The 288,358-nt window shown below is 42.4% G+C and overlaps 4 protein-coding genes across 6 annotated transcripts in view; 2 read left to right on the top strand and 2 right to left on the bottom strand.

The window, feature by feature from the left end:
* LOC149470831 (bile salt export pump-like) overlaps nt 1–70,997 on the top strand; it is a 102,727-nt gene extending 31,730 nt beyond the window's left edge. Inside the window, exons 10-27 of one of the 2 annotated variants that reach the window (XM_089660381.1) lie at nt 9,843–9,956; nt 11,873–11,983; nt 16,331–16,456; nt 18,880–19,083; nt 19,393–19,563; nt 28,304–28,484; nt 29,665–29,740; nt 37,902–38,046; nt 40,343–40,501; nt 44,957–45,061; nt 45,730–45,891; nt 47,345–47,548; nt 48,559–48,800; nt 53,265–53,421; nt 57,552–57,749; nt 61,086–61,292; nt 64,583–64,729; nt 68,146–70,997. In XM_089660381.1, coding sequence (XP_089516507.1) covers nt 9,843–9,956; nt 11,873–11,983; nt 16,331–16,456; nt 18,880–19,083; nt 19,393–19,563; nt 28,304–28,484; nt 29,665–29,740; nt 37,902–38,046; nt 40,343–40,501; nt 44,957–45,061; nt 45,730–45,891; nt 47,345–47,548; nt 48,559–48,800; nt 53,265–53,421; nt 57,552–57,749; nt 61,086–61,292; nt 64,583–64,729; nt 68,146–68,346 — 2,910 coding nt within the window. In that variant the 3' untranslated portion in view covers nt 68,347–70,997. Of the gene's footprint in view, nt 1–9,842; nt 9,957–11,872; nt 11,984–16,330; nt 16,457–18,879; nt 19,084–19,392; nt 19,564–28,303; nt 28,485–29,664; nt 29,741–37,901; nt 38,055–40,342; nt 40,502–44,956; nt 45,062–45,729; nt 45,892–47,344; nt 47,549–48,558; nt 48,801–53,264; nt 53,422–57,551; nt 57,750–61,085; nt 61,293–64,582; nt 64,730–68,145 lie in introns of both variants that reach the window. The other variant, XM_089660389.1, reaches the window with a different exon arrangement.
* A 6,998-nt stretch (nt 70,998–77,995) lies between these two features.
* On the bottom strand, nt 77,996–102,944 carry LOC149470830 (dehydrogenase/reductase SDR family member 9-like). Of its 2 annotated transcripts, XM_089660362.1 has the most exons (6): nt 102,812–102,944; nt 96,358–96,463; nt 93,864–94,203; nt 92,016–92,274; nt 87,105–87,268; nt 77,996–80,864 (listed from the first exon to the last, which is right to left on the bottom strand). In XM_089660362.1, the coding sequence occupies exons 3-6, from the start codon at nt 94,174–94,176 to the stop codon at nt 80,641–80,643; spliced, it is 960 nt and encodes a 319-aa protein (XP_089516488.1). In that variant the 5' UTR covers nt 94,177–94,203; nt 96,358–96,463; nt 102,812–102,944; the 3' UTR covers nt 77,996–80,640. The 2 variants fall into 2 exon arrangements, with proteins under 2 accessions (XP_089516488.1, XP_089516496.1); XM_089660370.1 differs by lacking the exon at nt 96,358–96,463.
* A 47,445-nt stretch (nt 102,945–150,389) lies between these two features.
* On the top strand, nt 150,390–282,571 carry LOC149470828 (bile salt export pump-like). Its single transcript, XM_089660342.1, has 29 exons — nt 150,390–150,478; nt 162,797–162,891; nt 164,571–164,589; nt 168,021–168,056; nt 169,872–169,923; nt 171,451–171,689; nt 171,815–171,902; nt 176,424–176,557; nt 177,813–177,984; nt 178,076–178,200; nt 180,439–180,613; nt 218,395–218,508; nt 222,439–222,549; nt 225,293–225,418; nt 226,200–226,403; nt 248,715–248,885; nt 250,215–250,416; nt 255,328–255,409; nt 259,012–259,135; nt 261,106–261,273; nt 263,040–263,144; nt 263,236–263,397; nt 265,807–266,010; nt 268,829–269,070; nt 271,008–271,164; nt 271,567–271,764; nt 273,356–273,562; nt 276,446–276,592; nt 277,448–282,571. Exons 2-29 carry the CDS (start codon nt 162,822–162,824, stop codon nt 277,646–277,648), a joined length of 4,035 nt encoding a protein of 1,344 aa, XP_089516468.1. The 5' UTR covers nt 150,390–150,478; nt 162,797–162,821; the 3' UTR covers nt 277,649–282,571.
* Nucleotides 230,709–241,926, bottom strand: LOC149470829 (uncharacterized). The gene is made up of 3 exons (XM_089660352.1): nt 241,794–241,926; nt 235,403–235,591; nt 230,709–232,989 (listed from the first exon to the last, which is right to left on the bottom strand). The coding sequence occupies exons 1-3, from the start codon at nt 241,852–241,854 to the stop codon at nt 231,167–231,169; spliced, it is 2,073 nt and encodes a 690-aa protein (XP_089516478.1). The 5' UTR covers nt 241,855–241,926; the 3' UTR covers nt 230,709–231,166.
* Nucleotides 282,572–288,358: the final 5,787 nt, after the last annotated feature.

Below are 288,358 nucleotides of genomic sequence, written 5' to 3'. Positions count from 1 at the left end.
AGGGACACAGAATTGTTACTCAGGGACAGACACAGAATTGTTACTGAGGGACACAGAATTGTTACTGAGGGATACAGAATTGTTACTCAGGGACACAGAATTGTTACTCAGGGACACAGAATTGTTACTCAGGGACAGACACAGAATTGTTACTGAGGGACACAGAATTGTTACTGAGGGACACAGAATTGTTACTCAGGGACACAGAATTGTTACTGAGGGACACAGAATTGTTACTCAGGGACAGACACAGAATTGTTACTCAGGGACACAGAATTGTCACTCAGGGACAGACACAGAATTGTTACTCAGGGACACAGAATTGTTACTCAGGGACACAGAATTGTTACTGAGGGACACAGAATTGTTACTCAGGGACAGACACAGAATTGTTACTGAGGGACACAGAATTGTTACTCAGGGACACAGAATTGTTACTGAGGGACACAGAATTGTTACTCAGGGACACAGAATTGTTACTCAGGGACAGACACAGAATTGTTACTCATGGACACAGAATTGTTACTCAGGGACACAGAATTGTTACTCAGGGACAGACACAGAATTGTTACTCAGGGACACAGAATTGTTACTCAGGGACACAGAATTGTTACTGAGGGACACAGAATTGTTACTCAGGGACACAGAATTGTTACTCAGGGACAGACACAGAATTGTTACTCAGGGACACAGAATTGTTACTCCAGGACACAGAATTGTTACTGAGGGACACAGAATTGTTACTCAGGGACAGACACAGAATTGTCACTCAGGGTCACAGAATTGTTACTCAGGGACACAGAATTGTTAATCAGGGACACAGAATTGTTACTCAGGGACAGACACAGAATTGTTACTCAGGGACACAGAATTGTTACTCAGGGACACAGAATTGTTACTGAGGGACACAGAATCGTTACTCAGGGACACAGAATTGTTACTCAAGGACACAGAATTGTTACTCAGGGACACAGAATCGTTACTGAGGGACACAGAATCTTTACTGAGGGACACAGAATTGTTACTGAGGGACACAGAATCGTTACTCAGGGACACAGAATCGTTACTCAGGGACACAGAATTGTTACTCAGGGACACAGAATTGTTACTCAGGGACAGACACAGAATTGTTACTCAGGGACACAGAAGTGTTACTGAGGGACACAGAATTGTTACCGAGGGACACAGAATTGTTACTCAGGGACAAGAATTGTTACTGAGGGACACAGAATTGTTACTCAGGGACAGACACAGAATTGTTACTCAGGGACACAGAATTGTCACTCAGGGACAGACACAGAATTGTTACTCAGGGACACAGAATTGTTACTCAGGGACACAGAATTGTTACTGAGGGACACAGAATTGTTACTCAGGGACAGACACAGAATTGTTACTGAGGGACACAGAATTGTTACTCAGGGACACAGAATTGTTACTGAGGGACACAGAATTGTTACTCAGGGACACAGAATTGTTACTCAGGGACACAGAATTGTTACTCAGGGACAGACACAGAATTGTTACTCATGGACACAGAATTGTTACTCAGGGACACAGAATTGTTACTCAGGGACAGACACAGAATTGTTACTCAGGGACACAGAATTGTTACTCAGGGACACAGAATTGTTACTGAGGGACACAGAATTGTTACTTAGGGACACAGAATTGTTACTCAGGGACAGACACAGAATTGTTAATCAGGGACACAGAATTGTTACTCCAGGACACAGAATTGTTACTGAGGGACACAGAATTGTTACTCAGGGACAGACACAGAATTGTCACTCAGGGTCACAGAATTGTTACTCAGGGACACAGAATTGTTAATCAGGGACACAGAAGTGTTACTCAGGGACAGACACAGAATTGTTACTCAGGGACACAGAAATGTTACTCAGGGACACAGAATTGTTACTGAGGGACACAGAATCGTTACTCAGGGACACAGAATTGTTACTCAGGGACACAGAATTGTTACTCAGGGACACAGAATCGTTACTGAGGGACACAGAATCGTTACTGAGGGACACAGAATTGTTACTGAGGGACACAGAATCGTTACTCAGGGACACAGAATCGTTACTCAGGGACACAGAATTGTTACTCAGGGACACAGAATTGTTACTCAGGGACAGACACAGAATTGTTACTCAGGGACACAGAATTGTTACTCAGGGACAGACACAGAATTGTTACTCAGGGACACAGAATTGTTACTCAGGGACACAGAATTGTTACTCAGGGACAGACACAGAATTGTTACTTAGGGACAAAGAATTGTTACTGAGGGACACAGAATCGTTACTGAGGGACACAGAATTGTTACTCATGGACACAGAATTGTTACTCAGGGACACAGAATTGTTACTGAGGGACACAGAATCGTTACTGAGGGACACAGAATTGTTACTCAGGGACACAGAATTGTTACTCAGGGACAGACACAGAATTGTTACTCAGGGACACAGAATTGTTACTCCAGGACACAGAATTGTTACTGAGGGACACAGAATTGTTACTCAGGGACAGACACAGAATTGTCACTCAGGGTCACAGAATTGTTACTCGGGGACACAGAATTGTTAATCAGGGACACAGAATTGTTACTCAGGGACAGACACAGAATTGTTACTCAGGGACACAGAATTGTTACTCAGGGACACAGAATTGTTACTGAGGGACACAGAATCGTTACTCAGGGACACAGAATTGTTACTCAGGGACACAGAATTGTTACTCAGGGACACAGAATCGTTACTGAGGGACACAGAATCGTTACTGAGGGACACAGAATTGTTACTGAGGGACACAGAATCGTTACTCAGGGACACAGAATCGTTACTCAGGGACACAGAATTGTTACTCAGGGACAGACACAGAATTGTTACTCAGGGACACAGAATTGTTACTCAGGGACACAGAATTGTTACTCAGGGACAGACACAGAATTGTTACTCAGGGACAGACACAGAATTGTTACTCAGGGACACAGAATTGTTACTCAGGGACAGACACAGAATTGTTACTCAGGGACACAGAATTGTTACTCAGGGACAAAGAATTGTTACTGAGGGACACAGAATCGTTACTGAGGGACACAGAATTGTTACTCATGGACACAGAATTGTTACTCAGGGACACAGAATTGTTACTGAGGGACACAGAATCGTTACTGAGGGACACAGAATTGATACTCAGGGACACAGAATTGTTACTCAGGGACACAGAATCGTTGAATTAAAGAGTATGTCAGACAACACGCAGAGGAGTGGCAGAGGAGGCAATGTTTTAGGAGCGAGCAGACGTGGCAGCAGAGGAAGGGGTCGAGGCAGCACTAGTCGCAGCCAGAGGCCAGTGCTCCCGGTGTCATCCAGCGGTCGTGTCTCCACCGACAACCCTGCCGTCATCGATTGGTTGGCTCGGTCGTCTTCCTCTTCCTAGGTCACCTCTGACACCTACAGCCAACGGTCGGTGGGTACGTCAGACACAACCGTTAGTTGGCATGGCCCGGGAGCAAGCCCACTGAAATCACGTGTCCTCTACCTGCCCCTGTCCTTTGGTGTTCCCTCACCAAGCGAAGTATCGCATGCTGTGGGCTCAGCCCCACTGTACAGTGAGGAAGAGCTAACAGAGGGCGGTCAGGAACGGGGGCAGACATCCGCCTCTTCAGCAGCCAGGCGAAGAAGTACTGGCGAGGAGAGTGGCTCGGTAGCCGGTCTAGAGACAGGTCTGTCTCCTGACCCACACGCAGCCGAGGGGGCTAGTAGTGAGGCGGAGACCCTAATTGATGATGATGAGGCTGATCGCACTTGGCAGCCTCGTCGTCATCAGGCTATTGCTTCCGCATCATCAGGAGAAGAGGGTGCCAGCTTGGCAGCGAGCAAAACAGTCGGTGGGTTGCCCAGGAGGCAGCAGGGTCGCAGCAGTGTCAGTGGAGGCAAACGGCCACGGAGTAGAGCACCAGCTCCACTGCAGTTTACCACCACGGCCAGTAGTGGTGCCGGTGTGCACGGAGGAAGTAGCAGTCAGCCAGTGAGGAGTAGCGGGGGCAAAGTTTCCTACTCGGCGGTGTGTCAATTTTTCGTCAAGCCGCCCGAGGAAGTAAACGTAGCCGTATGTCGACTATGTGGCCAGAAAGTCAAGCGTGGCCAGGGGGCCAATGTTGGGACTACAGCGTTGCGTCAGCATATGCAGCGTCGCCATTCGGTGGCCTGGGAAAACCGTGATAAAGATACGGCGGTTCTGCCTGCCCCAGCCCCCGCTCCATCACCCGCTCCGTTACTTGCTCCGTCACCCGACGTCAATCGCCCTCTATCAGCCAGTCAAGGCTCCAACACCTCTGCGGAGGGGAGTTGTCGCTCGTTGGCATCTTCCGCTCGTTCAGATGCTCCTTCTCCTGCTACTCCTCTTCATGGATTCCTTCAGCAGTCTTTCTTGGAATCCGTTTCCAAGAGACAACAGTTTGCGAGCACGCACCCGACGGTGCAAAAGCTGAACGTCCTCCTGTCCAAGTTGTTGGTGCTGCAGTCCCTCCCTTTCCAAGTGGTGGACTCAGCACCTTTCCGAGAAATGATGGCTTGTGCCGCGCCGCGGTGGAGAGTGCCAAGCCGGCATTTCTTCGACAAAAAGGCAGTGCCAGCCCTGCATTCACATGTAGAAGAGATGGTGGGCCAGTCTTTGAGCATGTCGGTCTCTGCCAAAGTGCACGGCAGCGCCGACGTGTGGAGCTGTAACTACGGTCAGGGACAGTACATGTCATTTACGGCCCACTGGGTGAACGTGGTGCCGGCACAGCCGCACCAGCAACTTGGACAGGTCACGCCGCTTTTGCCTCCACGTTTGCACGTCCTTGGTCCAGCAAAGATGTCCGCCTCTACCACCTCTTCTTCCGCCGTGTCCTCAGCCGCCACCCCCGTGCCAAGTCCCATTACCCGACCGGCATATCACATGTGCAGGGCGCAACGGTGTCACGCTGTGCTGCACCTGGTATGCCTTGGCGAACGTAGTCACACAGGGGAGGAACTTCTGAGTGTAATGAACAGAGAAATCGACAGATGGCTGTCTCCGCGCAAACTGAAAATCGGAACCATGTTGACCGACAACGGAAAGAACATGGTGTCTGCTCTGCGTCAAGGAAGGTTGTGCCATGCGCCATGCATGGCTCACGTGTTCAATCTGGTTGTCAAGCGGTTCCTAAAATCCACCATCCCACTGCAAGACATCCTTAAAATGTCACGTAAACTTTGCATGCATTTCAGCCATTCCTACACCGCAAAGCACACCCTCCTTGAGCTGCAGCGGCAGAACGGAATTCCACAGCATCGCCTGATCTGCGACGTTGCAACAAGGTGGAATTCAACCCTACATATGTTAGACCGCCTTTACGAACAGTGAAAGGCCATCACCGATTTCCTGATGTTACAAGCGGATAAAGGTACTCCCCTGTGTAACTTAGATGTCAGCCATTGGCAGCTCATGCGTGACACCTGCCGCTTGCTCAGGCCCTTTGAGGAGGCCACGCTATTCGTGAGTCGGCAGGACTATGGGATGAACGACGTCATTCCTCTGTTGCACGTCCAGGAACAAATGCTGTTAACAATGGCTGGTCAGGGTGCGGTAGACGTGGCGCACAGATCTCAACGCCACATGACCCCTGTGGGAGCAGGACAGGAAGAAGAGGAGGAGGTAGAGGAGGACATTGGTGCTCAGGAATTATTGAGTGAAATGGGTGGTTTTTCCACTCAGCGGACAGGAGTGGAGGAGCAGGAGCATCTGGTAGAGGAGGAGGAGGAGACAGAGGACCCAGATGCACCGTGGCAGTATGCTGTGGAGATGGAGGCAGGGAGTCCCTTGCATTCCTTGGCACAAATGGCCCATAGCATGCTCGGTTGCTTGCGTAGCGACAGCCGAATAATAACCATCAGACAGAGGGATGACTTTTGGCTGTCCACCTTGTTGGACCCTCGCTACCGTTCAAAAATGGTGGCCTTTTTCACACCTGCTGAGAGGGAGGCCAAAATAACGTACTATAAAAACCACCTATGTAGTCAGTTGGTCTCTGCCTTTGTGCGCCAACGTCCATCCTCAGACACTGTGGGCCCTGTGCGCTCGCGTTCCGCTGCCATGGCAGCAGGGGAGGGGTGGGGTGGTAGGAGCAGTGGCAGCTCCACCAGAAGCGGCTGCCTCAGTCTGCAGTCCATGATGAGTAGCTTTCTTCACCAGCGCAGTGAGGAAACTACTAACCAGCCGCAGCAGCAGCAGCATCAGGTGGACCTGGAGCAGGACCTCAAACAACAGGCTTGGGCCTACTTGGACAGCACCCTGCCAACCGAGGTAGACAATCCCCTTGACTACTGGGCAACGAAACTTGACCTTTGGCCCCAACTAGCTGAATTTGCCCTTGAAAGGCTGTCATGCCTGGCCAGTAGCGTGGCATCGGAGCGCGTGTTTAGTGCGGCAGGAGGTATTGTAACTCCGCGGAGGACACGAATGTCCACCCAAAGTGTGGAGAGACTCACGTTTGTGAAAATGAATCAGGCGTGGATTAGTCTGGATTTCAAACCACCAGTTCCTGACACAACTGACTAAATCCGCCATGAATCATGCCCCAAACATGTTATTATTTTTAACATAGGCCTCTGTATGGCCTTCAATTTAAGCTGCTTACGCTTCGCCACTCTGCCATGGGCCCCTGTACCGCCTCCTCTTGCTGCTGCCAGGTCCAGAGTGTCTCATGGGTCCCTGTACGGTCTCCCATTGCTGCTGTCTCCATCGCCACACTCTGCCATGTGCCACTTTCAGGTCTCCTCACACTGCTGGTGGGTTCCATTTTGTCATAGGGTGCTGGCAGATTACGGGCCTCCCATTGCTGCTGCCAGGCCCGTAATCTGCCATGGGCCCCCGTACCGCCTCCTCATGCTGCTGCCAGGTCCAGACTGTCTCATGGGCCCCTGTACCGCCTCCTCTTGCTGCTGCCAGGTCCAGAGTGTGTCATGGGTCCCTGTACGGCCTCCCATTACTGCTGCCAGGCCCGTAATCTGCCATGGGCCCCCGTACCGACTCCTCATGCTGCTGCCAGGCCCGTAATCTGTCATGGGCCCCTGTACCGCCTCCTCATGCTGCTGCCAGGTCCAGAGTGTGTCATGGGTCCCTGTACGGCCTCCCATTGCTGCTGCCAGGCCCGTAATCTGCCATGGGCCCCCGTACCGACTCCTCATGCTGCTGCCAGGCCCGTAATCTGTCATGGGCCCCTGTACCGCCTCCTCATGCTGCTGCCAGGTCCAGAGTGTCTCATGGGTCCCTGTACGGCCTCCCATTGCTGCTGTCTCCATCGCCACACTCTGCCATATGCCACTTTCAGGTCTCCTCACACTGCTGGTGGGTTCCATATTGTCATAGGGTGCTGGCAGATTACGGGCCTCCCATTGCTGCTGCCAGGCCCGTAATCTGCCATGGGCCCCCGTACCGACTCCTCATGCTGCTGCCAGGCCCGTAATCTGTCATGGGCCCCTGTACCGCCTCCTCATGCTGCTGCCAGGTCCAGAGTGTCTCATGGGTCCCTGTACGGCCTCCCATTGCTGCTGTCTCCATCGCCACACTCTGCCATGTGCCACTTTCAGGTCTCCTCACACTGCTGGTGGGTTCCATTTTGTCATAGGGTGCTGTATGGCCTCCCATTGCTGCTGCCTCCACTGCCACACTGTGGCTGCACACTCTGGTTTTGGCCCCATGACTGCCCAAATGAGTGAAGTGTGCGGTGATTCTAAGATCGACGGCACTCATCTGCATGTCATACTGACTGACAGTATTATTTCTCTTCCCCAGCAGACTCCAAGGGCATTTAAATTAAAGGTACAGTGTTCTGCACTAATATAAAGGCTCTCTGAAGCCTAGAAACACCCTTTTTATAAGTTAAATTCGCAGCGAATATATTCGACTCGAATCGAATTTATTCCGCGAATTTGCCGAATCAGCCGAATCGAATTTTTGAATACTTCGCTCATCTCTATATGTAACGTTAACATGACAACATATTAGGTGTTGTCATAATACAGTTCTAATATACCTTCCACAGACACAGAGCCCCACAAATCCAATATGACCTATGTTATAAGCGTAGTCATAATACAATTCTGTTTCACTCCCGTAAATAATCTAAACATTGACCTGAACAGTGGACATAATGACAATACTATACTATAGTATTTTATATAAGTATAGAACAATAAGCCTTTTCTTTATAATTGTATTTGTATTGCATTTTTCCAAGATATAACAAAAGAAACAAAGGTACAGAACATTTCAGTAACAAGGAGACTGACCCATGTGCATACAAAATCTTCATTTGCACAGAGCAGAATACTACATTCTGAATAAAGCTGTTACAAGCTATACAAAAGAATTAAATAAAAAGAGGGCAAAAGAGAAGTCTGTGTAGGAGCCAGGGTAGGAGGTATCCCAACCCTAGGACATACCAATGGCCAAGGAGGACAAGGAGGGAGACATAAAGAGCATGGATAACACACCAGGGGTAAATATCAGTACAGAGCATTATAGTGAAAGGTCCTAAAGAAAAGATTAAAGTGTTACTAAACCCACAACAGTATACTCAGTCTGTATATGCAGTCAATCATATTTGTTATACTCACTGTGGAACCTAAGGGGTTAATCCTCTGCATTGTGTAATAATGCTGTTTGATCCTGACTTCTCTGATCCTCCCCTTCTTCCAGTGCCCCCCTCTTATCTCCTGATAAAACATATCGTGTAGAGACACTCTGCACATGCTCAGTTTGGTGTTTATTGCTAGAGAGGTTTTTTTTTTCTTGGGAGAGTGCATGTGATCAGCACAGGGCCAATCAACACTGTCCAAACAGAAGTCAGGGGTTGTGCATCCTCCTAGAGCAGAATAAAAACTCCTCCTACAAGCTTTAACCAGTGTTCTGCTGGACACTGATAGAAGTCACAAGACTGCTCTAACTGCTGATGAGAAAAGGTATTTAGCACTTTATATTTACTAAAGTAATTGAATTTCTATGTAGTGTGTACTGTGGGAGACCAGATATTGTGAATGCAGGGTCCTGGGTTTAGTAACACTTTAAGACACCTTGGGACCTATGAAGGAGTAAGGCCAAATTAGGATTGATATGAAACATCCCAAACCTTATTAAATTGTGGTAAGGTATTGCCACAGTAGCTGTCAAATATTCCATTCTCCTTATATCAGGTATAATATTCAGTAACTGAATTTGAGACGGTGGGTCAGTAGATAGCCAACACAGTGGAATGGCTCTCTTAGCAGCTAATAAAATGTAAGCAATCAATCTTTTAGCATATTTAGTGATGCCCAGAAAGGGAAGGCCAAGTAAATAATGAACGGGATCAAGAGAAAAGTACATAAATAATTGTTGGAGACTCTACATCAATACAACCCAAAGAGTTGAATGCATGGGCATTGCCAAAAAACGTGATAGTATGAGCCTGTTCCCTGATGGCATCTCCAACAGTGCTTTGAAAATTAATGAAGAATTTCAGGGGTTTTCTACTAGAACATCAGTACAATATACTGAAAGTAGTCTCTTTCTGCGCCACGCAATGTGAGGACTTGGAGGTGGATTAGAACAATAAACCTTACTAACAAGTTGTATCAGAATACAATTCCGATACACTCTATACAGACTCAGAACATTGCAGGTCCATCATGAAATGATCACTAGACAAAAAGACCAGCAGATCATTTTTTACAAACATAAACTATATTACACCACCAACATAAACTGATTGAACCAACCTGAACATAACTCAACTGTTGTTAAACTTTTGTTTTGGTACATTTTAGGTGTTCTTTGGTATTTTAGTTGCTGCTATGAATCTGGGCCAGGCCTCTCCATGTTTGGAAGCATTTGCTTCTGGCAGAGCTGCTGCTACAATTATATATGAAACAATTGAGAAGGTCAGTATTCAGCTCAAGTCATTATTAACTTTTGTTAATATAGTTTGTTCTTTTTTTTACTATTTTGTTTATGAAGGTACTAAAGCAACAATCTCAGATGGCTATTTCAGTCCTAGAAGATTTAGTTATACTCTACAACCTTTATGATACATATCTTTGTTGAATCACATTTGTGAAGGATCTCCTGCCATAATGCCATCTAGTCAGAATTTTTCCTTTGGGATCTATCTTTTCACATTTGCATCTTGCTAGATCCTCTTAGGTCTTACCAGAGGCGGACTGACCATTGGAGCACTCGGGCACTGCCCAAGGGCCCGAGGTCAGTAGGGGGCCCCATGACATGCCCTTGGTACCTTTTTCATAGGCTTTTTTTGAGTGTGGGCAAGGACACGGGGGCCCCATGATCCCCTATTGCCCGGGGGCCCCATGAGTTGTCAGTCCGCCCCTGGGTCTTACTATTCTTGGCTCCCTGTGGTCCATCTGTACATTCAGTGGCTTTACTTTTAGGGTCATCACCAGCAAAAATAGACCCAGTAATATGTCACTGTCCCTAAAAATGTAAACAACCCATGATAGGTCTGGTTGATCTGCAGAGGGATTTAGATCAGTGTCTCTGGAATGAGTGAACTCTATTACCTGTATCCAGAGAACATGAACTCCCTTGCAGGGCCATATTTCTGCATAGCCAACATAGGCCTTGGCTTGGGAGAAAGGCTGCTAGGCATAGCACACAGCCTCCCACACATCATGTAGCTTACTTGCAGGAACAACTTTCCTTATGTAATAAAACAGAAAGATTATTAAACATAACAGGGCAACGGTTTACCTTTACCTTTTTTCTAGTCATCAGCACTGACAGATTTAGGAAACTGTCTATTTTGGTTCCATTGCGTGCAGCTTCAGCATGCCTCGTGAAGCCATGGCACTAAATCTTGTTAGACTAGGGAAGGAGGGCAGACAGATGGCCTAACGGTTACCTATTATAAATATGGACCTGCTCCTTGTTCTTAAAGGTTGCAGCACAATATCTACCTCTGACTAACTTCTTATACCTCTAGGGAACTCAAGTGATGTCTCTGCACTTCTGAGATCCTGTTCTGATGGGCTTTTGCTTACTTCAAGCAGAATTGCATACTCATATAAGTCTATGGAAATGCAAAACTCAGTTGCAGTAGATCAAATTCAGTCAAAAAGATGGTCTGCTGCAGCTCAAATGCACCTGTCAATGAATTTGATTGCTCTCGGAAGTGTCTCAAATTGATGTCAAACTGATGTCATCAACATAAGTCAAACACCCATTGACAAAGGCCCTTACGCCATTACAGGAGTCAGACTTAGATACACACACATATATATATAATTATATATATATATACTGTATATATACAGTACCATATATATTTATTTAATAACTAACCACACAACAAGAAGTTTAAAATGGTAGATGGGAGCACAACTTCAAATTAGACTCTAGTACATACGATGAGAACATCAGGTGAAAAATACCACTTTCGGAGTGATCGTTTGATAATCTAATCATTATTTCTCAGGTTTCGAGAACTGATCACGACAGTCCATGTGAAATTACCCGAAGGGACAACCATGAAAAATTTTCTCATGCAATAATAATCATTCGTTCAATATTCTCATTATGTATACCAGGCTTTAAAAAGCCAGGAGTTGATTTAGTACATTGGAGTCCACCTATTATTGAAATATCAATTTTAGGTCAATTAGCCATTTAAAATAACCTACAATACTTACATTCTACTCTAACATAGCTCTAGCATAGGATATGCTGTCTGCTTTTAAACTGTTAAAAATATATTTATGCATACTCAGTTTTATATGTGTATGAATTGAATGCCACCAAATAAGTGGAAATAACTTTGACAATTTTTTGTATTCTCTTGAAGAAACCAGTTATTGACTGCATGTCTGAAGAAGGTCACAAGCTAGATCAAGTTAAGGGAGTTATTGAGTTCCATAATGTGAATTTCTATTATCCGTCCAGGCCAGAAGTAAAGGTACTGTAAGACAGATGAACATGAGGAGTCTTACGTGGTGGTGTCTAAAAATCTATCCTTTGAACTATAACACAATATGAAATATAAATCAAAGGAACAGAATTTCAGTTGTCATTAAGGAGTATGATGTATGTAAAACACAGGTTGATGTTTCAAAAAGTTGTAAATATGTAGCACTCTCTGTACCTTATGGAGTTGATTTACTAAAGGCAAATAGGCTTCTCACATTCCAATGGAAATTTTACTTTGCAAGGGAATATTCCCTTATTTTAGTGAATGAGGTGAAGCTTTGTTGACTTTTGTCATCTAATCATGAGCAAGCAAAAACACTTTTGTTTTTTGTTTTTTATATCCACGCAATTGGCTATTGTTTTCACTATAATTTTAACGACATTCACTAAACTAAGGGAAATTTCCCTTGCAAAGTGAATAGCCTGTTTTCCTTTAGTAAACTAAGCCCTATGCATTTAGAGGTAGAGTATCTGTTATGATATTTTTGGTGAGATACTTCGGCCCGTGCTTGTGGTATTCAGTTCAGTTTTTTATATCTATTCATATCAAATATTGAAGCAGTTTACAGGGAGAAAGGGTAACTTGGCCATATGAGGGTAGCTGCATATCCGGTAATTTTAGATTAATACCCCCTGAAGTGCATGAAAAGCCAAACATTTTGTTTTCATTTAATTGAGAGTAGGGTGCATTTAAAAATGCTGTCGGGTTTTTTTTCTGTGTCTGTGTTGACAGTAGGGAGATTTACTGTACACTTTCTGTATGTCCTGCTGACCAATGTCACCAGCTAAGAAAATCCAAAATTAGAGTTGTCTCCAAACCATAAAAAAAGGAAATCATTAAATGGGGACTCTTGTTCTGGTGACAAGATAAGATGTGACATGTTCTGAAAAAATTTCCTCTTACTTCCTGTTATGAAGAGGAAATTATCTTGCTGGAGGTTCTGTGACCCTTGACGCCACTGTTGTGTTTGCACATTCTAGTTGGAAACTGTCCATTCAAGCAGGTGATCTGAAGTCCCCAGAGGTTTTTTTATGTAGATAGATTCATTTCTGACCAAATTTTGCATATCAAAGTACCAAACAGACTTTCTTTACATGTCTCCCCATCACCACCACCCTCTGCCACCGCCGCCCACCTCCCCCCCGCCACCAACACCTGATCAATAGAAGTAACGATAATCAGAGCAAATACTGGACCAAAGTCCGAAAAGTCTAGTAGTGGATAAGGGCAAGCTCCATGCAGTAATGTAGCAGACTTTGTAATAAGGAGAGAAGAAGAAGCGCCTCCAAGTGCAGCAGAACACTTTAATATGTAGTAAAAAGTAGGAACACTCACATGGTAGTAGAGTAATAAAAGCATGTAGGGTATTGTGGTGTAGAAACACCATGATGAACGGTTGTCACTGGTGCCTGTATCGTCCACGTCTCAATGGTAGGAAGCGTGGTTCAGGAGGGAGACAGATGTGGAGCCGGCCGTCATGCACGTACTCCTCAAGATGGCAGCTGGAACGCATGCTGAACTGCAACGTCGGCATAGGCGTGATGATGTCAGTGACCAAGATGCAATTTTTTTATTAATTAATTTTTACGCATTTTTATTATTATTATTTTTTCAATTTTTTTAAATGTTATTTTATTATCCTTTAGTTCCTTATTATATATTTTCTACTAATTTTGTAATATTTTTTATATCCCTTTCTTATAATAACATTATTTTTATTATTTTTTCAATATAATTTTTTCTATTATTTTTCAATTTTTCTGACAAGTATCCGCATACATATTCTATTTTATTCATTAATTTATTACATTATTTTTTAATCTTTATTTTTTAATTTTTTTCCCATCCTTTTTTCCCATATTATGTCTTTTCCATATTCATGCATTTATTTCCATACATCATGGGTTTATTATCATATCAGTGCATCATCCTCCCACCTATTTTGTATTTACTATTTTTGTTTACTAAATTTAATTTTTTCCATTTTCTATTATTATACTTATTTATATACTCATTCATATCCATTATGGCACCACAGGGAGGATTATGCATAGATTTATAATTATGTTTTGTATTATGTTCATATTATGCACATATTTACATTCATTTATTTATATTTCCGTATGTATGATTTTCTATGTGATCCAGAATTTATATCATTTACACCACTATATATGACCCTATAACAGCCCCAATTACATACTCTTTTTCTTTTTTCTTTTTCATTTTGTCTATATTTCACTTTTTATTTTTAAATTTTATTAAATTTTCTTATCTTTATTTTTACTTTAATTTTTATTTCTATTCATACTAATATTGTTAATTTTTATCTTTAGTTTTATTTTTATCTATTTTTAATTTATTTTTACTTTTTATTTTTATATTCATATTTTTATATATACTTTTCTACATTGCTTTTTATCTCATTATTTTCATCATTTTTAATTTTTTCTTCTTTTTATTCATTATTATTTTTATCCCCCTTTTTTTACATCATTTTAATGCTTCCCCCATTCCGTTATCATGGTAATGATTTTCGTTTTTTTTCCCCTATTATCGTTTTTTCCCCCTACTACTGTGTTTTCTTCCCACACTTATGCTTTTAATTGTAAGACCCACATGTTCCTCATTACTAACCCATATGTTTCCAATTATGCTAATTGTTATTCCCGAATTGTTGATTGCCAATTAAGTCACATTAGCCATTATAAAAGGAACGGTCCTTCTGCCATGTCATTCCCCTGCTTGAGAAAGGAGCGTGCTTCCGCCACTAGAGGCCAGCCCATGCTTCGAAACGCGTTGCATTGCATTTTGGTCACTGACGTCATCACGCCTATGCCGGTTCAGCGTGTGTTTCAGCCGCCATCTTGAGGAGTACATGCATGCTGGCCGGCTCCACGTCTGTCTCCCTCCTGAACCACGCTCCCTACCATTGAGACGCGGATGATACAGGCACCAGTGACAGCTGTTCCTCATGGTGTTTCTACACCACAATACCCTACATGCTTTTATTACTCTACTACCATGTGAGTGTTCCTACTTTTTACTACATTTAAAGTGGTCTGCTGCCCTTGGAGGCACCTCTTCTTCTCTCCTTGCCAACACCTGATCAGCTGCTCCATCTCTGGGGAGATGAAGGCTGCCAGAGCGGAGACCCGCGGGGTCCCGGCCTCCTCCTGGTACACCAATCCATCCTCCGACTCCATCACCGACACCGACTGGCACTGCTACTCATCCCCCTGCCACCAACACCCAATCACCACCCGCTGCCAACACCCAATCACCCGCCTCTAGCACCTGATTACAAGCACTAATCTGCATAAGAAGCAGCTGGCCATCCCGCACCCTCCTTCAGCATGCAGCCTCCTTACCAGGTCCCCATCCACCCCTGAAAATTGCTACCCTAGGCAAACGCCTTGTTTGCCTTACGGTAAATATGCCACTGGTTCCATACATCCATGTGCAGGTAGTCACATTCATGGGTATTGGGATGCACCAGCTGACCCACCTTAACAACTGGCAGATCAGAAGAAGTTCAAATATAGGTAAATTGAACCCATTACTGAATTTTTAATGATCTTGAAATAGCTAAAAATGAAAAGCAAGCTGCATATGACTATTGACCCAAGGCCATCAACACAGATCATTACAGGGAGTGTCGAGATTTGCATAGAAAGACTGATTTTTGACAAGCAGTTCTACTAAAGGTAGCCTCATCTGACACATTTTTTCATCCTATGCTTAGTTTGAATTACATGGGTTTAGTCCACTCTACAAAACAATCAGGCCCCTAAATTTCCAAATGTATTGCTGAAGTGTTCACTATACCAAAAAAGGATAAAAAGCTAACATAACTTTCAAAGATCAATTCCTTGAAAAAATGTAAGCTGCCATATATTGACATTAAATTATAAGAAAGAGCATTCACTTACCAACACGTACTTGATGCATACAGTATATCATGTCCAATCACAATTTCTGTTACTGATAGTATCCAATGTCAAACCTAATCAATGGTCTTAATTGAAGGAAAATAATAAAACAATAAATAATGTTATTTATAGCAGTTTTAAAAGGACACACAGAAATAAGAGAACCTTTTCAGATTGATTTAGTCATTACTTAAAGTGGCCCTTCCTAGTAAACCCTGTTTGAGATCGATACACAGAATAATTCAAAGAGACAGCAATGGAAGAGTAGATAATTGGGTATATGTTATTACTATGGACACAGCGACAGAAATCAAATAGTGCTGATCCCATCAAAAAAGTATGATAAGTCAGGCTATAACAGAAGTGGTGCAGGAAATAATGTATTTGCTCCCTAAACCCACAGATATTGAGCCAACTGAATATTTGCATTAAGCCGGGAGAAACGACTGCTTTTGTTGGGCCGAGTGGGTCTGGGAAAAGTTCTGCGGTGCAGCTTATACAAAGATTTTATGATCCTACAGATGGGAAGGTAAACATACTGAGATTATCTATCCATCCATCTATCTATCTATCTATCTATCTATCTATCTATCTATCTACCGGTATCTATCTACCGGTATCTATCTATCTATCTATCTATCTATCTATCTATCTATCTATCTACCGGTATCTATCTATCTATCTATCTATCTATCTATCTATCATCTATCTATCTATCTCTCTATCTCTCTATCTATCTCTCTATCTATCTATCTATCTATCTATCTATCTATCTATCTATCTATCTCTCTATCTCTCTATCTATCTCTCTATCTATCTATCTATCTATCTATCTATCTATCTATCTATCTATCTATCTATCTATCTATCTATCTATCTCTCTATCTCTCTATCTATCTCTCTATCTATCTATCTATCTATCTATCTATCTATCTATCTATCTATCTATCTCTCTCTCTATCTCTCTATCTATCTCTCTATCTATCTCTCTATCTATCTCTCTATCTATCTATCTCTCTATCTATCTAATATATCTATCTATATTTCTAATATATCTATCTATCTTTCTAATATATCTATCTATATTCCTACTATATAGCAAAAAGTTTGTGCCTGACCATCACATAGTTAGAAGCTTATTGGATATCCCATTCCAAAACCATGGGTGTGGAGTTGGTTCTTTGCAAGGCTTGACAGCCTCCACTTTTCAACAAAGTGTATCTGTGGGCATTTGTGTCCATTCCAAGAAAAAAGTGTGAGTACCTAACCTGTGAGGTCAGAAACTAATTTTGGGCAGGAAGAACTAACTCCCAATTGCATTTCTTCCTTAGTAGGTACTTAGGTTCTTCCACTACAAACCATATCTTTCCACTGCAGTTGTGAACTCTCCCTGTGGTGGGATGGGTATGCCAGTGTATGAAGAGATTTTAAGCTACAATTCTTATCTTCAGTACTTAAAAATATTGGGGTTAATTTACTAAAATTGGAGAGTGCACAATCTGGTGCAGCTGTGCATGGTAGCCAATCAGCTTCTAACCTCAGATTGTTCAATTAAGCTTTGACAATCAAAGCTGGAAGCTGATTGGTTTCTATGCACCTTATTTTGCACTCTCCAGTTTTAGTAAATCAACCCCAAATGGCTTCAAGGCGGTGGGTTTTTAAAATGATGTGCCATTTGAAAATGTCATATGTTCCAAAGTGCTTGGTTCCAGAAACTTAAAGTAGCAGTAAAAGGAGCATTGTCTGCATGCTTTGTACATATGGCACAAAACAAAAATGAATTTTCTATTCTAAAGGGCAATTGAGTAAGTAATATACATGTCTGTGATCACACAGAGAAACTGCATGGTTTATGATTGTAGATATTCTGCCTTAGCTTTTTACATTGTATTTAAAGTATACGATTTCTCCTTTTCAACTATAACATTAAAAAAACAATATTAACGAAATAAAACAAAATATTATTTTTTTAAAGTTGCTGGTGCTGGCTGTCATTGTTGAAAACCCTCTGACCCCCCTCCCCCCCACAGCCCGCCCTCATATACCCTGCTACAGGGGTTAACAGAGCTGAGGGATCTGTCATATTTAAGCAAGATCAGTCAAGAGTGCTGACTATGCCCACAGATTCCACCCACTTCCTCCATTAATAGAAGCTGTACTATCACTTCTATGAATGAGAAGCGATTTATGAATGGGGGACGGGTGGATTGATGAAAGATCTGCCTCCTCTATTCATAGATAACTTTTCATGCATGGAAGCTATAGTACAGTTTCTATGAATTGAGGAGGGGACGGAAAGGGTGGGCGTAGTTGGCTCAGCAGCTCTATTAACCCTGACAGTACCAGAAGATTACAGCTGCGGGGTATGGAGAGAGGGGAGGGCAGAGGACAGATTTCAACTATGACAGCTGTCACCAGCACAAGGGACAATGCAGATTAAATATAACTACAGTCCCTTGTGCTATTTTTTTTATTTTTTAATTAAGTTTTACCTAAATTTAGGCCTTTAAACTATGGAAGCATTGGAAGCATGGAACTTGGCACGAACATGCAAAGCTGCACAACTTTTAGAAAAAAGCAAGATATCTTTTATCTACTCACACATCTCTACTTTTCTGTTTTGAAGCAGAGAATGTTCCTGCTATTTTTTTTTTTTTTTTTTAGTTTTTAATTGTTTATTTAATGCATATCTAAATCATGTTTCTCTTTTCATGATTGTTTAAGTATAGTTACAATGTTTTCAGCTTATATGTGATACTAAAACTAGTTACATTTTTTCTTTTGCTTATATAATATGCGTCTTGTTATTATTTTTCTCTTTCTACAGTTTTTGAAATATTGTATGCTATACATTATCTTATAACAACAAAAAAGAATTTCCAAAATAAATCACATTATTAAATGTTGTATACATGAATTATTGAAGTTTTGTTTGCTACCACAACTTTCCAGGTGACATTAGACGGCCATGATATTCGTACACTTAACATTCCGTGGTTGCGCTCCTTAATTGGGATTGTTGAGCAGGAACCTGTTTTGTTTGCCACCACAATAGCTGAAAACATTAAATATGGACGAGAAGGAGTCACTATGGATGACATTATAAAAGCAGCAAAAGAAGCAAATGCCTACAACTTCATCATGGATTTACCACAGGTAAAATGAGGCAAAGAAGCTTTTGACCAAATGCCAGAGTAATGTTTTAGATTGCAAATTAAATAAGCACTCTAATCTGATTCCAAAAGCGGATCATGTCCTTTGGCTATTTTAAGAAGACAATCAAATGATCAAATGTACACTTTGCAAGTTACAGCTGATACATGTGCAAGACGCACGTTACAAAACAATTTATGGCCATAAAATATAAAAATAAATACATGAATCACAGACATGGTTTTAACATAGGTTCTAGTGTTACAAGTTATCAGTTCAAATAAAATGTATTTTCATTATATTTCCTTTTAGAAATTTGATACCCTTGTTGGAGAAGGTGGTGGACAGATGAGTGGAGGACAGAAACAGAGAATTGCCATTGCTCGAGCTCTGGTTAGAAATCCAAAAATCCTTCTTCTTGACATGGCCACATCTGCTCTAGATAATGAGAGTGAGGCTGTTGTCCAAGAAGCTCTTGATAAGGTCAGTTGTTCAGATTGTGACAATTAATATCAATTATGGGTCTTAATGTACCAAATGCATTTCTAACACTTTTAAATTGCAGAGAAAGTTCTTTTTAGATATTTAAAGCCACATACATATCTCTGATATGAGATAGCTGGTATAACAAATACAACTAATTGCCTGAGCTTGAGCCACTCTTTTTGTCAGTATTTCCCTTCAGTCTTTCAAAATGAAAGATCTCCTTTGGCCAAATCTAGAAGTGTAGGGGTAGATAATGGTAGCCAAGAGTATTTGAGCTTTATAATGGATACTGGTGGCTTTTAGGGGCAAAGGTCATTCTTCCAGATATGGATTCTTAAGAATGGCTGATGTGATTGTATAATGACCACACCTGGCTGTAAGCATGGTCAGCCTTAAATTTACTCCTATGTCACCAAAAAAGTCTGACTTGGCCAAAATTATGCATAACCAAGTTGGTCTGCCCACCCTGAAGCCCAGGTCAGTCATGATATTCCAATCTTTGTAGGCTGGGAACCGTATATTTTTGTCCTTAGTACAAACTCATTGGTGAGCATATCCACTATATAGCACCATCTTTCATTTGTTTATTTTATCAATATTTTTAAAGCCTAATGAGTGATCTTTATACACAGTATTAACATATCACCCATGGTACATTAATGGAGCCCAAGAGCAAATGACTGAAAAAGAATAGCTCTCAGACGCAGGTCTTCTTGTGTTCTGGAGTATGTTGTATGTTTCCAAAACTGTTGATTTATTTTCACACATGACATTTTTGACATCACAGTGTTGATCTCATTACTGTAAGGGTAGCAGTGTATGTGTCTGCGAATATATACATTTACCATGATGTTCAGTAACATTTTGTGTAGCCCATGGGTTAAATGTAGATGTATAACCCAAGCTTTTCTTTTCATTTCTTGAAAGAGTAAAATAGTTAAAAACCCTGCTGTTTTTTTTGTTGGGGAGATTTCCTTTACTATCTGTCCTGGATATGCAACAGGAAGTTGAAAATCTCTCCATAGCAATGGGAATTCCCTTCAAAGACAGTTGTCACCAAAACATGTGACTGGAAGATTCTTCCTTGCCTCTAGTTCTGGTGACAACTGCACAATTTTGGCTTTTCCATCATTATCACTTGCTAATTGCCTACTGTGACGGAAGCGTAGGCAGGACAGAATGCACACGGAGGATAATAAACACACAAAGCTTTATTGAAATATGGGAGGCACTGAATCAGGGTAGGAATGTAGCATCTGGGTACCCAAAAGGGGGGAGAGGGGGGAGTAGTCCAAACAGTTATAATCCGGCCCATGATAGGGCGATTCAGGTAGCGATGGCCCGAGCACTCGGGGGGGGGGGGGGCGTCCAGGTAGCTATGATAATCCAGACACGCAATAGGCAGTCCGAGCAAGTATTAATCCAAGTGGGCAGTTCCGGCAAGGATAATAGATTCAATGGGGCAGTCCGGGCAGGGAAAGTATGGGTGCATTCAGTGGGGGCAGTCCAGACAGGGCAATATATGGATTCAAGGTGGGAAGTTCAGGCAGGAGAATATAAGCACTCACGGTTTAGGCAGGGGTAACTTCTCAGAGGCACACAGCAGTCAGGAGACAGGGACCCGTGCAGCACTCAGCTTTCCAGGGACACAGCGGTCAGCAGGCAGGAACAGCTTTCCAGGGACAAACAGCAGCCAGCGGACAGGAGCAGCTTTCCAGGGACAAAGCGGTCAGCAGACAGGGACCCTCACGGTGCTCAGCTTTCCAGGGACAACCAGCGGTCAGCAGACAGGAACAGCTTTCCCGGGACAAAGCGGTCAGCAGACAGGGATCGCTTTTCAGGGATGAACAGCGATCAGCGGACACTCAGCGGGGTCTGGGCTGTGGGGTCTGGCCTCAGCTCAAACCTCCAAACAGCTGCCAGCAGACAGGAACAGCTTTCCAGGGACAAAGCAGTCAGCAGACAGGGACAGCTTTCCAGGGACAAACAGCGGCCAGCGGACAGGAACAGCTTTCCAGGGACAAAGCAGTCAGCAGACAGGGATCGCTTTCCAGGGATGAACAGCGATCAGCAGACACTCAGCGGGGTCTGGGCTGTGGGATCTGGTCTCAGCTTAGTCCTCCAAACAGCGGCCAGCGGACAGGAACAGCTTTCCAGGGACAAAGCGGTCAGCAGACAGGGACCCTCACGGGGCTCGGCTTTCCAGGGACAACCAGCGATCAGCAGACAGGGACTCTCATGGTACTCAGCTTTCCAGGGACAACAGCGGTCAGCAGACAGGAACAGCTTTCCAGGGACAACCAGCAACCAGCAGACAGGGGCCCTCACGGTACTCAGCTTTCCAGGAACACAGCGGTCAGTGGACACTCAGCAGGGTCTGGGCTGTGGGGTCTGGCCTCAGCTCAGACCTCACACAGCTGTTCTCTTTCAGAGCAGGGGACCAACAGGATGGCAGGGACTCGGCAGGGTCTTGGCTGTGGGGTCTGGCCTCAGCTCAGACTTCACACAGCACCCTGTCCCGAGCGGGGGACGAACTGCCTACCCGGGTCCTGCTCCGGTCTTTTATCGCCAGAGCAGGACGTTTCCAGATTGCCCCGGCAACGGCCAGCCCAGCGTCGGGTTTCTGGGGCAGCATTTAGGAACCGGTACTACAGAGCCTGCACAATGATCCACCAACCCAGCAGTCCTTTTCACCATACTCCCAGGGACATGTCCACAGTTGCCAATGGATACAGGAAATACACTTCATTCTGTAACTATGTGCTTGCTTTCACTTTCTCGGGGGGTCCCCCTCTACACCTCTCATCAGTGACTTCCCAGGCAGGATCCCTAGGTACTCTGTGCTGCAGGTCCGGTCCCGATATTTGGGGAGCCGACTGCTAGTGAAGGGGACAAGCATAACACCCCTTTCACTACCAAAGTAGCCATCACCCTATGGCAAGTTACCCATTTACTGGCTGGTTGACTGCATAAGCAACAATACATGTACAATTGTCTCTAGTAACAGCAATATAACCAGCTCTAGACAACAAACTACATGCTGGACTGAAATTTACCGCATCTCCTCTAACAGTTCTCTAGTTACATGTTCCGTTCTTTGGATACGCCTTGTAGTGCACCACCTTAGAGAGAAACTTCAGACCAGGCATCAAACAGTTAACGTAAACTTTACTAAAGTAAGGCAAACATACAGTTCTTGTAAGACAACTTCTCTTATACAGTCCTGTACAGATTTGCTCTGTTCCCATTGGGTAGTCATACCTGAATAGCAACTAAGAGTCCTTAGCCTGGGTCCACACTAATGCGGTGCAAGGCATACATTTTTATGGCTCAAATTGCACCATATCTGCACCAAAAAGGTGCAAGACCCTTTTTTGTACCCACACCTGAATCACATTGCATGGGTGTTCTGGCATCTGGTATCTGGTATTTCTGGCAATCACATCGTGTTTTGCAATCTGTTTCGGGGTGTCAGTAATTTATCATTGACACCCGCACAAGATTGCATGAACTCCATGCGACTGCAGTGTGGTGTAGGAAACACATAAGTTTCCCGCACCGCATTAGTGTGAACCTGGGCTTAGAGTTTATTAAATGCAGAGTCCATAAAGGCAAGTAATCAAAAGGAGGCAGTAAAAGAATCCATGAAGGTCCATAATTGGCAGTGATCCCTAAAAGGCAATTAATCCATCTTAGGTGCCTATAAGGTCAGCAGGTCCCTAGGTTACCATCCCTCAGGGAACCCTGGCTGGCCCCAGGCTTGGGCTTAGCCCTGCAGCATAACAGCCTACATTTTGACAGAATTACTCCAAGAGGGTTCTCTCTGGGGCACAGAAGAGCCTCTATTTATATGAGATGACCTGTAGGGGGCGGTGGGTCTCAGGATTTTGTGGAGAAAACATGGCCACTTCCTTTTAGACCCATCCAAATAGCAGGTCATTCTGAGGACACAGAGTATACAGCATTGTAAGGGCTCCTTCACACTTGGCTGTTTTACCAACGCTTGCCAAACGCCCCTATAGCGTTTGGCAAGCGTTGGTCCGGGGTTTGCGGAGTGTTTTTTAACGCTCTGCAAACACTCCGCGAACACCGCATGCGCGGTTTAGTGGCGGTTGCTAGGCGTTTGCTGATCATTAAAAACGCCCCACAAACGCCTATAATGCAGTTTGAATGGTGTTACCGCGCCGCAAACACCCCGCAACCGCGTCGCAACCGCACTGCAAATGCTGGCCGGGCGTTTGCAGAGCGGCACCATAGACTAGAATAGGAGGCTTCAACGCCTCCTGACTTGACCAGAGGCGTCCGTTTTGCCGCGACGCGACGCAAACGCTCCCGTTAGAACAACACCATGTGCTGTAATGTGCAAAATTGGCAGAGGCGTTTGGGAAGCGGTAAAAACGCTTCCCAAACACCTCTCTGCCGCCTGCACACAACGCTAGTGTGAATGTAGCCTAACAGTTTCACAGAAAAGGCTGCAAACTTGACCCAGATAACTGAGAAACTTGAGTCACCATAGAAAAAACATTAACCCCTTGAAAGCAACTGCGTAAAAACTGACAAATATTTTTTCTGTGCAAAAAATACATTTTTAGCGTGATAAATGTAATTTTCAAGGGTGATAATTATGTGCCAAAATACAAATACTAAAAAATCTGTTTGCCAAGAATGTATCTTTAGTGCTAAACAATGCCAATCAAAAGAAGAGTAAAGAACACCGCCACTGCAGCCCTTAAATACTCTTCAATATTCCCATTTTTGTGGCAGATGTCTGATCTTTAGACTGACCCCTATCTACCTCTATGGTAAATGTAGTTTGTATGCATTAGCAGCACAAGTCAATGCACTTCACAGACTCAAGGACACATCTCTTTTCAGTTTGTTTTCATCCAATATACGCACATTCCTCTGAAGAAACAGAAAAATGTAACACCCCTTGGAATGACAAAGCTGAATTCAGGCATTCCTTGCAACATGGAATAGCAGTAATATTATTATCTTGTCTCCTAGACATAGGACTTTTAGAAACATCAGTAGCAAAGATTTATCTTATCTTGATTATCACTGCAATCACTAGATAACACAGTAAGTTATTTGTCACATATAATCTGTAAAACTCTACACAGTAGACCTAAATTAATCACATTTTGTATCCTTTTTTTTATCCGATCTAAATGTTAAATTTTATTTGACATTCATTTTTTTCCATTGGTCACAAACATTTCTTTATTTTTTTCTATTCAAAGAAAACATTTTAAATGACCAGTTGTTTTTAAGATATAGAAATATCTATAACGTAGTCTGTATCTGTGCTTTAAACTGTGCTTCTCTATGACTTCCTTAGTCACACAGGGCAGTGATTTGGTTTGATACCCATGTTCCATGTGACCCTGGTGGCCATCGTGGGTCAAGCAGAGTCTATTACGACTCTGACCCTGGGTTTTGGGCACTTTATGCAAGTAGTAAGTGACTAGTGTAGGGACAGGTTTCCTGTCTGTTAGGGACAGCACTACCGGTAGGGAGAAGTTCTGGTAGAGTAGGGAGAGAGCAGGAACTACATCTACCTTCTCAGGAAGCTTCCCCTTTGGGTTAGACTGGCCACTCCATGTGGCAGATGATGTCAACAACTCTGAATTTACATCCCACTGTCTCTACACTGTACTACACATAAAATGGCCACCTTCCCAACCTATAACCATCCTTAGCTAAGGTGCACATGGAAGGGCAATGCACATCACAAACAAACAAAGGATTTCCCAGCAACACTTACCAGCCAGCATGCGAAACAACCAATTTGGCCCTGTCTAGCAGTCTGCATTAAAAACAGAGGGTTTTGTTTGCACACATTTGCAAATACCTGCGTAAGCCACAATCCCTCGTAAAGGGTCCTCTGTATACTGTGGACCTAACTAAAATTTCCAAAGCCTCCATGGTAGGAGCACATGCATAAATGGGTAGGTTAAGGGCAGGTGTGCCTGGAGGAGCTCATCCCTCCTCAAAGGTACAGAGATGCATGTAACACAAAGCTATACCAAAATGACAGCAAAGGCATCCAATGCGTCCCTGCGTACAAATTAGCCACCTACACAAAAAATAGCAATCAACAAATTGGTTGTTTCGCAGGCTGGCTGGTAAGTGTTGCTGGGAGATCATTTGTTTGTGATGTGCATTGCCTTCCATGTGCACCTTACTGCTAAGGCTGGTTATAGGTTGGGACGGTTGCCATTTTTTGTGTAGTTTTCTAATTTGGACGCAGGGACGCACAGGATGCCTTTGCTGTCATTTTGGTATAGCTGGGCATAACGTGCATCCCTTTACCTTTAAGGAGGGATGGGCTCCTCCAGGCACACCTACTGGAATAGTGTAGGCAAATCTATTGTGTATGACTCATTGTAACTGTGTGAGTCTGTGGTTAAGGTCAGGTTACTGCAGGTCATGCTGGATAGCTTAACAGTTTGGAATGCTATTGCCTCCACCTGGTTCTGGAGGACCACTGGAACCTTCCAAAAGCCAGTAGGCGGAGAAGATGCAGACCTAATCTGTATGTTTATGGGAGTCTAACCAATCCCAGGTTTGGAGGCCCTAGTAGAGTGATGGACCAGCCCATAAATTTCAGATAGTCAGGCTGGCTGGGAGTCGAGTGGAAGATGGAGTTCTGAGGAGACTGTCGGTGGCCTGGGAAGGGTCCCCTAGGAGTCCATTTAGTAGTACAGCATGAATAGGTTCAAGGTCTAGGAGCAGAAGGAGCAAAGAGGACAGAGTGAGTATATCAGCACACCCTGGGATTCACAAGGGGAGAGACTGACACATGTAGCGAGCTTTCAAAGGACAGTGCTGTGCTTAATACTTTATCCTTGTCCTGGGAGATCTTCAGAGAAGCCAGGAAGGCTGGTAGTGTCTGCAGGCTGTGGAGCTGGGAGCAGTTCTACAGGGGAGAGGAGACATCTCTGCATGTAGTTTACAAAAATCGAAGTTAATTAGTTCCTCGCCCATAAGGGGTTGTTGCTACTGATTCACAATGACTGACGACTTTCAAGGAAAAGAATAGTCTAGGATCTGTTTCTATAAATAGGAAGAAAGTTGTCCCCATTAATTCAGTTAAATTGGGCATCTGATAATTCCTATTACCCTATCCAAGTTATTTCCCCTAATAAAATAACAAGCTCATGGACTGTTCACTGACTGTGGATGCAAGTGTGGAAAATGTGTTTTTCCTGGCTGTGCAGAGCTTAGGGGTACCTAGAGACACAGCTGCCCTCACAAGGGTAATGCTACAAAAACAACCCATTCAGTTTAAAATAAAAATGCAAGGCAAAGCATAAATATAAAGAGCATCATGGAATAGGAGAGGTGGGGGTGGAGACTGCCAGGGAGTGTGTCAGCAGGAGGCAGAAAAATGGCAGTACACTGATCTTCCTCCTGTGTTTGGGGGTGTCAGCACTAGTTTTGGTGATTGGAGGACAGGTAGGCTGTGACCCCAGCACAGCCAGATAACTGATGATGCTAGGATGGATGTACTGCCATAGCATTGTCAGTTTGAAATAGTAACACAAGGGGGCTGGCAGAATCACCTGGTATTGCACTCAAAGGAAGCAATAGAAAGAGAACAGGATACATTCTAATATACGTATATGGTTCCATAGACACATAGCATGACTATGAAATGTACATGGTACAACAGACATATCAGGAATACGGAATCTTGGGGTAACATACATTTAAACCCCTATCAGGTTATTTTTTTGTTGTCTGTGGCCTGTTGGGGTGATTTCCCTTCACATCCTGTCTTAGAGATGCAATATGTTGGGAAATCTCCCCAAAATTAGGGGAATTCCTGTCTTAAGCTGGGTATAAACCATTAGATTTTCATTTGAAATCTTTAATTTAAGACTGTTCATTCAATTTTCTAATTGTTAGTGGGGTCAAAACGACACTCGTTTTTGACTGCAGTGTCCGGAAATTTTAAGGAGCAGGATGGAAAATATTTCTTGAACAAACCAATTTCCAACAATGTATGTGGTATTCATTTAATAAAGTCCATTTGCTCCAAAATTGAAAGTCAAAAGCATGCAAAATTTTGACCTATATTTAAATGGAATTCATCAAGCCACTGAATGTACTGAGAATTATCATATGAGTTTTCACATACATTCATTTGAAAATCTACAAATGTAGCTTTAAACAGTTGTTACCCAAACATTTATTCACATTGGAAGATTTACCATCACCACCTGCTTTCATGCCATTTCTAAAATGTAGGATTTCCCCTCACTTTCTGTTTTGGTGACAATAGTCATCAGAAAAAATAGATGGGTGACTCTCCCTAGCAGTGGGGCAGAATGCAATAAAAACTTCTGTATTTGAACCAGTGGGTGTACCAGACAACATTCTTACAGTCCAGAGGTATTTTATTGAATCCATAAATAACATCAGGAAAAAACAAAAGGCAGCCAACATGTTTCTGGGGTTAGACAATCCCCCTTCATCAGGGCTAAATCACCTGTTAGAATGTTTAAAGGACTCAAAGCAAAGCTCCTGGATATATCAATCTAATCCAGGGGAGTGATCAGTGAATGGATGCCTGTGTCACTGTCAAAGCAACTTGGCAGTGTGTCTAAGCCTGTCTCACTTTATCCAAATTTTTTCTTTACATATACTTGATGGATTATTTCAGTTATCGGTCTAACATTTCAGAAATAAGTTTATTATCACAATAATGTTTTTTCGTTTTATGCTATAGGTGCGCAATGGAAGGTCTACAATTTCTATTGCTCATCGCCTATCCACGGTTCGAACTGCTGATATAATTGTGGGTTTTGATGGTGGCAAAGCAGTAGAGATGGGAACCCATGATGAACTCTTAAAAAAGAAAGGAGTTTACTTTACTCTTGTCACAATGCAGAGCCAAAATATAACTCCAGGTAATGTGGTATATTCCCTATAGCAGCCTTTCTCAACCTTTTCAACGCAGAGGAACCCTTGACATAACTTTCCGGTCTCAGGGAACCCCTGCTAAAAATGACGTTATCTACAACTCATGTTACATTAGTGTGATAGTCAGAGGTAAGCATGCTTCTTACACTTGTGGTCATTGGAAAGAATTACCCCCTTACAGATAGCTCAAAAGATCAATGGTGTCAGTGGGAACTTACCCGTGAGGCACAAATTGATCATTGCTCAAGGAACCCCTGGCAACCTCTGGAGGAACCCTAGGGTTCCTCGGAAACCCTGGTTGAGAAACCCTGCCCTATAGTGTAGGGACCACCTGTAAAAGTCAGAGACTGCAAACCCAAAAACAGACCAGTCAGTCCTGCTTTGTAGTTTATTCCTGCCAATTAGCCAATGTAGAAATATATGACCAAAATGTATCATTCTACTTGGAGCAATGCCACTTACCGCTTTGCCATTCCAATGTTAATGTGTACAGGATCCGTTCAGCAGCCCCCATAAATCTAACTGCAAACTCTCCTATTCTAAAGAAAAATTCCTTTTTTGGGTAAATGTCAGAATGGCCAAGTAGTCACTCTGAGCCAAAGTGCATATTCTAATGCACTTTGTGCAAATTATAAAAGTATATTATATAGAATGGTATTATTTTATGTAATTATCTGTATGTGTTTTTGTTTAAATGAATGCTAAAATGCTCTACTGAGAGATCCCCAGAGACAAATCACCTACAAAGGCAATTTAAAAATAAAGCTGTTGAAAAAAAATACTTACCTCAGCCCTTGCTTCTGACATTTCGAGGAGGTGCAGATGACATCACCATGCTTCACTGCTGCATTCTGGGTTTGCTGGGTGCTTGAAATCCTCTGCTAATGCACTCCAGCCATTGCAGTGTTGTCTCCCAGGAGGTAAGCTTTATTTTTTAATTGACTTTTGCAGGAGATTTGACTTTGGCGGGGGCTGTCAATAGAGAGGTGCTGTTATTTTCATAGAGACCCGCTAAAGTATAATTTGCAATTTAATTCTGTATTATAAATATTTTCATGGTAAAGTTATGTTTAGGCAGAATGTGCCTTGTCACTTGGCTGCCCCCTATATATTAACTGATATGTGCAGTTTACTTACAACCAATACAATTCCTATTTTCATTTCCAGAAAAAGTTATAGATGAAAATCCTGATATTGAGAGAACCAGGACATTCAGTAGAGGAAGCTACCAATCTAGTTTCAGGTTTGTAAAATTCATTTGTGTTTTTTTAATGATTCTGAATCCTAGGATTCCATAGGCAGAGCCCAGAAGGTACGGTGTGTTTCTAAAATGCATGCTAATCTAAAAACATTCACCTACCTAGATTTGCTGGTATTTGCCCTACAGGTAGACATTTGCTATAACGTGTATCAGCGGCACAGGCAGAAATGTAGACGTGACTGCAAATGAGAATTGTAGGCAAATACTCATTTGAGGGATGGTGAATCATGGATTCACTGTTGAATAATTGGTAAGGCCAATGGTTAAATATTGTAAATCAACCTAATGTTACTAGAACCTGAATTTTCAATTGATGTGCCATAAATGGTGGCAAATGTGATTTAATATAGCAAACATACAAGTAAATCTTGATAGATAATATGCTTTATAATTAAAGAAAAAGATCCACCTATCAGGAGCATCTAGCACTCCCACTCCATTACAGATGCTGGTCTCATTCCAGCATCCTGGTTTTGGCTGTGATACATTCTCCCTGTTTGCTTGTTCACCTGCAAGGTGATTGATGTGGCCAGTCTCTGGGTGGAGACCAAACCTGATTTAAGCCAGCCAAGCCTGCAGTCCCCTGCCTGTGGTTACACATGCTCAAGCTGCCTGTTTATCTGTCCAGCTCTGCTGTTTGAATTCCCTCATTGACAACCTCAAATTGGATATCGACTATCCTCTGAACTCTGCCTGCCTTTTGACTTCAAATTTGACCCTGACTATGAACCTTGCTTGCCTTTTACCCAGACTGTTATTGATCTACTCTGCCTGTCAACTAAAAGTGCTTGTTTGCTGTGCTCAGTTTGTGTCTGCACTGGCATGGTGGCCAGGAACTATAGCATTGTGCACAAGACTTGGGGAAACTGAGTACTGGTAGGCCTTATGGGAAAGGGGGCTGCTATAGGTGAAGAACACAGAAGCCAGCTATAGTTCCTGATAACTTATTGGTAAGCTTGATACCACCAGGCTATTGGTAAGAAAAGATCAGTGCTCTGATAGCTTAACATTTTATAAATATTACCCCTTGTTTGAACAACTGTCTTCTATAGACTCTCAACAAAACCCTCAAGAGGCACAAGAAACCAATTGGTAGGGTCCTTAAAACCTTAAACATCTTTTGCCATTGCAGGATTGCCAGCAGTGCAAAGCTCACAATGATAGAGTCCTTCTGGAAAGATCATTGATATTTGAATAAGCACCAGAGATAGTTATTTTAAACTGACACAGCTAGAGTGAATTCAGAATTAAATTATAAGAAGTTCAGTGGAAACAGGTTAGTGGATAAAGGTGAAGTATTTCTAAAGCCAACATTTTGGATAACGTTTGGAAAAGTTAGAAATTCTGTGAGGTTTTTATTGCTATTCCTGCTGGGGAAATTCACTCTCTTTTTTGTCCTGTGACCATGGCCTCCAGAACTGAAAGTGAGAGGGAATCAAACATTCTGAGTTGCTCCTGGAGCAGGAATAGAGGCAAAGTCTTACAATGTGTTTCAGGAAGAATGGTGTAAGGACTTCCCTCTAAAAAAAAAACATTTTCTAAACAAAGGGCCAGACTGTCACTTAGAAATTAGGAGAGCCGCACTGTGACCAGTAAGAGTAGAAAATGACCCAGCATCAATAGGACTAAACAATGTCGTAGACTTGGTGGTCAGTGGGAGTAAGAAGATTACAAAGCCTCTGTGGTCAGTAGAGGAGGAATAGTGCCCAGTTATTTATATCAGTGGAAGGAATAGTGCCCCATTGCTGGTGTTAGTGGGAGGAATAGTGCTCAGTCATTGGTGTCAGTGGAAAGAATAGTGCTCCATTGTTGGTGTTAGTGGAAGGAGTAGTGTTCCATTGATGGTGTCAGTGGAAGGAATAGTGTTCCATTGATGGTGTCAGTGGAAGGAACAGTGTTCCATTGATGGTGTCAGTGGGGAGGAATAGTTCCCCACTGGGGGACAGTCCAGTGATGAAGCATGGAGGAGCACCATTTGCTGGGGGAGTGGAGGATCAGGTAAGTGAAAGTATTTATACCTTCCCCTACCATAAACAAGCTCTTTTTCCTAGCAGTGAGGGAACAGCCCCACAGCAAGGGAGAACTTTTACTTTTCTTGGAGTTGGTCTTTAAGTTCTGGCTTTAGATATAATGTAAAGTCCAGATGAAATTTCATGCCTACTTTTTATACTCCCGTTCCTCCATACATTATGATTTTTAATAGATTTTCACTTTAATATGCCGTAAAGTACAACTAAAAGCTTCCTGCATGGTATTCTAAACATACCAAACACAGTTACTATGTGATGCACTAGTCTCATACAGTACAAGTAAAACTTCCTTCACCTTTCTTGACTGAGCCATATCCTCCTTCATTTGTGTCTCACACACTCCCCCTCCCAGACACTGCAGATCACTGTGGGAGAGTTTCAGCAACAGAGGCAGTGCTGTCTAGAAAGCAGAGAGCAGGACTAGGTGTGGCCAGGTGCTGACTGACAAGATACAAACTTCTGAATACGCAGTGACAATGCTGATAGCCATACCCCCTGCATCACCTTCCCTTTCCACTGTAATGCTAGCAGGCACAGCGTACATTAGGGTGTTCTGAGTTCAGGAGCAATACAACATCTTTGCCATGCCATCACAGGAAGCTGTATTAGGTAGACTTCGCTGGCAGGATCAACAAGTATTTGTAGGACTTTACCAGGAGAATAATAGAACATTGTAAGTGATTACTAATAATTAAGTGCAACAACACTTATTTTTAAAAAGAGGTCTTAATGTTAATTATGCCTCTTACTCTTAGAACAAATATGTTTTACATCTCCCACTCTGTTCCTCCGTATTGACAGAGTGGGGGGTGCCTGACCAGGTCTGTCAGATTAAATGGTGCACTGAGCTATGCAGTCATATTTACACACTGTGCAATTTCTATAGCAGGAAAATGGAGATAAGACAGAAAAAGGCTTTAACAGCTTTATTCAGAGAATATTAATAGTTGATTACCAGTAGAAAACCAGAAAAAAAAGAGCTTTTAGGCCTTGTTTATACTTTCATAGCTCTCTGAAGAGCAATCAGGACTTGGATTGCTTTTCAGAGGACATTTGACAGGCAGTGAGGAAGCATTGTATCCCTCCTTACCTCCTGTTTTAACACATTAAATCATACTCCACAGCCACGGTTGTGTGGCTCCCTTAATTTAGTTGTATTGGGGCAGACACTGCTGAATGCTTAGAAGAATGACAGTGAGGATAAATTATGCTGCAACACATGTACAGCAGGAGGAGCAGTTGCTGGCAGCCTAACCATGCATTTTTACCGCCCCCAACCCCAAATATAAACAAGACCTTATCTTGTTATCCTAATTGTCAGAATGTAACAATTCCAGGCAACTGTACACAAAATCTGGGACAATCCCTGCCAATCAGGAACATCTGAACAAGCATTTTATAAACTATAACATCATACTTGCATATTCTCCAGGGAATCTAATGGTTTTGGTAATTTTTAAAAATTAATTATTTATACCTTTTTTTTCTAAATTATCTTTTTTTTTTACAAATACTGAATACCTGGAACACCCAAAAACACTAAGTATATTACGTTTTTATAAAAAAGGTAGTGCTACAGTAGCAGTTTCCTCTTAGATTGTCTGTATCTAATTGAAACTCTGTATTAAGTTCTACATAGAAGACAGAGAGGGGGGAGGAGAATCAGTCATTCTTCTAAGTTGCTGTGTGTGCAACCTGAGCTTCAGCTATTGAGGTCTTTTTTAAACAAAACAATTAAAATTACCCCAACAAACATGTACAAAACACCTATAGCTCCATCTTCTGGCTAGAAATATATATAAAACCCAATTTTAAAATATATTAAGCCATAAACATGATTTAGGAGAAAATGAATATAAAAACACTACGAGTTCTATTGACTGCAATATTTCCTAACAATACTTCTTTCACTGTACAAGGAACGTTTAGTGCAATGTCATGGCATACAATATTCCAAAGGCATTGTTCAATGTTAATTTAATACAACAGTGAGCCCTGAATGCAGCTGACCGACACATCAGATGTGTCCTGTATTGATTTGCCCTTTTCAGATTATGTTAAATTGGTGCAAACCAAATGCATTCCTGTAATGCTAAACATCTGTTCTTGTTATATACCGGAAACATTCTGTATTAAGCAAGCAGTTTAATGTTGGAAATTACATTTTCATTGTTCTTTAAATCAATTAACATCAGTCACTGTCATTGATCCTAATAAATGACCTAGCTATAATTGTAAAGTAGAATAAAAGCATGACTGATCATGAATGCCCTAAACATGCTGGTCAAAAAATGAAAACAAACTCGGCTTAGACATGTACTTTCCACTTGCATTGTTGTTAAAGTGGAACTCCAGGCAAACAATACAGAGATTAAAAACATGTATTGGTGCTGCTTTACCAGCCAAGGATTTGTATTTCTGTCCATTAATTTCTGAGATTTACACAGCCCTGGCACACAGCACAGCTCTGTCTGATATGGGAGAGGACCTAATTGTTTAATGTTTTATCTGCCAAAACATTTGTAATTTTGACCAGCTATTTCTGTGATACAAACACCTCTGGTAGTTAAGAAGATCCATCTGTGACTAAATTTGCTTTACTGATTGCCAGCCAGTATGAAACAGATCTTAAGGAACAAGGATGGACGGGGTGCTCCTTGAGGTTGTTTGACAATGTAACTAGCAAGGAGATGGCTGCTTTATAACCAGAGCTTGCCTTGGCTCTAGTTACTTGCCTGCAACATTAAGTGCAGTGCAGGGGGACTGGGTGCTTGCACGCTTCCCATCCTGCATTGTTCTTGATGCGTGTCAAGTGCTTGGAGCTTTGACAAGTTTTGGTTATCAAGCAGCTGTCTCCTTGCTAGCTACATTGTCGGAAGGCTGTGGGTAGAGAGAACAGAGCATGTAAGGGGGTGTTAATGTACTTACCATTTTGGCCATTAGGTGGTGCCCTCCCTTAGAATATAGTGGGAAGGTTACAGGGTGGGTGGAGCTCAGGTGGAGTGTGCAAGGAGAGAGGAGCTTCTTTTTTGTAGTTGGCCCCCATGGGACTTGGTGGGGCCCTTTCTGCATGGATGTAAAGACTCCAGGGTCTGGCATTCCCTGTTTGGAGAATACATAGAGAGGTGCTGAAATTCAGAGGAGACTGAGGAAAAGCAAAGTTTTTGAAAATAGGTTAGACTCACCTCCATTACTACTTGTGGTCTATCCCGGGAATGGTTAACTGGTTTTACCGGAAGCCTGTGGTGCAGAGTGTGGGGCATGGAACTGTGGAGGTACACGTAAAGGCTGAGTTCAGAAGCAGGGAAATACACAAATGTAAGATAAAGGTAGTGAGGCCTGTTGGTGGCACCCATGATTGGAGTCCTTTTGTAACGTACCTGGTGGTGGAGCCTGAAGTGCAGAGGAAGGCCTCTCTTACAGCTGTGGCTCCTGGTAAAGTAACAGGAAACACAAGAGCACAGAGTGGCATGAGTGCGTGATAAGTCTTCTGTTGGTGGAATGCTGGTGTGCATCTGGGTACACAGGGCAGCTGGCAGATGGCACAATGGCAGAAGAGCAGGAGCTGGAGACAGGCAGGGTGAAGCTGATGCTGGCAGAAGAACAAGGCAAGGTCAGATGGTCCGTGTTGGCAACTAGCGGGCAGATCAGACATAAACGGCAGGCAGAAGAGTAGTCAGGAGTCAAGCAAGGGGTCGGTGGGGGCAGCATTCAGGCAGAGTCAAGATCAGATCAGCAACAGAAGAGCAATACTGGAACAGATACACATATGCAAGAAACATAATAGTCCAAATGGCACTGACACAAGGAACTAGTGCAGCTTAAATAGCCTGCCTGGCACCAATGCACTTTCGCACGTGCGCACTCTAGTGGGTAGAGGGACAGAGGCTGAAGTCTGAATTTTTATAGAGTTTCCACCAATCCCTGGGGAGGCAGGGCCCAAAAAGGGTGGAAATAATCCATAAATACTCAGAAGCCTGACAGTCTGGGAGCAGAATCCAGGGTCCAGTCGCCTGGAAGGACCCCCCTGTGCTGGGGGCTCTGCCCCTGGGGCAGAAGGAAGAGAGAGAGAGAGAGAGAGAGACAGAGATGAAGAGAGTTCCAGAACATCAATGTTCCAGCTAGACTTAGCTGGGGACTCCAAGCCAGAATCAGCCTGGATGTAACACACATTAACACGTGTGTGGTAGTGCATTGCCAACAGTGTGCAACTGACCTGAAGATCTATGGAAAATGTCCACTTTATACAACAGAACAGAATACAAACAAATAAATAATCTGCTAATAACTCCACCAATTTTGAAGTGTAATCACTCCAGAAACCAAATGATATTTGTTCAGATAATGAACAGCGAGGACATAAATTCCAAAGGCTGCATCTGTTAGCAGTCATAAAACATTTTCTATTAACCCCCCCCCCCTCACGTGATATGGGAAGTCAGCTCAGGCATCTGTCTTCTGGATCTCTTAGACATTGCCACTCTGTTAGAAAATAGTCTGTCTGAAAAGCCATTGATGGACGCTGTTGCAGTGAAATTCCACTTTTTCAGTGATTTTATTTAGGATGTTTTATGACATGTTTTATGACTAGGAATAAGAATCCAGACCAGATACACTCCATCTGTTGGCACCCTATTAGACAAATATAGACTTTGAATACATCAGTGGGCAGCACAGTGGCTAAATGGTTAGCACTTCCGCCTGGCAGTACTAGGGTCATTGGTTTGAATCCCAGCCACGGCACCACCTGCCTGGAGTTTGCATGTACTCCCTGTGCCTGCGTGGGTTTGCTCTGGTTACTCCGGTTTCCTCCCACACTCCAAAGACATGCTGGTAGGTTAATTGGATCCTGTCTAAATTGGCCCTAATATATGAATGTAAGTTAGGGACCTTAGATTGTACACCCCTTGAGGGTTAGGGACTGATGTTATTGTACAATAAATATGTGTAAAGTGCTGCGTAAATTGATGGCGCTATATAAGTACTTGAAATAAATAAATAAATAATAATACTAAAATACATTCTTTGGTAGTACACTATATAGTGTTAAAAAGAAACAAAACAAAAAACTAAAAATTTCTAAACTTTGACAGAGTATTAAATAGGCAGAAATAAGATTTAATAGCATTTTGGATAACTGTACATGCGTGCAAAAGCATATTTGCCAATAATATGGTCACAGGACACTGTTAGCCCAACCCACGGTCCGCATTTCACTTGTCCTTTTTTATGGTGAGTATGCCAGAATCACAACCACTATATGGATTGGTTCCATCCAAACTCATTCTCTAAATATGCAGGTACTGTCCATTACTACTACTTTATAAGTTGGTTCAAACAAGAAACCCGTCTAAATATGTAGGGACCACCAGGGGTGGACTGACAACTCATGGGGCCCCCCGGCAATAGGGGATCATGGGGCCCCTGTGTCCTTGCCCAAACTCAAAAAAGCCTATGATAAAGGTACCATGGGCATCTCATTGGGCCCCCTACTGACCCCGGGCCCTCGGGCAGTGCCTGAGTTTCCAAATGGTCAGTCCGCCCCTGGGGACCACCCACTTGCAGCCCTGAACCTTGCAATTAATGCTTTTTTGAGTTAATGTGCATAAGCAGTAAGTAAAATAAGGTTATTGCTATGATCTCAGTACAAGGCCGGGACACAGCATGAACATCTATGAAAATGTTGATCAGAACTGATTAACCAAATAATCAAATGATTTAAGATGTCTTTTAGCTCATGGTATAGAATCTATATTCATATGTCAGTCACAGATTGGAGTAAATAAAATAATTCAGGGGTTCCTAAAAAACTGCATAAACTATAGTGTCAGCACGATTAGTATTGAATGTACAGCTTTCTGCTTATCTTTTCATCTTGTAGTCTTTGTGTAGTTGGGCTGCTGTAGTAAAGCTGTCAAATTTAGAAAGCTGTTAGATACTTCTCATACTGGAGCTTTACAACTGGTTGTAGCCAGGATCATTATCTACAACTGTCCACAGTTTCATGATCAAAGCTGTATGACTAAGTATCTGACCATGTCATTTAATGCAAAGAATATATGCAACAAGCATTGGCTAATTCACTTATCCCAGCAATATAAAATATTCTATAGGAACACCCTACGACTTCGTACGAAATCACAGCTTTCCAATCTCTTTCCTGATTCATTGTCTGGTACTGTGAGTGGACCATCTACTTTACTGTCCAGTGAAATTGAGGAGATGGTGCTACAAGACAATGCAAAAATTCAAAAAAAGGTATGGACGTATTATTAGTCATTCTTAATAGTACTGCTGTATTGTGTCTTGTCCCAGAGGTGATCAAATGATTTCTGGGTGAACCAGTAAAAAAAGCACTTTGGAAACCTAAGTGGTTCACTTCCACCGTGCAGAGCAAACAATAGGTCTTCTTTTACCCAATATCATAGTTGCCCATCACCTTTTTCCTTGCAGTGCATGCAGTGTGTCCCTCAGCTATCATTAATGAATAAAGGTCTTATGAATATCTAATTTCATTATGATTTAACTAAATTTATTTGGACATTTGTAAACACCCGCGAGGCTATATGCCAAGTCATCAGATAGGATATGCTTTCCTGTAGGCCCCCCATTCTCTGATTGGAAACCAGCAAAGATGTTTGAGGGAATTCATACAGAGCAAAAAGCAGATAGGAAGAGAAACTGTGCTCAGAATTTCTGGTACATGGCCCAAAAGACCCCTTTTCAACCTCACTTAATGCTAGATACTTACAATTCATAATCTTGCATAGTCTATTAGCTTTGCTTTACCATTAGCAGCTTTGCTTGACCACTAGCAGAATAAATTCAAGCAGATTGCCCAGTGGTAGCTGCCGGCATATTTATTTTCTAAATAGTCATAAATAAAAGTCGGCAAAAATGCAAGCCAAGTGTTTCCAGATTTCAAATACTACCTCCTGTAGTCACCAGTGTAGGAGTTAGTACAGCGTAGAATCATAAGGTTACCATGGAAAAAAGTTGCAGTTCTGGCAAAAGCAACCTAAAAAGCTTGTTGAGTCAGGCTTAGTATATTAGAGGTCATTTGTATTGACTCTTTGATTTTAAAATATTGATTGAATGGGCAAAGTGACAGAGTCTATTGAAAAGACAACAACCCCCATTGCTCATCCCACTTATACTCACCTTCGAGAAGCACCCTTACTTACTCTGTTACTGTATCAGAGCCCTCATGCTTTAGGTGATTGTAGCCATATTAGTGAATTTGCAACAAGAACTGTTGAATACTGTCTGTGATCCTTTTTTTTATTTGCACTAACATCCATATTGTCAGGACAATGTTTCGAGGTGTGCCCCCTTCTTCAAGGTCCAAGCAGTACTGCTTGGACCTTGAAGAAGGGGGCATAACCTGAAAGCCTGTACTGAAAATTTGGATGGTAGAACCCTCATGAAATATTCAGCACTTTGATATGGGGAACATGTAAGATTTTCCCATAATGCAGTGCATCGCCTGGCCCAACCACTATGTGAGAGAAGGGATAATGGTATCAACTCTGTATAAGCGTCATCACCATCTGATCCAGAGCTTTTTATAGATGTTGACTCCCAACACCAATAATGGAATGGAGTCACATTAACATTCTGCAATATTTGCTGGATAATGTTTAATGTTAAAGTCATTGTTTCATTTGTTGCTTGGAGATGGTCTTTAAAGCGAAATTAAACCCCAAAACAAAAATGTATTACATTTCAGCTCACCAATTCTTAGCTGTGGTGGCTGCATTCTTTTCTTTTTTTAGGTTTTTTTAGGTTTTTTTCCTTTAATTTCACCTGGTGATCCTGAAAGCTAGTCTGTACATTCAATCAGTGGACTGGAAAAAAAAAGTGTGCCAATTTCCCTTCCCACACATTCAAGGAGGGTGAATCACTCCCACTGTGCTATTGTGTTCTCACAGCAGAGAGCCTTCCCAAATTTCAGAACACAATGATCAGTGTTGCCAACTATAGTGGACACTGATCATTTGGAAAAAAACCAACAGGGTGGTTTTGCATAAGCTAATCAATTAATCAATAGATCGACTTCTGTACAACTAGGGTGCCCATACATGGCTTGAAATTTTGACGGTCCCTGCTGAACCAGACGAATTTTGATCCATATATGACCGACTTAAGAGTAGACATTCTTTTATTTCAATAATGGGCTTCTGGTCATGGATGTCATAAGCAGGTCTATTGCCAGGAGAAACGTATTCAAGATGGTGGAACCAAAGACAGGTATGTGGGGGTCTCTATCCAAGAAAAAGGGGGTAGGATTTAGGGACAGCATGGCACCAACTGCAGTCCAATCCAGGTCCCCTACATTTTACTGGCTGGATAACAAGGTGAAATAAAGGAATAAAGCCTATGTAAAAATGCAACCACTACATCTAAGAATTGGTAAGCTGCAATATATTACATTTTTGTTTTTTGGGCTTAATACAGCTTTAATGTTCTAGCATGGTCACAAAGGCACCGTTACACTTTAAAGCTTTTCTGAACATATTTATTTATCATGTGTAAACATATTGTTTTTTATCAGGGTAAAAGTAAGAACAAGAAAGAAAAGAAATCTGTTGTTATGAGGATATTGAAGTACAATGCCCCGGAATGGCCCTACCTTGTGCTGGGCTCTGTAGGAGCTGCCATTAATGGCACATTAACTCCCTTGTATGCTCTGCTGTTCAGTCAGATACTTGGGGTAAGTAATGTTCATAGGTGAATGTATGCATTTCATATACAGTACATGTACTCAAACTCTTGTTCAAGTACAGGTATCACACACCAATACCATTCCTCTCTCCTATTAGAAGAACATGGGTCATCCTGTGGGGCACCTAAATCAGTCTGGGAAGGCATTGTGTCCTAATGTCCTCCAGTTAACACTCTTTTGGGTATATACCAAACTTTGCCCAGAGGATAAAGAGCCCTGATGAAGGGGGATTGGGTGTTGAGCTCCTGTAATGCATTGACTTTTGTTGCGGAATAAAACGTTTTATGGACTATACAAATTAGTGTGGCGCTCCCATCTTTTCAATTTTTTTTAGCAGAAGGAAAAGAAGGTCATTAGTTTACGATCAGTTAACATTTTTATTTGTACTTTCTGTGGAAGAAAATCTACTAGGGAAATGAAGCCTAGAAAAACGATTTTCTGCTCATCTTCTACACTGCTTCATACTGAAAGCAACATTTACCCAGAGCAGCTTAAGGAAATATTCTGTTACATAATAGTAGCTGAACTTTGTGCACTAGTTCAGTCCAACTTGGTTATGACATTCTAGCACTTAGCAAAATTTCAGGCCTGAACTGCCTTGAGGGAATGAAAATGGGTCCAGTCTGCCTTTACAAAAGTCATGAGAAGGAATTTGGAAAAATTTTCATGGAATCATCATATAGTGCCAACAAAATATCTTGCAATTTTCCAGCTTTTCTGTAAAGGAAACCTGTTCTGAGGGACAGGGACTGGAGTTACCAAAACATCTTAGTTGTTTGGTTGTTATGCTGATCTTTTTGGCTTCAATGGTTCATGAGTAAATTACCTCCTCAGAACTCCTAAACTGCATATTCACTCCATGTGATTGTTAGAAAGTGTGGAAGACATTGGATCATTAGACAATCAGAAAACTAAAATTTTCAACAGGAAAAAACATCAGTGCAGCCTACATAATTCTTTCAATAATGGTTTTCCAAAAAAAAGTCAAGCTCCAGTTTTGTTGAAAAGCCAAAAAACTCTCCCCAGACATAGTTTACACACTGCAAGCGTTTTAGCAAACGTGCTTCTTGTATGACACTGATGCCTTGCCAGCACTTTTAACTAAACTGGAGCCCAAATGAGAAGGTCTACAGTCATTACCACCACCTGATCAGTCTCAGTGAGGTTGATTCACTAAAACTGGAGAGTGCAAAATCTGGTGCAGCTCTGCAGAGAAATCAGTCAGTTTCCAGGTTTTATTGTCAAAGCCTAATTGAACAAGCTGAAGTTAAAAGCTGACTAGCTGCCATGCACAGCTGCCCCAGATTTTGCACTGTCCAGCGTTAGTAACTCAACCCCAGTGTTGCAATAAAAAACATTACTACAGCCTTTGCAATTCACTAGCAGAACATAAGATTCTGAGGGGTGTTTTATTAGTAAATGTTGTAGCACTTTAATTCTTTTGGCATTTTTAGAAGATACAAGCTGCTACAGCTTGAAATAAAAAGGTCAGTGTTAATAAAATTAAAATAAAATTCAAGCTGATTGGATTAAGTGAGTAGCACACGTTTTGGATGTGGAGGACTGGACCGCCACCTGTAGAGACAAACTGTAAGGCTTTACCAAGATATGATCTTCCTGGATGCAATATACGATGAATCGATGAAAAACAACCCAGCCCTGCCATTCACATTATACCCCGGGGAGGCATTTTTGATGGTCATCCAACCTAGAAACTGGAGGCTTTCTGTCTTTAAAAATTTCACACCTCCCTTATCCACCTTCTCCCACCCTTGTAACCTCCCCCACACTGTACCTTTTTTGCAACTTATAACATTAGCTTTAGGAGAATGCTTAGCCAACGCGACTGCCATTATTTTATGGGATAATGTCAAATATGGACCTTAATGAGTCTTGTTCTGACTTGTAAATATGATAATTGTTTGTGTGTGTGGAGTTTTCTCATTGGGGACCCACATTGTACCCTGCTAAACCTCACAACAAATCCTTTCTGATGCTAATCTATAGATCAACCTTATTGTTACCTGTATTTCCTCCTCTGCAGAGCACATGTGCTCCCTTAATGGCCAGGATCTGTCATGGGAACAGTGGGGTTGATTTACTAAAAGTGGAGAGTACAAATCCTGGTGCAGATCTGCATAGAAACCAATCAGCTTCCAGGTTTTATTGTCAAAGCTTAAAGTGGAACTTTAAGTAAAAATGGGCAGACAGGCAGGATTTGTAATGTAGAAAGGATATGCTTTGTCTCTTCTGCATTAAAGCTACCTACCTGCCTGCCCACCCTGTACAGTGACCTGCACAGGCAATGCCGAATTTGACAGAAGTCCTGTGCATGCATGGGAGTGATGTAATCTCCGCCCAGCCAATGACAGTGGCTAGATTTCAGGACCCAAAAGTCGTCCACCCAAAGATGTCAGCGGCCAGGCACAGAGCTCTGGGACAGTGTATCTTGGGATAGGAGGTGAGTATAGTTACACTATAATGGAAGAAGTTGAAGTTAGAAATTGAGTGGCTACCATGCACAGCTGCACCAGTTTTTGCACAGTTTTAGAAAATCAACCACGATGGATACAATACAATTAATGCTCACATTGATGTGGCAATACTGCATCATTTCTGATCATCTATGTTTGGATTTGATAGTCTTTTGATACTTTAGCCCATCCCACAGACATCTTTGTTATTCTTCTACCACCAAACGGAACGTGAATTGTTGTGAACTGTTAATCATTTTGTATGTGACACTCCAAGTCCTTTTTATTTGGAGCTACATACTACATACAGCTGTGACAGGTTTATACTCTGTTTTTGTATTGCAAAAATCCGTAAATAAATATTATTTAAAAAAAATAAATCAATACAATTAAAAAATGTTCATATGGCATAGCTTTTACAAAACACCCCTTAATCAAAATATACAATTTTTTTGTATTGCAAAAATCTTTAAATAAAGATTATTAAAAAAAAATAAATCAATAAAATTTAAACTGCTGTTCATATGGTATAACTTTTACAATATGCCCCCAAAAAACAGCTGTAGGTATGAGTGTATTTAAATAAAGAACAGTAGAGGGCAGCAGTGGCACTGTGTAGAAACAATCCGGTAATCTGTTTATGGAAAGCTGTCCCAACACAAGCAGAACATTTATTTCATTATTTTATATTTGTACTTTGATGCAACATCTACTCTTACAAAACTTTCCTTTTATTCAACATTTTTCCTGAAGGTTCATATGAACATTTCTTGAATGGAAGATTAATAATATGTCCACAAAGAGCAGTTAGTGTTGCTGCAGTGAATTGATAGACAAAGGGTATATCACATATACAGTATTGGTTTATTTCTAAGTCCATATTTACATAATGGTTAAGGGTATAATTACTGGATCAGGTAAGTGATAAAAAGTGATATTTTAGTTGTAGGTAGAGGCTGATGGGCTAAATCAACCACTGGCTGTTGTGTTTTAGATGCTTCGGCAGTTATGTCTTCTGCCATGATTTCTGACTTTCTTCCTGTTCCAGTTCTGTTCTTGTCAACTTTTGTTTAGTATTCTTTTCAATGTTTGTTCACTCCAGCTCCTGTTTTTTCTCCTTTATATAAAATAATTAATAAAATAAAACAATGAAAGTGAGAAATTACTTAAACTGACCTTGGGAGGCATACAGATCCCTCACCAATAGTCCCCAAAAGAAATATATGACTTTGCCAGATGGTTTAATATACAGTAAGGTCACCCTCAGTCTCCGTTTCCTGGGGTCACACCCCGTTATGAAGAGCCTGTACCCGAGAAACAGGCACCACCAGGAGCCAGGCAGCACAGCCTACATCTTGTAGTACATAGGGTTGTTCCAAAACTGCGCAAGCGTCAGTTAAAGTGACGGCTCCTGTCGTAGGCACCCCTACGCACAGGCGGCTTCAGCAGCAGTGTTCTAAATTTTCCAAACTATTTCTTTTGGCACGCAAGGCATTTTGTCTTTCTACAATAAATGCTATGTCTGTTCTTCCAAAAGCCTGTGACCAATTGTTTCTGGCTGTGTAAGAATGGGTGCATGCTTTTGTGGGTGTGGCTACAAAATGGGGGGTTGGTTTTGTGGGTGTGGTTTTAAAGTAAAAATCTGGTAACTTAAGCTCAATAAATAAGCATTTCAATTCACCTAATCACAAATACATTTAACTTTTGGCTCACGGGTATCAAGATTTCACTATGTGCTGAAATTCATTGCTTTCTTTATCTCTGTCAGCATAGGTGGTCTCAGAGACAAACATTGCTCTGCCAAGTGATCACTGTCAAATGTGAGTGATCAGTGTCTGGGAACTGATGTGTTCACTTTCTGGGACTCATTAGTTGCTTATAAAAGAACAGTTTGTCTTCATATATGATCAGTTTACTCCCTACAGATGTTGTACATTCTGAGGTTTCCTCTTTTTCCTCTCTATTTTAGACATTTTCACTGCCAGATAAAGCTGAACAGACAAAACAGATAAATGGGATGTGTCTTTTTTTTGTTATAATTGCAGCAGTTTCATTTGTCACCCAGTTCTTACAGGTAAGTCTGTAACGTGATTCTTCTATACTCAGTACATCTACATATAAAATGTTATTTTATTTTAAAGCTGAACTCTAGGCAAGCAGCTAAAAAAATGGAAAATATTTTACCTGTTAAAAGATTGGTTATTCTGTGCAGTCAATCTTGTGATCCACACAAACCAGCCAGATAGCACAGTCAGGCTGAAGGGCATGACTATAGTTAGTATCAGGACAGGTTCATCCAGTGCCCAGGGCAAGGGTGCAGAACTGTGCCCCTTCCCCCATGCATGTTGTAGAATAGGTGTATCATCCTGTATTCATTTTCTGCTCCCTTGCACTGCCTGAGGGCCCGGGGTCAGTAGGGGGCCCCATGAGATGCCCCTTTTTCATAGGCTTTTTTGAGTTTGGGCAAGGACACAGGGGCCCCATGATCCCCTATTGCTCGGGGGCCCCATGAGTTGTCAGTCCGCCCCTGTTCTGGGCAGATAAGTTTCAATGACCTCGGTTCACCAATGGGCCATGGAACATTTTAAAACACAGAGATAGTGTCTACTGATACTTTATTTCAAGCAGTTATCCACTTGTCCCTTTCTCATTTAATTGAAATGACCTTTTTTAGCATTGCTTGGCTGCAGTAACATGAGGATCACATGAAAGCCAAAGACAGTAACTCAGGTTTTTTTTCAGGGTTATGCCTTTGCTAAATCTGGAGAGCTCCTGACTCGGAGGTTGAGAAGAGTTGGTTTCCAGTCGATGCTTGGTCAAGAAATTGGATGGTTTGATGATCCCAATAATAGTCCCGGGGCTTTGACCACCAGACTGGCCACGGATGCATCTCAAGTTCAAGGGGTATGACACACCTTCAGCACTTTGTGGGCATACTGGTAAAATAAACAATAAATTATTATAAGCCAGCAAAATTTCCTCTTATTGATGAGATAAATTATAAATATACGAATATGATGCAAGAATAATTTTTCTGGAGGTGGAAGGGGGGGGTGTAGAGAGGCATCTTTCTGTGCTAAAGAGCAACCACTGCTAAACACTTTACAGCAAAATACTTACAGCAAGTCATTTCAGAACAACTACTAATTTTGTAAGCTTAAAAAAACAATTACTGCTAAAATGGTCCCCATGCCTTCTGTGGGGGTGGGGCACATATACACCATGTTTCTCACATATTTCAAATGATAACACAACAGAATTGGCTCAAACAGCAAATTATTTTACCTGTTCAGTTTAAGAGATGAGAAAATTTGCATATTAGTAATTCTCTCTGTCTCAATAACTGAGGAACATGTGTTAATAGGTTGTAGTCTGAAGAGCTGGTACAATAAGTCTAGTCTATAATTCCAAGTCTGGTAAACTTGTTTTTATTTGTCTCCTTAGATGAAAATTGCATCTAAAGTTTTTGTTGTTTTTTAATATAACTGTTTTAACATCTTTTTTTTTCATGTGTCATGTTGTACAACATGGCATTGACTATTACGCTGCCATTTATTTGTACAGGTCAATAGTCTTCTCTAAAAGATGCTACCATTCGTATTATAGTACTGTGCCTGTAATACTGTTGCCATAAACAAAACACCCTGGACCAGTTATATGGGGCATGCACTGTACCCCAAAGTTGCATTATGATAGAGCCATTAAAATGTTTTAAATGTTTTTTTTTTACAGTTTGTTGGATTTGGCCTTAAAGCTTATTTAAGCCCAGAACGTTTTCTTTTTCCTTTTGGATAGATAGATTAGAACCCTTGTCAGGTTTTATCACTTTCTGTGTTATTGTTAGGGGTGACAGAACAGGACAATAACTGAGGAAAAACCCAAAATTTATCCAGGACTGGGATAGTGAGACAGAATTCCTCTTTACTTTTGAGCGTTTTCCTCTCACTTTCTGTTGTGCCTATATGACAGGAAATGAAGGGAACTCACCTCAAAAGAGACACATAGATGGCAAAATAATAAAATAAAATCCTTTCGTACTATCTTCAAAATTAAATAAAATGTTTTGAATTTTACATTTTTTAATAACACCTATGCATGCTGTACCTACAGCTGCTCCCAATAGGAGGGTAATATTTTACTGTGTGTTCATATTTAAAATGGGAATATAGGGAATCTGATTGTTATTCACTGTTCAAGTGTGCTGGAATTGTAAGACTTTTTAATCTTACCTTAGAAGGTTTAGGAATTAACACTGACAAATGTATTAATGTTTATGCACTGGTTTAAGATAGTTACATAACCTTTTTCTTTTAATACCCTTTTATTTTAAAATGTTATTCTAAATTTTTAATTCCAGGCGACAGGCTCCCAGATTGGAATGATTGTTACTTCCCTGACAAATATTGTAGCTTCGCTCATCATTGCATTCCTCTTCAGCTGGAAACTCAGTCTGGTTATCCTCTGTTTTCTCCCCCTGATTGGATTGTCTGGAGTATTTCAAGCTAAAATGCTTACAGGATTTGCCAATCAGGACAAAGACGCATTGGAAGAGGCTGGCAAGGTAAAAAAATGGGGGCCATTGAAGGTAGTACCCATCCAAGAATAAGATTTAGGCTTTGAAATGCACACCACCTAGATGGTCTAATTTTCTATTACTTGGACTCCCCAATACATGTTTTTTCCACATTCGGGTGTATTTATTAGAAAATGTAACAATGTGGTTTAACTATGTTAACTATTCACTAGTCTTGCCAGTTGGGTGGGATATGGGAGTTTTAGTGGACCCTTTGTCTTGCATATTGGCACCATTTTTTATTTCTCTTGTTTATTCACTTTTCATGTGTTTTGTCACTGCACTTTATAGGTGTGCTTTACTTTACTCATGGATGGTAGGGTGTGGGTCTTTGGACCTACCCTGAAATCTAGGGGGAGGATGTGTGGCCAGATTCCTTCCTTCCCTGTCCTGGGGTGGTCTCTCTTCAGGAGAGTCTTCCACGCAGTACTTTTTGGGTGGATTCGGCTGATCATAAGGAGCAGGGTCTGCTAAGCCTTTCGGCTAGATGGACCAAAGTATGCCCTGCCCCTTCAGGAGGGGACTATGACACATCCCAATGCACTTTTGCGTGTGTGTGTTAACATGTAATTTTTTGTTCACGTTGTTTTCTATTCTCGCACCATACGCACTGAGCTCAATTTTAAAAAAAGGAAAGAAAAAAGGGAGTTTTGGTGGACATATCTTGACACTGAAGACCCTGTATGATACAGTTTGGACAACAGATGATTCAGCTTTCTATTTACTGTGCAAAAAGGAGATGTAAGAAATGGATGAAACTGTTTTGTGCAGAATTTACAGGCTATAAACAGCTTAAACCAATTAAAAGAAATCCAATTTACATGATCCATTTCACCAAGCACTTAAGCAATGTGATGTAAGCTGTTTGTAAGAAAAGCTTATCAAAGGATATTCTAGAGGTCAAAAGTCATTCCATTATCAACACTTCCCATTTCAGTTTATTAGCCTGCTCACAAAATAATTATAAAATTATTTATTTTTAATCTGCCACTCCTCAGGTTTCCAGTGAAGCAATCGGTAATATTCGAACAGTTGCTGGACTGGGAAAGGAGAGGATGTTTGTGGAGAAGTATGAGGAGCAGCTGGTTATGCCATACAAGGCAGCAGTGAAAAAATCTCACGTATATGGAGTATGCTTCGGATTTGCTCAGTGTGTCATCTTTATGGCTTATGCTGCATCTTTCAGATTTGGAGGATTTTTAGTCAATACAGAAGGTTTACACTATTCCCTTGTGTTCAGGTACAACATATTGATTCTGATAATCCAAAAAGCATGTGTGTCATGTTGTTGATATTTCATGTTTTAATTAAAGCCAAAAAGGGAAAACTTTTCACCAGTGGAGTGAAATCCAACTGAATTGGCTGTCAAACTGACATAGTTCAGCTGACCTGCTGATGGGAACCTGTTCTGAGAACCTAGGGCTACCTAGATCTGTCTGGCCTTCTTTTGGTGAGACACAAGTAGACTTATTATTTAATTTAAAAATTGAATAATCAAGGAATGCAAAGGGATAACTATCTTTTCAAGGAAACCTGCTGTCTTTTTCTAAAAGTGCTAGTTTCCTGGCTGTTATGTTGGTGACCTTGCTTCAGCAGTTCATTCATCTTTAACCTGGGAAAAGTATGCAGAGCTGAAGATTTTACTTCATTCTAACTTTCCTTGTTTCTTGCTTCAGTAACTGTTCCATGACTCAAAGTATTAAAGCTACAGGCAACCAGTGATTATTCAAAAGGAGTTCAACAATTGAAGAGTATGGTTTTCTCTCACTTAAGCTTTCCTTTAAAGCCCACTGTCAGGCTTAATTTTTCTTCTTTAAAACACTCTAGCTGTGATACTCACCTGCAATCTGGAATTGTCCCCTTGCAAAACCTCTTCTTGGTCACAAGATATACTCAGACCTCCGGGTCAAATAATGCCCTGTGTCACTCAAACAAGAAGAATGAGACTACACTGTACGTTCAGGGTGTCATGGCCCCAACCTCTGAGAGGGCATCACCATGGCACCCTTGATTCAGTGCCACTCTGCATCAGTAAGCATCATCTAACCCAAAGAAGAGGTTAAGAGAACTCTGCAGAGTCATGTAACTATTCTGAAGATATCTGAATAGGTAAGCATTGGAGCATTCAAATAAACAAAAAAAACCAGCGCTCAAATCTTCATGCAGACTAGGATAACTGTAACTGCCATTCGTTGAGGTGCAGCCCTTGAAAGATCGGGAAATCTTGGTACTAGTGAACAAAAGCAAAACAGGGTGAACTCTTTTCGTGCATTACTGTGGTGAGACACTAATTTATTTAAAAGCATATACATGCATACTCACAAACCAAAGGGGAATAAAAACAGAGAAGAAGAGTCCATAATAACAGTCCAAAGTGACGGTAGACCGTTGGTGAGGTATGGAGACTTTATGGAGACTTACAAGGGTCTACCGTCACTTTGGACTGTTATTACGGACTCTTCTTCTCTGTTTTTATCCCCCTTTGGTTTGTGAGTATGCATGTATATGCTTTTAAATAAATTTGTGTCTCACCACGGTAATGCATGGCAAGAGTGCGCCCTGTTTTGCTTTTGTTCACAAGCATTAGAGCATGAATTATTGCCAGTGGGGTCCATAAGGATTTTGGGAGTGGGAGAACTTTAAAGCTTAAAGCCTAAAATGTGGCTGTTTTTAAGGGCTTCATTAGGAGAGACAACAAGTAGATGATAGGGGAGCACACTGAAGCTGCCCTATTCTAAGATGTCAAAACAGGCTTCAGCTTTCCCTCTGTCCAGATCACACCCTGCTTACGCATTTCACCCACTCCTGGGCTTAGTCATAGGAGTGGGTGAAACGCATTAGAGGGGTGTTGTCTGGACAGAGAAAAAGCTGAAGCCTGTTTCGATGTCATAGAATCAGGTAACTTCACTGTGCGCTCCTATCTTCTACTTGTCTCTCCATTCGGGCAAGACAAGCTCCTTTGGAGCTGCACCCATTATTGTGTGTGGTATTGTAGTACCTGCCAACATCCCTCTATTATAGCATATTGTAAAAATGATCCCCCACTGGGTGGGAGTTTAATGGCAGAAATGCACACATTTTTACAATCAAGCAACAGAGCACTCCAGCACATGACAGTGCCACGGCACCCTCCATTCTTCTAGCCTCACAGTAGTTTATTGGGCATTTGAAAGCAAACCCTGTCCACTCCTGTTCCTGATTACTGAAATACATTGATGATGTTATCAGGAGGCAGGGACTAGGAACAGTTACAGCTGTTTCATAAAGACACGGGCCTAATAAACTGTTGTTTTTCTGAATTCTTTTGGTGCACATGTGATTCACATTTGACAAGCACTAAAAAAACAAATAGTGCATGTATGTTGCAGAGGATGTGTGCCAGAATTTGAAAAGTCACTTGTTGAGATTTGTCACAGGAATGTCTGCACCATATAAACTAATAGCTGTGCTACAGTGTGTCACAAATATTAGCTGCTGATCTCCACCTGAACCAACCACGTGCAAATCTGCACATTGGTCCAATTCCCTCAAATAAGCTTCTTCCTACCTCTGTCTGGATGGCTGGGCAGACATCGGAGGGGGCAGGCAGGGGGCAGCTTTGTGCTGCTCTGCTGCCTGCAATTCTCTCTCCTGGCGGTTACTTCCTGATGGCATGGTTGTGAGCTGCTATAGCTTGCTGTATCACTGCCTGCACAGTAACAGCACCGGATGTGTGCTGTCATTGGGGAATACACACCCTATAAACAGAGGTACCTGTGTATTAGGGCCACTGTGCACACAAATAAAAATGTAGCAGGACACTGTGCCATGTATAGTTTATTGGGCCCATTACGTTATGGATGAAAGTGGACCTAACAGGAGAAGCTGTACAATATATCATTACATCTTTCACAACTGACTCGAGTCACACAGTGTAAGGATACAATTTTCTTAGTCTGCTTTAATGCGTTAGTCAGTATTTTGTTTTCATAAACTGCATTTGCAGAGGGCCACCCAAGAGAGGAGATTCCCCAATAGACTTGCATTTAAAATACCTTTTATTTCTTAGGCTAGATTGGGGTCTCTTTATCAGTCCTCCCTTAGGCTTCAGAGTTGGAAAATATTTAAAGTATGACTAAAAACAAAACTTTTTTTGAGTTTTGGAAAAAGTGCAGAGGGATTAGAACACCTATCAGTTTCTATTGCTACCTTTAGGGGGATTCCTCTCTCTATTTATCCTGTTTATCATTGACAGTGAAAGGAAAAGAAAATCCCTCATTTATGGGTTGTCCCCAGAAAAGTAATAGAGGGGAAATCTTCCGGTGGGGACACTAGTTCCCTTAATTTGCAGGGATTTCTGCTCACTTCCTGTTTGGTTATGGGACAGGAAGAGAAGAAAATCTTCACAATGGGACACAAAGGGAAAATAAAAAATCTGACAGGGGTTATAACCCTTCTTTGCTCCAAAATGAAAAAAAAAAAGGTTTTGCCTATACAGTAGTTCTACTTTAACTCTCTTTCCTCCAACTGCCTCTCGGCCCTTTAAGAGTTCTAAAAACCAGAAGGCAGAGATGGTCCTTCGGGTCATGTGCCCACTGCAATTGGCTGTCATGTGGTCACATGACCAGAAAGCTCCTGATCTTGAGTATGCATTGGGAGTTTACTGATCCCCATCTGCTACCATGCTGGGAGCATGCAGGGAGCACGCTGTCAGCACAGTAACTTGTTTATACAGGGCTGTGCATTAAGGCAGGAAGGTGTTAAATCCCAAATCTAGGAAGAAAAAAATGATCCCCTGCATTGAGCTGAGCCAGCTCTGTAAGGGTTAATAGCTCTTTTGTCCAGAGGAGAGAAGAACAGTTATACGATTCTCTGCTCTCCTACCAGGCAGTGCTCTCCCGCAACCTGGCGGTGGACTGTCCCTCAGCATCCTCACATCCAGAGCATGGCTATGGACCCACTAGAGCATTGTTTTATCACACTTACATGATAGTTTATATTTCTGGGGTTTTATTCGAGATGTGCAAAGAGAGATCACGCAAATACTTATATGTATAACATTTAATTAAGTAATCACAGATACATATAACAAATGTAACAATATTAGAAAACATAACAAGAATACTTAGCTATAGATGTCAAGGTCCCCATGTCTTTACAGCATGGCAGATGAACGAACCAGGCACGTGCGTTTGAGCAGTCTTGGGATGGAACAACTATTACAAGTTTTAGCTGTAGTATATACTTTACTAGTGGGTAGCAAATACCAATTACAAAACTCTAAATAGCAGTATTACCTTTTACTGACCATCCTGGTCAGTTTGTAATGGCATTCCTACAGCATTAAGTTAGTTAAGGTAAAGCAATACTTATGTCCTTATATGAACCCTTAAACAGGTTTAAAATTCACATTAATAAGGAATTATATTTCCCCATGAAGCATGGAGGAGCAGAAACCATAGGGAGGAGCGGAGGATTGGGTAAGTATATATATGTTTTATTGTTCCCTTAAACATACAGTAAACAAGCAATTAACCCTTGCAGTGGGATAATTTTATATTTGCCCAGAGTTGGGCTTTAATGGAAAGAACAAATATTTCGTTTTTTGCCTTCACTGCATACAGATTTTAATACCTATTAATCAATGTTTTAAATTATATGCTTGATTTTGTAATCCAATAATATGCCCCAAACATACACTGAGAAGTCCCTCTTTCTCCTTCAGAGTAATTGCAGCTATAGTAACAAGTGGCACTGCACTGGGAAGAGCTTCCTCCTTCACTCCGGATTATGCCAAGGCGAAAACTGCTGCTGCTCAGTTCTTCAAGTTTTTGGATCGTGTTCCCAAGACCAGCGTTTACAGCACAGATGGGGATAAATGGGTGAGACAGCTGATAAAATACCTCTTCTGTTTCATAGTACTGCCTGAATGCAGAATACATTTGGATCTGTAAACACAGAGGGATACGTGATTAGCCCTCTTTTGGGCTACAAGCATCTGCTGTTAATAACACAATGCTGTTCAGTCCCCTAAATACTTCCTATATTATCAAGATGGGCCCCTTCCATTCTAACTGGCTGCCATTTTCACTTCTGCTTTAGGGTAGGTTCTATGTGAAGCAGAGGCATTGATTGGCTACCTCTGTCTAAGCAGCCAATCAGTCCCTCAATCTCACATGAAACCTGAGATTCTTCATGACTGCCATTTTAATTGCAGCAAGAAACAGGATTGGAGCGGTAATTTTTTCTTGATATCCACTTCAATTATTAGTCTTTTAAAACCCAAATTAACAAAACCCAAATTTCAAGCTTTGCTCTAGATCTCTTTAGGTGTGACAGGACATTTCATTGCAATGTAGGATTGTCTACCTGCCTTGAACTGGTCACATGTGTTGCAATCTGATTTTACAGTCTCTGCACACTCTTCTTTAGATTTACCAGCAATTGTGTAGTTCGTAGGCCTACCTAAACATAACATTTAATTTATATCCAATTAGTCATGCTGTAGCTATGGCTAAATCTAAAGAAAATTGAGCAATCACATTGTAAAGTGCGTTGGCAGACTACAACTGAAAAAATAGTAACAAGATAGGTTTCATGCTGTGAACTGCAAAGGTGTAAGATCTGGATTACTGCAAAGATAAAGGCAATCAGTAGATACTTCAACCAAATGGCTTTGACCCAGTACTAAGAAAACAGTTTAGGCAAGAAGTGCCATATAATGGTAATTTGGTGATGTTTCATTTCCAAATGTAAATCTCTGCAGCAGTCGGTTCTGAAAATATATATCCTTCTGTCAAATTGATCTTTCTAACACAGATCATCGTTTTATGCACAGATGTTACCAAAGAGCCTCTACACTGTAATGTCTTGAACAAACTATAAAAAGACGGACTATTATCGCCCATAAATATGCACATTTAGACTCTGAATTCTCCATTGACTCATAGATGGCAAATGTAATTGCTCACAGTGGTATAGAATGACTGACTATACAATGCCACTTATAGAACTCTTTATTTCTAAAAACCTCAAGTGACTTCCACCTGGAAGAGATAAAACATGTTGTTATGAAGAAATTTTAATTGCTCAGTCATTTAATTATTGTAGAACATCTGACAACATACAATGAACTTCATCAGAGAACAATAAAACTTCAGACAAATATGTAGACAGGCGGACTCTTTCAGCTGTTAGCATAACATAAAATGCAATAGAAAAACTTTAACAACTAACTTTATTTTTTTAAATCAGCACAATAGTGGATAGTGGCCCTTTTGCTGGTGGCTGCTATTTTAATGGAAAATTTCAATCCTCTGCTCTCCGCCCCCATACCCCTACATTTATCGGTGCTGAAGAGTTAATACAGCTGTTGGACCTATCAAAAGAGAAAAGAGGGTATAACTGAAAGCCCCGGCCGCACATCCCCAGAAATAGAATTGTAAAAAGCACGGAGAGGGTAAAGGAGACTTTGAAGGTTCTAGTAAATCCAACCTCAGGATAAAATACACAATACATCCATAAAATCACAATTTTATACCAAATCATATTCTGTTTGATGCTTGCACTGACTCAATTGACAATACATTTTTTGATGGCTAAATGAATACATAACTGCAATAACCAGTTTCATTTTAGTTGTGATTTTCTTTTTAACATGTAGTATAGGTACCATAGGTTATTGCAGTTATGTAAAGGTACCATAGGTACCTTTGTATCTTCCTGTAATTCTCTACACAAACAGGAGTTTAATAGAAATATAAATAATTACGTGAGACAACCAGACTGCAATATACAGTTCTACAAATCTAACCCTAGGAGCTTGCTGACACGAGGATAGTAAGCAGAGAGATCAATTCATCGGTAAGATGTTGCTCTTTCTTTGTCCAATCACCATGCTGGGGTAGAACTGATGCACTTTCACTATCTAAACACCAAGCTGAAGGACAGCAGAAGACAAAGCATTTTTTAATAACTGGAGTGGAGGAAAGTGAGATCTGGGCATGCTATCCAGCAGCAACATTTGTTGGGAAAGACCTGAATCTCAAGATCTTACCCTGGTTACAGCATTAAAGAAAAGGAGAAATTGCAGAAAAGAAATATACAAAAATCAGATTCGTGACTGCAGATTGCTGTCTGTTTATGGCATGTTAGTAAGGGAACAATTTATCTTTTTTCTGCTTTTAGTCTATCATTAGGTTGTTTACAATTTAGCTCAGAAAGTCCCCAGGGAAGGGGAAATTCTTTGTAAGCTAACTGCTAATGGTTGCTCTGTTCAGTTTGTCATTCAGTGAAGGAGAAGTAAAAGTACAATAAAAAAAAAAAATTCTAAAATTTGTTGTCCCAGTACTAAGCAAGCTCAGCATGAATAATGTACATTTTTATTGGTTTCCCACGAGCTTAGAGTCACTTGGTACCAAAAGCCCCATTTTCCTGGTAAAGGACATCTGACAACATGTGACCTATATATTATTTGGTCTCTCTGTAAAAGCTTTTGGCTGTAGTTTTCCTGCAGTGAGTAGCTAGAGACACTTGGTTACATTGTAACAAACTGTCTATATTCCATTCCATTGGGCTATTACTTACAGTAAGCAGCTTTTCCTGTGTAGTCGTTGGCCATATAACTGGTTGCCATCATCAGGAGAAATAGGGACATATCTTATAAGCTTATTTATTACATTATCGCTTGGCAGCATAGCCTAAGGAATAACCGAACCAGAAGAAGCTCTATATTAAATAGATGTTCCTAGCAGAGAGTTTCTGCTTAGGACCACCAAAGGTTTTGTGCCTACAATATCCAGTGATGGAAATCTAACCATGGTTGTAACACACTGAACTATTGTTATTCAACCTGATGAAGAATTTATACAGTACTTTAGTTTTGTGACACAGCCAGACGTTTGACATATACTGCATAAACAGGGTTTGTTAAAAAAAATTCCTTAGCCTGCTGATTGGACAGTAAAGGAGCAGCAGCACACTGACGAGTCATCACTCTACTCATTCAGCTATTCCCTCCTGTCAATATGTTTACTGTAACCATTTGTGCACTGCAGCAGGTCACTCCTTCTTCTCCCGTGCATGTGCATATAGAAGACTGGTGTTAAGACCAATTCAATTATTATTATTTTATTATTATTATACAGGATTTATATAGCGCCAACAAAATTACCTCCACTAGCTGTATTCAGGAATACTGTGGGGGGATTTACTAAAACTGGAGAGTGCAAAATCTGGTGCAGCTCTGTATAGAAACCAATCAGCTTCCAGGTTTTATTGTCAAAGCTTAATTGAACAAGCTAAAGTTAGAAGATTGGCTACCATACACAGCTGCACCAGATTCTGAGTGCTCCAGTTTTCAAAAATCTCCCCCATTACCTTTTGAATTTAAATTTTTTTTATTTTTAGCATCATTCTGCTTTAATTACAAAAAATAGCCAGTTTAAATTAGACTGTGCAATCAGTTCCCTGTTCTCTGCAACGTCCTTCACCCACTCACTGCCAAATGTCAAACCTTGACCAGCAAATTGGCAAAGAAAAGAAAGAGATTTTGTGTGGCCGTACTTACCCTGCAGTCCTACATCTACCTTTACAATTATGCATGATGTTTGAGAAAAGTTTTGGTTTTAGATATTTTATTAATATATATTTTCTAATTTTCCTGAATATCTCTATGTGGATTTGTATGATTTGTAGTGAATTACATAATCTAGGAAGCCAAGCAATCATGGTTCATGAATTATTTGACGCTCTGTAGATTAGGTAAATATGTATGCGCAGTTTCAGGCATAAAAAATTCACTATCACTATGTGTGACAATCAGATGGTGAGCCATCCTACTTTACGTTCATGTTGTTATTATAGTGCCTCAAAAGGTGCAAGAAAAAAAAAAACAGTTTGCCAGCATTTTAGAACAGTAGTATTTTTTAATAACTATTATGCTGCAAGTAATCATGACAATTACCATTTATGAACATAAAAAATTAACTTAAGTTTTATTCAAACAACACAGGACAATTTCCGTGGTGACATTGAGTTTGTGGGCTGCAAATTCACATACCCCAGTCGTCCAGTCACCATGGTCCTGAGGGGTCTTTCAGTCGGAGTAAAGTCTGGACAGACTCTTGCATTTGTAGGAAGCAGTGGATGTGGAAAAAGTACGAGTGTCCAGTTATTGGAGAGGTTCTATGATCCAGATGAAGGGAAAGTGGTAGGTATATTGCATATCCTTTACATTCTATACATTGCCTAATACTGTTTATTGTAATACTATATACACTCACCGGCCACTTTGTTATGTACACCTTGCTAATACCGGGTTGGACACCCTTTTGCCTTCCGAACTGTCTTAATTCTTCGTGGCATAGATTCAACAAGGTGTTGGAAACATTCCTCGGAAATTTTGGTCCATACTGACATGATAGCATCAGACAGTTGCTGAAGATTTGTTGGCTGTACATCCATGAACCGTTGATACAAGGCAGGATGGATCCATGCTTTCACGTTGTTTACACCAAATTATGACCCCACCATCTGAATGTTGCAGCTTATTTTGAGACTCATCAGACCAGGCAACATTTTTCCAGTCTTCTGTTTTCCAATTTTTGCAAGCCTGTGCGAATTGTAGCCTCCGTTTCCTGTTTCTAGCTGACAGCAGTGGCACCCAGTGTGATCATCTGCTGCTGTAGCTCATCTGCTTCAAGGTTTGACGTGCTGTGCATTCAGAGATGGTATTCTGCATACCTTGGTTGTAACGAGTGGTTATTTGAGTTACTGTTGCCTTTCTATCATCTCAAACCAGTCTGCCCATTCTCCTCTGACCTCTGACATCAACAAGGCATTTTTGTCCACACAACTGCCGCTCACTGGATGTTTTCTCTTGTTGGAACCATTCTCTGAAAACCCTAGAGATGGTTGTGCATGAGAATCCCAGTAGATCAGCTGTTTTTTAAATACTCAGACCAGCCCTTCTGGCACCAACAACCATGCCATGTTCAAAGTCACTTAAATCCCCTTTCTTCCCCATTCTAATGCTCGGTTTGAACTTCAAAAAGTCGTCTTTGCCACATCGAGTTGCTGCCATGTGATTGGCTGATTAGCAATTTGTGTTACCAAGCAATTGAACAGGTGTACATAATAAAGTAGCCGGTAAGTGTATACACTGGAGTATTAAAGCATATGCTAAGATTGCTTTTTATGTTGGCATATGCAAAGGCAGCATTTACATTAAAAAATCTTCATCAAGAATAAAATGTGTTATAACTATTTTGCAAAGTGCTGTACAAACTGTTGGCACATTATGAGTCCTGTATAAAAATAATAATTGCATAAATTAAAGTATGTAAAATACTACCCCTTTCTTGGACTAATTTTGTCTAACATAGGTGTTGAACAGGAGGCATTGGTCAATGTGTATGTTAGAGGCTTTAGTCTGAGCCAAGTGAGATTCAGTTATTTTTTCTGTGCAAATGATGGCTTGGTCTTTAATTAGTTAAAAGTAGATTTGAATGATGGAGGGGAAAAAATCAGGCAGACACCCCCATGTGACCAGGAAAAGTAATAGGAGTCTGCTGACCAAGTATTTAACACGGCTGTTTGCTAGTTTCCCCAAGAACAGTCTTATATTCAAGAGTACAGTGGTGCACTGCTGTCTGTGGGCATGAGAATCATTACTAGGTCCTGCCAAACACAGCTGGATTTACTTTCCTATCACTTATCAATGGTAACCTCTGTGACTGATAAAGCTGCTCTGTAGGGGATTACACTTATGTGGATTTTAGGTTCTCTTTTAAGGTTCATTGAACCACTGAAATTTTCAATTCTACCTGGCTTACTCACTAAACCTGAAGAGCTAATCAAAATTTACTTTACTGAAGTCAAAAATACTAAATGAAACCTAAATGATTGCTGATTTTGTGGAGTATATGGCTTCTACTGCAACTAATAATTAGGTAAACAGTAATCCATGTTGATGCCCCCTCTGCCAAGCTCAGTGGAGGGTTGGAAACTTTTGACCTGGGAGGCAAACACAACCAATTGGCCCTTTGATGACAGTTTCCTGTGGGCTAAAATATTGCAACAAAGTGTGCCATGGTACCGCACTGATTGGTGGCTATTGTGAGAGGCATCGGTTGTCTCTTAGAGATTACAGTTTATTGTAACACATATTTTTACATTATATATATATATATATATATATATATATATATATATATATATATATATATACTGTGTATGTGTGTGTACAGATAGATAGATAGATAGATAGATAGATAGATAGACAGTAGATATATATATATATACTAAAAATGAATCAGTGTAAGGGTTTTAATTGAAAACCAGTAAGGACACTTATGTGCCCAAAAATTAAACTGACCTAAAGCTTAATTGAACAAGCTAAAGTTAGAAGATTGGCTACCATGCACAGCTGCACCAGATTCTGAGTGCTCTAGTTTTTGTAAATCCCCCCCATTACTTTTTTATTTTAATCATATTTTTATTTTTAGCAGGAATTCTGCTTTAATTACAAAAAAAAGTCAGTTTAAATTAGACTGTGCAATCAGTTCCCTGTTCTCTGCAACTTCCTTCACCCACTCACTGCCAAATGTCAAACCTTGACCATCAAATTGGCAAAGAAAAGAAAGAGATTTTGTGTGGCCGTACTTACCCTGCAGTCCTACATCTACCTTTACAATTATGCATGATGTTTGAGAAAAGTTTTGGTTTTAGATATTTTATTAATATATATTTTCTAATTTTCCTGAATATCTCTATGTGGATTTCTATGATTTGTAGTGAATTACATAATCTAGGAAGCCAAGCAATCATGGTTCATGAAATATATGATGCTCTGTAGATTAGGTAAATATGTACGCGCAGTTTCAGACATAAATAATTCACTATCACTATGTGTGACCTGGGAGGCAAACACAACCAATTGGCCCTTTGATGACAGTTTCCTGTGGGCTAAAAAATTGCAACAAAGTGTGCCATGGTACCGCACTGATTGGTGGCTATTGTGAGAGGCATCGGTTTTCTCTTAGAGATTACAGTTTATTGTAACACATATATTTACATATATATATATATCTACCGGTGTATATATATATAAAATTATACAGGATTTATATAGCATAGCGCCTACCGTTTGCTCAGCGCTTTACAATATATATATATATATATATATATATATATACAGTATATACTGTGTATGTGTGTGTATATAGAGGGGATTAATTGAAAACCAGTAAGGACACTTATGTGGCCAAAAATTATACTGAATTAAATAAGTTACTAACAAAATTCTTCACCTTTAAAATAATCCTTATCATTTAACGAACTTTAATAAAAGTTTAAAGATTTTGCATTCTTCCAGCACTAACTTCCTTTGCAGATCTCTGCACTGAGTCACATGATATCTCTGCAATAAGAGCCTGTAATAAAGTGAATACTCGAAGATTGCTGGACTGGTCAAGAAACAGATATGCTGTATAAGTATGATGACCCTACAATGTCTTTGTATTGATCTATTCATTGATATTTTCAGCTTGTGGATGGCCATGATACTTCAAAAGTAAGCATCTCATTTTTAAGAAGTAAAATTGGCATTGTGTCTCAGGAGCCAGTGCTGTTTGAAGGCAGCATTGCAGACAACATCAAGTACGGTGACAACTCTCGAGAGATCTCACTGGAGGAGGTGATTGCAGCTGCCAAGAAGGCCCAATTACATGACTTTGTCCTGTCACTACCAGATGTAAGTGTGCCTAATATAAATCAAATGGATAACACAAACCTTAAAGGGGTTGTGTAAACATTAAAGGAATACCTTCTTTACCAGCTTTCTAAACTTATTTATAGACTTTAGAGGATGGTAGGTTGTACAGACACAATCCAACCACACTTTGGCCAAGCACTGATCAGATTGTTGCAGAGCACCCTGTTATTCTATACTTGGCACGCCCTGGAAGGTTATGCCAAAACAATCTACATAGTCGGGTATAAAATATATCCCATTGTGTCTACAAGTGAAGCATGGTTTGAATAAAGACTTTACACTCCTGAAAACCCTCACATATAACCAGTTAAGTGACTGTCCTCAGATGATACACAGGGATAAAACAAATCCTCCTACATACAGTGCTCAGCATAAATCAGTACACCCCTTTTGAAAAGTAAAATTATAATCAATGTCTCAATGAACACAAGAACAATTTCCAAAATTCTGACAAAACTGAGTTTTTTATCTCATTACATGAAAGTAATATTAAATATAAATTATATTACAAAACCTTTACTCAGATTAGTTGATGCAAAAATGAATATACCCCACAACAAAAACTACTACATCTAGTATTTGGTATGACCTCCATGATTTATAAGGACAGCACCAAGTCTCCTAGGCATGGAATGAACAAGTTGGTGACATATTGCAACATTTCTCTTTTCCCATTCTTCAAGAACGACCTCTTTTAGAGCCTGGATGCTGGATGGAAATTGTTGCTCAACTTGTATCTTCAGAATTCCCCATAGGTGTTTGATTGGGTTCAGATCAGGAAACATACAGTACTTGGCCACTGAATCACTTTCACCCTGTTCCTCTTCAGAAATGCAACAGTGGCCTTAGATGTGTGTTTTGGATCATTGTCATGTTGGAAAAGTGCATGATGGCCAAGGGCACGGAGTGATGGTAGAATCTTCTCTTTCAATACAGAGCTGTACATCTGTGAATTCATGATACCTTCAATGAAATGCAGCTCCCCATCACCAGCAGCACTCATGCAGCCCCACAAAAGGACACTGCCACCACCATGTTTCACTGTAGGCACCGTGCATTTTTCTTTACACACTTCACCTTTTCGATGCCATACAGTTTTCAAGCCATCAGTTCCAAAAACATTTATCTTGGTCTCATCGCTCCAGAGCACAGAGACCCAGTAGTCTTCTTTTTCAGCATGTGCCCTGACAAATCCTAGGTGGGCTGTTTTGTGCATGGGCTTTAAGAGAGACTTCCTTCGTGGACGACACCCATGCATGCCATTCCTCTGCAGTGTATGCCATATTGTGTCACGGGAAGCAATCACCCTAGTTTGGCTTTCTACTTCTTTAGCTAACTGCAGTGAACTTGCATGGTGATTTTCTTCAACCCTTCTTATCAGAAGATGCTTCTGTCGAGGTGTTAACTTTCATGGACGGCTTGGACGGCTCTATGAGATGGTTGCATTTCCTTCTTTGTTAAAGTTTTGTATCACTTTTGCTACAGTATTCTGACTGATCAGTAAAGCTTTGCTGATCTTCTAGTAGCCTTCACCTTTCTTGTGTAAAGAAATTTTCTTTCTCAGGCCTTGTGACATTTCCCTTCCATGGGGTGCCATTGCTGACAGAATGAAATGGGAAGGGGTTTTCTTTGTTAAGTTACGCCCTTTTATAATCAACTGTCTGCTGGACACCTGCTTAATGAATAATTAGAATCAACCGTAGTTGAATTCTTGTTATTAAGGATTTTGTTGTTTAAAATTTAGCTTTGCTCCTAAGACTTTAATTGGGGTGTATTCATTTTTGCAACATGGTCTTGAATGAATTTGTTAGAAAAAATACTTTTTTGTGTTTGCAAAATAACAAATCTTGTTTGCAATCAGTGGCCTACATTTGTGGGAGTATTTTGTAGTATACAAAATGTTGATTCTGAAAAAAAAGTAAATCATGTATATCCACCCAATGTTGTTTTTAACATGCACTGAAAGTGCGCATTGATACTGGATGTCTCATTTGTAGTTGTGGTTCCTGTGAACTCAGAGGGTGGCAATGAATGGAGTGCAGAGAGTGGGACCACGTGGCTTGATCAGGAGGTGACATCTTGTGTTTGGCACCAATGATTGCAGACTGTGGAGGGGGGAAGCACAGAGTGGGAACGCATGGAATAATGTAGCAGGGAGTGACATCCATTGTATGGCAGTGCTGAATGAAGACTGCAGGGGCACATAACTGGATGAGACTGAGCCTGGGTTCACATATCGCATGTGATTCGCACAGGAACTGCACCGCATTCTGTGCGAATTCTGTGCTGTGCGATTTGAACCATACATTTGGTATGGCTGAAATGTGATTTTTGGTCCACACTAGAATCGGATCACACGGGTATTCACACCCATGCAATCTGATTCTGCACATCCCAGTGCATTTTGTGAACCGTTTTCAGGGTGTTGTTAAGTTAACATACACACCCGCAGCCATTCGTAAGAACGGGGTGCGATTCTGATGCGGTGCGGAATTTGCACAGATACTGCTGCGAATTCCGCACCGCATCAGCTTAATGTAGCAGGAGGTGAGGTCATAATAGCTTTATGTACAGTTATGGCATACAATAGAGCAATATGATATCACCTCCTGCTATATTCAGTCTCTTCCATCTGTGCGCCCCTCCTCTCTGCAGTCTGCATCACTGCTGCCAAACACTGGATGTCACCTCCTGATCCAGCCATGTACTCCTTCTCTCTGCTCAACCTCCAGTCTGTATTGACTGCTGCCCTACACACAGTGCTCCGTCCCTCTGCACCCCCTTCCCTGCACTCTGTTGGCACTGCTACACAGAGTCATCAAGAGATCTCACCTAGTGTTCCAGTCAAGGGCTCGCACTTTGTGCTCCCTCCCATCGTCTCGTGATCAGCGCTCCCTTAGAATCTGAAACCTCCCCATTCAGCTCCCACTCTGTGCAGTACTCTCGTCGCCTCCCTCTGAGTTCAGAGGAGCCGGAACTAAGGAGTAGGCATCGGGTATCAATACGCGCTGACAGTACTGACTGTCAACGCGCATTAAGAACACTACTGCAAACAACATTGGGCAGTATACATCCACCACAATGTTGATTTGTGGCGGAACCCCTGGGGACCTCTCGCGGAAACCTAGAGTTCCGTGGAACCCCGATTGAGAAACACTGCTCTAGCCCTTTATTTAGACATGACTGTTCCTTTCAGAATTTTATTGCTGGTCATGTTCCACCTTAGTGTTAAGAATTTTACCTAACTAACTATTGTCTTTAAATCTTAGAAATATGAAACTAATGTGGGAATCCAGGGATCCCAGCTCTCTCGTGGGCAGAAGCAGCGTATTGCAATTGCCAGGGCAATTGTCAGGGATCCTAAAATATTATTGCTGGATGAAGCTACATCAGCCTTAGACACAGAAAGTGAAAAGGTTTGTAACCTACAATATAGTCAAATAAAAATTACAGTGAGAGGATTTACGTCTGGTAGGATTTATAAATGGTTAATGTATTATTGTGTTTCTTTCATATAAAAATAAGACTTCATGTTTCAATTTACATCACACTTCATATAATGTGTCTAAATAACCAACATACTCAATGTTTAGTGTGCTATTGTAATTCTGTTTTTCCAGTCTCTACTGTTATTAATACAACTTTCCACCAACTTGCCTCCCCCAGCTTGCTTATTGGACAATGAAAGAGTATTGCTACACTTACAACGCTTTCTAACCAGGTCATCCTTCTGCTTACTCTGTTCTCAAGTCAGGATGCTCCCACTGGTAGACTAACAGCTGTACTGTCCATCCATGGACTATATCCTACTTAGTAGGATACTTCAAGGAGATGTCAGCTGTTTATTAAAGCATATGTGAACCCTTATCCTGTAGAAAAACGTATTCAATTTAAAATAGACATAAAAGGCAAAACCTTTTTTTGTGTGTGTGTGTGTGTATATGTGTGTATATATATATATATATATATATATATATATATATATATATATATATAGTTACATAGTTAGTCTGGCTGAAAAAAGACAAGTTGAACCATAAACAAAAAAAGTTATAATCCTATAACCACAGTTGATCCAGAGGAAGGAAAAAAACACAGCAAAGCTCGATCCAATTTGCTCTTGCAGGGAAAAAAGTTCCTTCCTGATCCCCTGAGAGGCAATCAGATATTCCCTGGATCAACTTTACCTATAAATGTTAGTATCTAGTTATATTCTGTGTATCCAAGAAAGAATCCAGGCTTTTTTTAAAGCAATCCATTGAGCTGGCCAGAACAACTCTTGAGGGAGTCTATTCCACATTTTCACAGCTCTTACTGCAAAGAAACCTTTTCATCTTTGGAGATTAAATTTATTTTCCTCCAGACGTAAAGAGTGCCCCCTTTGTGATATCTTCAAGGTAATTAACTCTACACCGAGTTAACTATATGAACCACTGATGTAGTTTATACATGTTGATCATATCCCCCCTTTAATCTCCTCTTCTCAAGAGAAAATAAATTCAGTTCCTCTAATCTTTCCTCATAGCTGAGCTCCTCCATACCTTTTACCAGTTTAGTTGCCCTTCTCTGTACTTTCTTCAGTTCCCCAATGTTCTTTTTGTGAATTGGTGCCCAAAACTAAACTGCATATTCCAGATGAGGTCTTACTAATGATTTGTACAGGGGTAATATGATATATCTCTCTCTGGAGTCTATATCTCTTTTAATGCAAGAGAAGATTTTCCTCTCTTTAAAAACCGCAGCTTGACATTGCATGCCAGTTATTAAGCTTGTGATCTACCAGAACTCCCAGATCCTTCTCCACCATTGACCCCCCCAGGTGTGCCCCCCCTAATATGTATGATGCATGCATATTCTTAGCCCCCAAGTGCAGAACCTTACATTTATCAACATTAAATCTCATTTGCCACATAGTTGCCCAATTAAACAGTGCATTGAGGTTGGCTTGTAAGCTGAAGACATCCTGTAAGGACGTTATTCCTCTGCACAGCTTGGTGTCATCTGCAAAGACTGAAATGGTATTTTTAATCCCAAACCTTATATCGTTTATAAATATATTAAAAATTAAAGGTCCCAACACTGAACCTTGGGGTACACCACTGATGACCCTAGACCATTCAGAGTATTAATAATTAACCACTACTCTCTGAATACGATCTTTTAGCCAGTTTTCTATCCATTTACATACAGATTTTTCCAAGCCTGTAGACTTTACCTTACACATTAGCCATGTGTGGGGAACTGTGTCAAACACTTTTTTCAAAATCCAAGTATACCTCGTCCACCGCCACCCCTCTGTCCAAGGTTTTGCTCAACTGTTTGTTTGACAACTTCTGTCTTTCATGCATCCATGCTGTCTGTTGCTTAAAATATTTTTCTTCCAGCAAGAACTCATCTATGTGGTCTTTTATTAAACTCTCCAGTATCTTCCCAACTATAGAAGTTAAACTAACTAAAGATTTTGACCCCTTTTTAAATATAGGCACCACATTGGCCTTACGCCAATCCAGTGGTACTATGCCAGTCATTAAAGAGTCCCTAAAAATTAGAAAAAATGGCTTTGAAATGACAGAGCTCAATTCTTTAAGGACCCATGGGTGTATACCATCTGGTCCAGGTGCTTTATTCACCTTTATTCTGTCTAAATATTTTTGGATCATAACAATTGTGAGCCAATGTGGATCATCTGGAGCTGTGTCAATACCATGTCCATTATGGACAAGAGCTCCCCCATGCTCCTTTGTATACACAGAGCTGAAGAAGGTATTTAATAAATTTGCCTTCTCTTTGTCCCCAGTCACCCACTCTAGATTAATATGTGATCACATAATCTCTATTCTCAACTGCATAAGGGGTGTTGAGGAGGTGTGGGTGAAGAAGCAGCCATACACTGATCTTCCTAGCAAACGGCTGTACAAGGGAGGTGTGTCAGCACAAGTCTTGGCTATTGGTTTCCAGGCAGGCTGTTCTCCCAGCACAGCCAGAAAACTGACCACACTGGGATGGATGTGCTCTCATGTCTAGTGTGGTCAGTTTGAAATAAGAAAGCAAGGGGGCTGGAAGGATCACCAGATATTTCACACGAAGGGAGAAATACAAAGGGAGCAGGATACTTTTTAACACAACTGCATGGAAAAATATACACAGATCAGGAATATGAAATGTAACATATTTTTTAAATACATTCAAAGTTTATTTTTTGTGAATACAAAATAGCATAGATAACATTGTGATTTTTATATTTATATCTATATTACCCATAATACACAATTTTTATCAAATGGATTTTGTAAAAAAGATTTTAAAAATATTCATGGATCAGTTATATAGAGGTTTCAGTAGATTATTACAACAGAAGGCAAAACTATAATTTGATTATATAAATATTCATTAATAAATAATGAAAACTATTCCTTTCCTTCAGTGCTAGATAGTATAGAGCAATAGGCTGTACAGAAAAGTGATACTACTGTCAAATATTTTTAATTTTGGTATAAGGACTTATACTATACATAACTCTCCTACGTAACACGTATTATATATTATACTATTATATAGTATAGTGGTGGCTTGTTAAAGAAAGATGGTGTGTGTTTTTGGAATCCTGATTATTTTAACTAAACCTGTAGTTTACCAGACTATTCTATAGTTTTACTTTTCTTATCAGATAACAAAGAGCCTTTTGTGCATAAGAAATATCCAGAAAATATGTTTCGGTTGGATCTTAAAGAAATTATGTTGCAATCCAGTAAATGTTATTTAAAAATAGAAATTTATTTGATATTTTTGCCATGAATTGAACACATTTATAACATGTTTTTTTTTCCTTTAGACTGTGCAGGAAGCACTTGATGAAGCTAGGCAAGGCCGGACTTGCATTGCCATTGCTCACCGCTTGACCACTATTCAAAACAGTGACATCATAGCGGTAATGTCCCAAGGCGCCATTATAGAAAAGGGGAATCATGAAGCGCTAATGTCTCGGAAAGGTGCCTATTATAAACTAGTAACTACTGGAGCACCCATAAGTTAGACATAGGCGTGTTTATGTGCAAACCCTCTGTGTTATATCAGCTTTATGTCCAACTATGTATATCCTGAGATCACTTAAATAAATGTGATATGTATCTCCTTCCACAGCTCTCCATGACCAGTTTTGATACAATGGTCCTTAGTCCTGTATTCATCTTGATATTCAATATAGTGGACACTAGCAAAAATAAATGTAATTAGTAGATTACCAGATGACATGATAAAGTCTATATAGCCTTGAAGATTTAACTTAGTCTGAACAACAACTACCCTAAGGCTACTTTCACACTGAGGAGTTTTTGAAGAGTTTCTGCGTTAAAAAAAAGCTCCTGAAAAGATCAAGAAAATGCTTCCCTATGTATATGAATATATATCTATGTATGTGTTCACACTGAGGCGTTGCGCTTGTATAAAAACTCCTGCATGATGCATCTTTGGGGCATGTTTGGTGACAAAACAAAAACGCCCCAAAAATGCCTATTCATATTAAGATCAATGGAAAATGCCTCAAAAATGTCTGACAAGCACCTCAAAAATGCCTCTGAGAATCGTTTTTGGTGCAGTTTTTAAGTCATGTATCCTTTAGAAACACTCAGAAAGTGTGCAAAAACACTTATGCTGTGTTTTTGCTGTGGATCAGTGTGAAAGTAGCCCAATATGAGTGCCTGCTTTTAAAATGCCAATACTCCCACATTGCTAAACTATATTGCCAAAAGTATTGGGACAGCCCTCCAAATCATTGGATTTAGGTGTTCCAATCACCTCCATGGCCACAGGTGTATAAAATCAAGCCCCTAGGCATACAGACTGCTGCTACAAACATTTGTGAAGGAATGGGTCGCTCTCAGTAGCTCAGTGAATTCAAATGTGGTACTGTGATAGGTTGCCACCTGTGCAATAAGTCCATCCTTGAAATTTCCTTGCTACTAAATATTCCACGGTCAACTGTTAGTGGGATTATAACAAAGTGAAAGCAACTGGGAACAACAGCAACTCAGCCACGAAGTGGTAGGCCACGTAAAATGACAGAGTGGGGTCAGCACATGCTGAAGCGCACAGTGCGCAGAAGTCACCAACTGTCTGCAGAGTCAATAGCTAAAGACCTCCAAACTTCATGTGGCTTTTTGTTTATCACAACAGTGTGTAGCAAGCTTCATGGAATGGGTTTCCATGGCCGAGCAGCTGCATCTAAGCCATACGTCACCAAGTGCAATCTGAAGGACTTCGTTCCAGTGAAGGGAACTCTTAAGGCATCGGAATACCAAGACATTTTGGACAATTTCATGCTCCCAACTTTGTGGGAACAGCTTGGGGATGGCCACTTCCTGTTCCAACATGACTGCGCACCAGTGCACAAAGCAAGGTCCATTAAAACATGGATGAGTGAGTTAAGGTTGGAGGAACAGTCCTGACCTCCACCCAATAGAAAACCTTTGGGATGAATTAGAGCAGAGACTGTGAGCCAGGCCTTCTTGACCGACATCAGTGCCTGACCTCACAAATGCTCTTCTGGAAGAATGGTCAAACATTCCCATAGACACCCTCCTAAACCTTGTGGACAGCCTTCCCTGAAGAGTTGAAGCTGTTATAGATACAAAGGGTGGGCCAAATCAGTACTGAACCCTACAGACTAAGACTGGGATGCCATTAAAGTTCATGTGCATGTAAAGGCAGGCATCCCAATACTTTTTGCAATATAGTGTATATTTTCTTCTTTCATCCATTGAGGAACCTAGTACTTACAGGTATGGGGACAACTTTACACACACCTCCATGACCCACAACTCAATATGTCCAGGCCTAAGCATTGTCAATACGTGAGGTGGTAGGAGGGAGGGACTTTGACTGGACAGCTTGGTCTATTAAAGGATGTTGAAAAATAAGACTTATTTGGCTGGATCACAAGGTGAAAATACAGGAAAAAAGCCTAAATCAGAAAATCAATAGAGACAACTAATTTAAGGTGGGGTAAGCTTCAATATATGACATTTTTGCTTTTGGGTTAAAATACACTTTTACATTTAAGGACATCTGTGCTTAATTCAAAAGTAGACTCCTTGGCCATTATCTTCTGATCTCTAGTTAAAATGTGGAAGATCCAGAGAAAAAAAACATCCATCCCAAGACACAACAGCAGTTGTTAAACAGATATATTGTCAAAATCTGTAAAGGTCTCTGGTCATTAGGGTGAGATTTGCTATTAGACATGAAGTGGTTACTGTACCTAATGCATTAACAAGTGTATATTTTAACTACTTTTAAACTAATTTATGGTTTATGTTTATTTAAATGTACGACCAGTAAATGGAACTAACGATCATGGCAGATAAATATTTATTTCCTGTGATCAATGGCTTCATCTAGTGGCCATTTTGTAATAATTTCCTGATTCTCAGTATTCTATATGAATTAAGAACTCTTGAACTGGAGAGAAAATGGCATTACAGAACCATTGTACATGTTTCACAGGATGAATAGGTCTGCAATTTTTTATACACTCCCTAATAATTTCTTTAGAAAATACCTGTACACAACTTTTTGTATTCTTAACACTCGGAGCACTTTATGTTTTTCATTTAGAGTTTTAATTTTTTTTTACTAGCACTAAAAATGTAATGTATAATACACAATAAAGTGTTTTTTATTTATAAATATTTTCGTGTCATTTCTTGACATTTTTGTGGCGAGTAATGTACAGAATGAACTCCACCGGAAAGCTGTCAATGCAACACATCTCTACTGAGTTTGAAGGAAGCTATTTCTAGTTATGTTACCCAACAACTTGGCTCAGGAAACAGCAGTACTGTCAATGACACAATAATAATAGGGCCTTTTATAACTTTTACAAAAATTGTGGGTAGCTTACAACATTCAACCTACGCACCATCATCTTGCAAGTGAAAGAAGAAGTTATGAAGGAAAGTGAACAGAGTAAAGTTTTATCAGCAGACTGAAATAGTGATATTCTTAAATATTGTAAAATAACCCATTTGATTTAAATTAGAAATGAAAGGCAAAACATTTCTGTGTGTGTGTATATATGTACAGTATGTACAGTTGTGTTCAAAATAATAGCAGTGTGTTGAAAAAAGTGAATAAAGCTCAAAATCCTTCTAATAGCTTTTATTTCCATACACACAAATGCATTGGGAACACTACACATTCTATTCCAAATCAAAACATGAAGAAAAATATATCAAATATGTGTTGTTCCTCTAAACAAATTGAAGAAAAGTGAATATTAGACTGTTCAAAAAATAGCAGTGTTTGTATTCTTTTTTACAAACTCAAACATTCACTATATAAACTGAAAAATGTTTGAAGATTTTGCTTTCCTTTGAATCACTTAATTAATATTTAGTTGTATAAGCACTGTTTCTCAGAACTGCTGTACATCTGTGTTGCATGGAGTCAACCAACTTCTGGCACCTGTGAACAGGTATTCCAGCCCAGGATGATTGGACTACATTCCACAGTTCTCTATTTCTTGGTTTTGCCTCAGAAACTGCATTTTTGATGTCACCCCACAAGTTTTCTATTGGATTAAGATCCGGGGATTGGGCTGGCCACTCCATAACGTCAATCTTGTTGATCTGGAACCAAGATGTTGAACGTTTACTGGTGTGTTTGGGGTTGTTGTCTTGTTGGAACACCCATTTCAAGGGCATTTCCTGTTCAGCATAAGGCAGCATGACCTCTTCAAGTATTCTGATGTATTCAAACTGATCCATGACCCCTGGTATGCGATAAATAGGCCCAACACCGTAGTATGAGAAACATCCCCATATCATGATGCTTGCACAACCATGCTTCACTGTCTTCACAGTGTACTGTGGCTTGAATTCAGTGTTTGGGGGTCGTCTGACAAACTGTCTCCGGCCACTAGACCGAAAAAGAACAATCTTACTTTCATCAGTCCACAAAATGTTGCGCCATTTCTCTTTAGGCCAGTCAATGTGCTCTTTGGCAAATTGTAACCTCTTCAGCACATGTCTTTTTTTCAACAGTGGGACTTTGCGGGGGCTTCTTGCAGATAGCTTGGCTTCACATAGGTGTCTTCTAATTGTAACAGTACTCACAGGTAACTTTACACCTTCTTTGATCTTCCTGGAGCTGATTGTTGGCTGCGTCCTTGCCATTTTGGCTATTCTTCTATCCAATCGAATGGTAGTTTTTCGCTTTCTTCCACGTCTTTCAGGTTTTGGTTGCCATTTTAAAGCATTTGCGATCATTTTAGCTGAGCAGCCTATCATTTTCTGCACTTCTTTATATGTTTTCCCCTCTCCAATCAACTTTTTAGTCAAGGTACGCTGTTCTTCTGAACAATGTCTGGAACGACCCATTTTCCTCAGAATTTCAGAGAGAAATGCACTGTAACCAGCATGTACAACATTTGCTGCCTTCCTTCCTTAAATAAGGGCAATAATTGCCACCTGTTTTTCAAAGAATGAATGACCTCACTAATAGAACTCCACACTGCTATTATTTTGAACACGGCCCTTTCAATTAGTGATTCAATTACACAGAATCAGCAGCATGCATGTCATGACTCTTGGGTCTGTTGGATTTGTATTACTCTACTACATTATTTGCCATGTAGAAATGTAATTTCTACCAAAAACAGTGATTGATCAGGTTAGTGATGTCTGACTGCTATTATTTTGAACACAACTGTATGTATATATATATATATATATATATATACAATATATATATATTTATATATTTAAAAACACATTATATATACCCATTTTTTCAGAAGTGATCACATGACATCTATTCTCAGTTGCATAAGAGGCTTGGAGAGGTGGGGGTGCAGACTGCAGGGGTCATGTTAGTAAGAGGCAGAGAAACAGCAGGACACTGATCTTCACAGTAAAGAGCTGTGCAACAAGTCTGACCGCTAGAGGACAGGCAGGCAGCTTTCCTAGCACAGCCAGAAAACTGAACACGCTGAAATGGAACACGCTAATGCTTAGCATGGTCAGTTTGAAATAGGAAAGCAGGGGGACTGGCGAGTATTTCACACAAAGGAAACAATGCAAAGAGAACAGGATACTTTTTAACATAAGTACATGCTACAATAGGCACATATCAGGAATATGAAATGTTGTATCAAACATTTTAAGCCACCCATAGGGTTAGATTTTAATTCAAACATTTGTATGGAAATTCTGAAAAATCGTAGATATATATCTTTGTTCATTCAAGAAAAGTTTTCCATCCTGGTCCTTCAAATTTGTTCATCAAAAAAACAATGTTGATTTGATTAACCATTAGAAAATGAATTTAGCATTCCAAAAATGGAATTTTCAAACAAAATTGTACTGGTGTATGGCCAGCTCCATACTCGGCCAGCTCCATACTCTGCCACCTCCTGATCACTTCTGCATTGAGCACAGAGGCCACAGATTCAAAATGAAACAAGTTTACTGCTTTTGTAGACATGAGCTTGTTTGAACCCTTTGACAGCCGTTGCATATTCCATAATCATTTGCATCTAAGGGTAAGACCAGACCAGTCAAGACCAGTCGATGCTGAAAACCTAAACTGTGACTGCATATGGTTGATTGTAGTCACTGTTCGGCAGAGAATTTCCACCTGGCTCCTTTGATTTTCAGATCAAAGTTTGTTGAGCCAGGTGGTGCCAAAAGGGCCAATAGAATTCAGAAAAAAAATCAAACTGTGTATGGCCAGTATAACTGTAGTTATCCTTTAAAGCAGGAGTATTGAATTAAACGGCCACTAAAATTTTCTTCTGGCCGAGGTCTAAATAGGGTGTGCCCATCAGTGTGCCCCCTTACATTAGGTGTCACCATCAGAGTGCCCTTTTACATCAGGTATCCCCATCACATTGCCAGCTTACATCAGGTATTCCCGTCAGAGTGCCCTCTTACACTCAAAGTACCCCTATCATATTTCCCCATCAGAGTGTCCCTTTACATCATATTCCCCATCAGAGTGCCTCTTTCCATCACATCTGCACATCAGAGTGCCCCTTTCCACAGTATGTGCCCATTTGTGCCTCCTTAACATAAAATGGGCCCGTCAGAGTGCCCCTTAACATAAAATGTGCTTATCAGATTGCTCCTTAACATAAATTAAGGGGCATGCTGATGGGCACATTTTATGTTAAAGGGCACTCTAATGGGTACATTTATATTAAGGGGCACTCTGATGGATACATTTTATGTTAAGGGGCATTCTGATGGGCACATTCTATGCTGTGCCCATCAGAGTGCACCTTAACATTAAAAGTGCCCTTCAGAGTGACCCTTAACATAAAATGTATCCATCAGAGTGCCCCTAAAATAATAAAGGGGCATGCTAATGGGCACATTTTATGTTAAGAGGCACTCTGATGGGCATATTCTATGTCGTGTCCATCAGAGTGCCCATTAATATTCAATGTGCCCATCAGAGTACCCCTTCACATTCAATGTGCCCATCAGAGTGCCCTTGTAAGACTACACCCTACCTTGAGGGCAGACAATCTGACATTGCGGGCTGGTGGTTCGGGCGGCAGCGCTTCTGGGGCTGTTCGCAGACTGCGGTCCACCATTTAGTGACTGCTGCTTTAAAGAATATATGTACTGAGATATACATGTGGATTGTCCAGGGGCGGACTGACCATTTGAAAACTCGGGCACTGTCCGAGGGCCCGGGGTCAGTAGGGGGCCCCATGAGATGCCCCTGGTACCTTTTTCCTAGGCTTTTTTGAGTTTGGGCAAGGATACAGGGGCCCCATGATCCCCTATTGCCCGGGGGCCCCATGAGTTGTCAGTCCGTCCCTGGGGTTGTCATAGTTGATCTCTCCTGCTGGAAATGCTAGTTCCCTGGTTGTCACATCAGACCATGGCTCCAGCCATTTCTGACAGGGTAACCCAGAGAAAGCATGCATTTTATAATTCTAAATGCAGTCTGAATGCAATTTTGTTTCATTTCATTTCAGTGACTCAGAAGGTTCTAAAGAGTACAAAGAGGATAAGGCCCACACATACAGCTCAGTTCATTTTTTTCTTTAACTCTTTGCTCCTCAAATGAACATTTTATAATAAACTCTAATAATATATTATAATTTGTAAGTACAATATACCTAATAATGGATTCAATTGAGGGATAAAAAGTGGCTTGTTGGGAGATTGTCATTTATGCCCAAAAAAAAACAATATTACTAGATTTTGCATTTAATTATTTATTTATGAGTAAAAGATTCTGTGGCTCTAAAGGTTACATATAAAAAAACCAACAAAGTGTTGTCATTATAAAACAGTAAATAAATGTTATTTGCGAAAAGCATTAGTAATTACCTGCAAATCACCACTTTTCAGCTCTTGAAAGGAAACAGGATTTCAAGAACTAAGCTAAAGTGCTAAGTGCATATGAAACAATTCATATACTCAAATATGCACTATAAATTATTCTGCATGTGTGTATAAATATACATAAAAATATTAAAATAATTTCCATAGGTCATTTTTATTCCTGGGTTCCAATGTGGTTTGTTGTGGAGAATATAAGAAGATTGGAGTATTTACCGCAGGAGAAGCGCGCCATTATCCCAATAATATACTAACAAGCGCAGCAGACCTTTTTAATTAAAGCCGTCATGTCTATTTGGTAAGTTATTTATTTAGTACTACTATACCACTGGGTGATACACGGACACTTGATGGTGAAGGAGACATAACACCTAGCAATATTGTGGTTCGCAGACTTTCAAAGTTCAGTCTATCATAGTGACTAGTATTATTGTAATAGTTTTATGTATATTTAAATGCACATAGAGCTTTATATATTTTATATTTGCGTATATGAACTTTACTTTTAAATATGGGTTGTGTTTTACAGCGCCCCCTATAGAGCTTTTTATTTATACATGCTTGTACTTGGGTAAATGCGAACACTTTCTTACATTGACATTTACACATGCGTGTGCATATGACACATTTCCCGAATACAGAAATTCCACCATTGCCATATAACTCAGTACAAATGTATACAGTCATTCACTTCTATAGCCACCTGCAGATTCAACGATGGGGACAAATGATGGCATTTTATGTTAGTGGATTTTTTCAGCCTCTCACTGTCCGCGTGCTTGAGGCAATCAAGCAGGTGTTAGTGATTTGCATAAAAATAATATGCTGTCCTGCCATCCCAGCACTTCAAAGGATTAGTGCCATTTTTTTTACAAAACTTGAACACCCAAATACCCTTACTGTGATCCTACACCAAAAGAAATTTTGGGTACCATTCAAGGCTTCTGTCTCCAATCCGGTGACCCACACTAAGGGTACTGGTTTGGGAAGAGCCCATCCCAGCTCAATACATTCAGACAAAAGAAAAAGGGACCAATCGCCGCACTCCTGCAAAACTCGATAGTCACTTACATCTGACTATCCGGTCTTGCAAGAGTGCAGCGATTGGGTCTCTTTTTCTTTTTATGCTAATATCCTTAAATAAATGAAACCCCTTTCTTTTCTTCAGTTTTCTTCCATCCTATCCCAGCTATAAAGAGTCAATGCAGTATTAACAGGAGCTCTGGCTCTCTAACATCCAGGCACCTCTGATGTGCTGATGATGAGAAAGAGGTGTCTATCGTGGTATGACCATAACGTTCTGGAACAGTCTGCTTCCTCGGTTTCCGTGCCTGCCCCTACTGGATGTTATAGAGCTGAAGTTGCTTAAATATTATTACTGCCCCACATAGGTTGAGCATTGTGCAGGAGAAGCTCAGGTGAATGGGCTACGGGGTTCCCCTTAGTTATTAGCATGTCAGGTTGGATCTGTTTCTGTAATTTTGTACAAAACTTAAAGGATAAGTTCACCTTTTTGACAAAAATAATAAATGCATATGTTTTGGAAGGTAAAAACGTGCATTTAATATTTTTGTCTGCAGTAGCCTGGAAAGCATTGCATCAGCGATCAGCCGATCGCTGATGCGATGCAGGTTTCCTGCAGACCTGTCAGAATATCTGCTTGCCGTATGTGATGTAGCAGCAGGCAGATATTCTGACAGGAAGTTTCAATGAACTACCATGGCACTCCACAGTGCTGTAGCAGTTCATTAAAACCTACAAACCGACAGCCGCTATGGTTGCCGGGACTTGTAGGCACTCATTCACAGAACTCTGTGCTGTTTTCAAATCTAACAGATAGTACAGGGAAACTTCTCCCCTTAATATCTGTCAGAGGAAGGGGGAGGCGGGTGTGGCTGCAGCTATAGGAACATGTTACATGTTCCACCCTAAAAACAGTAAACTTATCCTTTAATGATCCTTTAATTACATATATAAAATGTACACATTTTACAGCTTATTAAAAAAAAGATGAATACTGATTGGATCTGATTAACCAAATGGTAAAATATGTAAAAAAAATACATGATTCCCCAATTGACTTTATAGGGCAGTAGCAATATCTATTATATAAAAGTATATTTTTATACTGTATACTTGGTGTTACTATTGCCTGGTAAAGTCTCATGGAAAATCATAAATCTTTTCTACATTGAATATATGGCTGTGATCAGTGTGACTGGCTCCCACACCATGCATTTCCCACACCAGAAATGCAACAATGCCAATGGTCATCTTTCATTCTGCTAGTGATCTACTTGTTACCTACCTCATACAAGTATGCTGTAACACTGTTCAACAAATTTTTATTTTTTGCCAGTTTTGGAAACAAAAGGATCCATTTCTTAATGAATTTCACTTTCTGAGTTCAAATATAACAATGAAATTTGTCAATTGGCTCTAGTTTTTCTGTAAACGGAAAGTTTTCTACTATAGGCGTAATGACTACATAATGCACAATAATTATATAGATAGATGTCTTTCCACAAATATAAAGCAAGTGATATTGACTACATAACAAAGCCTAAATGGCATAATATATTGCATAGGATTACCAAGAAAAATTATAGCCATAAGCTAAGTTGAATCATTTTAATACTTAGGATTCTCACTAGTTTTGTCTTCAGTTTGTGTCGGTTTTGCTTCTCTTGGCTTTTCTCTTGTATTCGAGGAAAGGGCTATCTCTTACAACTCCACGTGACTACACGCTTCAGGTTCTTCCTCACTTGACTCAACCACAAAGGATTCTGGTGCTTTAGGAATTGGTAGCCCCTCTCCATGAGGAACTGGACGTATTGCCGATGGAATATTTGGATAGTGCACAGATAACTTTTTCTTCTTATTTAGCCCTTTTACAATTGGAGGCACCATACAAAAGTAACAATTACTAACATGATCTGTTGGCTCTCTCCAAATCATTGGCACAGCGAAAGGCATAGATGCCTTTTTTCCATTCAACCATTGCTCCAGTGCCGTCCCACAACAATTGCAGCATATATGTGGTGCCCAGCTCTTGTCCTGGTCTCCTATCTTGCAGCCAAAATACAAGTTGTAGGCTTTCTTAATCATTCCTGTTATCCTCCTTTTTTGTGAGATAAAAGTTATTTCACCGCAGATATAGCAGAAATTATCTGCTTTATTCACACAAGTTCGAGGCATTACTGAGTAGCCTATATAAGCATAAAACGAAATGTAAAGACGCTGTCGAACTACAATCAGCTACAGATACTGCAGCTTTTATGCAGTGAAGTGATGCAATTAAAGGCTAATATTGCATCATCTCAGTATACATGCAATTTTCTATTGGTCACCAGTATCAATTGCGCAATATGCAGCTGAAGTTGCATCATAATTTTGAATGGCTTACGTCATTAGATGGGTGAATATATCATGGAAACTAGAGCCAATCAACAGTTTTTAGGGTCATTTTCGTTTTCAGCACCCCAAAATTATGTAAGATTAGCTAATTTTATGCCCAAAACGTTTTACCTGTTGAACAGTGTAAGTGAAGTCAGAACTCCTGATCTGCATATTTCTTTTGGTTCATTGACTAGTAAAATACTACAGACATTGGGTCAGCATTACAGCTAGACAATTGGTATTTTAAGAAAGAGAGGTCAGCAATAGCAGTCAATGTATTTCTCCCAGGAAATGGGATCTTTAAATGGGGTGACCTAGCTTGAAATATTTTACACAGTGGCACTCTTACAGGGGAATTACCTAAGATTCCTGCACTATGACAGGAAACTGTCAAGAATGGCAAGCACCACATTATTCCTGTTTTATCTGTGCCAGTTTCTATTTCAGAGTGAAACAGAAACCAGCAAATGTCTGTCCTTAATTAACCAGGGAATGTGGCAGTTTTCCATATAGACAACTGCCTCAGATTCCTTCCAGGTGTGACATGTCATAGAGGATGGGATCTGGAAGTAGATAGCTCACATGCCTCTCTCTGCTTGTGCAGTAATTACACTACAAGAGCAGAACCTGCAGGGTTTACAACCTTCCTCTCCCTCCTGCTTTGAGCAGAGCAGGGGAGTGGGGGCAGCAAAGAGATTGAATCATGCAGCTACAGCCCTCCATTATTTGTGCTGTCTGTCAGACATGGCAGAACACAGAACTGTGCTCCTAATTAGCTATGGTGCTTGAGCCCCTTTTGTTAATTAAGAGCAGCTTCTGCTCCATTTTTTATGTTTAGAGTGATAAAGGCATGGTGCTTGCATCACTCTTTGTTAGATACTCCCTTAGTTTGAGGAATTGCTACAAGACTGGGCTATATACAGACTTGCACTGAGGTAGAAAGAGTCATTGATCATCGTAAAGGTAGCACAGTACATGCACAGCATCAACAGTTAACACAGTCCTATGGACATAGGTAGTTAAAAAGTGAATATTGTAACAGTATTTGTAAGTATTTAAAACATCATATGCTAGTAATCATATTCACATTAACCGTGCACTATTATTTACACTCAGGTGAAGAGTATCTATAACCAACACTTTTATTGTTTAAAAAGCAATTTAATTTTTTTGCTGTCTTTATTCCATTGGGGAGAGTTCCCTTCACTTCCCATCTTGGAGACAAAATTGTGACGATAGCTTTCCAAAGTGAGGGAAATTCACACTTATACAGTAGTCATGACAGGTTTCCCTATTGGAAAATGTCATGACAACCATAACATTTTGGATTTCCCATTACTTTCGGTCCTTGGTGTGATGAATAGTCAAATAGACACATGAAGAGAGTGAATCTCCCCAGTGGGGATACAGACTGCAATAAAAATGTAAGGTCATAACCCACACTTTCCAAAACTAATAATAAGATTTTAGATAAACATCTACTGTAATCACACACACATACTATATCTAAAAAAAATAAAAAAATACATATTTTTTCATTTGGTCATTTACATTTATATTGTGTTTTAGAATTTTTACATTGCATCGGTAGTAGGGATCTTCACTTTGTTTTTCAGTATGATATAGTCCTGAACAAATGTTGGCATGTAAGACAATGGTATCCAGAAATAGCTGGCATCTGTTCCAACACTGTAACGAGTTCTGGGATGTTGGCTGGTCAGAGCATGTTCCATGCACCATACAACAATGGACAGGTCACTATTCCGAACAAGGTTTAACTTTTTCTTCTTTGCAGCATCTACACAGGAAAGATGATGATTTAAGTCCAAATTGTGGAAAACCAAAGCAGTATATTTAAGGTTTGTAAAACAGTTCCAAAAATGAAACAAATGCACCAATGTTAATGTAACAGAATATAATATATTACTACAATGTCAAATCTAATAACAAAAGCACCAAGTCTCTAATCATACAGGGCGTGGTTGTGCAAGGATGAAAGAACAGAATGTGAAAGGTCAATACTCAATTTTATTTAGACTCCTATTTCATAAAAAGGCAATATTGAAGGGTTCCCCTCAATTAAAGTTTGTAAGCTGTTCAATTGGCTTCTGTTGTGATCATACAAAAAATCTCAGGTGTAAATCTCACCCTCAATCCAAAGCTGCCTCCCATATCATCTTTTCTTTGCCACAATATTTCTTTAGTCTTCCAGATTGATTGACACTCAGCACTTCTCAACTTGGAAGACTGATGAGATTGTTGGGCATTATGGACCCACCCCAAGAGGAGTCATCAACATGGTTCATTGCATTCATTGTGTAATGGTCAGATCTTCATCATTGAGAAACCCGTAAAAGAGGCAAACGTGACAGCGTGAAGACTTTGTAAAAGAAAAGTGAGAAAAAAACACCATACCATAGTTGAGGGGGGGCTTTAATGAAGCAGGGTAAAAGATTGGGAGGGCTCTGAGTTGTGTTTGTAAATGGAAAGCCAGGCATACAGCTAAATACACAGCTAATATAGAATACATATTTGTTTCCTCATTTACTAAACAAAGCCTTTGTTATTTTGGCCTGTCATTTTTGTGGTACACACACCTGATAGTCAAGATAATCACTCTACTATATTCTGGATTAGTTTTAATGTTTCCTGGGTCCCTTATACTGCTATTTTGGGACAGTTTCCTGTACTATGAAAAGAGTTTATGATACTGATTCACTGTCTAATGAGGAAGCCGGAGACACAGATGTTACATAAAAAGAACTACTGAACCACAAAGACATGTTGCTTGATGATTAACTATGCGTCACCCTTCTGTGCAGAAACTGTCTGTGAGTTGTGTAAATTTAGCCAACACCAGATACTGGATTTCAGTCTTTACATTTCTGATTCTTCAAATAAACTGTGTCAAAATCTGAGAGCAGCTACAAAGTATCCACTATAACAGCAGTACAAAGCAGCACTTATTTATTCAAAGCCCTGAAAACAGGGGTTTTGTAACTCTTAACACATGTTGGATAATGACTTCAAATAAACAAATACTCAACCCTTTGAGATCATCCTTATTCCTTCTTCTAATGTTCTTCTGTCTTTTGTCCCTCATGTCCATCAAAGTAACTTTTGTACCCCCTGCAATTATGGACCCAAAGAAAGTGAAACAAACCTCCCTTGGCAACTGTTGCCAACTTTGCCACTTTGGGGGTAGGCACTACTTCCAGATTTCACAATGGTCACTGGATACATTTCTTGCATCTAAAATTTCCCATTTGACTTTAAAAATCTCTAGTAAGAAAATCTTTGAGTCATTTTCCAAATTGCATTGCTGATTTTTCCATTGCTACCTCAAGTGGCAGAGAATTATACCACTTAAAACACATACTGTAAAGAACCTTTTACTAAACTGACAGTACAACCTTCTTTCTTCCATGTCTCCAATGTTCTCTTATCCTTTGTACAGTCATTTGGATAGAAAAATATTTTCTAGTTGAGTTGGTTCTTTTCATATTGCAAACTATGAGAGCTTGAGCTTAATCATCTGGTAGAGTAAAAGGATGGGCTTGATTTGCTGAGGGATTCATTGGTTTGGTTTCCTTGTTGTCCAATGTATTCATAAAATGCTTTTTAACACCAAAGTTCAAAGGTATCAGTACTTTTCTTGTCTTCTTTCTTCACTGTCTAGCTTTCACAGCCACAGAGAATGACAGAAAAACACCATTGCCTAGACAATTCTTACCTTTGTACTTATAGACACATCAGTACTTTTAAGATCTTTTCTAGGTCTTTCATCCTTCCTCTACCATGGGCCAATCTGTGCTGGATTTTTAACTGCTGATTCCTTTAATAATTGATCCAAGAAGGTTCTGTCTTCTCATTCTATGTCTCCCCCATCAACTTTGCAGTTTGCAGTCTTTTTTGCTGTCATTACCTTAGTTTACTATATATTTATATGAAGTCCTACCTTCTTACTCTGTTCTTTAACTTCCTCTGTGAGGCCCTTGAGGTCCTCTACATTTTTAGCTATGAACATAGTAGAGATTGCTAATGTTTCTTCCAAAAATCATAGGTCATAATACAAACAAAGTAAGATTTTTTTTCCATACTGAATTTACCCAATGTTTCCAACCTTTAAAGTGAGATCTCCCTTTTATTATTTTGTTTGCCCTTCCTTTAACTCATCTGCCCATTTTTATAATTTGGGGTCCAAAATGGTACCCCATATTCCAGACACTGCCTTCAAATTGATATATAGATAATTATAAAATGTTATCTGGAGACCCCACAGATAACTGTAATGTACCTCCATCCCAAATTCAATATATACACAATTGTTTTCTAAATTTGCCCTGGGATTTTTAGTGAAGTACATCACACACTAAACCACATAAGGAATTTAAAGTGTTACTGAACCCACAACAGTAAAATCAGTCTGTATTTGCAGCAAAGCATGCTTGTTATACTCAACGTGGAACCTAAGGGGATAATCTGCTGCATTGTTTAAAAATGCTGTTTGATCCTGACTTCTTTGATCCTCCCCTTCTTCCCATGTTTCCCTCTTATCTCCTGATAAGACATGGTGTAGAGACACGGTGCACATGCTCAGTTTAGTGTGTATTGCTAGAGAGGCTTTTTTCTTTCCTAGGAGAGTGCATGTGATTAGCACATGGCCAATCAGCACTGTCCAGACAGAGGTCAGGGGTTTTGCATTCTCCCAGGAGCAGAAAGAAAACTCCTCCTACAAGCTTTAACATGTGCTCTGCTGGACACTGTTAGAAGTCACAAGACTGATCTAACTGCTGATAAGAAAATGTATTTAGCAGTTTATATTTAGTAAAATAATTGCATTTCCATGTAGTGTGTACTGTGGGAGACCAGATATAGTGAAAGCAGGGTCCTGGGTGTAATAACACTTTAAAACACAGAATTGTAGGTTTATTAATACAAAAATACATATTTCATCATAATAAAATCCAGTTGAAATTATATTAAGCTGATTTACTATTTAGAAATTCATAAATAATTCCAGTGTTATTGTACATACTGTATATAATCCCAATAATAGTATATAGGCATGTAGCAATACATCCAGCAACTCAATGCGTTTCACAAATTTCAATTTGCTTCTTCAGGAGTAGATGCAAAACATATAAATCAGCTTGAGCACTGTATGATTTGGAATAAAATCATATGGTGCCAACTCACGTGGCGACTATGCTGGGTTTGTAAATGCGCCTTCCTCCCATTGGAAGCCCTCACATGGCGTTAGAGGGGACCCATGCTGGGCCCCATGGGATGAATGATTGTGACAGACAGGATACGTGCTTATTCATCATCAGACCACATGGACCATAGTTGGATTACAGTCTTAAGCTCCACTGGCATCCTACGTGGGTGCCATTTTGGATCACAGCATTATGGATCATTTGAACATCACATTTGCCTTTCATTTGCCCTTTGAGTCTGGATAGGTCTTACTGCTACCACTCCAGGGATAAACATCCCTGATGATTTTATTCCAAACCATACCATGCTCAAGCTGATTTATATGTTTTGCATCTATTCCTGAAGAAGCAAATTGAAATTCGGCAAACACATTGAGTTGCTGGATGCATTGTTACATACCTATATACTACTATTGGGATTATATATATGTACAGTAACACTGGAATTGTGTATGAATTTATACATTGTAAATCAGCTTAATATCATTTTAACTGGATTTTATTATGATGAAATATGTACAGTATTTTTATATCAATAAACCTATAACTATGTGTATGAAATTCATTATGTGGTTTAGTGTGTAATTTAAATTGATTTAAACACTGGTAATGCTATACCTCCTTAATACATTGAACTCTCTGTTTTTCTCTATCTCTAGATTTTGCTACATTTTTTAAACAACTGCTTGGCATTGAAAGGCAATATTTATTTTTTTTTACCTGTATTCCCAGGTCCATTCTCAACAGTTTTACGCTAAATGTACAAGGGACATGTTTACATTCTGGTTGCCCACCCTTGGTCGGTACTGTGGTCATTACTTGTCACTACACTGGCAGGTAATGACCTACAAATGTTTCTGATGTTCTCTGTGCCTAATGTTTATGCAATGTGAAATGCACCTTCTCTCTTTTAGCTGTATGTCTCCCTTTCAAAAATCTTCTAAAACTGAGTAAAACAGAAATGTACCAGTCCTTTGATGTATAATTATATTATTATTATTATTATTATTAATAATAATAATACATAATAATAATAATGTGGTAGCTTTGTTAGTTTTAATATTTCAGGCTATGAGCATTTTCACCAAGTACGGAAAGTACCTTTTGATTTTGCTAGAAATGCAGTGACCTTGTCACTTCCACTGAACTGAAAATAATGCATAAACATCCTTATATTCCTTGTGTGACCTACTAGTCCCATCAATCCACCATGTGATGGAGACAAAGGCAAACATATTTGAAGTGCAGCATGGTACAATTATGGCTACTTCCACAGATACTGTGGAGAAATGAGCAAAACCACGAACAGGTGAGTGTAGTCATGGCAGGAAATGAGTTAGTTGCAGGATTGCCAGGTATTGGTATTCAAAGATTTGTAGGCTGCAATATGTTACTTTTTCATGTTGGGGTTTAGATACACTTTAATTTGATCAAGGTCTTTTCTTAATATTTCACTAAAATTAATTCACACCAGCGTTAGGGTTTTAGAAGCACTTCTAGATGTATTTTAGACACATTTAGGAGGTCCCCATGTAGTTCTTCCCTAGAAAAGGATGTTAGAGAGGGTCAGGTAAATCTAGTTCTTTAGCTCCTCTCTAATCATTAGAGCGGTGTGCTATTATTTTTGGCTTTCCTGGGTTTCATTGGTTGCAGGCTTGACTTCTTCCCCCCGCCTTCTAGTGGATTCTAGAATGTAGTGGACTGGAAGAGGCAGAGCCTTGTCCCGGACATTTATATGGTATCAGCCAATCCCTGGAGGAAGGATGCCCAGGGTTCTTGTCTAGGAACAATAGATCCAAGCCTGGAGGGCTGCTGACATGCTTGGCAGTGTAGCTGAAGTCTACAGGAGTTCATTGAGGTCTCAGCTCTGTGCTGGAAATAGTCAAATCAGAAGGACTCACTAAGGGTCTGGCCTGGAGACTTACAGGAGACATGTCTGGTTGATATTGGACAGAGGCATCCAAGTATAAGGGAACATTGTGAGTGTAGACCTGGATGTGGAATCCTAGTGACTGACTGTTTGTTGATGTAACCCCTTGAGCATCTGCTCCAGTGCTGCTGAATTTAACCTTTTTGCTTGGAACCCTAGGATTGCTGTTCTTCTATTGTGTGCCAAGAGAAGAGGTACCCTGAAGAGAGTAGACAGGGCAAAGAGTGTCCTCCGGTTACTTTGTGCACTAAAATTTGGAGCATCCCTAAGCTTACCCTACACTCCAAGTTCAACGAGCATTACATACACTCCTTGCCTGGTCACTGAGTTGTGAGCCTGGCCGAGTTGTAGTGTGCCTTACTGCTTGTACACCCATTTGGGAGGAGAACCTAGAGTAAACCAGTGGGGCCCATGAGGGGTCTGCACTACACCTATATAACTGATCTAAATAATAAATGTAAATCAGTAGACTAAAAATATGCCACACTCATTTTTTTGTAATAGACAACAACAAATCACATTTGATGTGAAAATCTACAGATGATTAGTATATTTTAAAACATGAGTGCAAGGAAAACCTGTCATAAGAGATATCTAAAGACTGATGTGGCTGATTTCATTCTGAAATTGCAAATTGCCTACACTTTTCTAGTGTGATTATGCTTTAAATTACTCACTCTGAACAAGGGAAGTCAGATTGATGCTAAAACTCCTGATATGTGTACTTGATTTAGGACCCCATAGGGTCAGCTTAAGAGGCAATCAGCTAGAATTTTTCTAAGATCAGCAGCCCTCTGTATTTCTCTATGGTGGCTTTCTGAAAAAAATACAGGAAATTTCACCCCTAATAAGAAACACACACACACGCCAATTCATGCTAAAAAAATACCTATTTTTAAATAATTTTCTCCATATTCTTCCTTAATACTGGCAGGAAGTTTCTCCCAGATCTGTGTACGTTGTTGTAAAACTGTGTTTGGATCAGACAAAGGTGTTTTAAATAGACCAGGTTCAATGCAGGAGACTTTTACTCCATGTGCCTTCATGTCCCGCCTGTATAGAGAAAAGAAAGTTGATATAACCTGTGGATTTTTGGATCAAGTTTAGTTGAAATGCATATTTTATTTTATATGATTATAAACCAAGTCAAGGGAAGCAACTAATCACCAAGGGGGTTATTTACTAAATCTGGAGAGTGCAAAATCTGGTGCAGCTCTGTATAGAAACCAATCAGCTTCCAGTTTTTTTGTCAAAGCTTAATTGAACAAGATGAAGTTAGAAGCTGATTGGCTACCATGCACATCTGCACCAGATTCTGAGTGCTCCAGTTTTAGTAAATCGACCCCTAAACGCCTGAATATACAACCCTTTAAGATATATATCACGACCAAGGCTTTTTTCAGTGGGGTAAAGCAGTTCCATCACCTCCAGCACAGGATGTATATAATGACAAGGGGTGCTGGGGTGTGCTGGAGAGTATATTGATGCTGGTTGCTAGAGGATCTATCATTGCTGCAGGGGATCTATTTTTGAGTGGGGGATCTTGTTCTGTATTCTCTAAAAGGAGCAGTACTGGGAGGCGAGTAGGAGCTGGAACCAAGAGACAATGCCCGGAGGTGGGTAGGGGGCGGAGACAGGGGTGACTCAGAAGAGGGGCATTCCTGCACCTATTCTCCGAGAAAAAAAGCCCTAATCAGGACAACATAGAAAATAACACATACACATATCCTCATATCTACCCTTTTAACCTCCTCCCGCCATCCATATAAGGAAATGACAGGCGAGTGGCGGTTCTCTCGTTCTGGGAGGATGTCACATGATGTCCTCCCACTCAAACTGAGAATGTGCTACCCTGGGGGCATGCAGAATGGTGATTGGTGGTGCCCTGTGTCCCTGGGACACAGAGGACCACCGATCAGAGTAAAGAGCCGATGACATGTCATGTGATCAGTTGTGTCCAATCACAGCTGATCACATGTAAATAGGAAATGTCGGTTCTTGGCAGTCCACTCCTCACGCTGACAGTGCATGAAGAGAGGGGAGCCGTTAATCGGCAGTCCTCAGAGGGGACATCTACACTGATCATCAGGGCACTGATGATCAGTGCCCTGATGATCAGTGTAGCCCCATCGGTGCCACCTGTCAGTGTCTATCAATGCCACCTGTAATTGCCCATCAATGCCACATACCAGTGCCTACCAGTGCACATCAATGCCACAAATCAGGGCCTACCAGTGCACATCAATGCCACATATCAGTGCCCATCAGAGCTGCCTTGCAGTGCCAACTATCAGTGCCAGTCAGTGTTGCCTATCAGTGCCACCAATTAGTGCCACCTATCAGCGCCAGTCAGTGCCGCCAATCAGTGCCCATCAGTGCCGCCTATTAGTGCCCGTCAGTGCCACTTAAAGGTTCCAATCAGTGCCGCCTAACAGTTCCAATCAGTGCCACCTATCAGTGCCAGTCGGTGTTGCCGAACAGTGCCCAACAGTGCCACCTATCAGTGCAATATATGAGTGCTGCCTTTCAGTGCCTATCAGTGATGCCTGTCAATGCCCATCAGTGCCACCTATCAGTGCCTTCTCATCAGTGCCGCCTATCAGTGCCCATCAGTGCAACCTATCTGTGCCCATCACTGCATCCTCATTAGTGCACATCAGTCAAGGAGAAAAAAAAATACTTATTTACAAAATTTTATAACAGAAACTAACAAAAAACTTTTATTTTTAATTTTCAGTCTTTTTTAGTTTGTTTAGCGAAAAATAAAAATCCCAGTGGTGATTAAATACTACCAAAAGAAAGCTCTATCTGTCTCAAAAAAATGATAAAAATTTTGTTTGGGTACAGTGTGGCATGACTGCACAATTGTCATTCAAAGAACGAGGGCACTGAAAGCTTAAAATTGGCCTGGGCAGGAAGGGGGTAAAAGTGCCTGGTAGGCAAGTGGTTAAAGTCTCTACAAGTACAGAATAAAATCTGCTGATCAGCCAGAAATGCACTCACCTTCAAAGTCGTATTTTGGACCAGAAACACACAGCATTTTTTTGGACAGAGTGATGTCAGGTCAGGTTTTTTTGCTAAACTACTCAATCTCCAATCTTCCATCTCCGCAACATAAACACATAAGGGTCTATTTATTTAAAAAATGCTATGCTATTGTCACAGCATTTCCACAGTCATTGCAAATATACCCCATAATGTGAACAATATGTTTATTTAGTGAACTCCAGCTAATGGCCATAATTCAGTATTTTCCTGATTGAAGATTTTCAGGAAAATATTGCACTATGGTTACCTTTTAAAAAAGCTTCTAAACACAAACGAGCATTAAAGCGGCTAGACATACATAAATGCGGTAGGTAAATGCGGCTAAACTGACGTTTTTTTATCTTAAGTTTTCTATCAGTTTCCAGTGTTCAGAAAAGTTTTTCAAAAGCCCTGAGCACATGAGCCCTAAAAAAAGTTATAATCCTATACCAGTGGTGGGCAACCTTTTTTTTCAACTGAGCCAAATCTCGCCAAAACCACGATTGAAATTTATTTTGAGAGCCACATTTTTAAAACTGAAAATACATCCCCCATATAGTAATTCGTCCCCCATATAGTAATTCATCCCCCCTATAGTAATTCATTCCCCATATTGTGTCAATTCACTTACCTTTGCTCCGCGCGTTCCTCTCGCCGTGTTCCCACGCCGTTCCGGTCTTCAGGGCGGACTGTGAGAGGAGAGGAGTTAGTCACGCTGCCCCGCCTACATCCTGACAGCCAATGTTTGCCAGCGGGCGCCCGGCACACAGAAGAGCTGCATGTGTAAAGAGCCGCAGCTTGCCGACCACTGAGCTACGGCAACCCTATTGCCTGTCACCTGGTGGGCAGTGTGCTCCGGAGCCGCAGCAAAGGTGAAAAAGAGCCGCATGCGGCTCTGGAGCCGCGGGTTGCCGACACCCGTCCTATACCCACAGTTGATCCAGAGGAAGGCAAAAAAAAAGAACAGCAAAGCATGATCCAATTTGCTCCTGCAAGGGATAAAATTCCTTCCTGATCCCCCGAAAGGCAATCAGATATTCCCTGGATCAACTTTACCTATAAATGTTCCTCAGAAAGAATCTGAAAAGACTGTTCACAAATAAATGACAATTTTCTTTTTTAGCTATTCTGACAAATGATCGATTTTTTGCAAGTCCTTTGTTCATCCTAAACGCGTTAGTAAATTATACAAAATATACAGATATGTTTCCTGTACCCAGTTCACTATTTCAATGTTCCAATTTTGGGGGTTTTATGATCAGTCATCTTAAATTAGGCTAAGCATGGAGTGGATGCTTCTCAAACAGGTAATAAGAGTTGTTTCCCTTGAAAGTGACTCTGTCATGAGAAACGAATGGGGGATGCTATTGCTGGCCTTTTTCTAAAAACGCCTGCTGCCTGGCTGTATCTGAGTTAAGTAATTTTGATACAAAGACCTGCAACAAGTACGCTGAAAATGACTGTGAAATAACTGCCAGAATTCCTTCTTGCTGGAGTGGGTTCAGTATTTCTAGGCCCATTATTCTTGGTTAACACAAAACTTGATGACCTCTAGGGGATTGTAATGTGTCGACTATGGAAAATAAAGGGTACTGAAGTTCATTGTCATTTTAAGGGCACACGTACATTTTGGTTATCTATTTACTTGGCACAATCTCATTTTTACATTTAGTATATTTTTGTAATTTTCACACTTGTTATACAGAGTGCAACAATTATTGTGTGACATAAAACATTGCAAATACCACAATTGTATTCTACAGGGTGTCTGCTTTCATAAAATATATAATCAAAGAATAAATGGTGAGCACAAAACAAAAAAGGAAACAGTAAAGCAACTAGCACAACGTGGCAAACCCTCTGTCTCCACCAAAACAAAACTATATAATATCAATGTGCAGCGCTAATAAAAATGTGTTATAATCAATGATGACCAGTGTGATAGTAAAAAAGAAAGGAAACATCATAAAAAAGAAATAGGGAATAGTGAATACTCCAATGAAGAAACAAAGTGGACGGTATAACAATTAACAAATGAAAATATATAAGTCTTCTAAATATCATAATAGTACCAAAAATAGTGATGTGATCAAATCAACAAAATATAGTGACTTCTGTGACTTATGTAGCTTCCGCACTGTACCTCCACCATAATGCACTCACCAGAAGTAAGTAGCGAGCAAGCCTGGAATGACAGTAAGGGGTGTTCCTGCTTGTTCCTTCTGCCGGTGACCCGGTTGAAGGTGGAATCTCTCCAGAAGCCAGTGATACACCAAATGAACAATCAAGAGTAGAGTAGCCAAGTCTCCATCTCTAGCCCACGGTGAACCAAGGAAAGGGGTTCCTCCTAGAGGGCAAGCTCATAGACCGAGCCCAGAGACAGTATTATATAGTGTAGTATGTTTTAATAAAAAGATAGCAGCCACATGGAGCATACAATCATCAATGGATAAAAGGCACTTACAAAGATGGCTGCCGGACCATCATGTGAATGCAGCGGCGTGACGTCAGCACGTAGGCTCCTCCCTGATGCTTTTTGTGCGCCCTCACGTTCTCAAAGGGATTCACCTAGTGCCTTATATAATGCCAAATATATAATGTTTGGGGGTTTTAACAAATTGTCAGGTCTAAACTTATTTTTTGAACGTGTGCAAAAACTACAAAAATGACTCTGACAGCGAAAGGGTAAAATGGTATATTTAACAGAGCTAATGTGAGCAAACAAGTTCATTGTTAGGGTTTACATACACTTTAGGCTAAAAGGACAACTTACCGTAAACTGTCAGTAAATCCTTCAACTCCATATTTAGAGCTAAAGTATCCACCACCACTAGCAGCTACTCTGCCGCCAACACTGGATACGTTCACAATCCGACCCTTTGCTTTCTTGAGCATGGGAAGCATGACCAAAGTCACATGGATTAAACCAATGAAATTGACTTCAATAGGCTCTCGAACGTCATCAATAGAGAGCCAGTCCATGGGAGCCAGAGTACCCATAATTCCGGCATTGTTCACTAAACCCCAAAGACCTAAAAGGAGAACAAAACAAAAATAATACATGTACAGTATACAAATGACTTAATATGACTGGCAGAATCCACAAATCCAAAATGCTGGAGGAATTGTTATCTAACAGGAGAAATCATGTAAAATTATTCATGGGAGACTAATATTATAAACCAAGGTGTGAAAAAATAAACTTTTGAGAATGATGTGAAGCCACATTTTAAAGTTCTAAGAAAATGCAGGCATAAGATAATTTGAAGCTATTTTGATATTTGCAATGAAGGGTAGCTAAATGCTTTTTTTTGATTATTATCATAATGGCCACATGACCGTTTACTTTACACATCCATTTTTATTAGGCCAGTGCAGTGTGTGGTGAGAACCCAAAGTTACATGTCCCTTCCTTTGATGGCGTTACCTTGGATTGGACTTCAACTGCCAACCACTACCCTTCTCTGTTGTAGGTGGATACGTTTCCTAAGTAGGATGAGATGCAAACAGGGGCACACAGACGGCTCCTATTGCCACAGCTGCAATGTAAGCCAGTAGGCAAGCATTGTCACCTTGGAACAGATTATAAAAACCAAAAAGCTGATAGCTTGTTCACCAAAGTGAAAGGGTGCATAAGCTGCAAAACATTAATTGCCATTTTTAGGGTTTGCATACCCCTTAAAGAATTGTTGGATTGCTTAAAGTTGACTTCAATTGGCGAAAAACATTTAGCTTTGCATCAGGTCCCACATCCTACTGTGAAAGTTACTGTTCTTTTTGCCTAGGGGGATGATGAATAAGGTGATATACCTACCTTATTCTTCCTTTCTCTGGCTGCTGGCCTTTTACTTCACTGTCTGACACCCAGTGGAGTATTTAGGTTTTGTGCTGCCCTAGGCAACACCCCCCCCCCCGCAGAGAGAGCCTGACACCAACCAACACCCCCACCCTTCTCCACCCACCCAAGGGAGCCTTCATCTACCAGCACCCTCCATACACCAGCCATACCACCCCATACCCAACGAGAGAGAGTAAGATACTCACCTTCACAGCTCCAGACATCTCCTGGAATGAAAGTCAGACTCTGCATACACCATAGAGCAGCCTCTCTCAGATCCCACCAGGTCCCCATGCTGCGTGTGTCCCTTCTTCCATCTCTTCTTCCAGGGGGCGGTACTGCCCCCTTGAAAAATGCCACCCTAGGCAAATGCCTTGTTTGCCTTGTGGTAAATACACCCCTGCTGACACCCACGAATGTTGATGGGCCCTCTGTGTCATCCTGTGCAATGCAAGACTGCTAGTTCTGCATTGTTGGGGATGATGTCAGAGAGATGATGAGCAGGGCACTGAAGGATAGAGGCTTCAGAGGACTGGTTACCTGAAAAGAAGGAAACCTGCAGGAGAAGTATGTATACCACCTTGTTCATCATCCCCTGGCAAAGCAAGCAGTTAATCCTTGCAAGGGTTAATGTTTTTAATCTACAACTTGTAGTTTGGAGTTACAAAAGGACCTTTCAGAGAATGAAAGCAGTGGAAGAGAAGTCCTGGATGTAGGAATTATAGGTGCTGTCTACAGAGAAGAAAAATAATTTTGAGTCATACACTCTTTTGGGCAACTTACCTTGACTCCCAACTTCCTCCTTCACCCATTCACCAACCCTCCGTACATTCTCAGCATCAGTCACATCCAGTAACACTGTTTTAAGCCGCTCTGATGTCTCCTGCTTCAGACCTCGAGCTCCACTTTCCGTCAGGCAGGTTGCTAGGACTAGGAATCCTTGTTTATCGAAGGTACGTGCAGCATAATTTCCAATCCCGGTGTCACATCCAGTAATTAAAACATATTTGTTTGTAATTGCAGCAATTCTGGAACTATCTCTTATCCACCACCAGATATAGAGAACAACTGCACAAATTAGCACGTATACAAACATTGTCACAATTTTCTTGGTTAGCACTTCCTATTAAAAAAAAGTTAAAAGTCAAATGAATTAAAAAAGCCTCAGCAGTGTTATACAATTAAAAAATGGTTAATGATACAATTAGCAACATTATTAGTAAAAGATCCGATTGGTTGGAGCGCGTGTTAACAGTGATACACTTACTTCATCATTTCAGAAAACCAGACGAAAGAAAATGCACCAAGAAATGCTGTATTTTTGCATTTAGGTTACAGGAAGGTCATTTATTTCTGCACATAAAATATGATTATTTTCTTCTAGTTCTCATCAGTAATTCACACACCCATAATTATAGGAAAAATTGCAGTCATGAAGAAAATCATCAGATTAAAGTGCACAGTGGTTTGAGGGATCTGAGTTTAAATTACACAATAAATGCTACTTAAAGTGTTACAAAACCCACAAAAGTAAAATCAGTTTGTATTTGCAGGAAAGCATGCTTGTTATACTCACTGTGGAACCTAAGGGATTAATCCGCTGCATTGTGTAAAAATGCTGTTTGATCCTGACTTCTCTGATCCCCCCCTTCTTCAAGTGTCCCCCTCTTATCTCATGATAAGACATATCGTGTGGAGTCACTCTGCGCATGCACAGTTTGGTGTGTATTGCTAGAGAGGTTTTTTTTCCTTGGGAGAGTGCATGTGATCAGCACAGGGCCAATCAGCACTGTCCAGACAAAGGTCAGGGGTTCTGCATCCCCCTAGAGCAGAATGAAAATTCCTCCTACAAGCTTTAACATGCGCTCTTCTGGACATTGATAGAGGTCACAAGACTGCTCTAACTGCTGATGAGAAAAGATATTTGGCAGTTTATATTTAGTAAAATAATTGCACTTCCATGTTATGTGTACTGTGGGAAACCAGATATAGTGAATGCATGGTTTTGGGTTTAGTAACACTTTATATACAGTTTTACATAGAGTGCTTGCACCATTTTAGGCAATGCATCACATTGCAATATTGGTGCGTTGCCATGTGCTGCACTGCACTACAATGTCAGTCCATTGGAAGGCGCTTTGGGGTGACATTCAGAATGAACTTAGCATGCACTGCCATGCATTGAAGTGACCGGTCTGGTAACAAAAATGCTACCGCAAAGACACAGTGTGAACTGGCCCTTAATGTTTTCTTTGTGTTTGTCATTGGCTTCCCTTACACAATCCAAAAACAGATTCACCCAAGTTGAGCGTGGTGGGGACATACTGTAAGCCCATTCAGGGTAACAGAGGTGATGTGCCTTTTCTCTATGTATGTATACAGTACTGTATATTAACTGCAATTACAAACATGGTAGACATATAATGGTGGGCTTTAGCATTCATCATGCTACTGTGATCTGACTTCCTGTTAGAGGGTGGCTACATTCATTCTCCATGGTCCCATTGTATGTAAGAACATAGATATCTTCTTTTGCTCGTGCCCGAGATTAGCTATTGACTATGAGACCTGCAGTGTGCACAGAGCAGTACACATGACCACAACTAATGTGCTTACTTACTCCAAACAAACATATGTACGGGGTAAAAGGAGAGGTCTGGGAGCTCACAGACGGCATTACAAGGTGACAGAAAAACACAATAAGAAACAATTTAATGAATCAAAGATTACATGGCCATTACATAGTGTATGTGTATGGATTATGTTTTGAAAATAAAGAGTAGTGTCACTTTAAAGCTAAACTCCAGTAAGATAAGTAGGCCTTTTTTGTGCTGGTATACAATGCTACTGCATACTGAAACCTCCCAGCACTGATCCTGTACGTTATCAGTCCTGTGTATCTCCCTGTCTGAGATCTCTTCAGCCATGTGAAGTCTTGGATGGTTCCCACAGAGGTAACAAGTTTGGATGAACCATATGAGGGGTTCAAGGGTGCTATTAATCTCTCCAAACCTAAGCAGTGGTAGGAATTGACTGAGTTTAGAGGAGTTGCGGGTGCAGTTTTATGCTTGCTGTACTTTTAAGCTCGAGCAGAGGGAACTGAGGTGACTGAGAAGGATAGGCAGCAGGTCTAGCAAAAAAAGGAGAAGAATCTAGTAAAGTGACATTATATCCCAGCTCATGGTGACCGTTTCCTAGAAGTTACCACTCCCAGCCCAGCTTTGGTGGTGCTGGATCTGTCTGTATGAGAAGGCAGGAGGTCCAAAGGCTTGCTGACCTGCGGTTGTCTGTGTTCAGTAGGTTCCTGTCCTCCACCAGATGTTCTTCTGTCCGATTATGACCTACTCAGGGACTGTGAGAGCAAGAGCCAAGGTAATGAGGACCTGGAGCGCAGTAAAGACAGAACCTGATGAGTATAACTCTATGGGGTGTGTGACACCCAAGCTGGACAAATTCTCATGGAAACACTAACTTTATCAGAGAAAGCATGTAGCTGTACAGTAAATGTAGCATTGAATGTCAGTATTGTGGGGCACTGCCAGGGATGTTAATGATATTGTGCTCCTTGGGCTGGCTGCTGTCAGATATCCAGGATTCCTCCAACAACAGAAATTTTGGTTGTACAAAAAGCTGTGCAATATGCACTCCTGAGCCCTCTACCCTTTGCAATATGCACACTTGAGCCCTCTGCCCTGTTCGACATGCACTCCTGAGCCCTCTGCCCTGTGTAATAAGCACTCCTGAGCCCTCTGCCCTGTGTAATAAGCACTCCTGAGCCCTCTGCCCTGTGTAATAAGCACTCCTGAGCCCTCTTCTCTGTGCGATAAGCACTCCTGAGCCCTCTGCCCTTTGCAGTATGCACACTTGAGCCCTCTGCCCTGTGCGATATGCACTCCTGAGACCTCTGCACTGTTTGATAAGCACTCCTGAGCCCTCTGCCCTGTTCGATATGCACTTCTGAACCCTGCGTTTTGTGTAGTATGCATTCCTCAGCCATGTTGGTTACGTACTCCTGAACCCTGCGATTTGTGCATTAAACCCGATTTCCAGGTTTCACTTAGCTTTGAACTCTTCTCCTCCATCTTTGTATAGAATTTACTGTATGTATTTATATACACAGTCATTTTTGGGACAGAGCATTTGGCTATCTTGACTTACAATTGTAATAAGCTTTTAGAGGACTGGGTAATTGTTTTGGTTACATCTATATTAATGAATCAGAATCTTTTCCCCTCCTCTTTTATTGTGTTTTATGTACAACCTTTTTTATTGTGTAAAAATAAAATTATATATGTTTATATGTGGTTGTCAGTATTTGATACCTGGTGCCTTAAAAGCCCATTTAGCTTTAAATAGTTCATTTGGACCAAGCTGGTCCAAAAAAAAACATTTACTTCTGTAATGCCCTCCAGATTAGCTAGAGTTTATTTTGTTTTTTTTAGATAGAGGCTGAGTAGCAGCCTGTGATGATTCAGCCTGAGAGTGAGGCAGGATTTCACCTCAGGACAGGCTTGAAGGTTCTACAGGTCAGGGCTTCTGGAGCTCTCCCACCTTTTCAGAAACTTGAGAACTTTCTGGAACAGGGGAGGAGGAGGGGAGGAAGCCCAGATCTATATGTTTGAGGGACTCTGGCCAATCGCCTGGCAGGAGGCTGGGCATGGTGACCAGGACAACCCTCAAATATTACAGAGCCTGGGGAGAGAGGGGAGTCGGATGAAAGATGGATTGAGAGAAGGCTGGAGTATGGAGCCTGGGTGGAGGCCCCAAGGAGGGGGGTCTACCTACAGGCAGGATGTTGGACGGGAGGAACTCTACTGCCTCACCGTCTCTTTGGTAGGACTACCTGTTAGCAGGGAAGGAGCCAGTCCAACGGACGGCCTGAAAGCAGATACCAACCAAGCATGCTGACAGAACAGGACAGTGAGAGTACTCCTACACCCCTGGGCTGGATAATGGGAGAGGGCAGTCAGGTGCAATACCCAACTGGTCTTCACCTGGAACAGCTTAACTACAAGCTCTTGGGACTCCCCTTTCTCAGGGATTCCCTCAGCACAGCTGGTTGAAGAGGAGGATTCATCCAGGATCTGAGGAGGTACACAGAAAAAAAGGGACAGTGCTTTATTTTTCCCAGTTGACCCATTTTGAAGATAGTTACAAGAAGTTTGTCCTCGGGTTCTACAGTTCCTTGGGTATCCTATATACCCCTAGACCCTATCCAAGTTGTTAACCCCTCAAAAAAAATAACTAAAAACCAGCTCAAGGACTGTTTTACTGATTCTGAGAGCTCAAGTGTGGAAAATGCATGTTGCCTAGCCGTGTAAAGCTAAGGGGGACCCAATCAAATCCCGCAGCCCTTAGGAGGGTAGTGCTGTACTTCACTAACAGTTGCAGTGGCTATGTTCACTGTATAAACTGTATGGAGCCTCAGCTACATCCAGCATACAATGCTGTGTTCTGACAGCAGGATGAGACCTTCCCGTCCTGCTCTCGGAAAAAAAGAAAGTTGGGCTGAGTGCTGCTCAACCATTCAGAAGAAGCTTTGTATTCTATGAATGAATACAAGGCTTTACTTTTTACTCTATGCATGTTATACACTTTGTTGTACATTTCATACTCCTGATCATTGCACTATTTGTGTTATATTTTACATTACATTCTTTTGACCAAAATGCTTATTGTCTCAATAGTTGCTGGTTGCTAAGTAGTCACAGATTATTTTAGGAAAACTCTTCTTTGAAGTAGGCTGAAAAGTATTGTACATATCTGTTAGACTCTTGCTTGTGTCAAAGTAATTAAAGTGTAGCCACCCTGTATTTTAGTGGGGTGTGTCTAAATGTACTTCTCCTAGGTCAGTGGTGGGCAACCTTTTTTTTCAACTGAGCCAAATCTCGCCAAAACCACGATTGAAATTTATTTTGAGAGCCACATTTTTAAAACTGAAAATACATCCCCCATATACTAATTCATCCCCCATAGTAATTCATCCCCCATATAGTAATTCATCCCCCATAGTAATTCATCCCCCCTATAGTAATTCATCCCCCATATAGTAATTCATCCCCCATAGTAATTCATCCCCCATATAGTAATTCATCCCCCATATAGTAATTCATCCCCCATAGTAATTCATCCCCCATATAGTAATTCATCCCCCATAGTAATTCATCCCCCATAGTAATTCATCCCCCATATAGTAATTCATCCCCCATATAGTAATTCATCCCCCATATAGTAATTCATCCCCCATAGTAATTCATCCCCCATATAGTAATTCATCCCCCAAAGTAATTCATCCCCCATATAGTAATTCATCCCCCATAGTAATTCATCCCCCATATAGTAATTCATCCCCCATAGTAATTCATCCCCCATAGTAATTCATCCCCCATATAGTAATTCATCCCCCATATAGTAATTCATCCCCCATATAGTAATTCATCCCCCATAGTAATTCATCCCCCATGTAGTAATTCATCCCCCAAAGTAATTCATCCCCCATATAGTAATTCATCCCCCATATAGTAATTCATCCCCATAGTAATTCATCCCCCATATAGTAATTCATCCCCCATAGTAATTAATCCCCCATATAGTAATTCATCCCCCCTATAGTAATTCATCCCCCCTATAGTAATTCATTCCCCATATTGTGTCAATTCACTTACCTTTGCTCCGCGCGTTCCTCTCGCCGTGTTCCCGCGCCGTTCCAGTCTTCAGGGCGGACTGTGAGAGGAGAGGAGTTCGTCACGCTGCCCCGCCTACATCCTGACAGCCAATGTTTGCCACGCTCCGCGGGCTGGATTAAAAGGTCTGCCGGGCCGTATACGGGCCGTAGTTTGCCCATTGCTGGGCTAGCTGCAGAGTCCTGACTTTTGGGGCGGCCGCCCGAGAGGAGGGAGGGGAGCGGGCGCCCGGCACACAGAAGAGCCGCATTAATGTGTGTAAAGAGCCGCATGTGGCTCGTGAGCCGCGGCTTGCCGACCACTGTCCTAGGTAATAGTTTACCTGGGACAATTGTTAGTTCTCATTTGGCTTCTCCCCTGTTTTAGAATTGCTGCAGTACTCTACTCTGCCGCCACTAGGTTCTACTGAGCTATAGGTATGGGACAAAAGCAAGAATTGTACTATTGAGCATTAATTGCCTTTCTGGCTTCCACTAGTATTTTCTGTCAGTGGAGCATGCTGGGAGGAGGCTATAAAAGCTTGGGGAGTGACCTGGTGAGCTCTCTCCCCCAGGCAGTGGTGTGTGCAGTATTGTACAGTGTAGGGCTGAGTCTTGTAGGCATAGCACATGATTGCTTAAGGTGCCACGCTTGGTCAAGGGAGGGTATGCTTCTATGGTGGAAGAGCCTGTGAAGTCTGAGCAATAAAACTACAAAAAGACTAAAGTGATTGGCTCCCTTCCCTGTCTTGCGATGCTCCACTGCGGCCATGGGTCCACCCCAAAGTAAATTCTGGCCTTCTACCTGCTGAAGGTGAGTTAGCTCCTCTATCTCCATGCAAGAGGCAGGGCTGGTGCTTCCACTAGGTAAACTAGGCGGCCGCCTAGGGTGCACTGCTACCTAGGGGTGCCTGGGCACAACAGAGGCCGTCCCTCTGTGTAGGACGCAAACACATCATGAATGATCCTTTAGCTGAGGGGAGGAGCGGCAGAGGGGAAGAAGAAAGACCAGAGGAATATGCCGGGTGTATGGGGCCAGTGTAGCAGCGGAGCTGCTGCTCCTTCCAGTGTTTCTCTCAGACTCAGTTCCTTACTGCAAGCTGGCTGGCGGCTGCTGATCACTGTGGAGTTCCAGCCCTTCACTTTCCATTCATCAGTGGAGGCGGAGCTGTGCCTGCGGAGGAAGGTAATGTCTGACTCTGATATCTCGTGTTTGTGTGAGTGTGACCCGGCCGGCCGGCTATCCATCACATGTGCAATGTGTGATTGAGCAATAACATCATCATAATCCCACAGCCTGCTCTTCTTGTGCCTGCTGGACCTGCTGATCTGTGCCAGTGTTGGTGTGTTGTGTTGGATCTGTCACTGTTTGGGATCGCTCAGTTCAGCTGCCTGCTTTCACAGCGTTTTATTTCCCCCATTGCCTGGGGAATTCCAGCCTGGGATCTGTCACAATGTGGATCCATTGTTGCTGGTAACATTTTATGGCACTTATTTTGGCAAGTATAAGTAAATATATATATATATATATATATAAAAATAAAAAAAAGCATAATGTGTGGGTGGAAGGACTGTACAATGTGTGCCTTGTATACAGCAAGTAGACTCAAGACTGAATGTGCCATATAAGACCCTCCCAAAGCTAGCAAAATTTGGTTACATCCATTATGAGGCAAGGCACACTGTTTCCTTACTCTCTTCTGGGTTTCGGTGTTGATGGGGGAGGGGAGTTGGAGTACCTGCACCCTTACAAAAAAAGTATTCATTAAAGTGGTTATAAAGGCAGAAGGTATTTTACTTTCATGCATTCTGTGCATGAAGATATAAAAATCTTCAGTGTGCAGCTCCCCCCAGCTTCCACTAATACTTACCTGAACCCCATCGCGATCCAGCGATGTGCACAAGAACCTTGGCTCTCTCTGCTCTTCCCATCCTCATCGGCTCAGACACTGCAGCAGGTACCATTGGCTCCTGCTGCTATCAATCACAGCCAGTGAGAAGGGGGCAGGACCAGCTTAGAAAAAAAATATGCACGAGTGCCCCCATAGCAAGCAGCTTGGTAGGGGGGCACTCGGTGTGGGGAGGAGCTAGGATCGCCTGTGGGGGACCTGAGGAAAGGAGGAGTGGTGCTTCTCTGCGCAAAACTATTACACAGAACAGGTAAGTATGACGTTTGTTATTTTAATTTTAAAAAAACTTTTAAAACCACTTTAATATATTATATAGGGATGAGTCACACTTTACAATTCTGTTCAAGGGAATTAATTGGATTTAATACCCTGCAGTCCCTGTACAGCAAAGCTCAGACTGGAAGAGGGAGAAGCAGCAGAAGGAGCCATTCAGTTGGGCTGTAATGCTCATGTACTAACACAGAACATATTGATAGGAGGAAAAAGCAGAGTAACAGAGAGGTAAAACATGAAATATTTGACACAACTACAGCAAAGAAAATTATTTTCCCTGGATCTCGGCTTTAATGGCTCTACCAAAATTTTGCCAAGGAGTCTCACTGCTTCTGCTACAATTTCAATGAATGTAACATATGTGCAAAAATATGCAGGGAGCTTGAAAAAAATAATAAATCTAACGATTTTGAGTACTTTACACATTTTACTAATGGAGAAGGGAATGCTCACTTAAAGAACAAAGAGGAGCTATGTTAACTGTAAATACCCAACTAATGTCAAGAGAAATTAAAAAGATGAATTTTTATTAGCATTTGATTCGATGATTACGTCCTCACCTTTAATAAATAAACTTAGTGAATATACAGTTTTCATATTTATTATGAGCTTACTAAACAAACATTCTCTATTCATTTAGTAAATAAACTGCAATGAGTTTATCAAACACAGTACCTGTTTTCCAATGCTTTACATGCTGGATATTGAAAGGTGGAGAAATACATTTTTTTATTAGTAAACTACTATCAACAAATAAAAAATGTTCCTGTATATTATCCAGACCTATAATCAGCCCTGGCTGGTGGAATACCTGGGTTTAAAAAAATAATACATTGTCAAATCTCTGACCTAAGTTCACAATGAAATATATTCACACTCGTACTTACATGATGTGACTTCTTACACCACTGAACTCAAAACACAAGCTTGTTGGTTTGACAGTTTCCTTTCTGTTGGTATTTGAGGAAGTTGCTGACCTGCTTTATAGTGTGACATTGTGACAGATTATGCCACCACTCATATTTATTGCCTAACAAGAAAAGGTGTGATTACTTCAAACAGCTGCTTTTATTGACATGAGGACACAACTTGCTATGCATGTCCAATTTATAACCCCTCCTATACTCTATGCAAAGTGACCTCACCAAATTTAACCAAATATATTGTGTTAGATCATGAAACATCGTATAACTATAGTCTTGAGTAGCTGAATTATTTGATATTATTTTACATCTTAAAGCCTATGTTTAGCTAAAAATAAAAACATATACATCAGCACAAGGGACATAAATGACAATTTGTAAGTTGTGTCCCTTGTATTGATCTTTCCCTGTCCTAATCTGCCTCCACCCACCACCCTGCCAGCATAATTGAAAGCAAGACCCCTACATCAGAGATCCTGTGTCATTCATTGAATCTGTAGTATGGCTGCTATGAATGGCAGATCTGGCAGGAGAGAGCAGGCATAGTCAAGCTCATTTGATGAGAACTTCTGACAGTCCTTTAGTTGTAGTAACCCCCAATGCACAAGAAGATTACAGTAGTGTATGTGTATGTGTGTGTCTATGTTTGTGTGTGTGTATGTGTGTGTGTCTATGTTTGTGTGTGTAGGGGTAGGGGTAGGAAGATTTCTCCTGAAACAAGAAGACTCAACACAAGGGACCCCTATTTTGCCTGTACGCCTATGGAAGCAATGTGCTAATTAGTATCAGCATGTTTGCTTTTTATTATGTTTGTAATATTCCTTTTCGCATAGGTGAAAAATGAAGATTTTACAAATCTTGTAACTCTAAGTTATGTCCCTTGCACTGATTTTTCTGCTTTTATTTTTAGCTAAACTTGGGATTTAAAGCATATCTAAACCCAAGAACAGAGATATAATATATTACATTTTATCATTCCTTAGATGTGGTGGCTGTGAAAGTTTTCTGTTTTTTAGGCAATTATTGTGATATTTTCACCTGGTGATCCTGCCAGCAACACCCATCCTGTCCTAGATTGACAATGCTTGTTCACTGTACTGTATCCAAGCAGGAGCAGCACTGTCACCCTAGGACAAGATTACAAAAAAACCCTCTCTTCTTTTCCATAACATAGTGGAGATGTGTTTTGTAAATCACTGAGATTACTAGGAACATCTGTTACCCCAAATGTTAGCTTTTTTTTATTTGTATGACTGCCCTGGTATTTTTATATTAAAAAAAACAAAAAAAAAAACAGTAAATGTACATTTTGCTGCATTGGGTAATGTGGTCAAGATTTACATTTTAAATACCAGCTATCATTTTTTGTGGTCCACCCACTATCTTTACTAATCTGTGTTATGAGCTGACATCAACTGTCTGGAAGTAACTAGAAAAATAATATTACCCAACATGCCTTGAACCTTGAAGAAGGAAGATCTGTGTAACCCCCAATAAAAAAAAACAAAAAAAAAAAACACGAGCAGGGAATTTATTAATATCAATGCATACAGATGCTACTAAATTTGGACTGAGTATCCAGAATTCAGCAATCACCCTGGTCATAAAATGGATAAAATGCACTTGATTATAACCATGGTACAGTAAATAAGTAACATGAATATTAATAAAATGAATTGATATGCTGAATTCAAAAATACTGAATTGCAAGACCACAGTGCTAATGAATAAGCCTTTTTGCATTATGAATTATATATTACTTGTTTTTTATGGGTATTATGTAACGCAGAGTAATACCTCAATACATGATGTCCACCTTCTATTGGTTCTGGTTGTGACAACTGGTCCCCATAAACTGTTCTTGATGATTTCTCTTGCCAATCTTAGAACCATGTACAATGTATGACTTACCTATCCGATTGGTACTGTGCTGTCACAGGGAAAATGACAGTGATTGTTTGGGAATATAAATGATCAATTATTACCTGGAATAAATTCAGGCATTAGTTTTTGGGAAACCAACAGGTATACAAACACAAATTTAAAGTGTCACCTAACTCAGAAAAAAAATCTATTCAATTACAGTACATATTCTTAAAAAAGAATTCCAGGTATGGCTATATTATACCTAGTTACAGTCATGGCCGAAATTGTTGGCACCCTTGATATTTCTCCAGGAAATCATGTATTTCTCACGAAACGTATTGCATTAACACATGTTTTGCTATACACATGTTTATTCCCTTTGTGTGTATTGGGACAAAACAAAAAAAGGGAGGAAAGAAAGCAAATTCGACATAATGTCACACAAACCTCCAAAAATGGGCTGGACAAAAGTATTGGCACCCTTTCACAACTGCGGATAAATAAGAATGTTACAAGCATGTGATGCTCCTGTAAACTCACCTGGGGCAAGTAACAGGTGTGGGCAATATAGAAATCACACCTGAAAGCAGATAAAAAGGAGAGACGTTCACTTAACCTTTGCATTGTGTGTCTGTCTGTGCCACACTAAGCATGGACAACAGAAAGAGGAGACGAGAACTGTCTGAGGACCTGAGAACCAAAATTGTGGCAAAATATCAACAATCTCAAGGTTACAAGTCCATCTCCAGAGAACTAGATTTGCCTTTGTCCACAGTGCGCAACATTATCAAGAAGTTTGCAACCCATGGCACTGTAGCTAATCTCCCTGGTCGTGGACGGATGAGGAAAATTGATGAAAGATTGCAACGCAGAATAGTCCGGATGGTGGATAAGCAGCCCCAAACATGTTCCAAAGACATTCAAGCTGTCCTGCAGGCTCAGGGAGCATCAGTGTCAGCGCGAACTATCCGTCGACATTTAAATGAAATGAAACGCTATGGCAGGAGACCCAGGAGGACCCCACTGCTGACACAGAGACATAAAAAAGCAAGACTACAGTTTGCCAAAATGTACTTGAGTAAGCCAAAAGCCTTCTGGGAAAACGTCTTGTGGACAGATGAGACCAAGATAGAGCTTTTCGGTAAAGCACATCATTCTACTGTTTACCGAAAACGGAATGAGGCCTACAAAGAACAAAACACAGTACCTACGGTAAAATATGGTGGAGGTTCAATGATGTTTTGGGGTTGTTTTGCTGCCTCTGGCACTGGGTGCCTTGACTGTGTGCAAGGCATCATGAAATCTGAGGATTACCAAAGGATTTTGGGTCGCACTGTAGGGCCCAGTGTCAGAAAGCTGGGTTTGCGTCCAAGATCCTGGGTCTTCCAGCAGGACAATGACCCCAAACATACGTCAAAAAGCACTCAGAAATGGATGGCAAAGAAGCGCTGGAGAGTTCTGAAGTGGCCAGCAATGAGCCCAGATCTAAATCCCATTGAACACCTGTGGAGAGATCTTAAAATTGCTGTTGGGAAAAGGTGTCCTTCCAATAAGAGAGACCTGGAGCTGTTTGCAAAGGAAGAGTGGTCCAAAATTCCGGGTGAGAGGTGTCAGAAGCTTATTGATGGTTATAGGAAGCGACTGATTTCAGTTATGTTTTCCAAAGGGTGTGCAACCAAATATTAAGTTAAGGGTGCCAATACTTTTGTCCAGCCCATTTTTGGGGTTTTGTGTGACATTATGTCATATTTGCTTTTCTGCCTCTGTTTTATATTTGTTCCAATACATACAAAGGGAATAAACATGTGTATAGCAAAACATGTGTTAATGCAATACCTTTTTTGTGTGAAATACTTGATTTTCAGGAAAAATATCAAGGGTGCCAACAATTTCGGCCATGACTGTACATTGGTCCAACTTGGACCAATGTACCTATCAGGGGCGGACTGACCATTTGGAAACTTGGGCACTGCCCGGGGGCCTGGGGTCAGTAGGGGGCCCCATGAGATGCCCCTGGTATCTTTTTCATAGGCTTTTTTGAGTTTGGGCAAGGACACAGGGGCCCCATGATCCCCTATTACCCAGGGGCCCCATGAGTTGTCAGTCCGCCCATGGGACCTATGTATATACCAGGAAAACTTAAGGTCTCTGCTCAAGCTCCTGTAGGGTGGGGGTGAAACACAATGGGGGTGTGGCTTTGGAGGAAGCTGGCAGAAGCTGCTTTCACCTGTTTACTAATGGCTTTGCTAGGTGTGCAGTGTTTGAGACTTTCCTCTATGCATGTCTACAATATGTATACACCATACCCGGCTCATCACCCTGGAAGCTGAAAATCATTGAAGTAGACACCACTACTCCAGTGATCGCCACTTGCTTCAAGGTCCTGTGTGCTGAACAGCTGTCCTGCGGAATGCTGAACACAGGAGGTTGGCCACTCAGCATGGGCATTATTCAGAGAATTCTTTGCATTTCCTAAATGAATGCAAAGCTTTCCCAGATTGGATGAAACTGGAGAGTTTGACATCACCACTCCATCTCTCCACCTCGTCCAATCAGAGAATGCTTTACATTCATTCAGAATGTGTTCAGTAAGCAAAAGTGCAGCCACTTGGTGCAGGACATGCAAGCAAGTGGAGGTCACTGGAGTAGCAGTGTACATTTGTAGCTTCCAGGGGCATGAGCCAAAAATGGTTTATAGATTCTGTAGCTACATTGGTCCAAGCTGTACCCAGTAGTGTATTTAGGTTTTTTGCTGCCCTAGGCAACACAAAAATCGTCAGCGCACACGGACACCGACCAGCATCACCCCCCTTCCCCCTCCCGCAGAGAGAACCTGACAATGCCGACATTGACCAACAACAGCATTGTCCCCCACCTGGGAGAGCCTTTCACTACCCCCCCCAGCGATAGAGAAAAAGACGCTCATCTTCACAGCTCCCTGGGAATGAGAGTCAGGCTCTACATACACCATCAAGCAGCCCGCAGCATCTCTCGGATCCCACCTGGTTCCCATGGCAAAGCGTGTCCCTTCTTTCATCCCTTCTTCTGGGGGGGAGTTGATGCCCCCTGAAAGCTGCTGCCCTAGACAAGTGCCTTGTTTGCCTTGTGATAAATACACCCTGGCTGTACCAATGTAGCTATGCATAATATAGCCATGCCTGAAGCTATTCTTTAAAGGATAAATTCACCTTTGTAAAAAAAAAATTATAAATGCACATCTCTTTGCAGGCACAAAAAAAGGTGCATTTTGTTATTTTTTTTTTTGCTAGGAGCTTGCAAAGTGATCAGCAGATCGCTGGTGGAGTGCAGAACTCCTGCAGACAGTCAGTGCAAGCTGTCTGCCTGTACTTCATACAAGAGCTTAACAGCGCCATGGTAGTACATTAAGAACTACAAGCCAACAGCCGCAAAGGCTTACGGTACTATGAATAGTTCTCCCATTCACAGAACTCTGTGAAAGAATGACCTGGAGCCCCATCCGTCCGTGTTTTCTTTTAAATTGTGACAGCAAGTTTGTGGAGAAGATCCCAGACTCGATGTCACTAACGGTGGCTGGTTATTTCAACAGTATCTGAATTATTTTTTTTTACTAAAGGCTTTCTCTGACGTTTGAGGTAATTATATGCTTCACAACTAATAATAAAACACTGTTTGCTCTAAGAAAACAAGTTTAATCATTTGCAAGGCCAAGACAGGTTTTCCTGGTTTCTGGACACACCCAGCAAATCTAATCAAATTACTCTGTCATAGTCCTGGCAACAGTTTTTGAATGCCAATCGCCCATGACTCACCACTCTGTAAATGCCAACCATATAGTGTATTGAGCTTTTTTAAATTGGTATCACATTCAGAAACTGGTGTTTACACAGTATTTCCCACGTTGCATAAAGGAGAATGCATATAACATCACATCACATGTAGGCGAATGGCAAACGTTTTATTGAAGTCCTGCTGCAGCTACAACATTTTTTTTTTTCGTATAGAACAGGGATATGTAAAAAACTCTTTCAGGTTTTATTAATGTCTGTCTTCCCATTGGGGAAATTTCCCCTCACTTTCAGCCAGGACAGGACATGTTGGAAAATCTCTACAATGGGAACACAGATGGAAATAAACTGGAAAATTGTATCATATACATACCATAATTTTCCTTTATAGGTGTAAATCCATGGCAGCATACATGTGGTAGTAGCCCCGCCTACTTCCACCCAAAGGACCAGTGCAAAGCTACACCCATGCAACAGCCCATTCCCTGTACATCAGAATGAATTGGTTGGGTTTGGTATGCTGCCATGAATTGTCGCCAAGAAAGCAAAATTACGGTAAGTATTTTGTAGCACCTTCCTAGTTAGCTAGGGGAGCTCTAATTCAATTGTTAGCTAGGAGGTCTGGGTAGAGGCTTGGGTGTGATAGATAGCAGGGTCAAATTTGGGTCAGAGCTGAGAGGCTCTGCAGACCAGCCCTCCGGATTTTCCCCCTGTTCTTGAACTTTGGAGAAAGGTCTAGAAGCAGTGGGCAGATTTGAGGAGTGGCTGGTCTGTACTCTTAGTGGATCCTGGCCAATTCCCAACAGAAGGCTTGGTTAGGGGGGCCAGGACAGCCTTGAAGAGTAACTGAGCCTGCTCAGCTGGGGAGAGAGTGTTCAGGTGGAAGACAGAGAGGAAGATGTGAGGCTGAAGGCAGTTGCCTGGTAGGGGGCACAGATGAAGAGAGGGGCTCACCTACAGGCAGTGGAGCTGGGAAGGTGGAAAACTTGAGACTTCACTGGCCCCCTGAGAGAGGACCACCTGTGTGGCAAGGAAGGAGCGGCCCGGCTTGAAGGCCTGGTAGCAGCCACCAACCTACCAGCTGCACAAAAGAAGGACTGAGTGAGTAGACCTGCACCCCGTGGGCCAGATAGGGGAAGAAGCACTCTGGTGGGAAACCAGATTCACCACCTACTGGACTGTCTCATCATTTAAAGAGAAAGACACTGGATGCCTCCAGACTGCTGGATAGAGGAAGAGGAGTCTATATAGAATCTGAGGTGGTACACTAGGGGACACTGGCTAGCTCTCCAACAGAGGCTGTGTTGCAGTGGAGGCATGTAAATAGTTCCAACAAGTTGTCCTCAGTTCATTGGTTCCATTGGGCATCCCGTACACCCCTAATCCTATCCTAGTTCAAACCCCCCTAATAAAATAACAAAATAAAGCTCAAGGACTGATCTCTGACTCCTGGATGCAAGTCTGCGTGAAAATGCATGTTGCCTGGCTGTGCTGGGCTATAGGGGGGCCCAAAATCTTTGCAACTCCTAAGGGGGTAGTGCTACAATTTGATACAATTTTCCATTTTCCTGGTGCCAACAAGGCAGTACATGTGGTATACCAATAACTAGCTACCAGGGTGGGAAGCTTAAGGAAATCCTATCTTAAAAACAAAATTTGTAAGCTACTGCCTTCTGGTCAAAGACAGCTGCAGTGAGGACTACTAAGCCCATCAGTAGTGCTGAAAGAATGCACCATAAGAGGACCTGACTGGCTGTCCTGTGTTGGCTGACATCTCTGCGTAATGTGCCCAAATGTTCACAATGTCCAGATGCTGCTGGCCAAACATGCAGCCATTACTTCTGGTGGCTGTAGCCCAGCCATATGGAGGACCCTTAGAATTAACTTTAGGAACCATAAGGCAATTGTGTGCTGGAGCCTTCTACCATTGTTGGTTTCTAAGGAACTAGGTATTGCTGTTATGGCTAGCTAAACAACTGTTTGCAAGTGTTCTAGATTTGATCTGGTTGTATGGAAGGAGTACTTCACCTAAAGATGGTCAAAGCAATCCCATTACGGGATAGACAAACAAACGTCCACATGCTCTCGATGTAATGACACAGCAAAGATGACAACTGCTTGTAGCTCAAAAAGCCTTTCCAAGGGTTCTTATACTAGAAGCTGGCTTCAGATGAAGTTGAATGTCCACCTGGTAGGAAAACAACTGAGCATTATTCGCGATACCCCCCAACCTCACCAACCTCCAAATCCCCAGACATGCCACTGAAGCGCACCCCCCCCCCCAAGGGGGCACACCCCGAAAGTCTGCCCTAAAAATGCCAGCACAGATGGAAGAAAGCTCAAGGTTTGACAAAAGAGTGATTGTGGGCTGCGAAACATGTTATCACCCATCACACTTTGATGTCATAATGTCACTTCTGATTCCAGTCCTAGCACTGGCTTATGTTCCAGTACGGCTATATTTGCTGCTGGAGGAAGACACAGCCTATCATACAGACTTAATGTGCATTCTGACAGAGTCCAGCTTTATTCCACCTATCCCGCAGAGTTGTTTTAAGGATGCATTGCATGCATCCATCCATCCGCTGTCCACCGGGGCTTGCCAGCGAATAAGGACTGATGATATGCCCATTTACTCATCCTTGTGAGTGTATTTTAACCATTTCCTTTACTTGTTTTTAATTAAACTGATACACTTACAGTAGATGGTGGCACCTTCTTTTTGTTTATTGTTTTAGTGCACAGAGATAGCCAATATCCTGTTAGAAGAGCTGCAGCCATAATAGAAGTGGATTAACACAACTGGATCTACCATACAGAGACTACGGCTTCTTGCTTGGGACCTAATCACTCTTTCTCCATTTGTGCTAATGTAATGCTAAGAGTTGTTTATGTTTTTATGAAACAAAAACCTATCCAACACAAGCAAACAGAATACATAGCAAAAGTGAAACAATATATGAACAGTAAACCAAGTGAAAAAAGTACTTAACTAGCAACCTAAAGCTGTAAAGCTTTCCGTCCCATGTCACTACACACCCTTCCCATATATGTTGCTTTTAGGAAAGACTTGTTGAGCCTATGCCATCTCCACCTGTCCAGCGTACCTCTGCCACCTCACTCCCAGTGACAGAATAGGTTAGCGCCGTGCACTGACCTAATGCATGCACTTGTTTACTTCCACTTGCATTGGGAAATTGATCGCTGGGGCAGAAGTCAAGTCACCAACCCCTTGTACAGGAGGACCTGTCACCCTCACCAGGTACCACACTTCATGGCAAACTGCTGTTCACCTTGTTCTGGGCTGCCCACAGCAACTGCACGGTTCCTCCTGCTCCTCTTGCTGAGTAAACTTTTGTAGCGGCTTTGCTCATACCCCACTTGTGCATTACTGACCCAAGTTCTTTCATACACCGGGAATCATCAAGCACCCCCTTTAAAGTAACTTTAGACCAAGTTTAGAACAGTTAATGCAACTTTCCTTAACATACTGGTGACATGGTGGTTCAAAATGAACAGTTCAATGAACCATTCCCTGACTATCTCAACTAGGATGCCCAGGCATACCTCAGCTAGGTGTTAGTCCATCTCTTGATGTTTCCCCAGGCTTGGCAGTTCTCTGGGCTCCCGGTGCCTTCCAATGGACTGCAGAGCGCAGCAGTCCCTCTAGGGAACTCCACAATGATCACAGCATCTTCCTAAGTGGGCCAAAGCTGAAGCCCCTGGAATCCCCCCGTATTATATCACAGGGTGGGTAAGCTGGATCCAAAAAGCCAGGAAACAGAGATGAACAACATTAACCCCTTCCCCATCCTGGGCCAGCCAACTTCCTAACTAGCACATTGTAGGGAACTTACCTACATTAATGTCAGGACCAGTGCATCAATAACCAGGTAATACAGGTAAAAACACTGGTGAGCTGAGGGAAGATAGAGGAGGGGTTATATACCTTACCAGCAGCAAACATCGGGTGAAGACTGATTACTGGGATCTGCTGGCTACTGGGATACTGGAACTACATCCTTTGAGAACCACAGTGCCACCAGAAGGAGATCCAGGTCCTAACACAGATAGAGCTTTCTTTTGATGGTGTTTAGTAGCCCCTGGGTTTTTACATTTTTACTATATAAAAAATTTTTTTTGAAGCAAAATCCCTTACTTTTTGTTATAATAAAAATGGGTTTAAAACATGGATCCAAGTAATGGTGTGCGAGGTAGAGTGAATACAGGTCATACACAGAGACAGGCTGAAGATCAGTGTAGGAGAGGAGGAGGGGTTAAAGGGTTATGCTTTTTCGCAGCTGTTGTTGCTTTCTCTAATGTGCTCAGGAGCAAATGAATGAGACATTCATTCATTGTTGTTTATATGTGTGATTGGCCTCTCTATGACTGATCACAGTAATTCCAAGGCACAGAGCTGCTCGGATCAGCTCTATGCACAATGTCTGTAAACCGAGCCGTCACAGGCATCAATGTGCACAGTAGCCCCCCCCCCCCCCCCCCAAGGGTGCTCTATTCAGTGCAGTTTATAAATCACAACTAAACAACTACTTTGCCATTTTAGTCTTATGGCTATAATAAAATGGTTAAATATCAGATGCAGGGGTGGATTGACCATTTGGAAACTCGGGCACTGCCCGAGGGCCCGGGGTCAGTAGGGGGCCCCATGAGATGCCCCTGGTACATTTTTCATAGGATTTTTGAGTTTGGGGAAGGACACAGGGGCCCCATGATCCCCTATTGCCCGGGGGCCCCATGAGTTGTCAGTCCGCCCCTGATCAGATGCCATTGTGATAAATATTTTTCCTTTATTATGGTGCAGCAATTTTGGCAGTACAGTTATTGTAGTATCATACAGCATTTCTTGTATTTCAATTTATGCAAAACCATGAAGGGGTTCTCTATCTTTAATCTATATTTGAAACATGCCACACCAGAATGTGGAGCGGGAGCACCTCATTCAAAATGCACTGGCCTTGCAATCTGCAGCGGGTGTCAGTGCAATGCTAATGACACCCCAAATGCAGGTTGCAAACGCAGTGCATTTGCTTACATCGGATTGCATGGTACAGAAGTACCATGAAATCTAGTTGCTCTGCATTTTGTAAAGTAGGGCATGCACTACTTTTGCTGTGGTCCAGTGTGATTTCAGGTCATTCGAATATTGAAAAATGAATAGGTTGAAATTGCACTGCACCCAGATTGCATGTGAATCATCACCCCCCCTATCTGGTACAAGTCTCCTTTGATACCTCTAATGATGGGTGGGGCCTACCATATAGTACATCAAAAGGGGGCAAATTTGTTCTTTTTGTTGGAGTACTTCAGATTCTCAGCAAGGCAATGGGCAGCATCAAGGTCCACTTACTTTGGGTTTCCTGACAGAGTTTTGCCAGTTGTAACTTTAGGGTGCGGTTCATTCTCTCCACTTTTCCAGAACTTTGAAGCCTGTATGCGGTGTGTAGTTTCCAGGTTCAGTCTCTATCCATTCTCTTTCTGCCCTTGTATAGATTGGGTCCCATTCAGAGAGTGGTACTGGGAACAGAGGGTCCATAATCTGTTGTGGGGACCCCTGGAGTGCTGCCTCTCTGGTTGCCTGATCTGATTTTCTGTTGCCTTTGGCCACCTGGGAGTCTCCCTTTTGATGACCCTACAGTGTATCACTGCAACTTCAGAGGGGGCCCATACTGCTTCCAAGAGTTTTAGTATTTCTGTCCCATACCTGATACTCTTTCCCCCAGATGTGATAAGTCTTCTTTCCTTATAAAGGGCTCCATCATCATGAAGAGTTAGGAAAGTATTCTTAGAGTCCACATAAACATTCAGTCTTAAGCCTGCAGCTAGTTGTAATGCTCGGGTCAGGGCAATCAGTTCCGCTTTTTGTGCAGAGGTTCCCTGTGGTAAGGCTGCTGCCATTATCACTGTCTCCTGTATTACCACTGCATAACCGACGTAGCGGGTCCCATCTTTTATGAAGCTGCTGCCATTAGTGTAATATTCAACATCTGGCTTTTCCAAGGGACTGTCTCTCAAGTCTGGCTGACTTGCGTAGACTTCATCCATTACCTGGAGTCAGTCGTGTATTAGGGCTTCTTTTGAGGTGGGGATCAGGGTGGCGGGGTTCAGAGTGTTAACAGTCCCTAAATGGATTTGAGGATTTTCACACAACATGGCCTGGTATTTGACCATCTGACTGTTAGTGAACCAGTGATTTCCCTTGTAATACATTAATGCCTGAATGTGGTGTGGAGCTCGGACATAAATCTCCTGACCCAGTGACAACTTGTCAGCTTCGGCCACCAAGAGGGGTCACCTTGGGAGGTGATCAGGCTCCCTTTTCTTTGAATACCATTGAGAGGTCCTGACTGTTACAACCCAAAAGGCAAAGATCTCACCTTTTCCTGAAGTGGAGCTCCACAATTTGATGGTTGGTTCCCCAGTCTGGGTTCTTTGGACTCCAGCGGGTCGATCCTCGAAGCAGGTGACCAAGATGCAGCATAGTCTCCCAGACAAATGTCCGGCGGCACCTGAGACAACGCAGTGATGCAGTGGGTCAACTCCGCACCGGTCCCCGTGGGTCGTGGTGGAAAACCACCTGTCTTGGTAGTTACACCTGGTTTCCCGGCCAATGCACCAGGAAATGTAGTGGCAACTTTGGGAAAGCCAGGTAAACTATGGACACGAACTTGAGGAAAACAAGCTTTATTACCAGCTGGGACTCAGCCAGAAAAGCTTAGTAATTTCAAAAGCATCTTACAGGGTATATGTTTAAATAACTATGTCACAATGCATATATCTCCTCCTTGCTTTGTTCTACCTTTGCAATATAGTCTAAGCAGTACACAGGATATAGTCTTGTGGTTTTTATATTTAGCTAACTGAAAGTTAGATTGTCATCTACAGTGGATGTGTGGGGGATGGAGTGAGCTAAGAGTTAAATATGTATTTTTTGCAAACTAGAAATATTAAGGCATAAAGGGGAACTCTGCAATATTGGGTGCTGCCACATCATCATTAATACACCAATATATAAGTGTTTGCTTTTTTTCATAAAATCAGTGTAAATACCTGGATTTGACCTGGTATCAACCTCATAATGAGCCAATTAATCCATGTGCTGACATGCTGAAAGAAGGAGAAAACAGAGTAACAGAGATGTGCTCATCACTGTGCTGCTTCTCCTTTCACTGTCCAGCCACAGGCTGGGGAGAGCCTGGATCCTGGATGACCTGGGATCAGGGATTGTGGGTTTCATGAAGATGCCATCAGGCTGAGGACATCTGCTTGCAGAAAAACTTCTGTGGGGGAAATCTCTGGTTCAGAGGTATATACTTCAGCAAATGCTGGCTTCCACAGATCTGATTACCTAAGTGGCTCCCACTGAGTGCAGGATGGGGAGAAGGGAGATGCAGGTTCCTGGGGTGCAGTGTGGATGTTGTCACCCCCATTGGATGATCTCCAAGTGAGAGAGGTGGAGCCACCTACAGTGAACAGGGAAGTACTAGAGCTGGCTGGGTGCTTCAGCTTAATACAGCAACAAAAGTAAAACATGTGGAAGATGGTGGAGCTTTTAAGGGGCGGGGGGGGGGAGATGGGGGCAGTGGAGGTGAGGTTGCATGCAGAGGTTAGAGCTGAAGAGGGGTGAAAGTGAAACGGGGGGTGAAGAGGTAAGTAGCTGTGGAATATGGCTGAATTCTGCACTCTGTGCGCAGCACACCTCTGAACTCTGCACATTCCGCACCCATGAACTCTGCATTCTGTGCATGATCTCCCTCCCCCAAACTCTGCACTCTGTACGTAATGCATTCCTGTTGTTTAATGACCCATTGTTATTGACATTTGACCACACCCACTATTTGATGGGATTTGGAGGGTGTGTGTGTAGGGGGAGGGGATTTTGGGTGGTCGTGGTTGAGTTCATGCACCTATTTTGTGAGTCCTGTACTGGCTACTGGGAACCAAGGAACACAAAGTAAACACCCAAGCTCCATGTGTGGCAGTAAGATTGGGTACCAGGAGTCTATAGGGCCTTTGAAATAGAATAGGACTACGGCCTGATGTACACAATGTACCCATCCACACACCTGTGCAGTGGGCTGTCTTTACCCAAGCGGGATGCACAGGTGTTCCATGCAGATAACCTGTTGAAATCAATGAGGCGCGGCTGGCCTTGCAGGTCCAATGCATGGATCAGTGCATCAAACCCACGTGGATATACAGTTGGGGATGCATTAGGTGATCCGTGTAGGTCTGTGCAGCTAGTGGCTAGCCACTCAACATTTCAACAGGCTGCCTGCAGGGGGCTACTGAACACTTGTGCATCGCTCATTTGAAGACATCCCTGTACGGTGTACAGACGAACACTGCCATATGAATGAGGCCTAAAAAGGCCTACCACCACATTTTGCTACTTTTACATAATTTTTAATTAGCTTGTAAGATCAAGTAAAATAATCTGTGTAGTCATGTGATAATTTATTCTAAATGAATACCAAATTTTTCATAATTTTACTAGATAGAAAATTTGTCTTTTTATAGCCATTTTTTTCATAAGAACATTGTCATAAATCAAAGTACTCATATGCCTGCCTGTGGCTTACAGCACCATAAAAATGTTTCCACTGCTTCAGCGTCTAATAAGTTCCATACACTAGATCCCTTTAACCTCTGAGAAATGTCCTTTTACTTCTAAAATAGAGACAGTTTTTCATACTTCTCAGAAAAAAATGTCCTTGCCAGCTTTACCAGTCAGTGAAATTTCATATCAGCTATACAGTGCTGCATCACTTTGACATAAATTAATGTCAGAAAGAGATTTCCTATCTACTGTTTGATATACATAAGAAAATCCAGCTGGGCTGTATCAGAATTATTAATATGTCATCCTGTGTTCTCAGGAAATTGAAGTGCACAGCTTCAGCAAGAGGCAGCTTCAGCACTACAATGTCCTCTAGTGGTGACTGTATCTTTTTCATTTCAAATACTGTACGATAAAACCTGATTATTCTCTCAACCGATTGTTTTTGATCATTTAAATACAAGGATCCAAATAGGAAAATTATTTGCTTATTGGGACCCAAGAAGAGAATTATTACCACTAATATACTGATTGTAACTTACTTTGTTCTAGTGCAAAAGTCAAGTGGCAACCCATCACAAACACATCTGCAACCCAAGTTGGGTTCAGATCCATTGTTTAGCCATGTTTGGGTTTCTAATCATCTAATTCTGGATTCACAGAATTCTATTTCCTCTAAACACAAGTATACACATAGGGTAAGATTTACAAAAAGAGAAGAGTGCAAAATCTGGTGCAGCTCTGCATAGAAACCAGTCAGCTTCCAGGTTTTATTCTCAAAGCTTAATTGAACAAGCTGAAGTTAGAAGCTGATTGTCTACCATGCACAGCTGCACCAGATTCTGAGCGCTCTAGTTTTAGTAAATCATCCCCAGTTATTAACAGAACCACTGAGAGAAAAATCATTACAAGCACTCATGTGTTTAAAAATGTCATCTAAATACATATAAATGCAGGTTTGACAGTGCCAGTGGGAAGGAGGCCTTAGAGCCAAATTTAAAAAAGGGAATTATACAGTCCAGTTTTTGCTAAGTCCTGATACTTATTATATTTCTTTTTTACAGCAACTGCATAAAGGTCAGGAGAAGTCAGATGAAGGCTCATAAGCAACATTAGAAAGCACCCATTTTTCAAGCAGAAACTGGGTTGAGGGGGTGAGGTGGTCTGCAATCCTAACAGACTTTCTGTCTCAGAATGGAAATGCATGCAGCATTCATACCGTAGAATAAGTGAGTGTTGTCACCCTAAGACAGGAAGTGTTTCATTGGTAGGATCACCAGGTGAAAATAGAGGAAAAATCCTGGTAAAAAAAAAATGGGTATACATGTACCAAAATTCAGCCGGTTCAGCAGGAAGCAGATGAATTTCGGAACGTGTGTACTACTCTATGTTCAACATAAGCCAGTCTAATGGTTCAATTGGTCTGTTGAATGGTCCTGCTGGAAAACCAGAATTCAATCAGCGTTTGCAGCACTGATCTGTGTATTCCGATGGGAAAGGAGGGAAGGAGTCCCCCCATCAGAATACAATAGCATGGCGGGTGAGATTCCTGCATCCACCCCACTTGTGTAGATGCAGGGATCTGTAATCTTTTTTTGTTCAACCCATTGGTTGAACAGAAAAAAACTTCCCCATGTATACCCTGCTTAATGAGGCCACCTCACCCAAAAACTGGTAAGCTGGTAATATATTAAAATTTGATCGTGGGTTTATATACACTTTAACTAAACATCAAGTGGTGCACAAGTTTGTGGTCATTTTCCATACTAAGTAGAGAGTTTATTGTCTGCTTTTTTTCTCTTTCCATACCTTCAGATTCCACTAAGTAAGAGAAAAGATGTGGCTGATGTCTCCAGGAGGCCTGAATATTTCCATATCACCAGAGGACCAGCAGTTCTTCCGTCACTTCTCATTTGTCAGTGAAAGAGCATGAAACCATCTCGACCATCCGAGTCTCCTCCACTGGATGAAAGCTGCACCATGGATCAAAGAATGCCGCCGATATCACTGTGCTTCTCATCAGCTATTTCTAGCATTAGGAAGGATCAGAGATGGTCCTCTGAGTTATCAGGCAGTATGTCATTAGATCAAATACACATCATGGTGCAAAGAAGGTCCATTCTGTTAGAGATTCTGTATATATAGCCCCACAGAACAGACAGTACACAGTCCACATGTGTTTATCTGCTTCTTATCTACGAACAGGAAACCAGAACTTTACTAGAAAGAAAGGCCATAGAGTACAACCATAGATGCAGCTACAGATTTCTAAACACAGCTATCTACTAGGTAAAGAATAGATCTCTACTGAAAACAAAAGTAGTTGTTGCAAAATACATAAACACTGCATTCCAACACTTGGGATGGAACAAAATGGTTGCCAGTATTCTCTGCAGCTAATCATTATAATGGATAAAGCTGTAGATTGTCAATCCAGGGAGTTTTCAACCATCTGCTATCCAATTAGTTTGTTAGTCCAATCACTAACAAACTCATGCAGACTCAACCTCCGCAACATCGCCAAAATCCGTACGTTCCTAACCCCAGAAACCACTAAACAGCTCATCCACTCCCTCATCATATCACAAATCGATTACTGAAACTCCGTCCTCATTGGCCTGCCTCGCCACAGGCTATCCCCGCTTCAGTCGATCCTGAACACAGCAGCCAGACTCATTCACCTTACCAACCGCTGCGTTTCCGCCATCCGCCTCTGCCAATCCCTCCACTCGCTTCCGATTGCGCAACAGATCAAATTCAAAATCCTAACACTGACATACAAAGCTGTCCATCATACCGCCCCAAACTACATCACCAATCTAATATCCAAGTACCACCCAGCACGCACACTCCGCTCCTCACAAGACCTCCTTCTCTCTAGTTCCCTGGTCTCCTCCTCCCATGTCCGCCTCCAGGATTTCTCCAGGACATCACCTATCCTTTTGAACTCCCTACCCCAATCTATCAAACGATCACCTACTCTCCTCTCATTTTGGTGCACCCTGAAATCCCACCTCTTCAGGGAAGCCTACCCCACCCCCTGCTAATTGCCGACCTCCTCCACTCTTCCTACCACCCCATCCCCCACAGCTATCTTCTCCTGTACCACTATCCCCTCCCTCCTATATTGTAAGCGCGAAAGAGCAGGGTCCTCGAACCCCTCGTGTATCACATTGTATTGTTTTTGTACTGTCGCATGTTCTGTCTCCCTTTGTAATGTACAGCACTGAGCGAACTGTTGGCGATTTATAAATACTGTATAATAATAATCTGCTGGGATCAGGAAGGAATTTTTTTCGCTAGCACATATCAAGGCAAGTTTTGTGTTATGTCTGGATTCACTGCATATATATAGCTACATTTGTATCTTGACATGCTATCATACCTAAAAACATTGTACCAATACGTTATTTCAAAGGGACTTTAAAATATTGCAATTAAGAATGAATACCAAAACAGCCATATGGGGAACAGCACGTCCCTGAAAGGAGAAAATTGTTGGAAAAATGCCTCATAACTCACTTGCCACTAAGTATGTTCTGCTCCCATGTAGGCAGGTGTAGTTCTCCATTCTTCATTTGGCAGAGGGTTTCTTGTGGACATTGTTCCTCTGCAGACTCTGTAGGTGTCATCAGGGAAGCAGTGGTCCCATTGGAAAGGGCAAAACTGAGTGATCTTTGGTGGCCATTTTCAGTATGGCCAATGTTAATACCACTGCCCAGCTGGATTTAGCGTGCATTTGCAAGTGACTAGAGTGGGTAGAGAAATAAGACTTGTCAGTGGTAGTGAATTAGCTTTAGGTAAAGGTTCCTGTGTGAGTAGGAAAAGACTAGGAACACTGCTGCATGCTCTTCACTGGTCCCCAGACTTGTTGCACAGGACCTACAACTCAATAATATAATAACTGTTTAACCTTTTCCTGGACTCTCTGCATCATTTCACTAACATAGGTATCAATCCTATGGTCCATCCCACACTCAGGCATGAGCTGACCAACCCCTTAATCAATGCAACAATACATAGAGTCCTATGTCTTCACCAGAGCTCCTAGAGGTGGGAATGTTACACTGCGAGCCATACCCAGGTTGCGATCCTCTGGCTCACCCAAGCAGGCTGCAACTGACAGCAGGTGAAAACTCCCTTGCAGCACTGGGTCACTGGACTCACAAGACAGCAGGGTACAAAGGAAATAGAGCGCACGAGAATACATAGAAAGACAATGAGAAACATATGCTGGGAATGCACAGGTGCTGATAACATGACTGGATGGAATTCACAGGAGAAATAGACTGTTGCAGTGAAGCAAGCAACAAACTGAAGCACAAGGAGAAACATAGAAGTAAAGGAAGACGGAATGCAAGTAAGAGTGCACAGAGTGACAAGAGCAGAATACCGACTGAGGAGCAAAAGGCTGGGAGCAGTTTGGGACACACTGAAAACAAAGGCTGGAAACAGACTGGGACACACTGAGAGCAAAAGGCTGGAAGGAAGCTGGGACATACTGAAAACACTCGAAGAGAACACAGGGGTCTGGCTGCTAGAATGTGGATGAACACTGAAAAAATTACACGTTAGACCCTTTAAGACAGCACCCCCTCTGTGAATGACTGGAAGCTGATGGGAAAACATGAAACAGGTTAGTGTGACATGCATGCCATAACAGAATCCTGCTGAACTTCATTAGTCACAGTACAGTTCATACAAGTGCCTTCTACTGACGCGTTTCACTCTGTAAAGCCTAATTGTAGACACTGATCATGCTTTAAGTTAAATGGAAACATGACTTGGCATGTTGCTGCTACTCTTATTCACCTTCAAAATTTTCAGCATCGGCTTCCTTTTCTTCTGTTGGCATTTGATCATGTGACAATTTGGGCCAGGACTGTACAGCTAAGGAGCATGACAGCCCAGAACTATATACAATACTATGGGGACATGCAGCTGGGATCTATGGCATAATTCTGCAGACAGCAATTAGTCCCTTCTCCTATTGCTTTACATCCAGGCAATTACTGTGTAGCGCTAGCACCAGAGGAGCCATTGATTTTTTTTAGATTTCTCTGCACACCTGAAGACAACACGCCCCGCTCATATAACAATTACTGAAACACTTTGTGGTAATTCAAAGAATTTCTTAGGCTGGCCATACATTATACAATTATCTTCCAATTTTCTGCCCAATTTCCTTTAGATTTACCTTCAACTGTGTAGTACAAGGACCTGCCTAATTGGATACAACTGAAAGTGTTGTTTAGGTTTGTCCTCCTATTATATGGTTTTTGGTAAATCTAAACCAAAAATCTCCAGATAATTGTATAATGTATGGCCAGCCTTAGTCCAAACATAGCCTAAAAGAAGAGAGGGTTAGCAAGTGTACGTATACAAACAATCAATAGGACAATAATGTTACTCTGAGAGATATGGTTAAACATCAGAAGTATTCTGATTATCCTCTTCCCATCGGCTGTACACATATATGCGGCCTCTCGGCGGGTGGACCTTAACGCTGAGAGGCTGCATACAGTATATGCATGCAAAAATGTAAACAATGCTGTGCCGAAAGTGCGTACTCCAGGCACAGTTACCGGTGCTGACGGAAAGCTCCTGATCTCTACTTGCGATCAGGAGCTTTCCACTCATGACCGCTGTGACAGCCAATCACAGTGAGCTGAGCACATGACCAAAATTCCTGCCTCCGCCTACCGACGCCTGAAACCTCTTAAAGGGCCGGGAGGCATTGTCAGGAAGGGGTTAATAGTAATTAACAGAAATGATTTGCATTTACCTAGTAACAATATATAAAGACAGTCCTAAGTTGTTATAAAAGTCATAGTTTTAAACCACTTACCTGTGATTGATGAAAGAAAAAATGTTGACAATGTTAGTCTCTTACCAGACCCAGGATGCTCTCTTCTGGATCTCTGGATATGTGCTCAGGTTCAGTTCAAGGCCTCAGATAGGAAAAGAGTTGCTGTGATTTCTCTCTTTCAATCTTTTTCTTCCTTACAGGTGGTTGGAGTGCTCTCTCTAGTACAGTCTGATCACACACCCTCCCAGAGAAAAGGTTCCCAGTCTCTGAGGCAAGATCCTGTGTGATGAGCAGTCTCTTTGTTTCTCTCAGGTCCCAGCTATGGCAGGCTTCCATTCAGTCAGCATCTCAGTCTTTTTTATTAACACCCTTCCTAGCTTTATCACTGTACCCTTCCTTTTCTCTCAGGAGCCTCCAGACCCATTCTGTTTACTTTGTTGCATCAGCCAATCACCACCCTCTGGGATCGATCCAGACCCAACCAAGATGGCTGCCTTCTGCACTAGAGGCACTTCATAGACAAACATTATAAAGTGGTCTCCTTAAAGATGGCTGCTGCACTTCTGCATTAATGAATATTTAGTTTAACCCTGTCCACACTGCAGAAAGATAATACAGCAGCAGGTTATAGCCACAGTCCAGGTTACAGCAGCATAATTAAAATGTTACTAAACCCAGGACCCTGCATTCACTATACTGTATCTGGTCTCCCACAGTACAGAGAACATGGAAGTGCAATTATTTTAGCACATATAAACTGCTAAATACCTTTTCTCATCCGCAGTTAGAGCAGTCTTTTGACTTCTATCAGTGCCCAGTACAGCACTGGTTAAAGCTCAAAGGAGTTTTCTTTCTGCCCTAGGAGGATGCAAAACCATTGACCTCTGTCTGGACAGTGCTGATTGGCCCTGTGCTGATCACATGCACTCTCCCAAGAGAGAAAAAAAAATCTCTCTAGCAATACATACCAATCTGAGCATGTGCAGAATGGCTACGGTTCAGTCTATCTTATCAGGAGATAAAACTTGGACATTTGAACAAGAGGAGGAGCAGAGAAGACAGGATCAAATGGCCTTTATGCACAATGCAGAGGATTAACCCCTTAGGTTCCACAGTGAGTATAAAAAGCATGCTTTACTGCATATACAGACTGATTTTACTGTTGTGGGTTTAGTAACACTTTAAGGACACCATCACTATTCTGCAAACTTTCATGTGCGCTGTTTATGGAACTGCAGACTCCAATCACATGATGAGGGAGGATTAGTAAAACTGGATCACTAGAAATCTGGTGCAGCTGTACTTGGTAGCCAACCAGCTTCTAACTTCAGCTTGTTCAATTAAGCTTTGAGAATAAAACCTGGAAGCTGATTGGTTTCTATGCAGAGCTGCACAAGATTTAGCATGCTCCAGTTTTAGTAAATCTCCCCTGATATGTATCTTTTTAAACGTTCAATTGTATGAAATAAAGTGTTTGAATTGTTACACCTTGAGAATAGAGATCAGTTATTCAATTGTTCCTGAAAACTCACCAATATCTTAATGCACTTCCAAATTTGTTGCACATATTTATACCATTTTATATGAATACATTTGTTTAATTTCCTTAGAACACAGCAGCAAGCCAGTACTGTCCACCTGTTCTTATAAAGTTTACATGGATGCCAATGCCCCTCTGTTGTTTTGTACTTTCTATTCCAAGAGCAGGTCCTTTGTGGAGAACATGTGAACTGTCACCTAACGATCATTGCCCTCAGTAAAATCAATATTTTTACTTTAACATGTCCGTGTGCTGGTAGAGAAAAATCCTCTAATATTAATGTACTGTACTGTACTGTAAATATCTATCTATTCGTCTATTTGTAATATAGAAGTGAATTGTTTTTGTTCATGATATACTGCTAGTTATTAAACTATTAAAAGTTATTATTTCTCATTTTCTCTACCCTTGGAAAGACTCAATTTTCTTCCCTCCTTAGCAGAAACTTCATAGAACCTCACAGTATAGCAATCCCCATGAATTGACTTTTAACCACTTCAGCTCTAGCGACACCCATACATCGCTAGAGTTTGAGTAGCTATATCGGGATCATCCCAGTACCGTTTTTTAGAGCCAATGGTCATTTCTCTTGTGATAGCAATCGGAGCGGTTCACTAGTGTCTCAATTGCTATTACAAGCAGCAGGAGGGAAATTTCCTCCCCCCACTACCTTCTGCAGTTTTACCGGGATCTCCCTTTCCACCGGGAGTCCCGAAAGACCAGTCGGTGTTTACGCTGGCTGATCATAAAGCCAAACAAAGATCTTGGGATCTAAGATACAGTAACCCGAAGCAATGACCTTACATCACTCACACGGAGGTAAACGGCTCCATTTTTAAAAATGAAAAGCATTTGATCAAACCGATCTTGATGTGATTAAATTCTTTTAAGGGCAAAGGAGGAATGTGGCATCTTATAGACCCCAGTTCTCTCCATAAAGAGTACCTGTCACATGCCTATTGCTGTCACAAGGGATGTTTAAATTCCTCATGACAACAATAAAATTTATTTAAAAAAAATTTTAAAGACAGTGTCAAAAATAAATAATTTAAAAAAAAAGTGCCCCTCTTCCACCGTGTTTGAGCACAAAGTTGAAAGCATGCATCAGTCCCGAACACATGCAAACATCGATCGTCCCACACATGTAAGGTGTCATCACAAAATGTCTAATCATGGGCAGCAGTTCTAGCACCAGACCTCTAAATCTAAAGTGGTAACATGTAAAGGCTTTTAAAGCATCACCTATGTATAGTAAAATTTATGTTGTTTGTCGCTGCTACAGGGGCATGGGCAGTTTTAAAGTGTGACATGTTTGGTATCTATTTACTTGGTGTAACATAATCTTTTATATTTTACCAAAAATTGGGTTATGTATTGTGGGTTTTTTTTTGCATGAAAATAAAAAAAAAGTGTATTTTTTCCCCAACAAATTGTGTTTCAAAAACCGCTGTGCAAATATCATGTCACAAAAAATGGCAAAACCCACCAATATATTCTCTAGGGACTCTGCTTTGAAAAAATATAGAACGTTTGGGGGTTCTAAGAAATTTTCTAGCAAAAAATGCTAATTGTTACATGTGAACAAAAAGTGCCAGAAAAGGCTTGGTCTTCAAGTCATGTCAATAGTGTACATATTGTGCATGCTGTAAACTGAGCTACTCTATGTGAGCTAACCTTTAATGAATTTAAAGCAATGTTTGTGAATGAAAAAAGTAGCTATTAACACAAGTAAGGTAAACACAGCATGTTTTAGCAAATTGATGGATTTGTCTCTCTGGCATATCAGTATCTGTTGATCTGTCAAACTTCATTTACCAGTCACCTATAATAGTGCTTAAAGATATGTAAACCCAACATTACATATTCCTGATATGTGATTGCTGTACCAGGTACTTGTGTGAAAAAGTATTCTGTTCTCTTTGTATTGTTTCCTTTGTGTGAAATCTCTGGTGTTCCTGCCAGTTCCTCTGCTTTCCTATTAAAAACTGACCACCCTAAGCATAAGAGCACAGCATGGTCAGTTCTCCAGCTGTGCTGGGAACTGAGCCTGCTGTTCCCCGATAATCAGACTTGTCCTGACATGCCCCCCTCCCCATTCTTCCCCCTGCACAGCCTTTCTCTGGGAAGATCAGTGTGCTACTGTTTCTGCTTTCCTTGTTCTTATGCAGCTGAGAACAGAGGAAATGTGATCACTTATAAAAAAGAGAACAAAGGTATTTATAATGTTTTGTTAAATCTATACACAAATGTTTTGCCTTTCATTTCTATTTTAAACTGAAAGGGTTGTTTTACAAGATTAGGGCTCACAATTACTTTAACCAGTTGCAGACTTTGGGCATGCTACACATGCCCCCAAAATAGTAATCATTATAAAAAGGGCATGTGTAGCATGTCCAGTCCTTCTGCCTGCTGCAGGGTCTCAGTATACTGCAATTCAACTCTGATTAATTACACCTGCATTGCCCAGTACATAGAGAAGGTCCCGACAGCTAGAGCTGTAAAAAAAAGCAGTCTATCAATGTTTAACAACAGAAAGATACAAATAAACTTTGTTTAATTTATATATTTCTGTTTATTCATCTGAAGATCAAAGGGATGAACTTCAATCTGCAAATTAAGTCAGTTAAAGCAACCTGAACAGTAAAGAAAACATTTTTAAAATTAAATGTTACTCTGTTTCAGGGGCGGACTGACCATTTGGAAACTCGGGCACTGCCCGAGGACCCGGGGTCAGTAGGGGGCCCCATGAGTTGCCCCTGGTACCTTTTTCATAGGCTTTTTTGAGTTTGGGCAAGGACACAGGGGCCCCATGATCCCCTTTTGCCCGGGGGCCCCATGAGTTGTCAGTCCGCCCCTGCTCTGTTTAACCCCTAAGTTTACTCTAATCAGTTCTAATTTACTCCTTCTTCATGCATTTATTTTTTGCTGAATTTTCTTGTGCATTTCGTTAACTATTAATATTTAAACTTGTTTTGTTTTTGTGTGCTTCGTTTGTTAAGATTTTTTTAGACCTTTAACCTATATTTACACATTCCATATTTTAAAAGCGCAAAACTGAAAACAAAAAAAAATTACTTAACTTGTAGATAACTTTGCAATGCTTTGTACCACAAAAATAATTTTAGTGTCATTTTAAACAGGACAATTTACAGAATAAAATGCACACCTTTTATATGCAGTAAAACTATTTAGTTTTGCTATTTTTAATTGTCTAAGGACTACAAAAAAAACATTGTTGCAAAAAAAGCCATGTGTGTCCCTAAAAAAAATATATGTTATTTGTTGTTATCTTAAGTAATGAGAAAGTTATCGCCAAATAAACAGGCCCATAGCAGAAATTAAAAATTACTCTGGTCCATAGGGGGTGAACAGGTGTGCCAGCCGAAGTGGTTAAAGGACAACTTTGCATTTATTAGAAACTACTGTAACCCACCTTTCCATGCCATCCTGAGCCTAAGTACATTGAAACCCCCCACCCCAGCTTCTTACCTATCTCCACAGCACTGACGTGACCTGCTCTGATGTTCACAGCCTGAAGGCAGAAGTAAGTTGTGCTTCTCCTTTGCTTGGTGAGCACTGCCTCAATATGTGGGTTTTAGGCGTTTACTCTGCTCGCTCCTTTTATCTTGGTTTTTTGCTAGGCCTCCTCGGATGCCAACAGCAGTGGAGGAAGGATGACCCTGTGAGCATGAGAGAGCTCCCCTGGAGTTTGGGGGAGTAAACTGTGGATCAGAGGCCTACATCAAGAAGCACAATGTATATAAGTGAGTAGCTCCACAGCATCCCTCCTGTGAAATTGTGTCATAGTTATCAGAATATTTGCAAGACATTTCCTGGACTTTGGAAACTGAAGTGTTCATGTTTTGCACCTAAAAGAGAGGCATAACCAAAGCTTGTTTGGTTAAACGTCTGTGCATCACAGGAGTGCACTTACTTGTGTTATTCTGAGATCCAGATTTAGCCAACAGAAGTCTAAAGTCCACTGTCAGCTGATGTCACAGAGCACTCCAGACTTTGGAAGGATCCCAACCATATTTTTGGGGTCCACCCAGATGCCTGATAAGCAGCTGGCAAAGCCTCTGAGTTCATGGTTGAAAGCTGGAGCCAGATACTCTTGCTCCCTCTCCAGTCTGGCACTCTAATGAGTGCTGGAGGGGCAATGCAGAGAGCTATGGACGTGAGTATGCATGGTTATTTTTTTAACAACCAGTCAGGTCAGCATTATACACTCACTGTGAAGAGCTAAGATGAAAGAAAGAGGTTTGACTAAGTTAAGGATTTGCTCTACAAATGACTGATTGGCAAATCAGGAGAACTATTAAAAAATATATATAAAAATGCTATGGTATTGAGACATGTGCAGACCAAAAATGTGGTAAAAATATGGGGAGCCCAAGCAAAAGTTTCTGCTGAATTGCTGTTGGACACAGGTTTTGGTTCCAATCCCAGAAAAGTGTTAGCCCTGTACAGGGACAGGCCAAGAGATATACTTCTACTTGTGTTAGGGACATGTGGTCACTTCATTGGAGGTTGGACTGTGTGCATGTTATTGGAAGCTATTTGTATTATTTACTTATTTCCTCCGAGTATCCAAGGAGGAACATGTAACCCAGTGTACTCATGCTGGACAAAAGTGTAACAGATCGGGAGTCTCACTCCAATCCCCTAGTCCTTTTTTTTTGTTTAAGATAGAGCTGGAGCAGGAGAACTTGGAGGCGATGGAGGTTGTTGCTGGGATGCTTCCCCAGAGGAGTTAGTGGGACTGGCAAATTGGACAATATCGTTTACCAATGAAGTCACAGAACTGAAGTCACCAGAGGTGGAGTTCCTGGGTAGTTTTGAGCCTATCCCACTTTAGGGAAGCCTTAAAGGATTAGGCGGGGTATTTACTAAAACTGGAGAGTGCAAAATCTGGTGCATAGAAACAAATCAGCTCCCAGGTTTTATTGTCAAAGCTTAATTTAACAAGCTGAAGTTAGAAGCTTATTAGCAACCATGCACAGCTGCACCAGGTTCTAAGTTCACCAGTTTTAATAATGTTCCCAATAGTGTCCATCTGCGGAGGAGGACAGTAACTGTCCCAGAACATCATTGGGAGCCGCAAATGTAGCTTTTGTCTATTTGAGTATGAGTAGTGAAAGTGTTGGTAAGGCTTTTCCCAATGAGTCTACCTGGGCTGCATTCGGACCCCCATCACCCTTTCTGCAGGATCCAGAAACCTACTTACCCCCTGTGGCTGGAGAAGGGTGTGTTTTAACCTGACTATCTTGGCTTCAAGGATTCTTTATTTGTATGCGAAGGTACAGCACAGCTTGAACTTTCCTTATGTTTCAGATGATTTGTTTAATCAGCTGGTGAAACAGCATTCAGATCTATGGCTAAGCTCTATGAGACTTTTTGAAAGGTCTCTAAACCCTTTTTTAATGAAGTGCCTCATAGTTCTACTTATGTGAACTTCCTTAAGTGTTACAGGGACTTCATTGTGGGGCAGTATATCCTTTAGGCTGCATTCACACTTGTACTACTCCAAAGTTGCACGACTTTGGGGTGCAACTTTGACATAAATCTGGATGCGTGTAACTTGGATACGACTTGCTCCTCTGAAAAGTCGGACCCACTGTTGCATGTAAACCATTAAAGTATGACTTTCATGCAACTTTTAAGGGATAATATTGCCGTCTAATGCCCTCACGTTGCATGACAGTCAGACCAAAGTAGTGCACAAACTACTTTGAAGTCATTGCAACTTTAAGTTGCACATATTTGATTGTTTATCATGATGACCAAAGTTGCATGACAAATCGCACAAGTGTGAATGGGTCAGAAATTCTATGTTGTACTGTTATACTTGAATGATTCTATGTGACCTGTTTCTGCTGATTTTTTTTACATCAAGGTTGATTATCTGAAGGCAAATAGACTGTGCACTTTGGAAATTAAGTTGCATTCTACAAGGGAATTTGCTCCAGAGCTTATTAAATGAGGTGAAGTTGATATAGCACTCTCCTAGGTAGGTTCTAGGTTTGGAAAGATAGAATTAGTTGTGTTTTTTATAAGTAACTCTAGTTATCACTCTGTAATCTGAGTGGCTATAAATATTTGTTAGATAAAAGCATAGCTAGCTCACTGTACTTGGTGAGCTGTGATCATGTAGTTAGGTCTGTTCTATGTGCTAAAGTGCTGCCAGTCTGTTTACCTTCCTCTGTATCCAGGAATCTTTGGAAGTTTCTGGATGATAGGTGTGCAGTTATGCAGATGGCAGCATGAATACTGATACAGCCCAGGGGCGGACTGGCCATTTGGAAACTCGGGCACTGCCTGAGGGCCCGGGGTCAGTAGTGGGCCCCATGAGATGCCCCTGGTACCTTTTTCAGAGGCTTTTTTGAGTTTGGGCAAGGACACAGGGGCCCCATGATCCCCTATTGCCCAGGGGTCCCATGAGTTTCCAGTCTGCCCCTGATACAGCCCCATCCTATCCCACAGAGATTGGCTCTGAAGCCATGCTGGTTAACTTTATATATTCAGTGGGCACACAGGGCTCTGTGTTCTTTCCTATATAGGATTGTTCCAGACTAGGAGAGGACACATTGCCCTCCCAATCAGCTACTGCCATGAGGCCTCAAGTGGGTGACCTGAGGGCCTGAATGCTGAGACCCAGATTCTGCTATGCTGACTAAGGGGCTGTCTGCTGAAAATTTGGTCTGGTATCACGGAGGAAGGCATCCAGCTGCTCTTGGGCTTTGTAAGTAGAAACACCCCTAAAGGATCTTAGAGACTGTGTGCTGTTTAACCCCCTCTGGTGCTAGGAAGTCAGCTGTGGGTCTAGCAAAGGGAACACCAGCTGGTGTTCCGAAGAGCATTGTCCACCTGGCCTACTTTTAAAGGAACACTGTTCTAGGGCTCTAAAGAAGTTACTACTACTAACACTCTTACTACTACTACTTTTTTATTACTACCTTAAAGCTGAAGTCCACTGTTTGATTGAAGCATGGACTCTGACATAGCTTGACCTAAAGATTAGATAAAGTCCTCAAGTGTACATAGTTCCTATTTTTGGAGTATCCCATTCATCTCCCTCATCCCTATCCAAATTCTCCAAAAATAAAAACAACAAAAACAACCCCCTTAGACTGTTTATTGGAGACATGTGTGAATGAGTCTATGTGCCTGGCTGTGGGGCAAAGTAACTGAGGAGGACCTGGACAGTATTCCTGTGACACCTAAGGGAGTAGCGCTACACTTCACTTTGCAAAGAATACCTAATCAGATGCAAGGAAAATTTTTTAAAAACCCAGCATTTTGTTTGCGCATGATTGGATGATGGAAATTCAGCAGAACTTCCCCTCATTTACTAGGCTCTGGTGCAAATTCACTTGCAGAGTGCAACTGCACTTGCAAAGTGCACAGTTTATGTGCCTTTAGTAAATCAACTCCGTTGTGTTTTGCATTTATGTAATTGTGTGTGCTTAGCACAAATGTGTTTTTCCTGTTGCAAGTCATTGTATTTTTACAGGTGCTGCTCCTTTGGGAGTTTTGGTCTATTGTATGAGAGTTATTTTCTGCCATGAAGGAGTTTCATGTTTTAGAAGGGGGGAGTTTAGGCAGGAGTAAGTTAGGATACCCATTTATTTAGTAAGCACTTTTTCAGTAGGTGGGATTTTGGGATTTACCCTGCCCCCTCCCTTTATCTTGGAAGCGGGATCCTTGTTAGATCTCTTTCGGTGTCAGCAGCAGTAGAGGAAGGATGTCCCTGTGAGCATGGGAGAGCTCCCCTGTACTTGGAGGAGGAGGCTTTGGATCTGAGGAAGCCTAAGGCCTACACCAAGAAGCACATTGTACTGTATGTAAGTGAATGGTACACACCACCCCTCCTGTAAATATTGTGACACAGTTATCAGAATAGTTGCAAGATAGTTTCCAGGACTTTGGAAATTGAAGAATTCATGTTTTGCACTAAAAGCCATTGCCATTATGCCGGACTTATGTGAACGTATTTATGCCAAAGAAATACCAACACTGTGTACTTTTATGTTTTTATTCATTTTGGAGTAAAGTTTCAATCAAAAGAAACCCTTTCACTCTTTAATGTTTTAGATGGGGAGAAGTAAGTTGATTTAAATGTTCTGCAGTGTTTGAAGAAGAACCAAATGTGTGTTACTGTGCAAACCTGATCGACCATGGAGCAGGAGGTGATTGGAAGAATGGAGTTGCCCTCTTGATGGAAAGAGAAGACCTCCTCAGTTAACACATGCCAGGTGATTCAAGTCCCGATGTAACATGGGCCCAGGGTATTCTATTTGACTTCAGGAGCTCTAACCTGGCCTATGAGTAGGGTGCCCCTTGAGCTACATATACAAGAGGTGAGCACCTGACCCAATGGATGGCCATGAGATTGTACACATAGCAGGAACCCTGGCTGCATGCGCTGGGCATCTAAATTTGGTGTCTTGCCTATAAGCCTCTCCAGCAGAAATCCTTGTTAGCATTGGACACTAATACTTCAAGCAGCTCTAGTCTTGGGGGATAACCCCATGCAAATCTATGGGGGTAGAACTGTACAGGAGCAGGCAGTGTTAAAGAATTCTGCTGGAAAGCTTTTATGTGTTGCAGCAGGCTACTGCTGTGCTTTTGGTGTAAATAAGAAGCTGGGGTGGGAGGTTTTGAGTAGATTCTAGGGCTAAGAAAGGTGAATTAGATTCGTTTTTATCAATGTCTATGTATAGCCAACCTTTCTTTGGATATACCTGTAGTAGAGAAGGGTCAAAACCTGTTATTTGTATCCCATTAGGGGGTATTTCCCTTCACTTCTTGTTCCAGAGACACAACAGGCAATTAGACAAAATTCTCCCAAAGGAGAGGCAGAATATTCTCCTATAAAGTTGTTGCTGGAAAAGTACCCTTACCCCTTGTTCTGGTGATAACTGTAAAATTTTGGATATCCCTCACTTTCTATTTCTTATGAAAATGGTCACCAAAAATATTGAATCTCCCTAGTGGGGACATGGCAATAAAACTTGGCAGATGGCATAACCCTTCCCCACTATCTAAAACTGAAAAAAAAGTTTTGCCTTTACATATATTTTAAAATTTCCATCACTTTCAGTGCCAGCTAGAGTGGTCACCAGTAGTGATATGTTTGGGCATGTTTTATAGTATACATGCCCCTTATACGTACAGCTATGGGGTGGGGAATGCCCCAGCTGCAGATTAATAGCCCATATAGGTGAAAGCTTCCTTGTAGGCTCACACACATGGGTTTGGTTCTTAGTCTGAATATATTTGAGCTCATCACTAGTCACCAGGAAAAACAGCAAGAAATCATATTCCCTAAAATTTGGTAAACATACATTTTATCTCTTTTAAAATAATAATCATAAAATATACATGATAAAAATCTATCCTAACATAACTATCAGCAGTCTTACTTTTAGCACTGTAACTTTTTCATTTTGAGAGCATACTGAACAGAAAGGTAACCTGAAGGGCCAGTGACACGTAGAAGACAGGTTCACACATAGGCCATTGAGTGCACTCACCTTTTGCACAGTCACACAATTTTTAGAATGTATTTATTTTATCATGAAACAAATCTTTGTACCCTGCCTTTCCCAAGCAGATTTATTCTGCCACTGTCTGCTGTACAGGACTTATCCCTCTGTTGGGCATCGTATATTACAGATTGCTCTTTTTAAAAGGACAGTTCTGGTGTGTGGTCCATGCACAGTGCTGATGTATGATATGGAAAGTCTACCAGCTTGTGTAGGTGTAGCTGACCAAACTCTGCAAAGCCCAGTGGAGTAAAATTGTTTGTTTATCAGCACAACAGCTGAGTGTTCCTGCTGACTGTGGCCATATCATACAATCAACCATAGACCAGGGCCAGAGTAAAGGCAACTGGTGCCCTAAGTACAACCCAACATTGGTACCCCCCTCAGGTCCTCCTGATAAGACTCAATAATTGTGAAAAGTTTCTAAACCTGCTGGAAGATGAACGAGCCAGGAGACAAAGGTAGAAAGGCCCCATATCCTATGATCTGATGAGTAGAGGTAAAGAGAGAGGGGGATTGGGAGTGCCAGATTTTAGGAGATACTATAATGCTGTAGTTTTAACAAGAATTTATGACTGGACACACAATATAAGTGTCAGGGATCCCGGCTCCGTCTGCCGCAATCGCGGCTCGGTCCCCCGCGCATGCGCAGTGGCGGCAGATCACGCCGGGACACAGGAACTAGGTCCCGGCGAGCCGCGGCTGACAGGACGCCGCGCATGCGCAGTAGAAACCGCGGGCGCGCCTCAGGCGTCCAATGACAGCCGGGGGCGCGTCCTAGCCAGCCAATGACAGTGCAGGGCGCACTATTTAAAGATGCCCTGCACTGTCACAAATTGCCGCAAGGTCTATACGTGATCCTGAATACCTGCTCCTGCTGTGACCCTGTTTTTGACCCTGACTACGCTGCCTGCCCCTGAGATTGACCCGGCTTTGTTCTGACTATTCTACCCGCTCCTGTGATTGACCCGGCTTTGTTCTGACTATTCTGCCTGCTCCTGCGTTTTTGACTCGGCTTATCCCGACTGTCCCTACGGATTGATTTACCTGGCTGACCCTGCGTGTGATCCGACTACTCCTAGCCCGCCGACTCGGTACCCCGCTTACCCCACGGGCCACAATCCGTACCACCCTGCTGGGGCCGCCATCCTCTTCACAGCTGGCTCTCCTGGTACCTACATACATCTCCGGAGGCCTCCTCGGCCGCTGGTGGCCCGCTCAGAGGTCGTGACCTGGCCCGGGACTGTTTCAAGTCCATCCCCACCATCAGGGGCCCTGGTGAAAGCACAGCCCGGGCTTAGACCCCACGCTCTGGGTAGGTCTACCAGCTGGCAGACGGAGGGCTCCGCCTGGCAGATCCTAACAGTACCTTGCGGCCATGACAGAGCCAGGAAGTGGACCGGCGTCCCTAGAGGATATTTGCCAGCACCTGGCAACTTTGACCCAGGCTTTCCAGAACTTCCACAGTCGCTGCGCCCGACTGGAAGACCGCATGGAGACATTAGCCCCCCAGACTCCCCCTGCTCAGAGTTCCCCGTCTGTGGAACCTCCTGCAACCCCGGTATCCGGAGCGGTTGCCACACCCTTGGCTCCTGAACCCCGCGTTCCCCTGCCGGAGCGGTTCCGTGGGGACCGGAGCCGCTTCCGAGCCTTTCGGAACGCTTGCACACTATATTTTAACTTGCAGCCTCGCACATTCTCCTCCGAGACCGTCAAGGTGGGGTTTATAGTCTCTCTCCTTCAGGATGAGCCCCAGGATTGGGCCCACCGTCTGATGGAGAGGCGCGACCCCCATCTTGACTCTGTGACCGAGTTCTTTCAGGCCATGGCCGTTTTGTATGACGACCCTCAGCGGGCTGCTTCCGCAGAGGCTAACCTATACTCTCTGCGACAGGGCCGCCGGGCAGCGGAAGAATACGCGTCCGATTTTAGGCGTAGCATGGGAGACACCAGATGGAACGATGCGGCCTTATGTCACCAGTTCCGCATTGGACTGTCTGAGCCTCTCAAGGACGAACTCGCACGAGTAGGCCTACCTGACTCCCTGGAACGATTGATTGAATTGGCCATTCAAATTGACCGTAGACTAAGGGAACGTCGACAGGAAAGGAGCGGCCAGGGTCAAAGGGTGGCATGGATTCCATCAAGAGATACAACTCCAGCCCCAGGGAACCATCCGCGAAACACGGAGATGGGAGACAACTCGGAACCCATGCAACTGGGACTGGCCCGTTCCCACTTATCGGTCGAGGAACGCCAGAGGAAGCGCTCACTGAACCTGTGTCTGTACTGCGGGGAAGCTGGTCACCAAGTGCGCTCCTGTCCTGCAAAAACGAGTAAGTCCACGCCCGTTTCTTGTTCCTTACCTGCAGGCAGGGATGATCAGTCTAGTTACCTGGCCATTCCTGTGTCTTTACAGCTCCCCGGAGGAATATTGTCGGTGACCGCGATCGTTGACTCAGGAGCCTGTAGCTGTTTTATTGATCTGACTTTTGCCCACCGGCAAAAAATCCCTCTCCAGACCAAAGAAAGGGGGTGCAACATTTTCTTGGCAGATGGGTCCAGTATAAAGTCTGGGGTGGTGGACCAGGAGACACCACCCATTTTCACCACTATGGCAGACCATCACCAGGAGTTCCTCCGTTTGGACGCCATCGCCTCCCCCCTTTTTCCAGTCATTCTGGGGCTCCCTTGGCTGAGGGCCCATAACCCCCAGATTGACTGGGAAAAGGGAACGATTCATTTTCGGTCACCCTATTGTTTGAGTCACTGCCACGTCACAGGACCCATGGTTCCCCGGTTCCTCCTGTGCTTGGACGGAGACACCAATCTATCCCAGGTGATTCCTCCGGCCTATCATGACTTCTTGGAAGTCTTTAGTAAGCGGGGAGCTGACGTTCTACCTCCACACCGTCCCTACGACTGCCCCATTGACCTCCTACCCGGGTCGGAAATCTCTTTCGGCCGTATCTTCCCCTTGTCCGAAATGGAATCGGGGGTGCTGAGGGAATATATCGACGAAAACCTTCGGAAGGGCTTTATTCGTCCTTCCACATCCCCAGCCGGGGCCGGGTTGTTCTTTGTAGAGAAGAAGGACAAATCATTACGGCCCTGCATAGACTATCGTGACCTAAATAAAATTACGGTAAAGAATCGTTATCCCTTACCCCTAGTCCCCGAGCTCCTCCAGAGACTGAGATCAGCAACGATTTTCACTAAATTAGACCTGCGGGGGGCCTATAACCTTGTTCGTATCAGGGAGGGGGATGAGTGGAAAACGGCGTTCCGTACAAGATTCGGTCACTACGAATATTTGGTGATGCCGTTCGGGCTCTGTAATGCCCCGGCGACTTTTCAGCATTTTATCAATGATGTTTTTCGCGATTTTCTTGATATTTTCGTGGTAGTTTACTTGGATGACATCCTAATTTTTTCCCCCTCACTGGAGGTTCATCGGGGTCACGTGTCACGGGTCTTAGAACGGTTGCGCCAACACGGGCTATACGCTAAGGCTGAAAAGTGCTGTTTTGAACAGCACGAAATCACATTCTTGGGACTGGTTCTCTCTTCCGCGGGGGTCGCGATGGATCCCCAGAAGGTCACGGCGATCTTAGATTGGCCAATACCCGCCGACAAAAAGGGGGTACAGCGCTTCATTGGCTTTGCTAACTTTTACAGAAAATTCGTTAGGAACTTCTCCGGTCTGGTCTCCCCGATCACGCAACTGACGAAACAAGGGGTCCGCTTTAAGTGGACCTCCGAAGCTCAGTCGGCCTTCGATAAGCTCAAGAGACTGTTCACCTCTGCTCCCATTCTCTGCCATCCGGATTCTTCGCTCCCATATGTGTTGGAAGTTGACGCCTCCGAAAACGCGGTAGGAGCGGTTCTTTCCCAAAGGAATGGTACCAAGGAACTACTGCACCCTGTGGCGTTCTTCTCCAGGAAGCTGACACCAGCGGAGCGCAACTATGACATTGGAGATCGGGAGCTCCTGGCCATTAAAACCGCTCTGGAAGAATGGAGGTATTTACTGGAAGGGGCCACTCACCCCATCCTAATATTTACAGATCACAAAAACCTAGAATATTTAAGGACGGCAAAACGACTGAGACCACGTCAAGCGAGATGGGCCCTTTTCTTTTCTCGATTCTCATTCCATATAACGTACCGACCCGGTACTAAGAATACCAAACCAGACGCCCTGTCCCGCATGTTTGAGGACCCCGACGACGCTGCGGTACCAGACACCATCCTGCCTTCTGGAAGCTTCCTCGCGCTACAAACGGAACTGCGCTCCCGGCTTCTTGATGCTTCGGTAAGACTACCCGTTCCGTCTGGGTCACCCCTCCAGAGCCACGGTGGCCTGTTTTGGAAGGAAGACCGAATCATGGTCCCAGAAGAGGTGCGAACCTTGGTCCTAGGGCATTGCCACGACCATCCAATGGCAGGTCACTTCGAGGTGACGAAGACTCTAGAACTGCTACGGCGCTCGTTCTGGTGGCCGGATATGATCAAGGATTGTGAGCGTTACGTCCGGACGTGTCCCACCTGTCAAAGGAACAAACCCTCCAGGAGTAGAGCATGGGGATTGTTACGTCCATTACCTATACCCAAGCGGGCCTGGCAAATGATAGCCATGGATTTTGTGGTCGAACTCCCACCATCCCAAGGCCACACAGCGATAATGGTGATCGTCGACCGCTTCTCGAAGATGGCGCATTTCGTGCCCCTGGAGAAGACCCCATCGGCACCGGAAACGGCACGGATCTTCATTCGGGAAGTGGTAAGGCTTCATGGAGTCCCCGAAGACATTGTGTCGGATCGGGGGGTGCAATTCACCTCCAGGTTCTGGAACGCCCTATGTAAAGCGCTGGGAATCAAGCTGTCGCTCTCATCCGCCTACCACCCGCAGACCAACGGTCAAACCGAGAGGACCAACCAAACGCTGGAACAGTATTTACGATGCTACACCTCCTATCTCCAGGATGACTGGCTGACGTTGTTGCCTTCTGCGGAGTTCTCATACAACAACTCAAGTCACTCAGCTACGGGTCAATCGCCATTCTTTTCTAATTACGGGTATCACCCCACATTCCTCCCTGATCTAATGCCTGAAAATCTGGTACCGGCGTCACAGGACATCTTGAACTTCTTTTCCGTCAACAACAAGACTATTCAGGAAGCCATCGCTAAGGCCCAGGAGGACAGTAAGAAGGCTTTCGACAGAAAGAGAAGAGGAGATTTACTGCTTCAACCAGGAGATCTGGTTTGGCTGGCAACAGCCAACTTGAAGATGCTGTGCCCCTCAAGGAAGCTGGGACCCAAGTACATTGGCCCATTTCCTGTTAAACGAATGGTCAACAAGGTGGCCTACGAACTCGAGCTTCCGCAGACTTTCAAAATACATCCTGTGTTTCATGTGTCTCTTCTGAAGCCGTCCAGACCGGATCCCTTCCCAGACCGAGAATCCAGACCTCCCGAGGCAATCGCCATAGGTGACCAGGAGGAATTTGAGGTGGAAGCTATCCTCAGTTGCCGAAGGAGGGGGGGCCAGACTCAGTTCCTGATAAAATGGAAGGGTTATGGTCCTGAGGAGAACTCCTGGGAACCCGCCCAGGACGTTCACGCGCCCAGGCTCATCCGGGAGTTTTTTCGTGCGCACCCGCGGTGGAGAGATCAGTGGGGCTCCCGGAGGGTGCCCGTTGGGGGGGGGCAATGTCAGGGATCCCGGCTCCGTCTGCCGCAATCGCGGCTCGGTCCCCCGCGCATGCGCAGTGGCGGCAGATCACGCCGGGACACAGGAACTAGGTCCCGGCAAGCCGCGGCTGACAGGACGCCGCGCATGCGCAGTAGAAACCGCGGGCGCGCCTCAGGCGTCCAATGACAGCCGGGGGCGCGTCCTAGCCAGCCAATGACAGTGCAGGGCGCACTATTTAAAGATGCCCTGCACTGTCACAAATTGCCGCAAGGTCTATACGTGATCCTGAATACCTGCTCCTGCTGTGACCCTGTTTTTGACCCTGACTACGCTGCCTGCCCCTGAGATTGACCCGGCTTTGTTCTGACTATTCTACCCGCTCCTGTGATTGACCCGGCTTTGTTCTGACTATTCTGCCTGCTCCTGCGTTTTTGACTCGGCTTATCCCGACTGTCCCTACGGATTGATTTACCTGGCTGACCCTGCGTGTGATCCGACTACTCCTAGCCCGCCGACTCGGTACCCCGCTTACCCCACGGGCCACAATCCGTACCACCCTGCTGGGGCCGCCATCCTCTTCACAGCTGGCTCTCCTGGTACCTACATACATCCCCGGAGGCCTCCTCGGCCGCTGGTGGCCCGCTCAGAGGTCGTGACCTGGCCCGGGACTGTTTCAAGTCCATCCCCACCATCAGGGGCCCTGGTGAAAGCACAGCCCGGGCTTAGACCCCACGCTCTGGGTAGGTCTACCAGCTGGCAGACGGAGGGCTCCGCCTGGCGGATCCTAACAATAAGGGGGAAAACGTGGGTTAAGATAGAGAACGAACTGAGTGGAGTTGACCTGAGTAGAAGCATATGGGCACCAACACAATATAGAGGTTTAAAAAATACCACGAGTGTGTATACACTGAATGTTTTAAAGGTTTGGGATAATTTACATAAACGTATGAAGTGGGATTTTAATTCACAATTAATGTCACTAAGAAATATGGAGTATTTTCCACCAGGTATAGAGGGGATTATGGGAAAATGGATTAAAAAGGAAGACATTCAATTAAGGGATATTATGGATGGACAGAAATTGAAAACATTAAAAGATTTAAAGAAAGGTGGAAGGGAACTTTTTATTAAGATTGATGAGTGGAAATATCACCAATTAAAACACTTTGTTGAGAGTCTTCCGAAACCTATGAGAGGGAGAAAGGATTGGAACCTGTTTGAGAAGTTGTTGGAATCACGGGGAGAGGGGAAACGGGGCACGGCAAAAATATATAAAATTCTCACTGAGTTAGTCACGGAGGTAAAACCAATGTATATAGCAAAATGGGAAAAGGACTTGGGGATAGAGATAGATGAGGATAAACAGAGGAAAATATATAGACTCACACATGAAAATATCAGCATGAGAGAAGTGGAGGTAAATTATAAAAGTTTGGTAAGATGGCACATCACACCAAAGGTGGAACATAAAATGGGTATAGAGAGAACACAAGAGTGCTGGCGTGGGTGTGGAGGGATTGGTACGTGGTTTCATATTTGGTGGGAGTGCCCAAAGATTCAAAGTTTTTGGGAGAAAACGGTCAACTTAATAGAGAAAATCTCAGGGATAAAGATAGGATTAAATCCAGAAGTGTGTTTGTTACATAAGACAGATATACCAGTGAATAAATACAAGGATTCGGGTATATGGTACTATGTGAATGCAGCAAAGGGGTTGATACCTAGATTCTGGCATAGTTTAGAGGTTCCGAGAGAAAAGGACTGGGTAGAGAGAGTAAATCAGATTAGTAAAATGGAGAAATTATACTATATCCAAGAAGGTAAGATGGAGATATATAATAGGAGATGGGAGAAATGGGAAGATTTTGTACATCAAACGAATATATATGAAGCAATAAGAAATGAGAAGAGAAGTTTCTTGATTGTATAGGGAAGGAGAAAAGAGAAAAATGCAGAGTGGGAGGGTGGAGGGATGTGGTAGGGTGTAGGGGTAGAGGCATGGGATATAAATAGGTGGCAATAGAAGGAGATAGGATTAAGAATTTTATATATGATATGAGAACGTTGATGAAATGTATTGTTATGTTCTTTTTTTCCTCTCCCTTTTACTATATATGTATTTATAAATATGAAAAATCAATAAATATTTGAATTAAAAAAAAAAAAAAGAAAGGCCCCATAGATATCTATGCACTGGCCAGGAGAGAGAAGTTTTGCGGCAAGGCATGTAAATAAATAATGGAGGCCATGGCAGTAGGATCTCTTGTAGAATGGAGGAAGGGGAGGGGAGTGGGATCAGTTAGCTCATGACAAAGGGGCAAAACGGATTAGTGCACTGTATTTTAAAATGTATTTATCCTTTAATATATGCTCATATGCAGAGACAGACTGGAGTTGAGATGTACAACGGCGGAAGAAGGATAGAGGGTAAAATCAATCTAGTAAATACCTTTTAGCATCTGCTGCTTCCTGTGGTTTTCTATTAATGAAGGATTCATTAATCCATTACTGTACATCCACCTCACCAATGTAAACACTAATTGGTCTATTCTAGCTCACAGTGATCACATGTTACAGAGCCACTTGGATCAGCTCTATACAGTGCCTGTTATCTGAGCTGTCTTATGATGGCTCAGCTCACAACAGTTAAGGGGTTATATTGGTCATCTGTGCATTATTTCTGGGGTGACATTTATAAATGGCATGCCAGAAATAGACATCTTCCTCCCTGCCATTTTTTCACATCAGGATAGTAAGGAAGTGGATAGGGGGAATATTAGGGGAAACTCTGTGGTGCCCCTCCATTGGTTCCCTGAGCACATGCTTATTTTGCTTAATTGTCAAACTAGTCCTGCCATAGACATGGGTCTAATTGCATTAACCATTGCCAAAGAATGGCTGTTATGAAGAATAACAAATAAAAAACCATCCCAGCATGATGAGAAGTATTATGCTGCTATGCTACAATGAAGACACCTTAAGTTGGCCATGTGCTAACAAACCTTTGCTCATAAATTTTTATTGTAAGAACATTTGTTCAATTTTCTAATCATTATTAGGTTCAACTCGACATCCGTTTTCAAACGCAGTGACAAGAAAACTTGAAGGAACAGTATGGAAATTTTTCTGCAACAAACAAATTTCTAAGAGTGCATATGGTTTTCGTTTGGTAGAGTCCATTTGTTCCAAATTCAGATGTTAAAAGCAAACAAGATTTTAAAGTAGAAATGAAGAGAAGAGCTGGCAACTCCTGAATCCATATAAACTGTTTTATTGCTTACATCCTAGTGAGGCATAAGATAAAAAGAGCTAACGGGTTTCAGCAGATTGCCTTGGTCACAGCACTTGGTGTTGAGACCAAGGCTATCTGCCAAAATGCTATAGCTCTTTTTATCATATTACTCACTACAATGTAAGCAATAAAGCAGTTTATATGGATTCAGAACTTGCTCTTCTCTTCGTTTCTGCTGCATATAATGGTTGGAGGACGTTTTAGAGCCAGAGCACCCGCCTTTGAACATCAGGTTTGATTCAGAATGGTTTTCCTGCTGTGAGCGCTGCACCTATTTCTGTTTTTCCTAAAAAATATATATATATTTTTAATCTATTTATTACATTTTTCAGTGAAAAAACAAATGAGAAAAACTTACATAACAGAGCCTCTGGGCATTCCCTGGCTCGAATTTCACTTCTAACATAGATTACTAACAAAAACATTTCAAAACAACTTCAAAACAATCGGTAGCATAAACCCCTGCTCGGTTCAATTGAAACGGAATATATTGATACTGTGATACAATCGTCTCCACCATATTACCCAGACATATGAAAATAAAGGAGACCAGTGAAACTGCTTCCGCACTATTGAAAGAGATCTATAAAACTACTCAATGTACCACAGCCCCCACGTGGTCAGAAGTATGTGAGTATAACAATTACAATTCTAATGAGCTTGTGATGGTGTATTAGTATTAAAGGGCTCAGTCCATATATGCCATACTTTGTAGAACTTAACCAGGCAGTCTCGAGACTCATATGTGGCTTTGTATAGGGGGATGGAGGCATTTACTAGGGACTTCCAGAAGTCAAGAGATGGTATCTCTGGCATCTTCCATTTCAGCACTATGGTCTTTCTTGCATAAAATAGGAGGGGGCCGAGGAGGGTCTTAGTTGCTCGACTAAAAGCCAATTCACCTACCAATCTGAGCAAGCAGACCTCCACAATCAACGGTATGGGAACAGAAGTCAGCTCAGAGACAAATTTCGTAACTTCATCCCAAAATCTATGACTCTCAGAGCAGATCCAAAACATATGCATAAAGTCAGCGTCTGTTTAGGTACATTTCCAGCAGTGGGGGTAGGCCCCTGGATAAATATTATAAAAATATGGTGTAGCACTACATAAATAAATAGTGAATAAAAATAAATAAATAAATCCAATATATAAATAATAAATATGTATACAAGTGGTAGATCCTCCAAGGGTCTACATATAAGTGTCAGAAATAGTGATATAAAGTGCATATAATCAACAGGTCCCAATCTAGGACCTACATAAAGTGAAAAATACCCACTCCCAATTGGGAAATATTGCCCCAAAAACTTAGTGACATATACAGTGAATCCCAAATGCGGGATATATGTTTAATAAAGTGACATGTGCTGAAATTTCCCAATTAATGCAATCACATAAATAATCATAAATAACAGGAAAAAACATTCCAATGAATAAATATAAATATGAACCAATGTCCAATCAGGTGCAAATAGCACAAATGCAAAAAAGTGCTTCAATCTTCAAACAAGTGCTGCAGTGCAAGTGCAAATGGTAAATCAATATCCTTAAATGGCAGGAATGCCCCCTCACCTCCTGAATGTGACCCAAAGGGTCAACACGCTTTATGGATCACCCTGGATCCTATACAGGAAATCTCTCCAGACCAAACAGGCTCCACTGGTTCCACAGTCCCTCACTGGTAGCTCACTTATAGCATGGATTCCCCTTCCACAGGCAGGTAAACGTAGTACAGCCAACCAGAACCAGCCAGATAATCTCAGAGCAACTTGTCCAAGAGACACATCAGCTGCTTTTTTGACCTCCTGGTCAATAGGTTGTATAAGGGACTTTCCCCAGTTTACACTTATGCCTGATAGATCAGCAAAGCAGGAGAGGATACTCAATGCTTCCTGGAGGGAGGGTGGTGAATCAATAAGAAATAGAACTAAATCATCAGCATGCAATGCTAGTTTATCTGTTATGGTACCCACGCGGATGCCCCAGACCACATCAGACTGTCTTAAGGCAGCCACTAAAGGCTCTATCACTAGAGCAAAAAGAGATGGAGACCTGTCACGTTCCTCTCCATACAAAAAAGCCTAAAACAGCATACCCCCCCAACTTAATCTGGGCCATCGGTGTTTTTTATATGTTAATCCATTTATAGAATAAGGAACCAAAACCCAATACTTGCAGAACTGTGGACATTTACTGCCAGCATACAGAGTCAAAGGCCTTTTCAATACCTAGGGCCACCAGTATTCGGCTCCTGTAGTCTTCAGAAGGGAGTTGGAGATGACTAAGTACCTGATGAAGATTAATATCCATGGATTTACCTGGCATGAAGCCAGTCTGATCAATATCTATATAAAGAGGGCAGGACCTCGAGTAACCTGGTGGCAAGAACCTTTGTTATGATCTTAAGGTCACAGATCAAAAGGGTCTATATGATGCACATAAGGTAGGATCTTTCCCGGGCTTTGGGATGAGACAAGATTGGTGATGTAATGAATTAGTATAATTAATTAATTACGAGGTCCTATCCTTGTATTGAAGTACAGTGCCACCTTGTATATCTAATTATGAGGTCATGTCCTTATATCAAACTACAATACTACCTTATAATTGCAGAGATGTCACACCCACAGTATATTCATTATCAGTGTATGCAAATTCTCCATACATTTGAATGCCTTTCCAAAGTACTTTAAATTTTTTTCAGAGAATATATTTCTGCAATTAAAGCATCCCGTATAGATCACGAGGTCCACTTGACCCACCTTGGGACAGGACTCCGTAATTAATTATACTAATTCATTACATCACCAATCTTGTCTCAAAATATCTCTACTCTGCTGTCTAGCTCCCTAGGCTCCTACTCTCATACTCGCCTCTAGGATTTCTCCGGAACCTTTCCCATCCTCCTGGAACTCTATACCTCAACCTATCCAGCGATGTCCTACTCTGTTCACCTTTTAGGCAATCCCAGAAAAGTCATGTCTTCAGGGAAGCCTATCATGCATCCACCTAACAATTGAACTTTTAATTTTTTTATCTGCTCATCCCTCATATTTATTACCTTTTGTGCCACTTTTACCTACCCTGTTAGATTGTAAGCTTATATGAGCAGGGCCCTCCTAACCCTCTTAATTTGTATTGTACTAATTGTAACTTTACTGTCTCCCTTTATATTGTAAAGCACATGTGCTTGGTATATGGAACAAGGGAATTCCTCACCTTCCAGACATGTGTAGAATAAATGTTGACGTTTGGGAGGCAGAATCTTCCCATAGGTCTCTTTACCATTCCCCCAGTACACCATCCGGGCCTAGAGACTTAGCATTAGGGAAAGAGCCTATGGCATTCTCAGTTTCAAGGGTGGAGATGGGAGCCTCCTGAGGATCAAGAGTGGGCAAAGAGAGGCTCTGTAGTTCCATAAGTATGGCCAAGCTGGATAGAGAAGTGGATTTACTATACAAGGAACTGTAAAAATGACAGGACTCGTGGAGTATGGCTGTAGGTTCCGTGATTAGCTCCCCTGTAGGAGACTGAAGTGCCGGGATCACCGTTTGAAGAAGAAGGTTTGCCACCAGGTTAGCTAAAAGCCTCCCATTCTTGTCCTGCAGTTCAAAGAGTCTGCCCGAAAACAGTTGAGCATCAGATCAGGTAATTGTGACATAATGAAGACACAAATCTCTTCTGGCCTGTGCCAGTTGGAGATAAGTATCTAATATGGGATCTGCAGCAAAGGCTGTGGCAACCTCAGACTCACACTTCTTAAGGTGGGTCAAGTTGGCCTCATGATCTATACGGGACGCTTTAATGGCAGAAATATATTCTCTGAAAAAAGTACTTTGGAAAGGCATTTGAATGTACGGAGAATTTTCATACATTGACAATGAATATACTGTGGGTGTGACATCTCTGCACTTATAAGGTAGTATTGTAGTTTTATATAAAGACATGACCTCATAATTAGATATACAAGGTGGTACTGTACTTCAATATGACAGGACCTCGTAATTAATTATACTAATTCATTACATCACCAATCTAGTCTCAAAATATCTCTACTCTGCTGTCTAGCTCCCTAGGCTCCTACTCTCATTCTCGCCACTAGGATTTCTCCAGAACCTTTCCCATCCTCCTGGAACTCTATATCTCAACCTATCCAGCGATGTCCTACTCTGTTCACCTTTATGCAATCCCAGAAAAGTCATGTCTTCAAGGAAGCCTATCATTCATCCACCTAACAACTGAACTTTTAATTTTTTTATCTGCTCATCCCTCACATTTATTACCTTTTGTGCCACTTTCACCTACCCTGTCAGATTGTAAGCTTATATGGGCAGGGCCCTCCTAACCCTCTTGCTTTGTATTGTAATAATTGTAACTCTACTGTCTCCCTTTATATTGTAAAGCACTGTGCAAATTGCTGGCTGAATAATAATAATAATACTTTTTTTAGATCCATGGTGTTATACACAGATACGCCATTTTTTCTCCATCATGTCCCCTACTTTGACTCTTGGGAAACCCTCTCCCTTTGAACATCTTTGCATACAGGGCCCACATCAAAAAGGTATAATTTCCAATATATACAAACTCTTAATGGACGCTACCCCCCCCCCTCTATTGACACTCACCACTATATGCACAAGTGGTCCCAGTTTTTGCAATGTGACATTGATCTAACACAGTGGAAGAAAGTTTGGGAAAACGCATCTAAATCTTCTGCCTGTGTGGTTTATAGAGAAAATACATACAAAATCTTGATGTTGTGGTACAAAACACCCGAGGTTATTCATACTTTTAACCCGAATGCTTCTTCTGCCTGATGGCGTTGTGGGAAAGATTTTGGCTCCCTTTTCCACATCTTTTGAACTTGTGGATCCATTGTCCCTTTTTGGAAAGAGGTTTTGTCTTTTTTACAATTGTTATTGCATACCTCTCACCCCTTTGAGCGTCTATACTTTTTATTGAGCCTCCCATTCCCAGGTCTTCCCAAAGCGGCCAGGAAACTCACTGCACATATTTTGACTGCGGCCAGAAGAAGCATTCCTATGTGTTGGTTATCCGCTATACCCCCTTCAATGTCAACTCTGTTTAAAATTATTGCTGATGTCTGACGGATGGAATACCTGACTGCTATACATACCTGCTCGAAAGCTGGGTTCAAGGCAGTGTGGCACCCATGGGATAATTTCTCCCCCTCCCACCTTTCTCCAACTGTACTGTTCTGATGGCCTCCCCACTGTAACTATGTGTCATTATTATGTTTGTAACCATGCAGATTTCACCATCGATGTGCTCCTTCTTTCTCTTTTGTTCTCTTCTAACGTGTTTTTTGTATATATATATATATACGTGAAAACCAATAAAAATTGTTAATATAAAAAAAAATGGTGTTATACACTATGCTGAATCTGAGCTGGAATGGATCTTTCATTGCTCCCTTATCTTTGATCGTGACCCTGGCTACACTATTTCGTAGTCATTGAGCTTGGCAATGAGAAAACAGCCAATAAAGTCTAAAACACCTGAACTCCAGTCCTGCATACTTTTAGGTAAGTGGTTAGCAAAGCCAAGACCAGGATGACAACTCTACAGCTTTACTACTAAAAATATCTCAGCAGTAGTAGCTCTCAAGTTTAAGCTACACCAGTATATTTTAGGGGATGCCAGAATACAGACATCCACACATAGCTACATATAATATTAGACATCCAGACCTTCTAGACAAAGTTGGGTGTCAGAGAAAAGAAGTACGCAAGTTCATAATTTGTGTACTCATGGTTTCATCACTTTTTGACTCATAATAAGTATGCAGCAAGTACAGCCAGGTTGAAGTTGAGACTCTTGATTTACCTATCTGTAGCCTGTTCCATTGAACTGGCAGGATAGGTGTAACATCATAGAGCTGACTGCCAGTTTCCTGTGTACATTACTGCTCTTTCCAGTGTTTACAGAGAGAAGTTTGTTGTCTAATCTGACAGTTTACAGGCACAGCTGCAGGAGAGGCTGCTATCACAGAACATAAATCAGCCAGTGTTAAGCAGCCCTCCATCCACTAGGTGGCAAACTGAGGATGTGGACTGCTAGAGACTCTAGATAGAAGTGTGGAGGGTTGAGGGAGCTGTAGTATCTACAGACTGAACTGGCTTTAGATTCTAATAAATAATGAAAGAAAAGAGGACGCACCGACCTAGTGCTTTGCTAAAAACACCATTTATTAAAGAATATATACAAAGTAGGTCATCTACTCACAAACACATGTAAGAACAAGCATGTAAATGGCACTTTGGTGGAGAGGAGGAGGAGTGTGGTAACCTTCCAAGCTGTTGAGAGGAAGGAAGGAGGGCTTGCAGGGAAACTGAAGCTGAGATGAGGCCACTGCACCTGAGTGAAGGAGAAACACAGTGGTGGCCATTCCGGAACATCGATATAGATGCTGGATGTGCCTGCTGCCTAACTGAGGGGCCAGATGCTGAGGACACTGACCGGAATAAACTCTGCTTGTGAGCAGAAGAAAATTCCCTGCTGACAGTGGTGAGAGGCCACTGGCCAACCATGCACTACACCTTAAAAAAGAGGGACAGAATTGTCTGTAAGAAATACAGTAACAGTGCCTGCATCATTTCTTAAAGGAACACCATACCTTGAACACTCCACCATAACAGTTGGACCCCAGCAGAACAAATAGGGAATAATATTACTGTTTGCTGAACTGTTATTGTGGTTCCTTGTCCTTTACTTGTCTTTTTTTGGCACAGCTCCTATAGTTCCTATTTAAGCAGTAGAACAACATTTATACAGTATTTCCAGGGACCACAAAGGAGTGTCATAACCACCTAAAATATAGAAGTGTTTTCATGCAGGTCACAGTACACTGTGGAAAAATATACCACATTTTTTTACACTAAAAATTGGGAAACCATTTACAAAAATTAAGGTATTGAAAGCGGAAGCTGTTCCCATAGCATATCCTTTGCTTTGAAACTCACAGGCACAGATATAATTCATTTTCACACATTACGAATAAATGATGAGATGGAATTGATACAGTTGATAGGTTCAGCCCCATAAAATAAATTCATTAAATATCCCTTTAACAGTCTTGGTTCACCCAGTATGAATTCTATGTTAAACAATATTATCTATGCAGCTGGGGTATTGTAACTGAGGTCAGTGCAAAATTCTCTGCCCACTACAGTAAAAACCAGTTATAAATTCAGGAATGTTTTGTCTATATACTGAACTTGGTCCTTTTACTCCAATGAGTGGAGACCTGCTGGAAATCTATAACCAAATCTCAGTGACCATGCAAAGATTTTCACCACTCATGCAACCAGAGTCATTGAACTGTCAGAGAGGTGTTCGTCCGGCCATTAACCTTTCTGAAAACATCCAATACGCCCTTTAAAACTTCACTTCAAATTACTGGGCTGTCATTCTCCACCTGGATGCTCAATATGGACATACAAACTTCTTTGTAGCAAATCTTAGTTAGAATTCTTTCAGTGACAACAGGAATCCGTTACAACTCAGGTAAGAGCATTTTACTATTTTTGTCATATATGATAGTTGTCATTACGTTATATTACATACAATTATAATTTGCAAAAAATATTTTTTTTTAACTAAAACAATTCAAACTATCAGAACATGCAATATGAATATATTATTATTATTTCTATTACTTATATTATTAGTAGTAGCAGTATTAATAATACTTATTAGTATTATTATTATTAGTATTGTTGTTATTATTATTATTAGTAGTAGTAGCAGTATTAATAATAATTATTAGTATTATTATTATTAGTGTTGTTGTTATTATTATTAGTAGTAGTAGTAATATTAGTAGTATTTAAAAATTTTTTTTTGCTTGTAAATGTAAAACAAAAATTTTAAATGTCTTCAAAACATATAATTATTAAGTTTAATTTTTAACAATATGGGACAGAAGTTCATAGACATAATTAATAAGAAATGTTTTTTGAGAACATAAGGCTATATGAATATTAAGGGTACATTTCCATCTGTGCAGTGCAGGGCGCATGAGCATAAATACACATTATAGCACGCATTAACATATGTTATGCTGAAGTAGCTCATGGAAAATAATGGGCTGCAATTGCACCAACATGTACCATAACTCAGAGGGGACACAGAATTTGTAATGCAATCGACTATGGTCTGTTGTCATGCATTGTAATGCCTCATGTTAGTTTTTTGGGGTGATATTCAAAAGTAAAGCGCACCTTCCTACAATACATTGATGTAAATTGGCCCTCAGAAGTCAGCATTTTTCTTTGCGAAGACAAACCACCATGTACACACAAGGTAGTGATCCTGTCAATTTTGTTGATCACATGGTTTTCTGGCAGACATATTTATATTGTTTTGCTGACACAACAGATATTTGTCAATTCCCTTAAAAATGTATAAAAAAAATTTCCAAATGTCTCTCAACTAAAATACATTTCTTTTTTTTTTTTATATAAATTCTTTATTTAGTTGCAGCTTTTGACATCAGTACAAGCATAACAGTGTCCAAAGAGATATACATCATACAGGAACATATTACATCAAATATCAGCAGTAAGTCATCGTATATCAAAGACAAATAGGACGTAGACCAGATTCTAAACGACCATTGTACTCTCGAGTGTAATCACTCAAGGCAAAACAAAGCACATAAAAGATGATCAAAATATTTTAAGGACACTTAACTCTAGATCAGAAGAGTACTTGTGCCTCCAGCTGCACTGCACATTTTTCCATTTTAGACAGAAGAGAGGCCCCAAAAGAGGCAAAAGTATAAAATCAGAAAATCCACAAGGGGAAATAAAATCAAAGAAAAAAATATAGATAAGGAGAAAGACAAGAAAAGACAAAGATAGGGCACAGAAGGGGGAATGCATACAACACCATCCCTTCCCGGGCCAAACCCATAGCTTCTCAGGACCAAGAGCAGAACCCCAAAAGAATCATACCACTAGAGAAACATATTCCTCAGAGTATATAAACTCATGCCAATAATACCATTTCTTAAATAAGCGTTGCCGATCTCCCCAGTACGTTGCCACCATATCCTCCATAGCATTAATTTGTGCCACTCTCCACAGCCATACCAAAATAGTCAGGGACTGCGTCTGTTTCCAAAACATGGGGACGCAGATCTTCTCTGCAGTCAAGGTAGAATAGAGCGCGTGTAGGACCTTTATGGAAAACTGTGATGATGCAAAAGATAAAAAGCTGGGTCCCTGACAAGTACATGATCAGTGAACTTTTGAGCGATACGATGCACGCCATCCCAAAATCCCTGTAAATGAGGGCAGGATAAAAAAATGTGAAGCAAGGAACCAGAATCTTCCCCACACCGCCAGCATCGATCACTACAATGAGCAAACATCGCCCACAATCTAGCCGGAGTGTAATACCAGTGCGTCAGCAGCTTGAAGCCCAACACCTGAAACTTAAAGCAGATCGACGATTTAAAAGAAAATTTGAGAAGTCTCTCTACCTGTGTGTCCATAAAACATAGTCCCAAGACCTGTTCCCATTTGCGAATATAAGGTAACTTGTGTAACGAAGACTGAGATGCCAAAAGTTGATAAGTTTGAGAAATCACAGGACGAATCGGGGAATACTCCAAACAAAGTATCTCAAAGGAAGTAAGTGCCTGTCAAAATGCTTGCGCAGCTAGCAGCGCTCCAAGGAAATGATATAACTGCACTTTATGTCAAAAAGATAGTCCCACAAATGACGCTGACTCAAACAGCTGGCTCCTGGAAATCCAACCATCCTGTGATAAAAAAGACCTGATAGAATCCCAGTGATCTCAGGACCTGAAATCTCAGCTCTCGTAGACCCGGACTAAAGGCAGGGTTCCCCACAACGGGGGTCAGAGGGGAGGGCATCAGCACAAAAGACGAGGTGCGAAATAGTTTCTGGCACATCTTCCATGTTTCTCCCACTGTAGGGTGTCGCAAAACCTCTTACGGCAGGTCCTCCTGACACCAAGGCAGTGAACCAAGCGGTAATCCCACCATTGACTGTTCCAGGCATACCCACTGCTTCAACATCCCGTGCCTACACCAGTCCAACACTCTGGTCAGGTGGCATGCACTGTGACATAACCCCACATCCGGTAACGCCATACCCCCAGCAACTTTGGGAGCCTTAACAAGTTCTGAGACCACCTTGGAGATTTATGAGCCCAGATGAAATTAGAGATACAGAGGTTTACAGAAAGCAGAAATGCATGTGGAACACAGAGTGGTAACGCCTGTAGTGGGTAAAGGAGTCTGGGTAAGACATTCATCTTAACTATGCTGCAGCGGCCAAACCAGGAAAACAAACCACCCTGCCAATTCGTCAGGTCTTTTTGAATAGCCGTCAGTAACGGTGGAAAAATCAACTGAAAATTATCCTCCAGGCTCTCCGTCAGATAAATACCCAGATATTTAGTAGTTGCCCACTTAAAAGAGAAGTCCGCCTTTAGCACGGTTGATATGGATCATGACAGTGAGACCCCTAATGCTTCTGACTTTTGGTAATTAATCCTGAACTGGGCAAGGCATTCAAAAGACTTCAGCTCTGAAATAAGATTTGGGAGGGAGACCAAAGGATTGGAGAGAAAATATAGTAAATCTTCCGCGTAAGCAGCAACCTTCGGACCCAAATTGGAGTGAACAAAAATGCCTTGAATATCGCAATTCTTTCATACCATGCATTCTTGGCTTCAGAGTGAAAACAAAAATCAATGGCAAAAGGGGGGAACCCTGGTGGGTCCTGTTGGTGACTGCAAATGGAGAGGAGAGATGACCATTTACCTTCACTTGAGCCGAAGGGCAAGAGTAAATAGCTCTCATCCAACTGAGCATCCGCTGCCCTAGGCCTATATGTCGCATGGTTTCCTGCAGGAAGGTCCAGTCAACACAATCAAAGGCCTTCTCAGTGTCAGTGGAAAGTAATAACATTGGAAATTTGCGCTCGCAGGCAAAATGTATATGATTAAGAGCCTTCGTCGTGTTATCCTTGGTCTCCCTGGAGGGAACAAAACCCACCTGGTCATCATGTACCAGGGCTGGGACATACTCCATCAGCCGCATTGCTAAAATTTTAGTAAATAATTTGAGATCAACATTTAAGAGCAATGTATGTCTGTAATTTTGGCTCAAAAGCTTATCCTTACCCTCCTTCAGAATCAACGTGATGTGTGCCCGTAGCATATTCCGAAGGAAATCATCTCCAGTCCCTACTCCATTATAGGCTGCAAGAAACTGCAGGGAAAGTATCGCACCAAACACCTTGTAATAAAACAAGGAATTGCCATCCAGACCTGGGGCCTTGCCCATGTTCATGTGGGAAAGGGCCACTCCGAACTCCTTTGCCATCAAGGGAGCATCCAAGGAAGCAACGGCCTCCTCCGGGATATTTGGTAGGCCCGAGTCCAGAAAATAACGCCAAATATCCTCTACTCCAGCTGACCCCCCTGATGATGATTCCGCCAACAAATTATAAAGAGATTCATAATATCGTTGGAATACACCCGCTATATCGCCCGCCAAATGGACCATCCTACCAGACTCAACCTTAAGCTCCAGGATAAACGCTCTAGTTCTCTGATTCCGCAAGGCCCAAGTCAGAATTTTGCCACATTTGTTCCCATGTTCGTAAAAAGAACGGCGACATTTAGCAAGCATCGCCTTAGCTTTATACATGACCAGGGAGCTCAACTGGTCACGCAGGATCGTACGTTCTGTCCAGGTTATGTTAGCTAACAACTGTTTGTGAACCGCTTCTAACAATCTAATTTTGTCCAACAACTTCAGCACCTGTTGCGATCCTTCCTTTTTCAGCCTGGCTCCCCATTTGATAAGAAGCCCCCTGGCATAGGCTTTGTGCGTCTCCCAAATTGTCATCGGGGTACAGTCTGGGCCTACGTTCACCTTGAAGAAAGAGCGCAATTCCGCCAATAAGTTCTTTACCACCTCCGGAGTTTGTAAAAGAGAGTCATTTAACCTGCATTGCCAATGTCTGGGGGCAATGGATGATAAACTAGCATCCACCCAGACCGAAGCATGATCTGAGAAAGTTATAAAATCTATGTGAACTGCTGTGACCATAGGCAAAAGGGATTGAGGGAACAATATAAGATCCATCCTGAAATAAGAGTAATGAGGGTGGGAGTAGGACATGTAATTTCGCTGGGTATGATGCAAAACCCTCCAGACATCAACTAATTGCAAGGCATGAAGGGAACGCTTTAGACGCTTCAAGGCGGAGTATGACAACTGCGACGAAGCCCGCGAAGCATCCAGAAGAGGATCAAATGTGAGATTGAAATCTCCTCCCACCAAAGAGTGACTGAAGGAATTAAGACATATCGGCCCTCTGGATAACAAAAATATACCCCCCAGCCACATCTGCATCTCCCAAATATATCAGTCCCCCCTCTCCAAGACCACCCCACATGACTATGGTGACAGCCAAAGCTTTGAAGGATCTTAAAAGGGGACCAAACCATTAATCATACAATGCAATAAAATCCCAACTCCTCCACTACCACCGAGCAGAACATCCCCCACCCACCGCCTTAGGAACAACAGGATACAATAAGAGGCCAAGGCTGAAAGCAGGGGGCAACGCTCCACAATTGACCCTCCCATAAACCAACTCTCATTCAGGCCAGACCCAGGTCACAGAAAATTCAACCCACTACTCGGTGAATGAGGGCTAGGCCTCTGGAGCATCCATCAAAGGACGCAGACTGTTTCTTCCACAGGAGAGGGGTGTCTGCCGCGGCAGACTAAGTCCAGCAACAGTGGGTAGGAGACGGGCATCCCTGCCTAATAGGGGCATCAGCAAGTCCGGCAATAGTACAGGCTCTATGCCCAGGAAAAGAAAAAGGGCAGGTAGGTCCATTGGACGTTGTAGCAAAAAAGAAGCCCCCCCTTTCCAGACAGTAAGCTGAAACAGGTATCCCCAGCGATAGGGGAGGTCCATTTGGCACAGTCTCTCCAGTAATGGTTTCAAGAGGGCTCTTCACTGAAGGGTATCTCTGGAGACATCAGGTAGAATAGAGACCCTGGCCCCATCAAAATCCAGAGTTCCCAACAAGTAGGCCTTACGTAAGACCAGCTCCTTCTGGGCATGCTCTGTGTACTCTGTCAAATTCTATGGGCGGCAGACGGGACTCATCAATGATTCTATGTAAGACTGCTGTTACCGTATCCTATAAATTTTCCGGCCCCATGGCCTCCGGGATACCCCGCAGCCTGATGTTATTTCGACGGCTTCTGTTCTGTAGATCCTCTACATGGAGCTGCAAGTCTAATAAATGTTCCCTGTGAGTGTGATTATCGAGGTTCAAGCAGGGAGATCCGCTGTTTTAGGGCCACAACCGAGCTCTCCCCCCTGGTAATGCAATCATCCAGCTGGCTCACCTCAGCCTGGAGATGCTGGTACTCCTGTCAGTGCTGCTCCTCCAGCCACCCCAACATAGATTCAAAATCCGCTTTAGTGGGTAACTCCAGCAATAGCGCCAGAATGTCCGGCCCCTCCACCCCGTTGCGCACAGCCATGTGTGGGGTGTCCCCGGATAGAGGAAGGGGAAGTGAGAGCTCCAGTCCCCATTCCATGGGTCAGGGCTCTGGCGGCTGAACTCCCACACCTGACTGTGTAGCCCGGGAGAGCAAGGCCCCAAGGCAACACGTGGCGTTGGGGGCTGCGGGGCTGCAGATGTCTGGAGGCTGTCAGTGAAAAACCCGAGGAGGAGGAGGCATGTAGGGTTGACCTGGTCTTACAGCATTTTGGATGACTCATTATAGGGCGAATCACTACATTTGTATGGCTCTAGGTGGGTCGAGATTCAGGAGCTGAAGCTAGACACGTCCTTCCTCCTCCATCTTCAGGCCACGCCCCCCCCAAATACATTTCTAGCATGGAGCTAACCTTATGTTTTCAGCAGATTTTCAAAATTCATAGATGCTCTTTTGCAGCTGTTTGGTATGCATTTATATAAAGATACTGAAATCTTTCGGGCACCTACAAATGGTTAATTTATTATAGCTCTGATTGTGTTGCTATGATAAGTTCTGTGTGTCAGAATTTGATTGCAGATGTTAATGAAAATGTATCACTCAGCAGTTTCCTTGAATTAGCATCGCTTCAGATACTCTGTAGAACATTTGCTTGCAAATACCAATTAGATTGTAATGAGCTGAACATAAAAACACTGTAAAATACAAAAGAACAAGCATTATGAAATGCAGCATATGATCAAGAAATATTCTGTACTCAAAACAAGAATCAGGTATAGGTAAACAGATCTTATTTGTAATAAATTAATAATAGTAACAACTATTTTTTTTATAATCTTCTTGGGTTCTTGTAACTCAAGGTCAACTACTATGTTTGTTTATCACTTTGCACTAAATAGTCTGATTGAGAGTTCAGGGAATTTCGAGGGTATTTAGGAGATTTTGTCAAGGCAGGAAAATGAAAGCTGTTGTTGATTACTTGTTTTTGAAAGAACATATTCCAGAGATGCAATCCATAGACTTGTTGCACATTGAATATGCATATTAGAATTCCTGACTCTTAATATATACAGTACATGGTCCAGGTCAGTGACTCACAAAGTAGTAGAGGGAGGATAAGGATGACTGCACAAATCAGATTATATTTTATGATGAAGCTAACCATAGTTTGGAAATCCCTTCCTTTGCTGCTAAAGGACCATGACCAGGATCATGTTTCTGTTCACATGAACAAATGCCTGGGTATCTGGTTGTATGTTCTCTGATTAAGGGGTTGATTAGCCAATTTTAAATTCTGAAATGTCCTCAGTAGAGATCTGCATACAACTAAATGCCTAGGCACTACACGTGACTGGCTACCATGGAGCAGCAGTTGATGACTAATCTATATGTAAGGTACAGCGCATAAAACATATGAAGTAAAATAATGTGTCAAAAAAAGTATAAATTAAATATACATATATCTCAGTGCATCTAATATAATATTAAGCAAAAAGTCCTTCCAGTATGAATCTGTAGTAAACAAAAATGTACTAAGGAATTACCACATTATATTGCTATAGGGCACTGTGCGCCTGCAATTACCGGGCACCATTTTGTTGTAGTCCATGTCAGAAGCCATTTTTTGGAAGGAACATTTACTGAGCAAAAATGTATTAAAGAAATACCACATTATATCACACTGAGCGTCCTTATGTTCTTTTATATAATACAGTTAACAATGGCTGGGAGACATTTTTTCGGCGATTCATATCTGATAAATGTAAACACATCCGAAGTCTGTTAGATATGTCACTATGGTGTGTTAATTATCCATACCATTCATATGGTGATAAAAACCAGTACCATCAGGTAATTATTATATCCTTCATACATAGCAATAATCATCTAACGCACAATGTAAAGTGATACTACAATATGAGATCCATCAGAAAATGATATATAAAAAATGCATACAAAAGGAAGAAGAAAAATATATTGGAATGTTGCTGCCCTAAAAATGTAAAGACATACAAACCCGCAATACAAATTAAAAAGCAGGCTATTTAGATCAGTGTAGAATATTATAATTGTTACATTTACAGCAGAGTAAATTCATACAAAAAAGGAGGAAAAGAACCTATGTCACTTCAGCTATTATCTATAAAGCACTTAATATGGATATGAATATGGATATGAATATCTACATTCAAGCCCCAAGGCACCAATGTACACATCTCATAAATCCATTTGGTTTCAGGTTTGGACACTCTTCTACGTTTATTACATCCCTGCCAATGAGGATGTATAATATCAATACCCATAAAACTAATACCTTTTGGGTTTCTGCAATGACAATCTCTAAAATGTTTTGATAAAGAATGCTCCTTAAATCCATTTTTTATGTTGTACAAATGTTCCCTCATCCTATCTCTCATGCGTCTTGTTGTTCTCCCAAAATATATTGTTTATTGCAAGAACATTCCAGCAAGTACATAACATATCGGCTATTACGGGAAATAAAGGAGTCAATGGTATAACTTTTCCTGGTAGTACTAGATGTAAACAAAACAACTTTCCTGCACCTGCTACCCCCTAATTGACAGATCATACAAGGGTTGCAGGGGAAAAAACCTTTGAGATCATAAAAGAGAGAAATCTCCTTAGAGGGGTCAACTATGTTAGGTGCAATTTTATCTCTTAAAGTAGGAGCAGGAAGAATTACTTCAGGTTTCTACGGTAAAATATCTCTCAAGACAAAATCATTTTTGAGAATACTCCAATGCTTAGTGATAATGTTCTTAATCTGTGCATGTTGGACAGAAAAGTTAGTAATAAAGGGACATATCATTTTAGAGTGTGTACCAACCTTCTGGGTACTAAGTAAGGCAGTGGTGTCCAAACTGTGGTCCAAGGACCGAATGTGGCCCTTTGCTAGCCTTTATCTGGCCCTTGGGGCAGCATTCCTCTGACATCAACAGTGGGGCATAATTCCTGCCCTGACACCAACAATGGGGTATTATTCTTCACACTAATACCAATGATGGAGCACTACTCCTCCTGTTTCTGACCACCAACCCCTAGGCCGTGTTTATTTTCACTAATGCTGGGCCCAGGACATTTTCTACCCCCACTGGCCACAATCTGGCCCCCCAAAAGTCTGAAGGACAGTAAATTGGCCCTTTGTTTGAAAAGTTTGGAGACCCCTGAAGTAAGGTATCCCTTTCCATTTCGGCACATGTTCAATATTATTGAGAAATCTACTCCTTAAGTTGTCAGCTTGTGAATAAAAATCACTCATATTCTGACAATTACATCTAATTCTTATAAATTGTCCCCTAGGTATGTTTCTCAATCAGAGAGGATGATATCAACTATCAGTTGGAATGAAACCATTCCTATCTGTGGGTTTAAAGCATGATTTAGTAACAATCCTAGTGCCATCATTAATTAACGTTAGATCAAGAAAGTTAATTTCTCTTTGACTATATGAATGAGTTAAATTGATATTCAAATTATTATTATTAAGGGTACCAACAAAATTATTCAAAGATTCTTCATCCCCTTGCCATAAAAACATCATCAATGTATTGAGGATAAAATATTAATTCAGGCCAATCCCTGGAGTAGATTAAATCTTCGTCCCATCTGGCCATAAAAAGATTAGCCAGACTGGGAGCAAATTTAGCCCACCATAGCTACCCCCCTAATTTGTAAATAAAACTTTTTATTGAATCAAAAATAATTATGCTTCAGCTAAATAATATTCCACAGCTTCCATCCCATCCTTATGTCCTATATTACTATATAAAAAGGCAACATTTGCTGTTACCAAAAAAGTAGAGGGTAGTGACAATATCTTTAACATCTCTCAGGACCTGTTTAGTATCACATCACTGATATACAGATTCATACTGGAAGGACTTTTTGCTTATTATTATATTGGTTGCACTGAGATATACAGTATGTATATTTAATCTTACTTTGTTTGACACATTATTATTTTAATTCATATGTTTTATGTGCTGCACCTTATATATATGTTTGTTCATTGAGATCTGTTGTCACTATCTCTGTTGGTAGCTGCTCCTTATTTGTATAGTGCTCGCCATTTGTATTTTAAGATAGTTGATGACTAAAGATGTAATTTACCACTTTCATGGAGTGGGGTTGTCAGTGAAGAGAGCTTACAGTGGTTGTAAAGTTCTGAAACAAAAATTAACAAAGCATATTCTTCTATAGCATGTAGTTGCCTCTATTCAAAGCACCTGGTATAATTTCTCCATGCTCTGTTATTCCTCTGCTAGCTGTCACTTCTGACATTCTATGCCAACATTAGACAATACTGGGAGTTGACTCCCCCCAACCACACAGCAGGTGGTTGACAGTCTTTGCTGTGCATGTTTCCCTATGAGACTGTGTAGAGGAGAGGGGAGTATGCCCTTTCACTCCACTCAGGTCTCAAATTACACTCAGCTCCTAGATCTATGCTGTGCAGTGTCTATCATCAGATTCCTGCCCCCTACTTTCTGGAGCTGAGAAAATAGCCTTTGATCTGTGTACTTTGAACAGCTGTACAGGAGAGAGAGCTGCAAATAAAAAAGTGCAGCTTATGTACGAGGAGTTACACTCACCTGCCACTTTATTAGGTACACCTTGATAGTACCAGGTTGGACCCCCTTTTGCCTTCAGAACTGCCTTAATTCTACGTGGCAGAGATTCAACAAGATGTTGGAAATATTACTCAGAGATTTTGGTCCATATTGATATGATAGCATCATAAACCATGAGGACATTCAGGATGGTATGGTGAATGATATCCAAAGGAATATGCTTCAGAAGTGGAGGAGAGGAGTGGAAGCATGGTGCTGCTGACTCCTATTATATTATAAGGTGTGTTTATTCTGATTTTCTGGTAAGGGTATATATGCCTTGTACTGTGAAGGTGTACACTGGTGTGATCACCTGCATTGCGGTATTCACAGAGTGAAGCACCATCACCTATTTGGCACAGTGTTCACTTATTTTACCACTATTTTTGCACTATAATAATTTTTGCACTTATTTTGAAGTGGTATATTGGGAAGGGTATGATTTATGAATTTTTGTTATTATGGTAATGCACCATCTGAGTTTTTCTTTTTTTGAGGTATTCTGTGTTCTATTGGGAGCCAGTGGAGGGGCTCAGCATCAAAGGATCACTTATTAATTTTTGAAGTGACACTTATTATTATTTTTGAAGTGACATTTTTTAGAAGTGACTTTGGTATTTATTTAATATTATTTTTTTCACGAATTGTTGACTGGAGAGATTATTGTAAATCATTTTTCTGGATTTTTGGGAATTGCACATAGTTTTCACATCGCATTTGGTGGGTAGATTCACTTACATATTAGAGATTGTATATGGTAAGAAATCCTGACTAAGCCACGGGGGGGCGTGGCGTAACGCGTAGCTGCTACGTGGTAACGCACTTTCGGTCAGCGCCATCTTGGTACACCAGAGTGCACTCAGTACACTTATGTAAGGTGATACACAAAGCGAGTTGTTTTCTGCTGAAATGTGAGTTGGAACTTGGCGTTTTTTACTTGAATTAATTAAATATACAGTGTTGCACTATGGAGGATTTTTGTTTTCTTATTGTATGATCCCAAACATCATGTGTATATATATATGGGCATATACATTGCTACCTGTACATGGAGGAATAGCTGAAGGTGGAGGAGAGATCACTGGGGCTTGTGGAATATTTCTTACCTGGAGAGTGCGTGCAGGATCCTGGGTGATCCAAAAGGCGTTTTGGCCCCTGTGGGTCGCAGGGGGAAGGTGAGCGGGCATGCCTGCTAGTTAGGATTATCACTTACCACTTGCACCAACACAGGAACACACTCGGAAAAGTTATTGTGTGTGTTGTTGATATCTAAGAAAACTCCGGCATATTGTGGACATTTGCAAACATTACTGCTGTTAAAGCTTGTATGGATCACCCATATATGGTGACCTATATCCCTGTATAGGGAATCACTGTGTGTCACTTATTTTGGAATGATCACTTGGATATCAATTTAATGTTGAAATTTTATTGCACTATTAATCACCTGCAAATGTCACTTGATTAGATCCGGTTGATTTAAAAACACCAATATCCCTTTAAAAGCATTGTCATACTTTGTACTAAAGCTCTATAGTATTGTTTGCATCTATTTAGTATATATACAGCGCTACATCATTATCACATAAATAAATAAATCATGCACTCTGAGTAAGTATACTGTATGTTTTAATTTATTGCATATTTGTATGAATTTAGTTAATTGCTTGCTTACCTCATAGGGTCTAGCTATAGAAGAAGAACACCATGTCAGTCACCCTGAAGAGCATTAAAAAACTTGGGACACAGAATAGCTCGTTTGAGTCAGATGAATCAGGTATAGTAGATAATTTCTTAATGTATGCCATCAAACATACAAAAGCAAGCAATGAACACAGAATGCCAGATTTTTTCAAAATAAATCAAAACTTCAGTCTAACTGTACACAATAGAGAGTGTTTGCAAGATTTCCTGCCAAAAATATAGTTTGTTTAGAAAGTACATATGTAATATTACCAGATAATTGTACGGGACTTGTATAATCAGATTGTAGCATGCATGGCCAGTTTCAAGCGGTAGATGAAGTTTGGAATGGACTTAAAGCACCTTATATAAACTGTTAGGCTATACACTGTAGGCACACTGTCTGTGGCCAGAGTCAGCCGGAGGCTCTACTGCTCAGATGAGTAGTTACACGTGAACAGTGGCAGTGTTGGCCATTGATTTGTACAGAGAGATTCCTGGCAAGAATCCGTTGATTCTCGCCAGAGGCTGCCCCTGGCAGACCCCCCCCCCCCATCCTGTGAACGTAGCCATAGAAAACTCACCAGAGCATTGTCAGTGTTCATCAATTCTGTTATATTACTTAAAAGGTGACCCAGGTATTGCCTTCAACCTGTGCTCAATCTACAGGTCAGGTCACCAAACAACGTTCCTAAATCAACTTCAGATAATCTAAAATGCAATCCATTCTCTTATGGAAGCTACTGTATAACAATGGAAAACAGATGTAGGGGTCAATAACTAATAGCATGTGGTCACTTGGGGCATCGGCCTATGAAGTGTTGACTGCCTCTAGAATAACTCTGACCTCAGTTGTTAAAATAGTACACCTCAGACAAGCCTGCTAAGTGGTTAATCTGCTGTCCAATGAGAATAAAGCAGCCTTGGACAATGCAGTGACAGCTAGTGGGGTTTAGCCATTACCCATGAAAAATCAAGTCTAAGTTCTCTTCAAGTCTACTGTGGTGCTCCCTTTCATGTGGGCCCTGGGGCAATTGCTATTTTTGCCTTAGTGTCAGGATTGCAGTTCTGGTGTCATATGTAAAAATCAGTCTAACCTTAGAGCAGTTTTGATAAAGTGAACATGAGCAAGATCTCCCTGCCTTAATTGCTGGCTCTGTTCTTGTCCTCATGGGAGTTTGCAGTATTACAGCTCTCCTTTGAAGAATGTTCACGCCAGGTGTTGTAGGACTTTGCAATCTCAATGCAAGAAAAGGCAAAAAGCCTTTTTCCCTATGAGACCAGTTCAAACCACCATGTTCCACGATGCCTCACATCATCAGTTGTGAAATTTCAATAAAGTCTTAACAAAATAAAAGAAGAAAAAAGAATGCCTTGCATTTTCCCAATTAATTGAATGCAATCTGTGATTGGACAAGGTAGCATTCGTGAAATCACAGCTCCATCTCTCCACCTCCTCCATACAGAGAATGCTTAGCATTCATTGAGAAGAATATAGGGCATGCCGTGACTAGCATCAGTGGTGAGTGAGAGACCCCCCTGTGGTTACTGTGCAGGACAGCCCCCTCGGCATTGGGACCCTGAAAACAGCAAGGATCACTGTAGTAGCAACAGCTACTTCCACAGAGGTCCCACAAGTATAGGATGTGCATAGTTGCACATTGGTCCAAGCTGGATTATGCAATAAAATTAGGTTTGTGCCTAAGTGTAAAATATCCTTAATCTGTGTCCTGAATTATGTTAAGCAGTTTTTATTTTATTGTTTCTCCACAGATAATCTAAAGAGTAAAGAGTAAGTATTCACATTTCCCTTCCACTAAAGTCAATTGTATTCGCAAACTTACACTGGTATCCAGGACCAGATTTGCAACATTGGAGTCTATAGGCACACAACATTTAGAGTCTCTCGGAAATGTTTCCCAGTATTTATTTTCAAGTCATTTTGTGTGTATAGGCATAGCTCTTTTTAGTCTCCTATTTTAGATATTTAATTATATTTTGATTTGTTGATCTGTTTATATACCTATTATGGATTATCATGACCAAGAAGTATTGTGTAGAGTGGCTGTATGCCACCTGTGGGAGTACTGTCACCCCAGGTCCTAACCATTGCTGGTATGTGGGAACCTGGCTGTATCTATGTTCTATACAGGTGCAGGAGATATTCCCCTTATTTCACAAAAGGAACAGTGTTATCTTTACTTAATCCCAGGAATGTTCTTAACAAGAACGTATGGCTAGGTTGTGCATATTCAAGTATTTACATATCTTTAACAAGCATAAACTTTAAAACAAGCCTTCTGAGATCCTTGTAGCTACAAGCACTGTAAATATGCTGTCAATATTCATAAGAGAAGCACTGAAGTTCCCAAAGTCAGCCCTTTCAATAGCTCAGACCACCCTGCTCCCACTTTCAGCAGTGACCCAGCAGCCTTCCAACCTTCTAATTTCTAGAATCTCTGGACTTGGGAGCAGGGAGAGCTGAGCTACTGAAGGAGCTGACATGTACAACTTCAGTGTTTCTGTTGTGAACTTGGAGAACTGAATTGTTACAGAGGTAGGTGAGGGTTTTTTTTAAAGTCAATCTCCTGCTTATAAGAATATGTAAATATTTGAATGTCCATATCCCTGTCACAGTTGTACACAGCAGCCTTTTTCAACCAGGGTGCCCTGAAAATTCCTCAGGGGTGCTTTGGCAAAATGCCTAAAAGTTGTCCAAAATTGTATACAAGCCAGCAAGTGGATCAAGCCTGCCGTTTAGTTACACAAAGTCATAGTTTTCATTGTGCACTGTTACCATGTGCACCATGCCGCTAGCATCCTAACAAACAGTGATGCCATCAGTTGATATGGAGGATGTCAGTCGACTGCACATCATCCTTGTTTGACCCTCCTCTGCCCTTCTCTCTCAGTAATGGGGTCAAATTAGCTGAGTGATAGATAGAGAGTGAGGGAGAAGAGAAACATTGGAATACTAGTCAGTACCAATGTGCAAAGTGTATTTCCTTTAGAAGAATAAATCCCCTCTAACATTGGGTGTCCTACATGTGTGGATGATGTTGCATTAGGTAAAACTATTAGAATCGTTTTTTTACATTTTAAAATGGGGTGCCTTGAGACTGTCCATAATTTTAAAGGGTGCCTCAAGATTGTTCATAACTTTAAAGGGTGCCTTGACTGAAAAAAAGGTTGAGAAACACTGGTCTACAGTATGCAGAGTAATTTAGTACAGCAGTCCCCAACCTCCCCGGCACCAGGGACTGACCTTGTGGAAGACAACCACTCCATGGACCTTGGGGGGCAGGTTGGGGGTGCAACCTGTCACCTCAGGAATGGGGAGGGATGCAGCCTGTCACCTGAAGTCAATTCAGTATGAAGCCTCCAGGAAATAGTGGTCTTTCTCTGCTATAGACTGTAGTGGTGTACAGGTCTTACCAGTGCTGTATAATGATGCTCTCCCTGGCCTGGCTCTCTTCCCTCCCCTGGTGCTGGGAGAAGGGGAGCAGGTACCCTCTTGTGGTTGGAGGGTGGCAGTGCAGGTTGTGCTGGCTCGCTCACCCATCACCCACCCCCTGCCACATGGCTCAGCAGGCCACGGACTGAGGACCTTAGATTTAGTAGACAATGCAAGATCATTGTTCTGACGAAATAGTGCTGTTGAAGCATGTGCATTGCATTCACAAGCATGTCACTGGGGACCATTAAATATTATTGCCTTTAGCACAAGGTTTAGAGCAGTGGTGGCCAACTTTCTGGATAGAGGGGGCTTGAGTGCGGCTCCTGATATCACAAAGGGCACATATTGTATTCAGTTAAAATAATAGCAGAAAGCTGTCAGAAACATCAGGTATGTAACAGGAAATAATCGAAGTTTAAGGGGTGCATCTAGTACAGTATTTGTTTTTGAGTACTTAAATCTAGAAAAAAAGCAATTTTGGCCTCTAGAAGATGCTTCAATCATACGTAAGAGCTCTACAACATAGAATAAGGTAAGTTTCATTGTAGATGAGTGGATGTGTGTTATATTTGTTCAGTGAATTGTTTATGCATAGACTGTTTTGAGGATGGTACAGTTGATGGCAAGAGAGTGCAAACAGGCTGCAGGAGTTGTCAGAGACTGTAAGCATGTTAAAGGAGTTGGAGACTGGGCACATTCCTCAGGAGACAATCAGTTTGGAGACGGATTACATAAGAATCCTAGACACTGCTAATATTATAGTCAGGGTCGTGAACAAGGGGGTACCACCAATCCTCCTGTACGAGGCCGAGGCCGGCAGGAGGACCCAGGCAGCTAGATGAATCAGATGTGGGCAGGGAAGTTGATGGGCATGGCAGGGGGGCAATTACTGGAACAAATCCCCTGTATGGGTCTCTCTACTGCAGCTAAAAGCTGTTTTTTCTCCTCTCCCTCCTGCTGTCTTTCAGCTGCTACAGAGAGAGCCATACAGGGGATCAGTTCCAGCAATTGCCTCCCCCTGATGCACCCATCACCCTCCCTGTGCACTGTATGTTTCCTCCTGCTGCCCAGGACCCCCTGTGTGCTCCCAGTCCTTCAGTGCTGCCAGATTCCCTCCTCTCCTTCCCACCGGCAGCTGCAAGCACACAATAGGTCACATTTACCAGCACCTTCCTTTCCTGAATGAGCACAATGAGTGATCGGTACCGATCACTCACTGTAATCATTCAAAACTGAAGCATAGTAAACTGTGTATTTTTTTTGGGGGGGGGGGGGGAGCTGTCAGGTTGGCTGTATGGGGCCCTGTGGTTTCAACAGCAGCCCTGATTATAGTACCTGTACAAATCAATGCTTCCATATTTGTGTTTGCTAAAGCCCACTTAATAATAACCTGTGTAACGGATAGCAGAGAAAGCCAACTAGAACCCAGTATAAAGAATGTTTTTATTCTTTGGTCCGAGTGAGCACCCATGTAAAGGAAACTCAGACTACAGTCTGTCTGCAAGGACCTCAAAAGCCACACAATAAGTACCAGAGGGCTGCAGGACCACATGCAGTCCCTGAGTCACAGTTTGGACACGAAAGGGTTTAGGAGGTTAGAAATCTTGTTAAATGTTAGCAACCCTGTCTTGTAGTCCTGGATGCTGGACCCATTTCCCAACATGGACCCATATACCTAAGTTTGTTGTTTTTTCTTTTCAGTGCAGGCTGGTCTCTCCATAAAAGAACTCATGAAATGTCTTTTTATTTCCTTTTCAATGAAACAGAGACAAGTATGAAAACGGTTCTCCAAAGAAAAACAAGTAAGTTTTAGCAATGTGTAGAAAATGCCATACTGATGATATACTGTAGATTGTACTCTTCAATTAGTTATGTCATGTCCAGGTAGAATTATTTTTCTATGCCGATATGAAACACAGTTTTCAGAATTATTTATGAAAAAACAAAGAAAACTGCTGCCCAGGGCAATCACAATCTTTGTTTCACACAAGTAATTGTATTCTGTTTTACTGTCTAGATTTGGTTCTTGAAAGTAAAAATGAAACATTTGGAGTGATAATGTTACTGCGAGTTATAATTTTATACTGCTGTGCATAGAAAGGATAGAAATCAGTAAAGATGAACAGAGGGTACAACAAAAACCTTACAGATGTGTTTGATAGTCCACAACATAACTGGAAATGTGTGTTGTATGTGGCAGCAGCCTGTGTGCAGAGAACTTGCTGTTTTCAGTCCCAAAACTATCTACAAATCCTATGCGTGTACATTATGAGACCAAGGTGACCACTGATACTCCCAGTGGGTCCTTGTACTATATGATATTATGACATGGCGTGTGTCCTTTGAGTTCTCTTGCATAATCCCAGGCTCTGTTCCTGTCAATCTGAGAGTTTTGGGTGTTTCTGCCGACGAGCTCCTCCTGTTGCATTCTACCTAAATTCCAAGAGTGATACCCATCATGAGGGTCACAATATGTATGCAGACCTGAGAACTTAAAGATCTCAACATTAGGAGTCTACTCATAAAAAGCTGCTGTGCCGGTATCTCAGGCATTTCCCCAGCCATCAAGAATTTTCACCCTAATTTGCCTAATATGTTTATTTCCTATGATTGTCATCCCCATCTAGTAGGAAAAAAATGTGGCATTTTCCCTGAAATACCTCAATCAGGAAAATACCATGATATGGTGTAATAATGTGGTCATTAAATGGAGGTGACGATCACGGGAATTAAACATATTAGACACATTACCAGGATTATTCGTGTCAGGTGTGTGAATGCTTGATACGTTTTTTTATACATAGACTCCTAAGTGTCCTCTTAGAAATATAAGACACTGTCAGGTGATGTCCCTCTCCTGCATCCACGTATCCTAATTGTATCGTTTGGTGGACTGAGACTTTGAGTTGTAGGGAGCACTATGTCACATGATCCAACATTGCAATTGGGTTTTTGTGAACTGTGATTCGGCTTTTTTCATTCTATGAAGGTAAAAAACCTGTGTGCAGCAGCCCCTCCAGCCCCCCTAATACTTACCTGAGCCTCATAAGGATCCAGCGATGTGCTCAAGAACCTCAGCTCTCCCGGAACTCTCCCTCCTCTTTGAGCCAGTGAGCCAATGAGGAGAGAGAGGGGGCAGAGCAGAGTCGTGGCACTATGCGTGAATGGACATGCAGAGCACTGGCTTGGTATCGACCCTGCTTGGGTGCCCCATTGCAAGCTGCTTGCTCTGGGGGCAAAAGGGATGGGCCAGGAGTGCCAGCGGGGGACCCCAGAAGAGGAGGATCTGGGCTGCTCTGTGCAAAACCACTGCACAGAGCAGGTAAGTATGACGTTTGTTATTTTTTTTAAATTGCCTTTAATATCACTTTAATTAAAATCATTGTGAGGTTGATTTACTAAAGCATTTATGAATATTTGCACAATAAATTGTGAAAATCTACAAGCATCCAATCAAGTGAAAAAATCCCTGTTTATTTATTTTATCTGAATAAGACTGGATAATTTAATTGAATATTCACCCAATTTATTTTGTGAAAATGTGCAACTTCTTTAGTAAATCAGCCTCTTGACCTTCATGTTATGGCCATTCTTGAACACATAATATCTTCTCTTAGGCCTGACAAAAATGCAGCTGCTGACAGTATACGTGTTGGTTTCTTTCAGCTGGTAAGTTCACTAGTTAATTTGTTGTTACATACTACATATGTATAGTGTATTACCTGTGAATTATTTCTGCATCATACATGATATTAGTGACTTGTTCAAAAATATGTTTACATACATACACATACAATATATATATATATATATATATATATATATATAATATTCCTTGTGTTAACATAAATATTCAGTCTGCCATTACTGATGTGTCCTTATTCAAAGCATAGGCTCATTTATGAAGAACTGATAAACCAATACCTCCCCCCCCCCAAAACAAAAAAGAGGCTGGTTGAGTTGGAAAATAGGACAAGGCCACAACTTTATTAAACTTTCCAAATGTACCAAATAACCAATGCCAGTCACAGTTATACTGTGAGAGAACCCATAAAACATAAACTCACATAGTCTAAGAGGCCTGTACTTACCATCAATGCCAGACTGGCATTAGACTGACCCCAAAAATTACCTTAGGGGCATATCCCATTACAGCAACATCAATTGCTGGCAAGGTAAAAAAACAGCAAGACACCAGATTGTAGGCTGAGATTAAAGATATCAAGGACAATGTTGTTAAATCTTTTTGGCAGACAAAAATGCCCCTAATCCTGCAAAGGAATTTCAAAACCTGGGCATTCACTTTGCATCAAAAGCGCTCCGAACATGACCAGGTATTTAATGGGCCCAGACCAAAGCAGGGACGATTTTGGACCAAGCTATAGCTGACAAAACATTGAGTGATATCACGCTTACTGGAGGAGATTAAATCCCAACACCTGGGAATGCCCTAGATCATTACCTCCCCACATGAATGATAAGCATGATGGGACCCTGAGATAAATTTTCGGAGGTGTAACTACTCAGGTAATACCTGCAACTGGCAGAAGCCATGAAAACCGAGCCAATGAAGGTTCTTCCCATAGTGTCGAGTTTCGGCACAGTAATATGCCCAATAAACGAAGAAGACACCAATGATCCATGATAAAAGGAACCTGAAATCAGAACAAAAGGTGAGACTGAATATATAGCGATAAATGAGAAAAATCCCATCTACTTAACTGCAATGGGATGTATCTGAGCATAACCTTTTCTAGAGTTTAGGCTCCACCCCTTCACCTTATGTCTTTGTAGCCAAATCTAACAGAGCCACTTATTCTCACTGTGTTAGTATAACGTCCACGGTAATGCCATGCTTCCAATCAGTCAAGGCTCCCTTTCCATAAAGGAGGGTTCAAGGGACCTTTAATGTATGCCTGTCCAATAATTTCTATTTCAGAAACCTGGAGCAAGCAGTGTGCAGATTATAAAATAATATAATATATTCAATGTTACATTGGTACAAGTTGGAACAGTCTAACTATGTAAATATATCCATATCTGGAACTCTTCTTTAATTGTTTTATTTTGGACAACAAAACAGTAGCAGCAAAAAAGTGTACTTGTGTATGTCACTCTGATTTATGTTTTTATGCAAGAGCAGATATGGGTGCTTAGACATTCCAGTGTCCTTTTATACTTGTGCTATGTCTACAGTTCAGATTTGCCTCTTCCTCTGAGACCTGCATGATGATATTCGCCAGCATCGCTGCAGTAATCCATGGGGCAGCTCAGCCATGCATGTTACTGGTCTTTGGTGTGATGATCGACACATTTATATTGTATGATATTGAGTTGCAAGAAATGCGAGACCCTAACAAGACTTGTATAAACAATATCATCACTTGGATTAATGGATCATTTTTTGAAGATGAAAATCAGACAGTAAGCTGTGGGTGAGAAATCATTACAATTATAAATTATAAAAAATTATAAATGATAAAAAACAACTGCTAAAAATTTAGCATACTTTTACAATATTATATGGAAAACTGAATCATCTCACTGTGTTTCCTGGCAGCTTGCTGGATATTGAAATGGAAATGACAAGATTTGCAAGCTACTATGCAGGGATTGGATGTTCTGTCCTAATTTTAGGATACGTACAAGTAAGTTCAGATTTTAATATCAGCAAATTGCTTGCTGCAGGCAGCTCAAGGTGGCCTTAATGAAAACTAGTTTGGGTAGAGATAAAGTTAAAGCCTGACTCCAGATAAGCAGTTGAAGACTGCAATAAAACTTGTCCATTTGTAGGTATGCATTTTTTAAATATAGAATTTAAATTAAAATCATGTAAGCCTGCATCAATGTATGCCTAATGAAGGTTGCAATGCACTCTGCAGCCCATGTAAAAATGCTTGTCAGTGCATATCAACCATCCTCAACAATAAGGACCAGTAGTTGGCAGGAGGGGAGGCTGCCCTGGGGTATCATGTGAGGTGGGGGGGCACCACAAGGAGATTGGGGGGAGGGGGTTTGTGTAGAAAGAAGGAAGTTGCGGACGGATGGGGTAAGAATTGTTCTAGGAGGGGAAATTTGGGAAGTGGTAATTTGGGGGATTTGTGTTTCTGATGGGGGGAAGATTTGTCCTAGGAAGGGGTATTTGGGGAATTGTGCTAGAAAAGGTAATATAGCGTAGGGGGGAGGGGATTTGTGCTAAGAAGGGAGATTTTATTTGGAGGGGGGGGGGTTGTGCTAGTAGGGATGATTGGGGTTTATTTGTGCTAGGAGGGAATTTTTTTTTCTTTGGGGGGGATTTGTGCTAGGATGAGGGATTGGGGGAGGGAAATTTGTGCTAGGAAGGGGAATAGTTTTTTTTGGGGGGGGGGAATTTTGATGGGGGCATATGGGGGGAGGGAGGATTTGAGCTGGGGGGATGGAGGCAGAGATTTGTGCTGGGTTAGAAATTTCAGCAGGGCGGCAGATTTGTACTAGGAGGAGGGGGAATTTATGCTTAGAGGGTAAGTATGCAGATTCATGTTTGATGTTTTTGAGGGGAAGAGGTGATTTTTTTCTGACACATAATGCTCACTGTGAGGGGGGAGGGAAAGTTGGCATGTTCGCCCTGGGCTCTAGATGACCTTGTCCCGGCACTGCCAACAAGCAGGAAAGGGCTGGGGTATAATTCAACACCGTACTATAATTTAAACACAAGTTCAGAACTTGTGGTATGTACAGTACACTCCAGGGTGTACACTTGATACAATCTCAGTTAAATAAATAAATAACAGTATTGGACTATAGCAATAAATAAATAACAGTATTGGACTATAGCAATAAATAAATACATAAAACACACATAAAAATAGACCTAACTAAGTACGTTTAGTGGTTTAACAGCCCAAGGATCTGTTTGAAAACCATTTACACATAGTGAGTACTGGTAAAAAAAAATGTCTACTTCAATTGCATAGAGTCTCCCAGTGGCCAGTAACACCATTTGAGCAACATTGTCTGAATACTTCACCATTACAACATGCATTTTCAATTTCCTATTCTCTGATAAATAAACCTCCTAAAGACTATGTCCCCCTATTTCTGCAGAAGTGGAGGCAGGACCTGAATAGGACCCTGACAAGTAAACAGAGACCACATCCTCTTCCTTGTTCACCGATCCTCCCTCTCAAGCAGATAACAAGAAGAGGGATATACATTTTTGATCCACGGGTACAGGATGCCCTTTCTTCTCCATTAGATTTTTCCTTCGGTTTCACCTCTTTGATGGCATTGCCAACAGGAAAGTGACACCCTTCTACACATTTTTTTGATTGTGCTCCCTTGTACGTCCTTTTTGGGAAGATTTTTGATGGCTAATTTACAAACATCCTGGTCTTTGGAGGCTTGCTCAGAGACTTTCTTACCTTTTACTCCGAGGCGCAGAGATTGATTCGCCTACTCAATGCACCCTGCAAAAGTGGAGAAGTACAGATCCCCCAACAATTGGTCAATGGATAGTGGCAAATGAAATCAACAACATGGAACACCTGAGGGTGGCTCTGAAACACAAAGATGAACAGTTCCGTATAATGTAGTATTTCTGACACGACTTCCAATACATGCGGAAATACACCTCATATCTAGCCACCCTGATTACACAGGCACCACCTCTGTAGAGCTCATGCTCTGTTTAATAACATTTTGTGTCCTCATGGATACGTTCTTAGTCCTTCCTATGTAGTCCAGTCTCTCTTTCCCCTACCCCCATACCCGAACCCCCATCATACCCCCCTTTTTTTCTCCCCCCTACTTTCTTTCCCTCCCCTCCTCTTCTGTTGTACTTCTTCTGTGGTTTTTTTTCCCCTAATTTTGGGTCCTTTGGGATATCCCACACAATTTTTAAAAAATACACATACAGCAAAAAAAATTTTCAAAATACACATGCAGCAGTTGGAGCATGAATAATACCCCCTGTCCCTTTGGTGGGTGTAGCAACTGTCAAATGCTCTGGTAATGTGGGATTCACGGGATTAAAGCAGGCAGTGAGGAGGTGATACACCTCCTCCTTGCCGCCAGTCAAATGCTCTCTGAAGAGTGCAAAGCATGTGTGCACAAGCATATTCCTAGACTTAACAAGCTGGTAGTCCTTGAATTGTGGGGGTGGGGGGCAGATTCTTTTTACAAAAAAAGTTAACCAGTTCCTGCTGGAGGTACACATTTTTGCAGTCTCTTGGCGGGTGGGCTTTAATGCTGATAGGAAGCATGTATGTGTCCTTATATAAACATTTTCTTCTGCTGAGAGCATTCTCCCAGCACAGTAACCGGCTAGAACAGGAAAGCTCACGATGCACACTTGCGATCGGGAGCTTTTTGATCATGAGACTGCCAATCACAGTGCTCACATGATTGGTTTGACCACCTCCACCTCCTGGCATTTAGAACCTCTTAAATGGCTTGGAGGCAGCAGGAAGGGGTTATTAATATTAGTATACAGGATTTATATAGTGCCAACAGCACTTTATAACATGAGAGCAGACAGTACAGTTATAATACAATTCAATACAGGAGGAATGAGCCCTGCTCATTAGAGCTTACAATCTAGAAGGGAGGGTCAAGTGATACAAAAGGTAAAAGCTGTGGGAGATGAGCTAATGGAGAAAATAAAACTCCAGTTGTTAGGTGGGAGCAGAATAGGCTTTTCTGAAGAGGAAAGTTTTCAGGGATTGTCTAAACGCAGAGTAGGAGATAGTCAGACAACTTGGGGTATGGAGTTTCGTAGGATAGGAGAGGTTTGGGAAAAGTCCTGGAGGCGAGCATGGCAGGAGGTGACGAGGGAGCTAGAGAGCAGGAGGTCTTGGGAGGAAGGAAGAAAACAATTAGGTCAGTATTTAGAGACTAGCTTAGTGATGTAGCTGGGGGCTGAGTTGTGGATGGCTTTGTAAGTTGTTGTTAGTATTGTGAATATAATTCGTTGGGTGAGCCGTAGCCAGTGGAGGGATTGGCAGAGAGAAGTAGCAGAAACTGAATGGTTGGTAAGGTGAATGAGCCTGGCAGCAGCATTTATTATGGACTGAAGGTGGGCTAGCCTATGTAAAGGTAACCCCATGAAGAGAAAGTTGTAGTAGTCGAGGAGAGAGATGACTAGGGAGTGAACAAGGAGCTTTGTGGTGTAATTTGTTAGAAAGGGGTGATTTTTTAGGATGCTAATTTGGACAGTGATTGGACATAGGTTAAGCTTTACATGCTGCTCATCAATGCTTAGAAAAGCCCAGGCATCTTTATTAAATTATGTATATACTTATATACAGTAGGTGTGTATTCAGTACTAAAAGAACAAGATAAATGATTGCAAAAATTTTCCCAGGAAATCAGGGACAATGGCTAATTATGGATGATATTAGTTGAGTACAATATGCAGAAAAGGTGAGCTAGCAGCAACTGGATAATCCCTAAAAATACTGAATGTATGATATCCAGAATAGATCCACATAAATGATAAAGTTGTCAGTGAAAACATTAGAGGAAATTTGTGCCGAGAGAAATGTGGTAGCTGCCATGGCTGATCTAAGAATATTAATTGTCTGGCTGTCTTTGACCTCAGTACTTCCTGCGATGGAACAAGCATGCAGATTAGAAAGTCTTTTATATATTTGTTTAGTCAATAGCATATATTACAATGTACTACAATAACATGGCTGGAGAATAAAATTAAGCTACGTAGATATTTCAAAGTGATTATGACCTTCTGGTAGTTTACGGTCCATAATCTTTAGGTGAGAAGAGTGATTCGAAGTGTTTAGAAGTTAGAACAGCTTCTCTTAACCTTTTTGACCTTTGACTTAATTTTTTTGGTCATAATAATGATGACCAGAAAGGAAAAAATGTAGTATCCCCCCAACATTAGTGATCAGTGGACAGAGACCCACTTGTATTGGTAAATGAAAATAGACCCTCTTACATTAGCAGGTAGGTGGAGAAGCCCTGCTTATATTGGTGGTCAGTGGAAAATCCCTGCTTATATTGGTGATCAGTGGGAAACTCCTGCTTGTATTGGTGGTTAGTGGAAAGGTCCGGCTTGCAGTATATTGACAGTCAGTGTGGAAGGGCCCCAATACATAAGAATGATATGTTTATTATTTTAACAAAAACATAAAGCTTTACTATCACTTTATTCTCATCATCTCTCTCTCCAGATTTGTTTCTGGGTCACTGCTGCAGCCCGGCAAATCCAGAGAATAAGAAAGCTCTACTTCCGCAAAATCATGAGGATGGAAATTGGTTGGTTTGACTGCACATCTGTTGGAGAGCTGAACACCAGAATGTCCGAGTAAGCCATTTTTCTTGGTGTAACTCTCATAGGTGTGAGATTAAAGTGGTTGTACTCTAGCAGATGATTCATTGACAATGACAGTCAGGACATCTACCCATCCTCATACAAGCTGTGCTTCACTGGGACCCATTGTCTTATCTTGGTCCAGGACGGTTAAGGATGTTAGTACAAGGGGCATTAAAGTCAAACCAGGATTTTTGAGTTTATATAATAAAAGAACAAATTTCAAGGAGTGGAAACTGCATTTATTTTTTTACATACTCCTCTGCTACATTTATACACTTATAACAGAAAGATTTGTCAGTATGCCTGAAACCTCCCAGTACAGCCTGCTTCACTTCATCATCAGTGCTGAAATCCTGACCTCTGAGGAACTCTTATAGGGGTCCAAACAGGTGAAAATCACTCAGAGAGGGGTCCAGGCTGTAAGGGGGTTGTGGCAATACCTCCCATCCGAGTTGCTGTAAAGTGTATGTAGTGCGGTGAGCAGTATGAACTCATGCGTTGTCAGGTTTCTTCACATGTAATAATGCTATCGAGAAAATCCTGTCCTTCCCTGTCAAAACACTCCTTCAACGCAGTGCAGACTTCAACTCTTCAGTGCCAGGCAAAAGTGGAAAGCTGTCTTGGTGCCCAGCATGTGCTAACTTTTTGAAAATGCAAACGTTCATGAATGATTGTGTTCACCGTTACAACAGAAAGATTTTTCAGATTTGCAATTTCACGACAAATTATGCATCGATTATCCAAAATCAGGCATGTCACGCACTGAATATTCACAGGAATGACTGATGTGGGCCACCACAGCCAGGATAGTCACTGATGGACATACAACCATCTTTGAAAAGTTTACACCATTCAGATGTCTTACTGCATTTGAGCATCTCATCACCATACTGTGCTTCAAGTCTTCTGTAGATATCCATGGGTTTTATGCCTTCAATCACAAGAAACTTCATCACCACACACTGTTCCATGAATGAACTAACACTGTTGTCTTCCATCATAATTAATGGTCTTTGGACTGGCCTGTGACATGTGTGGCACCTATCAGTAATAGGACACACTTACAACTTACTACTGCGTGTAGTACGTCACGCTAGCATCCTTTTTTATACCTGTAAAATTAAAAGTCCCGGTTTGACTTGAATGCCCCTCATAAAATCTCTGCTTACTTATGTAACAAAATCGATTTCTTCATTATTTTTCAATTTCAATAAATCTAATATGATTTCTTTCTGTGTTTTCTCAGTGATATCAACAAAATAAATGATGCCATTGCTGACCAAGTTGGGATATTCATCCAGAGATTCACCACATTTCTTGCTGGCTTCTTATTAGGATTTGTCAATGGCTGGAAGTTGACCTTGGTTATTATTGCTGTAAGCCCACTGATTGGAATAGGAGCTGCTCTTATGGCATTGGTGAGAGATCTTTAATCAGGAAGGAATTATGAAATCTTCACTGCCCTCAATGATATTTATGCACATTCTGAATTTTTCTTTTTTTGTCAAGGCTGTTGCAAAGTTGACAGGAAGAGAATTGACGGCATATGCTAAGGCCGGAGCGGTTGCTGATGAAGTTCTGTCTGGTATCAGAACTGTTGCTGCTTTTGGTGGCGAGTTAAAAGAAGTTGATAGGTTTGTCATTAATTATTTCACCATATCTTCAATAAATGCTATTTAAAAACATAATGGAAATTTTTTGCTTATGACTTTGCTAGTTAATACATTTTATTGGCAAAAACTTGTTTGTGGCCCTACAATTGTAAATTTTGTTTAAAGCCTAATTCTAGTTTCTGTATTTTTCTATATTTTTCCTTATTATTATTATTTTTTTTTTAATAAATGTCTTCTGCTCACATGAGGATGTCATCACTGTGCCCTGTATCATTGAATTGAGAGTGCAGGGTGACGTGGAGATGAACCCCAAGTAGGCTGATGCCCTGAACTACAAGAAGTTACTTGAATAATGCTTGACAACATCCAGCTCTAGAGGAACTGGTGGTGGAAACTATTGGCTGAACGTCTACGGGAAACAGCATCAGTATTCAATGCAGGGAAATATATACACACACACACAAACTATATTTCAAAAAGTATTGCGACGCCTGCCTTTACACACATATGAACTTTAATGGCATTCCAGTCTTAGTCCGTAGGGTTCAATATTGAATTGGCCCACCCTTTGCAGTTATAACAGCTTCAACTCTTCTGGGAAGGCTGTCCACAAGGTTAGGAGTGTGTCTATGGGAATGTTTGACCATTCGTCCAGAAGCGCATTAGTGAGGTCAGGCACTGATGTTGGACGAGAAGGCCTGGCTTACAATCTCCAATCTAATTAAACCCAAAGGTGTTCTATCGGGTTGAGGTCAGGACTCTGTGCAGGCTAGTCAAGTTCCTCCACCCCAAACTCACTCCTCTATGTCTTTATGGACATTGCTTTTTGCATTGGTGCACAGTCATGTTGGAACAGGAAAGGGCAATCCCCAAACTGTTCCTACAAAGTTGGGAGCATGAAATTGTCCAAAATGTCTTGGTATGCTGACACCTTAAGAGTTCCCTTCACTGGTACTAAGGGGCCAAACTCAACCCATGAAAAACAACCCCACACCATAATCCCCCTCCACCAAACTTTACATTTGGCAGTCAGGCAAGTATCATTCTCCTGGCAACCGCCAAACCTAGACACGTCCATTGGATTGCCAGACAGAGAAGCATGATTCGTCACTCCAGAGAATACATCTCCACTGCTCTAGAGTCCAGTGGCGGCATGCTTTACACCACTGCATCTGATTCTCTGCAATGCACTTGGTGATGTAAGGCTTGGATGCAGCTGCTCGGCCATGGAAACCCATTCCATGAAGCTCTCTATGCACTGTTGTGCTGATCTGAAGGCCACATGAAGTTTGGTGGTCTTTAGCTCTTGACTCTGCAGACAGCTGCCGACTTCTGCACACTGTGCGCTTCAGCATGCACTGACCCCTCTCTGTCATTTTACATGGCCTACCACTTTGTGGCTGAGATGCTGTTGTTCCCAGTTGCTTCCACTTTGTTATAATACCACTAACAGTTGACTGTGGAATATTTAGTAGCAAGGAAATTTCACAGATGGACTTATTGCACAGGTGGCAACCTATTGCGGTACCACACTGAGCTCCTAAGAGCGACCCATTCTTTCACAAATGCTTGTAGAAGCAGTCTGCATGCCTAGGTGCTTGATTTTATACACCTATGGCAATGGAGGTGATTGGAACACCTGAATCCAAAAATGTGGAGGGGTGTCCCAATACTTTTGGCAATATAGTGTGTGTGTATGTATATATATATATATATATTTATATATATATATATATATATATATATATATATATATATATATATATCCAAAACTGGTTTAGATGCACTCACGGGTTTTGCAGAGGAGGAAGATCAAAATAATCAGTGTTTTCATTGTCTTGACAAAAAAAAGCTGTTTTTGTCCTTTCTCTTCTGCAAGACCCGTGAGTGCCTCTAAACCAGTTTTGGATCTAGATGGATTTCTTCATGGGTGAGCACCTGGGCATTTATCTCAAACATAGAGTATCATGGCTACCTTTGGAACTGATTTTATATATATATATATATATATATATATATATAATACAGCATATATATAGTATCTCATATAAAAAGGGAAAATAAAATGTTAGACCACTGTTTTTTTTAAGTCAGAACTATAAGAAAGCAGTGCCCTGGATATTCATTGGCATATACTGTTATATTCAAGCAGTGTTACCTTAGTGCTGAACAACCTAGTTGTCCTAATTCCAAAATGCCCTGTAGTTATGCTGTATGTGTGATGCTTTTTGAGGTTGTATTTTGTTACTTTTCACACAGATATGACAGGAACCTTGTCTATGCTCAGCGCTGGGGAATAAGGAAAGGTATTATTATGGGATTCTTCACTGGATACATGTGGTTTATCATATTCCTCTGCTATGCTTTGGCATTTTGGTATGGATCCCAGCTGGTCCTTGATGAAGAAGAGTATTCACCTGGAAACCTGTTACAGGTAAGGAAGAATCCTCAATGAAAGTCTACATAGTCTGAAAGAAACCTGACCTAGATTGTATTTGTAGAACTTCACTAGGGTATTAAAAAAGAAAAAAGAGCCCTGATGAAGTCACATGACACTGTGACGCAACGCGTCGGCTTAACGCGGTGACGTATTTCCGGCGTGGCGGCCATCTTGGTACACCTGTGCATTCAGCTGTACACCCAACAGATATATCCTCATCCGAAAGCATGAGGTTTTTGCTTGGACTGGCTGCTACGTAAGTTTCTATGTAAATATGCTACATGTTCCTATGGTATAATTAAATATACTACACTATGGGAGGATTCCTTTGTCTCATTTTGAGAGATTGATATTACAACTTTTCCTGGAGAAGAGCCATAGTGGGAATATTTTACTCTGAGAAAACTGTCTTTGGAGTGTTTTGGTGCCTGGAGGATCTGTGAGAGGGATCCACTACTGCTCTTTGATCCGCAAGGGTCGAAGGGATGAGGTGAGAGGCTAATCCAGAAGGTGGTTGGATTCGTAGATCTGTATACACCCAGAAACCTGCACGAGTTTTCACCTGTGGTCACTAACAGTATAATTTGAAAGCACCGTTTACTGTGTTGTTCACCAACAATATTTATTTTTGGACTTTGAGATATAAGTTTGTGTGTACCATTATTATGGTATTTTTTCACTTCACAATAGGCACGTGTGATTACATTATATGTATGTGTATTTTTGGTTCATGCACATATATATAGATATGGTTTTTGTGTTTCCACATATTTTTGAGCTATTTATTTGATTTATGTTATTATCAGTGAGCACGTATAGACTTTATTGGTAATATTGTCACATTTCTTGATTTGTTATTTTGGGATCCCACATTCACAATTTGTTTGATTTGAATGTAGCGCAGCATTCCTTATGTTTTATATTTACTTAATCACTGGTATATGATTTAATGCTTCTTTTGGGATTTACACACATATTTATTTGATTTAATATATATTTTTTAGTTTTTTGAATATACACTTGGAGCGCAGGAGGGTCACACCATCACTCCTATACTGCCTTACCACCACTCCACCACTCTTCTTTGCAAGACACAAACTGAAGTTTAATGTCCTTTTGTTAACAAAATGTATAAATAATAGCTTAACATTCAATGCAATAGGAAAAGGAATGGAGCTCCAATGTCCTTGTAGGCATTTCTACTTTAAAGAGTTATCTGCTTAAATCCATAATGCAGACCTCCAGCCAAACAACTCTGACTTGGAGTCAACAGTCCCAAAAACAGCAGATACAGGCATGAATGGCCCCCAGTTCACTGTCACTGAGCCTTACAAAGCAAAGGGAGCTGCACTTACTGCATGACAGGTTCCTACCAATTTACATTTGATCATAATTAGAGGTGAGCGAATCGAACTTGGCGAAGTGGAATTCGTTTCGAATATTAGGAAAAATTTGAGAAAAAAAAATTCGCGCATCCGAAAATTAGCAGACTTCGGATGCGCGAATCGAAATTTTCCAAAAATGGCGGCGACATGTGTGGCGACGGAGCGGGGATCTCTGGGAAGGCGCGCAGACAAGGCGCGCTGACTCATAATGCATTCATTCATGACATGTGATCGCATTAGCCAATCAGCAGCCAGCCAGCCAGCACTGTGTAATGGTCGAGCTATAAATTGCGGCCATCTTAGAATTCTCCATTAGCCTCCGGTCATTCAAGAGAGACAGACCTCTCTGTATTAGGGACAGAGTTAGGGCCACAGAGACTTTAGGGACACAGAATCGTTACTTAGGGACACAGAATTGTTACTCAGGGACACAGAATTGTTACTCAGGGACACAGAACTGTTACTCAGGGACACAGAATTGTTACTCACGGACAGACACAGAATTGTTACTGAGGGACACAGAATTGTTACTGAGGGACACAGAACTGTTACTCAGGGACACAGAACTGTTACTCAGGGACACAGAACTGTTACTCAGGGACACAGAATTGTTACTCAGGGACACAGAACTGTTACTCAGTGACACAGAATTGTTACTCAGGGACAGACACAGAATTGTTACTGAGGGACACAGAATTGTTACTGAGGGACACAGAATTGTTACTCAGGGACAGACACAGAATTGTTACTGAGGGACACAGAATTGTTACTGAGGGACACAGAATTGTTACTCAGGGACACAGAATTGTTACTCAGGGACACAGAATTGTTACTCAGGGACACAGAACTGTTACTCAGGGACACAGAATTGTTACTCAGGGACACAGAACTGTTACTCAGGGACACAGAATTGTTACTCAGGGACAGACACAGAATTGTTACTGAGAGACACAGAATTGTTACTGAGGGACAAAGAATTGTTACTGAGGGACACAGAATTGTTACTCAGGGACAGACACAGAATTGTTACTGAGGGACACAGAATTGTTACTGAGGGACACAGAATTGTTACTGAGGGACACAGAATTGTTACTCAGGGACACAGAATTGTTACTCAGGGACACAGAACTGTTACTCAGGGACACAGAATTGTTACTCAGGGACACAGAACTGTTACTCAGGGACACAGAATTTTTACTCAGGGACAGACACAGAATTGTTACTCAGGGACACAGAATTGTTACTCAGGGACACAGAATTGTTACTCAGGGACACAGAACTGTTACTCAGGGATAGAGAATTGTTACTCAGGGACACAGAACTGTTACTCAGGGACACAGAATTGTTACTCAGGGACAGACACAGAATTGTTACTGAGGGACACAGAATTGTTACTGAGGGACACAGAATTGTTACTCAGGGACAGACACAGAATTGTTACTGAGGGACACAGAATTGTTACCGAGGGACACAGAATTGTTACTCAGGGACAGACACAGAATTGTTACTGAGGGACACAGAATTGTTACTGAGGGACACAGAATTGTTACTGAGGGACACAGAATTGTTACTCAGGGACACAGAATTGTTACTCACGGACACAGAACTGTTACTCAGGGACACAGAATTGTTACTCAGGGACACAGAACTGTTACTCAGGGACACAGAATTGTTACTCAGGGACAGACACAGAATTGTTACTCAGGGACACAGAATTGTTACTCAGGGACACAGAATTGTTACTGAGGGACACAGAATCGTTACGTTATTTTTGGGGTGCTTATAGAATTAAAGAGTATGTCAGACAACACGCAGAGGAGTGGCAGAGGAGGCAATGTTTCAGGAGCGAGCAGACGTGGCAGCAGAGGAAGGGGTCGAGGCAGCACTAGTCGCAGCCAGAGGCCAGTGCTCCCGGTGTCATCCAGCGGTCGTGTCTCCACCGACAACCCTGCCGTCATCGATTGGTTGGCTCGGTCGTCTTCCTCTTCCCAGGTCACCTCTGACACCTACAGCCAACGGTCGGTGGGTACGTCAGACACAACCGTTAGTTGGCATGGCCCGGGAGCAAGCCCACTGAAATCACGTGTCCTCTACCTGCCCCTGTCCTTTGGTGTTCCCTCACCAAGCGAAGTATCGCATGCTGTGGGCTCAGCCCCACTGTACAGTGAGGAAGAGCTAACAGAGGGCGGTCAGGAACGGGGGGAGACATCCGCCTCTTCAGCAGCCAGGCGAAGAAGTACTGGCGAGGAGAGTGGCTCGGTAGCCGGTCTAGAGACAGGTCTGTCTCCTGACCCACACGCAGCCGAGGGGGCTAGTAGTGAGGCGGAGACCCTAATTGATGATGATGAGGCTGATCGCACTTGGCAGCCTCGTCGTCATCAGGCTATTGCTTCCGCATCATCAGGAGAAGAGGGTGCCAGCTTGGCAGCGAGCAAAACAGTCGGTGGGTTGCCCAGGAGGCAGCAGGGTCGCAGCAGTGTCAGTGGAGGCAAACGGCCACGGAGTAGAGCACCAGCTCCACTGCAGCCTACCACCACGGCCAGTAGTGGTGCCGGTGTGCACGGAGGAAGTAGCAGTCAGCCAGTGAGGAGTAGCGGGGGCAAAGTTTCCTACTCGGCGGTGTGGCAATTTTTCGTCAAGCCGCCCGAGGAAGTAAACGTAGCCGTATGTCGACTATGTGGCCAGAAAGTCAAGCGTGGCCAGGGGGCCCATGTTGGGACTACAGCGTTGCGTCAGCATATGCAGCGTCGCCATTCGGTGGCCTGGGAAAACCGTGATAAAGATACGGCGGTTCTGCCTGCCCCAGCCCCCACTCCATCACCCGCTTCGTTACTTGCTCCGTCACCCGACGTCAATCGCCCTCTATCAGCCAGTCAAGGCTCCAACACCTCTGCTGAGGGGAGTTGTCGCTCGTTGGCATCTTCCGCTCATTCAGATGCTCCTTCTCCTGCTACTCCTCTTCACGGATTCCGTCAGCAGTCTTTCTTGGAATCCGTTTCCAAGAGACAACAGTTTGCGAGCACGCACCCGACGGTGCAGAAGCTGAACGTCCTCCTGTCCAAGTTGCTGGTGCTGCAGTCCCTCCCTTTCCAAGTGGTGGACTCAGCACCTTTACGAGAAATGATGGCTTGTGCCGCGCCGCGGTGGAGAGTGCCAAGCCGGCATTTCTTCGCCAAAAAGGCAGTGCCAGCCCTGCATTCACATGTAGAAGAGATGGTGGGCCAGTCTTTGAGCATGTCGGTCTCTGCCAAAGTGCACGGCAGCGCCGACGTGTGGAGCTGTAACTACGGTCAGGGACAGTACATGTCATTTACGGCCCACTGGGTGAACGTGGTGCCGGCACAGCCGCACCAGCAACTTGGACAGGTCATGCCGCTTTTGCCTCCACGTTTGCACGTCCTTGGTCCGGCAAAGATGTCCGCCTCTACCACCTCTTCTTCCGCCGTGTCCTCAGCCGCCACCCCCGTGCCAAGTCCCATTACTCGACCGGCATATCACATGTGCAGGGCGCAACGGTGTCACGCTGTGCTGCACCTGGTATGCCTTGGCGAACGTAGTCACAAAGGGGAGGAACTTCTCAGTGTAATGAACAGAGAAATCGACAGATGGCTGTCTCCGCGCAAACTGAAAATCGGAACCATGTTGACCGACAATGGAAAGAACATGGTGTCTGCTCTGCGTCAAGGAAGGTTGTGCCATGCGCCATGCATGGCTCACGTGTTCAATCTGGTTGTCAAGCGGTTCCTAAAATTCACCATCCCACTGCAAGACATCCTTAAAATGTCACGTAAACTTTGCATGCATTTCAGCCATTCCTACACCGCAAAGCACACCCTCCTTGAGCTGCAGCGGCAGAACGGAATTCCACAGCATCGCCTGATCTGCGACGTTGCAACAAGGTGGAATTCAACCCTACATATGTTAGACCGCCTTTACGAACAGCGAAAGGCCATCACCGATTTCCTGATGTTACAAGCGGATAAAGGTACTCCCCTGTGTAACTTAGATGTCAGCCATTGGCAGCTCATGCGTGACACCTGCCGCTTGCTCAGGCCCTTTGAGGAGGCCACGCTATTCGTGAGTCGGCAGGACTATGGGATGAACGACGTCATTCCTCTGTTGCACGTCCTGGAACAAATGCTGTTAACAATGGCTGGTCAGGGTGCGGTAGACGTGGCGCACAGATCTCAACCCCACATGACCCCTGTGGGGGCAGGACAGGAAGAAGAGGAGGAGGTAGAGGAGGACATTGGTGCTCAGGAATTATTGAGTGAAATGGGTGGTTTTTCCACTCAGCGGACAGGAGTGGAGGAGCAGGAGCATCTGGTAGAGGAGGAGGAGGAGACAGAGGACCCAGACGCACCGTGGCAGTATGCTGTGGAGATGGAGGCAGGGAGTCCCTTGCATTCCTTGGCACAAATGGCCCATAGCATGCTCGCTTGCTTGCGTAGCGACAGCCGAATAATAACCATCAGACAGAGGGATGACTTTTGGCTGTCCACCTTGTTGGACCCTCGCTACCGTTCAAAAATGGTGGCCTTTTTCACACCTGCTGAGAGGGAGGCCAAAAGAAATTACTATAAAAACCACCTATGTAGTCAGTTGGTCTCTGCCTTTCTGCACCAACGTCCATCCTCAGACACTGTGGGCCCTGTGCGCTCGCGTTCCGCTGCCATGGCAGCAGGGGAGGGGTGGGGTGGTAGGAGCAGTGGCAGCTCCACCAGCAGCGGCTGCCTCAGTCTGCAGTCGATGATGAGTAGCTTTCTTCACCAGCGCAGTGAGGAAACTACTAACCAGCCACAGCAGCAGCAGCATCAGGTGGAGCTGGAGCAGGACCTCAAACAACAGGCTTGGGCCTACTTGGACAGCACCCTGCCAACCGAGGTAGACAATCCCCTTGACTACTGGGCAACGAAACTTGACCTTTGGCCCCAACTAGCTGAATTTGCCCTTGAAAGGCTGTCATGCCCGGCCAGTAGCGTGGCATCGGAGCGCGTGTTTAGTGCAGGAGGAGGTATTGTAACTCCGCGGAGGACACGACTGTCCACCCAAAGTGTGGAGAAACTCACGTTTGTGAAAATGAATCAGGCGTGGATTAGTCTGGATTTCAAACCACCAGTTCCTGACACAACTGACTAAATCCGCCATGAATCATGCCCCAAACATGTTATTATTTTTAACATAGCCCTCTGTATGGCCTTCAATTTAAGCTGCTTACGCTTCGCCACTCTGCCATGGGCCCCTGTACCGCCTCCTCTTGCTGCTGCCAGGTCCAGAGTGTGTCATGGGTCCCTGTACGGCCTCCCATTGCTGCTGTCTCCATCGCCACACTCTGCCATGTGCCACTTTCAGGTCTCCTCACACTGCTGGTGGGTTCCATTTTGTCATAGGGTGCTGGCAGATTACGGGCCTCCCATTGCTGCTGCCAGGCCCGTAATCTGCCATGGGCCCCTGTACCGCCTCCTCATGCTGCTGCCAGGTCCAGAGTGTGTCATGGGTCCCTGTACGGCCTCCCATTGCTGCTGTCTCCATCGCCACACTCTGCCATGTGCCACTTTCAGGTCTCCTCACACTGCTGGTGGGTTCCATTTTGTCATAGGGTGCTGGCAGATTACGGGCCTCCCATTGCTGCTGCCAGGCCCGTAATCTGCCATGGGCCCCTGTACCGCCTCCTCATGCTGCTGCCAGGTCCAGAGTGTGTCATGGGTCCCTGTACGGCCTCCCATTGCTGCTGTCTCCATCGCCACACTCTGCCATGTGCCACTTTCAGGTCTCCTCACACTGCTGGTGGGTTCCATTTTGTCATAGGGTGCTGGAAGATTACGGGCCTCCCATTCCTGCTGCCAGGCCCGTAATCTGCCATGGGCCCCCGTACCGACTCCTCATGCTGCTGCCAGGCACGTAATCTGTCATGGGCCCCTGTACCGCCTCCTCATGCTGCTGCCAGGTCCAGAGTGTGTCATGGGTCCCTGTACGGCCTCCCATTGCTGCTGTCTCCATCGCCACACTCTGCCATGTGCCACTTTCAGGTCTCCTCACACTGCTGGTGGGTTCCATTTTGTCATAGGGTGCTGGCAGATTACGGGCCTCCCATTGCTGCTGCCAGGCCCGTAATCTGCCATGGGCCCCCGTACCGACTCCTCATGCTGCTGCCAGGCCCGTAATCTGTCATGGGCCCCTGTACCGCCTCCTCATGCTGCTGCCAGGTCCAGAGTGTCTCATGGGTCCCTGTACGGCCTCCCATTGCTGCTGTCTCCATCGCCACACTCTGCCATGTGCCACCTTCAGGTCTCCTCACACTGCTGGTGGGTTCCATTTTGTCATAGGGTGCTGGCAGATTACGGGCCTCCCATTGCTGCTGCCAGGCCCGTAATCTGCCATGGGCCCCCGTACCGACTCCTCATGCTGCTGCCAGGCCCGTAATCTGTCATGGGCCCCTGTACCGCCTCCTCATGCTGCTGCCAGGTCCAGAGTGTCTCATGGGTCCCTGTACGGCCTCCCATTGCTGCTGTCTCCATCGCCACACTCTGCCATGTGCCACTTTCAGGTCTCCTCACACTGCTGGTGGGTTCCATTTTGTCATAGGGTGCTGGCAGATTACGGGCCTCCCATTGCTGCTGCCAGGCCCGTAATCTGCCATGGGCCCCCGTGCCGACTCCTCATGCTGCTGCCAGGCCCGTAATCTGTCATGGGCCCCTGTACCGCCTCCTCATGCTGCTGCCAGGTCCAGAGTGTCTCATGGGTCCCTGTACGGCCTCCCATTGCTGCTGTCTCCATCGCACACTCTGCCATGTGCCACTTTCAGGTCTCCTCACACTGCTGGTGGGTTCCATTTTGTCATAGGGTGCTGGCAGATTACGGGCCTCCCATTGCTGCTGCCAGGCCCGTAATCTGCCATGGGCCCCTGTACCGCCTCCTCATGCTTCTGCCAGGTCCAGAGTGTGTCATGGGTCCCTGTACGGCCTCCCATTGCTGCTGTCTCCATCGCCACACTCTGCCATGTGCCACTTTCAGGTCTCCTCACACTGCTGGTGGGTTCCATTTTGTCATAGGGTGCTGGCAGATTACGGGCCTCCCATTGCTGCTGCCAGGCCCGTAATCTGCCATGGGCCCCTGTACCGCCTCCTCATGCTGCTGCCAGGTCCAGAGTGTCTCATGGGTCCCTGTACGGCCTCCCATTGCTGCTGTCTCCATCGCCACACTCTGCCATGTGCCACTTTCAGGTCTCCTCACACTGCTGGTGGGTTCCATTTTGCATAGGGTGCTGGCAGATTATGGGCCTCCCATTGCTGCTGCCAGGCCCGTAATCTGCCATGGGCCCCCGTACCGACTCCTCATGCTGTTGCCAGACCCGTAATCTGTCATGGGCCCCTGTACCGCCTCCTCATGCTGCTGCCAGGTCCAGAGTGTGTCATGGGTCCCTGTACGGCCTCCCATTGCTGCTGTCTCCATCGCCACACTCTGCCATGTGCCACTTTCAGGTCTCCTCACACTGCTGGTGGGTTCCATTTTGTCATAGGGTGCTGGCAGATTACGGGCCTCCCATTGCTGCTGCCAGGCCCGTAATCTGCCATGGGCCCCCGTACCGACTCCTCATGCTGCTGCCAGGCCCGTAATCTGTCATGGGCCCCTGTACCGCCTCCTCATGCTGCTGCCAGGTCCAGAGTGTGTCATGGGTCCCTGTACGGCCTCCCATTGCTGCTGTCTCCATCGCCACACTCTGCCATGTGCCTCTTTCAGGTCTCCTCACACTGCTGGTGGGTTCCATTTTGTCATAGGGTGCTGGCAGATTACGGGCCTCCCATTGCTGCTGCCAGGCCCGTAATCTGCCATGGGCCCCCGTACCAACTCCTCATGCTGCTGCCAGGCCCGTAATTTGTCATGGGCCCCTGTACCGCCTCCTGATGCTGCTGCCAGGTCCAGAGTGTCTCATGGGTCCCTGTACGGCCTCCCATTGCTGCTGTCTCCATCGCCACACTCTGCCATGTGCCACTTTCAGGTCTCCTCACACTGCTGGTGGGTTCCATTTTGTCATAGGGTGCTGGCAGATTACGGGCCTCCCATTGCTGCTGCCAGGCCCGTAATCTGCCATGGGCCCCCGTACCGACTCCTCATGCTGCTGCCAGGCCCGTAATCTGTTATGGGCCCCTGTACCGCCTCCTCATGCTGCTGCCAGGTCCAGAGTGTGTCATGGGTCCCTGTACGGCCTCCCATTGCTGCTGCCAGGCCCGTAATCTGCCATGGGCCCCCGTACCGACTCCTCATGCTGCTGCCAGGCCCGTAATCTGTCATGGGCCCCTGTACCGCCTCCTCATGCTGCTGCCAGGTCCAGAGTGTGTCATGGGTCCCTATACAGCCTCCCATTGCTGCTGTCTCCATCGCCACACTCTGCCATGTGCCACTTTAAGGTCTCCTCACACTGCTGGTGGTCTCCATTTTGTCATAGGGTGCTGTATGGCCTCCCATTGCTGCTGCCAGGCCCGTAATCTGCCATGGGCCCCCGTACCGACTCCTCATGCTGCTGCCAGGCCCGTAATCTGTCATGGGCCCCTGTACCGCCTCCTCATGCTGCTGCCAGGTCCAGAGTGTCTCATGGGTCCCTGTACGGCCTCCCATTGCTGCTGTCTCCATCGCCACACTCTGCCATGTGCCACTTTCAGGTCTCCTCACACTGCTGGGGGATTCCATTTTGTCATAGGGTGCTGTATGGCCTCCCATTGCTGCTGCCTCCACCGCCACACTGTGGCTCCACACTCTGGTTTTGGCCCCGTGACTGCCCAAATGAGTGAAGTGTGCGGTGATTCTAAGATCGACGGCACTCATCTGCATGTCATACTGACTGACAGTATTATTTCTCTTCCCCAGCAGACTCCAAGGGCATTTAAATTAAAGGTACAGTGTTCTGCACTAATATAAAGGCTCTCTGAAGCCTAGAAACACCCTTTTTATAAGTTAAATTCGTAGCGAATATATTCGCCTCGAATCGAATTTATTCCTCGAATTCGCCGAATTAGCCGAATCGAATTTTTGAATACTTCGCTCATCTCTAATCATAATAACCACCTTCAAGGACCTTGTACCCTGCCAGCTGCTATGACTCTTCATAGTAAACTTGTAAAAGTCCACAACACAATGACAAAAACCATGAAAAAATGTAAATAGGGCAGGAACGTTTACCAGGTACCAGTTATATTTTGACTACATATTTTCTTTTCATTTACAGTCGGGTCCATAAATATTGGGACATCGACACAATTCTAACATTTTTGGCTCTATACACCACCGCAATGGATTTGAAATGAAACGAACAAGATGTGCTTTAACTGCAGACTGTCAGCTTTAATTTGAGGGTATTTACATCCAAATCAGGTGAACGGTGTAGGAATTACAACAGTTTGCATATGTGCCTCCTACTTGTTAAGGGACCAAAAGTAATGGGACAGAATAATAATCATAAATCAAACTTTCACTTTTTAATACTTGGTTGCAAATCCCTTGCAGTCAATTACAGCCTGAAGTCTGGAATGCATAGACATCACCAGACGCTGGGTTTCATCCGTGGTGATGCTCTGCCAGGCCTCTATTGCAACTGTCTTCAGTTCCTGCTTGTTCTTGGGGCATTTTCCCTTCAGTTTTGTCTTCAGCAAGTGAAATGCATGCTCAATCGGATTCAGGTCAGGTGATTGACTTGGCCATTGCATAACATTCCACTTCTTTCCCTTAAAAAACTCTTTGGTTGCTTTTGCAGTATGCTTTGGGTCATTGTCCATATGCACTGTGAAGCGGTGTCCAATGAGTTCTGAAGCATTTGGCTGAATATGAGCAGATAATATTGCCCGAAACACTTCAGAATTCATCCTCCTGCTTTTGTCAGCAGTCACATCATCGTTAAATACAAGAAAACCAGTTCCATTGGTAGCCATACATGCCCACGCCATGACACTACCACCACCATGCTTCACTGATGAGGTGGTATGCTTAGGATCATGAGCAGTTCCTTTCCTTCTCCATACTCTTCCCTTCCCATCACTCTGGTACAAGTTGATCTTGGTCTCATCTGTCCATAGGATGTTGTTCCAGAACTGTGAAGGCTTTTTTAGATGTCGTTTGGCAAACTCTAATCTGGCTTTCCTATTTTTGAGGCTCCCCAATGGTTTGCATCTTGTGGTGAACCCTCTGTATTCACTCTGGTGAAGTCTTCTCTTGATTGTTGACTTTGACACACATACACCTACCTCCTGGAGAGTGTTCTTAATCTGGTCAACTGTTGTGAAGGGTGTTTTTTTCACCAGGGAAAGAATTCTTCTGTCATCCACCACAGTTGTTTTCCGTGGTCTTTCGGGTCTTTTGGTGTTGCTGAGCTCACCGGTGCGTTCCTTCTTTTTAAGAATGTTCCAAACAGTTGTTTTGGCCACGCCTAATGTTTTTGCTATCTCTCTGATGGGTTTGTTTTGTTTTTTCAGCCTAATGATGGCTTGCTTCACTAATAGGGACAGCTCTTTGGATCTCATCTTGAGAGTTGACAGCAACAGATTCCAAATGCAAATAGCACACTTGAAATGAACTCTGGACCTTTTATCTGCTCATTGTAATTGGGATAATGAGGGAATAACACACACCTGGCCATGGAACAGCTGAGAAGCCAATTGTCCCATTACTTTTGGCCCCTTAACAAGTAGGAGGCACATATGCAAACTGTTGTAATTCCTACACCATTCACCTGATTTGGATGTAAATACCCTCAAATTAAAGCTGACAGTCTGCAGTTAAAGCACATCTTGTTAGTTTCATTTCAAATCCATTGTGGTGGTGTATAGAGCCAAAAATGTTAGAATTGTGTCGATGTCCCAATATTTATGGACCTGACTGTATATTGTAAAGCGTTGCAAAAACTGTTGGTACCATATAAATCCTGTATAATAATAATAATAACTTGAAAACCCCTTATCTACCAAGCCCCCATTTAACCCAGTCACATAGGCCCTACATCTATGTCTCTTCTTTCGTTACCCTAAGTTCAAACTCATGCGGATTTCAGTGTGTTACAGTTCGCAGAAACGCACTACAGTCCATTTAGCATTATTTCATATGGATCTAGTTCACATCTGTGCGTTTTGAGCTGATGCGTCTTACCCACACAGATTGTGTTTTGTGTGTAATAGACTTTAAGTGTTGCGTTTTTGCAGCGTTTTGTGTTTTTTTTTTGCTGATTGAAAAGTATGACAGTTCTGTTCATGTAGTATGACTTTGATGTGATTATACACTCTATGACATTTAAGTAATATCAAAGTTGCATCAACGTCACATAAAAGTAGTGCATGAACCTTTATGTGATCAGTCGCATGTTAGGGTTATTGGCTAGGGTTAGGGTTAAATATTATGGTTAGGGTTAAATGTTAGAATTAGGGTTAGAGATAGAGTTAGTGTTAGCAGTGATTTTTAGGGTTGACATACTAACCGTAAAACTCACTGCTAACCCTAATGATTACCGCTAACCCTAATCCTAACCCTAACTCTAACCCTAACCTTAGCTCTTAACCATAATATACCATACTTTTATGTGACTTTGATGCTACTTGAGAGCCAAAGAGTGTAAAGTCACATCAAAGTCGCACTATTTGAAGAGAACTGTTATGTTTTTCTATTAGCAAAAATGAGCGTTAAAAATGTAAAATGCCGTAGAAAAACGCATCGACCTGCATAGATGTGAACCTAGCCTTACTTGGGGTATAACATTCTAATTTGTTGGCACCTTTGTCCTTGCCATTAGGTTTGATTTACTAAAGAAGTACAAAATGCTCACTTAGAGCAGTGAATATTGTTAAGCTATATTTACTTTTCATATGCACTTGAAAGGAAAAATACAAGATTGTATGAACATGTCTCGATAATTGAAGTGAGGTCAACGTCACCTTATTCATCAAAAGCAGTGATAATCAACCTGTATCTGTTGCACTTACATTTCAGATCCACAAATTCCTTGCTACAGCTTACTTCTGCTGGCTGACACAGCTTGGTGATATCAGGTTGTAGGCAGGTGGAGGCTGCAGTATATCCTTCAACATGAAGATAGCACTGTTTTGCTTGCTTAGGCTGAGAGGAGCCCATTGAGGACTAATTGTCCCCTGCTATGGGCTCTAGGCAGCCATCTTGGGGGGATGATATATCTTATTGAAAACTAAAATCCAGTGGGATTTGGGCAACCATCTTGACACAAAATTATACAAATAAAAGTTCTGTGTCATCTAGTGTGCCCACAGCGTGGAAGTAAGTGAGTAAGATAGGTATAGAGCCCCCACTGGTTAGTGAGAGAGTAAGATTACCCTTAGAAACACATTGGTTTCAGCTTTAAATGACAGCTGTACCTTTAGTGCAGTTATTCTTTAAATACATCCCTCCACCCTCCCCCCTTTAATGCAGCACACCTGGTAACGTATATACTGTATACTCTTACACATACGTATACCAATTTTTTCTATGTGGCCTACAGCCTGTCCAGCACAGCACAGTCTTTGGAATGAAAATATCCAAGCCAGGTACTCTGGAGGCCACCATGAGTATGGCTCATCCATCGGAAAGAATAGGTTGTGGTGCACATGTGCAATGAAAGGTGTACAGGAACTTTATTCTACAGAAAAGACGTGGAGTTTACATACCATAGATCAGAGTTTCTCAACCTTTTTCTAGTCAAGGCACCCTTTAAAATGATGCACATTTTTCGAGGCACCCCTAATAGTTTTACATATTGCAGCAGCATCCACACATGTAGGGCACCCAACATTAGAAATAATTTATTCTTGCAAAGCAAATACACTTTTGCACACTGGTACTAACTAGTATTCCAGCATTTGTTTTACCTCATTTTCTCTCCACCATACAGCTAACATGACCCCAGTGCTGACAGAGGGGGGTTAGGGATCAAACAAGGATGCTGTGCAGGTGCCAGATGTCCTCCTTATCAACCGATGACATCAGAAGTTGTTAAGACGCTTGTGGCTGGCCCACGTGGTGCCCAAGGTTGTAATGTTGCACAATGAAAAAAGATGGCTTTTGTGTAACAAAAGGCAGGCTTGATCCCCATTCCATAACTTTTGGGCAATTTGGTGCAATTGTTACGCATTTTGTCAAGGCACCCATGAGGAACCCAGAAGGCACCCCAGGGTGCCTAGGCACCCTGGTTGAGAAAGGCTGCCATAATGTAGCTACACATTTATAAACACTGTCATCTACTGGTTGAAGAATATATTTCTACTAAATACTGATAGTTGTTGCACAAAAATACATGAACATTGTATTCCAACATCCCTACTCAACAACTACTCCTTATATTAGTCCTATTTCAGATTTCAGTTCTATAAATCTGTTTCTTGTAAGTGGTTTTGTCAAATGCTCTGATCCAATCTTGCTTCTCTTGGGTTGGACGTCCTTGCATCTCATCCCATGAATCTGGTTTTAATGCAATATAGGATAGATGTTTGGGTGGGATACCTTTATTGCTTCTGGTGGATTCCCTGTTTAATGCCTCTTGTAGCCTGATTTCTTCTTTTACAGTATATGGATTGTCTTCATTATTTCCTATTTCTGTGTCACTTTGTTGCTTATCTTCATGTGACACTGATGTGGAATTTCCCTCAGTTTGAAGTGTATGTGTTAGTTCATGACATTTTGAACACACTGCAGTTTCATCAACAATTATTCTTCTACTGATGGTTACCTTGTTTGTGTCTTGCTGTAGAATTCTTTATCCCTTTTGAGATTCACTGTACCCCACAAGTACACCTTCCTTTGCTCGTGCATCCCATTTCGTATTTATGGGTGGGATTGCATATAGGCTTTACTTCCAAGCATTTTAGATGGTTTAGATTAATTCCACAGTTCATATGGAGTTTTCTTGATTTTGAGTTGATTTGCCTGGTAGTTGATTTTGGAGCATGATGTCATAATTGCCTCTCCCCAGTATATAGTTGACACTAACTGACACTGACTAACTGACACTGACATCCCTAGTGACACTAATACAGTGATCAGTGCCAAAACGTATATATACATGATTGTGCACAGCCCTGCCACCCTTTAGCAGTATTTGTGCTATAGGGCAGCGGGGAAGCGGTTAAAGAAAACCGTCTCCTATTCCTTCTGATTCCATTATTTCCCATTACCTGTTGTCATTTTTTCTGTTTTACTCTGCTCACGGTTAATAAAGAAATTTCTGTCTTTTGTCATGTGACTCGTAGCTCCTGAATTAAGACATCATCCCTGCAAAGATGAGGCGCAACTTTTGGATTGAAAAACACATTCATTATCTGAAGAAAAATCATTTTTTCCTTCACATTTTTGGCCTTTTGTAGTTTAGTTTGTTTTTTAATTCTATCTTTCCAGATTCTGCAAACTGCTTTTAAATGGCTTTGTTTCTTGCAAACAGAACATTCATGTGTTTCTTGTTGCATATTACTGTTTTTTATTCCTATTTTTCATCTTTAAAGCAGACTCTGTGACAAAGGCACTTGTTTTATACTTACATTCATCTACAAGCTTACCCTTAACATATTTCAATGTCAGTTCATCATCTGGATGAGCATCAAATGAAAAGCCTTTCATAACTTTCTGGTAAACCACTGAGTAATAGGGCTGCGACATGAAAATCTTTTATTTCTTGTTCTATACCTCTCAGGTGATCAACCATTTCCAGGGTGTGCCTGTAATCCTGCATATCCTAATCATTCATCAGCTTGGTTTGGTATATCTTTCTAATTAAATACAGTTTACTGCTAAGATTAGATTCTGAAACTTGTATTTCTGAACAGCAGGACTTGGCTGAAAAGAAGAGTGCCTGAGACTACATTTCACAGGAGAGGTAGCATGTGGGTGGGCACATATTACTATCAAAGCCAGGGAGATTGGCGAGGGGAGTACAGAGGGAGATTGAAGGAGAAGGAGGTGTGCTGATGGCTGAAGTGCTGAACTAGGCTGGGGAACCAAGATTAGAGAGAGAGAGAGAGAGAGAGAGAGAGTGGAAAGAGCTTACTGACCACCCGGCCTGCCACACTGCCAAGCAGACCACTCAGACAGCAGGAGGCAGAGTGGAATGCCAAGTCTGAACCAGAGGGCCCATGGATTGTCCCTGTCCACTGGGAAAGATAGATCATGACAATCTGCCGAACCACATGGATCGGGTGAGAGAGACCGATGCATCCACTAACAAAGTGAACATAGATAGTTTGTTCCCTCAATTATCTACCTGCGCATAGTTATGAATAGAGATGAGCGAATTATTCAAAAATTCGATTTGACTGATTCGGCGAATTCGTGAAAAAATTTTGATTTGAGTCGAATATATGCGCTGCGAATTTAACTTATAAAAGGGTGTTTCTAGGCTTCAGAGAGCCTTTATATTAGTGCAGAACACTGTATCTTTAATTTAAATGCCCTTGGAGTCTGCTGGGGAAGAGAAATAATACTGACAGTCAGTATGACATGCAGATGAGTGCCGTCGATCTTAGAATCTCCGCACACTTCACTCATTTGGGCAGTCACGGGGCCAAAACCAGAGTGTGGAGCCACAATGTGGCGGTAGAGGCAGCAGCAATGGGAGGCCATACAGCACCCTATGACAAAAATGGAAACCACCAGCAGTGTGAGGAGACCTGAAAGTGGCACATGGCAGAGTGTGGCGATGGAGACAGCAGCAATGGGAGGCCGTACAGGGACCCATGACACACTCTGGACCTGGCAGCAGCATGAGGAGGCGGTACAGGGGCCCATGACAGATTACGGGCCTGGCAGCAGCATGAGGAGTCGGTACGGGGGCCCATGGCAGATTACGGGCCTGGCAGCAGCAATGGGAGGCCGTACAGGGACCCATGACACACTCTGGACCTGGCAGCAGCATGAGGAGGCGGTACAGGGGCCCATGACAGATTACGGGACTGGCAGCAGCATGAGGAGTCGGTACGGGGGCCCATGACACACTCTGGACCTGGCAGCAGCATGAGGAGGCGGTACAGGGGCGCATGACAGATTACGAGTCTGGCAGCAGCAACTTGGACAGGAGGACGTTCAGCATCTGCACCGTCGGGTGCGTGCTCGCAAACTGTTGTCTCTTGGAAACGGATTCCAAGAAAGACTGCTGACGGAATCCGTGAAGAGGAGTAGCAGGAGAAGGAGCATCTGAACGAGCGGAATATGCCAACAAGCGACAACAGGGGCCCATGACAGATTACGGGCCTGGCAGCAGCATGAGGAGTCGGTATGGGGGCCCATGGCAGATTACGGGCATGGCAGCAGCAATGGGAGGCCCGTAATCTGCCAGCACCCTATGACAAAAAATGGAACACACCAGCAGTGTGTGAGGAGACCTGAAAGTGGCACATGGCAAAGTGTGGCGATGGAGACAGCAGCAATGGGAGGCCGTACAGGGACCCATGAGAGACTCTGGACCTGGCAGCAGCATGAGGAGGCGGTACAGGGGCCCATGGCAGATTAGGGGCCTGGCAGCAGCTATGGGAGGCCCGTAATCTGCCAGCACCCTATGACAAAAAATGGAACACACCAGCAGTGTGAGGAGACCTGAAAGTGGCACATGGCAGAGTGTGGCGATGGAGACAGCAGCAATGGGAGGCCGTACAGGGACCCATGAGAGACTGTGGACCTGGCAGCAGCATGAGGAGGCGGTACTGGGGCCCATGGCAGATTACGGGCCTGGCAGCAGCAATGGGAGGCCCGTAATCTGCCAGCACCCTATGACAAAAAATTTAACACACCAGCAGTGTGAGGAGACCTGAAAGTGGCACATGGCAGAGTGTGGCGATGGAGACAGCAGCAATGGGAGGCCGTACAGGGACCCATGAGAGACTCTGGACCTGGCAGCAGCATGAGGAGGCGGTACAGGGGCCCATGACAGATTACGGGCCTGGCAGCAGCATGAGGAGTTGGTACGGGGGCCCATGGCAGATTACGGGCCTGGCAGCAGCAATGGGAGGCCGTACAGGGACCCATGACACACTCTGGACCTGGCAGCAGCATGAGGAGGCGGTACAGGGGCCCATGACAGATTACGGGCCTGGCAGCAGCATGAGGAGTCGGTACGGGGGCCCATGACACACTCTGGACCTGGCAGCAGCATGAGGAGGCGGTACAGGGGCGCATGACAGATTACGAGTCTGGCAGCAGCAACTTGGACAGGAGGACGTTCAGCTTCTGCACCGTCGGGTGCGTGCTCGCAAACTGTTGTCTCTTGGAAATGGATTCCAAGAAAGACTGCTGACGGAATCCGTGAAGAGGAGTAGCAGGAGAAGGAGCATCTGAACGAGCGGAATATGCCAACAAGTGACAACAGGGGCCCATGGCAGATTAAGGCCTGGCAGCAGCAATGGGAGGCCCGTAATCTGCCAGCACCCTATGACAAAAAATGGAACACACCAGCAGTGTGTGAGGAGACCTGAAAGTGGCACATGGCATGAGACACTGTGGACTTGCCGGCAGCATGAGGAGGCGGTACAGGGGCCCATGGCAGATTACGGGCCTGGCAGCAGCAATGGGAGGCCCGTAATCTGCCAGCACCCTATGACAAAAAATGGAACACAACAGCAGTGTGAGGAGACCTGAAAGTGGCACATGGCATGAGACACTGTGGACCTGGCAGCAGCATGAGGAGGCGGTACAGGGGCCCATGGCAGATTAGGGGCCTGGCAGCAGCTATGGGAGGCCCGTAATCTGCCAGCACCCTATGACAAAAAATGGAACACACCAGCAGTGTGTGAGGAGACCTGAAAGTGGCACATGGCAGAGTGTGGCGATGGAGACAGCAGCAATGGGAGGCCGTACAGGGACCCATGACACACTCTGGACCTGGCAGCAGCATGAGGAGGCGGTACAGGGGCCCATGGCAGATTACGTGCCTGGCAGCAGCAATGGGAGGCCCGTAATCTGCCAGCACCCTATGTCAAAAAATGGAACACACCAGCAGTGTGAGGAGACCTGAAAGTGGCACATGTTTGGGGCATGATTCATGGCGGATTTAGTCAGTTGTGTCAGGAACTGTTGGTTTGAAATCCAGACTAATCCACGCCTGATTCATTTTCACAAACGTGAGTCTCTCCACACTTTGGGTGGACAGTCGTGTCCTCCGCGGAGTTACAATACCTCCTGCCGCACTAAACACGCGCTCCAATGCCACGCTACTGGCCGGGCATGACAGCCTTTCAAGGGCAAATTCAGCTAGTTGGGGCCAAAGGTCAAGTTTCATTGCCCAGTAGTCAAGGGGATTGTCTACCTCGGTTGGCAGGGTGCTGTCCAAGTAGGCCTAAGCCTGTTGTTTGAGGTCCTGCTCCAGGTCCACCTGATGCTGCTGCTGCTGCTGCGGCTGGTTAGTAGTTTCCTCACTGCGCTGGTGAAGAAAGCTACTCATCATCGACTGCAGACTGAGGCAGCCGCTGCTGGTGGAGCTGCCACTGCTCCTACCACCCCACCCCTCCCCTGCTGCCATGGCAGCGGAACGCGAGCGCACAGGGCCCACAGTGTCTGAAGATGGACGTTGGCGCAGAAAGGCAGAGACCAGCTGACTACATAGGTGGTTTTTATAGTACGTTATTTTGGCCTCCCTCTCAGCAGGTGTGAAAAAGGCCACCATTTTTGAACGGTAGTGAGGGTCCAACAAGGTGGACAGCCAAAAGTCATCCCTCTGTCTGATGGTTATTATTCGGCTGTCGCTACGCAAGCAAGCGAGCATGCTATGGGCCATTTGTGCCAAGGAATGCGAGGGACTCCCTGCCTCCATCTCCACAGCATACTGCCACGGTGCGTTTGGGTCCTCTGTCTCCTCCTCCTCCTCTACCAGATGCTCCTGCTCCTCCACTCCTGTCCGCTGAGTGGAAAATCCACCCATTTCACTCAATAATTCCTGAGCACCAATGTCCTCCTCTACCTCCTCCTCTTCTTCCTGTCCTGCCCCCACAGGGGTCATGTGGCGTTGAGATCTGTGCGCCACGTCTACCGCACCCTGACCAGCCATTGTTAACAGCATTTGTTCCAGGACGTGCAACAGAGGAATGACGTCGTTCATCCCATAGTCCTGCCGACTCACGAATAGCGTGGCCTCCTCAAAGGGCCTGAGCAATCGCAGGTGTCACGCATGAGCTGCCAATGGCTGACATCTAAGTTACACAGGGAGTACCTTTATCCGCTTGTAACATCAGGAAATCTGTGATGGCCTTTCGCTGTTCGTAAAGGCGGTCTAACATATGTAGGGTTGAATTCCACCTTGTTGCAACGTCACAGCATGAGGAGTCGGTACAGGGGCCCATGGCAGATTACGGGCCTGGCAGCAGCAATGGGAGGCCCGTAATCTGCCAGCACCCTATGACAAAAAATGTAACACACCAGCAGTGTGAGGAGATCTGAAAGTGGCACATGGCAGAGTGTGGCGATGGAGACAGCAGCAATGGGAGGCCGTAAAGGGACCCATGAGAGACTCTGGACCTGGCAGCAGCATGAGGAGGCGGTATAGGGGCCCATGGCAGATTAGGGGCCTGGCAGCAGCTATGGGAGGCCCGTAATCTGCCAGCACCCTATGACAAAAAATGGAACACACCAGCAGTGTGAGGAGACCTGAAAGTGGCACATGGCAGAGTGTGGCGATGGAGACAGAAGCAATGGGAGGCCGTACAGGGACCCATGAGAGACTCTGCACCTGGCAGCAGCATGAGGAGGCGGTATAGGGGCCCATGGCAGATTAGGGGCCTGGCAGCAGCTATGGGAGGCCCGTAATCTGCCAGCACCCTATGACAAAAAATGGAACACACCAGCACTGTGAGGAGACCTGAAAGTGGCACATGGCATTAGACACTGTGGACCTGGCAGCAGCATGAGGAGGCGGTACAGGGGCCCATGGCAGATTAGGGGCCTGGCAGCAGCTATGGGAGGCCCGTAATCTGCCAGCACCCTATGACAAAAAATGGAACACACCAGCAGTGTGAGGAGACCTGAAAGTGGCACATGGCAGAGTGTGGCGATGGAGACAGCAGCAATGGGAGGCCGTACAGGGACCCATGAGAGACTCTGGACTTGGCAGCAGCATGAGGAGGCGGTATAGGGGCCCATGGCAGATTAGGGGCCTGGCAGCAGCTATGGGAGGCCTGTAATCTGCCAGCACCCTATGACAAAAAATGGAACACACCAGCAGTGTGAGGAGACCTGAAAGTGGCACATGGCAGAGTGTGGCGATAGAGACAGCAGCAATGGGAGGCCGTACAGGGACCCATGAGAGACTCTGGACCTGGCAGCAGCATGAGGAGGCGGTATAGGGGCCCATGGCAGATTAGGGGCCTGGCAGCAGCTATAGGAGGCCCGTAATCTGCCAGCACCCTATGACAAAAAATGGAACACACCAGCAGTGTGAGGAGACCTGAAAGTGGCACATGGCAGAGTGTGGCGATGGAGACAGCAGCAATGGAAGGCCGTACAGGGACCCATGAGAGACTGGACTTGGCAGCAGCATGAGGAGGTGGTATAGGGGCCCATGGCAGATTAGGGGCCTGGCAGCAGCTATAGGAGGCCCGTAATCTGCCAGCACCCTATGACTAAAAATGTAACACACCAGCAGTGTGAGGAGACCTGAAAGTGGCCCATGGCAGAGTGTGGCGATGGAGACAGCAGCAATGGGAGGCAATAGAGGGACCCTTGAGAGACTCTGGACCTGGCAGCAGCATGAGGAGGCGGTATAGGGGCCCATGGCAGATTAGGGGCCTGGCAGCAGCTATGGGAGGCCCGTAAACTGCCAGCACCCTATGACAAAAAATGGAACACACCAGCAGTGTGAGGAGACCTGAAAGTGGCACATGGCAGAGTGTGGCGATGGAGACAGCAGCAATGGGAGCCCGTACAGGGACCCATGAGAGACTCTGGACCTGGCAGCAGCATGAGGAGGCGGTATAGGGGCCCATGGCAGATTAGGGGCCTGGCAGCAGCTATAGGAGGCCCGTAATCTGCCAGCACCCTATGACAAAAAATGGAACACACCAGCAGTGTGAGGAGACCTGAAAGTGGCACATGGCAGAGTGTGGCGATGGAGACAGCAGCAATGGAAGGCCGTACAGGGACCCATGAGAGACTGGACTTGGCAGCAGCATGAGGAGGCGGTATAGGGGCCCATGGCAGATTAGGGGCCTGGCAGCAGCTATAGGAGGCCCGTAATCTGCCAGCACCCTATGACAAAAAATGTAACACACCAGCAGTGTGAGGAGACCTGAAAGTGGCACATGGCAGAGTGTGGCGATGGAGACAGCAGCAATGGGAGGCCGTACAGGGACCCATGAGAGACTCTGGATCTGGCAGCAGCATGAGGAGGCGGTATAGGGGCCCATGGCAGATTAGGGGCCTGGCAGCAGCTATGGGAGGCCCGTAATCTGTCAGCACCCTATGACAAAAAATGGAACACACCAGCAGTGTGAGGAGACCTGAAAGTGGCACATGGCAGAGTGTGGCGATGGAGACAGCAGCAATGGGAGGCCGTACAGGGACCCATGAGAGACTCTGGACCTGGCAGCAGCATGAGGAGGCAGTATAGGGGCCCATGGCAGATTAGGGGCCTGGCAGCAGCTATGGGAGGCCCGTAATCTGCCAGCACCCTATGACAAAAAATGGAACACACCAGCACTGTGAGGAGACCTGAAAGTGGCACATGGCATGAGACACTGTGGACCTGGCAGCAGCATGAGGAGGCGGTAAAGGGGCCCATGGCAGATTAGGGGCCTGGCAGCAGCTATGGGAGGCCCGTAATCTGCCAGCACCCTATGACAAAAAATGGAACACAACAGCAGTGTGAGGAGACCTGAAAGTGGCACATGGCAGAGTGTGGCGATGGAGACAGCAGCAATGGGAGGCCGTACAGGGACCCATGAGAGACTCTGGACCTGGCAGCAGCATGAGGAGGCGGTATAGGGGCCCATGGCAGATTAGGGGCCTGGCAGCAGCTATGGGAGGCCCGTAATCTGCCAGCACCCTATGACAAAAAATGGAACACACCAGCACTGTGAGGAGACCTGAAAGTGGCACATGGCATGAGACACTGTGGACCTGGCAGCAGCATGAGGAGGCGGTACAGGGGCCCATGGCAGATTAGGGGCCTGGCAGCAGCTATGGGAGGCCCTTAATCTGCCAGCACCCTATGACAAAAAATGGAACACACCAGCAGTGTGAGGAGACCTGAAAATGGCACATGGCAGAGTGTGGCGATGGAGACAGCAGCAATGGGAGGCCGTACAGGGACCCATGAGAGACTCTGGACTTGGCAGCAGCATGAGGAGGCGGTACAGGGGCCCATGGCAGATTAGGGGCCTGGCAGCAGCTATAGGAGGCCTGTAATCTGCCAGCACCCTATGACAAAAAATGTAACACACCAGCAGTGTGAGGAGACCTGAAAGTGGCACATGGCAGAGTGTGGCGATGGAGACAGCAGCAATGGGAGGCCGTACAGGGACCCATGAGAGACTGTGGACCTGGCAGCAGCATGAGGAGGCGGTATAGGGGCCCATGGCAGATTAGGGGCCTGGCAGCAGCTATGGGAGGCCCGTAATCTGCCAGCACCCTATGACAAAAAATGGAACACACCAGCACTGTGAGGAGACCTGAAAGTGGAACATGGCATGAGACACTGTGGACCTGGCAGCAGCATGAGGAGGCGGTACAGGGGCCCATGGCAGATTAGGGGCCTGGCAGCAGCTATGGGAGGCCCGTAATCTGCCAGCACCCTATGACAAAAAATGGAACACACCAGCAGTGTGAGGAGACCTGAAAGTGGCACATGGCAGAGTGTGGCGATGGAGACAGCAGCAATGGGAGGCCGTACAGGGACCCATGAGAGACTCTGGACTTGGCAGCAGCATGAGGAGGCGGTATAGGGGCCCATGGCAGATTAGGGGCCTGGCAGCAGCTATAGGAGGCCCGTAATCTGCCAGCACCCTATGACAAAAAATGGAACACACCAGCAGTGTGAGGAGACCTGAAAGTGGCACATGGCAGAGTGTGGCGATGGAGACAGCAGCAATGGGAGGCCGTACAGGGACCCTTGAGAGACTCTGGACCTGGCAGCAGCATGAGGAGGCGGTATAGGGGCCCATGGCAGATTAGGGGCCTGGCAGCAGCTATGGGAGGCCCGTAATCTGCCAGCACCCTATGACAAAAAATGTAACACACCAGCAGTGTGAGGAGACCTGAAAGTGGCACATGGCAGAGTGTGGCGATGGAGACAGCAGCAATGGGAGGCCGTACAGGGACCCATGAGAGACTCTGGACCTGGCAGCAGCATGAGGAGGCGGTATAGGGGCCCATGGCAGATTAGGGGCCTGGCAGCAGCTATGGGAGGCCCGTAATCTGCCAGCACCCTATTACAAAAAATGGAACACACCAGCACTGTGAGGAGACCTGAAAGTGGCACATGGCATGAGACACTGTGGACCTGGCAGCAGCATGAGGAGGCGGTACAGGGGCCCATGGCAGATTAAGGGCCTGGCAGCAGCTATGGGAGGCCCGTAATCTGCCAGCACCCTATGACAAAAAATGTAACACACCAGCAGTGTGAGGAGACCTGAAAGTGGCACATGGCAGAGTGTGGCGATGGAGACAGCAGCAATGGGAGGCCGTACAGGGACCCATGAGAGACTCTGGACCTGGCAGCAGCATGAGGAGGCGGTATAGGGGCCCATGGCAGATTAGGGGCCTGGCAGCAGCTATAGGAGGCCCGTAATCTGCCAGCACCCTATGACAAAAAATGGAACACACCAGCAGTGTGAGGAGACCTGAAAGTGGCACATGGCATGAGACACTGTGGACCTGGCAGCAGCATGAGGAGGCGGTACAGGGGCCCATGGCAGATTAGGGGCCTGGCAGCAGCTATGGGAGGCCCGTAATCTGCCAGCACCCTATGACAAAAAATGGAACACACCAGCAGTGTGAGGAGACCTGAAAGTGGCACATGGCATGAGACACTGTGGACCTGGCAGCAGCATGAGGAGGCGGTACAGGGGCCCATGGCAGATTAGGGGCCTGGCAGCAGCTATGGGAGGCCCGTAATCTGCCAGCACCCTATGACAAAAAATGGAACACACCAGCAGTGTGAGGAGACCTGAAAGTGGCACATGTTTGGGGCATGATTCATGGCGGATTTAGTCAGTTGTGTCAGGAACCGGTGGTTTGAAATCCAGACTAATCCACGCCTGATTCATTTTCACAAACGTGAGTCTCTCCACACTTTGGGTGGACAGTCGTGTCCTCCGCGGAGTTACAATACCTCCTGCCGCACTAAACACGCGCTCCGATGCCACGCTACTGGCCGGGCATGACAGCCTTTCAAGGGCAAATTCAGCTAGTTGGGGCCAAAGGTCAAGTTTCGTTGCCCAGTAGTCAAGGGGATTGTCTGCCTCGGTTGGCAGGGTGCTGTCCAAGTAGGCCCAAGCCTGTTGTTTGAGGTCCTGCTCCAGGTCCACCTGATGCTGCTGCTGCTGCTGCGGCTGGTTAGTAGTTTCCTCACTGCGCTGGTGAAGAAAGCTACTCATCATCGACTGCAGACTGAGGCAGCCGCTGCTGGTGGAGCTGCCACTGCTCCTACCACCCCACCCCTCCCCTGCTGCCATGGCAGTGGAACGCGAGCGCACAGGGCCCACAGTGTCTGAGGATGGACGTTGGCGCAGAAAGGCAGAGACCAACTGACTACATAGGTGGTTTTTATAGTATGTTATTTTGGCCTCCCTCTCAGCAGGTGTGAAAAAGGCCACCATTTTTGAACGGTAGCGAGGGTCCAACAAGGTGGACAGCCAAAAGTCATCCCTCTGTCTGATGGTTATTATTCGGCTGTCGCTACGCAAGCAAGCGAGCATGCTATGGGCCATTTGTGCCAAGGAATGCGAGGGACTCCCTGCCTCCATCTCCACAGCATAATGCCACGGTGCGTCTGGGTCCTCTGTCTCCTCCTCCTCCTCCTCTACCAGATGCTCCTGCTCCTCCACTCCTGTCCGCTGAGTGGAAAAACCACCCATTTCACTCAATAATTCCTGAGCACAAATGTCCTCCTCTACCTCCTCCTCTTCTTCCTGTCCTGCCCCCACAGGGGTCATGTGGCGTTGAGATCTGTGCGCCACGTCTACCGCACCCTGACCAGCCATTGTTAACAGCATTTGTTCCAGGACGTGCAACAGAGGAATGACGTCGTTCATCCCATAGTCCTGCCGACTCACGAATAGCGTGGCCTCCTCAAAGGGCCTGAGCAAGCGCAGGTGTCACGCATGAGCTGCCAATGGCTGACATCGAAGTTACACAGGGGAGTACCTTTATCCGCTTGTAACATCAGGAAATCGGTGATGGCCTTTCGCTGTTCGTAAAGGCGGTCTAACATGTGTAGGGTTGAATTCCACCTTGTTGCAACGTCGCAGATCAGGCGATGCTGTGGAATTCCGTTCTGCCGCTGCAGCTCAAGGAGGGTGTGCTTTGCGGTGTAGGAATGGCTGAAATGCATGCAAAGTTTACGTGACATTTTAAGGATGTCTTGCAGTGGGATGGTGGATTTTAGGAACCGCTTGACAACCAGATTGAACACGTGAGCCATGCATGGCGCATGGCACAACCTTCCTTGATGCAGAGCAGACACCATGTTCTTTCCGTTGTCGGTCAACATGGTTCCGATTTTCAGTTTGCGCGGAGACAGCCATCTGTCGATTTCTCTGTTCATTACACTCAGAAGTTCCTCCCCTGTGTGACTACGTTCGCCAAGGCATACCAGGTGCAGCACAGCGTGACACCGTTGCGCCCTGCATATGTGATATGCCGGTCGGGTAATGGGACTTGGCACGGGGGTGGCGGCTGAGGACACGGCGGAAGAAGAGGTGGTAGAGGCGGACATCTTTGCCGGACCAAGGACGTGCAAACGTGGAGGCAAAAGCAGCGTGACCTGTCTAAGTTGCTGGTGCGGCTGTGATGGCACCACGTTCACCCAGTGGGCCGTAAATGACATGTACTGTCCCTGACCGTAGTTACAGCTCCACACGTCGGCGCTGCCGTGCACTTTGGCAGAGACCGACATGCTCAAAGACTGGCCCACCATCTCTTCTACATGTGAATGCAGGGCTGGCACTGCCTTTTTGGCGAAGAAATGACGGCTTGGCACTCTCCACCGCGGCGCGGCATAAGCCATCATTTCTCGGAAAGGTGCTGAGTCCACCACTTGGAAAGGGAGGGACTGCAGCACCAGCAACTTGGACAGGAGGACGTTCAGCTTTTGCACCGTCGGGTGCGTGCTCGCAAACTGTTGTCTCTTGGAAACGGATTCCAAGAAAGACTGCTGACCGAATCCGTGAAGAGGAGTAGCAGGAGAAGGAGCATCTGAACGAGTGGAAGATGCCAACGAGCGACAACTCCCCTCAGCAGAGGTGTTGGAGCCTTGACTGGCTGATAGAGGGCGATTGACGTCGGGTGACGGAGCAAGTAACGGAGCGGGTGATGGAGCGGGGGCTGGGGCGGGCAGAACCGCCGTATCTTTATCACGGTTTTCCCAGGCCACCAAATGGCGACTCTGCATATGCTGCCGCAACGCTGTAGTCCCAACATGGGCCCCCTGGCCACGCTTGACTTTCTGGCCACATAGTCGACATACGGCTACGTTTACTTCCTCGGGCGGCTTGACAAATAATTGCCACACCGCCGAGTAGGAAACTTTGCCCCCGATACTCCTCACTGGCTGACTGCTGCTTCCTCCGTGCACACCGGCACCACTACTGGCCGTGGTGGTAGGCTGCAGTGGAGCTGGTGCTGTACTCCGTGGCCGTTTGCTTCCACTGACACTGCTGCGACCCTGCTGCCTCCTGGGCAACCCACTGACTGTTTTGCTCGCTGCCAAGCTGCCACCCTCTTCTCCTGATGATGCGGAAGCAATAGCCTGATGACGACGAGGCTGCCAAGTGCGAGCAGCCTCATCATCATCAATTAGGGTCTCCGCCTCACTACTAGCCCCCTCGGCTGCGTGTGGGTCAGGAGACAGACCTGTCTCTAGACCGGCTACCGAGCCACTCTCCTCACCAGTACTTCTTCGCCTGGCTGCTGAAGAGGCGGATGTCTCCCCCCGTTCCTGACCGCCCTCTGTTAGCTCTTCCTCACTGTACAGTTGGGCTGAGCCCACAGCATGCGATACTTCGCTTGGTGAGGGAACACCAAAGGACAGGGGCAGGTAGAGGACACGTGATTTCAGTGGGCTTGCTCCCGGGCCATGCCAACTAATGGTTGTGTCTGACGTACCCACCGACCGTTGGCTGTAGGTGTCAGAGGTGACCTGGGAAGAGGAAGACGACCGAGCCAACCAATCGATGACGGCAGGGTTGTCGGTGGAGACACGACCGCTGGATGACACCGGGAGCACTGGCCTCTGGCTGCGACTAGTGCTGCCTCGACCCCTTCCTCTGCTGCCACGTCTGCTCGCTCCTAAAACATTGCCTCCTCTGCCACTCCTATGCATGTTGTCTGACTTACTCTTTAATTAAACGATTCTGTGTCCCTGAGTAACAATTCTGTGTTTGTCCCTGAGTAACAATTCTGTGTCCCTCAGTAACAATTCTGTGTCCCTCAGTAACAATTCTGTGTCCCTGAGTAACAATTCTGTGTCCCTCAGTAACAATTCTGTGTCCCTCAGTAACAATTCTGTGTCCCTCAGTAACAATTCTGTGTCTGTCCCTCAGTAACAATTCTGTGTCTGTCGCTGAGTAACAATTCTGTGTCCCTCAGTAACAATTCTGTGTCCCTCAGTAACAATTCTGTGTCTGTCCCTGAGTAACAATTCTGTGTCTGTCTCTGAGTAACAATTCTGTGTCTGTCCCTGAGTAACAATTCTGTGTCCCTCAGTAACAATTCTGTGTCCCTCAGTAACAATTCTTTGTCCCTCAGTAACAATTCTGTGTCCCTCAGTAACAATTCTGTGTCCCTGAGTAAGAATTCTGTGTCCCTCAGTAACAATTCTGTGTCCCTCAGTAACAATTCTGTGTCTGTCCCTGAGAAACAATTCTGTGTCTGTCGCTGAGTAACAATTCTGTGTCCCTCAGTAACAATTCTGTGTCCCTCAGTAACAATTCCGTGTCTGTCCCTGAGTAACAATTCTGTGTCTGTCCCTAAGTAACAATTCTGTGTCCCTAAGTAACGTTTCTGTGGCCCTAAGTAACAATTCTGTGTCCCTCGGTAACAATTCTGTGTCCCTCAGTAACAATTCTGTGTCTGTCCCTGAGTAACAATTCTGTGTCCCTAAGTAACGTTTCTGTGGCCCTAAGTAACAGTTCTGTGGCCCTCAGTAACAATTCTGTGTCCCTCAGTAACAATTCTGTGTCTGTCCCTAAGTAACAATTCTGTGTCCCTAAGTAACGTTTCTGTGGCCCTAAGTAACAGTTCTGTGGCCCTCAGTAACAATTCTGTGTCCCTCAGTAACAATTCTGTGTCTGTCCCTAAGTAACAATTCTGTGTCTGTCCCTGAGTAACAATTCTGTGTCCCTAAGTAACGTTTCTGTGGCCCTAAGTAACAGTTCTGTGGCCCTCAGTAACAATTCTGTGTCCCTCAGTAACAATTCTGTGTCTGTCCCTAAGTAACAATTCTGTGTCCCTAAGTAACGTTTCTGTGGCCCTAAGTAACAGTTCTGTGGCCCTCAGTAACAATTCTGTGTCCCTCAGTAACAATTCTGTGTCTGTCCCTAAGTAACAATTCTGTGGCCCTAAGTAACGTTTCTGTGGCCCTAAGTAACATTTCTGTGGCCCTAAGTAATGATTCTGTGTCCCTCAGTAACAATTCTGTGTCTGTCCCTAAGTAACAATTCTGTGCCTGTCCCTGAGTAACAATTCTGTGTCCCTAAGTAACGTTTCTGTGGCCCTAAGTAACAGTTCTGTGGCCCTCAGTAAGAATTCTGTGTCCCTCAGTAACAATTCTGTGTCTGTCCCTAAGTAACAATTCTGTGGCCCTAAGTAACGTTTCTGTGGCCCTAAGTAACAGTTCTGTGGCCCTCAGTAACAATTCTGTGTCCCTCAGTAACAATTCTGTCTGTCCCTAAGTAACAATTCTGTGTCTGTCCCTGAGTAACAATTCTGTGTCCCTAAGTAACGTTTCTGTGGCCCTAAGTAACGGTTCTGTGGCCCTCAGTAACAAATCTGTGTCCCTCAGTAACAATTCTGTGTCTGTCTCTAAGTAACAATTCTGTGGCCCTAAGTAACGTTTCTGTGGCCCTAAGTAACGTTTCTGTGGCCCTAAGTAACGATTCTGTGTCCCTCAGTAACAATTCTGTGTCTGTCCCTAAGTAACAATTCTGTGTCTGTCCCTGAGTAACAATTCTGTGTCCCTAAGTAACGTTTCTGTGGCCCTAAGTAACAGTTCTGTGGCCCTCAGTAACAATTCTGTGTCCCTCAGTAACAATTCTGTGTCTGTCCCTAAGTAACAATTCTGTGGCCCTAAGTAACGTTTCTGTGGCCCTAAGTAACAGTTCTGTGGCCCTCAGTAACAATTCTGTGTCCCTCAGTAACAATTCTGTGTCTGTCCCTAAGTAAAGTTTCTGTGGCCCTAAGTAACGTTTCTGTGGCCCTAAGTAACAGTTCTGTGGCCTTCAGTAACAATTCTGTGTCCCTCAGTAACAATTCTGTGTCTGTCCCTAAGTAACAATTCTGTGTCTGTCCCTGAGTAACAATTCTGTGTCCCTAAGTAACGTTTCTGTGGCCCTAAGTAACAGTTCTGTGGCCCTCAGTAACAATTCTGTGTCCCTCAGTAACAATTCTGTGTCTGTCCCTAAGTAACAATTCTGTGTCCCTAAGTAACGTTTCTGTGGCCCTAAGTAACAGTTCTGTGGCCCTCAGTAACAATTCTGTGTCCCTCAGTAACAATTCTGTGTCTGTCCCTAAGTAACAATTCTGTGTCTGTCCCTGAGTAACAATTCTGTGTCCCTAAGTAATGTTTCTGTGGCCCTAAGTAACAGTTCTGTGGCCCTCAGTAACAATTCTGTGTCCCTCAGTAACAATTCTGTGTCTGTCCCTAAGTAACAATTCTGTGTCCCTAAGTAACGTTTCTGTGGCCCTAAGTAACAGTTCTGTGGCCCTCAGTAACAATTCTGTGTCCCTCAGTAACAATTCTGTGTCTGTCCCTAAGTAACAATTCTGTGGCCCTAAGTAACGTTTCTGTGGCCCTAAGTAACGTTTCTGTGGCCCTAAGTAACGATTCTGTGTCCCTCAGTAACAATTCTGTGTCTGTCCCTAAGTAACAATTCTGTGTCTGTCCCTGAGTAATAATTCTGTGTCCCTAAGTAACGTTTATGTGGCCCTAAGTAACAGTTCTGTGGCCCTCAGTAACAATTCTGTGTCCCTCAGTAACAATTCTGTGTCTGTCCCTAAGTAACAATTCTGTGTCCCTAAGTAACGTTTCTGTGGCCCTAAGTAACAGTTCTGTGGCCCTCAGTAACAATTCTGTGTCCCTCAGTAACAATTCTGTCTGTCCCTAAGTAACAATTCTGTGGCCCTAAGTAACGTTTCTGTGGCCCTAAGTAACAGTTCTGTGGCCCTCAGTAACAATTCTGTGTCCCTCAGTAACAATTCTGTGTCTGTCCCTAAGTAACAATTCTGTGGCCCTAAGTAACGTTTCTGTGGCCCTAAGTAACGTTTCTGTGGCCCTAAGTAACGATTCTGTGGCCCTAAGTAACGTTTCTGTGGCCCTAAGTAACGTTTCTGTGGCCCTAAGTAACGATTCTGTGGCCCTAAGTAACGTTTCTGTGTCCCTAAGTAACGTTTCTGTGTCCCTAAGTAAAGTTTCTGTGGCCCTAAGTAACGTTTCTATGTCCCTAAGTAACGTTTCTGTGGCCCTAAGTAACGTTTCTGTGTCCCTAACTAACGTTTCTATGTCCCTAAGTAACGTTTCTGTGTCCCTAACTCTCTCCCTGAATACAGCCAGGTCTGCCTCTGTTGAATGACTGGAGGCAAATGGAGAATTCTAAAATGGCCGCCATTTATAGCTCGACCATTACACAGTGCTGGCTGGCTGGCTGCTGATTGGCTAATGCGATCACATGTCATGAATGAATGCATTATGGGTCAGCGCGCCTTGTCTGCGCGCCTTCCCAGACATCCCCGCTCCGTCGCCGCACATGTCGCCGCCATTTTTGGAAAAATTTTGATTCGTGCATCCGAAGTTTGCTAATTTTCGGATTCGGCGCGAATCGAATTTTTCCTAATCTTCGAAACGAATTCCACTTCGCCTACTTCGATTCGCTCATCTCTAGTTATGAACATTACATACAGTTGCCTAGTTATACCAACGCCATTGTTGGAATACGTCTGCAGTACAGTTAGCTGACCACAGGATATACAGTTACAGATCAAGATACAGCAGTAGCAACTGAATTAACCAATCCCTTTCCCTTTCTGCAGAGCTGGATTCTTACTACTGTTCAAACCTTTGTTCATAGACATTTATGTCAATCGTTCCCATTTACAGTGTCAAACTCAATTCATGGTTAGAGCTCTTAAAGAGACCCTTGCACTAATTCTTTACCATCAATCCGAAATGTTAAATCTTATCCTTTATCCTTGCTATCTTTGATGTGACCCTAAGGAACTACCATCCACTCCTTGACGCAACTTCACATCAATTGCGCCCCAACAAGTGCGCAGAACACATTGTAGAGCTCTTAAAGAGGACCCTGACAATTATAATTGAGAATTTTCATTATTTCAAATCTAATCCATGTTATTTAGCTCTGTGGACCCACAGTGAGCTAATCTGTTATTGATAGTCATTCCTGCACACTGGGGTTTTAACAGTCCCCTCAGACTGGAGGCAGTGGATTGTTTCTGAAAGCAGGCCTGCTAATAGTCACTGTTGCTTCATTGTGAATGACGTTAATGTTGCTCACAATTGCCAACAGTGATCATATGTGTTGTCTATATCAGTGTTATTTTGTTATTCTTGACTCAGTTACCTCCAATTCTAATATAAACTTCAATTTGGTTTATTTTACTCTGTGTGTGAGTCCATTTTACAGGTGTGATTTATTTGGGTTACCAGAGCATGGTGATGTCAGCAGAGGTTGGGCTTTCAATAAGAGGTCCAAATTGACAGGGAATCCAAAAATTACTAAGCAATCCTTAAGAGGGTAGTGCTACACACATATGTATGATTTGATGCCAAGAGAGATTGTGCTCTGAGCTTCTTGATCTCTCTGTATCCACTCTTCTAAAGGGTGTTCTGGCCTGACTTCATATATACACTTCCATGTACCTTCTCTTAAATTAGCAGCATTTTCAAAGACAGGTAGTTCTAGTTTGTTAGGTCTGCAAATGAAAGCTTTGTTGCAGTTGTGTTACTGGCCATTTTCTTTTATTCTGTTGCAGTTTTCTTTCTGTTGCTGTATCTTGCACTTGTTTTCTATAGTCGGCTGTGACTGGGTGTCTGCTTGTCTGGACCAATAACCTGTTAGCGATTCTGTATATAGCCCTACAGAACAGACAGTGCACAGTCCACATGTGTTTATCTGCTGCTTCTCTACAAACAGGAAACAGGAACTTTATTTCACAGAAAAGTCGTAGAGTTTACATACCATAGATGCAGCTACAAATTTCTAAACACTGCCATCTACTGGTTGAAGAATATATCACTGCTAAATACTGATAGTTGATGCAAAAAAATACATGAACATTGTATTTCAACAAAAGGCCTTCCAGAGGCAGGAATTCACAGTAAACATTGGAATGAAGGTACGTATTTTTACCAGATACCAGATAGGCTGTATTTAGGGTGGTGGGGGGATTAATCAAATGACAGCTGCATTAATGTACAGTTGTCCTTTAAGTGTAAATTTATAACATTAGCAAAGAGGTAATGTTTCCTAGATAGCAGTAGAATTTCTTCAGTTGAGTATTCTTAATGCCTGGAGCTGTTCTATACTTATCTTAAAGTGAAATGCTGATAAGAATTCAAATGCCCCAGCACTTACTACATACATATGTTAAGTATACCTTTTCCCACAAGAATACTTGTAGAAGTTTTTTCCTCTCTATATTATTTTTCATACTTCAGAAATATAAAGTTCATTGTTCTACCTAATTTAAAAAATTCCACTGTCATTTGATTTTAGCTAAACTTTTAAATATGTATTGATGTTCTACTCATTTCCACATATTTAATGGTGTTGCTTAATTAACCTGGCCAGTCAAGCTTTCTGCAGAAGTTCTGGGGCTGGAAATGTAAAAACCTTGCTCAAGGTCGCATCTTAAGTCGATGGTAATTAATATTGCACACACAAAGGCATGACTATAGGCACTGCAACCCATGCAAGATTGATTTATTCACTCTGAAATTGGTTTCAGCAGTTACAGAGAATAAATGAAATGTGTTCTTCAGGTAGGGATCCAGTCATTCAAATAAGTTAATATTACATTTTAAAGGGGAATAATACTTTATCATGTATTGTGATTATACATATATATATAAAAGCGATCAACTCAATATACATATTCTTATGAACAAACAAATATAAAAGAACCTTGTTTCTATGTTTAGCTTGTAAGTACTGTATATGTACATATATATATATATGCAAATAGACTTGTTATACATATACTCTGCCACCTGGTTGTGGTTCCCTGAAGATTACCTTACTAAAGCAGGCCATAGGTGGTTTGGTTGCTTCAGCAGGGACCAGCCAAGATTCAAGCTTGATGTATGGGCACGTTGAATGTACCCAAGTTGATCAATCGGTAAACTTGGGTACAACCAGCCTGTCGGATTTACATGCTCTTATTGCTAGTGGCTATTATAGCTGCTAGCAGTAATCACTGTGTTCTCCCGGCGAGGTTGGCTGTCTCCTTGGGAAAAACACAATGGCTTTGTAGGAGGGATTCTCCCATCAACACTGACTGTGTTGATGAGGGAACCAAGTGATTTCCTTTCCTGCAACCTATGGCCAGCTTAAGACAGGATAGGGTCTGTCTACGTTCAGTGGACTCTGGAGGGGTGTAAAAGTTCCACAATGCTCCTGGTAGCTAAAGTCTATGTGATCTTTGTCTAGGTTTGGGACCATACAAGGGAGCAGATTTTTACTCTTACACATAGAAAAAACTACCTTTTAACTAAAAATAATGTGATTTGGTTCTCTTGATATGTGTTTTATTGATTTATGGGAAGTGAGTATAATTCCTATTCTTGGAGTGTTGCTGAATAACCCTCTAAGTAGCAAGTTTGGATAACCTTTCAGTCTTGTGTTCTGGTTTTTGGTGTATGGTGAGGAGAAAAATAGATTAGGTGCAAGTCATTTGTTACCTTTTATTACTGAACTTAATTCTAGGAGGGAAGGCTTAGGGAAAATATATACACAAAAATATCACAAACATAGGACAAGTAAACTAATAACAGTAGTAGTAGGCCCTTTAGGATAATCCTTCAGGTAATTGCAGTCTATCCTAAGGTGTGGTAGATCTCTGTAACCAATGTATCTCTAGACCGTGTGATAGCAGCCAAAGATACCATAGCCTATGGGCACTGAATATTTCTTACAATGTCCAGCAGTAGCTTCTACCGAGCTCCTCTTCGACACTCTTCGGCTAAAAAGCTCTTTTCAAGCAGACATCTTTTAGCCCAGTTTCTTGCTGATGTACACAGTCCAGCAGGGCAGCTAATATTCTGGGCATCCAGCACATGCCTTCTAGCAGACAGAAGCCCAGGAGGTAAAGAACATTCTGGAATGTTCCTTCTAAACTACGTTGTATATTTATCATCCTCGTAAACCATGTCTCTTAACAGATATCTCATGGGTTGGTTGGGTCAGATATATGTTCATAATTCAGTAATTGTCCTGCCTACACTCATTACTGGTACCTCATAAACAGTACCAGGCAGAATAAATAAAAATACTGAATACAAAAATAGTGGAAACCTCCAAAAATAGGGACTTTTGAGGCACTGCCAGAAAGAAAAAATCAAGAATAGACTATAAAATTATTGTATTTATTAACATCCATGAAAACAGTGGACCATCAATTCCACCACCTAATATGCAAATAATTGATAAAATAACCAACAAGTCACATAATAAAATTTGATGATTCCATATCCGCTGTTAACACCGACGCGTTTCGCAGTCCACATATGCTCCTTCAAAAGCTTTGTGGGGTCGTCTACAAAAACATATATATAACTTCACAGTAATGAAAATATGTATGTATACATGAATATATTACGAACATCAATACGCATTGTATAAATACAGTATTTTATTGAAACTCTTACCACAGTATTCAATTAGATCACAGAATTGTTATTGGTTCAAAAGTGATAATAAACACAGATATCTGCAACCAGAGATAGATGCCACATCATTTGCCCATATATCCACCTCCCCCCCTCAAAATACTGAGCTTAGAAGAAACCAGCAGAGTCTGGAACCAAACTTAACAAATGCTTGGGCTGATTACAGCCTAGCCGCAAAACACACTAAATTTAAAGTGTTACTAAACCCAGGACCCTGCATTCACCATATCTGGTCTCCCACAGTACTCAGAACATGGAAATGCAATTATTTTAGTAAATATAAACTCCTAAATACCTTTTCTCATCAGTAGTTAGAGCAGTCTTGTGACTTGAGCAGAACACTGGTTAAAGCTTGTAGGAGGAGTTTATTTCTCCTCTAGCAGGATGCAAAACCCCTGACCCTCTGTCTGGACAGTGCTGATTGTCCCTGTGCTGATCACATGCACTCTCCCAAGCAAAATAAAAACCTCTCTAGCAATACACACTAAACAGAGCATGTGCATGTGGCTACCGGTTCAGTCTGTCTTATCAGGTGGACATCTGAACAAGAGGAGGGGCAGAGAAGTCAGGATCAAACAGCCGTTTTACACAGTGCAGAGGATTAACCCCTTAGATTCCACAGTGAGTAACATGCTTGCTTTACTGCATATACAAACTGATTTTACTGTTTTGGGTTTAGTAACACTTTAATTAGGAACACTCCAGCATAGGTAAAGTTCCCTACATGTGTATTTGATTGATAGGTTCCCTTTACACTTATTCTTACTGCTGCAGCTCACAATCAGATTTAAACAAACATAAAAATTCCTTTGTTAGTGACTTTTACCCTGACTGAAGATTTCCTTTCACACTTGTTAAATAAATTAATAATCACTGTAGACACAAAGACAGGACTGCACTTCTCCAAAACACAAATATGTTCCTCTGGTTCCCCGTCCCCTCACTCTAGACCATGCCCTCCTTCCTCCTCCCCTTCCCCTTGGGCCATGCTCCTGTACAGGTTTCACCCTGATTGAGCTTAGAGACCTCAAGGTGTTCTACATTTTTGCTCTACTGATAATCAGTCAAATTTTAACTATGGACTTTATTTATTCCAGGTATTTTTTGGTGTCCTGGTGGGGGCTTTGAACCTTGGGCAAGCGTCTCCCTGCTTACAAGCCTTCGCCTCAGGACGAGGAGCTGCAACAAACATTTTTGAGACCATCGACAATGTAGGTTACCATGGCATAAGATAACTGTCAAATATGTTAAGTAAGGCAAAGATCAATCTGACACATGCAGACCATTGACAATGTAGGTTACCATGGCATAAGATAACTGTCAAATATGTTAAGTAAGGCAAAGATCAATGCGACACATGCAGTAATTCATAGCAATTAATCCAAATGTTGCTTTTTATGGCTTCAGTATTGCTTGTTTTGTTTAGATACTACATTGTAGTAGAAAAGAATATTGTACCAATTGCACTGATCAAGACCTTAAGGTGTCATGCCATCATCCATAAAAATTATATTGTTAAAGCATGATTTTTGCTTACATACAATTACATAAAATTGCCATAAAATATAAATTTAACAGATTGTTTTCACTAATAGCACCACCATACAAAATATACTGTACACATACAGTACATCTTACCATACACCTCAGGGGGTTTTGACAAAAGTGTTTATAGCATGAAACTGAACAGGCTCTATGGGGACAACTAACTGAAGGTTATCGCATGCATTATGTCGGTCAGGTGACCACATATCGCATGCGATACTGAAAATGTCCATTCACTTTTGCTAGAGTGCACTATTTACAGCAAACAGCGGAACAGCGGAAAGAGCGGAACCTCTTTTTTGTTTTTAGTTTCTTTTTTCGGTTCGACAGTGGTGATAGGCATCGTGATTGATGATGGATCTACACCAAGGGACATTTTTTTAATTTTTGTTTTTTTTAAAGTTTTGTCAAAAACTGCCTCCTGTGTTTTTTTACACTACAGGTTTTTTTTGGGTGAATGAGTAGGGGTGCCATGTACCCCATACTCATTCATATGGGGGGGTGGGATCTGAGGGCTCACTTGTTAAAGGGAGCTTCCAGATTCCGCTAAGCCCCCCGCCCGCAGACCCCCACAACCACCAGCCAGGGTTGCAGGAAAGAGACCCTTGTCCCCAACAACATGGTGACAGGGTGCTCTGGGGGGGCAGAGCTCCCCCTGCCCCAAAGCACCCCTCCATGGTGAGGGCATGTGGCCCGGTATGGTTCAGAGGGGGGTGCTCACTCGCACCTCCCCCCATCTGCATGCTCAGATAAGGGTTTGGTGTGGATTTAGGGGAGGGCATGCCATTTTTTATTTTGGCATGGGGGGTTCCCCTCAAAATCCAAAAATCCATACCAAACACAAAGGGCTTGGCATGGAAGGGGGTGACCCCACACCATTTTTTTTCTTAATTGTAAATTGCCAGTAATTCTTTTGTTTACATTTAGACAGCTGACAGCTGATGACTCGTTACATTACCACATTTTCACTTCTAAAATACCACATGACTAACTCATGTGGTATTTTAGTAAAATTTTTTAGTGAATGGCCACATTTTTTTTAAAGCGCTATGCGATATCTTACCGCATACTTGGATGCAGTAAGATATGGCTTGGTGAATTGTCCCCTAAATCTTTCAAATTGTTTGTTTTGATTGCAAGGTGATTTACGCATTTTGCAGATCTTTTCTGTTTCTATCTATAATAATGTAATAATACAATCCGTTATGACATTATTGCACATATGAGGGCACCATGCACATTGTGTGTTCCTGGGTAAAGAGGGAGCAGTGTACACCTCAGCGTTAAAGAGCAAAGGAAACCAAACACTGAACACCCATTGCTATCATTATTATGGAGTAAAAGAACCATAAAGCACTACGAAGGAGATCGACAATCCAAGAGGAGCAGGATTCTTCACAGACTTCATGGAGAAATTTCTATATTACAAAGGTGTAGCATGAAAGTTAAGTTATTACTTGCTTATTTTCTAGTATCAACTTTATTTAGACGTTTATATATTTGAAAAAGTCACTTTGAAGCGGAACTAAGTAAAAAAATGCCTACCTTAGTACCAGGGCCATGGATAAGAGGGTACCACCGGTCCTCCAGGCCAGCAGGGGGGCCCAGGAAGCTGGGTGAATCAGATGTGGGTAGGGAGGATGATCGGCACAATGGGGATCACTTACTGGAACCGATCCCCTATATGGCTCTCTCTGCATCAGATGAAAGCTAGTTTATTCTCTCCTTCCCGCTGGCTTTTAGCTGCTACAGAGAGAGCCATACAGGGGATTGGTTCCAGTAATTGTACCCATCACCCTTCCTGTGCACCATACATTTCCCTCTGCTGCCCAGAACCCCCCCCCCCCCCGTGTTCCTCCACCCCCGCAGTGTTTCTGGCTTCCCACCCCTCCTTCCCACAGTCAGCTGCAAGCACACATTAGAGTCCTTTAGGATGGAGGGTGGGGGAAGGGTCCAGTAAATACTGTATGCAACATTTACCAGCCCCTTCCTTTCCTAAATAAATGCAATGGGTGATCAGTACCGATCTCTCACTGTGTTTTTTCATAACTGTAGCATAGTAGACTGTGTGTGGTTTTTTTTTTGGGGGGGGCGCGATTGTCAAGTTGTCTGTATGGGGCCCTGTGGTTTCTAACATCAGCCCTTCTTAGTACCAAAGGTGCAACCCTTGCAAGGTCCCTAGCCAGTGCCAGCATCTTCTCCCTGGCTTATTCCAGGTGATGGTCTTTGGCTGTCTTGATTGGCCAATGCGGGATGACGTCACTCTCGCTCATGTGCAGGAGTGCATTCGCTCAGTGTACTTTCTATAGGGGACTGCGAATAGGCAGGTAAATGTACTTTATTGCAGAAGAGACATTACATATACAACCGTGCAATGTCTCTTCTGCAATAAAGAGCCTGCCTGTTCACAATTTCTTTTTTCAATTTTTGTTCACTTTAATTCCTGCAACTACATGCCAGGCTATACTGAGACTGGTAAGTGCCATCAGTTTCATTTTTTTTTTTACTGCTGCATGGCTCATGAAGAGTTTCAGACTGGTGGTTATTTCTCAGGTTAGAAAACTCTTTTTCCTTCACAATATAAAACACAAGATTTAGAGTTGTGATTTCCAGAATAGAATCAATTTGATGCTGAAATACAGCAAAAGGCCAGGTAAACCCAAAAGGATCATTTTCGTAAGTGCACTTCTATTCTGCCCAGAGACGTATGGCCAATTTTCTAAACGACATCTCCTACAATGCGTGTAGTGACTTCCAATTTCCTTGAAATGTTCATGCAGCTCTTCCTATTTACCCTTAAAGGGAAACTAAAATGGTGAGCAGATTTTATTTTATTTTTAAGTTTATACAATTTTATTAAACTAGTTTTTTTTTATCTTTTTTTAATTAGAAAACCTTTGTTTTGAAAAAACACTTTTAATACAGAGTGCAGAGTTAGTACAAGTGTGCATGACACAGGATTCACAGAGCACTAGGGAGAAGTGGAAACATTTTGGTTAAATTGATTTCAACACAAATGTACTCTCAATTCCATTTATCTGTAATTCTATTAAAAAACATAAGATAATGGGACTATTTTTGGCACAAGAACTGGTCCAAGATAACAAGTTGACAGGGGCTTCTTTAACCCACAGGAGCCATTAAAGGCTATTGCACTTTTAAAAAATACACATATTAAATTAAATGTAAACTCCAACTGAATTTCATTTAGTTTTCTAAATCATTCTGTGTTTTGAAGAATTGCTAATAAATTAATATTTAACCCGTGCTGCATGTTAGTACAGCTGATCTCCTGCAGCATCTTTGCAGCCACTTCCTGGCTACATACATGCAGCGTGGTGTCAGTTTACTCAATGTTGTTTTGCATACAGTACTTTTTTCAGAGCAGCGGGTACCAGTGCAGACCACCATATTGCAATGCCACTGTGGTGAATAGAGCTTTATTGAAGTGTCACATGCGAAATATCAATAACGTTCTGTGAAAAAAAAAACTGTTTCATGTACCAGTATTGGCATATTGGCACCCTGAATGAGCCCTTACAAAGACACAACATTTCATGTTTACTAAGTCATGCAAAATGTCTGCTTGGTTGCAGGAGCCAAAAATTGACTGCATGTCTGAAGAAGGATATAAACTAGATAAAGTCAAGGGAGAAATTGAATTTCATAATATTACCTTTTACTACCCATCGAGACCAGAGGTCAAGGTAAGATGCAAAACTCAGCAATGACATTGATTTATATAATGAGCACATGCTGGTCCCACAGTATGCATTGTATGAGCACAACATATCTGCTCTGAAGTTTAAGGATGAACCACTCCTTAGTGCCTACAGCTACAGAGGTCAGTGATGGCTTGTTTTAAAGTTCAGTCGATACTTCAAGGTTCACAGCTCCACTGCACATCTTGGTTGATCCTGGAAAAGCATACAGAGAACACTGCCTAGATACACAGGGTTTCAGTTTTTCTTGCAAGCTGTAGTATATCAGTCCAACCTGTTTATGAGTAATTTGGTGATCTGGTTACTTTTTCTGAAATATAGAGAGACATTTCCAGAAACACCCAATGCAGGTTACTGCTTCTGACACATAGAAAGGCTAATATATTAAAGTATCCGATAAAACAAGAAACATGTATATTAGCAATGATAATAACTGAAGTGCTCAAAAAAAATGAAGGTGCTACTGTGCTACAACCATCAAAATCTTCTAATATGATCCTATGCAAATAATTGATAAATAAGGTGTAAACCAATTACACCTTTGTAAGTAAAATAATACCCCTATTCTTATCCAATGCCTACAAACAGCATATACATTCATACAATAAACAAATTCTTAACAAGTAATCCACAGTAAAACCATAAACCTAAACAATTAATGTTATAGTTTACAGTTCCCATTCCAATAAAGTGCCTGATAAAGTGCAGTTGTGGCAACTTATAAAAAGATGTCAATGAGGTCTGGAGAGTGATTTACTCTAAAGGATGACATCAGTACGGAAACACAAGAGTGTGTTTTTGCACACAGGACTTTAATAAGTTGTCACATCTGCACTTTATCAGGCACTTTATTTATCAATTATTTGCATAAGATCATATTAGAAGATTTTGATGGTTGTAGCAAAGTGAATTTTTACCTTTTTCGAGCACTTTGTCTTAGCACAATAGCACTTTCATTTTTTGAGCACTTTAGTCATTAGCACTGCTATTATACATTTTTTATTGTTTTAGCTGATACTTTAATATATTAGCCTTTCTGTGTGTCAGAGGCAGTAACCTGCATTGGGTGTTTTTGGAAATGTCTCTCCTGCTTTTTTGTTTTATCTCATAACGGTGTTAGAGGGAATACACCCACTAGCAACTGCTGGCAATTGTAGAGATATAGGGTTTTACACATTATATGTACAGGTGTATAATGTTTTATTAACATAGTAAAGTGCCTGGGCTAAATTCAGTGGATCTACAAGTATTCATCACAGAGGTGGAAGTTTGAATCTGGTTAGCAGTACAGTTGCACAACACAGGCACATCTATGCATGCTCCTAGTCAAGATTTTGATATGGCTGACAATTGCCTGCCTCAAACTAGTAATCAGAAACCAAGAACCATGGTTTGTAATCGTGTCATCATTTTAACCGCTTATCCACCGCCCTATAGTAGAACTATTGCTATGAGGTGTCAGGGCTGCGTAAAATCACTTGTAAATATACGTGATTTGCATTTCTGGGTAGAGGGCACGTGTGTGCCGCCCTACCCGCATGCGAGTTGGCAACTACAGATGTCAATCACCAGGTCCCCGCCGGAGATTCCCCATCGGCACCCAGCGATCGTCGAGTAACACTGACAGGGGAGAGACCTGTGTGTAAACAACACAGGTCTCTCTTCTGTCAGCAAGAACATGCTGCTGTGTATTTCTCTGCACAGCAGCATGTTTCCCTAGTAAAACACACACGCACATTATGTAAAACACCACACAGCTCACAGTTAACCCATTGATCACCCCAGATGTTAACCCCTTTCTGCCCAGTGTCATTAGTATGGTGTCAGTGTTTTTTATTAGCACTGATCACTGTATTGGTGTCATTGGGATGTCAGTGGCAGTTAGTCAGTTCCCACCCAGTGTTAGAATGCCCGCCATGGTCCTGCTCTAAGTCACTGATCGCCGCCATTACTAGTATAAAAAAAATTTAAATAAAAATTCCAGTATATATACCGCCATTCGTAGACGATATAACTTTCACATAAACCAATTAATTTACATGTATTGGGATTTTTTTTAGCAAAGACGCAGCAGAATACATTTTGCCCTATATTTATGACAAAATTAGATTTTTGTATTTATTTTACTGGATATGTTTTATAGCAAAAAGTCAAAAATATTGTTTTTTTTTTTCAAAATTGTTGGTTGCTTATAGCGCAAAAAATTCAAAATGCGCAGGTGATCAAATACCACCAAAAGAAAGCTCTATTTGTGGTAAAAAAAAGGGACATAAATTTCAATGACTGCACAATTGTCAGTTAAAGTAACACAGAGCCGTAAGGCAAAAAATGGCCTGGTCAGGAAGGGGGTAAATCCTCTAGAGGGCAAGCAGTTAACAGCCAATCATGGTGATGGTATGGGGTTTGTTTAGAAACAAACTTACCAGCTGCTGTTGTCCCTGTATATAACACTGTGCAAAAGAAAAAAACAAATAAGCTGAAAAAACTTGATTAGCAACTGGTAAGTGTAAGGTAACTTTAAAATAGTCCTAAAGTTATTTTCAAGTTAACCAATGTATCCCGAAGATGCTGAATTTGATCAGGGCCTCTGGGTTTAAATTCTCTCTGGTTTCAACAATGCTAAGCTATGCATAAGATGACTTTAGCGCTCTTCTGAAATGTATAACCTGCAAATTATTGTACTGACCCTAAATGATGCAATTGACAAGTGGTTTACATTTTTATTCAGATTTTAGAGAAATTAAACATGATTGTTAAATCAGGAGAAACTACAGCTTTTGTAGGACCTAGTGGAGCTGGAAAAAGTACAACAATTCAGCTTATTCAACGCTTCTATGACCCAGATGAAGGCATGGTAAGTAGACTTTTTCAGTGGCTTGCAATTTTTTATTTGCCTGAATAATTAATTGCAGATTATGCAATCTGTTGGATATTCACTAAATTAATTAGTCCAATAATTAATCCTCAAAGTTTACATGAGGTCAATCAAGCAGGGTTTCAGCACTCTGTTTCTCCATCCCAAGCACCTTCTCTGTGTTTACATTGAAAGTTAGAAGGCTGGAAGGCTGTGAAGTCACTGCTGGGAGAGGAAACATGGTGAACGGAGCTGCTGAAAGTGCTCCTACTGTACAGGTTGAGGATGGATTACTCCACAGTTCCTGCAGCTTCAGAGGTCAGCAAGAGCTTGTTTTTAAGCCTTTTTACTCTTTGCTAACAATAGGTAAATAGTTAAATGTCATTAGCCTGGTCACAGTTGCACTTTAACTCCTTATTCCAGAGAAAGGAGTGTGTTACATTTTTATGCTGGCATTGTTTCCTCTTTAGGAGATTTTGCCTTGATAACTGTCAGAAGGGGAAATCATAGTAAATCTCGCCAATGGGGAGACAGAAGAAAAAACACATTTTTAGTAGTGTGGGGAAAGGGTAAAATGTCTGACAATATTTTTGCTGCTGTCTATGACTTACCATCCTGGTGACCACTGCATCCCCTACTTTTTGTATAGGTGTCAAAGAAAGAACAGGAAGTGAGAAATAATTTCCCCAATTTGGCCAGAGGCGGAAACAAAAACTAGGTTTTAAAATTCAGGTTAGGTTGCCTCACCCTCATCATTTTGTTGCTAATTTCATCTTTCCAGGTCACTCTGGATGGGCATGACATACGCTCTCTGAATATCCAGTGGCTGCGCTCCCTCATTGGTATTGTAGAGCAAGAACCTGTTTTATTTGCAACAACTATTGCAGAAAACATACGCTATGGTAAAGATAGTGCAACTATGGAAGATATCATCAAAGCAGCCAAGGAAGCAAATGCCTACAACTTCATTATGGATCTACCTCAGGTATTTTTGCTTCTAAAGCCTGTCTAAAATATATTTAGATTTATGAAATAGTATTGGAAATTGGCACTAGTGAGACCCTTGGAGTGGTGCATTGAAACACCACTGTAACTGTCCACAGAGGGGTTCCGTGCTGGCACTACTTCATCAAGGGATTGCCAAGTAGCAGTGAAAAGGACAGGTATGCCAGTTTTTCTTAAGAAAAAGTTTCCAGTTGATTTTTATTTGCTAATTTGAGAGTTACAGAAGTAACAGAAGTAGTCATTGTGTTTTGAGGTCTCACCAGTCCCCTTCTCTAGGACTTGTAATTGCCAAATAAAAGGCTAGGTAGTTCAATGAACTGGGGTGAAATGGTTAAAATAAATCTAAGAACATGTAAAGGCTCATTCGGGATACCAGTCAGAAAATCCTGGTTCCAGAATAAATCAACTCGACCTATTAAACTTAGCTGCAGCTGCCACTTCTTGAATATCTTTTTGCATCACTAACCTCACTGCAAGCATGCAAGTTATTCTTTTCAGAAGTGTATAGAGCTTCACCAGTGTTTTTAAAATGCACTGTTCGTGTAAGTTCTGATTTTAATGGAAGCTCCCCCTTGTGGGGCAGGATCCCTCTTTAACCTCTGGAGGGCCACTGAATTTAGTGCACCAGCACATCTTCAGGGGACATGCTGGTGCACAAAATGCGTCGGAAGGAGCCTAGGTGTTGACATCACGCCATCGTGTCCACATGTTGGAGCAGCGGCCATCTTAGTAAGTCCTTTGCTGGCTGTTTTTGTATTTCACGTGGTTTTATTATGCTTTTACTCTATTGGAATAAATAAACTACACTATGAAAAGCATTTCTGGCTCCAAGTGGTAAGCTAATTTTAACAGGGTGTATTTCCAGCTGATGAGTCATTGGAGTGGCCAAGTGATCCTTTGAAGCTGCAGTTCTTTTTGTATGAGGCTCTTTATCCTGTTACTTCTGGTGAGTGCATAGTGGTGGTGGATTCACTTAAAGGAGACTGCACTATTCAGCAATCTACACAGATGAAGCACTATTGACTGAGACTTTTGGATTTGGACATTATGTAAATTTGCACTGCTCACATATATTCTTTTGATAGGTTTGTATTTCTAGCCATTAGCATCACTTTATATTTTCACATATTTTATTCATGTTATTTGCTTTGGCGCTGCACTTATTTTATATATATTTGTTTGATTTTTCACCTTTTTTGTGCTAGCTGCTACTTTCTCCAGTCACTCACTTATTTTGTGTTGATGTTAGCGTCCCCACATTATTTTGTCCTTTCTCTAGACTCTGTACCACAGCTCAAAAGTGCTCTCCTGCTAATCAGCTAATTCCAAAATTGAAAATAAAATACATGTGTAGGGCTACCACTGAAGGAGCCTCTGGTTATTTGGGCTTATCTCCCCACTCACAGTATGGACAGCCAAGCACATGGCATTTTCAGCATTCTTCATTTTGGCTCAGTAATCAGTCTAGGGGTTTCTTTTAGGGTTCTATTGGGAATAGGAATTTGGATAGAGATGGTGAGGCTGGGATACCCTGAAACTTTGGAACTGTAGAACTTGAGGACTGCTAGGCCTCTGGCTGCTCTGTACACAATACTGGCTGTATTGTTGAACCTTTAAGTGTAAATTCACCTTTACAGAAAATCTGTAAGGTGACCTTACACTCAACCCCTTCCCATCATCCATGGTCCCGCTGTGCCAGTGTCCTGTGGTCCCCTGCTGTCAGGCACTGGGACACCCCTTCACCGATCTGGGGATTTGAAATCCTCCTGGCTTTCTCTCCTCTTCTTGCAGCGCTGACAGAATGGGCTAGACGGATACTGAATAGTCATCACCATCCATGTGATGGTGCCGACCAATTAGAATGCCTCTTGTCCATACATGCTGAGAGGTAAGGATAGGAGAATAAGCTGTGGGAACGTCAAATCCCCAGACCGGTGAAGCAGCATCCTGACGCCTAACTGCGGGGATCGTGAGACACCGATACAGTGAGACTGGGGAGATGGGGAGGGGGTCCAGTGTAAGGTCACCTTACAGATTTTTTTGAAAGGGTGAAAATACACTTTAAGATGTCTCCTGAAGAAGGCTGGACCCTAGAACTCTGCCCTACGCCCACATACAGCAAGCTGCCCCTGCTGCATAGGCTTCAGACCATTTATGGACTCTTCCCCACCTTCTGGGCACTCATCTCCCCAGGGATTGGCTGAAGCCCTGTAAAAATTCAGACTCCAGCTTCTGCCTTCCCACTCACTATGTTCCAGAAATCTCTAGAAAACAAAGGGAGCAGCAGCAGCCTGTGAAACCCTGAACTGCCCAAATGAATCAACCCCTTCTTCACTGTTTATAGTAAAACTAAAACTAAATATGGCCTAGCAGCCTACTCTAACTAGGAGGGTGCTACACATGTGAACCATCACAGGATATATTATTCTATGCATGCAGAAGAGAATACCATTTTTCAGAAATCTGGTTCAGAAAATCTGGTAGAATGCCAGAAAATTGATAAAAGGAAAAGGTGCATCATGACTAATTAACCCCCTAATGGCTGCTAAGCAGGTTTTCATCTTCAACCACAGAGATCAAACAGGACTAAGAACATCCCTGCAGTGCTGGATTACCACATAGGTAGAGTAGGCAATGACCTGTGGGCCTCACACCACTTGCTGCCTGCCCACAGTACATTTACTGTGGGTGGGCGGCACAGGTAGGATGGATCACATACAGTACATGTGGATTGTGGCTTCCAGTATCCGTCCACTTCACATGAGCACAATGTCAACAAAGCTGTTATGAATGAATGTCATTCCTAACAGCTGTGCTTCCTATACAGTGATGCTGTGATTGGCCCACAGCTATCACATGGTACCTTTGGCAATCATAGCACCTTGTACCATTTGATTAGCTGTAGCCAATCACAGATCAAGTAATCACAGCTGTTAGGAATGTAACCCATTAATGACAGTTCAAACAATGCTGTTACAGTGATCATCATTGTAAAAGCAATCAAAGTGTAAAAAAAAAATCCCTGATCCCCCCTGAGTAGTATGGTGACACTAAACTACTGTTCTGCATCTCGGTCCGCTGCATTCTTGTTGCTGATACAATTGATTGCTTTGGTGGAGACGAGGCAAGCCAACACCTGAGATGTGATTCTGGAGAGTGATGCCTGATCTTGCCTGAAGCGGTATGTGAAATATTTAAACATTTTAGCGTGGGATAAAACCCAAAAGCTTGGGGAAACCCCATCTAAATAGTTGTCACCAGGACAGATGTCCCTATTAGAAGATTTCTCCTCTTGTTTCAGTGACACATTTTGGATTCCCCACCACTTCCTGGCTTGGCAACATTAATCATAAGGAATTATAGGACTAAATTTCCCTACAGGACAGTATTCATCTGACAGGGTGTTAACACTTCCCTACTCTATCGAAAAGTTAGAAAAAAGTGTTAATTTTAGATAGATGTAGATAGATTTATTTTATTTAAATGCAAGCAGTGTAAGTACCTGAATTTGATCTGGAATCTTTGTCATTCCCTATACAGCAGAGCTGAGACTGGGGAGTGAGAAGCAGCACAGGAAGCCAATCAGGTTTGCTGCAGTGCATGGAACATGCTGATAGGAGGAGAGAACAGAGTGACAGAAATATGTGCTCATCAGTGTGTTGCTTCTCCTTTTGTGCTCACAGGGTGGGGACCCGTAAGTGAAAGTGAAACTGTAGCATAGTAAAATCAGGTTCCCTCTCCTGCTAGACAGGGTTATGTTGTGGGGATGAGCTATTTGAATCTCAGGACTGGATTGACAGACATACAAATCCTTATGCAAGTAATACAGCTCCTGTATATGCATTTCTCCCATGTAATTAGCTGCTTGTCTGTAGTTCCACTTTAAGTATCTCACTGCATATCTTGCAGAACCCTTTCACTATCAGAATTTTGGTTAAGCTAGCCATACACGGTTTGATTTTCTTTTGTTCATCCTGCAGACTGAACCAGAATCAAACATTTGATTTCCCCATTTATGCTAAACAGCATGGATGCTGGAATCTCCCACTGCCTGAATACAAGGACACTGATGAACAGTGACTGCATCTGATAGGATGCAGTCACTGTCCCTAATCTTCCAGAATCAGTTTTTTTATCCTCAGTCAAGTTTTAAATCTACTTTTGTGTACCCGGTTGGTGTTTGCAGGGCCACCCACTGACATCATTTTGGCTGATTCAGCAGGAACTGGGCAAAATTCAAGCTGCCTATGGCCAGCATCAGGAAAGCCAAAGAAAGACACTGAAATTATCTTTGCAGATATCTATTTAATGGGTTTTGTAGAGGAACAAAGTTTATAACCATTCTTAGCAAGACACCAGAATAAAAAAAATAAAAACAATGTTAGTCCACTGTGGCCTTGTGCTGCCTAACATTATAGCACATAAAGATACTGTATTTAGTATGGATTAAAAAGCTAGCAATCCAGTATTTGTTTCTCTACATCCCTGCTATATTCTATATTTACTGCACCAATTATAACATAAACTACATTTCAGCATGGTACTGTGTACTTGCAGGAACTAACTACTATTTGCATTTTCTATGTCAGCACAGAAGGCTGCTAATTCTCTAAAGCTGATTGCTGATTGGTCTTCAGGTTGGTTTTGTGGTTGGACAGCTGATAGTAATGTTGGCTGTTTATTTGCTGCAGCTACTGGTTGCTCATTTCCTGGAAGTGGCACCTCATTGGCTGTAGCTGATGGCTATGTACTTGCTGGAACTGGTTGCTGGTCTTGTGGTTCTTCCTGTTGTAGGTCGAATAATTGAGCTGGTTCCTGTTCGGTGTTTTGAACTTCCAGTTCAAGTGTTTGCATTATTTCCTGCATTTGTGGAGGGGTTGATAGCTGTTCGGTTGCAGAATCTGTTGGGATGTCATTGCCCTCTACTGGTGTCTGCTGAACTGGTGACTGTTCTTCACTTGACTCTGATTCATGAGAAGAGCTCCCTCCTGAATCATTTCTGTTTTTATTCTTTCTGATTTTTTTACTTTTTTTTTCCTCGCTTGATTTATCTTCTTCAGATTCACGTTTTTGTCTCCTTCCTTTTTCCCCCTCTTTTTTGAAAGTAGGTACATTTCCTTTCTTTTCTTCTGCATGTCTCTTTTCCCTAGATCTATGTGATTTGTCATTTTCCTGTATTTCTTCATTTGTTTCTTCATTTTCTCTTTTCAAGTCCTTGTTGCCTGATGTTCTTTCTGATTTACATTGTCTTCTTGTACAGTTTTCTTTTCTCTTCCCCTCTGCTGTATTGCGGCCGCTTTCACCATGATTTTCTTTTCTCTTCCCCTCTGCTATTTTGTGACCTTTTTCACCATGATTTTGTTGTCCTTGCTCATTACTTTCCTCAGATGAGGAATTTATATTTACATCCTTGGCAACCTCATCTTTTCTACTATCATTTGAACGGGCTCTTCTGTCTCCCTCCTTCTGACCTACCCTTTCTCCTGGTTCCTGTCCTTTTTGATGGCCTTGCTTTTCCCCGTGATTAACAGATCTGGCATGTCTTTTCCCCTTAACTACATTGCCTTCATGCTGTTGCTGACTCTTTTCTGCTGCTTTGGTCAGTCCCTCTTCACCCTGTTTCTCTTTTTGCTTCTCTTTTGCTGTTTCATGACCCTTTTTTCCATGTTTAGCCTTTTTATCCTCTTCTGTTGTCTTTCGACCCTTTTCACCATGATTTTCTCTTCTCTTCCCCTCTGCTGTATTGCGGCCGCTTTCACCATGATTTTCTCTTCTCTTCCCCTCTGCTGTATTGCGGCCGCTTTCACCATGATTTTCTCTTCTCTTCCCCTCTGCTGTATTGCGGCCGCTTTCACCATGATTTTCTCTTCTCTTCCCCTCTGCTGTATTGCGGCCGCTTTCACCATGATTTTCCTTTCTCTTCCCCTCTGCTGTATTGCGACCTCTTTCACCATGATTTTCCTTTCTCTTCCCCTCTGCTGTATTGCGACCTCTTTCACCATGATTTTCTTTTCTCTTCCCCGCCGCTATATTGCGACCGCTTTCACCACCATCTTCTTCGCTGCTCTGTTTATCCTCTTCACTGACATCTCTCTTCCCTCTTGATTTACACTTCCCTCTTTCACCATGATTCTCTTTTCTCTTCCCCTCTGCTGTATTGCGACCTCTTTCACCATGATTCTCTTTTCTCTTCCCCTCTGCTGTATTGCGACCTCTTTCACCATGATTTTCTTTTCTCTTCCCCCCTGCTGTATTGCGACCTCTTTTACCATGATTTTCTTTTCTCTTCCCCTCCGCTATATTGCGACCGCTTTCATCCCCATCTTCTTCGCTGTTCTGTTTATCCTTGTCACTGACATCTCTCTTCCCTCTTGACTTACACTGTTTGACCCCATTTTCTTCACTGCTCTGTTTATCCTCTTCACTGCTTTGTCCATCTTCAGGGCTGCTATTATTATTTGTTTTACCATCATTGTTGACATGCCGTTTGAGTCTTACTTTGTTTTCCTGATCTCCATTCCTGTGACGTGTTTCCTGCTTTATATCATTAGGTCCTTTTGTGAAATCTAAACATGAAATATAAAGTTTTTATTAACACCAGAAAATATATTACCCTAGCCATTATCAAGTAAGTGGTTTTACTCATTTTCAAAGATTCAGTTCTCCCAAGTACACTTGCACACAGCTAAGGATTTTGCAGACATATAGTCAAGTGCATAAACAATTATACCATCCAGGTGCTAATAATCAAGAAGGTAACATGTAGTTTGAATCAATAAATCAAACAGAATCAGTTGTGTAGGTTATGAAATTGGGTCAGGAACTGCCAAGCTCTACAAATCTTACACAATATTCATTTGATTTAAGTTTCATTACTATGTTGGTTGTTAATTGTAGCCTTGGTGAAGAGGACACAGATCCTTGAAACATATTGGGTTGTTTTTTTTATTTTGTTTTGTTTTTTGAAAAGCTATTCTGCTGATGATCAGCTTTGCTGAACGCCCTTTCTGCCATCTTTTAGTCTATTGTCCTCAGAAATACCCAGTACTTCCTAGTATAGGCGAGAACCTGACCCTACCCTCTCATTCTTATGACATAGTATTTAGGATGTAGGCTTAAGTAGCCAATCACCAGACACGAACACTGTCACATGGGGGAGTGGAGAAACTCATTAAAGTGCAACTCTCCTACTGGGGAGATTTCACCCCACATGAATAGACAGAAATAAAAGGAAATATTCCCATAGTAAGTGGAAATCACTTTTCATAACTGTCTCAGGAACAGCTGTCCCCATTTGAACATTTTCCCTCTATCGCTGCTCTGTTGACAGCACCCTCACCTTCTGATCTGGTGAAAAAAAGGTGCCAAGGCTAAAGGTGAGAGCGAATCCCCCAGTGCAGTCACAGACAGCAATTAAAACCTAATAGGGAATCTTCACTGCTGTACCCAGAACTTCACTTTTACTTCAAGTCTGAAAACTTTGATAGAAACCAACAAAGAGCTTTCAAAGGGGTTAGAATCAGGGCTCTGGCAGACAAACAGTGTGCCAGGGGAGAATGGCTGAAGTGGCCTATGAAAAGAACCTGTAATTTGGATATGAGTTTGCAGCACAAGGGGCAGCACAAGGGATAATTGTTTAACACTTCTGCCTGGCAGCACTAGGGTCGTTGATTCGAATTCCAACTACAGCACCACCTGCCTGGAATTTGCATGTTCTCCCTGTGCCTGCATGGGTTTCCTCCAGTTTCCTCCCACACTCCAAAGACATGCTGGTAGGTTAATTGGATCCTGTCTAAATTGGCCCTAGTATGTGTATGTATGAATGCAAGTTAGGAACCTTAGATTGTACGCCCCTTGAGAGTTAGGGACTGGTGTGAATGTACAACATATATGTAAATTGTCGGTCTGCGCTATATAAGTACCTGAAATAAATTAAATAAAGTGAAATGTTCACTTTAACTAGCTTTTAGCAGTTTTATCACCACCTACTGGCCATGGCTCACAATACTACATGCTCGTTAAGTTCAAGTTCTTTGAATGAGATACCCCAAGTTAGGCTCACTGCTGAGATCACTAAGTGCTGCATATAATATTCAGCTGATGTAATGCTGCAGAAAGCTGTCAGAAACTACCGAAATACATCAAGAAATTGTCGGACTGTGGAAATGCTGCAGGAGTGCAAACATGCGGCATTATTGGTGACTGGGAATATGATCAGGGAAAGTTTTAAATTGCAGGCACATTACATGAGACAACTAAAATACTGCTGAAACAGCCCCCTTAGAATGACTTGTGCCACATTTGACATTTCTCTCAGGAAGATAATAATATAGATAAACAATTTTACTCGCCCCAGATTTTAACCCCTTCCTGCCCATTGCCATTAGTACAGTGTCAGTGCTTTTTATTATCACTGTATTGGTATCACTCAGTGACACTAAGTTAGCCCCCCGCAGTGTCAGAATGCCCGCCACAGTCCCGCAGTCCCACTATAAGTTGCTGATTGCCGCCATTGCTAGTAAAAAAAAAAAGTTAAAAAAATTCCAGTATATATATATCGCCATTTGTAAACACTATAACTTTCACGTAACCCAATTAACTTACATGTATTGGTATTTTTTTTTTTTAGCAAACACATGTATACATTGTGGCCTAAATTTATGATGAAATATAACATGTTTAATAGCAAAAAGTAAAAAATATTTTTTTTTCTCAAAATTGACATTTTTTTGTTTATAGCGCAAAAAATATAAAATGCACAGGCGATCAAATACCACAGAAAGAAAGCTCTATTTGTGGGGAAAAAGGACGTAAATTTCATTTGGGTGCAGCGTTGCATGACCGCGCAATTGTCAATTAAAGTATCACAGCGCCGTATCGCAAAAAATGGCCTGGTCAGGAAGGGGGGTAAATCCTCTAGAGGGCAAGTAGTTAATATAACTACTCGATATAGATAACTATGTCTTTAGGAATACTTACCACTGATACCATTAACACATCTGAACCCACAGTAAAGTTCACAGCAGATTTTGTTATTTTGACAGTCGGCATCGGAAGTACAGGCGGGCTGTGCGCAAGCGCTACAGTTTCTACCACCCTTGTTTTCTTGCAGTGATGCACTTGAATTTTTTTTGCTGAATCCAGGACATCTTAGGTTTTTCTGCGGACCTATAAATAATTTGCCAAATAAGAGTCAGGTATAGCATTTGAATGACAATTTACATGAATATTAGACAGATAGGTAATCTACTAAGGCTATACTTAAAGCAGAACTTCACCCTAAAGGGTGCATTCGGATGACAATTTAAATGAATATAAACCAGATAGGTAATCTACCAAGGCTATACTTAAAGCAGAACTTCACCCTTAAAAGTGCATTTGGATGAAAATTTACATGAATATAAACCAGATAGGTAATCTACCAAGGGTATACTTAAAGCAGAACTTCACCCTAAAGGAGAAGTTCTGCTTTATGCCCTCTTCCCCCCTCCTTTTCTTTTTTGGAACTTCTTTTTCGGGAGGGGGGAGCAGTACCCGCTCCCAGTTGCAGTCAGATCTCAATCTCCTAGGTGATTCCACTAGACATTATCTGCCTCCCCCCACACCCGCAACCTTCTGGGACACATCACAGAACCCAGAAGGCTGTGGGACCATTCGCAAAGCACAGCTTACGCATGTGGGAAGTTGTCTGTGAAGCCTTAAGGAATTATGGCCAGCTTCCCACAGTTCCAGCGCTGTGGACTCGAAGACCAGCGAAGACCTAGCCCGGGCTAGGATGGCACTGGATCCCTGGATAGGTAAGTGTCCTTTATTAAAAATTAGCTACTACAGTATTTGTAGCTGCTGACTTTTATTTTCTTTTTCTTTCAAACAAGGTGAAGAATCTCAATTTTAATTTAAATGTATACCTTAATGAATCCCCAATGTATATAAATCCATTCTTTGTGGACCACACTAACAGGAAGTGAAAGGAAAGCTCTCCAAAGGAGTGAAAAGTCCTGCCCTAAGCTAGCCATACATGAAAGGAGTTTTTGACCTGATGAATCTACTGATATTCGAGCTGTGTGTGGCCCTGTCACCATCCTCCCACTTGACATCCTTCAGTATGAAAATTGAAGAAGCCAGGTGAAAAAAATTCAGCAAAAGAACAGCTGCATCCAATCAGATGCAGCCACTGTTTGGGTATTTCGACTGCCGTAGGTGCAGGCTGTCAGAATACATTAGGCATGGGAGATTAATCTGTTCATGCTTTTTAGCATGGATGGGGTAATCAAGTGGTTTATCTTGTTTGTTCTGGATAACCCATCAATTTCTGTTTATGCATGGCAAAGTTACATTGGTCCCCCCCATCCTCTCTGACCCAGTTTTCACCTTACCAGCTCTCCCCCTCTGCTTCTTTCTCCTCCTCTATAGACAGCAACATCGCCCAGCACTTCTAGGACTAGAGGAGCATGTGACCTCCTCCCCACAGGACAGTGCTCAGGTCTACCAACCTCATTTCTTGGGGAAGAAAATGAGTGTAAACCACTTTAATGACGATTAGCAATAAAACACTAACAGAGGTTCCAACCCTTCCATGCTGTATGCAAAACTAAACAAAAAAAATGGGTCTGGAGCATCAAGTAGTTATAGATGTAAATCTTTCAATTACCATATGGATTCTGATTTATTTCTATTCTATATGCTGCAATAACTGAGTTGCAAATTTATTGTTAACATTGATATTTGCATGTGTAACAGAAACATGGGTGGTAAAACCTTGGCTTCTTTGTCTTTGTTTTGTATTTTAAAGGTGAAGTTTAGGTATGGCAATTTGTAGATTGTTACAGCTTGGACCAATGTAGGCATATACAGTATGTTCCACACCTGTGGAATCCCCACATACAGCTTCCATGGGGTGGAATCCCCACATACAGCTTCCATGGGGTGGAATCCCCATGGAAGCTGGAAAGCACTGCAGTAGGCACCGCTACTACAGTGATCTTCACTAACTTTCAGATCCTTTACCAAACAACTGCCCCGCTGTGCACACAGGAGGTCACTCGTTGCATCTGACTGAATGCATTCTCTAAATGGATGAGGTGGAGAGTCAGGGAACCCCCTACCCCTATAGTCCTGCACAGCCAGGAAACACGCATCTTCACACAGGTTAGCATCCAGAGTCAGAAATCAGTCTTTGCAGTTTGTTTTTGTTGTTTTATTTAGGGGATTTGAACTGGGCTAGGATTAGAGTTGTACAGGATGCCCAAGCAAACAGATGAGATGAGGACAATTTCCTGGAACTATCTGCAAGCCTTCACTGCTAGCCAGCATCTCCTTAATGTACCACCCCAGACCCTAGATGAACTCCTCTTCTTCACCGAGCAATTTGGAGGTGTCCCTGAACAGGGGATCTGGTGCTGGGGTCTAAGCTTCTCCCTTTCCATCTCCAAGCTTGCAAGTAGGCCACACCCCACTGGGCCTCTTTGCAGCCTCCTGCCTTCAGCCTCCCATCTTCCTCACAGTCTTTCACCCAAACTCTCCTACAGCTGAGCAGGCTTCAGCACAGCTCCTTGTCGCAGCCCCTTGCCCCTGTTTGGGATTAGCCAGGATCCCTCAAAAGTGCAAGCCAGCCACTCCTCAGATCCACCCACTGCCTTTAGGGCCTTCCTCCGAAGCCCTCCAAAGCCCTAGAGCAGGGGAAATTCCAGAGGGGCTGGCCTGCAGAGCCTCTCAGCTCCTGAACACAATTTGACCTTCTGGCCATTACAGCCAGGCTGCTACTCAGCCCTCCTCACTATCAATCAAGACTCTAGCTTCCCCTAGCTAAACTAGGAGGGTGCTATCTACTGAACACAATTTGACCTTCTGGCCATTACAGCCAGGCTGCTACTCAGCCCTCCTCACTATCAATCAAGACTCTAGCTTCCCCTAGCTAAACTAGGAGGGTGCTATCTACTGTATATATATATATATATATATATATATATATATATATATATATATTATACATATCAGCAAGACATTCCATTTTCCTGTGCTTTAATTGACCCTTTTTCTAGCCTGTAAATGCCATAACTCACAGTAAACAGATTTCTTTTACAGAAAGCAGGTCAGAAGTGAGATCGGTGAAATTTTCTTTCAAGGCATTAACTGACCTTTGCACATATCTTTGCTTGTAATTTAAGCATGAAAGTCCAATGTACAGGTCTATGCACAAGAATACCTTATCAAGGCTGAAAGAAATATATATATATATATTTCTATTCTGCTTCTCTTTAGTAAGCTTATGTATTACACCATTCAAACATTTTATTGTGAACTAAGTATAAGACCCCTTTCACACGGGTTGGATTCCATTGTGATCAGCAGGGGATCTGGGAGCTGATCCCCTGCTGATTGGATCAGTGGGGGGGGGGGGGGGTAGCAAGGGGGGTGGATGACACAGCCAGGAGTAAACGGACTCTGCTGTCTATTTACACTTGATCCACTTAAACGGAAGTGCACGGATCTCCTTTCATTTTTTTTGGTGGATTGGATCAGGCCCGGAGGTAGGCGGGTGTAAACGGACACAAACCTGTTCACACCTGCCTGTCAGTAGGGATGAATGGACCTTCCAATCAGGTCCACCTGAAAAACAAATGGGCAGACCTGATCAGAACTCCTGTCTTAAATGTGGACCACTTTAGCCTGGCAACAAGGCAAAAAAACAATGAAGAGGAGACAGTAAATGTTGTTTATAAATGTCATTGTGGACTGTCCTACCTTACCATGTTAAAGTGCAGAAAGATTAAAGTACATGTCAAGTTCTGAATCCAAAAGAATCTCAACATTAAGGGGTTTATTTATAAAGGAGTGGATATGACATCGACCAAATTGGCAATCCTTTAATTTTTAAATACATGCCAGGAAATTCACCTGCAGTGAATATTTGGTGAATGTCACATTTATGGCTTTGGAAATGTTATTATTATATTATTATACAGTATTTATAAATATAATAATTCGCTCAGCGCTGTACATTACGAAGGGGGACAGAACATGTGACAGAACAATACCAATACAACGCAAAACATGAGGGGATTGAGGGCTCTGCTCTTTCGAGCTTACAATCTAGGAGATATGCTCCATATATCACCTAAAGTAGCCTTTGCAACACCATCCCAGCACCATTTTATGTGAAATGAACAGATGAGTGCAACAAGCCATTGGGTTTGGTCCAGATATTATTATTTTACAGGATTTATATAGCGCCAACAATTTGCGCAGCGCTTCACAATGTAAGGGCAGACAGTACAATTACAATACAATTTAATACAGTAGGAATCAGAGGGCTCTGCTCCTATTATTTGTCACAATAAGAGTGTGATTTGTACTCTTTTAATCTGGCAAATAAAAGTATTGCTGAATCGGTCTCTAATGATTGGTGATCTCATGCTTTCGCTGCACATAACCTGACTCTCCTACTCGTAGGGATCCAGACAGGCATTAGGGTTGATTTACACCACCTAGCCTGCTGGTGTACTCTGGGAGGGCACAGTGCTGAATTTCTAATCCCAGCACATCACACTGTTTTCTTATCTTTTTTGTTATAACTCTATTAAAATGCCACAAGTGACTTGTCATTATATTCTATTTACACAGAGGTGATAGAATGTGGTGGTTTCTGCATGCAGTACTTTTTTTTTCAATGCACACCACTGCAACACAATGATATGAACTGACATCATAGCAGACAAGGCACATTTACTGGTCTTTGCCTTGAGACTGTGTTGGACAATGCTGCCCAGCACATCCCAATGCAAATGGTGTGAATGAGCCTTTTGTTTGGAATCTTAACCCACCTTGGAGTCCACTACTTTGTCATCCTAACTCCAGAACATGCCAGCACCACTGGCATTAAAGCCTAACTCCAGCCCAAATGTTTTGCTTGAGTAGGGAAGAATTTCAGATACAATCAGGTATCAGTTTCTGCCTGTGATTTTTATCTGTTTCCTATCCCAGTGATATCAGTACAACACATTGAGGTGCAGCTTTCACTGGTACAGAGAGACAAAGATAGTCAGAAGTTCTAACCCCCACAATGCCACAATATGGATTTTGTTTGTAGAGATCTTCTAACAGGAACTTAGGTGAAATCTTGGGTCAAAGAAAAGAATCAAAACTTGACAGAGGTGCTAACCCTTCCTAACTCAATCGAAAACAAAATAAAAGGACTTGACTGTAATTTGGCTTTAAGTTATATCTCTATATTGCTAGTTCTGCTTCTATGAGCACCATACAGATTTGGTATGTTTGTCTACACATTGGGGTTGATTTACTAAAACTGGAGATTGCAACATTTGGTGCAAATCTGCATAGAAACCAATCAGCTTCCAGATTTTTTGTGAAAGCTTAATTGAACAAGCTGAAGTTAGAAGCTGATTGGCTACCAAGCACAGCTGTACCAGATTTTTGCCCTCTCCAGGTTTAGTAAATGAACCCCTGTGTACCCAACAGCAAAAAACAAAGGTTGGCATACTGTACAAACTGTACGTACATATCAGCCAGTTTGAATTTTCCTTAATTGGTCCAACAAATGAAAGTTGAACCTTCTAGAGAATTATGTGTTAGTGCACTTTGTACACCATTGCTACACCTTGTGGAAATAACCATTAATGAAACTATAAAATAAATCCTGTTTCTGCCTTTGGAAACACTCTTACACCCATTGCTACCAGTCACAAGGAGAACATTAGAAGTGTTAGAAATTTAGTCAAGTGTGAACAAGCCCTAACTCTTAACAAATGCTCCTATAGCATTAGTATGGGCATTAGACAAGCGTTAATGAGCTGTAGTATGGGTGATAGATCTGCCAGCGCGTTTGCGGAGCGTCACCATAGACTTGAATGGGAGGAGTTGAAAGAGTTCAAACTCTTCCAGACTTGACATGAGGCTTCAGTTTGAAGCGATGCGACATTAACGCTTCAAGTTTTGATAATGTGAACAGCACTGTGTGCTGTCCATAGTGTCATTTTCATAGGCATTTGAGAAGTGTTAAAAACGCCTCTCAAATGCCTGCTTTCAGTGCCAGTGTGAACTAGGCCTTATGCTAACTGACCAGTGAAAGTAGGATCAGCATGGTGGCTAAATGTTTATCATGTTTATCCTGTGTTCACGTCCAACCAGCAAAACAACCTACATGGAGAATGGGTATATTTTCCTATGTTTTCCTTGGGTTTTTTCTTAAGTCCAAAAACATGCTGCTAACTTTCAAACAAATTGCAACAAAAGACTGTAGATTGTAAGTTTGTTTGGTGTTGAGGCATTGAAGTGAGGGGGCAAGTGTTTTTTATAAAATGGCAGCTATATCCAAACTAAAATAACAGCACACAGTGAAATAGGCACTTACCATCAGGGAGTGATCTTGCTGCCACTGCTACCAGCAGCAAGGAAAAGATGAGAAGCTTCATTCTTAGCGACACCAGCACTGTTCAGTGTACGTGGATACTGTGCTCAGGAGAAAGGAGTTGTTCTTCACCTGATGTTCTTCTGTCACTTTCTCTGCTATATATACGTGGCTGGAGACATTAGTCTCCCTTGTATCACACAACGGCCGGCCCCTGCAATTAATGAATTATCTCAGGTGAAAGAAACCTATCATTAGTGACTGGTAAGAGAAGTCCCACTTTTCTGTAAAGGTCATTGGGTACTTATGTCATCCTATTGAGTTCTCATATTTGTTCTTTATTGTTTTAATGTTAACTCTTTTTTCAGAATTAGCTATTTAATAAATATTATGTTCTCACAATTTATAATGCCCAGTCCACTCAATTCCAATAGCTTACTATCAGTGCCGGTGGGAATGGCAAGTCTGAAGCTTCTTATTCCTTTCAGGGGGTGGCATTGGTGAGATATCCTTAATAGGGTTTTCAGCTCTTATTCCACCACTGGTCCGTATTTCTCCTACCACACTCTCACCTTTTTATACAAAGCCTTCTAAGAGATATATCCCCTTATAATGGGTAATGCAGATGGGAAAAACTGTAAGCTCAGACCTGGAGAGCTCACAATTGATGTCCCTGGGAGATATTAGAACTCACTTTCTAGTTTCACCTGTTGCTGTCCTCCAGAATCTAAAATATCATTATTGGGTGGCCTGACCACCTAATATACACTGCTCAAAAATATTAAAGGAACACTTTTTAACCAGAGTATAGCATTAAGTCAATTAAACTCCTGGAATATTGATCTGTTAAGTAGCAGAGGGGGTTGTTAATCTCTTTCAGTTGCTTTGGTGTTAATGAAATTAACAATAGGTGTACTAGATGGGAAAAAATGAGACGACCCCCAAAACAGAAATGGTTTTGCAGGTGGAGGCCACTTACATTTTTTCCCCTAATCTTTTTTGACTATTTTTCAGTAGTTTTGCATTTGGCTAGGGGCAGTGTCACTACTGGTAGCCAGAGGCGATACCTGGACCCTACAGAGCTTGCACAGGCAGTCCAAATCCTCCAGGTTAGCACATCAATATGTGCGCCATTGCCAGGAAGTTTGCTGTGTCTCCCAGCACAATCAATCAAGAGCTGGGCAGGGCCGTAGAAGGTCCTTAATCAATCAGCAGGACTGGTATCTGCTCTTTTGTGCAAGGAGGAACAGGATGAGCACTGCCAGAGCCCTACAAAATGACCTCCAGCAGGCCACTGGTGTGAATGTCTCTGACCAAACAATCAGAAACAGACTTCATGAGGGTGGTCTAATGTCCTCTAGTGGGCCCTGTGCTCACTGCCTGGCACCATAGAGCTCGATTGGCATTTGCCATTGAACACTAGAATTGGCAGGTCCACCACTGGCGCCCTGTGCTTTTCACAGATGAGAGTAGGTTAACCCAGAGCACATATGACAGACATGAAAGAGTCTGGAGAAGCGAGGGAAAACATCATGCTGCCTGTAACATTGTTCAGCAATACCATTTTGGTGGTGGGTCAGTGATGGACTGTGGAGGCATATTCATGGAGGGACACACAGACCTCTACAAGCTAGACAATGGCACCCTGAATGCCATTAGGTATCAGGATTAAATCCTTGGACCCATTGTCAGACCCTACGCTGGTGCAGTGGGTCCTGGGTTACCCCTGGTGCATGACAATGGCGCGAGTATGCAGGCAGTTCCTGGAGGATGGAGGAATTGATATCATTGAATGGCTCCCATGCTTGCCTGACCTAAATCCAATAGAACACCTGTGGGATATCATGTTTTGGTCCATCCGACGCTGCCAGATTGAACCTCAGACTGTCCTGGAGCTCAGTGATGCCCTGGTCCAGATTTGGGAGGAAATACCCTAGGACACCATCCATCGTCTCATTAGGAGCATGCCCCGACGTTGTCAGGCATGCATACAAGCACGTGGGGGCCATACAAATTACTGAGTAACATTTTGAGTTCCTGCAATGAAATTTCAGCAAAATGGACTAGCCTGCTGCATCATTTTTTCACTTTGATTTTCGGGTGTCTTTAAATTCAGTACTCTGTAGGTTGATAATTTTCATATCCATCAAACGATGGGGCATCCTTACGTACACATGATATTTTTTCCCCTTGAGATCTGATGTGTTTTCAAAGTGTTCCTTTAATTTTTTTGAGCAGTGTATGTCAGTGTGACTTAATAATATATTCTTGACACCCCGATGCCAGCCTGAGCTTCTTGACATCAAAGTTTTAAACGCTGTTAATTATCTAGTGTGACCTATGCAGACAAACCTCAATTCACTTTTAGAAATGGAGGCCACAATGTACACTCAAAGCTTTTTGCACCATGGAGACACAGCCATGGATGGTTTGTGTTTGCCAAAGTGTTCCCTTCTCTGGCTTGTATTGTTTGTACATAACTGTACTCTGCAGAGAAAAGTGAAGGATCTCTAGCCTCTAGCAGATGGCAAATAAAAAACATATGGATAGATAAATGTGCATTTTTGATGCCTGTGCACAGAATATTAAACAATCAGTAGTAGCAAACACATATTTTCTTAAGATAAAAGCCAATGTGATATTTTATGCATTATTTTTTTTAATGCCATAGCTAACTGGATGTACTGTAGTTTCATTGAAGACTGACAGGTTTCTCTTTTTGTATAATCAGTTTTTTTATAGAACATTTTAAAGTAAGACAATAATAAAAGTTACAGAAAAGAGAGAAGCTTTGTATCAAATATTCCAGCATAAAATTATGACAATAAGAACAGAGCATATTGAGAACATTATGAAATGATTTGTTACTTTTGGTTATGGAGGGTAGACCCAGAGGGGGTGACCATCTGGGCAAAAACAATAGTGTACCACTGCCTCCAAGCGGTGAGCCATATAAAATTACAATTAAATTATAAAATTATCTCTCTGATCTCAAATATGGAAAATAAAGTTGCTATTGATTTCGGCCAGGTCAGTAGAGTGACCTCAGTAGTATCATCGATTTCGAACTCGTAACACATCTAGCCAGACCTGATATCCTGGAATTTTGTCTTTTTTATCCCTAGTGGTATAAATCCACTACTCTGCTGCTATAATCCTTTCTACTTTATTCTTCTTATTTAAAAGTGTGTGGCAACATGCCTGTTTCCAGAATCTGGGTGTTAGGCTCTTAGCAGCATTTAAGGGAGGAAGGGGAATCATGAAACAGGTAGTGAAAGGGAGTGTATTATATAGGTTTAGGTGTGGTCTTTTGTATTCATGGCAAGATTGCCTTCCAAAATGTTTGCATCTTAGGGCAATGCTATCAGAGGTGCAGATATTAGCCCTCTTGTGGGGGGCTCCTGGGAACATTTTGATAACTGCACAGGGGTTTTATGCCAGCAAGAGAAAAATTTATAGCATGTCTCCTGGGTCTTGGAGCTAATCAAGGAAACATGGGAGTGTTTAGTCATTTTCTGCAATTAGGTTGGTGTAAACATGGACCCCAATGCTTCCTCCTATTCCTTCACAAAATATGGGGTCTATTGTGAGTAATTGGCTATACGTTTGTTTATACATTTGTGATAAAAGCTGATGTGAGTTCCCATTTGAGCCACACATACTGTAGATTCAAAGACAGTTAGGGAGTCTGAAGGGAGCAATTTGGGGGTTAATTTGTGGAAGAAATTTGTCATTTGCCTATAGCTTCAAATATGCATGGGAAATCCACCATGGTATTGCCATAGTTGCTCTAGGGCAGCGGTTCTCAACCTGGGGGTCGCGACCCCTTTGGGGGTCGAACGACCATTTCCCAGGGGTCGCCTAAGACCATCGGAAAACATATTTCCGATGGTCTTAGGAACCGAGACACCGCTGCTCTGTCTCGCGATCTGTGGGCGGGATGATATGCTGCCCCTGTAACCTGGCCACACCTCCGGGATCACTCAACAGCTCCGCCTCCTCGCCGCTGATTGGCCACCGGAACTGTAGCTCAGGAGAGGCACACAGGCGGCCAATCACCGGCGAGGAGGTGGAGCTTGGAGAGGAGGAGCCGAGCGGCAGAGCGCGCAGATCGAAGAAGATCGAGGGAGCTGCAGGAGTGAGTGAAGAGGAGAGAGGCCAGAGAAGGAAGACAGCTGACAGGTAAGTGCAAATTTTGCTTCTGCAGGCTGTAGATGGGAGAGGGAGAGAGCGAGCCCAGGCTGGAGCAGGGGTCAGCAAGGTAAGTATCATTGGTGTCAGTGGGAGGAATAGTGCCCCATCATTTGTGTCACTAATACCAACGATGGGGCACTATTCCTCCCCCCACTGACACCAACGATGGGGCACTATTCCTCCCCCCACTGACACCAATGATAGGCACTATTCCTCCCCCCACTGACACCAATGATAGGCACTATTCCTCCCCCCACTGACACCAACGATGGGGCACTATTCCTCCCACTGGCACCAATGATAGGCACTATTCCTCCCACTGGCACCAATGATAGGCACTATTCCTCCCCCCACTGACACCAACGATGGGGCACTATTCCTCCCCCCACTGACACCAACGATAGGCACTATTCCTCCCCCCACTGACACCAACGATGGGGCACTATTCCTCCCCCCACTGACACCAACGATGGGGCACTATTCCTCCCCCCACTGACACCAACGATGGGGCACTATTCCTCCCCCCACTGACACCAACGATGGGGCACTATTCCTCCCCCCACTGACACCAACGATGGGGCACTATTCCTCCCCCCACTGACACCAACGATGGGGCACTATTCCTCCCCCCACTGACACCAACGATGGGGCACTATTCCTCCCCCCACTGACATAAACGATGGGGCACTATTCCTCCCCCCACTGACACCAACGATGGGGCACTATTCCTCCCCCCACTGACACCAACGATGGGGCACTATTCCTCCCCCCACTGACACCAACGATGGGGCACTATTCCTCCCCCCACTGACACCAACGATGGGGCACTATTCTTCCCCCCACTGACACCAACGATGGGGCACTATTCCTCCCCCCACTGACACCAACGATGGGGCACTATTCCTCCCCCCACTGACACCAATTATAGGCACTATTCCTCCCCCCACTGACACCAACGATGGGGCACTATTCCTCCCCCCACTGACACCAACGATGGGGCACTATTCCTCCCCCCACTGACACCAACGATGGGGCACTATTCCTCCCCCCACTGACACCAATGATGGGGCACTATTCCTCCCACTGATACCAATGATGAGGCACTATTCCTCCCACTGACACCAACGATGGGGCACTATTCCTCCCAGTGATACCAACGATGGGACACTATTCCTCCCACTGTGTCAGGGCAGGGCTGTGGAACGGACAGGTAGGCCTAGTGGCAGGGTAACGCACTGGCTGACGACAACCACCACCAACAGACTGAAGTCCCTCAGGGCGCGGAGTCTAAGTCCCAGGCTGCCCTTCACCAGGGCCCCTGATGGTGGGGATGGACTTGACGCAACCAGGGACCAGGTCGCGGCCCCCGAGACACCCCAGCTGCAGTAATGGCCGCCGCCAATGGCGTGTAGTTGGTGAGAATGACAATAGCGTAGTCAGACAAGCCGGGTCAATAACAACAGGACAAAACAGTACAGAACAGTAGACAGAGAATCACAGGTCACGGGCCGGGTTCAGCAACAGAAGGTCAGATCAAAGGGAAACGCAGAGAATGGTCTTAGTCACAAGCCGAGTCAGAATACCAGAAGAGTCACGAGCGTATACACAGAGCTGTAGCAAGACAAAGACACAAGACACAAGTGCAAAGAGCATGTGCAGATCCCAGGCTTATATGTACTCAGCCACACCCCTCTGGGGGATGGACCTCAGAGACCTGAAGGCATAAAAGATTCCCATCATGCTCAGCAGAAATCCAAGATGGATGCTAGCACATGGAGTAACATAACCTCTGGGAAAAGGTAGGACCTTGACACACTGACATCAGTGATGGGGCGCTAGTCCTCCCACTGATACCAATGATGGGGCACTATTCCTCCCACTGCAAAATTACAGTTCTGAAGTAGCAACAAAAATAATTTTATGGTTGGGGGTCACCACAACATGAGGAACTGTATTAAGGGGTCGCGGCGTTAGAAAGGTTGAGAACCACTGCTCTAGGGGAAGGGGGCATCCAGTAGGGCCTAGCTTAGAGCATTTAATATTTCCATCTTTATCCCAAAATTTAAATAATGTGGCATCTTCTTCTGGATTGTACCAGGGATAACTCCCAAGAGGGGACAATAGTGAGATCGGGGATTGCCTTTTTTGGTCAGCTGATTCCAAATTTTCAGTGTAGCAAACGTTTACAGGGATGTCCAGCTAGACAAGCCTTTCAATGTCACTGGGAATCATGGTGCCCCCCATAAGGTTATGGCCTGCATTAGACTTGTCTAGGGAGACCCAGATTTTATCTATCGTGGCATGATGCCAGTTAAGTATATGGACCAATGCCATGGTTTAATAATATAGGTTAACATACGGAAGACCTCCTTCCTCTTTGAGTTTACACAGCACTGAATAAGCTAGTCTAGGTTGTTTACTATGGCAGACAAAGGTTGTAACCAGTCTGCAAATTTGTTGACAAACAATGGTGGTAAGTCTATGGGCACTGTGTATAACAAGTACAATAATCTCTTAAATATGTTCATTTTAATAACATTAGTGCACCCCAGCCACGTGAAGGTAGAGTTTTGCCAGCTCTTCATGTATGCCCTGCATGTGTAGAAGGGTCCCATAATTATGAGAGTAAAGGAGCCTGGGATCACGAGATACATGTGTGCCTAGGTAACATGTGCTCTTTTCATGGAGAGGTTTCTCTTTTTACGATTTTTTTTTATTTTGTATTCCCAGCAATTTGACACCCTAGTTGGAGAAGGCGGTGGGCAGATGAGTGGAGGACAGAAGCAGAGAATCGCCATTGCTCGAGCTCTGGTCAGAAATCCCAGAATCCTTCTTCTTGACATGGCCACATCCGCTCTGGATAATGAGAGTGAAGCTACTGTCCAAGAAGCTCTTGATAAGGTATTTTTATTTTGGAAGTTAACTGCAAGTCTGCGAGAACTAATGTAAAGCACATTTTTGAGAACATAATATTAATTTTCTTGAGCAAAACACAAGGCATAGATTCAGCTAGGGCAGCCCAGTTGAATACTGTGGGCTGTAGAATCACAGTTGGACCACTACACACACAATAAGTGCTTTGTTTCTTCAGGTCATGTTCTCTTTCACTGCACATTCTGCTTCAGTCTGTCTTTGTTGAGGGACTATTAGTGGCTTAACATATAGACCTCAGATATAATAGCCTATAGTAATGCATTGGAAAATGTGTAATTGACAATGTGTAGCACAGTTGGAGTTTTCTATGCTGCTAACAGAACACTCATCGCCCATAATGCTACAGCAGGTTTTTTTTTTGAAAAGTAGATAAAAAGTGTCAATTGGATGTACTTAATTTTGCTTTTATTATGTTTGCTGTGTTTTCTTTTTCTCTTCAACTTCCACATATAAATAGAAATAATTTAAAAATATCTAAGGCTAGATCACTGTGCATGCAATGAAATCTCATGATGGAGAAATCTATTTAAAGAAGATCTCCAGTTTAATGGAAAAGCAGTGTGCTTTTAATATTCTCCTCTTCTTTAGTCCCCCCCCCCCCCCCCCGCTGCTGGCACCTCCCTCATGCCGAGTGTCCCCAGAGCAAGAAGCTGGTTATGGGGGCACTCAAGCAGGCTTGCTCCTGAGCTGCTGCTCTGCGTGTCCATTCACATCAAGAGCCATGGCTTGGCCCTGTCCCCTCTCTGTCCTCATTGGCTTACTGGCTGTGATTGAGAGCAGCAGGAGCCAATGGCTCCCACTGCTGTCTCAGTGCCTCACTGAGGAGGCATAGTCCCTGGAAAGCTGAGGCTCTCATGCACATTGTTTCATTGCAATGGGGCTCAAGCAGAGGTGGACTGACCATTTGGAAACTGCCCGAGGGCCCGGGGTCAGTAGGGGGCCCCATGGGATGCCCCTGGTACCTTTTTCATAGGCTTTTTTGAGTTTGGGCAAGGACACAGGGGCCCCATGATCCCCTATTCCCTGGGGGCCCCATGAGTTGTCAGTCCGCCCCTGGGCTCAAGTAAGTATTGAGGGGGCTGCTGCACACAAAAGGTTTTTACCATGAAGGTAAAAACCTTGAGCCTTTACAACCACTGTAGAAAAGTCAAAGGTTAGATGAGCTGGACCTGTATTTTAGGGCAAAAACCCAGGGACACTGGGACCACCTCAAGTCTTTTTGCAATAATTCCTGAATATGAAAGAGTCCCTGTTATACACTGCATTGAGAATCTAATGCAAACATTTCATGTTCAGGTTCGTTTTGGACGTACCACCATTTCTATTGCTCATCGTTTGTCCACCATCAAAAATGCAGATGTAATTATTGGCTTTGAACGTGGACGAGCTGTGGAAAGAGGAACACATGATGAACTGCTAGAGAGAAAAGGAGTTTATTTTACTTTGGTGACATTACAAAGTCAAGGAGATAAAGCTCTGACTGAAATGGAGAAACAAGGTATGTAATGCTTTCTCATGAATTTCTACAATGCCTACTTGATATTAAATACGTCACTTGTTGATTTATTTTTTTACATGTACTTATATAGCGCCGTCAATTTACACAGTGTTTTACATATATATTGTACATTCACATCAGTCCGTGCTCTCAAAGGTGCTTGCAATCTAAATTCTCTAACTCACATTAGCCAGTTAACCTACCAGCATGTCTTTGGAGTGTGGGAGGAAACTAGAATACCTGGAGGAAACCCACGCAGGCACAGGGAGAACATGTAAACTCCAGACAGGTGGGGTTTGGGTTAAATATTGGTTTTAGGACAAACACAACAGGCCTGGATTTAGAAATGGAGGGCAGCAGCCAAATTAATAGCCAAAAAGGACCTAGGGGGTCTGCCTACAAATCTACACTACATTGCCAAAAGTATTGGGACGCCTGCCTTTACACTCACATGAACTTTAATGGCATCCCAGTCTTAGTCCCTAGGTTTGCAGCTAAAACAGCTTCAACTCTTCTGGGAAGGCTGTTCACAAGGTTTAGGAGTGTCTTTGGGAATGTTTGACCATTCTTCCAGAAGCGCATTTGTGAGGTCAGGCACTGATGTTGGACGAGAAGGCCTGGCTTGCAGTCTCCGCTCTAATTCATCCCAAAGGTGTTGTATCGGGTTGAGGTCAGGACTCATGAAATTTTCCAAAATGTCTTGGTATGATGATGTTTTAAGAGTTCCTTTCACTGGAACTAAGGGGCCAAGCCCAACCCCTGAAAAACAACCTCACACCATAATCCCCCCTCCACCAAACTTTACACTAGGCACAATGCAGTCAGGCAAGTACCGTTCTCCTGGAAACCACCAAACCCAGACACACCCATCAGATTGCCAGACAGAGAACATGTCTCCACTGCTCTAGAGTCCAGTGGCGGCGTGCTTTACACCACTGCATCTGCCGCTTTGCATTGCACTTGGTGATGTAAGGCTTGGATGCAGCTACGCGACCATGGAAACCCATTCCATGAAGCTCTCTATGCACTGTTGTTGTGCTAATCCAAAGGCCACACAAAGTTTGGATGTCTTTAGCACAGTCGGTGACTTCTGCACACTGTGCGCTTCAGCATGCAGTGACCCCCTCTCTGTCATTTTTTGCTGTTGTTCTCAGTTGCTTCCACTTTGTTATAATACCACTAACAGTTGACATTTAGTAGCAAGGAAATTTCATGGATGGTCTTATTGCACAGGTGGCAACCTATCATGGTACCACACTTGAATTCACTGAGCTCCTGAGAGCGACCCATTCTTTCACAAATGTTTGTAGAAGCAGTCTGCATGCCTAGGTACTTGATTCACCTGTGGCCATGGAAGTGATTGGAATACCTGAATCCAATAAATTTGGTGGGGTGTCCCAATAGTTTTGGCAATATAGTGTATGTGCCATTCTTGTTTCATTCTAATACCACAATGCCTTAACAATATTCGCTAATACAGCCAATTATTAGAAAGGGTGGCTAATAAGGCATTTCTGTACTGAACCAGACCAATCCAATGTATTTTGTTGTTAATATGGTAATCCTGGAACACAGATGCCGGTGATGCTTGAACACCTTTCTTATTGCATTACACAGAAAGCATTGCACAGGCTTCAGGAAGTGCAAGTCTACTGCCCTATTAGGCCTCCTTCGCGCGGCATTCTGATCAGGTCCACCTGTCAGTTTTTCAGGCAGACCTGATTGGGAAGTCTTTGCATTTCTATGGACAGGCAGTTGTAAATGGACTTGCATTGTTTACACCCGCCTACCTATCCAGTTAGCGAAGAACAGAAAAAGTGAAGGGTATCCATTCTCTTCCATTTAGGCAGACCAGATCATAGGGTAGTTGGGTGCAAACAGACGTCCATAGAGGGCTCTGTCGGTGTTTGCTTTGCTCCAATCAGCAGAGCATCTGTGAGCGGATCCCCTGCTGATCAGAACAGAATTGGCCCCATGTGAAAGGGACCTTAATGATCCAGTATGGAGTGTTATGTGCTTATTCAGCATAGGATTTCAGACTGAATTCACTTTCTGATTTTAGCAGTTTCTGTGTTTACTGGATATCATTAATAGCTTAAGAATGCTGTCATTTATTGCTTACAATTGCGGTTTAATTTGAATATAACCATAACTATTGATTGTAACAAGGTAACCTAGTCTAGGTGATGTGATTAAGGCCCAGCAATAGATGACATGCCTTAAAGCAGTTATGAATTGTGAACGTCAGAATCAGCAAACAGTTCATTTATTTTAACTAAAGCATACTTTGACATCAGTGCCCTAGGTGCACAGCTGTAGCAGTTTTGGATTTCTGTGACTCTAAAATCAGAAGTGCCACAGACTCCTCTTGTTACAATTACTAGGTGTGTATATGTTCTTCATAATATTACTATACTCCTAAATTGAACTCTTATTGTGGAGATATAAAACAGACCTAAATTCAAAGTTTACATAAAGTTTACCGTAACAAGTGGGGTCATTCATTTTCAGGAATACTACAATTAATTCTCCACGTCAGTATAGTGGCCACTGTCATCTCTATGACAGATTTTTGGCTCATTTTTCTATTCAGACCGTCTTATTGCTGGGAAAATGTTGAAAGGCATAATGAATGCCTTGATTTGCTGAAATAATGTGCTTTATTTTAGTACAGTCAAAACAAGCATTGCTCTGAAAGCCAGGTTGTACTCACAAAATAGATATACGAGTCGCATAGATGTTGTGGCTCTGTTTTCATATTTCATATAAACCCTCCATGTCATAGTTTTATCTCATCTTTCCTGATACAGCAGTTGTGTAGTGTTACTAACTATGATAGTCCAGTCTAATAGGAACCAGAATTAGATAGTAATCAGTATTCAGTAGCAGAACTGGTCAGACACACCCCTTCTCAACTACGATTTGTAGAATGTTCATCATAGCTGGTGTTTCTGATGGATATGTTTTTTAACTGTATTTTATGTATAAATAAAATGTGTGTGTTTTTAATTTCATGTAAACTGGTATTGTGGCACATTTAAAATCCCCACATCCGATTGGAAACTTTTTTTTTATTTGCTTTTATTTTAGTGTCTGTATCCCAGCTACAGAGACTCAACCTCTCTATTTGTCCTAATAATCATTTTATTGGGACTGAAAGGAAAATCCAAAAGTTTTGAGTTTCACCAAAATAAAAAAAAAGGAGAGGACTTCCAATAGGGACACTTCTTAGGAAAACTGAGAGAGATTTCCCCTTGTCCAATGTTGTGTCTACGGGACAGGGAAAAAAAGGCAAACCTCCCTCCCCGATAACACACAGACAGCAAAAAACAAAAACAAAAAACAATAGTTTTGAGCCTTGACGACTGTATCCAGAACTGAAAAAACTAAAGTTTTGGTTTCAGCTGTTCTTTAACCCCCCTGGCGGAATTCCCGAGTGTAGCTCGGGGTTAACTTTCAGTACCAGAAGCGGTAACCCCACGCTACACTCGGGATTACACTGCAGCGTTGCTCAGGGATCCCTCCAGCATTTACCTTGTCCTGCGCTCCCGTGATGTCCCCCCTGCAGTTTTCCTGGGCCATCTCCGCCGGCCGATGCCGGCATCCGTCTTCCGCGTTCCGTTCCCTGCGAGTGTCGGGACATACGGAGGACGGAACCGGCAGGTAAATTCAAAAATGTAAAAATGTGACATTCACTAAATACACTAAAATCTGATAGTATTACATTACTGTATCAAACCATTTCACATACATTTTGTCCCGAGTGCTTTGTCTTGTGCCCTGCCGCATTTTTACTGTTCTTTCTGCCTGAAAACTGAGAAACGTCCATGGCGTCCAAAAAGCGTCCCTTTAGGTCAAAAGCGGTTTTAGACCAGCTAGAGAACAGCAATAGTAAATTAGAACTACTTGCAGAATTGAGTGATAATGATTCGTGGGGAAATTCATCATCAGACACTGAAAACAATTTTGCGACTTTGCTCAGTGATGTGCGAACTTGGCACTCTATTTAAAATTTCAGTGTTTTTGGTTTGATTACAATATTGAATTACATTTATTATCATTATATTATTATTTTTTATGATTATTTATGATATTATAATTTATGATTTCATGTTTCAAATTTTTTCTTACCTGGGATGTTTACTAGACTCTTGTTTGGACGGATTCTGAGTTATTCCTAAGAATTACAGGCCTACAATAAAAAAAACAACATATTTCCATTGGAAACAATGTACCGCTTTGAGCACAGAAATACTGACATAATCAGACTGCCAGGGAGGTTAAAGACCAACTCTGGTCAACTTTAAAATGATCCCTTGCAGTTGGCCTATGTCTGCACTGCAAGGGTTATCCACTCGCTTTGGGAAGAGGAGATCCAATGTTAGATACTTGATCTTCTGCTCCCTTGGCAGAGGACTGTCTTTCCTGCATGCTCCCCCATGCTCCTGCAGTGGGCTGTCACTCTAGGTCATTATGTCAATTGCATGGCTATGATTCCTACATTAGGCATGATGATGTCAGGGCCTTAGAGCGATGGAGCGTAGAGGAGGAGACTCTGCAGGGACCAGTCTGGCAGCAGAAAGAAGCAGAGGATCAGGTACATAATTCTTATTTTCTGTGTCCTCTAGACCTGAATGAGCAAGGGATCATTCTAAAGTTTCCCAGAGTTTGGCTGTAAATAGTGGGAATCGTTCCTGCAAACTTAGACTGGATGAAGAGATAATATATATTCCTGTATGTATTATTGAACTTTTAAAAAAGTTTACTTTTTATATAATTTTGGTTTATTGGGGAATTTTTAAAACTGCTATATTGTAATAGCTGTTTTCTTTCTGCATTTTATTTTTCATAAAAAATGTAGTTCTGCTTTGCCTGTTAAATGAGTGTTAATTCTTGCATGTTATTTTTCAGACAAAGAGAACAAAGAATTTGCAGAGCCCAAACTGGAGACACTTCAACCTTTAAAAAGAGGCAGCTATCAAGCCAGTTTACGGTATTATCACCAAATGGGTTTTGTAAAGTTCACAGGCTACTTCAACAGCAAGCAGGGAGACGTATGCTAACTAAGTGCACGGCTTTGATTAGTATATTTAGGAGTCACTGATGAATAAACTCTTTACAATTGATTATTTATATACAGTATATACAGTACTTAGGCTATTATGACAGTGATGAAATGTAATGTCTGATACCTGATACCTTACAATAATATCTAGGTAAAGGGAGAATTGTTTTTGAAAGGTACATTCAGAAAGGTCACATTTAAGATAAGTGCAATTATACATTAGGGTAGATTACGTAAATTAATGTATACAGACGTCAGAAAACAGGCCTTAAAGAATCTATCATGTTAGACTTAAGTATGTAGATTCTAAAAGACTCATTATTTTTTAGATAATCTACAATCTACAAATGTTTTATTGTCCACTTAACTTTAATTTAAAGGGTAACTCAACTTTAGTGGAAAATAAAGCAAATGTAAAATGACTAGTTAAGATTCGATATACAAATTCTACACAAGCCAAATTGTAAATTATATTTCAATCTGCAGCCACTGTAATTTTCTGTTACAACACGGTAAAATGGAAGTGTTTTGTGCACAGTTGGTCTAAGGGTTGCATCCAAAAATGTAATTTCCTGCTTGTGTGACTAATAAGGGTTAATCACTTCTAAAGGGATTCAGACACTTTTATCAGCAGAACACTTAAGCTTAGTACATACGATGAAAAAATAGGATGGAAAAAAAAAACATTTCCAGAGCAATCGACCGATAAAATCTGACCTTTATTACAAAGCTTTTGAGAGCTGATCACGACAATTCATATGAAATTACCTGAAGGGACAAGTATGAAAATTTTTCTTGCAAGATAACAGAATTAATGATTTTTTGTAATCAGTACAGTATTCATCTGCAAAAAATCAAGTGACCAAGACCGTGCATGCTCGGAAACGAAAGAATACATTACAATACAATACAATACAATACAATATATTACAGGAAGTTGTATTCTGTCTTACGATAATTTGCATAACTCTAGTAACCTATTTGTTTTCGATATGAGAGAAGCAAAAAAAAATGGAGGATCATACGTCCGATTTTGTCATAGTGCGCACCAGGCTTAAAGCTGCTCATAGATGGATAGAATTTTGTATGAAAATTCTCTTGAAAAAGTCATAAGAAAATACATACATACAAAGATTCCAGAACATTTAAATGTAATTTGTAATATTTTGTTTGCTTTCAATGTTTGATTTTGGAATGAATGGACTTTGCCAAATGAAATACACGGACAATGTTAAAAATTAATTTGTTCCAGATAAAATTTCCATCTTGCTAATTTGAATTTTCTTGTCACTGTGCTAGTAAACGAACTTCAATTTGACCCACTAATGGAAGAACAAACTTTCTTAAGCCAGCCATATATGGACCAAGTCTCTGTCAGTTCAGCAGGGACTAGTCAAGATTCGATCCATCTATGGGCAGCCTGGTTGCACTGAAGTCGATCACTTCTAAAGTGCATCCCTTTAGAAGTGATTAACCCTTTTTATTAAAACAATTTGTTCAGATTCATTGGTTGACTTTGGGACAACCGGCATGTTGGCTTTTATTCATGCAATCATTGCCAGCGGCTATAGCTGTCATTGATTTCTACAGGCTGTCTACATGCCCTTGCATGGAACACCTGTGCATTCTGGGAGGCTGAAGAAGGTTCTTTGGCATGGGTGTACAGATTGGTATGTCAGTGTGAATGAATCCTAATATTTTACAATATTTTAGGGGTAGACATACTATGTAGCTAGACAAGGACCCTTTGGAACTTGGGATATGGGGCCAATTTACAGTAGATGTGGGTCAGGCAAGTGCCAAGACCTCTTCACCTTTCACATAGACATAGACACTGCTCACTTTTAGGGCAGATGAGGAATGGAAAGTTTTCTGCGTAATGTCCTGAACACAATTTTGAGTGTAATATCCAAGTGGTGTCAGGCAGTTTTTTCACACCCTACCTGACCACCACTGAGACATGTAGAATGCTTTTCCCTTTTACTTTGAACACCACTTAGACAGGTAATGAACATAGTGTTTGCTGTCTACCAATTGGAAGGAGAAATAGTTTGTGGTGTCTCAAAGGCTACACTTCCATCAACAGCTATTTACCTACCTGTCCTTACCTGTCTACTAAATAGTCAAATAGGGGGCACAGAAGCCATTTGGTTTCTCTGCCCACCATTGCCAGTGAAATATAATTTTATAGATTTCTTCTGTATCCTTTTGAGCTATTAACACAAATAAAAACAATTTATATACAATTTGTATACACTATTATACAGCTAAGAGATGTAGTGAAATCTTAAGCGTGTTTAGTGCTTAGACATAAATAAAAACATTTTCAGTATGCCAGGAAGCAGCAATAATGGAGGTGGCCTTAGTATACAAGACTAGAAGGTGCTCTGCCTGCATGTCCCCAGAGGCAGAGAAAATCTCCATGAATGACAAAGTGGACAGTGCCTTGAAGCACATCAAATGAGCATAGACCAGGAAAAGATTTGATTACACTGTATCTGGCAACTTTCTCATTTCCTGGGCTCCAACTTTACTGTGCGATGTTTAAAGTGGAATATCAGGGGTTTTTTTTTTTAAGTTAACCTTTTTGGATGAAGATAGTTTTTGCAGACCAAGTGAAACACTGCTCTTACTATAAGGTTTCTCAACTGAATGTAGTGCTGCAATTTTTTTTAATGTAGGGGTGTCAGACTCAATTTCATCGCTGGTCCCACAAAGGGCCGGTTGTATCTGTAAGACTATATAAATATATCTATTATTTACCATATTAAATAATTGCCTCTGCATTTAATATTACTGGTTTAGTAATAACCTAAGACTGAGCAGTCTCCAATAAAGCTTCTTGTGGATGATACCAGCGGTGTGTGACCCTTCTCAACTGGCATAGAATTGTATTACTTTCATAACAATTATAAGCAGATGTCCAGACCACCTCCCCCCTCCTTACGTCAGATGTCAAGAGTCCCCCCCCCCCCACCATCAAAAGTTAAGAGTCCCTTGTCCTCTCGTACATCACAGTGCACCCCTCCTTACCTTGTGCTGCTGTTGGGAAGAAGCTGGGGGCTGAGCTGAAAAGCAGTAAGTGCAGGGTCTGGAGGAGGACCAGAGGAGGACAGGAGTCAGCTACCAGAGTCTGCTGAATGCTGAGACTAGGGGAGGCAGAGACAAGTGGGTGCTGCGGCTGCACACAGAGGCACAGGGTCTGTAGGAAGAGTTCTGTCTTTCTCTCTGCTGATGACTGATGAGACGGGTGGGCAGAGACAAACCTCTCTACACCTGCACAGAGAAGTGCAGGATCTGGCGCAGACGTTTTTTCTATCCTCTCTGCTGCCAACTGCTGAGACAAGTTTGGAGAGGTGCAGAAGAGGTGCGAGGACAACATGAAATGGCCTAATGGGCCTTGTGTTTGACATACGAGTCTTAATGGATCAAATTAGATCAGATTAGATAGACCCAAAACATACCCTACAAATTCTTAGCATGCCCTGGCACAATCATGTAGTAAATGTATTTGTTTATTCTTCCTCCAGTGCCTCTATACGTCAGCGCTCAAGATCTCAGCTGTCCAATATCGTCCCTGATACTCCATTTTTGACAGTAGGGGATACATCTGAAGCTCTTCAACAGTATGAGGACTTAGGCGGAAGTAAAAAGGTGAGTTTATGCCAAGAGACAAGATGGATATTTCTGGAAGTGGGTTATGTAATGACCTATTAAAAAAATATATCTCATCCATTAGGTGATAAATGATGTCATCCTGACACACTACTAGTAGATTTTCGTAATGAGTAGAATTTCCCAAATGCCACACAGAAATTTATTAGAAATGTGTTCATTCGAAATTTTCCACACTGTCTCTTCAAATTTTCCCATGACTATGACTGAAAATGGTTGTTGACGTGACCTAGAAAATAAAACAAATGTCCCAAAAATGAAAGATACAGTGTTTCTAAAGGCAGAAGGTTTTTTTACCTTAATGCATACTATCTAATAAGGATAAAAAAAACCTTCTGGATGCAGTCCCCCCCCCCCCTCCGCCCCCCATACTTACCTGAGCCCCATCTTGATCAAGCGGTGTGCATGAGAGCAGCGGCTCTGCGGGTCTCTCCCTCCTCCTTGGCTCACACAGCAGCGGGCTCCATTGGCTGCTGCTGCTGTCAATCACAGCCAGTGAACCAATGAGGAGAGAGTGGGGGGTGGGTCTGCACAATGATGTGTGTGAGAATGGACAATACAACAAACAAGAGATCCCTGTGCTCAAATCCCAACAGCTAGTGCATGCATTTATCCATCAGGTGCTAAAGGGGTGTAACCACATATTAACACTAGAAATTCTGAGGACTCTCTGCACACTGGTATATACCCTTTCAAGCAGACTATGCAATAAATAGGGATATTTGGTTCACACATATTGCAATACATGCTTAAGCTGGCCAACTGCGTCAAAGTAATCCCTCTATGGCCAGTCCTACTCTGCTCTGCCTATGCAAATGCTACTGTGGACACAATGCTAGCATAGGGGAAAAGACACAATGGGGAGAGACTAGCCATAGAGGGATTACTTTGACGCAGTTGGCCAGCTTAAGCATGTATTGCAATATGTGTGAACAAAATATCCCTATATATTGCATAGTTTTCTTGAAAGGGTATATACCAGTGTGCAGAGGGTCCTCAGAATTTCTAGTGAGAATGGACAATGTCCATTCATGGGATAGCAGCTCGGGAGAAAGCCTGCTCGAGTGCCTTCATAGCAAGAGGCTTGCTATTGCGGGCACTCGGCAAGGTGAGAAGCCAGGGACCACAAAAGAAGAGGATCAGGACTGCTCTGTACATTGCACAGAGAAGGTAAGTATAACATTTTTGTTATTTTAAGGGAAGAAAATTACAACCTTTAGAATCACTTAAAAACAAATCTACTAGCGTATGGTCATCTTTAGGAACGGGACAATATGAAAATAGATTTTAGAAATAGGAAGTCACAACATGGGTCTCCTGTTCCTTTGGGTCTAGTAGCAACTGTAAACCATGTGATCTCTTTGCCTACACATGAGAAAATTGTGCTTTTTTCCGTTGTTTTGCTGAAATAGTGATATATTTGTAAAAATTATGTAATTTACTAATCTTCAATGCCTAAGTGCAGCCGAAATACAAAAATCAACATATAAGACATAAGTTACAGTCGGTAGGATGCATCCTTGTGTTAGTGCCTCTTCTGGTGAACTCCTCCATCTATGCAAACCCCACCTCCTCCACCATAATCTTTTGATGCAGTAGGGATTAATAGAACTGTGGGAACTGTCACAGTTTCTCATCACGAGTGCCTGGCTACGCCCACTCTTTCTTAACAGCTGCTCCATTCATGGAAGCCAGAGCTTCTATAAATGAAACAGGATCTTTGAATAGAGCTGGTTGACCTATAAATCATCCACCCTGTTCTCCATTCATAGATCCTGTTTCATGCCAGAAAACACATCAGCACAAGGGACACATTCTACTGACTGTAAGTTATGTCCCTTTTGCTGCTTTTTGTTTGTTGTTTTTTGGCTGCACTTAGGTGTTAACTATTCTGTATTTTATGAGCTCATTGATTTTAAATATTTAAGGATTACTCTGCTTTGTTTCAGGAAGGAAATATTGCAGATGAAGATGACAATATAGAGCCAGCTCCAGTTGCCAGGATATTGAAGTACAATGCTCCTGAATGGCCGTATATGTTACTGGGTTCATTTGGAGCCGCTGTGAACGGCGCTGTGAACCCTCTCTATGCTCTCCTTTTCAGTCAGATTCTTGGGGTAGGTACTCTTGTCTTGCTAAATAGCTGATCCAAAAAACACCCAGCTGGTAATAATATATATATAAGTAATACAGTTCTGACAAATATATATACAGTATGTGTCATGAATAAAGAAACCAGAAAACATGTAAAAACCCAAGCAGTGTCCCCAGAGGGCAATGCAGGACTAAAGCAGTCCATGCATGGATTGATAATAATAATTGGTAGAAAGTTTTAAATGAAAAACTAGAGAATATTCCCAGAATATTTGATATCCATGACAACATACTCCCTCATCTATATGCCAAAAACATTTTCAGTAATAATCTTGAAATGAATAATAATAATAAAAAAGAAACACAGACTGAAAATTGTTTGTCTCTGGATATCATTGTACATTGAATGTCAATTTACTGTAGAAGTGACCAAATACATACTAAAGGAGCTCTTAGCACTCTCAGGAGAAACCCTGGTTGAGAAAGGCTTACACAAACAATGTAACCTTATGTTGTGTCGGTTTTATTTTTCTACAAGTGTAAAGACAAATATTTTATATTGTTTCAACATTTTTAACTATTTAAATAAAATCTTTATGTTACAAATACACATTCATTACATGATGAATCCATGATTATTAGTGTCTATTTATAAAACAATTTGCATAGCATTTCATCAAGTGAAGTAACAGATGCATTTTTTTGTGCAAATTAACCAGCAATCACTCATTAGTTTTTTGGGATTTTTCATACAATGCAAAAAGTTTTGGCTGTTGTGTGAATGGGGCCAAATCAAATGTTCTTAAGGAATTTTCTATTTTGGTAAAATGTTCTTTTAGGCTATTTCTCTTTTGATCGAATGTTCTTGTTATTATTTTAGGGTATTTTTTATTGAATGTTGCTAGGCTATAGTTTTAGGCTATTTTCTTTTCTGGTCAAATGTACTTAGGATATTGTTTTAGGCTATTTTTGATTACATGTTGTTAGGCTATTGCTTTAAACAATTTTCTCTTCTGGTCAAATGTTTTTAGGCTGTTGTTTTAGGTTTTTTTGGTTGAATGTTGTTCAGCCATTGTTTTAGGCTATTTTCTCTTCTGGTAGTATGTTCCTTAGGCTGTTGTTTTATGTTATTTTCTTTTCTGGTCAAATGTTTTCAGCCTGTTGTTTAGGCTAGCTTTGGTTGAATGTCATTAGTCTATTGATTTAAGCATTTTTTCTTTCTGGATGAATGTTATTATTATTATACAGGATTTATATAGCGCTAATAGTTTGCTCAGCACTTTATAATATAAAGGGAGACAATACAGCAACAATACAGTTCAATACAAGAGGGATAGGAGGGCCCTGCTCCTTGGAGCTTACAATCTAAGAATGTTGTTAGACTATTGTTTAGGCTATTGTTGGTAGAATGTTGTCAGGCTTTTGTTTTCTGGTCAAATGTTCTTGTTCTGTTGTTTTAGGCTATTTTTTTCTTCTCAATTAAATGCCCTTAGCGTATTAGAGAATATTACATTCATCCCGTAAAAGAAAACTTAAATATCAGAAAATAACATTTTGCATATATTAAAAACAGTCACAAGTATATTATTCACGACTTTTGTACAAATACTGATAGATTCATACAGCAATTTTTTTATAAAGACCCCTTCATTTGCAAAGGATGCAAACCTTTATCTAGAGTGCAAAACATTTACTAAGCACTTTTTTTTGCTTTGTTATGTTTTATCACCTTTCATAGATAATTAGATGTTCCAGACTTATCTGGAAAAGTACACTTATTATTTTTCAGACATTTTCTCTACCAGATGAAGAAGAACAAAGGAATCAAATTAACGGCATTTGTATGCTGTTTGTTCTTATCGGCTGCGTATCTCTGTTGACACAGTTTTTACAGGTAATTATTTTCAGATCTTCAATCTAAAAGTAGTGCAGGAGATTAAATTCATTCATTGCTTCTGATTACCTGTTATTGTGTGATTTTCCAGGGCTACACATTTGCCAAGTCAGGAGAATTGCTCACCAGAAGGTTGCGCAAAATTGGATTCAAAGCTATGCTGGGCCAAGAAGTTGGATGGTTTGATGACCCTCGAAATAGTCCTGGAGCACTTACAACAAGGCTGGCCACAGATGCATCACAAGTACAAGGGGTAAGAGTCATGAAGAGTCTGAGTATACAATTGGGTAGGATTGAGGCAGAGACACACATTTTCATAGTTGCATATTGTACCACTAAAAGCAAATACAAAGGAGTCAAAGAAGCAGAAGCTTGATTTGTTTTTTTTTAATTGGTACTAAATGCAAAAATCAAAATTACGTATATGATGCAGTCTGTAACTAGTATTAACAAAACAGTCTTTGATTTTCCTGTAGCTTATTTTTTTTACATGTTGATCTAGCCAGTAAGTCTATTTCCTTTAATAGACCAGGCTGTCCAGCAAAAGTGGCAGTTAGGGGGTTAAAACAAAGGCATCCACATTGCTCCTCCACAGATAGAGGTGATACCCCAAGACAGGAAGTGTGTTGCTGATACAATCAATAGGTGAAAATAAAGGGGAAAACACGAAAGCAGAAAATGAATGCATCAGCTACATCTAAAGATTGGTAAACTGCAATCTTTTACATTTTTGTTTTTGGGCTTAGATATGGTTTAATACATATGGCATTGTACTGTACGCAGTGCACTGCATAACTTCTGCACACACTTTCTGAGAAACATTAAGTTAACAATCTATGCCCTTACCATTTCTCACATATTCATCTGAACAACTTCCTTCCTCTTACATAAAAAATTGAAATGACCACGCAGGGCCCCTTTATCAAAGGAAAGTAACTTGTCACAGATAAAGGATGCTGCACAATCCAGAACTGTTGACTATGCTTATTGTGATGATTCTGGATCTGCAATAATCTAAATTCTGTTTGTAGGAGGTAGGTGTGCTAGTGAATCTTTTATTGAATGTGTGATGGAACCATTCATCTTGTCGCTATAGCACTCAGTATAAGTTATTTGGCTTTATACTGAATGGTGTGCAGCTGTTACATATTCCTTTCCTCTGCTAGAACCTGTACAGAAATGTAAGAGCTGTTACTGCTCTCTAGTTTTCAGAAATCTGAATATACATTATAGCATTTTAAAAGCTATGTTTTTTTACTGTATATTTTTTTATTACATTTTACAGTACTTTAGTACTTTACTTCTTTTTAGCTCAAATTTCTAATGACCAGCAATCTTCAGCTGTTTACTACCTTTAAACATTATTATGGTTCATTTGTAGTCAGGCTTAGGTGTCATGCAATGATGATGGTCCATGAGAATCCAGTGTTTAGGTGCAGGTGGAAAGCCCAGATGCACTATCCAGCCCTCAATGCTGGCAACCTGTAAAAGCCTATAAGAGGATGACAGATGCTGTGGCTGGATGGGGCTGAATGGTGCACTAAGCGGTACTATTAAATAAACAAATCAAAAATGCAGCGCAACAATATAAATACAAAATATAGTACTAAACAATAAATACGTGCAAAAACAAACGACTATGCTTGTGAGAATCAATGTGTGCTATACCAGACGTCTAATCAATACATGCATATACGTCTCCATAAACTGCACATAACCAGTGCTCTACATGAATTGTGCGCACAGATAATGAATAATTGTCCTTAATAGTGAACTGTCCGTTTAAATCTTGAATATCAGCACGTGGACTTGTGTCGTCTATATCCCATAAATCTTGATCCACTTAGAGTTGGTGTATGTGGATCACAATGTATGGCAGCAGACTCTTGTTGACCATTGGAAGGATAACTGGCTTTTGTGTATTTTCCTTTCCCATAAAGAGTGAATTAATATCCAATTTACATAGAAAACAAGTCTACCCCAAGAAAACATCAGCCTATTCATAAGCAGTAACATGTCACTCTCTTTAGAGAGCTTTATTGTCACATTTCATACGAAAAAAAAATTTAGATATGAGTGTAGAAAAACTTTTAATGCCATGACCCTTCAAAGCACAGTCCAAGCAGATATTTCAGATTCGGCTGTAAGCAAGCTGGTGAAGTCAACTGCTAGCTTTAAGGAAACCTGTACTGAAGAAGTGTGGTCACTAAAATTGTTGTATCTGTTCTGAAAATGTTAGTTGCCTTGCTAGCATGCTGTTCCAATGGCTTCACAGATGTGGAACAAGTATGAAGATTAGAAGGTTATGAGTAGTAGCCCCCATATTTCTTTAAGTACAGACTTACCTTAATATACGGTATCACTGATGCATTCTGTTGAAGAGATTTAAGAGTCCCGGGTCCCAGTTCTCACCCTCTTTGAATATTACAAGTGGTTCTTACTGTTCTTATTAGAGTTATTACTCATAAATTAGTCATTACTTACCATGAAGAATCCACCCTGTGTGGTCCTGACACATAAGTAGGTCATATAGTAGGTCTACAATGCCCGTGTATTTACAAAGAAAGGCTATGAAAATGTTTATTCTCATGAACACTGATTTATTTGTTTGTTGGTGTTTGCACATGTACTAGTACTAACAATACATGTACCTGGATTACAGGCTACTGGATCACAGATTGGCATGATTGTAAACTCTCTCACCAACATCGGAGTGGCTATTATCATTGCCTTCTACTTCAGCTGGAAACTGAGCTTGGTCATCACATGCTTTTTGCCCTTCCTGGCATTATCAGGGGCCCTCCAGGCTAGAATGCTTACCGGATTCGCCAACCAGGACAAACATGCAATGGAAGCAGCAGGCAGGGTAAATCTGTTTTTTTTATCTTAAAAGTAGAAAGTGTACCTGTCTTCTCATTAAAGCAGACCTTGCAGCTAAATGCAAGGTCCACTTTTTTAATGGGTTCCCCTTGCTTTTTCTTGCTTTTACAGCATAAAAGATATTTAATAAAGATCTGAAGGGGAAAAAAACTAGAGAGTATACTTATCCTTTCCCTGTAGTGTCTAGCTGAGTGTAACTTCATCCTCCTTCCAACAAGACTTAGGAAATGGGAAATACTCCTAGAGAACACTCTCTTGCTACATTTGTAGTGCTCACCATTCCCCGGATCTCATTGGCAGGAGGATGACATGAACTTGTGCACACCAAAGTTTTGCTTGTTGCTACGTGTCGCGCATAGGGCAGCCTATTCACTTCAATGGGCTGCCCTGTGACTGACAAATGCACCAAAGAAGCTCCCACATGTTCACAGGCTACAACAATGCTACAAAACACATGGTGAAATATGCGCCTGTTAACTGCGTTTTTTGATGACATTAACAGTTATTGGCAAGCAAGCACAGCGCGTGTGTGCAGCGCTTTTGTCACATATTTCCAAAATGTAAGGCAGTACACGTTTCCAGTGAGTTTTACTCTGAGTTCAGGAAACAAAAAGTGTGAATGGGGCCTAAATGCATGTAGGTACAAGCACATTTAAATGCAGGAGAAAGTTTGCTTATAATTCTCAGATCATTTCCTCTGCATTTAACTAAAATAAAAGTGTGAATGTGTAGCTACAGGTCTTCTCCTCACGCGCTCACTGTTTGAATGGACAATGAAAGGCGACATAGAATACTAATGACTTCATTGCATCTTGTACTGCTCTTTCCTGCACCAGTCTGAACTCTTTAGTACATATACCGCAAAAGGCTGATGCCCAGTTAATCCCAGGTACTTACACTGCATATATTAAAAAACAAATTTAGTGATTTAATAATGCTTACAGTGCTTCTTTAATACCTGCCTGGAGGTCAATTTTATGATGTTGCAGGCCTATCTTACACAATCAGTCAGAGTACTTTACTTGAGGATGAAAGTGAAAATCTCATCATGGCTCTCATCTGTGTATGCATTTTCATAATCCTTTTTCCAGTGTAATCATAGACCTCTCAACAGTAAATCCTAGTCTTTCAACTCTGACCACCCTGTGGGCATAAAGTGGATGGTACTCTATTGCTTGTTTCTCACTGTGTAGAAAGAAATAGTGATAGATATTACAGTTCAAAAGAAAGCAGAATTCTTTAATTGATGTTTGCATTATTTCTCATTAAACCAACAGAAGTGTCAATACATTGCATACATTTATAAAGGAACAAAGCACACTCACATTAATGTCTATCCAGAAAAGAAGCTTACAATTGATTGCCCCAATCACAATCATACATACAGATACATATACTCATGTTAATTTGAGTCAGGACCTGTGTCGTCAAACCGAGGCCATCGACACAAGGCCCAAGTCTGCTATCAGCATGAGATGCTTCTGAGATCATTCAGATTTCATTAACCACTGTGTAACGGAACCAGACCCCAACTACACTAGGGTATTTTCATTAGACTCCCTCTTCCCTGTCCGAACACAGATCCACGGACACCACCGCTGACCATACAAGACAAGACAGCACCAGACTTGTATTAAAACAGGAAATGGACTGCTTTATTTTAACACAGACACAATATATATACAGAGGGCGGGGCAATACATTTAGTAACAAGAGACATCAATAGACACCTCCCACCAAGCCAATACACATAAACACATCCCATAATAGTTTGTTCCCAAGCAAGACACACAATAGAACAATGGGACCACATGGTAGTAAACAATGAACAACTCCCGCACCCAACCTATACATGTCTACACAATATCAGGACATTTCACCCTGTACCCCTAACAGGCACAGGGTGACTTACACATAATAGAGATATGAGGAGCTGAGACAGGGGTCTCCCCACCTCTCCAAAGGGGGCTCTGTTCCATGGACCCCCCACCCAAAGTGACTCCCATCACACACTGCATTTGATCTGCCCATCAGCGCAGACCTTTATACTTTTAACCTGTCCATTTAAATTTAAAAAACAGGGGCATCTAGAGGAGGTCCTTGCAAACATTAAATTCCTCAGTGGGTTCCTGTAGGAGAATGCAAAACCAACTTGAAGCAGGTCAAATGTAGGTCTGAAGATGGTCAGCTACAAGTTAATTAATTAATGACCTCAGAAGAGTTTCAAACTGATTTTAAACTGAGGCCAGCAATGCAAGCCCCAAGCCCGTCGACACAAGAAGCTAAAAGCAGTAAAGAAAGACAACCACTACACTACTACACAGCTCAATATACAGGCCTCGTTAACACATGCAATAGTGCCTGTATAGCATAAATGGGACTTTTATTCACGCATCGCAGCTTCCAGTAATTGTGTGCAGAAAACCCATTGAAGTCTATTAGAATGCAGCAGTTGCAAGGACACGGCCACTGGTCCAATTGTGACAGGCATGCAGGTGCAGGAAAGTGTGCATTCAGGGCCACTCTCCGAAGTTGGGATGCAGGAAAAAATGCCTGTTCATGCTATACGGGCACTGTCGTCCATGGCAACAATTCCTTATACTACATTTGTATATTTATATCTGCTATGGTGATGCCACCACTATGCATGTGAAGGTGTGAAAAGTTGAATTTAGAAGGTACTGTATAGCACTAACACCCTGTTGTTGTTCCACATGTTTCATAACAAGCCATTAGGTCGTATTTTAACTATTTTTAAAAGCAGCTTAAAGGTTAATATTATCAGTTTAATTCTGTTTCCTCAGATTTCCAGCGAGGCTCTTGGGAATATCAGAACCATTGCTGGAATTGCAAAAGAGAAGCAGTTTATTGAAATGTATGAGGAACAGCTAGAAGCCCCCTACAGAGCAGCAATCAAAAAAGCCAATGTTTATGGACTGTGCTTTGGCTTTGCTCAGTGTATCGTTTTTATTGCAAATTCAGTGTCTTACAGATATGGAGGATATCTGGTAGAGGCAGAAAATCTCCATTACAGTTTTGTGTTCAGGTACTTAATTCATTTAAACATGCTGAGTGTTCTAAAGATGCAACAGTGCCCCTGCACAGAGAGTAGGCTACTGTATTGCTGTGGCACCAGTGGAGATCTGGGAAACCAAGGGCAGAAATCTCACAGAATCAACTGAAATTGCAGTTTAGAGTGAAAAACAGATAATCCCCTTAACAAAACAAGAAGACCTTTGTCTTTTCAGAGCACCAAAGCACTGACATATGAGCTCCTTTACATGCTTGCAACTCAACCCATGCTCCATTATCTGCAGGTGTTTTAGAATGTCATCTACTATTGGTTAAAACACTAAACCCAGCACACAGATCTAAGGTACCACAGTTATTAAAATAAAGTAAAAGAAATACTTTAATTGTTGTACTCGCAAATAATGATGAGCAAATCTGCCTAGATTCTATTCACCTAGGTTTCAGGGATTCTTACTCAAAATTCAGCAAGCCTGCCCTTAATCCTATTAAAGTCTATAGGAGGTGAATCCTATTGTTAAACTCTGGACATTTTTAGAGTTAATAGGCAAACTACTGTCAAATAGTATGGGAAGTGGAACACTACCACTGCAAAAAAATAAAAAAAAAACATATTGGAGAGAGAATTTGCCAAAATGTACAAGAAAAAAAAATACAGGCAGGTGTTTTACTATAAGAATTAAGAGGCTATCAATGATACAGTAGCATAAAATTGGCCAGCAGCAGTACAGCTTTAACCCGGTATTATAGGCCAAAATGAACTAGAGTCAAAGGCAGGTGTTTTACTAGAAGAATTAAGAGATTGCAGATGATACAGTAAAATTGTCCAGCAGCAGGACAATTTGAATGAGCAAGGTTAGGCCCAAATTTACTAGAGGCAAAGAGCAGAGGCTGGGGCTTTGCCACAAAAACTGAAATACTGCAAATGATACAGCAGTGTAAAACTATCCAGCAACAGGACTGTTTACCCGTAATTGGAGATAATAGTCCTAACTGATATATCTTTATTTAATCTATGGGGACAGAGGGTGCCGTGAATGTGAGTGATATAGCTGCTGATCACTTTCACAGAGTGAAAGAATGTTTGGTATCTATATACTCAATGCATCCTCATCTTTTATATTTTAACCAAAAATTGGTGTTATATTGTGTGTTTTTGCACTAACATTCATTATATTATATTTTTTCCTGAAAATGTGTGTTTAAAAAACTTTTGCACAAATATCATGAGATATAAAATTTTGCAACTGTCACTTTTTTATTCTACGGGCCTCTGCTTTCAGAAAATATATAATGTTCTGGAGGTGTAAGTAACTGTATTGCCAAAAAGTACGATTTTTACATGTATGCAAAAAATAAAAACAATTGCTCTGGAGCCGAACTAGTTAAAAGGAACACGTTGAGCATCTCAGACTTAAAAAGGCCCTATCAACATAAAATTAAAAGAAAACAAAGCACAAAAGAAATGAAAACCTCAAAATACCACCCCCTGAAATAAAAGCCCATTTTTTTTAAAGAGAGGCTTTGCAGCAAAGAAAAAAAATTGCTATGGACTGACCTTAATCTCCTCCTATGCAGTTCATATGCAGTTGTTTAGCCTTCTGTATGTTTTCCCTATAACTACTTCCAATTCACTGACTCTATGGCAGCTCTACATCCCCCCGTTTTATATTGAGGAGGATTGCTTTACCAAAAGTCTTCTTATTGGCTTTTCTAAGCCTGTTGATTATAGCTGCAAGGCTATGCAGTGCATTACGGTTCAAATAAAAAAATCTTCTGGTTGAATCTATTTTTAACTTTACTGGGATTGTGAAACTCAAACCTGCAATCTCAGTCTCAAATCCCATCTTGATTAATTTGCTGTAGAATTTGGCTGCACTGTTATGTAAGACTGTCTTGTACAATATAATTCATCAAGTTGTCCTTTCAAATAAATGATATGTTTAATTCCAGGGTGATATCTTCAGTTGTGACCAGTGGAACTGCCTTGGGAAGGGCATCTTCATATACTCCAGATTATGCCAAGGCCAAAATATCTGCTGCACGATTTTTTAAACTAGTGGATCGTGTTCCAAAGATTTCTGTATACAGAACTGATGGAGAGAAATGGGTAAGAAGCATTTTAAAAATACTTTCCATTTCTAATCCATTTCATAGTAAAACCATTTTCTACAGCAGGTAAACAATACTGCTCAATACTGCTTGGTCATTTCCTTTCTTTTTGCCTCTCCCTGGACAGTGAAGGAACAGCAGCATCCTGATGAGGTCATTACTCTCCTCTCTCCTCCTGTCAGATCACGTGAATGCTTCCAGAGGCTGATTGGCATCTAGTGCTGCCCCTTACAAACTCAGAGTTCATTTTTTAATGACTACATACCATGTTTAATTGGTGCTGTTTTAACATTTTCATGGAGTTCAGCTTTAATGGACCATGCTCTAATTGTAATTCTGACACCTGTACAATGTCGATCTCTGGCAAGTGAATAATAATAATGTTTATAACCATTTCCAGAACAATTTCAAAGGCGGCATTGACTTCATTGACTGCAAGTTTACATATCCCACCCGTCCTGATATCCAGGTACTGAATGGCCTCAATGTTTCAGTCAACCCTGGACAAACACTGGCCTTTGTGGGCAGCAGCGGTTGTGGCAAGAGTACCAGCGTTCAACTTCTTGAAAGGTTTTATGATCCAGACCATGGCAAAGTGGTACGTTGAATATATACATTTAGTCAGGGGCTGATGTAGCAAAGAGTGACAATGTAGAGATACTTTCCAACAATGTTATATATACTAGGCCTGTGTCTAGCTCACCTGGCTGGAAAATGAGGAGAACAACCCTGGGATGTAAAGCCTTACCAAACCTCCCACTATTATAAAACTACTGCAGGTCTTTTTCCTCAGCACAGTTTCATAACACCTTGGCAGTTCTTCAACATCCTTTAATTTATGGATTAACCTTTGAAAGACAAGCAAATGTGTTAACTAGAAAAACTCAACCCCACCCCCATTCGTCTCAGTAGGTACAAAAGCTTATGGAATAAAATATGAACTAGCGCTGGTTGACATTCCTGAGGTTGCGTAGTGTACCTCTAAACTCTGGCGCCATTAGAAATATGTTAATTTGTAAGTTATTTCCTCAGGTGACTGAGAGATCATGTGGAGTTTACTATTTCGAATGTGCACATGTCCTTTTAATGATTCTTAATCACTAAATAAGTTAATAAATATTACAGCATTCTCACCCCTCACCCATTCTAGATAAGCCTTTAAAATATTGGTTCATTATTTATATTTATATATATATATATATATATATATATATATATACACAAAACAGTGTATTCGACACAAATAAAGTATGAAAATATAATGTAAAGTCCACAAATGTATAATCACTTATCTAAACTACAATCATCCACATTTTTCCTGCTTTAGGCCCTGGAAATAATCCAGTGTATGTTGTGTTGGAGCACATTTTTTCATAATAGGTGTTTGCTGCTGTAGAAGTACAGTTTTTTAGGTAGCGTTAGACCAGAACAATGTCAATATTAACAATTTTTTACTGGTCCTTAATCACTATTGAACAGTAACTAGTAATGAAACAGAGAAGGTAGAAAATAGATGGAAATAGAAACAACAAACATGCATCTATAGCCCATCATAAGTATCTATTTTAATAGAATGAACACATATTTTAGCCTCTGTGAGTACTGAGCTCATAGCAAGTTCCTAGGCAGCTTTTCTCACTAAATATCTTTAAAGTTACTATCAAGCTAGGCAGCTGCATCCAGTACAGTAGATCAATCTTTCTCAACATTTTTAAGTCATGCCATGAAATAACTCTTATGTCTCAGCACACCCCACCTAAATGAATTTATCAGGGGTCAGTGGGAAAAATTTCCATGAACTTGGTGGCCAGTAGGAAGAATAGTCCCCTTACAGACAGCTAAAAATATCATTGATGTCATACAGCTGAAATTGCCAAATGGTGTTGAACCCAGAATAATGCAGACACTATCAGAGGGGAGAACAACCAGCAACAGTTCAAGGAACCTCTAGCAACCTTGAGATACCCAGGTTAAGAAAGGCTACATTAGATGACCCTTGCCAAATGTGTGTAGTATGTATCAGTTGATATAGATTTTCAAGTCAATGACTGGTCATAGCCTGTGGTTTTCTCATTAAATAACATATTGAAAGGGCTATTTCCAAAATAAGTGCCTTGAACATCCTGTCTGTTCCTCAGTTTATTACTATTCTCTTGATGAATGTTATATTTTTTTTTCTGTTTGCACAGCTAATAGATGGTCATACTAGTAAGAACATCAATGTTGCATTCCTCCGCTCTAAAATTGGTATAGTGTCTCAAGAGCCAGTGCTGTTTGACTGTAGTATTGCTGAAAACATCAAGTATGGAGATAATTCCAAACAGATTTCCATGGACCAAGTGATGGAAGCAGCAAAAAAAGCTCAGCTTCATGATTTCGTCATGGGGCTTCCAGATGTGAGTAGGTCCCTTGAGAGGTTCAATTGCACATGGTGCTTGGTGGATTTGTAGTTGTCTTTATGTCATAATTTGAGCACTGCAGCTCTCAGCTAAATATCTACAGTACAGTAATACCTCGGTTTCCGAATGTAATTCGTTCTGCAGGACTTTTCGTATAGTGAAAAAGTCCGTAAACTGAAACACTGTTTCCCATAGGAATGAATTGAAAACCAATTAATCCGTTATGGAGGTCAGTAAAATAGTAAATGCTAATAAAATGCCGCTTGAGTTATTTTATTAAGTAATGCAGTATTTTAGTGACAACCATGTGTTAATGTTTCAGCTGTCAGTGGGGTTCCCCACTGACAGCTGAATGTAAAAGAATTGCTGGCAATTGAAAAAATTATTTAAAAAACGGCGTGGGACCCCCCTACCATCTATACCAAGCCCTTCGGGTTTGGTATGGATTTTTTGAGGGGAACTCTCATGCCAAAATTAAAAAAATATGGTGTGGGGGTCCCCCCCAAAAATTCCATACCAGACCCTTATCCGAGCATGCAGCCTGGCAGGTCAGGAGGAACAAGCGAGCGCCCCCCCCCCTGAACCATACCAGGCCACATGCCCTCAACATGGGGGGGTGCTTTGGGGCAGGGAGGCTCCCCCCCAAAGAACCTTGTCCCCATGTTGATGGGGACAAGGGCCTCTTCCCCACAACCCTGGGATCTGGTTGTGGGGGTCTGTGGGCAGGGGGCTTATCGGAATCTGGAAGCCCCATTTAACAAGGGGGCCCCCAGATCCCGCCCCCCCCCATGTGAATGAGTATGGGGTACATGGTCCCACTACTCATTCACAAATAAACTAAAAGTTTAGTGTGAAAAAAGACAGGACACGGTCTTTGACAAGTCCTTTATTAAAAGAAAAATCTAAAAGAATGTCCCCCACAGTAGATCCAACATCAATAACGATGCCCTACGACCCCATAAAAAAAAAAGGCTCCGCACCCGGCCCTGGCTCCCGTCATCTACCTTCTCCGATGGTTTGACAGTTCTTAAATAAGTAAGGGGTGGGGCCACCTGGGGACATCTTCAGAGTGGCCACGCCCCATGCGGTCACACACTTCGTATTGCGAAAAAAATTTGTAAAAAAATTAATAAACCGAGGCATTGTTTCCAATGGATTTTCATTCGCAAACCGAAAATTACGTTAACCGAGGCATTCGTAAACCGAGGTACCACTGTACTAGACTCCCTATCTTCATAGTATGTTTTGCCTACGTTTGTGTTACTTTCCCCCTGCACTTTAAAAAAATAGAGAGGTTGGAACTAAGTTATAGACAGACTGTCTACTTACTGTATATCTGCCCTAATTGGTTCGACTGTTGGGTGGGCATTAGGCTTTAAACACTTGCCCTCTGGAAGATTTACCCCCCTTCCCGACCAAGCCATTTTTTGCAATACGGCGCTGCGTTACTATAACTGACAACTGCACGGTCATGCAAAGCTGTATATAAATGAAATTTATGTCCTTTTTTTTCCCACAAATAGAGCTTTCTTTTGGTGGTATTTGATCACCTCTGCGGTTTTTATTTTTTTGCGCTATAAACAAAAAAGTTTATAGCGCAAAAAATAAAAACCGCAGAGGTGATCAAAGACCAACAATTTTGAAAAAAAAACTGTATTTTTTACTTTTTGCTGTAAAACATATCCAAAAAAAAATTAAATCAAATTTCTTAATATGTTTAGGACAAAATTAATTCTACTACATGTCTTTGCAAACAAAAAATCCCAATACATGCAAATTCATTGGTTTAGGTGCAAATTATAGCGTCTACAAATGGTAGTATATATACTAGAATTTCTATTGTGATTTTTCTTATACTAGTAATGGTGGCGATCAGTGACTTTTAGCGGGGCTGTGGGACTGCGGTGGGCATTCTGACACTGGGGGGAACTGACTAGCTGCCACTGATATCCCCAGTGACACTAATACAGTGATCAGTGCTAACAAAAAGCACTGACACTACTAATGACACTGGGCAGGAAGGGGTTAACATGTGGGGCGATCGAAGGGTTAATTATGTGCTGTGTGTGTTTTACTGTGTGCTGTGTTTTACAAGGGAGGCATGCTGCTTTGTATTTCTCTGTTGTGCAGAGAGATACAAAAAAGCATGTCCATGCTGACTGCAGCGAGACCTGTGTTGTTTACACACAGGTTTCTCCCCTGTCAGCTTTTATTTGATGATCACCGAGTGCTGGACGGACCCGGTGATTGATATCTCTAGCAGCCAATAGCAGTTTGGGTGGCCAGAAAGGCAAATCACATATATACGTGATTTTGCGCAGCCCTGCCACCCTGTAGCAGTATTTCTGCTATAAGGTAGAGGGCAAGTGCTTAAAGCCCACAGCCAATGAAAACTTTTTTTTTTGTTTTTATGTTGGGGAGGGCATAATATCTATCAAGTTTTTATTGCTGTTCAAGAAATTTTAACCCTTTCATATTTTACTACAAAGATTTTTTTTACTGTGTTGGGGAGACTTTCTATTAAAACCAGTCCATGTATTATCCTGGGACGGGTACAAGAAGTAGGAGGAAATGCCTCCATTGGAATAAAAACAACTTTCGAAACCTGACAAAGGTTGAAACCTATTCTAGTCATAATTTCTAAATAGAAATTCTATATATAAGAAAGAAAAAATTTGGGGGACTGAAGTTGCGATGTACATGAGTGTTTTTCTTTAAATAATATTTTCAGCGTTTAAAGGCTTATTAATCATAAAATATGAAGTAGAACATTTTTGGTGCAATACAGCTAAATTCACTTTGTATTGTTTATGCATTACAATTATGTTGCTGCCATTGAATATTAGATAAATTTGATTGTTATATGATTTCCTGTTACAGAAATATGACACCAATGTTGGAGCTCATGGGTCTCAGCTTTCTCGGGGACAGAAACAGCGTATTGCGATTGCCCGGGCAATCATCAGGGACCCTAAAATTCTTCTACTTGATGAGGCAACATCTGCATTAGACACAGAAAGTGAAAAGGTGAGAGATTAAAATCAAATGATCAACAAATTAAAAAAACAAGTGTAGCACTCCCCACAATTTCTATGTCTCTGGGTGCCACAATAAAATAAAAAAAAATATATAAATAACATATATATATACAGTATATATCTCAAAATTCAATATGTGCAAATTCACAAACACATATAAAATGTCTTTGTCTGTAAATATCTAAATAAGCCCACTATAAAGTGACAAATCGTCAAAATATTCAGTCCCATACACATCCAATCTTCCTGTGAGCAAATCAATCCACATTGAAATTCTTTACACAGGGTTCATATTCTTCACCATGACAATTACACTGATGTGCCCATCACCATACCCTATGGGTATCTCCTCATGGAAGTGATGTAATTTCCTCTTCTCCAGAGAAACAGACATTTTGGAGGAAGTGTGAGGTTAGGAGAATCATCCATCCTTCAGAATTGAATCCCCAGATATTTCCCATATATATACAACAACTAATGCTCCTACAGTGCTTCTCTGTTCCATTCTTGATGGAGACTAAAGGGGGCCATGAAAAAACACATTGCACAGGTATGTTATGTACTTCCACACTCCACAATCCTTCAGCGTGTGTGCTGTTCCAGTTCGCACACCTGTGCTGTAGATCAAAAGAAAGTCTAAGGCCCCAATAAAGCACATATCCAGTTTGTTGTATAGAAAAGCAGCTTAAAAACACCATACTATTTTCCAATGGGGGAAGAAAAGGTTCATGCATATCATGCTAACCTCAGCGCTTAATCATAACCCACAACGGGAAGTTGTTGTCTTTTGATCTAAGAAAAAGTTGGCTTTGTGTGATATTTATTGTGTTTTCTTGGTTTTCAGACAGTACAAGCTGCCCTGGACCGAGCAAGAGAAGGTCGCACTTGCATCGTCATTGCTCATCGGTTGTCTACCATTCAAAACTCTAACATCATTGCTGTCATGTCTCAGGGCATTGTGATTGAGAAGGGCGCACATGAAGAACTCATGGAGAAGAAAGGAGCTTACTACAAACTTGTCACAACTGGAGCACCTATCAGTTAATGACAACAGACTAACGTATCGAATACAGACTGGGAGTGCAGGGTAGCAGCTGTAGGGAACTAAATATCATGTTATCAATGCCCATGAACTGTAAAGTAGTACAGTAAGCATCGTCTGACCTTTTTTTGATTTGTGACTGTTGGATATTTAAAGTTAGGGAGTAACCCTAAGCCCTGAATGTAGGCAATGAAAATACTGGAGGTACCAGTTTCAATCTTGCTTTACTGAAGCAATGACAAAGTATGGCAATGGTTTGAATCACAAAGTGATGGCAATGGAATTAATTACTTTAACCATTCTCTTATGTCAGCAATGAAATAGCCATCTTCAAAAGTCAGTTATCTTAAAGTGTTACTAAACCCAGGCCCCTGCATCCACTACAGTATATCTGGTCTCCCACAGTACACAGAACATGGAAATGCAATTAGTTTAGTAAATATAAACTACTAAATACCTTTTCTCATCAGCAGTTAGAGCAGTCTTGTGGCTTCTATCTGTGTCCAGCACAGCACTAGCTAAAGCTTGTAGGAGGAGTTTTCTTTCTGCTCTAGGAGGATGGAAATCCCCTGACCTCTGTCTGGACAATGCTGATTGGCCCTGTGCTGATCACATGCACTCTCCCAAGAAAAAAAAAAACCTCTCTAGCAATATACAGCAAACTGAGCATGTGCATGCCTACGGTTCAGTCTGGAGATAAGTGGTGGTCCCTTGAAAAAGGGGAGGAACAGAGAAGAAAGGATCAAACAGCTTTTTTACACAATGCAGAGGATTAACCCCTTAGGTTCCACAATGAGTATAACAAGCATGCTTTACTAAATATACAGACTGATTTTACTGTTGTGGGTTTAGTAACACTTTAAGTTATTTATTGCAGAGGTTAGCAAACTAAAATAAATAAGAAGCCAGTTGGTACAATATAGGGGCCATCAAGCTCTTTTAAGAAGACAGGAAACATCAGATTTCATTCATAATAATAGAAACTGAAAAGTCAGACAGCATTCATGTTTTTAAAGGTTCACCTTGGCCAAACAACTGCCTATGCAGGTAAGGGGTTTCTCTAGATAAAAACAAACTGCAGTTCTGAATAAAGCTAAATATTGCTCTTGGTATAGGTTTAGGCCAATTACCTACCTCATGAACAAAACACGAACAGAGAGGACGCAAACATCTGGCGCATTGTCTTTGACACTTTATTGAACGGATTAGGAGAGAAATATTATACTCACAAGACAAGTGAGCTAAAGGCATGTAAATACATGAAGCACACAATGTAGGAGTTCGCTCTCCACCTCCAACTGGAGACAGATTGACAATGCCAGTTGACACGTTTCGGGGACCTAATCCCCTTCCTCAGAGCTATGGCTAATCTAGTTTAGCCATAGCTCTGAGGGGATTAGGTTCCCAATACGTGTCTTGTGAGTATAATATTTGTCCCTAATCTGTTTAATGAAATGTCAACGATAATGTGCTACGTTTGCCCCTTCTCTGTGTTTTGTACAGTGTTGGATTTCCCCAATCTGAGGAGGGCTGCATCGCCATTTCTTTCCAGTTTTGGTTGTGAAAATATTATGTGATCTTTTGGTTGCGAAAATATTATGTGATCTTCGGTTCATACGATGGGTGTCTCTACTTTTTCTGAGTGCTGAAGTGCTGTTAGCATCCTTCTTCTTTTACATATGTCATGGAGACTGACTGGAATACTTCTAGGATGTTGCTAAGAGAGGCTTAGCTCTTTTTGCTCACCTTCACCATCACAGGAGTGAGGACTTTCTCTGATTCAGACCTCCTCACATGCTCTTCCTTTCCCCTGATGCAGTAGTTCTGGGCATAGCATTTAATAGCTCACTCCTGTGATGGTGGGGGTGAGCAGGGACAACTAAACCTCTCTTACCAACCTCCTAGCAATGTCCTAGGAGTATTCCAGTCAGGATTCAGTAGGTACATAAATAGCCTACTCCTATAGTGAGGGTATTATTCAACTTTAGTTTTTTGGTAAAGGTGGACTAATCTTATAGGTACATAGTTGCAGGTCTGGGACGAGGTCATGTAGAGCCCCGGGAAAACATGCCAAACTGCACCCCCTCCTCAAGATGTATGAGCATTATGTGTCTGCAAAAATCTGCCCCCCCCCAAAAAAATAAAATTAAAATAGAGCATTAATCTGTATGCTTACTCCTTAAGCATAAATTCCAACTCCTTCTAGCACAAATCAGCTCCTCTGCAGAAATCCCCCTCCCAGCACAAGTCTTTGCCCCCCCTATCACCACAAATGCCTTGCCCCCACCCTAATAAATCACCCCTTCTAGCACAAATCCTCTACCCCTCAAATTTCCCCTCCTAGTACCATCACCCACCAATCATCCCTACTAGCACAAATCCCTGCTCCCAAACAAAAATATCCCATCCTGCACTATCTGTCACCTATTCTAGCACAAACCTCCCCAAACCCCCTTCCCCAGAACAAATCCTCTTCCCCCCCCCCTCTGTTTCCAACACAAATGCCTCTAAATTCCCACTTCTAGCACGACCCGAAAATTTCCCCTCCTAGAAAAATTCGTACCCCCTGCCAAACCCCCCAAATTTCCCCTCCCAACACAAATCCCCTCCCCCAAATCTCCTCATGCCCCCCCCCCATGCCACATGTTACCACAGTGCCCAGAGCAGCCAGCCCTCCTGCCTACCCCTTGTCCCGGCCCTGCATTGCTGCTTGCTTTTTGTAATTAGTCAAAGCATGATTTGTAGTTTATACATATAGTTTGACAGCATATATGACAGTTTAGTGTCTAGAAGGTGTTTCACCACAGCCTTTGATCAAGTTAAACTCAATTAACTTACAATTAACTTATGTTAAGATTTTTCTGTGGTATCCCTCAGACTTGGTTTCATGAGGTGATGACCCTGGTAGACATTATATATACTGGGGCATCTAGGATTACTTCTGGACTCAACAATGGTTTTAGTACATAATATAGTTCCATCAGGATGGTTAAAGCTTATCCACATATCAAAATGTAAACCAGCATACTTAACATACAAGGCTGCTGGTTTCTGTCCATCATGTGTATTTTTCAGCATTATATCAGTAAAGCCTTACGTTGAGTAAAAGGCAAGGTTTACTGAGGTTTTACCAAAATTTACTTACATGTGTAAATAATAATTTTTCTCATATATTGATATATTTATAAATATATGTACACTTTGATTCAGTTTATTTTTATTGTAAAATATGTTCCTTAACAGAATATCAAGCATACTTCAATGCCATGTATAGAAAAATAGATGTATTCTACTTGAAAAAATACACTTTGAGAGAGAATAAAAAAGCTTCTAGTGTCGATAATTGCTTGATGTGATTGTAGCCGTATTAGTGCATTTGCGACAGAAACAATTGAGTACTGTCCGTGATACTTTTTTTATTATTTGCACTAACATGTAATTTTGAGGACAAGCTTCCGGGGAATGTTCCCTTCTTCAGGTCTAAGCAGTACTGAAACAAAGACTTAGCAGAATGTTGGAAGAGATGTAGGGGATGGGAAAAAAAAAGAACAGAGAAAAAAGACACAGCAAAAGCAAAGTCTGGGGGGGGGGGGGAGACAACACTCACAGAGGCAGTCACGATTGAGGTTGAGGTGATAGTCACAAAACTGTTGGATAATGATTGAGGAATTCCATGTCCAAATTCAGGCTGTTATCTCTTGTGTCAAATAGAGTTATCATTCTTAGTTCAAAAGTTTTTCTTTCCTGAACGGATTTGAAATTTCCTTTAAGAACTAAAATATTGAGGTCTCCCAAAGTGTGGTCTGGTTGTGCGAAATGGTGTCCCACAGGTCAATAATTGTAACTGAAAGTTGGATTTGCAAAATTTTGTAATTCAGGAAGATGCTGAATAAAACACAGGAAATACACAGAAATGCACATTTTCTACATTAAAGATATTTAAGATCAGTATTGTTTTGTTTTTGTTAACCCAAACTCCAGGCAGATATAAAAGGCACACAATAGTGTAGCTCTCTATTAATTAATACATGGTTAAATGGATTTATGCTGCTTGTTCATTTACTGTCCAGTCACAAGCTGGGGGAGAGAAAAGCCCTATAAATGTTTTTTCATGTTCCTTGTCTGCCAGACAGGGCTATGCTGTGCATCAGAGCTGTGTAAATCTCAGGACTGGGTGGACAGAAATACAAATGAATTGGCAAGTAAAATACTTCCCATTTTAGCAGTGTAGTTCAATGCTCAGCTTTAATGGTCAATTCCCACGGTCCGGCAGGATCAGAGTAGTGCTGATGCACTAGTCCCGTTTCATTTATTTTTCGAACAAATGTTATTGAAATGTTGCACAGTGACATTTCATTAAGTTTAGTTGGCCACTGTGCAGTTTGAGGTGGTGAATTACCTTGCACTGTGCTGCATGTCTGCATTTCATCTCATATCACTGCAGTGCTGCTCTAGGCTGCATTGTAGTGTGAATATAGGACACACAGAAAACAATTGTTTTCTAGGTGTCCTAGCAGTAACTGGCATTTTACAGTGCAGAAAACCCCCGGTCACCATACTAATGTAAATTGGCCCTTAGATGTGCACACACAAATACCAAACTAGTGACCGTCCCTGAACTGACAGTTTATTAGGTAACTATAAAATCGGCACCACTTAAGTGAGTTTATATGGCAGGGGCACTGAGCCATCCAACCAATCATTACAGACGACAGTTATAAGACTTTGAAAAAAGCAAAGCCCACTACGGACTAATTAGTATTTAAAAATGAAAGACCTTTTCTGAAAGAAGATTAAACTAGGATGTTCATTTTAGCTAGGTGCATGACTTTGAAAAACTAAAAACTGTTGTGTTTTATGGCTCATGGCTAATCATTATAATTGAATTTTCTGCATCAATGACTGAAATAAACATTTTTAATAACAGCTTCTTTGTGGCCTAACAGTATTCGTATTTTCATATCAATATTTGTATTCAAGTTTATTTGAACAGAGTAATTCATTACAATCAGTCCTAAACTGGTATTGAATCCAAAACCAAAAATGTAATATATTGCAGCTTACCACTCCTTAGATGTGATGGCTCCATTAGTTTTAGCTTTTGTGGGACAGCTTGGTCAATTAAAGGAAGTTGAAAAAAAAACAGACTTACTGAAGTTGATTTAGTAAAAGCAAATAGAGTGTTCACTTTTCAAAGACAGTTGCTTTTTGCAAGGGAATTTTCCCCAGAGCTTTTCCAATGAGGTGATGCTCTTCTGACTTCTATCATCCAGTCAAGTGCAAAAACAAATGCAGTTTTTTAATTTTCCTTGCCCATTATTGGATATTCTTTGCAAATTTAAAGAAATTCTAAAGGTTAATTTTTTTTGTGTAAAATAACAAACATGTCCATACTTACCTTCTGCATGCAGTGGTTTTGCACAGAGCTGCCTGGATCCTCCACTTCTCGGGTCCCACGCAGGCTCTCCTGGCTCCTCCTGTCTGTTGGGTGCCCCCACAGCAAGCAGCTTGCTATTAGGGCACCCATTGCTCTGAGTGTCCATTCACACATGGAGCTACAGCTTGGCCCTGCCCCTCTCTCTCCTCATTGGCTGACTGGCCGTGATTGACAGCAGCGGAAGCCAATGGCTCCCACTTTCTGTCTCAGCCAATGAGGAGGCAGAGATTCTAGACAGCCGAGGCTGTCATTCACAGCGCTGGATATCCATGGTGCTCAGGTAAGTATTGATGGAGCTGGGAGAGCTGCTGCACACAGAAGGTTTTTACCTTCATGCATAGAATGCATGGAGGTAAAAAACTTTCAGCCGTTACAACCACTTTAAACTTCACCCCATTCACTAAGCTCTGATGAAAATTCCACTACAAAGTGCAACTTCCCTTTAAAAGAAGATGCCTATTTGCCTTTAGTAAATCAAACCCACTTATCAGATCACAAGGTGGAAATAATGGGAGCTTAAAAAGTCTAAGAAGGAAAACTACTGCAGCCATCACATCTAAGAACTGTTTTTGATATATTGCATTTTTGGTTCTGTTTTAAGTCAGAATTTCAATTTTTACAGTTTCAATTAAAAATTAGCGATATCGCCTAAAATGTTTATTTTTCAGCTAGGGGATTCTGCCTCTATCTGGTCCTTTCCCACCTCCAGCATACACAGATTGGTCTTTCTCCAGTAAGACCCCACCCCCTTCACAATCCTGTAATGCATATACCTCACCTTGTCATACCCTCTGCACTCCTCTCGTCATACCCTCCTGCATGTACTGCCAGCTGTCATACCTTCCACACTCCTCTCCTACACTTACTGCTCCCTGTCATACCCGCAATGCTCATCTAATGCACATATCATATTTCTCCTTGTCATATCCTTTGTACTCATCTCCTGCACATTCAGACTACAGTCATACTCTTATCCTGCACATACAGACCACAGATATACAATTCAAACTCCTCTCCCGCTCATATAAACCACAGTCATACCCTTTGTACTCCTCTCCTGCACATACTCCCCACTGTGATATTCTTCACACTCCTTTCCTGAACATACTATCTGTGGTCATGCCCTTCACCCTCCTCTTCTATTAATACTGTCTATAGTCAAAAAAACGCCATACTCATTGTGACGGAATAGCTATCACCCTGATTCGGTGATTCCATCAGAGAACTGCTTTCTCAGCACTAGGACACAGGACCAAGGTATTATAGCTGGGCATCGCACTCAAGACTATACGACACTAGCTTAGATGTCAAACTGGAACTACTTTATTGAACAGAAATACCGATTTTTATACACTTCAGCAATAGAGGCAGTTCCCACATGAACAATAAAAAATAAATAGTATACATTGGGATAAACATCCCACAATGGTTTGGTAACAAGGTAAAGTGAACATAATACTAATCACATATCCAGGAGGACTAGCAGACAGACAGAAACAATAGGTGACTCATTTATGTCAATTAACAATGCACAATTAGAAGGCACACAATGGTAGAAAGACAGTAAATACATAACACCTTAATAAACAGATTAGAGCAAGATACCTCAGCATCAGGTTGTTTTGAGCTGATTATATCAATATCTTCTTAGATTCCCGGAGTCTATGAAGGGGGGGGGGTTGAAGTAGTCAATGTTGGTTTGGGCACAGAGACCCCAAATCTGTATCCTGGTCCTCCAGTTCTCAGAATCTGTGTGTTTTGGGGAGACATAGACTTGAATCCGCAGTAAACTACTCAAAAGTCCCCCCCCCATACACACACCTCCCAAAGAATAGAGCCCCCTCAGACGCCAGGGCCATAGTCAGTAGGCAAGAGGCCAGCCTGCAGTCCCCTCCAAAAGCCCCTGTCCTGGTTGGGTCTGTCACACTCCTCTCCTTCACATACATTCCCCTGCCATACCCTGTGCACTCCTCTCTTGCACATACTGCATGCTTACATACTGTCCACACTCAACTCCGGTACATACCTCCCCAGATCCCCTCCTCTCCTGTACATACTCCCCACTGACATACACTTTGAACATCCCTCCCCTAGTAGTATTGTTGCATGTTTTCCTGGGAGTGATTAGTTAGGATTTTCGGCTTCCAATACCACCTCATAATGTAATTATAGTTGGATTCCAATGAGTTTGCTATTGATAGAACAATGAGCTGTGGAACTCCAAATTGATCTTGATCCTTCCCATGCAAACATACTGTCAGCTCACTCTCCCATTTTCATGAATAAGATTGATAAAAAATATGATGGTTTGTCAATGATGGGATTGATAAATACAAGAAACAGAGGTTTTCAAAAATGATTAAGGATTGCGGATTACTAAGGTGCATTAATCACTGCATGCAGAGCCTTAAAGGGATGATGATTAACTGCCGCAACTTACAGACTGGGCCCCATCAAATAGTCAGTAAAAGAATGTGAGCAAAGAGTCAATTAAGTACTGACTGCCTAATGGTGATCACTCACCTAGTTTGCCAGTCATATACCAATGGCACATTGGGAAGTTCATGGGCTACTCTTTGATAGGTACGGCAGTTTTTCTATAGGTTACTATACTAGATATTGCTATTGCTGATGTTATTCTCTGCTTAGTATGTTCCTGTGGTATAAGTATTAAGTGTGAGTCACTATAAACCAATGCTATTAGCTGTTACTCTGTTTTGAGCCATAACCCTTTCCTTAACTGACTAATTCATTCTGGTATTGTTTCTTACTCTTAATCTGTGACAATACACTCAACTCGCTGTTAAAAAAAATAAATTAATAAAATAAACATAGGTTTTAAAAAATGATTAAGGATTGCGGTGATGAGTGATTCAAATTCTAATGGATTACAAAGAACACAGCTCCCCCACTCTCATCTTCATCTTTATAACTCCTTCTTGTGCATAGGCAGAGAGCACAGTAAGTTATCAGCTCACATGATTTCTGGAAGGATCAACAGGTATTTTTCCCTTTTTGAACAGATATGCATTCAATAATATATTTAGCAGACCAAAAAGGGCAAATAAAATATTTCAATGTTAGGATTTATATACACTTTAAAGCAGAGTTCCGCTGAAAAAAAAAATTAAATAAAAGTCAGCAGCTACAAAAACTAGCTGCTGGCTTTTAAAATACAGCCACTTACTATTCCCTTGGTCCAGTGGTGTCCTCCCCACATCTGGTTTCACCGGCCGTCTTCTGTCCCCAGCACCGGCATCTTCAGTGTGGGCACCTGGCTGTGACAGCTTGCAGCTTCACAGCCGTGTGCCCACTACTCATGCGCGAGAAGCGCTGCACTTTGTGAATGGTCCTGTAGTCTTCTGGGACCTGTCACGTGTCCCAGAAGACTATGGGGAGACAGAGAGGGTAGACAACTTCTGATCACCTAGGCAAATTGGGAGCGGGTACCTGTCAAATTTGGGTACCCGCTTCCCTCCCACTCCCCAAAGGTTCCAATCCTTATTGGGAAACGAGGGACAAAGGCTTAAAGCGGAACTTCTACTTTTGGGTGGAGCTCCGCTTTAAGGCTAGTCGCAAACTGCAGCATATATGCCATTGTTTCATTGTGCCCACAGTTCTACTTTAAAATGACTCCCTATTAAACACGTTGAAGGAAAGAAAGCCCTAAAGTCACACAGCACAGCAAAACCCTGTGAAAAGGTGTATGACAGCCTCAGCCCGAGATCCAACCAGGCCATGCTCCCCCCCAACGCATTTCACTCCGCCTCCGGAACTTAATCATAGGGAAAGTTAAAGTCTTCCTTAAAATCGAATCAGGATGCCAATTATTACCTTTATTAACCATAAACATAAGCCTAACTATCCTTTACTTCATAAATAAGCTCTACAATCTATAAAAAATCTTACTGATTACTAAGCCAGTCGCATTTGACAGCAGAATGGTGCTTACTTAATGGTGCTTAGTCATGACGTAAAAGAAAGTCTGTCCCCAGTGAACTAAATCAGAGGGGCACAGTACAGACTTTCATGGTTGCTGAACTTTGCGGTGTCTGATTATGGGCAGAACGTTTACTTATAAAAGTTTTAAAATAGTGTACAACTCCATCCTACAGTCATCCTAAAAAAACAAGGGTTAATGTGACAGTTACTCTCTCAGCCTCCCAATGTCCAGAATTTTTCCAGCTCATGGGACAACAGTGTTAGCAGACTGAGACAGGTTGTCCCTGGGGCATAAAAACTAAGCAGTTAACCTCTACACACATGATAGATGCCATGTGTTTTAACAAAAGCACATACCATTTACAACATTTGCTACTGTAATTCTTTAAAAAAAATGTCTGTATCACTTGCTGCCATGGCCAGAGATTACACTATGGAAGCTCCTTACCCAAGTTCTTAAATTTCAGTATAGATCATTCAGAGATTCAGCTTAACAATTTTAAATATTGTTTAATGAAAAGAATAGAAAAATGGTGCAGGAAATATTTACAGAAAAGATATTACAAAATAGCCAATAGCAACAGTAATACAAAAGGATGACAAACATACGGTTCAGTACGAGTGGATCATTTGCAGAGTAAGCCCGATCTAAACATGAGTCTGAGCATCTTTAGAAATTCCAGTGGTAAAAATGAGTGCCCAGAGCTGCCAAATAGAACAGTTTTTCACGCCCATGGAGAGTGTGTCACAGAACTATCACTGCCCAGTCAAAGGGAATAAAGAATGTGGTGGAGGTATGTCAGAGGGTTTTTTATTATTCTCAACAAATACACCCTTAATGCAAACTATCCTAAATACAGCTACCTTTCACAATGTTTCAACCAACCCATTATTCAATAGAATAAAATAATGATTTGTTAGATACCGAATATGATACAGGTCATATGTACTTTGGAGGTTTAATGTATGCTATTAGCCTTCTGGACTTTGTAAATTAGGTGTGTTTGGTTCTAACGGGGTTGGTATCATCCATCCTAATCCATTAACGTAACCAATTTTAATGAAGGTAACCCCATTATAGTAGAAGTAGTGGAATATGGATTGATATTTTGAGGTGTCTGAGATTTTCGGTCAAAAAACAGAGTTACAGATATAAATTGCTCTCTAAATTGTTTATGACCATTTTTGACACAATGGGGTTGATTTGCTAAAACGGGAAAATGCTAAATTTTGTGCAGGTCTGCATAGAAACCAACCAGCTTCCAGGTTTTTTGTCAAAGCTTAATTGAACAAACTGAAGTTAGAATCAAAGTTTGTACTCTCCAGTTTCAGTA

Source organism: Staurois parvus, unplaced genomic scaffold (genome assembly GCF_062004578.1).
Source record: "Staurois parvus isolate SC_StPar_1 unplaced genomic scaffold, SC_StPar_1.0 ptg000031l, whole genome shotgun sequence".
In the NCBI taxonomy this organism is placed as follows: Eukaryota; Metazoa; Chordata; class Amphibia; order Anura; family Ranidae; genus Staurois; species Staurois parvus.
Note: the sequence above shows the minus strand (reverse complement) of the source record. Positions and strands in the feature narration are given on the sequence as shown.

Excerpts from the sequence above, each read along its gene's own strand:
- LOC149470830 (XM_089660362.1), bottom strand. The coding sequence starts at position 94,176 with ATGTTTGTATACGTGCTAATTTGTGCAGTTGTTCTCTATATCTGGTGG. Across the intron at positions 92,275-93,863 it reads GGAGGAAGTTGGGAGTCAAG|GTCTTTGGGGTTTAGTGAAC; the intron begins GTAAGTTGCCCA and ends TTCTCCTTTTAG. Across the intron at positions 87,269-92,015 it reads GGATTTACTGACAGTTTACG|GCGGGACATGAAGGCACATG; the intron begins GTAAGTTGTCCT and ends TTCTCTATACAG.
- LOC149470828 (XM_089660342.1), top strand. The coding sequence starts at position 162,822 with ATGTCAGTCACCCTGAAGAGCATTAAAAAACTTGGGACACAGAATAGC. Across the intron at positions 180,614-218,394 it reads CACCTGGAAACCTGTTACAG|GTATTTTTTGGTGTCCTGGT; the intron begins GTAAGGAAGAAT and ends TATTTATTCCAG. Across the intron at positions 276,593-277,447 it reads TAGACACAGAAAGTGAAAAG|ACAGTACAAGCTGCCCTGGA; the intron begins GTGAGAGATTAA and ends CTTGGTTTTCAG.
- LOC149470829 (XM_089660352.1), bottom strand. The coding sequence starts at position 241,854 with ATGAAGCTTCTCATCTTTTCCTTGCTGCTGGTAGCAGTGGCAGCAAGA. Across the intron at positions 235,592-241,793 it reads AGCAAGATCACTCCCTGATG|GTCCGCAGAAAAACCTAAGA; the intron begins GTAAGTGCCTAT and ends AATTATTTATAG. Across the intron at positions 232,990-235,402 it reads ATGTGTTAATGGTATCAGTG|ATTTCACAAAAGGACCTAAT; the intron begins GTAAGTATTCCT and ends TTTCATGTTTAG.